We start from the raw sequence: 216,324 nt of genomic DNA, 5'->3' as shown, positions 1-216,324 counted from the left end.
TGTTTCTTGGCGGGACACAAGGGAGGCAGGAGGATTCGGTTTCCCCCAGGGGAGCCGGCGTTGGACGCTCTGAAGACACGTGGAGCGGGAAGCCCACGCGGTCAATCCAACATGGCTACGCAGACCGCGCCAGTGGAGGCAGACACCTCGCCTCTCCCGGGTATACCTGAGGTGATGGTTGCTATAGCGGCCTGCCAGACGGCGCTGATGGGAAAGATGGAGGCTGTGCAGACTGAGGTTGGCCTGATTAGACAAGATCTGGATAAGATCCGTGCGAGGCTGGGTGGCGATCCGGACCCTGCAGAATAAGGTGAAGACCCTTGAATATCGTGCGGAGGATGCCGAGAACCGCAGCAGGCGCAACAACCTGCAGATAGTGGGCCTGTCGGAGGGGGTGGAAGGGCAGAATCCCACTGTGTTTGTGGAGGATCTTCTTCGCTCCCTGCTCCCAGGGGTGTAGCTGTCCCCGTACTTTACGGTGGAAAGAGCTCACCGGGTCCCTCCGCAGAGGGGCCCGGCTGGGACAACCCCGCGCACCCTGATCCTGCGCCTGCTGAACTATAGAGACCATGACGAGGTGCTCAGAGCGGCAAGGCTGACGAAGGAGCTCAAGTACCAGAACTCTAGGCTGCTCCTGTTTCCTGACTACACTATGGAGACCCAAAAACAGCGCAGGTCTTTCGACGCGATCAAGGCAACCATGAGGGCTAAAGGGATCAAGTACAGTATCCTCTTCCCAGCGAAACTTCGAGTGGTCGACGGTGAGACTGTCAGATTCTTCACTAACCCCAGGGATGCCGCCTCATGGTTAGAGACACTACCTGCCTGAATAGTTGGATAACCTTCTCCTGGCTTGGGTGACCGATGGTGATAGTCTGCCTTTTGGGCCGAGTAAGATGATTACTGCTTATGGTGGAGGTTCCTTTTGTGTGATCCCCAGCCTGGATGACTAATGTGAGGGGGGGGGTGACTTGGGGTGCGGAGCCCTGGACTTGGTTTTTTGTTTTTTTATTTTTTGCTTTTTTGGTGATTGTCCGAGGAGAGGCCCTGGCCATGGGGTACTGATAGGACTATATCCCCCCTCATCATCACCGCCATTTTCTACTGGCTGGGATCTTGTGAACTACTCAACTGTGCCTGCCTAAATCATACACATCCGGATTACTGGGCTGTGAAGTCTCCGGATGTACCACGTGAATTAGTTGGGTATACCCATGATACAGTGACTGATGTTCTCTAGTAACTCTTATGGGGGGGCTAATTGCGCCTGTGGCTGGTTGGGATAGTGGTCCCCCCTCTGTGTGTTTGAGGAGAGGGGGTGACTGCGTCCTCCTGGCGGTCTGGTGCACGCCTCCCTGAGTAAGTTGCTCAAAAGGACTTAGGGGTCTGTTCCATTTGTTTGGTTGGGGGATCTATGCAGGACTCCACTGTTGGGAGTCTGTGGGGTGGGGGGATGGGGAGGTCGGCCGTTGCTGACCAGTTAGGGTTCTGGTTCTGTTTAGTTTTTGTTTTTTTTCACGGTCTATTGCTACAAGTACAATCACAATCTGGAAGGCCGGGTCCGGGTGAACGGTTCGGTCCCATGGGTCACACTGGCCTTGTGGTCTGTGGGACTGTGGGAGACAGGGTGCCCATTAAGGTGGACTGTTTGCTCTTGGGGGGGTGGGCTGCCGGTTTGTATCCTGGGACACATTTCACTCTGCTGTCATGTATGGCTGATTTTTCTGTTCTCTCCTGGAACATGAGGGGTCTGAACTCTGCGGTCAAGCGCTCGTTGGTGTTTAATTTTTTAAAAAGATACTCCCCCCATATCTGTATCCTGCAGGAGACACATTTGGTGGGTTCACGAGTGCTTGGCCTCAGAAAAGCGTGGGTTGGCCAGCACTATCATGCCACATACTTAAGTTATTCCAGGGGGGTGAGTGTGCTTGTCCACAGGTCCCTCTCGTTCCAGCTTCATGAGTTGAAGACAGATCCAGGGGGTAGGTTTATTATTATGCATGTCACCATAGCAAATGTGGACTATGTACTGGTCGGTATATACCTACCTCCACCTGCGGATACTGATCTTTTGTTTGAAATTATGAACACGCTTGTACGGTATTGGGTGGCGAATGTTCTGTTAATAGGAGATTATAACATGGCTCCGTGTCCAGAATTGGATAGGCTCCACCGGTCCTCCCGGAGAGCACCGGGTCTGGCGCATTGGGCCGATACCTTTGGGTTGCTGGATGTCTGGCGCCACTTTCACCCCTCGGGAAGAGAGTTTACTTGCCATTCCTCCATGTTTCGCACTTTCTTGATAGCCCCTAAGCTAACGGCCTTGTTTGCCCAGTCTCTGGAGGGGGGGTTGTTCCCGGAATCTATGCCGGAAGCGAATATTGTGTTGGTGCCCAAGCCGGGTAAGGACCCCGAGGACTGTGCGTCCTATCGCCCAATTTCCTTGATTAACGTCGATGCCAAATTGTTGGCAAAGGTGCTGACGAATCGGCTGGCGCAGGTCCTGGAGAAACATGTTGACCAGACGGGGTTTATGCCTGGTAAGGGCACCGACATCAATTTATGGCGATTCTTTCTCAATTTGACTATCCCTCATGACAATGCAGGAACCAGAGTCATAGCCTCATTAGATGCCGAAAAGGCATTCGACTCAGTGGAATGGGGATACCTCTGGGCGGTATTGCATAAATATGGGTTTGGTCCCCATTTCCTGAGTTGGCTGCAGCTACTTTATAGGCGACCAAGGGCTCGCTTGTGGATTAACGGCAGGCTATCGGAGGGGTTTCAGTTGGAGCGGGGTACCCGTCAGGGCTGCCCCCTCTCCCCCTCTTTATTTGTGGTGGCGCTGGAGCCTCTGGCTGTAGCCCTGGGGGCATCCACAAGGGTGGAGGGGTTGAGGATCGGCTCTCTTGAGGAGAAGGTGTCGCTCTATGCCGACGATGCCCTGCTATGATGCGGTCTCCTCCCTGTGGGCAGCTCTGGAGATTTTTAATGAATTTGGTCGTTTTTCTGGGGTCAGAAAAAATTGGACCAAGTCTGTCCTGTTTCCTCTTGACCCGGGATCGAGAGCGACTGCAGCGAATTCCCAGCTCCAATGGGTCACTGAATTCAAGTACCTCGGAGTGCTGGTGGGCAGTGACCCTTCGACTTACTATGATCTTAACTTGCGACCTGCCCTACTTCAATTTAAAGCCAGATGCGCTTCCTGGGGGAAGCTTCCCTGAATTTGTTGGGTCGCATCAATCTGCTAAAGATGGTGTTTCTTCTCAAATTCATCTATCTATTTAGGAACTCCCCCGTTTTGATCCTGGGCGTATTTTTTGCTGATTTAGATAATTATGTTGGGTCATTTATTTGGGAGGGCTCCACTCCTACTTGCACGAACCACCCTGTGCCTGCCTATACGTTGTGGAGGGCTGGCTCTACCTAACTTCAGAGTCTATTATTGGGCTGCAATCCTCGTGTCGGTCCGTTGGTGGTTTGCCCGCTCTAGGGCAAATGCTGCGGTCTGCCTTGAGGCAGCTAGAGTGGGTTCCTTAGAGACTCTCAGCAGCTTAGTGTATAGAGGGTCTGGAACCTTCCCCCGGGCTTCCACTTCCAACTAGGACGACACTTAGGGTGTGGTGGTTGGCCAGGAGGCGATTTATTAGACCGGGTGTCTGGTCGCCCCGACAGCCACTGTGGGAGAACCCCAGGTTGTACTGGACCCGACGGTGTGGGCGCCATACGGGGTGAAGACGGTGAGGGACATTATGATAGAAGGAAGATTGGGGTCCTATAGAGAACTCTCCACTGAATTCAATTTACCTAGGTGGATGTATTTCTGCTATCACCAATTACGCCATGTGGCAAGGGCACAGCTTCCGGAGATTACAAACCTCTCTATGGACCCCATAGAGGAGCTATTGGCTCAGGATCTACTTTCCAAGCCTCTTTCATCCCTATATGTCTCACTGCTTAGTGTGGACTCTCCTAAGATGGAGAGATTGTGAGAGGCCTGGAGGAATGATATTCCTACCCTAAAGAGAGAAGACTGGAACGACTGCTTTGAGGGAAGCCTGGGCCTGGTGATCTCATCTAGAGATAAGGTGATACAGACTAAGTTTCTACATAGAGTATACTATACCCCTCAGCGACTCCACAGACTGTACCAACAGAGGGACCCTGCCTGTACTAGGTGTAAGAAGGATATAAGGACGTTCTATCATATGTTTTGGAGCTGCCCGGTAGTGGCCAGCTTCTGGACTGCAGTGTTCAACAATATTAATGAGCGACTTGGCTTGTCCCTTCCCCAGTCCCCGGAGCTGGCTCTTCTTGGCATTCAGGAGGAGGACCAGAGGTCTCGCTACTCCAAACTCCTGGTAGCACTTTTTGCTTTATTATCCCAAGAAGGGCATTCTCCTTCGATGGACTTCTGCGTCCCTGTAGAAATTGAGTTATTACTGTATTAATAACTATATTTCAATAATTCATATTGATGAGGAAAGTTCCAAGAAAATCCGTTCAGTTCTCGTGTAAAAATACCAAAATCGATTTAATAATAAAAATAGCAAAAAATTACAAGAACAGTGTCAAAATGTAGAATATAAAATAGCATCAATAAGTTTCTTATTCTTAAAATGAAGATAAATGTATCTTTGTGTATGTGTGTGTGTGTAAGAAAGTTTGTCAGCCTCCTCCAAAGTCTGTGTCAGTCTGCGTCTCTGCAAGTCTGCCCTCTAGAATAGCCTGTCTGTATTTTTCTACCCCTAAAACTAAAAACCCCCACCCTTTTCCCAATTAAGAATGGTTTAACTGAGCCCTGTTGTACTACAGGGAAAGCCCGCGAATTCTGAATGAGCAAATTCCCTCCCACCTCATCCAACAGGATGTTGAAATACAAAACCGTCTCTAAAACATTCCATTGGGATGGCAAAACTGCCATGTATTAAACCATTTAAGTTATACAATACAAGTTTCCTATCTTCTAAACCAAATTCTACATATATCAGTAAATAGATTATATACGTTTAAAATGCAATGTACGTAATGATAATCCTAATCAGGAAATACTGTAATATAAAGAAATAACATGTATCATACTGAAACTCTGTCTTTTAAACAAGGATGTAACATTACCTCTTAAAATGGGGGAGGGGAATGATCAACTGGCTCTAAATTACAGCCATATGTGAAATGTACATAGAACTACTTCCCATGAAATGCATATGAAGCTTTAAAAACACTTTTACATAAATATATGTAAATATACATATATATACATACATATATACGCATATATATGTACACAGACATACACATACATATATATATATACACATATACACCCATTTCACTTTATCCATATCTAGAATATATAATGATATACATTAGCAAGTCAATCATACTCAAGACCCAAACCATATATAAATTTTAATATTCTAACAATTCCCTCTCAAAATGAATGATTAAACAATCTTTTCATTTTAAATCTGTTATCAAAATCTGAATCTAAATCTGAATCTAAATCTAAATCCATTTCTAAATCCATTCATACCTCAAACGCATCACATTTGTATTCATCCATACAATTAGATCTTAAATTAATTGACTTGAATGTATATTTTCAAATTTTGATTCTATACAAGGAAAAGTGAATTTCATAAACCTTTTGCTTCATATACCATAAAAAATATTTTCACCCTTATTATTTTCTTATTCTTTTACCAAATAAATCAATCCCCTTAATTTCATAATTCATAAATGTAACATTGTTGTACAATACTTTGAAATATGAATATCACTTCAAAAATGTATGATTCATATTTTTTCCCTCCAAATTATGTTTAGCATAAACCTTGTCAAAATTAAACATAAAATATGTTTCTTAACTTCAATTTGTTCATATATGTGAGATGATTTCAAAACTAAATAGTTACATATTACAATGTAAAAGTTACTCCTAACTTGTCTTTATGACTTTTAAGAAAAATGTACTCTGTCTTAATTAACACCAGATGTTCCCTCTAACTAGAATGACTCTATTGTAAGGATGTTTAACCCTTTCAACTCTGAAAATACACTACATGTGTTTATAAAAATCAATGTGTAAAAAATATCTCATCTTGATATGAGAACCATATTTTGTCACATAAAAATAATATATAAAAAACTGCAATATCTGATGGATAAATTATTTCATCAGTAGTCAAAAAATCAAAAGTCCATTGTTTTTAAAATGTCCTCTCTTATCAGAGGTTCTCTTGAGAGTTTTTTTTTCTTCTTCTTCTTGCTGCACTCTGTAAAGTTGGAAAACTTTATTGAACATAGAAAGACAACAATAATTATAACGAATGAATCTCTTCTGTCAATTCTTCTCCCAGAACTGATATTCTTAAATTTCAATATTTTGTTTTCATCTGGAAGGTCTAGAAATATAAAATTTCTTCCTTTTGGTGACTTACAAGTCAGATCCTAAAAAAGAATGCAGTATCATTATTTTGAATTTAAATAAATGCAAAATATACCTTCTTTTATTTATTCATTCAGAACATACCAAAATTCTAATATTTTATTATGACATACTAAACATATTTTAATAATAACATTTCTAATTACCTTACTTTGCTCTATTTTTCTTAAACTGACCAATACTCCTTAATTTATTAGTTTGTGTATTTAAACTATAACAAGACGCAATTTTTCTTTTTTTTGTCATGATATAAAACCTTTGTTTTATCAAATGAAAGAAAAGGTTTTAATTCAACCCTAGAAGATTGAAGCAAACTATATATTTACTTCTCCTCTTTAATATTTCAGAGTAATGCGTGTTGTACTGTACTTCTAGCATTTTCTAATTCAGCATTTTCTGTAGAATTTTTGCTGAATAGTATAACCATGCTTTGGGTAACACATACCTGATGAACAATTCTTAATAGCATTAACAAATCCTGGCTCACAGCCTCTCTCAGCACTTGTTCTAACAATACCATTTACAGGCTTTCTAAATACATTTAACTGAGAATGTTCTGTTATCACATCTACCTGTATGGGTTTAGATTGTAAAGTTTTAAAAAATGGGCAATATTTGTCATATAATTCACCTGAATGAATTCTCTTTAAAAGAATTTTTACTGACCGATAAGGTGTCTGTAATATGATCCTACTAGATCTCACAATCTTTTCTGTTACTTTGACTGCAAAATAAACACTTAACAATTGCTTCATATTTGTGTCAAAAGTCTTTTCCATATTCGTCAATCCTCTGGAGAAAAAACCTATTATTTCCGGTTCACCATCTTTTACCTGGGACAAAATCACTGATATGGAATTCTCAGATATCTTAGTAGACATTAGAACAGGTGTAGATATTCCAATTTCAATTGCATGCAACGAGACAGCATTCTGCAAATCTTTTTTCAACATTTCAAAGGCATTTGTCTGGGTTTGAGTCCATTGATCAAACACAACATCTTTTTGTTTCAAGAAATCCATTAATGGTTTAACTTTATCATCATATTCCTGTAAAAACTCTTTACATAAATGTACTTCACTCAAAAATTGATATAATGCCTTGTAAGATGTTGGAATTGGAATAGCAGAAATGTTTCTAACTTTTTCCTGTGATAACTGTCTCTGTCCCTGACTAATTTGCATATGAAGAAAATTGACTTTATTTTTCATTAACTGAACTGACTCTGTGTTCAATTTCAACCCTGCTGTTTGTAACAAAGTAAATAACTCCATCAACAGAGTGACATGTTCCTCTGTATTTTGTGTAGACAACAAAATTTTGTCCACATGTTGGAAAATACATTTTGGTCTAGAAAATTTTGATAAAACTTTCTCCAAGCACTCGTGTACTAAACCATCACTGATATCTAATCCTGGAATTATTCTAGTGAATGCATAAGTTTCTTTATCAAAGCTGAAAGCAAGTTTATAATGACAGCTGTTTGTCAATGGTACTGAAAAAGGACTATTGGCTATTTCCAGTACTGAAAATACTTTGGCCTTGGCATCCATTTGTGACATTAAATTTAAATTAGGAACAATAGGTTTGTTATTTGTAATGCATTTATTCAGTGATCTTACATCAACTGATATAGAATACGAATCATCAGCATTCTTGATAGGCCAAATACAATTATTTACCACTGATTGTGCCTTCTTTAATATTCCTTGCTGTAAAAATGATTGTACAATGTCAAAAACAGGACCTATTGATTCTTGTGGCAACTTATTTTGAATTTGGGGCTTCGGATCTCTTCCCTCAATTTCTATCTCAATATCTTTAAACAAACCTGTATCCGTTTTGGTCTGACTCCAAAGACTTTTATGTGCTCTAACCGATTGTTCCAATTCGAGATTGGTTCCTGTGTGTGGCCAATTAAAATCTGAAGACATGTCAGCGACTGCTGTACAAATACTTCCAACGTTATTGTACTTTGAGGAATCTATTAACATAGATTTGGGCCTAGATGAATCTTTCCATATAGTAGAATTACTTAAATCAATAATCCAATCTAATTTACTAATCACATCCATGCCTAAAATATTCTCTGTATTTTGGCAACACCAGATGTCTATATTTGTTTTTAAAATTCCGGGAATTTCGAGAGTCACATCAGAAACTTTAACTGCAACTGTATTTTCTTTTCCATTGAAATCAATTAAATTACATTTTGGAGAATCAATATTCACAGATAATTTGTGTTTAGTTAAACTGAGTTCAGATCCTAAATCTATTAACCATTTAATATTCTTTCCATTTAATAAACCATGTAACCATGGCCTTCCACTTTCATCTATTAAAAGTGAAGTCACATATTTTAATGTTGGAGGTGACTCAGAACCTTTTTCCCTAAATCCTGATGGTGATGGAAGTAATCCATCCCTCTCATTTTCATCATTGTTTGTCATATTGATTGAACTGTCATTAACAGTCAATGTACTGATCTGTTTGACTTCTGAGGCATAAGGCAAATCAATCAAACTATTGTTTGAAGAAGAAAGAATAAATTGCTCAGAAATATGTTCTGTATTTTCTACTTCCAAAGTTTTCCTTTGTGTACTATGTATAATGGGAATAACATTTCCTGTCTGCTCTGAACCTTTAGCTCCGCCTGTGACGTGTAGCTCATCATCTCTGGGTGTGGCATCACACGTGGCAACTCTTTGAATGCCATTTTCCCTTTGTTTGTCTAAAATATGTCTACATGCTGAAACTTTATTTAATATTTTTCTTTTAAGCAAAACTTCATGTTCCTGGTCATATTTTCCTATAGACCGCTTAACTGGTACCAAAGATAATTTTGGTTTAAACAAACCTTTCTGTTCTTGGTCATCAACCTTGATAGACCGCTTATCTTGTACAAAAGACTCCTGCATAGAATCTGCATTAACATTCATAGAGTCTGCATTATTAATCTCTAAACTCTTGCTTGACTCTGTTTTAAACTTTACATTATTCTGTAACTCAGACAACTGAATATCCTTTATTTGAATTGCACTCTGCAAATCATCTATCCGCTCAGACAAACATACCTGAGTCTCTGTTTTCCCCTTAGTACAAACTACATTTTTTTCAGGAACTCCTGATATCATTGTATCATAAACTTTAATCAATTTAATCAAATTCCTAACCTGTTTGCTGAATTTCTTAAAAGTAAATTTTGACTTTTGTATTTTGATATTAGCTTGTAAGCATTCATTGAACATATAACACCATAATTCATCATCTTTAACAAACTTTGACAGATTTTTAAATTCTAATTCACTCTCATCAGACAATTCATGAATAAGATTCATACTTACCAATGTAGGATAAGCTTCATTCGTGTAACACACGTTCCCTCTCTTTTTTTATAATTCTTTATTTCTTTGCAAGAATACAAAACAACATCATTAATCAATGAAGTACAACATAATGCATTCCTGCCCTTTTTATGAACAAAACAAAAACAAGACAGTATCAGTACAATATCCAATACAGTATATAGTATCTATTCCTCATAGTGGTCCAACAAAAACAAAAACAAACAAACAAAAAAAAAAAAAAAAAAAAAAAAAAAGGGGGAATAAAGGGGGGATAAAGGGGGGAGGGGGGGAGAGATCAATCCCACCCACCGGCGGGTTTAGTTTACATTACTCAACCAGCTCACCTAATCTTCAATTTCTTCTCCAATCAACCTCTTCCCCTCCTCTGACTGTAAAAAAATCTCCCATGGAGCCCAGATTTGCGCTATGGCTTCCCTTTCCTCAGAGGGCATAGGGATCAAATTTTCCATGATCCCAATTTTCCTTACTTTGTTTAACCATTGTGAAATTCGCGGTGCTCCCTTTTCTTTCCAACGAATGGTTATGCAGCTTTTAGCTGCATTCACCAGATGGCATAACATTGAATTCTTATATCTCTCTAATGGAATATGTGTACATTGTAATAGGAAGAAAGCCGGATCTTCCTCGAGATGATACTCAGTAAACAATTGAGAGATTTTCTGAACTTCTTCCCAGAACTGTCTGATCATTGGACAATACCAAAAAATATGGGCAATAGTGCCTCTCTCCTTACCACATCTCCAACATTTATCTGATGTCTCTGGAAAAAAGGTATGCATTCGTGATGGAGTATAATACCAACGCATTAGTACTTTGTAATTTAGTTCCTGTATCTTAACACACCTAGATGATTTCAAAGTCAAGTGTATTATTTTCTGACGTTGAGTCGGGGTAAAAGTTTGTCCGAGATCTCTTTCCCATTTATCCAAACTCACTATGTCATTATCCTCCAAAGGAGAAATTAGCAATGCATATATTTTGGATTCCCTCTCTTGGCGGGAAATTACTTCATCAAGAAACAGATTTTCTTGCACGTGCGCAAACGTCTCACCAATTTTGATAATTCTTTTTCTTCCAAGTTCAATTCAATGATGCCGAAAATGTGCTTTTTCGATTTCTTCTGAAGCTTGACTCAATAGTCAATGTTTGTGCTTCTATTCCCTCTCGTCAAGCGAAAGTAGAAATATTTCAAAAAAAGTTAGATATTCGGATAAATTGACACTGGCAAGGCTCGCCAAAAATGTAGAAATTGAGTTATTACTGTATTAATAACTATATTTCAATAATTCATATTGATGAGGAAAGTTCCAAGAAAATCCGTTCAGTTCTCGTGTAAAAATACCAAAATCGATTTAATAATAAAAATAGCAAAAAATTACAAGAACAGTGTCAAAATGTAGAATATAAAATAGCATCAATAAGTTTCTTATTCTTAAAATGAAGATAAATGTATCTTTGTGTATGTGTGTGTGTGTAAGAAAGTTTGTCAGCCTCCTCCAAAGTCTGTGTCAGTCTGCGTCTCTGCAAGTCTGCCCTCTAGAATAGCCTGTCTGTATTTTTCTACCCCTAAAACTAAAAACCCCCACCCTTTTCCCAATTAAGAATGGTTTAACTGAGCCCTGTTGTACTACAGGGAAAGCCCGCGAATTCTGAATGAGCAAATTCCCTCCCACCTCATCCAACAGGATGTTGAAATACAAAACCGTCTCTAAAACATTCCATTGGGATGGCAAAACTGCCATGTATTAAACCATTTAAGTTATACAATACAAGTTTCCTATCTTCTAAACCAAATTCTACATATATCAGTAAATAGATTATATACGTTTAAAATGCAATGTACGTAATGATAATCCTAATCAGGAAATACTGTAATATAAAGAAATAACATGTATCATACTGAAACTCTGTCTTTTAAACAAGGATGTAACATTACCTCTTAAAATGGGGGAGGGGAATGATCAACTGGCTCTAAATTACAGCCATATGTGAAATGTACATAGAACTACTTCCCATGAAATGCATATGAAGCTTTAAAAACACTTTTACATAAATATATGTAAATATACATATATATACATACATATATACGCATATATATGTACACAGACATACACATACATATATATATATATACACATATACACCCATTTCACTTTATCCATATCTAGAATATATAATGATATACATTAGCAAGTCAATCATACTCAAGACCCAAACCATATATAAATTTTAATATTCTAACAGTCCCCCCCTCGGTGGCTTTGTGGGAAGACATCATAAATAAGGCCTTACCATTATACAAAATGACATATATAAGCAGGAAGTGTCCTAAGAAATTTGACAGCATATGGATGCCCTGGACGGGAGGAGATAGAGAAGATACGTAGGGAACCAGATGTGCTACTGCTGGATCCGTCTGCGATGGTCTCCCCCCCCCCTTCTTCGCCCCCCACCTTCTTTCCTATGTTCTGCCCCCCCTCTCTCTTTCCCTTCCCCATTGTCTCCCCTTTTCCTGTTCCGCCCCCTCCCGCTCCTTTTTCTCCCCCCTCTTCCCTCCTGGGAGGGCCTGATGGGGGGTACTGGGGTTACCTTGCTACAATGATTGACTTATTGAACTTGGATTTCCGCTGGTCTCAACTTGGGGTTACTGGAGAAGATTGTACAAATTCTTTGTATGATGTATAATGTATTTTTTTTCCCTTGTTATACGATTTTATACCGATTTTCTTATTTGTATTTTAATAAGGTATACAAATATAAATATAAAATAAAATATGTTTCATAATTGATAAACCCCCGTATAACTGTAATAGAACAGTCCATGGGTAAAACCATATTTTAGGGTTTACAATTTTTTTTTTTACTAATAAATGAAAAATTATATAACCATGACTTTAATAATAACATTTTAATGGAGGTAGATTAATACACACACATATAAATAAATAAATAAATATATATATATATATATATATATATATATATATATGTGTGTGTGTGTATATGTGTGTGTGTATATATTTGTATATATAAAGAATTGTTAAAAATAGTGATTTCAGCTGCCATCATCGCAGTATAACCACTTGCAGTACAGAGACTTACTGCTATGTCACTGGTCATCAAGTTGATATATTATTTAGATGTGTATGTGCATATATATATATATATACAGTGGTGTGAAAAAGTGTTTGCCCCCTTCCTCATTTCCTGTTCCTTTGCATGTTTGTCACACTTAAGTGTTTCGGAACATCAAACCAATTTAAACAATAGTCAAGGACAACACAAGTAAACACAAAATGCAATTTGTAAATGAAGGTGTTTATTATTAAAGGTGAAAAAAAATCCAAACCATCATGGCCCTGTGTGAAAAAGTGATTGCCCCCCTTGTTAAAACATACTATAACTGTGGTTGTCCACACCTGAGTTCAATTTCTCTAGCCACACCCAGGCCTGATTATTGCCACACCTGTTCACAATCAAGGCATCACTTAAATAGGAGCTGCTTGACACAGTAAGGTCCACCAGAAGATCCTTAAAAGCTACACATCATGCCGAGACCCAAAAAAATTCAGGAACAATTGAGAAAGAAAGTAATTGAGATCTATCAGTCTGGAAAGGGTTATAAAGCCATTTCCAAAGCTTTGGGAATCCAGCGAACCACAGTGAGAGCCATTATCCACAAATGGCGAAGACATGGAACAGTGGTGAACCTTCCCAGGAGTGGCCGGCCGCCCAAAATTACCCCAAGAGCGCAGCGACGACTCATCCAAGAGGTCACAAAAGACCCCACAACAACGTCCAAGGAACTGCAGGCCTCACTTGCCTCAGTTAAGGTCAGCGTTCATGCCTCCACCATCAGGAAAAGACTGGGCAAAAATGGCCTGCATGGCAGAGTTCCAAGGAGAAAACCACTGCTGAGCAAAAAGAACATCAAAGCTCGTCTCAATTTCTCCACAACACATCTTGATGATCCCCAAGACTTTTGGGACAACATTCTGTGGACCGATGAGACAAAAGTGGAACTCTTTGGAAGGTGTGTGTCCAAGTATATCTGGCGTAGAAGGAACACTGCATTTCATAAAAAGAACATTATACCAACAGTAAAATATGGTGGTGGTAGTGTGATGGTCTGGGGCTGTTTTGCTGCTTCAGGACCTGGAAGACTTGCCGTGATAAAAGGAACTATGAATTCTGCTGTCTACCAAGAGATCCTGAAGGAGAATGTCCAACCATCTGTTCGTGTACTCAAGCTGAAACGAACTTGGGTTCTGCAGCAGGACAATGATCCTAAACACACCAGCAAGTCCACCACCGAATGGCTGAAGAAAAACAAAATGAAGACTTTGGAGTGGCCTAGCCAAAGTCCTGACCTGAATCCTATTGAGATGTTGTGGTATGACCTTAAAAAGGCCATTCATGCTCGAAAACCCTCTAATGTAACTGAATTAGGACAATTCTGCAAAGATGAGTGGGCCAAAATTCCTCCAGGACGCTGTAAAAGCCTCATTGCACGTTATCGCAAACGCTTGGTTGCAGTTGTTGCTGCTAAGGGTGGCCCAACCAGTTATTAGGTTTAGGGGGCAATCACTTTTTCACACAGGGCCATGATGGTTTGGATTTTTTTTCACCTTTAATAATAAACACCTTCATTTACAAATTGCATTTTGTGTTTACTTGTGTTGTCCTTGACTATTGTTTAAATTGGTTTGATGTTCCGAAACACTTAAGTGTGACAAACATGCAAAGGAACAGGAAATGAGGAAGGGGGCAAACACTTTTTCACACCACTGTATATATACACAGTATCTCACAAAAGTGAGTACACCCCTAACATTTTTGTAAATTTGTTATTATATCATTTCATGTGACAACACTGAAGAAATTACACATTGCTACAATGTAGTGAGTGTACAGCTTGTATAAAAGTGTAAATTTGCTGTCCTCTCAAAATAACTCAACACAGCCATTAATGTCTAAACTGCTGGTAACAAAAGTGAGTACACCCCTAAGTGAAAATGTCCAAAGTGGGCCCAAAGTGTCAATATTTTGTGTGACCACCATTATTTTCCAGCACTGCCTTAACCCTCTTGGGCATGAAATTCACCAGAGCTTCACAGATTGCCACTGGAGTCCTCTTCCACTTCTCCATGATGACATCACAGAGCTGGTGGATGTTCGAGACCTTGCGCTCCTCCACCTTCCGTTTGAGGATGCCCCACAGATGCTCAATAGGGTTTAGGTCTGGAGACATGCTTGACCAGTCCATCATCTTTACCCTCAGCTTCTTTAGCAAGGCAGTGGTTGTCTTGGAGTTGTGTTTGGGGTCGTTATCATGTTGGACTACTGCCCTGCGACCCAGTTTCTGAAGGGAGGGGATCATGCTCTGCTTCAGTAAGTCACAGTACATGTTGGTATTCATGGTTCCTCAATGAACTGGCGCTCTCCAGTGCCAGCAGCACTCATGCGGCCCCAGATCATGACACTCTCATCACCATAATTGACTGTAGGCAAGACACGCTTGTTTTTGTTCTCTTTACCTGGTTGCCGCCCCACACTCTTCACACCGGGTAGGAAAAATGGCTAATTGGGCCCAATTTGGATATTTTCACGTAGGGGTGTACACACTTTTGTTGCCAGTGGTTTAGACATTAATGACTGTGTGTTGAGTTATTTTGAGGGGACAGCAAATGTACACTGTTGTACAAGCTGTACACTAACTATTTGACATTATAGCAAAGTGTAATTTCTTCAGTGTTGTCACATGAAAAGATAATAAAATATTTACAAAAATGTGAGGGGTGTACTCCCTTTTGTGAGATACTATAAATATAAATGGTACAGGATTAGGGGTCAAGTCCTGGAGAAAAAAGTGTGGGAACTCCCACCCAAGATCCACCCGCCGCACCAAAAACAAAATGATATGCTCATATGCACGAACGCTTCAAAAGTGGTATTTTTCATCCAATTTTCGTATTGTGTGTATGACGCTTAACTGTTAGTACATAAAAAAAAAAAAACAATCCTCAATAAACTACGGTAATTCTCTGAATAATCAGCATTCCTTGAATTGTGCTTCCATGCATATGTGAACATCATGTTCTGATCTTTATTGGGGAATTTTATTTTGTATATAGAGTGTTTATATGGGGAGTTTACACTTTTCATTGAACAGAGTTTGGATAAAGGGTTAAACAGAAAGGTCATAAATGAACTGCACATTATCTGGACAGAATGCTTGGGGAGATAGTGATGTGTTCCTGCTTAGGAGATGTATGTTAGCTTGGAGGCTGCAAACTCTCCAGGGCTCTAACACACACTCGCTGCTATTCCAACCTTTCACATATTTCCACATAAACTTCCCTCCTGGCATTAAACTTTGCCAGGTATTGTGCTCAGCTTACCACCCCAAACTGATGTTCCTCCCTCAGCTCACCTCTCTCCCTGCATGTCCTGTGAGCAGAATAGCTGTGCTCTTCCTCTGTCTTCTCTCATCATATGGCACTGAAGATAGAGGAGGGGGGGGATTCAGCAGGACACCCAGAGCAAGTATGCAGGAGACTGGGGGGGGGGGGGGAGTTGAGGAGACAGAAAATCAGGAGGGGCCGGCGGGGAGGAGCGCATCACAAGAGGTCTGACTAAATACAATCTCTTAGCAGCTGGGACCCGATCTACCTGTCAGCTAGCTGTGATTGACAGGTAGATCGAAGCGGAAGCTGTCATGGGGCCCCCAACTGGCAATGCCTGAATGGTCAGGTGTGCAGCACTTACTATTGTGAGCTGTGTCGGCAGCTGCTGGTGTAGCACCTGCCACACAGCTCGTATACTTCAAAGTCTTGCAGGACACGGCTGCTAACGGGAACTGAGTTCCTGTTGTGGAAAAAGTACAGGAACTCCGTTCCCATGCGTTCCCGCAGGACTTGAGCCATGTACAGGATCCTTTATTTGGTCTGCACTGGAATCGGATCGCATGGATGTTCACACCCATGCAATCCGATTCCTGCACCATTACATAGTTCGCACTGCGATCTCTGAAATGATCTTGGGGTGTCATCAGGGGTGTTGCTAGGGCTACAAAAGATCTAGGGCTAGAGCTCATAGCAGTGTAGTAAATAAAGTCATACGCTTGGGCGGGCATACACATATATACTGTATATACAGTAAAATATGTGTGTGTGTATATATCCCCAGAGAGCCTCCCACTTACATCAGGGTCCCCAGAGAGCCCCCCCCCACTTACATCAGGGTCGCCAGAGAGCCTCCCCTCCCCTTGGGGACTCCTGCAGAGACTCGGGGCTATAGCCCTAAATGCCACCCCTTAGTGACGCCACTGGATGTCATTAACTTTACATTGACACCCGCAGTGGTGCGCAGATGTCAATGCAGGTGCGATGTGGAAACACGCTGCGTCACGCATTGCACAAACGTGATCCCAGCCAGAGACGTGAACATCTAAAAAAAAAAATATATATATATATATATATATATATATATTGTGAGGGGTTAGCTCGGCAGCAGGTGTGTGTGACCCCCTGGATGGGTTCACAACACAAAGTCAGGCACAGCAGACAGCGGTGTAGGTTCAAAAAAACAAAAGATCCGGTTTATTTATGCTCCATGCAGTGATACATATAACAGCCAAACAAAATAAAACAAGAAAATAAATCCTGGTCAGCTTGACCTCTAACTACACACGTAGACTCCCTGTCTAACAACTGGGTACAGCCTTGTGCTGTACCAGTCCCTGCCTTTGTTGTAAAGGTTTTGCCACACAGGCGTTAACTCACCGCACAGTACAGGTGACACACTCCCCAGTCTATACAACACAAGACTGGTTCCAGGATGGAGCATCTCCCTATGCATGCTGGGGTTTTTTGTAGAGGCCTTAATGAGCCCACTTGCTTCAGCTGGGCTCATTAACTCTTCCCCTCTAATTGTAAAAGTCTGCATAAAGCCTGAATCTAGGAAAACACATATTTACCATCCTGGATACAACCAGGTGACTTCACCTGCCTGCTGCCACATACCCCCCCCTCTTGTTTCAACCTTGGGGTTGTAACACCAGCAGTCAGACACGCATGTATCCGAGACAACGCATCCACATTCCCCATTTTAACACCAGGGCGATGCTTAACTGTAAAGTTAAATTCCTGTAGGGCTAGGAACCACCTATTTACTCTTCTATTGGTCTCCTTGTTCTGAGCCATCCACTTTAAAGGAGCGTGATCAGTCACCAGGTCAAAGTGCCTACCTAGCAGATAGTACCGAAGGGAATCTAGAGCCCACTTCACTGCTAAACATTCCTTCTCAATCGTGGAGTAATTTACCTCATGGGACTTTAACTTCCTGCTGAGGTAAATGACTGGGTGCTCTTCCCCGTTCCAGACCTGGGATAACACTGCTCCTAACCCAACGTCTGATGCATCAGTTTGTACCACGAAGTCCTTAGAGAAGTCTGGTGAGTACAACACTGGCTGGCTACATAAGGCTGTTTTTAAGGACTGAAATGCTTCCTCAGCCTCTGGGGACCATTTAACCATAACCGACTCTTTCCCTTTTCTCAGGTTGGTGAGGGGCACAGCCTGAGAAGCAAAATGGGGAATGAATCGTCGATAATAGCCAGCGATTCCCAGAAAGGCTCGTACCTGTTTCTTGCTGTTGGGACGTGGCCAACTCTGTATGGCCTCGACTTTATTGACTTGGGGTTTTATCACCCCCCTCCCAATAGTGTACCCAAGATATTTGGCCTCCTCCTGTCCAATGGTACACTTCTTTGGATTGGCCGTAAACCCAGCTTCCCGGATAGAGTCTAGGACTGCTTGTACTTTTGGCAAATGTGAGACCCAGTCTGTGCTATGGATAATCACATCATCCAGGTAAGCTGCAGCATATTTCTGATGGGGCCTCAGAATCGTATCCATTTTCCGCTGGAATGTTGCCGGTGCATTCTGTAACCCAAACGGCATTCTCTTATATTGGAATGCCCCATCTGGGGTTACAAACGCAGTTTTCTCCTTGGCCGACTCGGCCAGGGGAATTTGCCAATACCCTTTGGTGAGATCAAGAGTTGTCATATATCGGGCTGTTCCCAGCCGGTCAATCAACTCATCTATACGTGGCATGGGGTAGGTGTCAAATTTTGTAACTTTATTTAATTGTCTAAAATCGTTACACAACCGCCAGCTCCCATCAGGTTTGGGCACTAGTACAATAGGACTGGACCAGTCACTCTAGGACTCCTCTATCACACCCAATTCCAGCATCCTTTGAACCTCCCCACGTATTGCCTCCCGTCGGGCCTCTGGTATTCTATAAGGTTTTAGTTTTACCCTTTCTCCTGGCGGGGTGATAATGTCATGCTCTACGCCAGATGTTTGTCCCGGAAGCTCAGAGAAAATCTCTTTGTTACGAAGTACAAACTCTTTAACCTCCTGTTGTTGGGGTTTCGATAAGGTGTCTGCTATTCCAACCTCAGGAACTAAGCAATCAGGCTGTACTTGTGACAAAGTCTCTGCGACTAGGGATTCCCTATCCCTCCAGGCTTTCAGCAGATTGACGTGATAGATCTGCTCCGGCTTTCGCCTTCCTGGCTGTCTAACCCTGTAGTTCACCTCACTCATTTTTTCAATTACTTCATATGGACCTTGCCATTTAGCCAGAAATTTGCTTTCAACCGTAGGGACTAGCACCAAGACCCTATCCCCCGGGGAAAAAGTACGGGTCTTGGCCCCACGGTTGTACACTCTCTGCTGTGCTAACTGCGCTTGGGTTAAATGTTCCTTTAAAATTGGCATTACCTGTGCAATTCTATCTTGCATCAGGGCGACATGCTCAATCACACTCCTGTGAGGAGAACTCTCATTTTCCCAAGTTTCCTTGGCGATATCCAGCAGCCCTCTTGGGTGTCTCCCATAGAGCAACTCGAAGGGTGAGAAACCCGTAGAGGATTGGGGTACCTCCCTAATGGCAAACATCAGATAGGGTATTAGACAATCCCAATTCTTTCCATCTCTATCCACCACCTTCTTTAACATTTGTTTTAGGGTTTTGTTGAATCTTTCAACCAACCCATCTGTTTGGGGGTGATACACAGATGTACGCAATTGCTTCACTTTGTACAACTTGCATAATTCTTTCATAACCCGGGACATAAAGGGTGTACCTTGGTCCGTAAGCAGTTCCTTACAAATACCCACGCGGCTAAAAACAAGAGATAGCTCTTTGGCTATGGTTTTGGCCGAGGTATTTCGGAGAGGAATTGCTTCCGGATAACGGGTGGCATAGTCCAAAATAACCAAAATGTACTGATGGCCCCTGGCGGACTTCATTATCGGACCTACCAAATCCATTGCGATCCTTTCAAAGGGGACCTCAATGATAGGAAGAGGTACCAGCGGGTTACGGAAATGTGGCATAGGTGCCGACTTCTGACACACAGGGCAGGAGGAACAATAATTTTCTATTTCCTTCATGACCCCAGGCCAATAGAATCTCTGCAATACCCTCTCTCTGGTTTTCTCTGTCCCCAGATGACCTCCCAGAATGTGCCCATGAGCCAATTCTAACACCAACTTCCTGTAAGGTTTGGGCACTACAAGTTGCTCAATGGGTTCTTCTGCCCTTTGAGCCACTCGATACAGCAGGTCCCTTTCCATAGTGAAGTAAGGATAAGGGCAAGTCTTATCTGGGTTCACTAACTCGCCATCTATTTTCACCACATTTTCCCGTGCCTTTATTAGGGTGGGGTCTTTTAACTGTTCTGTGGCAAAATTTTCCCTGTGAACCTCAAGATCCGAAAACTCCACAGACGGCATGTTTTCATCTGAGGATGTTGGCTCCTCCCCAGTTTCTCGAGTTTCCCCCGCCAATACCGACAAGGGAAATTCAGGAGAGTCCTCACCACTCCCAGAGGAATTCTGGTCATCTTCCTGGTTTATAGGGGCACCAGTGGGGGGCTCAGGACAATCCCAGAGTTCCCAGAATTTTGGAAAATCCCTTCCCACAATAGCATCATGTGGTAAGTGAGACACTAACCCCACCTGATGAGAGAGGTTACCTTTGGGGGTCTCAAAAAACACTGAAGTTACAGGATACTCTCGGGTGTCCCCATGCACACAAATAACAGCCACCCTGTTCTTCCCAGAGACCTCTGTAGTAACTAATTCAGCTTTTATCAATGTTACCAGGCTACCTGAATCCAGCAACACATCAACATTTCTACCATTAATACACATTTTACATAAATGTGTCTCAGGTCCCCGAATGGCAGTGCATGCAACTGTCGCAAACAGCGACTGACGTCTCTCCCTTATAAAGTCACATTGCATAGGCTCATCCACAACGGGGCAATTGGGTGCAATATGTCCCTCTTGCCGGCAGCGGTAGCAAATAATCTTTTTCACTGTCTCTTGCAGCATGGGCTTCCTGGGCTGCTCCCGCCAGACCTTAGGTAGAACCCCCACCCTCTCACTCTCTCCCCCCTCACCCCTTGGAGTCATCTTACCCGCCACTGGGGATGATCTGGTCTTAGGATGGAAAGTCTGTGAGTCCCTGGAAGAGGTGGTCAAGTTCTCTGTAGCCAAGTACCTCTCAACCAGATCCACAAGTTTATCTGCATTTTCTGGGTCTCCATGGCTTACCCATTTTTGGATGGCAGTAGGAAGAGCTCTCAGGAAACGATCCATAACCACACGTTCCACAATGTTTGGTGCAGTCAAAGTCTCTGGCTGCAGCCACTTCCTGCTCAGGTGAATGAGATCATACATTTGAGACCTGGGAGGTTTTCCAACCTGAAAAGTCCAGTTATGCACACGCTGAGCCCGGACGGCCAGGGTGACACCCAGCCGTGCCAATATTTCTGCTTTTAGCACCACATAGTCTTTTGCTTGGTCAGGCTCTAGGTCATAATAAGCTTTCTGCGATTCCCCAGTTAACAGAGGGGCCACCAGTCCAGCCCATTGCTCCTTAGGCCACTTTTCCCTTTCAGCAGTCCTTTCAAATGTGGTCAAAAACACCTCCGGATCATCCTCTCCAGTCATTTTTGTCAGTAAACGGCTCACACCAAAGGATGCGGTATTATTGTAACCACTTGCTTCATTGGTCTGCGGACGTTGCTGTATTAATGTCTCTATTTTCTGTTGAAAATTCTGCTCTTGCTTCTGCAACAGGTCTATGAAGCGGGCTTCAGATCGCTGCTGGGCTTGTTGCTGAGCTTCCAAACTCTGCTGGTGAGCCTTCTGCTGATTTTCCAAACTCTGCTGCAAAGTTGCATTTGTCTGCTGCTGGGCTGCAAGGCTCTGTTGTTGAGCTGCAAGGCTCTTTTGTAAACCTGCATTTGTTTGCTGCTGATTTGCATTTGCTTGTTGCTGGTTTGCATTTGCTAGAGCCAGCTGTCTCAGTATCTCCTCCATGCTGGCCTTAACAAAAAAAAAAAAAAAAAAAGTGCCAAAATTCTCCACCAACTGTGAGGGGTTAGCTCGGCAGCAGGTGTGTGTGACCCCTTGGATGGGTTCACAACACAAAGTCAGGCACAGCAGATAGCGGTGTAGGTTCAAAAAAACAAAAGATCCGGTTTATTTATGCTCCATGCAGTGATACATATAACAGCCAAACAAAATAAAACAAGAAAATAAATCCTGGTCAGCTTGACCTCTAACTACACACGTAGACTCCCTGTCTAACAACTGGGTACAGCCTTGTGCTGTACCAGTCCCTGCCTTTGTTGTAAAGGTTTTGCCACACAGGCGTTAACTCACCGCACAGTACAGGTGACACACTCCCCAGTCTATACAACACAAAACTGGTTCCAGGATGGAGCATCTCCTTATGCATGCTGGGGTTTTTTGTAGAGGCCTTAATGAGCCCACTTGCTTCAGCTGGGCTCATTAACTCTTCCCCTCTAATTGTAAAAGTCTGCATAAAGCCTGAATCTAGGACACACATATTTACCATCCTGGATACAACCAGGTGACTTCACCTGCCTGCTGCCACAATATATACATACACACTATAAATTCCTAACCTGCACGTTTTGGGGTGTGTAATGGTGGGGAAGATGTGCTCTGACTGTTCGGCCACTGGGTGAAAGAAGGAAGTCAAAACACTTCCTGCTTTCTCCAGAATACTCAGCCAGCTTTGCGCTTCTCTCTCTAATTTACCACCTCTGAGCTGGTGAATTAGAGAGGGAGAATTCTGTCACAGATCGCCAGTGCGGTGCTGAGATCGCACCTGCATAAACTGCCCGTTTCTGTGACAGTAAGTTACAGATTCTCTGTGTGCTGCGATGATCAATGGAGAACATACAGTGCCTTGCAAAAGTATTCGGCCCCCTTGAACTTTTCAATCTTTTGCCACATTTCAGGCTTCAAACATAAAGATATAAAAATTTTATTTTTTGTGAAGAATCACCAACAAGTGGGACACAATTGTGAAGTGGAAGGAAATCTATTGTATTTTTGAAACTTTTTTAACGAATAAAAAATGAAAAGTGGGGCGTGCAAAATTATTCGGCCCCCTTGCGTTAATACTTTGTAGAGCCACCTTTTGCTGCGATTACAGCTGCAAGTCACTTGGGGTATGTCTCTATCAGTTTTTCACATCGAGAGACTGAAATTCTTGCCCATTCTTCCTTACAAAACAGCTCGAGCTCAGTGAGGTTGGATGTTTGTGAACAGCAGTTTTCAGCTCTTTCCACAGATTCTCGATTGGATTCAGGTCTGGACTTTGACTTGGCCATTCTAACACCTGGATACCTTTATTTGTGAACCATTCCTTTGTAGATTTTGCTGTATGTTTGGGATTGTATGTTTGTCTTGTTGGAAGATAAATCCCAGTTTCAGGTCTTTTGCAGACTCCAACCGGTTTTCATCCAGAATGGTCCTGTATTTGGCTGCATCCATCTTCCCCTCAATTTTAACCATCTTCCCTGTCCCTGCTGAAGAAAAGCAGGCCCAAACCATGATGCTGCCACCACCATGTTTGACAGTGGGGATGGTGTGTTGAGGGTGATGAGCTGTGTTGCTTTTACACCAAACATATCGTTTTGCATTGTGGGCAAAAAGTTCGATTCTGGTTTCATCTGACCAGAGCACCTTCTTCCACATGTTTGGTGTGTCTCCCAGGTGACTTGTGGCAAACTTTAGACAATACTTTTTATGGATATCTTTGAGAAATGGCTTTCTTCTTGCCACTCTTCCATAAAGGCCAGATTTGTGCAGTGTAGGACTGATTGTTGTCCTATGGATAGACTCTCCCACCTCAGCTGTAGTTCTCTGCAGTTCATCCAGAGTGATCATGGGCCTCTTGGCTGCATCTCTGATCAGTCTTCTCCTTGTCTGAGCTGAAAGTTTAGAGGGACGGCCAGGTCTTGGTAGATTTGCAGCGGTCTGATACTCCTTCCATTTCAAAATGATCGCTTGCACAGTGCTCCTTGGGATGTTTAAAGCTTGGGGAATCTTTTTGTATCCAAATCCGGCTTTAAACTTCTCCACAACAGTATTACGGACCTGCCTGGTGTGTTCCTTGGTCTTCATGATGCTCTCTGCGCTTTCAACAGAACCCTGAGACTATCACAGAGCAGGTGCATTTATACAGAGACTTGATTACACACAGGTGGATTCTATTTATCACCATCAGTCATTTAGGACAACATTGGATCATTCAGAGATCCTCGCTGAACTTCTGGAGTGAGTTTGCTGCACAAAGTAAAGGGGCCGAATAATTTTGCATGCACCACTTTTCAGTTTTTTATTTGCTAAAAAAGTTTAAAATATCCAATAGATTTCGTTCCACTTCACAATTGTGTCCCACTTGTTGGTGATTCTTCACAAAAAGTTTAAATTTTATATCTTTATGTTTGAAGCCTGAAATGTGGTAAAAGGTTGAAAAGTTCAAGGGGGCCGAATACTTTCGCAAGGCACTGTATTCTCTGCTGATTACCTCAGTTTCATAAACTGTTAATGACCTGTGATCAGCTGTGACACTGGGGATCGCCGATGATCACATTTTGTTAAACGGACATCAAAATCCCAATAAAATACATTTACGTTTTTGGTTGTAACATTTACTTTTTCAAGGCACTGTACTTTTGATGAAAGCAAAATTTGGCCTTTCTGTAAAAAATGTAAATTATATACACCTGTCAAATGAAGGCTTAGATGCAAGTTATTGGCCATAAAAAGGGTATGGGAGCCCGGGCACTGCCCTGGGGGACATGTGCCAATGCAAAAAATGTTGGCATGACAAAATTTGGAAAATTTTAAGGGGTATGAATACTTTTTCAAGCCACTGTACCTCTAGCCATTTCCTACTTTTCTGATGGTGTGTTCTCAGACCATTCCACAGAGAAATGTTTTCTTCTTTTAGCTGGTCTGTAGATCAGTGGCAGCTTCAGGGGCAGAATGAGTTTGCCACTAAACCTAAAACCATTCCATAATGGCCTTACTGCTCAGCCAGTAATGGTGAAACTGAAGTGGGGTGTGCAATACAAGGGATACCTTGTCTCTGTGGATGGATAAATGAACATGCAGCTTGCCAATACAGAAGAATATATTGAGGGGGCATTGTCTGGAGATCTTGGAGAAGTTCAAATAAGTCGTAATAATATATTGTATACACAAGAAGTAGAAGAGGAGGAAGAAACTAGTGAGATGAGAAAATAAAGCAATTTTCTAATTCGTTTTGTGTATTTATTTTGAACTGTATAACTCACAGCTGAACCTTCAGATTGCTATAAAGCCTTCACTTTTTCACACAAACTCTCAATTACTAGCAGATTACAAGTACATTATTATTAAATTCCCAAGTTGGTGCTGATGCCCTGCTGATTTTCATATTTTTGATCCCAAGACTCCTGACACTTGCTGGGTACGTACAGTAAGAGAGAACAAGGTCAAATCTGTCCTTTCTGGGATGAAATACTAATTATCTGCCAATAAACTATGGTGTTTAGGACACAAATGTGCCTTCTATTACATTACTAGATATCAAACCTGGTCCCTATATACATATTAAACTTGACATACTAAACTATTTCTTAGCTTCAGCATGTCCTGTGATCTCCAGACAATGGAGATCCCCAGACCCTCCCTCAGTGGCAATGTAAGTGATAAATTAATGCAAACCAAATGACATCCACCAATAGGACAATTTTCAGTTCCTAACAGAATTTAAAGATGAGCTCCAGGCTTCCTTTAAAAAAGTCAGCAGCTACAAATACTGTAGCTGCTGACTTTTAATATAAGGACACTTGCATATTATACAAGACTCCCAAGGCCCAAATTAAACTCAATGGTAGGCTTTTGCCATCTTTTCCAATTAGAAGGGGGACAAGACATGGGTGTCCTCTTTCCCCTGTGCTTTTTGCCCTGGCGATGGCCTTACAGAGATCGAGTGAGGTGTCTGGATTTCAGGTTGGTTCGGTGGATGAGAAACATTATACGCTGAGGATTTAATCCTCTTTCTCTGGGGACCCTGGTCCCTCGCTTTCCGGAGCGCTCCAGCTTCTGGACCACTTTGCAGCTCTCTCTGGCCTCTGAACCAACTGGAGCAAATCACTTATTCTACCTGTACATCCTGGGGCAAAGAAGCTGAGTGATCCTGCTTCACCTCTACAATGGGCAAGTACCATTAAGTATCTAGGAATCCATATCTCTTCCAATACCAAGGAGTTTAGCAAACTTAACTTATACCCAGTGCTGCAGTGGTGTAAAATGACTTATAGGAAAAATTAACTTAATTAAAATGAAATTACTCCCGGTCTTGCTGTATAATTTACGACACTCCCCGGTCTGGATACCCAAGACTCTTTTCCATCTGCGTGATCTGTGGCGGGCGGAGGTGCAGGAACTGGACAGCGAGGACTGAGAAGACATGTGGGACTATCCACTCCAGCCACTGATTGCTACTAGGGATAAACTGATCCAATTCAAAATCCTACACAGGATCTACTATACACCCCAGCGCCTCCACTGCATATACCCAGCCATGTCGGCCAGCTGCTGGAGATGCTCTGGTACTCCTTTAGATTTCACGCATATATTCTGGGATTGCCCACAAATTCAGGACTATTGGCGGGAGGTAACTCAATTCATTCATAATGACAATTAGTGTCTGGCCTAACCTCCTTGGCCTAGTGGAATAACTGGCATTTGCCAAAGCAACATGCATCCTAATAGGTATCCTTTTTTTCTATGTGAGAAAAGCCATTGTACTAAAGTGAAAGTCAACCACTCCCCCCACACTGTCCTCATGGAAGTAATTAGTTAACGCAATGATACCCCTCTATAAAGCAACATATCTGTCCCGAGGATGCCCCAAAAAATATGACAAGGTCTGGCATTTGTGGACAGGCTCAGATTCCACAATAGATGATCAGCCCTCAGGGGATCAATCCAGATAGATCTCCTCTAACTCTGTCTAGCTTTGCTGAGTGCTGAAGCCTAGACCCCAGATGGATAGTCGGAGATGCTAGCCTAAAGATCAAAATCACTACATTTATTCTATATTTATTCTTAAAGGTCCCTATAGAGTCCAGGGCCAGTAACTAAAATCGAGAGACAGTCCCCCAAGAAACAGCATTTCATAACAAAATCCTACCATGTGTTACCTGAGCAGTGATTGTTTTGTGTTTAGTTATGTTGCTGTAGCACTAACCCCCGAAGGAGCTGCTGGTTTTATTGGGCTTACCTTCTTCACCTCGATTTGCATCTAGGGGTTCCCGTGGTAGACGGCCCAGAAACTTTAGAGACTGACGACAGATCTGCTTAAAGGGATTTTTATTTGCAAAAAATGTAGTTAAGTATTAGTCTTAGTATAGGATCAGAAGGTTAGGAGGAAAGGTTCAGGTACTCTTAGCCCTTGTACACACGGTCGGAGAATCCGTCGGAATGTGTCCTATCGGACCGTGTTGTCGGATAATCCGACTGTGTGTGGTATGCATCGGACTGATTCCGTCTGAATATTTTCCGACAAACTGGTCCGATCGGACATACTCCGATCATGTGTAGAGAATTTTGATCGGACCAAGTGCCACGCATGCTCAGATCAAATTCCTACATCAAAGCTATTGGCTACTAGCCTGAATGTAGTCCCATCGTAACGAAATTACGTCATCACGTTCTGAAAGATCGGATTTTTCGACAACTTTGTCCGACCGTGTGTATGCAACAGTTTCGGACAAGATCCGACGGACAAAATCCGACTGACAAAATCCAACGGATTTGGTTGTCGAAATCCACGACCGTGTGTACAAGGGCTAAGTGTCAAAGTCAATAATAAAGAACTCTCTTTGACTAAATCCAGAGAATAGAGTGGAGTCAGAACATACTTCTGGACCGGAACCCCGAATCACATGACATTGGCATCTTAAGTACCCTCTCCCCGAAAGCACAGCAAGAGTGACACTCCCACTGGGCACGCTCCAAGAGAAAGTAACCTTAAAGCACCCAACCAGACTGTGGTTCCATGCCTGCCAGAAGAGACAGTGCCCCCGGTGGCCAGGCTGAACACCCTATAGTCCAGTCAGACTGATGCTGATGTCAAAATTTGGAATAATTATACCCAAACCAAACTGCAGTTCAGGTCTAACATTACATTTCAAAAACATAGTGCGTGCTCTTCAGGAGCCGGCGCTACATTGCTTTTAGATAATCTGTTAGTAGTACTATGTTATGGACATGATTTTGTGCACCAGTTGGGCCGGGGTATGCCCCAATGGCACTGTTCTGTACTGCCAAAGAAAATTTTCAATAAAGAGAAATTACAAAAAAAATTATTATAATAATATAAGGACACTTACCAATCCAGGGATCCAGCAATGTCATCACCCGAGCTTCAATCAGCTTCGGGTGCAGGCACTTGCTTCATATACACTAGCGGCTCCTAAACTTGCGTTTCAGAACTTTTGGTGTTTTTTTGCTAAAGCTCCTAAACGCAACTCAATAGGGCTTCATTTTCACCTGGGCGTTTTGAATTGCAGACAGATTTGCCGTAATTCTGCCCGTGATTTCAAAACGCCCAGGTGTGAATGACAAGTCACACAACGCAGATGGCATTTATTTGAATGGCACCTAAAAATGCAGTGCAGTTCTGCCTTGATAAATCGCACTGCAATCAAGGCAAACTCAATCCTGAACTTTTTTTGGGTGACAAGTTTCACGTGATGCAGTTTGTCCCAGTTGCAGCGTGATTTATTATGCAGCGACTGCGGCAGAACCCAAATAGCGTTTGTAGGTGCCATTCAAATGAATGGCATGTGAAATGTGCGATTTGTCACAACTGGATGTTTTGAAATCACGGGCAGAATTGAGGCAAATCTGCCCATGATTCAAAGCGCCCAGGTGTGAAAGCAGCCTAAGGAAAACAGGAAGTGAAGCCTTGGGGCTTCACAGACAGTTTTCTACTGTGCATGTCCAAGTTGTGCTGAGCCTTGTGAATGGTCCTGTAGTATTTTGGGACCTGTGATGTGTTCCACAAGACTGTGGGGATGGAGTGGGGGCAGCACTTCTGGCTCAGATCGCCGCAGGGATCTGAGCCAGAAGTGGGAGTGGGCACCTGTCAAAATGTTGCACACACATGTACCAGCCGTTAAGCCGAAGCCTACCTACACCTGGGTCACACACACACTGCCCCGCTGTGTACCGGATTGAGCCTCTCGCTCCCAGGCCACGTACAAACATGCGCACCCTCCAGATGCAATCTCAAAGGCAGATGTCCCATGCATGCGCAGAGGCACACGCAACACCTGCCCCTGGCTGCACACATGTGTGGAATGCACTGATAATGAACAGCAAAGGACCTGATAAAGACTCCATGCCAATGGAGCCCCCACTAACAATGCCCAAAACTTCAGTTTTTAGGGAACCCGATAAGGTAGACACAAATAAAGGAAAGAAAGGATAGGCTGATCCTTCTGTACAAACCGCCAATATCCACCAAGCAAACACAGGCAGACCTTATATCTATGAGGAAACTCTGCGTACCCCAAAGTTCCACAGAAGCCGCTCCCAGTCACTCCCAGTATTAGCTCTATTAGCGGCCCAAGAACAGGGACTGTGCTCTGGAAAAGCTGGACCAGGTGGAAGCAACTACTGGAAGCTACTCTTCACCAGGGACATGCAGTGAAGTCAGTGGCTGGTGAGGCACTGGCTAGTATCAGAGCCAGATACACACAAGTTACATACGTTGTGAACGTTGGATCGAGAGCAAAAATTTTAGCACTAGACCTCCTCTGTAACTCCAAACATATAACCTATAACATTTTTTAAAGCTTCACCTATGGAGATTTTTAAGTACTGAAGTTTGGCGCCATTCCACAATGCGCAATTTTAAAGCATGACATGTTAGTTATCTGTTTACTCGGTGTAACATCATCTTTCATAGTATACAAAAAATGGGGCTAACTTTAGTGTTATTTTTTTTTTCATTCATTCCCCCAAAAAAGCGTGTTTGAAAAATTGCTATGCCATGTTTTTCTTGCACAGTTAAGAGGGAGAATGAGAATTTTCTACTGCTGAAAAGATACGGTTTTAATCAAGCTAAATCATATATTATTATGCTATATGTTATAACGGAATAATGTATTATTTATGTATTTACTGTGAAATTACTGGTTTGAAGTTATAACTTCAAACTTCAGTAATTTTCCATTAAGCCACCTGCTTGAGCACAGATTTTGAAAATATAGTAATATAGTACCTCCTCTCACTAGGCCTAGCAGCCGGTAGGGTGTTAAGTAAAACAAAGTCTCTGCCACAGACTTGGATGTAGAAAACTTGAGAAAGAAAGTCTTCGCCACAGACTTGGATGTAACTGAGGGATGTAGACAAATTTTGAGAACTATCCTACGGTACCAGTCGGTCCGACAATACCGTATGAATATAGATCCACAAAGTATCCTTCAACTGAGCCCCCAGGCTCCTTCAGAGAAACCAGCCTTGCGCATGGCCTTCCTCCCGAAGAGTTCTCCCCTGGATGCTTCTCCAGTTGCTGGGCCTCTCTTTAGATGAGAAATCACCGGACCACCTTTGAATCATTACGGCCCCGTATCCATTCAGGCCTGTCCCTGCAGTTGCGTCACCTCGGGCTATCCAGCTCCGAGGCTTGGAATTGTATGGATCCACACCCCAAGCCAGGAGGGCCATGAGGGCTGGTCAGGAGGACCAGGACCAAACAGACTGTTCTGAGTATATAGGGCCTGGGGGCCACACGCATTTTCTTTTTTTAATATGTGTACTGGGTTCCCCTTAATATGCGTACAAGACCCAAAGGGGCTGGTAATGGGCAGGGAGGGCTACCCATGCCATTTTTCTCAATGATTTTCAACCATATTGCAGGAACCAGATATAACATTAAAACCGCAAGCAGTTTTAAATGATGTTATTTCCATTTAATGTCATTTTGTGCAGGGACTGTTCTAAACACGGGAAACACGTGGCACTTCACAGGCATACTACAGACACCCCCCAGGCACCATATTTAAAGGAATATTTCACTTTTTTTTTCACTTTAATCGTCATTAAAATCAGTGCTCCCGCCAAAACGGCCATTTTTAAAAACATTTTAGGTATTGACCCATGTCCCCTGGGGCAGGAGCCAGGTCCCCAAACCCTTTTTAGGACAGTATCTTGCATATTAGCCGTTAAAATTAGCACTTTTAATTTTGAACGTGCCATAGACTTCAATGTGGTTCTAAAGTTCGTACGAATTTGGGGTCCGTTCGAAAGTTCTGGTGCGAACCGAACCGGGGGGTGTTCGGCTCATCCCTATTTAGGAATATTAATTTTCAAAAGCAAATAGCACATGTTCATCAAGAGCCAGTGCTACATACCCCCCCTCCTATTTAGATGATGTCCTCATCATCTGGGAAAGAAGAAGAAGAAAAAAAACACTTTAGTCCTAGAAAAATTTAAGTACTTGAACTTTAAAATTGGGATGAGAAATGGAAAGGAAACACACAAACTCCTGACTATCTACACCACCCACTCTCCGGTAGCTTGACAGACATTCTTCGTGACTCCTGGAAAGAAAAATACACAAACACAACAACAAAATACACATTACTGCTATATTTTTAGAAGGCAGAGTCTCATCCGACAATGAGACTCTCTCTCCTTAATGCTAGCGTGCAAGACACCAAACTATTTTGTGCAGACCCACACCACCTGGTGGTAAGAGTCATGAAGGTTAGAGTCATGAAGTGCAAGTCCTTCTTTAAAACAAGTGCTGTGGCCCGTAGATGACCTTGACACGGCTTTCATAGGAAATTAACACTAACTAACTACCCCACAGTCCTTGTATTCAAAAAAAAAAAAAAAAACTCTTCTGAGCCGAGAAAAAAAAACAGTCCTGATAATTACTTCACCAATAAAACCTTGGGTCGGGAAAAGTAAGTGTTTTTCCCTCAGCGTCTATCATAGTAATAAAGTAGACAACACTGTCCCTTCCTGGCTGGCAAATAACAACTTTGTCCGAGTAAATATGTCTTCCATAACTCCAATGCTGGAGACAGCCGGTGAATTGCTCGTACATATCAGGGGCACAAACTTTCTTCCAGAATGGTTTAGGAACCTTCAGGTAGTCCCATACATCACTTGCATACCAGCCCTCTTGATTCTTCTCAATTTCCCTCATAATCTCCTTAGGAACATAAGGGAATTCCAGTACATATTCTGTTGCCACCCGCTTATTCAGCAGCCGCTGGGACCGTGCGAGCCTGGGCAGACCTTGAGCACTTCCATCCCCAGGAGCCACACAGGAATTTGGATATTTACGGTCCATTGTAAAAGATGTTTTCTTTGGTTCTGGTAGATTAACAGGTTTTGGCAAAGTCAAGTCTATTGTAGTAGGGGTTCCCGCCCGAGGCGATGCACTCCCCTAATTAAGGGCTAGCCAGCCAGAGACACTGCAAGTTGCGGCCACATCATCCGTGTTTGGCCACAACATTTCCTGGGACAAAGTCTCAAAAAGATCGTCATCCCCTGCATCAGAGAGCGTCCAACCCCGAATCCCCCAACTCCTTTGCTGGCAGATAATTATTTACAGTCCCGCTCAACACAATTGCCCCAGATTTATCACCGTTATTTGTGGCGGACTTCTCAGGAATGATCTCCTTCCTCCGATTCGATCTGGATAAACATTGGGATGGGCCTCTACTGCGGCTGCAGGAGGCCTCGACATAGCCCACTCTCTTTGAGGTAGGCACTGTAGTAGTGGTGACAGTAGACAAAGCTGTGTCCATAACTTCTGGAGTAGCTCCTCCGATATCAGTAGCGACAGCATCTCCCTCCGGGACACTGGCAGTTGCAGATAATGTAGAAGTTGTAGGCCTCACCACAGGAGCGTAGACAGTAGACTCCTCGGTGGCAACACCCGTGGCCCAGTCCATGTGGTAGGCCCGAGGCAGCACAATAGGTTGTTCCACCTTAAACAAATACTTCCCACACTGGAGATACCAAACAAACGGCCGGAGACTTGCGACCAGTCCCTCACACTTTCCACAGTGCATTTCAAGGGCCTCGGCATCTGCCGACGTGTACAGGACAAAACGCCCCTGCGATCTCACACACGTGGGGTTTCCCATTGAAGGCATACTGGGTCCCAAGATGGACGATGTCCCTGGTACTCTTAATATTTTCACTTTTTTCTCTTTCCGCAAGAGAACACAGCCTTCTTCCTCTCTCTCCTACAACACACTCACATGGTGCCTTGTACAGGGAAAAAAAACAGGCAAGACTCCTCCCACTGGTTCCTTTGGTCAAACAACTCGCGGGCTTTTTCCAACTCCGCCCACAGTTTTCACGCCAACAGTGGATGTCAATCTTTGCAGAAATTGTGCAGTCCAAAGAAAAATAACCCTCTACCATGTAGATACCACGTAGACAATTCTCTTTCTTTGCGAGGGGTAATGGTAAATCCCGGATGACGAGCCCCCACATGTAGCACTGACCCCCAAAGGAGCTGCTGGTTTTATTGGGCTTACTGTTACCTTCTTGACCTCGATTCCCTCTAGGGGTTCCCCTGGTAGATGGCCCAAAGAAATGCAGAAACTGACACTGGATCTTCTTTTGGGTTATTTATTTGGAAGATAACAAAGTTTCTTAATGAAGGGTAGAGGGTTAGGAAGAAAGTTCAGGTACTTTTGGACTACAGAAGTAGAAAGTCCTTTATAGAAGACAGCCAGACAATTACCATATCACAGCTGGATTCTCACATCCACCGGATAGACCTCCTCTCACTAGGCCTAGCAGCCAGTAGGGTGTTAAGTAAACAAAGTCTCTGCCACAGACTTGGATGTAGAACACTTGAGAAAGAAAGTCTCTGCCACAGACTTGGATGTAACTAAGGGACGTAGACAAATTTAGAGAACTATGATACGGTACCAGTATCTCTCAGCCGATCCGGCAATACCGTATGATTATAGATCCACAAAGTGCCCTTCAACTGAGCCTCCAGGCTCCTTCAGAGAAGCCAGCCTTGCGCATGACCTTCTCCCGAAGAGCCCTCCCCTGGATGCTTCTCCAGTTGCCGGGCCTCTCCTTAGATGAGAAGGCACCAGACCAACTTTGAATCATTATGGCCCTGTATCCATTCAGGCCTGTCCCTGCAGTTGCTTCACCTCGGGCTATCCAGCCCCGAGGCTTGGAATTGCATGGATCTGCACCCCAGGCCAGGAGGGCCATGAGGGCTGGTCAGGAGGACCAGGACCAAACAGACAGAAAATATCTTCTGGACCGGAACCCTGAAGCATGTGATCCCAGTACCGTAAATACCATCTTCCAGAATGCACAGCAGGAAAACACTCCCACTGGGCTGGTTCCGAGAGAAAGAATGGTATTCAATACGCCCACCTCAACTGCGTTCTCACACATTCCGGCGGTGACAGCGACACCTGCGGACAAGGAGAACTTTCAATCCAGCTAGACTGGCACTAAGACCATAATTTAGCAAAATTAGCCCTAAAACCCAACAGTGGTTTTAGGAATATTAATTTTCAAAAACAAATAGAACGTGCTCATCAGGAGCCGGCGCTACATAATGTAAAAAGATTTATAAGCTGTGGGCACTGCGGGGGGCGGGGGGTGTTGAATAACACTTTAAGGCTGGCCATACATGGGTCGAATTCCAAAAGAATTTTCTTTTGAGAGTCTTAACTAAGTATTTTCATTTGAATTTCACATCATTAGTGGGCCGCCACATGTTGGAAATCTTTTTTAAAAATTTAAGATTTTCTAATCAATGATGGGAGAATTGTGAGGGAAATATAATCAGAAAAAGAAATGTGCATGAGCACAACAAAAGTAAATTACCGGAAAGAAAAGATGATTCCTAGCCACAAATTCTTTTCTGTAGCAACATGAGGTGAAATTTAAAGAGGTTGTAAAGGTTCGTGTTTTTTCACCTTAATTTCACCTATGCATTAAGGTGAAAAAACACCTCGCTGTAATGGGCCCAGCCCTGTTTTATTTACTTGTGCCCGTTCACCTGCTGTGTGCATCCCCTGGTGTCCTCTTCTCCACTGAGTCTGGCTGTTGATTGGATAGATTGATAGCAGCGCAGCCATTGGCTCACGCTGCTGTCAATCACATCCAATGACACGGGCCACCGGGGAGACGTGACCAAATCATTCACTTGGCGTCTATGAACGCCAACTGTATGACACAGGAACGTGCCCACAAGCTGCACAGTGGAGGTTAGTATAACATGTTTATTATTTAATAAATAAAAAAAATCAAACCTATACAAACCCTTTAAGGCTTGGTTGGTCAAATTTCGAAATCACTGGTGGCACCATTGAAGAACGAAATGCACAAAATTTTGTGCAGAATTTGACCCATATATGGCCTGCATAATGTAGCCATCACATCACTAGCATGCCACAACAGTTTGTATTCCACGCAGTTGCGGGGCGCTTGCAGAGCTGCCGTTTCATTTGAATGGGCTGCATTTAATGGGCACTGCATGCTCCGAATGAGATGGGGGGGGGTATAGTTCCTGCCTTCCTCACATGACTGCGAACAAAATCATTGCAGCTGTGACATGTTGTGCAGTAAGAAGTGCTGCAAAAAGCTGTGTTCATGCACAACGGAAAGCTGCTAGAGGTAAGTAAACTGCAGTGGTTTCCTTTCCAGCCGCTGTCCGTTCACACGTCCCTCCATGTGAATGAGCCCTAACAGATGGGTGCATTACTGAGAGACGTGGGAATGAGCCCCAACAGACGAGTGCATTACTGAGGGACGTATGCATGAGTCCCAACAGATGGATGCATTACTAAGGGACATGTGAATGACCCCCAACAAGGGGGTGCATTATTGAGGGACGTGTGAATGAGCCCCAACAGATGGGAGCATTACTGAGAGACGTGTGAATGAGCCCCAACAGAGGAGTGCATTACTGAGGGACGTATGCATGAGTCTCAACGGATGGATGCATTACTAAGGGACGTGTGAATGACCCCCAACAAGGGGGTGCATTATTGAGGGACGTGTGAATGAGCCACAACAGATGGGTGCATTACTGAGGGACGTGTGAATGAGCCCCAACAGACAGGTGCATTACTGAGGGACGTGTGAATGAGCCCCAACAGACGGGTGCGTTACTGAGGAACGTGTGAATGAGCCCCAACAGACGGGTGCATTACTGAGGGACGTGTGAATGAGCCACAATAAGCGGATACATTACTGAGAGACGTGTGAATGAGCCCCAACAGATGGGTGCATTACTGAGGGACATGTGAATGAGCTCCAACAGACGGGTGCATTACTGAGGGACATGTGAATGAGCTCCAACAGATGGGTGCATTACTGAGGGACGTGTGAATGAGCCCCAACAGACGAGTGCATTACTGAGGGACGTATGCATGAGTCCCAACAGACGGATGCATTACTAAGGGACGTGTGAATGACCCCCAACAGGGGGGTGCATTATTGAGGGACGTGTGAATGAGCCCAACAGATGGGTGCATTACTGAGGGACGTGTGAATGAGCCCCAACAGCCGGGTGCATTCCTGAGGGACGTGTGAATGAGCCCCAACAGCCGGGTGCATTCCTGAGGAACATGTGAATGAGCCACAATAGGCAGGTTCATTACTGAAGGACGTGTGAATGAGCCCTAACAGGCGGGTGCATTACTGAGGGACGAGTGAATGAGCCCCAACAGACAGGTGCATTACTGAGGGACGTGTGAATGAGCCCCAACAGACAGGTGCGTTACTGAGGAAAGTGTGAATACGCCCCAACAGATAGGTACATTACTGAGGGACGTGTGAATGAGCCACAATAAGCGGGTACATTACTGAGAGACGTGTGAATGAGCCCCAACAGGTGGGTGCATTACTGAGGGACATGTGAATGAGCTCCAACAGACGGGTGCATTACTGAGGGACATGTGAATGAGCTCCAACAGACGGATGCATTACTAAGGGACGTGTGAATGACCCCCAACAAGGGGGTGCATTATTGAGGGACGTGTGAATGAGCCCAACAGATGGGTGCATTACTGAGGGACGTGTGAATGAGCCCCAACAGCCGGGTGCATTCCTGAGGGACGTGTGAATGAGCCACAATAGGCAGGTTCATTAATGAAGGACGTGTGAATGAGCCCTAACAGGTGGGTGCATTACTGAGGGACGAGTGAATGAGCCCCAACAGACAGGTGCATTACTGAGGGACATGTGAATGAGCCCCAACAGACAGGTGCGTTACTGAGGAAAGTGTGAATGAGCCCCAACAGATAGGTACATTACTGAGGGACGTGTGAATGGGCCACAATAAGCGGGTACATTACTGAGAGACGTGTGAATGAGCCCCAACAGATGGGTGCATTACTGAGGGACATGTGAATGAGCTCCAACAGACGGGTGCATTTACTGAGGGACATGTGAATGAGCCCAACAGACGGGTGCCTTACTGAGGGACGTGTGAATGAGCCCCAACAGCCGGGTTTATTCCTGAGGGACGTGTGAATGAGCCACAATAGGCAGGTTCATTAATGAAGGACGTGTGAATGAGCCCTAACAGACGGGTGCCTTACTGAGGGACGAGTGAATGAGCCCCAACAGATAGGTGCATTACTGAGGGACGTGTGAATGAGCCCCAACAGACAGGTGCGTTACTGAGGAACGTGTGAATGAGCCCCAACAGATAGGTGCATTACTGAGGGACGTGTGAATGAGCCACAATAAGCGGGTACATTACTGAGAGACGTGTGAATGAGCCCCAACAGACGGGTGCCTTACTGAGGGACATGTGAATGAGCCCCAACAGCCGGGTGCATTCCTGAGGGACGTGTGAATGAGCCACAATAGGCAGGTTAATTAATGAAGGACGTGTGAATGAGCCCTAACAGACGGGTGCATTACTGAGGGACGAGTGAATGAGCCCCAACAGATGGGTGCATTACTGAGGGACGTATGAATGAGCCCCAACAGGCGGGTGCATTACTGAGGGATGTGTGAATGAGCCCAACAGACGGGTGCATTACTGAGGGATGTGTGAATGAGCCCCAACAGATGGGTGCATTACTGAGGGACGTGTGAATGAGCCCAACAGATGGGTGCATTACTGATGGACGTGTGAATGAGCCCAACAGATGAGTGCATTACTGATGGACGTATGAATGAGCACCAACAGATGGGTGCATTACTGAGGGACATGTGAATGAGCCCCAACAGGCGGGTGCATTACTGAGGGATGTGTGAATGAGCCCAACAGACGGGTGCATTACTGAGGGATGTGTGAATGAGCCCCAACAGATGGGTGCATTACTGAGGGACGTGTGAATGAGCCCAACAGATGGGTGCATTACTGATGGACGTGTGAATGAGCCCCAACAGATGGGTGCATTACTGATGGACGTGTGAATGAGCCCCAACAGATAGGTGCATTACTGAGGAACGTGTGAATGAGCCCCAACAGATAGGTGCATTACTGAGGGACGTGTGAATGAGCCCCAACAGATAGGTGCATTACTGAGGGACGTGTGAATGAGCCACAATAGGCGGGTGCATTACTGAGGGACGTGTGAATGAGCCCCAACAGATGGGTGCATTACTGAGGGACGTGTGAATGAGCCACAATAGGCGGGTGCATTACTAAGGGACGTGTGAATGAGCCCCAACAGATAGGTGCATTACTGAGGGACGTGTGAATGAGCCACAATAGGCGGGTGCATTACTGAGGGACGTGTGAATGAGCCCCAACAGATGGGTGCATTACTGAGGGACGTGTGAATGAACCACAATAGGCGGGTGCATTACTGAGGGACGTGTGAATGAGCCCCAACAGATGGGTGCATTCCTGAGGGACGTGTGAATGAGCCACAATAGGCGGGTGCATTACTAAGGGACGCGTGAATGAGCCCCAACAGATAGGTGCATTACTGAGGGACGTGTGAATGAGCCACAATAGGCGGGTGCATTACTGAGAGACGTGTGAATGAGCCCCAACAGACGGGTGCCTTACTGAGGGACATGTGAATGAGCCCCAACAGCCGGGTGCATTACTGAGGGACGTGTGAATGAGCCCCAACAGATAGGTGCATTACTGAGGGACGTGTGAATGAGCCACAATAGGCAGGTTAATTAATGAAGGACGTGTGAATGAGCCCTAACAGACGGGTGCATTACTGAGGGACGAGTGAATGAGCCACAATAGGCGGGTGCATTACTAAGGGACGTGTGAATGAGCCCTAACAGACGGGTGCATTACTGAGGGACGAGTGAATGAGCCCCAACAGATGGGTGCATTACTGAGGGACGTGTGAATGAGCCCCAACAGACGGGTGCATTACTGAGGGATGCTTTACTGAAAGGGATTTTCAAGGTCAGGAACAAACATCCCAAAAACAATAAACAAGAACTTTCTCATAAATTTATAACAAGCAAACATATAAAGTGCTTCTTCGAAGCAAACATAACAGAAGAATTCAACCATTTAGGAAAAAATATGATTTTATTGTCAAATGTGTGAGGAATAAAGGTTAAAGGTGCAGCCTCGAGTGTCCTCTGTGCATCTTACATGAATCACGTGTTAACTATCACAGGACTTGTATATGACATGGACGTGTCAGGTGAGTGAGGAAACAGTAGCGTAGAGCACAGTAATGTGTTTCCCCTCACACATCGCTCCACACCAATACACAGCCATACTTTACTGCTGTGTTGTCATCTACACTGACGTGGAATCTCTGCGACCAATAGCGGCTCATTTTCCGCCCTTCCTTTACAGCAGCCACCAATAGGAGACGTAGGTTCTAACTGCGTTGCCTTCTCCGTGGCTGAGCCAATCAGAGGATTAGTTTCACAACAGTGGCTCCAGTGTGTCAACATCTCCAATGAGTGTCGGGGTGACCTGCGGGGGGAGAGGTGTTGTACGTGTCCCCGGGAGCAGTCACTGACGGGCAGGTAAGCTGAGTGTGTTCAGTGACAGCCATGTGCTAGGAAATGAAGGAGCTCCTTTTATGAGCAGCCTATAGACTGCACTGCTGCCTGCCAATACACTTTATATATCCCTACTATGAGACATGATATCATTGACTTTGTACTGGGCAGTGTTGTCACTTCAGGACTGTCAGCATTTCCAGGAGGGAACTTTAAATATTCCTCTTGTCCTTTGGAAAGCAGGTCCAGATGGCAGCCATGATGTAGGAATGATCCTCAGGGTGGATATTATGTTGCGATGTACACAATGTATGTGATCACATTTACTTTATGTTTGGGTAAATGCAGGATGTCCTACTGAAGACGCCGTTGTGATCTGACTTTTTCTGACTTTGTAGCTAAGCCCTGCCTGCTGTCCCTGCTCTATCCAGTAAGAAAGCCGCGAATGGCCTCTGCAGTAGTCTGATTGGACAGGAAAATGACACTTGGCAGGGCTTTGCCATCACAAAATAAAAAAGTCCAGCCTTCAGTAGTAAAGTCAGAGTAGGGCATTGGAAAGGATTTGCGGGGTAATAACAGATATCACACGGTGTCTGCTCACAGCTGGGATCTGGTGTGGGCTGAAGACCATACTGGAATGACTGGACAGGTCACTAGTTGAGGGTTGGGGGCACCGTCGGCAATGAGGAAGGAATCCCTTCCAGTGGGTTGAGCCCAACCATGAATGGTGGTGGACCCTCTGGGGGGCTTGGGCTTTCTGCCCCTCTGGTATGACCATGTAATTGTTTCAGTGGGAAGACTTGGGTGAAGAGGAAGGGGCGCCCGGTGTCCATAAAATTGCAAGTCTTGAGGTAGGATTCTCAAAACATCTATTAAAAATGTAAACATGCACATCAAGCCAACACGTTTCAGGGCAATGGACTCCCCCCTTCTTCAGGTGCATCCGGAAAGAATTCACAGCTCTTCACTTGAGGGCTAGTCCAGAGTCCATTTCATTCTTCATGAAACATAAAAGACAAGCTAGCATGTTTTCAGGATCTGTCACTTAAATTTTTTTAGTGGTTTGTCCCCAGGGGACAAATAAATACATGTATTTTGTCCCCTGGGGGACTAATCATTAAACAGCTACTTACACCAATAGTCCCACATACTTTGTAAACCTAGCTATGAGGTTGGATAGGGGGCCCCACTTCCCCTGTGGCAACATGGCTAGCAAGGACATTGCTGCTAAAATACTGGCTTAGCTCCAAGTAATTCCCTGAATCAATTGGTAAGGGGATTGAAGACTGACACACCTCCCCCTTCTTTCTGCATTCCTCTTGTTGGCACTTATCTTGGGCAAGTACTTGGAGCCAAGACAAGTACTGGTTATTAAGCTGTCTCCTTGATAGCCAAGTTGTTGAATGGGCACGGAGGGAGTACCTTGTCTGACCTCATAGCTAGGCTTGCAAAGCACATGGGAACACGGGGGTAATTATTACATGTACTTTGCCCCCTGGGGGACAGAACATAAAAAAAAAAAAAAATGAAGTGAGAGTTTTCCTTTTAAGCAAATTGAACCGGTATACACAGTACAAATGTTCATTTCCTATCTCCTTTTAACAAGAGCTGTTACAGGGTAAGTGTATCCTGCAAAGTCTTGTTTTATTTCAGCAGAGACCATTTCTATTTATGGAGCAATCTTCTGTATCAGAGATCACTCACAAGGCTGCCAAGCACTCTCCTTTTTCTATATGTATCAAGGGGGGATGGGGCTAATGGTGCTGTAACCCTGATGTTTGAGTGAATTATGGTTTTATGTTTTGATTTGTTCCTAAAATCCCAGTGCTTTTTTGGGAGATGAGGTCGGAGTCTGCACACCCCCCTACTTTTTTTTTTTTTGAGGTTTTGCTGGACTGAGGAGGGGTGAAATCGTGGTAATCTCTGTGTGACAGATTACAAAATTAAACCTGTTCTACCTTCCAGATAATTGATGCACACCAGTGAAAGCACTAGTGTACATGTGGCCATTTTTTTGTCTATGTCGCACCTACTTTGTGCTCTTTCTTTCAGGCATCAGAATGTCTAATACTGTGCTATGGGCGGCAGATATTTGGGGCAAAGTACACACACTTTCTACAGATGGACAGCAGTGGGAACTATGTAAAGATGATCAACAGGAGTTCAAACGTCTGTCTGCTGTACAAGCATGTTGCTGGGGCATTGCCTCCAACCATCAGGTCTATGTATATGTGCACACCAGTGATCTTCCCATCCGATATCAAGAAGAGACTTATGAGAATCAGGTATGATGAGAGTAATTATGTTTTGTTATTTTATTAAAATAGCACTGCCAGTTAATAGCAGTTACTACAAGAATTGTCTGTATCTTTTTAAAGATTAAAAAAGTTGTATTGCACATAAAAAAAAAAAAAAAAAATATATATATATATATATATATATATATATATATATATTTGGAATTTTTTTTTTTAGCTCACCTCTAAATGCCTGTTGCTAGGGGGTCCCTCGTAGTCTGCCTCCTTCAGTGCCCGGGCTGGTGACATCACTTCCCCTTGGTGCAGGAAGGGCTCAGCTCTTCCCCCCTCCCTCCTGTCAGTCATCTGGGATACGTGACAGGTCCCAGATGACTGCGCAGCCAATCAAGGTGCACGGCTCCGCTCGCGCATGGGCAGTGGGTGCCCAGCTGTGAAGCCACAGCCGGGTGCCCACAGTTAGAATGCCGGCACCACCAAGCAGAGGTGGGAACGAGCGGGGCTTTGTTCCCACGCATCGCTGGACCCTGGGGGACTCCTCTTTAAGTTATGCAAATTGCATAATTGTAAAATCTGATTGGTTACTGTTCTTAGGCCCATGTCATATAGGTGGTTCTGTTACCTGGAGAAAAATGTTTTATTTTATTTTTTTTGGAATTTTAACATATTGTCCTATGAAGGCCTTATTGCTCAAATATTTGGTGTGTCGCTCCATTGTTGCCTCCTTGCTATTGATGTTAGCCATGACATTTATGAGCCAGAAAAACTTCTGTGCCAGATTTAGTGTCTTCTGCTTACTGTAAGAATGGCTTGCAATCATTGGCTGCAAGCGCTGATCAAATGCTGGTTTTTCAGCATGACCATTCAACAGAAACCAGTTGCTAGACTTGTCTGTTAGACAGACCGCAGTACACACGGACCAAAAGTCAGCCTGTTCAGCAGGAATCATACTACTTTTGTTCTGTGATATATCCTGCTTTAGCTCAAGCCAGATTTATTTTAAAAGAGAGCACTTGTGAATTATAGGTGTAAACATGCTTTATGTTCCCTTTTCTCAATCCCTCAATGTAGAGCCTCTTGCTTTAGAGCAATTTGTAACACAGCCCAGCCCCATGCAACTTGCTCTGTGTGCCGAGCGTGTCAGATGGTACTTTTTCCCAAGGAACCATTTGTCCTACAGGCAGAACACGAGGAACAGTCAGTAGAAGCCTTTTTTTTTTTTTTTTTTTTTTTTTTTTTTTGTGGATAGAGATGTAAAATTTCCGGAAATTTTGGAGCTGGGAAAAATAAATAGTTTTTCTCAGTTTTTTTGGGGGAAAAAATGGAAATTTTCAGAAAAATGTAAAAAAATGCTACATTAGCACTTTTTGTCTTTTTAAGATTGAAAGTCATTCTGTTACGAGAACGTTGAGAAAAACTATGTGCAGTGCCATCATTGTTATCCTCTTCACTTCGATCCCTGAAGGATTTTTTAATATCTACAGGACACTTGTTACATACAAGAATGTGTTTTGTCATCCTGGTAGCATTTGGAAATGCATATTTCATCTGACAATATTTGAAAATCACATTTTTCTTTTCAGAAGAACTTGTAATGTGAAAATGCCTCCATATGCAAGATATTGGTCTCACCATTTTTCTGAAGGGGAGTAAGAAATTTAAAAACAAGAAAAAATGACTACTTTGCAAGAAGACACTAATCTATGGTTGTGTGTGGGGGTGGGGGAACAACCAGATTACTGGTAATTAAATTATTATTTACACAAACGTTTATAAAGATAAACTAATGTAGCTAAATGATTCAGAATTGGATAAATGTAAACGCTTACATTTTTAAATTAAGTATATACTTTCACGTCCTTTTTGTTGCTCTTTATTTTCTTCCAATGCTTTTGAGGCCTAGTGAAGATGACAGAACAAACCAAACACACCCACTAATATGCAAAAGCAAAACTGAAACCTTTTTCTTGTTACAATAGCAGCATAGCACCTCCTAAAGGAAGAAATGCATACTGTTCTTGCATTGGAGGGTTCAGTTTGTTACCTAGGACTTGCTTGTCCTCACTCAGAGAACAGAAATTAGAATAATCTGATATTGTACATTTTTATTTTTTAGAAATGATTTGGGAAAATATTTAAACACCCTGTCTTAAAATATTTTATTCATCATGTTAAAATAAAATATTCCACAATTTTATTATTTTTTCACATTTTTGGGAAAAAAACAAAAAAGCCTTCAGGAAAAAAACGGGGACAATTTTTTATTTTTTTTCCCGGGCCTTCACATCTCTAGTTGTGGATAGAGTAATTTTATTGCTTAGTGTGGTAGTGAAATTTACTTTTTTGCCTCTGTTCTGGTGACCTCCTGTCATGGGCTGAAAATTAGCAAAAATCCAGCGTGTTGAGTTGTCACCAAAACGGAAATCAAGGAAGGGGGAAATTTTCCAATAGAAACCTTTGTTTCAGTGACATCTGTCTAGGATGACGCGTCCTTCACTTTTTCTTTAAATTGAAAAAAAAACAACTTTATTGAGAGGAAATGCACATATTACAACAAGTTTAGATACACATGTCAAATATGATAATAAGAAACACATTTGACACGGTCTCATCGATCCAATTAATTCAGATTGGGAAAATAACACATTTATATGGCAACATTTATTTTCGGCTCCTGGCTACTGGGACATAACCTTCCATGAAAATGGGGAGGTGACACTGTTGCCTAATGGTACCATCCCTGGGGCATGATGTAATCAGCATATGCACATATTTCAGTTAAGTACAGGTCTCGCCACCTCCCAACCACCTATCCCACACTCTGGAATACTTGAGTGGGCACCCTCTATGGGTATAGATCAGTTTCTTAAATTGTAGAGTATCATTGACATCCTTTTTCCAGTTCTGAATTGTGGAGTTTAATGCCTGCATCCAAGTCCGGGCCACAACCTTTTGTGCCAAAAAGAGAGTCTCATACATAAATGTGGCCAGAAATTTGTCTACCTCTACATCCAGCAATAAGCCCGGCAGACAAAGTTTCAGGTCCAGGACTACAGGAGACCCCAATTTTATTGTGTAGGAAGTGGACAACTTGAAGCCAGTATGTTTGAATATTGGGACAATTCCATATCAGATGGTAGAATGTGCTGGGGGCTGAGACAAAGTGCCATATTTCCATTTTACCCCCTTTTGTTCCAATTTTTCCTTTTCCCCAAGTATGGGGCATGAGTGATTGTACATACAGAGCAGGCGATCTATGGACGGGGGAAGGATGTTCAGTAGATCAATGGAACATATCACTGGAACCAGGGCCAAGAGGGGGGGGGGGGCACACATGACCTGGGCACTATGCTCAGGGGCAGGGCGCAGGTGACAGCTGCAGGCTCCCTCTCCTAGCACCTCCCTCTCCTAGCACCTCCCACACAACGCAACATCCAGGGTTGGCACTACTAATAGGTGAGGTAGCCAACACCTCCAATCTCATCTCATTGATTGGACTCCAGTTGGCTGACACCTCACTCCAATTAGCTCTTGGAGTTCTCATTAGTCTATGGGGTTCACATACTTTTTCCACCTGCACTGTGAATGTTTACATGGTACGTTCTATCAAAACATGGTAACATTTAATTATGTGTTATTAGTTTAAGCAGATCGTGATTGTCTATTGTTGTGACTTAGATGAAGATCAGATCACATTTTCTGACCAATTTATGCAGAAATCCATATAATTCCAAAAGGGTTCACATACTTTTTGTTGCAACTGTATATCTAAAGTGGCATGTAAATTGGTGGCGCTATTACAAGTACCATAAATAATAATGTTCTAGTGAGCCCCCCCCCCCCAGTTAGAACATGCTGAGGGAACACAGTTAACCCTTTGATCGCCCCCCCAGTGTTTAACCCCAGTGACATGTACACAGTAATCAGTGCATTTTCATAGCACTGATCGCTGTATAAATGCCAATGGTCCCAAAATAATGTCAAAAGTGTCCGATCTGTCTGCTGCAATGCCGTAGTCATGATAAAAATCACAGATCGCCGCCATTACTAATAATAAAAAAAATTATTAATAAAAATGCTATAAATCTATCTCCTATTTTGTAGACGCGATAACTTTTGCTTAAACCAATCAATATACACTTATTGTGTCTTTTTGTTTCTGTTTTTTTTTTTTTTTTTTACCAAAGGAGAGCACTGATGATGAGGCTGCACCGATAGGTTGCATTTATGGGCACTTATAGGTGGCACTGAAGGGCTATGATGGGTGGCAATGATAGGCGGCACTGATAGTTACATGGTTAGTCTGGTTGAAAAAAGACACAAGTCCATCTAGTTCAACCATAAAAATAAATAACAAAAATAATATTATACAATCTCATATGCACAATCCTATAGCCACAGTTGATTCAGATGAAGGCGAAAAACCCCAGCAAACCATGATTCTAGTTTCTACAGCAGGGGAAAAAAATTCCTCCCCCACCCCCCCCCCCCACCTATAAATGTTAGTACACAGTTATAGTATGTACATTTAGGAAATAATCCAGGCCTTTTTAAAGCAATCTGCTGAGCTGGCCAGAACCACCTCTGGAAGGAGTCTATTCCACATTTTCACAACGCTTACTGTGAAGAAACATTTCCATATTTGGAGATGCAATCTCTTTTCCTCTAGGCATAAAGGGTGCCCCCTTGTCCTCTGTCTTGACCGTAAAGTGAATAACTCAACACCAAGTTCACTATATGGACCCCTTATATATGTGTACATGTTGATCATATCCCCTAATCTTCTCTTCTCAAGAGGGAATAAATTCAGTTCCTCTAATCTTTCCTCATAGCCGAGTTCCTCTATGCCTCTTATCAGTTTGGTGGCAATGATGAACACTGATAGGTGACACTGATGAGGAGGCACTGATGGGCACTGGTAGGCAACACTGATGGGCACTGGTAGGCAACACTGATGGGCACTGGTAGGCAACACTGATGGGCACTGATTGGCAGCACTAGTGGACACTGATTGGCAGCACTAGTGGACACTGATTGGCAGTACTAGTGGACACTGATTGGCAGTACTAGTGGACACTGATTGGCAGCACTAGTGGACACTGATTGGCAGCACTAGTGGACACTGATAGGCAGCACTTGTGGGAACTGCACTTATTATCAGGACATTGAACTGATGAATGAATTCCATGTATGTGAACTGTACTCATTTGTAGGCAGGTGCACACTTTCCTCCATCCAGTAGGTGGTGTCGTGCCATTATACAGATAGATACTACACAGATAGACTCTCTTAGGGGAAATTGTCCCTTCATGGTCTCCGTCTGTGTCTCAGAGGGAACAGCTGTCTTATTCGACGATGCAACTTCTGATAACCTTTAGCGACCATCTTGGTGTGAGACCTTTTAAATAGGGAAATAGGGTCCTCACGTCTTTTGGGTGTGCTTGGAGTGAGTGGTAGGTCAGGGATTCCTAGGAAAGATAAATAGAGCAGGAAAAGATTCCTGGCGAGTAAAGTCAGAACAGCTTGAGGAGACATTCCAATAAACAGATTAGGAACATTGGATTCTTTGCCTCAGCATTATTGTCCTGTCTGAGATGAGACTTGAGATGAAGCAACAACATGCTGATGTAGTCATCCCTGCACTTTCCTCACCTATAAAGATGCTTATTTAAAGCCCAACACCAATACACCCTAACATTATCCCTTGCAGTGGGGTCATGCTTGCACTGGAAGGGTTAGTTGCCTGTTTATAGCTAAGGGACGTAGGGAAAAGGGAAAAGAAGATTTACTTTCCTGATTCTCTGCTCTTCTGCTCTGCTAGACAAGTCCCCATGCATCTTGCCCCTGTACTCCAATGTTCTAAGGCAGTGGTCTCAAAACTGCACCCCGGAGGTCAAATGTGGCCCTTTGTTTGCTTTTATCTGGCTCTTGGGGCACTATTTAATCCACTGATTCCATCAAAGGGCTATAATTCCTCCCAGTGACACCAATGATGGGGCATATTTTCTCCCAATGACACCAATGATGGGACAGGGACACAATTCCTCCCAATGACAAGAAACAATAGAACACAATTTCTCTAAATGACACCAATGATGGGACAGGGACACCATTCCTCCCAATGATGACAACAACAATGGGGTCTAATGACACCAATGGTGGGACAGTGATACAATTCTTCCCAATGACACCAACAATGGGGCCCAATGACAGAACTCAATTTATCCCAGTGACACCAACAATGGGGCCTAATGACACCAATGATGGGACACAAGTCTTCCTTCTGACATGAAAAATGGGGCATTGTTTTTTCCCCACTGACGTTGGGGCTTTTTCAACTCCCAATTGCCACAATGCAGTCCCCCGAAAGTCTGAAGGACAATAAACTTGCCCTTTGCTTCGAAAGTTTGGAGACCCCTGATCTAAAGTCTTGTCGCCTTGGACATAATGGCACAGATGGACAATCCACTATAGGAGCATGGAGGAGTGCAATATCCAGGGAGAGTAGAGGATCAAGAAAGTAAAAGCGTATCTTATATCCCCTAGACCAAATTAATAGCTGACCCTTGAAGTGCAGCCTCACTGCAAGAGACAATCTTAACGTTTCCTGGAGTTGGCCTTTAATTTAACCAGTTGACCTCCGGAAGATTTACCCACCTTTGTGACAATGCAATTTTTTTTTGCAATATGGCACTGCGTTACATTTGTGCACAATTGTGCGGTCATTCAAGTAATTTTTTTCCACAAATAGAACTTTCTTTTGGTGGCATTTAATCGCCTCTGCGTTTTTTTTTTTTTTTTGTCCCTGCCCTCTGATTCTCCAGCGGTGATCCCTGTCCTCTGATGTAAAGAGGAACTCTGGGAACTCAAAACTCTTAAGCCACTTTGAGTATCTTGGCTTGCGGTGGATGTATCTGCACGCACAGTGGAAGTGCTGCATGGTAATGAGGGGGGGTCCAGGTCAACTTTTGCATTGGGGCCCATAAGCTTCAAGCTACGCCTCTGTGTGGTGCGACCGGTGTTAACATAAGTATGCAGAACCTAAATGCGTGTTTACATTTGTGCATGAGCATGGGTGTATGGGGCGGTTACATTCTTTTATTTTTTGGCTGTGGCATATCCTGTTTTTTAGAGAAATCTGGGGACAGTCGTGCCCATATCTATCCTCTGGCCTCCAAAGCATGTGATCAAAGCAAGATCAGTTTTAACAGATGCTGTACAAGCCAGTAATGGCTTCTAATCAAACCAAAAGTAATGTAACAGAAGAGGGGAAGGAACTCTTTCACAGTAATTGCGATTAGAGCGGTTATATCGGTTACCGGGCTCCCCGATAGGACAGGAAAGCCCAGTAAAGGTGGAGGGAGGGGAGGCCCCCCTTCTGCCATCTGTAAAAGTGATTAAGAGGCTGTAGCGTCACTTGGATCATTTTTCCCAAATAGGGATATGCTCACAGAAAAAGAATAATGCCAAGACCATTGTTGTAGCTGCACTGATCCTGATCCTTGCTGAACTTGAATCCATGTATGACTGGCTTTAGTTTGCCTCTGTAGATACCTTGTGCTGTTATTCCAGACATAACAGGCCCCTGTGCACAGGTGGCATCCCACACTGTGTATTTTTGGCCCAGGAAAGACATCTAGCACCGCGTGTCCCCGGGCCACAGATCAGGTGGCACATTGGATATGGCAGTGGTACACACATGAAAGGAGGATGGGAAACAGTTCATTATAAAAAAAAAATTTTTATTATGATATAATTATTTTTTATTTTTATGCTCTTTTCAGATGGGCGTTCCAATCATGTCCACCTATCAGTTTTTACAGCTGACTTGATCGGAATGTCCATTCATCCCTATGGACAAGCAGCTGTACACAGTCTTATGTCCATTTACACCCGCCTACCTCTGGGTTCGATCAGGCCCTTAAAAAAAAAAAAAAAAAAAAAAGGGGAGAGGACTGAGTCTTCAATGTAAGGTGAAGTGGTTCCTGCTGAACTGGCTGAGATTCAAACCATATATGGGCAGGCTGATTGAACCCAAGCTGATTGGGTACAACTAGCCTGTTGGATTTTCATGAGATCATTGCCAGAGGTTATAGCCACTAGCAATATTCACTGTGGCTCTCCCCGCAAGGAGAATTTGATAGCTTCACGGGATGGATTCCCCCATCAACATCAGTGTTGATGGGGGAATTCACCTATTTTTTTTTTTCCTGCAAACACAGGTTGAAAATCTAACCATCTATGGCTGGCTTAACAGTAATTGGAGTTGCACCTGCTCTGACTAGATGCTACAAGGTTGGAATCAGACCTGTGTTCCGGTGCATTGTGTTTAGAACAAATTAAAAAAAATAATCTTACACACACTATTTATTTTGATTTAATTTTATTAAATGTTTTGCACAATATAACAATAAAGTATATACATAATTTCTTCTGCCATGATGCACCACAATGCATGGTAGTAAATTAATCTGCATTATGTTGCGTTGCACTTCATGTGTGATGGAAGTGCGTTGGGTCAATGTGTTGGGGTACCATTGACGATGGATGGCACTGCAACACACTGATACTTGTAACGTGTATTAACATAGGTTGCAGTAATGCACATTTACCACAACACAAAGACTGATTTGGCGCTTAAGCATGGCAGTTCACAGAACAATCCAAAACACAAAATTACCCAGCATACTTACCAGCTAGCCAGCATAATATAAAGAAAAAAGTCTAAACTGTTCCCACAATTTACATTGGATGCAAATATATGTGAAGCCGCACTGCCGTGTCAAGGCCCCTCTGCGAAGTGCGATCCCTAACACTAACGTTTCCAAATTGAGAAATATATAGCAAGAAATAAATTGAGTGTCTAAACTAGTTTAAAAATTTGAAAACAGATGTTTTTGTTATATATTTGCATTCATAAGTGAAGCTACAAAGCGCTCCCAAGGATCCCATTGGATCTTCCTTATGGCTTGTGCTTGGTCACAGTGAGACCCCATATGATTGTATTCTGTGTCCCTCTAATGTAATGTTTCCAGGGTATGGGCCTATTAGTCTTATGCCGCATACACACGATCAAACAATCGGGTGGAAAAGTCCGGCAAACTCAAGTCCGCCGGACAATCCCCCCGTGTGTAGCCTCCGGCTGACTTTTTTTACCCGAAAGTACGGTGGACTTAGAAAGTCGTTTTGCACTCCAATCTTCCCGGCGGACTTGCATTTCGACGGACAATCCGGCCTTGTGTATGCCAGTCCGCCGTACTTTTGAAATGAGCTGACTTTTCCCGCCTGGAGAAAAGTCCTCTCATTTTGATCACGTCTCCAGGTAGGCGGGGCCAGCGACGCATCCTTCGCGTTGCTGGCCCCGTCACCTGGTATAGAATTAAAGGGGAACCCCAACGCCGAAAAAATCGGCGTGGGGGTCCCCCCCAGGTCCACATCAGACCCTTGTCTGAGCACGCTACCCGGCCGACCAGGAAAGTGGGGACGAGCGAGCACCCCCCCTCCTGAGCCGTACCAGGCCCCGTGCCCTCAATGCTCTTTTACAGGCGGTGGCCCGGTCTTCTGTCGCCGCCGCCGCCTTCTGTTCTTCTCTTCTTCTCTTCAGATGTTGCCTTGTCGCATCCTCCGCTCACAATGGCATCGATGCGACGCGCAGTGACTTATATAGGAACGTCACCGGATGATGTCCCCGCCCATTATGGTGTCACAGTCCCAGAGGATGCTGGGACTGTGACATCACAATAGGCGGGGACATCATCCGGTGACGTCCCTATATAAGTCGCCGCGCATCGCGTCGGTGCCATTGTGAGCGGAGGATGCGACGAGGCAACATCTGAAGAGAAGAACAGAAGGCGGCGGCGACAGAAGACCTCTTCGGTTCTTCTGCCGGGCCACCGCGCCTTCTTCTAGCTCTTTTACAGGCGGTGGCCCGGCAGAAGAACTGAAGAGGGGGACAAGACCCCCAAAGTCGGAAGAAGAGGGCGGCGGCGAGGAAGAAAGCCGGGCTCCTCTGCTAGTAAAAGAGCTAGAAGAAGATAGCGGAGGAGTCTGGCGAGAAGACCCCCGAAGATGGAAGACACCCGGAGCTGTGCAATAAACTATTTTAACCCTTGTGTGTTGTGTTTTTTTGTACTTTATTTTACAGGTGAATGGGTAGGGGTACATTGTACCCCATACTCAGTCACATAGGGTGGGGGCCGGTATCCGGGGGCCCCCTTATTAAAGGGGGCTCCCGGATTCCGATAAGCCCCCCCGCCCGCAGACCCCGACAACCAACGGCCAGGGTTGTCGGGAAGAGGCCCTTGTCCTCATCAGCATGGGGACAAGGTGCTTTGGGGTGGGGGGGCCTGGTACGGCTCAGGAGGGGGGGGGGCGCTCGCTCGTCCCCCCCCTTTCCTGGCCGGCTGGGTAGCATGCTCGGACAAAGGTCTGATGTGAACCTGGGGGGGACCCCCACGCTGATTTTTTTTGGGCGTTGGAGTTCCCCTTTAAGTCCATACCAGGTGGTGGGGCCAGCGACGTCAAAATGAGCGGACTTTCCTCCGCGTGTGTGGGCGAGTCCGTTCATTTCAAAAGTACGGCGGATAGTCCGGCGTACTTAGTACGCCGTATTAGTCGGCTGAAAAAGTGCCACGTGTGGGCAAGTAGCCCGTTCGGACAGTCCGGCGGTAAGTCCGACGGATAGTCCGCTACGTGTGTACGCGGCATTAGGTGCTCTTAGTGATACTGGTGTTAGGTTTAGAAAGTCTCTAGCACACAAAAAGATTATTTCCAATTATTGTGAAAACATTTCATATTATTCCAGCCACTGTTTTATTGCTGGTTCGACTGTACCAGATGATAAAAAAAAAAAAAAATTGGCCTCCAACCTCTCCTTATAGCCAGTCCAACACACGCCTAAAAGGTATCAGCCTCCAACCTCCCCTCATAGCTGGTCCAACACACGCCTGCAAAAAAACACTGTGGCACTCCTGGAGTCTGAATGGCCCGCCCTTCTGGAGGCTGAACGTGGGCGTCCCACTCTGCTGGAGCCTAAACGTGGGCATCCCACTCTGCTGGAGCCTGAACGGCCCACTCTGCTGGAGCCTGAACGGCCCTTTCTGCTGGAGCTTGAATGGGAATGTAGCACTCTGCTGGAGCCTGTATGGGCATGTAGCACTCTGCTGGAGCCTGTATGGGCATGTAGCACTCTGCTGGAGCCTGTATGGGCATGTAGCACTCTGCTGGAGCCTGTATGGGAATGTAGCACTCTGCAGGAGCCTGTATGGGAATGTAGCACTCTGCTGGAGTCTGAACGTCCCTTTCAATACTGCTCACTGTGGCAGGCCTGCCGTGTGAGCTGTGTCTGCAGTAAATCTCGCCTTCATCTGCAATAAAGAAAGAGGAATTGGATTTAGCATCTTTACCTACATTTCATATATTTTTCTTTATACAGCATCAAATTATGAAGAAAAACGTTTTTAAAGCTCCACTGCCAGGGACAAATAGTAAACCTGACATGACAGTGACCCAGGAAAAACTGTTGTTGTCCTTTGTATAAAAATGCTGGTTGCCTGGCAGTTATGCTGACCCACTAAAATTCCATGATTGGAAGACAACAACAAGTATTTTTAGCAGTATAATAAAACCGCATCTACCAAAACATAGGTAATTGCTGTGGGCACATTGTGTGGGCGGGTAAGCAATTACACGTTGTTGATCATGTGGTGGGGTGTCAGATCATTCTATCAACTGAATATCTATCACAAGGATGCTACCCAGTATTAATATCACAGCTCAAGGACTATCTCTGTTTTTGCATATTGTTTGCACATTGCTACTCTTTGGGTATGTAATATACAACGCACACTTTTTTACCCTTAAAATCAGGGGAAAGTCGCAGGTGCATGTTATACGCCGATCCCGCTGTCTGGAGGAGCGAGCGCTGCTGATATACACATAGCTGAGTATACTGTGTGCTCGGCTCTGCTGGCAGTCATGCCCAGTCCCGCCATTGGACCTGTGTTCTGTCCATCATAGGACCTGGGCCAAGGGGCGGGACTGGGCGGGACTGCGAGAGGAGCCGAGTACACAAGACATCCGTCTCTGTGTATCTCGGCGGCGGTAATTTCTAAATGATAAGGCTGCAATGACACTGGGCGAGGCTGCAGATGGACACTGATAAGGTTAATGTTATTTACTATGCATGGTATAGCAGAGCTGTAAATGACTAAGTAGGTTTCGTAGTTGCTGTCTAATGCTAACCTGACTGCATGGAAGTACATGGGAAAGTCTCAAAACTCCTTTCCCTGGAGGAAAAGATGATGGTCAGGGTCTAGGCACGTTATGTTTTGTGATATATATTTTTTTTCTGCCTTCTACCCCATTACTGCCTGTTGTAATCCATGAATCCCTATGGTTGGGAAAAGGCAAGGTTTTTCTTTACTGTCCTTAATAGCTAAGAACCTCTTGGTGGTGCCATGCAACACAGACAGAGCAAGTCTCCTCATAGGATACTCCTAGTCAACATTGATCTAATGCTCTAGGGCTCATTCCTACTCTCCAGGGCCACTGCAGGGCTTAGTGACTATTCAGCATTTCGGCATGTCTTTCTTTTGTACACTGTTGGACAAGGACAATTATTTTTAGGATATTTAACCTTCACGAAATCCCACTATACCTTTATCCCAGACTGGTTACTTGTTATAATAGATCTGAGATTCTGAATGACTAGGTTTCGGGCTTAGGTATTGGTGATTCCTCCCCTATTTTCAAACCCTTTTTAAGAGAGGAAACAAAGCCATAGTATATTATCTTAAGTGATCCAAATGATGGGAAAGGGTAAAGTAGACTTTTTGTACTATTCACAGAACCCAAATCAATTGCTCAGGTGTCTAAGTACACTGTAGGCAGGTGGATCACGTTCACCTTTTCAGGACACACTGTACATAATTTTAAAAGTCCAACTGCCCAGTGAATTTGGGTCATTTCTTAGGTCTTTGACCTTAGCATGGGCAGAGAATTAGTAGTGTTTTACCACATATCCACCACTAGTGTGAACAAGCCCTAACAGTGATAAATTTACAGTTTTCTTTTTCTCCATGTTTACAGCGCTGGAATCCAGTGGATGGATTCTGTGAAAAGCTTCTTCCCAGTGATCGCTGGCAGTGGAGTGATGTCACTGGTCTGAAACATCAACAACTGGACAGCTTCCAGCTCCCCTCACCACACTGGGAATGGGAGTCTGACTGGTATGTGGATGAGAATATAGGAGGGGAAACAACAGAGAAAGGGGTAAGTGTCAATTTTAGGTGCACATGTTTAATTATAGAACTCTACCCAAAACAGTTTTGTTTTCCTTTTGAGTATGTGTACTTGAAACAAAAGTGGCAGTCCCTCCGATCACTTTAAAACTATAGGAGTAGTAAAGTGACACAAAGTCTAATTAAAATTTAGGATAGTAGCACAGTTGATCCCTTTTGGAAAATAAGGTATTCACATGTCACATTCCATCACATATCCCAGATATTAGGGAATTATTCCTCATTTCAGTGTAGTGGGTGGAACAATGTAAATCTCTCCTTTATGTACATCCAGATATGCTTGTGTCTAACACAGACTAATATAGAGCCGTAGACATAACCATAAGTTATGGTGAAAAGGGACAATGGGTACTCAGGAGTTTTCCAGTAAAGCAGTAGAGCCTTCATGGAACAGAAGGTATTCACCTGTATAATTTCAAAAATAGGGAAAGTATGCCTTATTTTAGGATAGCTGGTGGAGTCAGTGCATATTAATCCATGACACCCTATGGCTAAGTGTACATCAAGAACAGCTAGTGTGTGTGTGTGTGTGTATGTGTATGTGTATATATATATATATATATATGAGTGAGAGAGTATGCGCCTGCACAAAACTAGGAGGCATGGTCACTAATGCCAGAAGTCTGACGGACACAATGGGAGAACTGGAGATGCTACTGTATCAGGAGGAATTCGATTTTGTGGGAATTTCAGAGACCTGGTTCAATAGCTCTCATGATTGGCTGGCAACCATGTAAGGGTATTCCCTATATCACAGGGACAGGGAGGGAAAAAAGGGGGAGGGGTATGCCTGTATATCAAAAATGATATACAGGTGACTGTGAGGGATGACATCACTAATGGAGCAAGGGAAGAGGTGGAATCCTTATGGGTAGATTTACAAAGGGAGGAAACAGAGGTGAAAGTAATACTGGGAGTATGCTATATGCCCCCTAACCGAAGGGGGAGACCTCTTTTCACAGTTTGGAATGGCGGCAAGGATGGGAAGTGTCATTATAATGAGGGATTTTAATTATCCAGACATAGACTGGGTGGAAGGAATTGTGCATTCATCTAAGGCTCACCATTTCCTAAATGTCTTACAGGACAATTTCATGGGTCAGATTGTAAATGCACCAACAAGAAACCATGCGTTACTAGACCTACTGATTACTAACAATACAGACTTGATCGCATATGTAGTAATACAGGGCAACTCGGGAAATAGCGATCACAGGTCAGTTTGTTTCAGCATAAATCTCACAAATAGGAAACATAAGGGGAATACAAAAACACTGAATTTCAATAGAGCTGACTTCCAGAAACTACGCTCCTTGCTAGAAGATACTAAATGGGATAAAATCCTAGGAACAAAGAACACAGAAGGAAAAATTGGTGTGCTTTAGGAGTGTATTAAATAAGTGTATTAGCCAATGCATCCGAAAGGGTAATACATTTAAAAGGGCTAATAAAAGCCCTGGGTGGCTTAACGCCAAACTTAAAAATTCATATAAAGCAAAGGATATGGCCTTCAAAAAATACAAGGCTGAGGGATCATCATCAGCATTCCAACTGTACAAAGAATGCAATAAGAAATGTAATAGTGCAATCAGAGCAGCTAAGATAGAACACGAAAGGCACATAGCGGAGGAGAGTAAGAAAAATCCCAAGAAATTCTTTAAGTACATAAATTGTAAAAGAGGGAGGACAGATCATATTGGTCCTATAAAGAATGATGAAGGGATTCTGGTTACAAAGGATGGTGAGATGGCAAAGGTTTTGAATGTATTCTTCTCCTCAGTCTTCACGAGGGAAACGGGGGGGGGGGGGGGGCTTCAGTAACCAAAACTGCAATATTAGCCTCATGACACATCACAGAAAGTACCCCCATGGTTAGCCGAGGATAAAATCAGAAACAGACTTGAAAAACTTAACACAAATAAGTCTCCAGGATCAGATGGCTTGCATCCGAAGGTCCTTAAGGAACTCCGTCAAGTAATTGCCAGACCGTTGTTCCTAATTTTTAAGAACAGTCTACTGACTAGTATGGTACCAGCTGATTGGAGAAAAGCCAATGTAGCACCAATATTTAAAAAAGGACGAAGATATATCCCTGAGAACTACAGACCAGTTAGTCTAACATCAATATAGTATGCAAGCTCTTGGAGGGGATGATAAGGGACTATATACAAGATTTTAGTAATGAAAATGGTATCATTAGCAGTAATCGGCATGGTTTCATGAAGAATTGTTCTTGCCAGTGTTATGGAAATTTTATAAGCTTCTCTTTATAAGCAAATAATTCCGTTGTGCTGAAAAGCACAATTTACAGCTCTCTTGTATAATGCCGGGAAAGCACGCTTGTATATCTCCAAGTAACATAGACAGACGCTGGTATCACATTGAGCTTAGCCAAATCCTCTCTAGCATGATCTGCTGCTTTTATTTATACTGTAAACATGAATAACAAAGGCAGGTGTTGGCTTCAGAATCAGCCAATCAGACACTTGTATTCTTTCAAAAGAACAATTCACACACATGTATATATTCAAATATAATTCCAGTAGTGTCAAGTGCAGACAGTTATGTGCAGAGCCATACGGCCAGCTTCTTGTTGAGACAATTTGAACACTACTCTGAACAAGATTGTGTGCACATTCCCACCGCTACCAATGACGTGAGCCGTACTCTATCATGGCTCAGTGGGCCAGAATTTTCGTATGTTTATGCTATGGTTCCCATGTACGCAGATCTGTTTGCTAGGAGCATTAATGCAATCACCATGAGGTAAACAAACATCCCTAAAAGAGCAAGCAGATCTGCCATGTCCACGGGAAGGTTTCCGCAGCCAATGGTCTTCCACCAACGTCTGTATGTGCAATACACTCGCATGAGCATATTGCAGCAAAACTGACACTTGGGAACATCTGACAACATACAGAATTTCCACAACACCAGACAAATCTATTAACCTTCTGAGGAGGTGAGCTGCCATCTAGATGAAGGAAGGCCTGTAGACGTAGTGTATCTGGATTTTGCAAAGGCATTTGATACTGTTCCCCACAAACGTTTACTATGCAAGCTAATGTTTGTCGGAATGGACCAAAGGGTGAGTACCTGGATTGATAACTGGCTACAAGGGTGAGTTCAGAGGGTAGTATTAAATAAGGAGTACTCAGAATGGTACAATGTGGAAAGCGGGGTTATTTCCTGGGACCAATCCTATTTAATGTGTTCATAAATTACCTGGAGGATGGGATAAACAGCTCAATCTCAGTATTTACGGAGGATACTAAGCTAAGCAGGACAATGGCTTCTCCGCAGCATGTGGTAACCTTGTAAGAAGATCTGAACAAATTAATGGGGTGGGCAACTACATGGCAAATGAGGTTTAATATAGAAAAATGTAAAATAATGCATTTAGGTGGCAAAAGCATAAATGCAATCTACTCACTGGGGGGGGGGGGGACCTCTGGGGGAATCTAGGATGGAAAAGGACATGGGGGTCCTAGTATATGACAGGCTCGGCAGCGGAATGCAATGCCAAGCTGCTGCAAGCAAAGCCAATAGAATATTGGCATGCATTAAAAAGGGAATTAACTCCAGAGATAAAACAATAATTCTCCCGCTCTACAAGACTCTGGTCTGGCCGCACCTGGAGGATGCCATCCAGTTCTGGGCTCCAGTCCTCAGGAAGGATGTCCTGGAAATGGACAGAGTACAGAGAAGGGCAACAAAGCTAATAAAGTGACTGGAGGATCTTAGTTATGAGGAAAGATTACAAGCACTGAACTTATTCTCTCTGGAGAAGAGACGCTTGAGGGGATATTATTTCAATGTACAAATACCGTACTGGTGACTCCACAATAGAGATAAAACTTTTCTGCGAAAATGGCATTTAAAAAGACTTCTGGCTATTCACTAAAATTAGAGGAAAAGCGATTTAACTGGAAACTGCGTAGAGGGTTCTTTACGGTAAGAGCGGAAAGAATATGTAATTCTCTTCCACAAGCAGTGGTTTCAGCAGGGAGCATACATAATTTCAAAAAAAACTATTAGATATTCACCTAAATGATCACAACATACAGGGATATACAATGTTATATTGACATAAAAGCGCACACACAGGTTGGACTTGATGGATTTGTGTCTTTTTTTCAACTTTACCAACTATGTAACATAAATGTAATATAGCTTATTATAGAACCACTTATTCCACACTGCATACAGCCATTGTAGCTTTGTTGACCAACATTAGTGCAGTGTATGGAAACAATGAGTCTGGTTTACTAAGGAATTTGAGAATGTTTACACCATAAATTGTGTGAAGGTTTACTTCAATTCATGTGAAGAGAAAATCCCTGGTTACATACTTAATCTGCACATGATTGGATAATTGAAGTAAATTATCATACAATTTATTGTGTGAAAATTTTTCATATCCTTTAGTAAATCAGCCTAGTAGTCTTCTGTGGAGTAGGGCCAATATGTTTAGGTTAAAAATATAATTTTTTTGCTGAATGAATATGGGAGTACACATGTGGATTTGGTACAGACACACAATGGGATTGTTCAGCTGCCTTGAGTGAGTCTGGGATTCTGGTGTGTTGCTGTACCCTTATTTTATCACAAATATGTGATAGCTTATGTTTTTGGGGTTGTATTCGATATGTTCAAAGAGAGATCACACAACTACTTGCAAGTATAACATTTAAAAGTAATGACAGATAAAAAATAATATTAGAAAATATAGCAAGAATACTTAACTAAATAAGCTGTTTTGCCATGGAGTCCTGCCCGCTTTTGATATGGCGTGGCACAGGTGATAATAGATACATGCAAAAGTTATCGCTGTAGTCTATATATAGGACTTGTATGTAAGGAAATGGTAAACTACCACTGCAGACAACAATATGGCCTTTTAAGGACTGGGTCCGTTTGCAGTGATATTCCTTTGGTATGAAGTCAGCTAAGGTAACCAGGATTTCCAGGCTTTCTTGAGACAACTTTAATAAGGAAATTTGAAATATGGAATTCCCCCATCAACGTTTTGAGGTGGGAAAGGCTACTTCCAAGGTATGCCTGCTCTCAGTATATTCATAGCTATATACAGCATGGGGGGGATTTACTAAAACTGAGGCAGCTGTACATAATGACCAATCCGCATGTAACTTCAACTTGTTCACTTAAGCTTTTTCAATAAAACCTAGAAGATGATTGGTTATTATGCAGAGCTACACCAGTTTTAGTAAATCTCCCCCTATGTACCAGAGAATTTAGAATTGAGGCCCGTGCACACAATCAGAAAATCGGACAAAAAATACTGCTTTCAAAGTGATCGTACGATAATCTGTTAGTACACAGCTTTCGTCTGAAATTATCTGATCATTTATCCGATAATCTAATTTTATTGTGTTTACCAGGCTTTAGGGACCACACTTTGCAGTGGAATCTTGATGTGTCATTGGCTTCACATACATTTTCTTTAATTAGGCTTTTTGCACTTACTATCTGGATAATTGTTGTATTGTTTTATTTGTTACATAGATAGTTACAGAGTTAGTCAGGTTGAAAAAAGACACAAGTCCATCTAGTTCAACAATAAAAATAAATAAATAAAAAATAACATCAAACAATCCCATATTCCCAATCCTTTACCCACAGTCAATCCAGAGGAAAGCGAAAAAACCCCAGCAAAGCATGATTCAATTTGCTACAGCAAGGAAAAAATTCCTTCCTGACCCCCAAGAGGCAATCGGATTTTCCCTGGATCAACTTTACCTATAAATGTTAGTACCCAGTTATATTATGTACATTTAGGAAAGTATCCAGGCCTTTTTTAAAGCAATCTGCTGAGCTTGCCAGAACCACCTCTAGAGGGAGTCTATTCCACATTTTCACAGCTCTTACTGTGAAGAAACCTTTCTGTATTTGGAGATTAAATCTCTTTTCCTCTAGGCCAGGGGTAGGGAACCTTGGCTCTCCAGCTGTTTTGAAACTACAAGTCCCATGAGACATTGCAAGACCCTAACAATAACAGGCAGGACTCCTAGAGGCAGAGTCATGATGGGATTTGTAGTTTCAAAACAGCTGCAGAGCCAAGGTTCCCTACCCCTGCTCTAGGCGTAAAGAGTCCTCTGTCTTGACCTTAAAGCGAATAACTCAACATCAAGTCCACTATATGGATCCACTATATATTTGTACACATTGAGCATATCCTCCCTTCCTCTCCTCTTCTCAAGAGAATAAATTCAGTTCCTCTAATCTTTCCTCATAGCTGAGCTCCTCCATGACTCTTATCAGTTTGGTTGCCCTGCAGTTTCTCCAGTTCCCTGATATCCTTTTTGAGAACTGGTGCCAAAAACTGAACTGCATATTCCAGATGAGGTCCTACTAATGATTTGTACAGGGGCAAAATGATATCTCTCTCTGGAGTCCATACCTCTCAATAAAAGAAAGGACTTTGCTCGCTTTAGAAACTGTAGCTTGGAATTGCATGCTGTTGTTGAGCTTATGATCTACCAAAACTCCCAGATCCTTCTGCACTATGGATTCCCCCAGTTGTACTCCCCCTAGTATGCATGATGCTTGCATATTCTTAGTCCCCAAGTGCATAACTTTACATTTATCAACATTAAACCTCATCTGCCACAGTCACCCATTTAGACGTTATTCTACTGCATAGTTTGGTGTCAACTGCAAAGACTGAAATGGTACTTTTAATCCCAGACCCAATATCCTTTATAAAGATATTAAAAAGTAAGGGTCCCAACACTGAACCTTGGGGTGTCTTTTAGCCAGTTTTCTATCCATTTACAAACTGATATTTCCAAGCCTGTAGACTTTATCTTACACATTAGTCATGTGTGGGGAACTGTGTCAAACTCTTTTGCAAAATCTAAGTATACCACGTCCACAGCCACCCCTTTGTCCAAGGTTTTACTACTGCTTCATAAAAATAAATCGGATTTCTTTGACAAATTCTGTCTTTCGTGAATCCATGCTGTCTGTTGCTTAAAATATTTTCCAGCAAGAACTCATCTATGTGGTCTTTTTTATTAAACTCTCCAGTATCTTCCCGACTAGAGAAGTTAAACTAACAGGTCTTTAGTTACTTGGTAAAGACTTTGCTCCCTTTTTAAATATAGGCACAACATTGGCCCTGCGCCAATCCAGTGGTACCATTCCTGTCATTAATGAGTCCCTAAAAATTAGAAACGGTGGCTTTGAAATGACAGAGCTCAATTCTTTTAGGATCTGTGGGTGGATGCCATCTGGTCCAGGTGCTTTATCGACCTTCAATCTGTCTAAATATTTCGGACCATATCACTTTTGAGCCATTGTGGATCATCTGGGGCTGTGTCAATACAATCCCAATTATGGACTTGAGCTCCCCCATGCTTCTTTGTATACACAGAAATGAAGAATGTATTTAATAAATTTGCTTTTTCTTTGTCCACAGTCACCCACTCTAGATTACTTTGTAAAGGGCCTACATGCTCAGACCTGACCTTTTTACTATTAATATATTTGAAGAATGTTTTGGGGTTTGTCCTACTATCATTTGCAATCTGTTGTTCGTTTTGAATTTTTGTGTCCACGATTTACTTCCTGTTTGTATACACATACACTATATTGTCAAAAATATTAGGACACCTGACTTTAGTGGCCTCCCAGCCTTAGTCCGTAGCGTTCAATATTGAGTTGGTACAACCTTTGCCACTGTAAGAGCTTCAACTCTTCTAGGAAGGCTGTCCACAAGGTTTAGGAGTGTGTCTATGGGAATGTTTCGCCTGGCTCAAAGTCTCTGGTCTATTTTATCCAAAAGATGTTCTATTGGGTCAAGTTCCTCCACCCCAAACTCATTCATCCATGTCTTTATGGACCTTGGATGAGTCTCTGTGCCTCGGTCCATGCACCCGTCACTGTGTATCTATCAAACACTGCTGTGGGGGAGAGTCCATACATCTAATGAATGTCAGTTTATTTATATGTGCTGCCTGCATGCAGCTTATTGCTAGTACTCAAAAATAAATGGCTCTTCACACTGTATGGGGCAGTACGCCCATGTGACCAAGCCCTTAATCAAATATAAATTCACAAGCACTTCAATTAGCTGCTCCTCGAGTCAACTATGATCTACAAATATTTCTCCAAGTCTTTCCTCAAGTATAGATAATGAATAGTGTGCATAGTATAACTACATAATATTTTTACAAAGATTAAAAGAACATTACCCACGTACTCTTGTGCACGAGACATTAGTTTGATGAAATTCCTAAAGGACTTGTATCCCTCCCTGTATGCCTTCCTCACTGAGTTGATGCAAATTTCATACAATCTTACACCTTCTTTACACAAATAAAAACAAATCAAAGTCTTAGTTTAAGACTGTGCTCACACTTGCGGTGCAGATCAGGCATCGCATTTGATTTGCATCACATTGCTGCGCAGATCACATGCGATGTCTGTGCAATGCAAATTCAGCCATACAAACTGTTTGGCTGAAATTGCTTCGCATTCGCACCAAAATGGTGCAGGACCCTTTTTTTGGTCTGCACTGGAATTGGATTGCATGGGTAAACACCCATGCTATCCGATTCCTGCACCATTCAACAGTTCACACTCTGCTCCAATCTGTGAACCGATCTGGGGGAGTCGTTAATTTTACATTGACACCTGCAGCAGTTCAGAGATGTCAGTGTGAATCCCTCTGGTTCCCTCATCGCAAATACGTGAACCAGGACTAAACCTTTTGGTGGTATTTTATCTTGCCTGTGGATCCACGGGACCTCTCTCCATTTGAGCATTAAACCCTCACTCACACTAGTGCGATTTGACAGTTCCAAATTGCATGACAAGTCGCACCCCATTGTTGGCAATGGAACCATTCAAATTGCCGCGACGCAAGTCGCAGGATCTTTGAAAAGGGTTCCTGCGCTCCTTTTTTACGGTTCCATTGCAAATTGCGTAGATCTCTGTTAACTGCAAATAAATCGGAGGTGCAAATCGCACTGATTTGCGGCACCAGTGTGAACCAGAGCTTATTGTCTGCCAGCCCTCCACCCCATAATGTGAGTGTGAATGTTCTGTAAAACAAAATATCTGCCCTCTGGTTATTTGTCTTCCCTATATAATATCTGTAGTGTGTGATGTGCTCTTTCACTTTTTCAGTGGTTTTGCCTACATACAGTAAATAAAGCCACATGAGCATTTGATGATTATTAATTACGTAATCAGTCTGACAAGACTAGTATCCATTAATGATAATCGGGTATCCTTATATGCACATGATTAAATTACTTTCCTTTCATCATATTCTTACAATGAATGCAATGCAAACAGGGAAATAGATGCAATGTTTTTACTGCCAAAAAATGTTTTCTCTGCCTGGCTTTTTTGTGTAAATGATCTGCTCTGGTGACATCTTCTGAATGTTTGTAAAGGTACACATTGAAACTAGTTTGTAAATTATGTCAGTTTTTTTTAATTTTTTATTATGACCCGCTCTGAAAAAGGATGTTAATGTGATGCAAATATAATCCATATTTTTATTACTTCTGTATTGCTATCTAATCTTTCTTCTTCTTTTTTAATCTTTGTTTCTTCCCTAACCACAGTTTCTGAGTAACGCTTAGCTACCAGTTTTTTTTTTTCCGTTTCTCTAAAATGTGATTAACACTAACTATTGTTTTCACTTGTTTAACCTGGCACCTAGGTACCTAAAAGTTTTGAACTCCTAAAATGCAGTAATTAGTTCTGATATGTTGGTTTAGTGAATATATCACTCTCTATATCATCACAACTGTGTCAGCATTATAGTTTCCCTTGAAGGGCCAGTTAAGTCTGTAAGACTAGATGTGCAGAGCACACCTCTCACTTACATCAGATGTCAAGAGCCCTCCCACCATCAGAAGTCAAGAGACCCCCACCCCACATGACAGTACACCCCCCCCCCCCTTACCTTGTGCTGCTGCCAGGTAAAAGCTAGGGCAGAGCTGGGAAGCAGAAAGTACAGGGTCTGGACCAGAACCACAGGAGGGCTGGCATCAGCTGCCAGAGACTTGAATGCTGAGAAAAAGGTGGGGGGGGGGGGGGGTGAGAGGGTGCGGAGACTGCACAGAGAGGTGCAGGATATGTAGGAGTTCTGTCCTCTCTGCTGCCGCCTGCTGAGACAGGGGGCAGATACCAGCCTCTCCTTTGCTGCATGGAGAAGCACAGGATCTAGCGGAAGAGTTTGGTCCTCCTCTTTTGCTGGCTACTGCAAGATGGTAGTAGAGATGAGGCGGGCTCCATAGCTGCAAGAGAGGTGCAACGGGCAAGATGAAATGGCCTGGTGGGCCGGATTTGGCCCTTGGGCCTTGTGTTTGACACGTGCTCTATATGATCTCTCTTGGTTTAAATGCTGGTTTCCAAAAAATAAAATGGATTTATGAGTTGCAATTTGATTAAACCACAAACTGGGGCAAGCTGTATAGAACTATGCATCCAATTCCTCTAGCTCCGCATGTTTCCTCACAATATAGCGAAAATATTGCCTGTAAATTAGTACCAACAAAGACAGTTCTGGGGTGTCAGAATTTTCTCAACCTCAGTCATGTTCATTAAAACATTTGTTTATTGCGTGCCAACCTGCAAGCCCATCGTCCTTCCTCTGAGCACCATAACATTTTTAATAATTCAATATAAAAAATTATTTCAAGGGCCATTTTTAGAAAATTCATCAGAAATGTAACTTCAGATGGAGGAAATCATTCGCAACCTTCTAGCAGTTATTTATAAGGCTGTAGGCCTAATGTGTGATTATTATTTTTTTTTTTTTTTTTTATGTGACCGGACTTGCAGTGTCCCAAGTAACAACTGTGGATTTGGGAGGAATCGCCAAATATTAAATTTTTGCCCAAAAATCTGAAGTGTACCTGATGTGTATTAACATACCGTATAAGTATTTATCTAAAGGGGAACAAAATAAATCCACGCTTGATAGCATGGACTTCCCTGTGGAAGAAATGGAACTAATGCAGCCTGGGTCAGGTATAAACAGTCCAGATAGGTTCTATTACAGAAATATTTTAAGATTTCCATTGCCTTTCTAGGTCAGAAGGTAGCTGAGGACATCAGCTATCAGGATCAATATTTAATGGGGCTCCTTTAGGTCTATTGGTGAACCCCTTTTCATTTTTACCCTTCAATCAAACTGTTTGGCTATGGGGGCGTGGCCGGGATGTGAACAAGAGCAGACGTGTGACTGCTGAGCTCTGCTCCACCGCTTATCCTGTCGACTTCCAGCGCTATTTTTTCATCGCACAGCCTCTCCCCCTGACACCCTGGGGCGGAAGAAAACCTCCGGTACCCCGCGGCCCTCTCCGCAGCCCCCGGGAAGGCTCCGTTCGTCCGCAGCAGGTGAGGCCCGGTCCGCGGCGGCCATTTTCCCCACGAGGTCCCCCGTCGCCACGATGTCTGTCGGCTCCCAGGCAGCTGCTGATCCTCCTCCATCCCAGGCAGATTCCCACGCTGAGCTCCTAGCAGCGATCAAGGAGGGCAGGGATTCGGTGATGGTGAAAATTGACCACCTGGTGGCCGATGTGAGCCTCATTAGGCATGACATGGACAAATTTAGGGCCCGGTTTACAGAGGCTGAAGGCCACATATCGCAGCTAGAGGACAACACCAGAGCTGATTCCCGGGACCTCCGTGCATTACAGTTGCAAGTTAAAACCTTACAGGAGAAGTCCATAGATACTGAGAATAGGCTCAGGAGGAATAATATCCGTGTCATAGGCCTCCCAGAGAAGGCAGAGGGTGCGAGGCCTGCTGAATTCACTGAGGCCTTCCTCAAGACGCTTCTGGATTTGCCTGATCTGCCTCCTACATTCATTGTGGAGAGGGCGCACAGACTCCCCCCTACTCCCCCTGTCCCTGGGGCTCCACCGCGGCCGTTTCTATTTAGGCTGTTAAACTACAGGGACCGGGATAGAGTCTTGATGGCGGCTAGAGAAAAGCGAGATCTACTCTTTAATGGGGCCAAGATAATGCTTTTTCCTGGCTACTCCCCTAAAGTGCAACACCGTAGGCGCTCCTTTACTGAGGTCAGGAAGCGCCTGCGCCATGAGGGCCTTAAGTATAGCCTCCTGTATCCCAGTAAACTTCGGGTGATTGCTGATGATCGTGCACACTTTTTCATGGACCCAGAGGCCGCCTTGTCCTGGTTGGATGGCCGCAGATGAGCTGCACCACACTACGGATGTCATCTGCACCTCTACAATGCCTGCCTGGTGCTCTACTCCTTCTTTGATTCCCCTGCTGGATCCTTGCCAGGTGGCTGTTGCACCTGCTGACTTTCATCTTTCATCCTGCCTGAACAAGGGGATCGGAGTGCTACCACCTACCATGTGCCTGCTTCGGCACCTACGCCCCTGAGTCTTTATTTTTCTATTCCTGCACACCTGGCTGTGATGCCACTATTAATCTGCTGGGCACTTTTGCAGGAGCGGGCCTACTCAGCAGACTGCGGAAGACACGCGCACACTACTACAAGCAAGTACTGCCACTGCGGCGTGACTGCCGCCCCCCACACCCCCCCCCCCCCCTCACCCTAGTCTTTTTGTCCCCCCCCCCCTTTTTTCTTTATGTATTTTTTGATTTTTGTTTTTTCCCTTTTCTGGTCAGTGCCATGTGTCTTTGACCAGTGGAACTAGAGCGAACACTGACGGTGCAGGGTCCCAGTTGGAGACGCTTGCACCTGTTAGATAGAACTTTCTTTTGTTTGGGGACAAACTATTCCCGGACCCTCCCCCCGTTTTTTCTTTTTAGGGGGAGCGATGGGATATAGTAGGAAAGGCACTCTGTGCCTGGGTAGTTTGGAGCCTGTTTGGGCCTCCACAGTTCTATGTGCAACTGCATTTGTTTGTTTGTGTTTTATGTTGTGTATCAGTGCTGACGGTATTATCTGCAATGTAATTATGATCTTGCTGCTCACAGGGTGCCCCTGGATGGGCCTCCCCCGATTCTCCTGCTCCCCCTTTCTTTATATACCAAATGGCTAGCCAGGTCTCGGACTCATTTACTGTCCTCTCCTGGAATGTTAGAGGCCTGAACTCTAAATTCAAGAGAGCCCTACTCTTCCAATATTTGAAAACCCATTCCCCCCAGCTTATCCTTCTCCAGGAAACTCACCTTTTGGGCAGCAAGGTCCTCACTCTCAAGAAACCCTGGATACAGCGGGGTATACATGCCACTTACTCCACTTACGCCAGGGGGGTGTCAATCCTTATCCACAGGAATTTCCCGTGTGTTATTGAAGAGGTCCGCACGGACCCCCTGGGGAAGTTTGTGATTTTAGTGTTTACCCTATATTCTCAAAGATATATTTTTGTGAATCTCTACATTCCCCCCCCCCCCCTTCTCATCCACATTACTGTATGATGTTTTAGACAAAATTTCACCTTTCTGTCCTGGGCGGGTGCTGGTGATGGGGGACTTCAATGCCACCCTGTCTCCAGACCTGGACAGGCCTTTGCCTGCTAAGAGGCAGTGTCTGGAGCTCTCCGGATGGGCTCGGGCGGTTGGTTTGGAGGAGGTCTGGAGGTGGAGGCACCCTGACAAGAGGGCGTATTCTTGTTTTTCAGCCTCTTACAAGACGGCATCCCGGATTGACTTGGCCTTCTCCAACCCCGCACTGTTAGCGGATGTGTTGGAGGCGTCATATCTCCCCAGTGGACTGTCTGACCATTGCCCGCTGGCGGTGGTGCTTCGCTCCCTGGCCTCCCGTAACGCGACACTTTGGCGGCTGGGTGCACACTGGGTTTCGCATCCTGACCTGTCCGACAAATTGCCGGAACATCTGGCGGAATTTTGGGAGGTGAATGTGGGGTCCTCTTCCCCTGCAACTGTTTGGGATGCTTTTAAGGCTTACGCAAGGGGCCAATATATTTCCTGTATTGCTGATATTAAGAAAAAACAGACGGGTATGACTCTCTCCTTACAACAAGCCGTTGATAATTGTAATGCCACTTACACGGCGAACCCCGACCCTGTGAATTTTGACTTACTAATGGCAGCTCAGAGGGACTTGCAGCTACACTTGACGGAAATTACCAGACTTGACATGTATAAGGGGAAACAGCGGGTATTCGAACAGGGAGATAGGAATGGACGTCTGTTGGCGATGATGGCTCAACATGACCGACCACTCACTCTGGTATCTGCTTTGCAGACCCCGGATGGAGACACCGTGACCTCCCCCTCGGACATACTGCGGACTTTCAGCGACTTTTATGAAAAGTTATACTCCTCGGGTCTCCCCACCGATTTTCGACCCGAGTCACTTCATACCTTATTGGACCAGCTGGCGCTGGGATGGCTCTCGGACTCGGAAAGGGAGACCCTGGTCCGACCTTTTACGGCGCTGGAGGTCCTGGGGGCTATTAGTTCTTTTCCCCCAGGTAAGGCTCCGGGGCCGGATGGACTTCCGATGGCCTTCTACAAGGCCCACGGGACTCTTCTAGCGCCCCTACTGGCTCAGCTCTATACTGCCTGTCTGACTGCTGGTGCATTGCCTGCCTCCATGTACCATGCCCATTTAACATTGATTCACAAAGCCCCTAAAGACCCCACTTTGTGTGCCTCCTATAGGCCCATAGCCTTACTGAACTCTGATTTTAAAATATTGACCAAGCTTTTGGCCTGTAGACTTTACCCCATGCTCCCCTCGGTGATAGACTCGGACCAAACTGGTTTTATGCCCCGTAGGTCTACGGACATTAACCTCAGGAGACTCTTTACTAACATTCACGCCCACCATTTGAACGTGGGAACCCGAGTGGTGGCCTCCTTGGATGTCGAGAAGGCCTTCGACACGGTGGAATGGCCTTTTTTGTGGGGAACCCTGCGGAAAATGGGCTTCCCCTTGTTGTTTATTAATTGGCTTCAGGTGATTTACCGGAGCCCGACTTCGTCGGTCCAGTTGGGGGGAGCCCTCTCCGCCCCCTTCAGGCTTTTTAGGGGGACCAGGCAGGGCTGCCCTCTCTCTCCGGCTTTGTTTGCCCTTGCGATTGAGCCTGTGGCTGAGGCACTGCGTGTTTCGCCCCAGGTGTCAGGTTTACGTATTGGGCTGCTGGAGGAGAGGGTGGCCCTGTACGCTGATGACATGCTGCTCTTTCTTAATGATGCTGGCCCTGCACTGAGGGGGGTGTTAGATGTGCTGGATACGTATGCGAGGGTTACTGGTCTCAGGGTGAACTGGTCCAAATCCCTTCTGTTCCCGATTGATCAGGGGGCAAGGGCCACTTCGCTCTCGGACAATCCCCTGGTCTGGGTTGACTCATTTAAGTACCTGGGGGTTCAGGTATCTCACTTGGCGTCGGATTACCTTACACTCAATCTTACCCCGGTTTTTTTAGATATTCAGGCCAAGCTTAAATCGTGGAGTAACCTGCCATTATCGCTCTGGGGGCGTATAAATCTCCTCAAGATGAAGGTCATCCCCAGACTTACTTACCTGTTTCGTCACTCCCCGCAGTGGTTGCCTAAGTCGTTTTTCAAAAAACTGAACCAGATTTTTCCTCTTTTATTTGGGGCTCCTCGTCACCCAGGTACCGTTTGACAACTCTGATGAGACCACGGACGCAGGGGGGCATGGCCTTCCCAGACTGTTACAAATACTATCTGTCCGCACAGCTAGTCACGGTTGCCTGGTGGCTGCAGCCGGACCAAACGAACTCCTCCACTGCGCTAGAGGCCTCGGTTCTGGGCTCGTTGGAGGCCCTCAGGCTCCTAATATACCGGGGCCCTCAGGCTCCTTTTTCTTTGACTCCCTCCATGGTCGCTACTCTGCGAGCATGGCGGGCGGGGCTGGCCCTGGAGAGACGTGAACGTTCTGATGTGTCCCCAAATGCCCCACTGTGGCTGAATCCTGGCCTGTCTCACCTATACCAGATCCCTGACCCATACGCATGGACTAAGCTAGGGATTAAGCTTGTGTCGCATGTTGTGGAGCAGGGCTCTTTACTCCCCTTTACCAGCCTAATCTCCAGGTACAATGTACCTGGACACTATCTATTCCGATACCTTCAATTGGTCCACACGTTCACAGCACAGTTCCCGAACTCCTCCTGCAATATGACACAATCGAAACTAGAACACACGCTTAGGACTGACTGTGACAGGAAACCTACTTCGGCTTTATACTCCCATCTCATAACTGTGTCGCTGCCGGCTCTTGATAAACTTTGGGCCAGGTGGCAGACTGACATCCCATCACTTGACACGGATGACTGGGATGATGTGTGGGACCTTCCTTTCAACTCCCTGGTCTCTATTAGGGACCGTCTTGTGCAATTTAAAATTGTACACCGGGCCTACTATACCCCGTACAGACTCCATAGGATGAACCCTGCGCACTCTCCGAGCTGTTGGCGATGTGGTGCCTCCCCTGGGGACTTTTCACATATTTTCTGGCTGTGCCCTAGGGTCCAGCAGTACTGGGAGTCAGTGTTACATCTGATCAACAAGGTCACCAAGACCACGGTGCCTCTGGCCGTGGAGGTCTGCATGCTGGGACTCATTGAGCCCGTGGTGCAGTCCACGGCCAGACGCACGATGATTGGTCTGCTACTCTTTTATGCTCGTAAAAATATTGCTATGCACTGGAAAAAGGCAGACCCCCGTCCGTGGTGCAATGGAAGCGCCTGGTGAATAACAGTCTTCCCCCTCTATAAAGACACTTACCTGCATCGGGGATGTCCAAAGAAATACGATAAGGTCTGGCATGTTTGGGTAGCTGACCCTGAAACTGCTTAGCTGGGGATGATGGTTGTGGTTCTCTGGAGGGTATTGTTCCGTTTGCTCTATACAGCCATATATGTGCTCCCCCCCTTTTTTTTGGGGGGAGCTGTTGTTTGTTTTTTGATCTTATGGAACACGATGAGGGACTGTATATACTGACAGGAACTGTGGGAGCAGCCTGTGGAGTACCCTTGTTGCTTTTTACTATGACTATTGCGGTATTATGTTGCATTGACTATCTCTGTGTCATGATACAGCTTTTGTATACTGTGAGCACTGTTGTTTTTCTATGTTGTTTGTTATGAAACTTTTAATAAACATATTTTTCAAAAAAAAAAAACTGTTTGGCTATAACCAGGCACATTAGAAGATCTAAAAATACACCCTTTGTTGTTGAAAGTTTATTTTTTCTGAAATGGATATTCAGCTTCCCGTATGTGTGTCTGTTTTCCTGTGGTCATCTGGGAATGTCTCATCAGTAATCCACCAATGGCCTCCGGTGGAAAGGGAAATTAATAACTGTGGTTTTAGATGTCCATGGAGGAGCTTAATATAAGTAAGAGTGACTCATAGGTATTCTCAAATATACAGACTAGAAAGGCCTATCTTTGAACATACAGTGCCTTGAAGAAGTATTCATCCACTTGAACTTTTCCACATTTTGTCATGTTGCAACCAAACACATAATTGTATTTTATTGGGATTTTATGTGATCGACCAACACAAAGTGGCACATAATTGTGAAATGAAATGAAAATAATAAATGGTTTTCAATTGTTTATTTTTTTACAAATAAATATCTGAAAAGTGTGGCTTCCGTTTGTATTCAGCCCCCTTTACTCTGATACCCCCAACTAAAATCTAGTGGAACCAATTGCCTTCAGAGGTCACCTAATTAGTAAATAGAGTCCACCTGTGTGTAATTTAATCCCAGTATAAATACAGCTATTTTGTGAAGCCCCCAGAGGTTTGTTAGAGAAGAAACGGCATCATGAAGGCCAAAGAACACACCAGAAAGGTCAGTTATAAAGTTGTGTAGAAGGTTAAAGCAGGGTTAGGTTTTACAAAAAAATATCCCATGCTTTGAACATCTTACGGCACACTGTTGAATCCATCATCTGAAAATGGAAAGTGGCACAACTGCAAACCCACCAAGATATGGTCGTCCATCTAAACTGACAGGCCAGGTAAGGCGAGCATTAATCTAAGAAGTCCTGTTTGCAAGAAGCCATGTGGGGGACACAGAAAACATATGGGAGAAGGTGCTCTGGTCAGATGAGACCAAAATTGAACTGTTTGGCCTAAAATAAAAACGCTATGTGTGGCGGAAAACCAACACTGCACATCACCCTAAACATAACATCCACACCATTAAACATGGTGGTGGCAGCATCATGTTGTAGAGATGCTTTTTTTTCGGCAGGGACAGCGAAGCTGGTCAGAGTTGATGGGAAAATGGATGGAGCCAAATACAGGGCAATCTTAGAAGTAAAATTGTAGGAGTCTGCAAAAGACTTGAGACTGGGGCGGAGAGTCACCTTCCAGCAGAACAACAACCCTAAACATAGAGCCAGAGCTACAATGGAATGGTTTAGATCAAATCCTATTCATGTGTTAGAATGACCCAATCAAAATCCAGAGCTAAATCCAATTGAGAATCTGTGTCAAGACTTGAAAATTGCTGTTCACAGACCCGCTCCATTCAATCTGACAGAGCTTGAGCTATTTTGCAAAGAATGGACAAAAATGTCACTCTCTAGATGTGCAAAGCTGGTAGAGACACCCCCAAAAAGACTTGCAGCTGTAATTGCAATGAAAGTATTGACTCGGGCATGAACACAAATGCCTGCCACACGGTTCAGATATTTATTTGTAAAAAAAAAAAAAAAAAGAGATTGTGTAGAAGGGGCTGTGTTCCTTCCTTCCACTCAGGTCTCAGACTACACTCAGCTCTTCTCTCTGAGCTGGGTAATGTGTGACATCAGACCCTCGTCCCTCTCTGGAAGCTCAGAAAAGCTGTGTAAATTCTGGACTTTGTACAGATGTAGATCAGAGATTGCTGCAGATAAAACATCTGTATCATCTAACACTAGTAACTTCACTAGGTAAGGGTTTACAACCACTTTGAAGGAGAGGTATAACAAAGCAATTTTGGCTATCTTTGGCCTATGGATCACAAGAGTGCAGTTCATTCTACACTATACTCCTGTGACGCGCTGTCGGCTGACATCACTCAGTCACTCCAGGCTCAGAAAAATTCTGACCATGGGCCTGAGCCAGCCCTTCCCATCCTCTCTATAGCCCAGCACTCCAGTGAGGTGTGTGTGTGTGTGTGTGTGTGTGTGTGTGTGTGTGTATATATATATATATATATATATATATATATATATATATATAAAAATCATTTATTTTTATTTTGGGGGGATTACCAGAATTCTCTTTTAAGCCAGTATAACTAAAGGCAAAACTTTTTTTGTTTATTCTGTATAGTGTGGAGAGGGATTAGAATACCTGCCACTGCCAGTTGTTATTGCGTTCTGCGCCACCGTAAAGGATATTTACCCTCTCTATTTGTCCTGTTTACCATTTACATTGGGTTGTCCCCAGAAAAGTAATAGAGGGGAAATCTTCCAATGGGTACACTGGTTCTGATGACCTGGGTCCGCAAGGAATTCCTTTGATTTACAGGGATATCCTCTCACTTCCTGTTTGGCAATGGGACAGGAAGTGGAGGGAAATATCCACATTGGGACACAGATGGAAAAAAAAATCTGACAGAGGTTATAACCCTTCCTTGCTCTATCCAAAATGAAAAAGTTTTGCCTATAGTTCTACTTCAAAGCTGACCTTGCAGTAATATGCCTGTTCCACATATGCTATCCTATTGGTAGCTTTGTCTGTGCACAGATCAAGCACTGGATCCCAAGTTCAAGCTTTTGAACACAGAGGGAACCAGGAGTAAAGCCAGAGCTGGGTAACAGGTCATTATTATTCCTGTTGTGTTTTATGAAAATGGCAGCAACAGTGGAATTGTTATGATGGCAAGAAATTAGAACTCCTGGTTTAATTTTTTACCAAATAGTAAAAATGAAACTTTACTGATTGCTATTGATGCTATTATGTTAAAATTTCCAGTTGTATTGAATTACCTCTGTGTGTTGCCTGTTGTCATCTGCTTTCACCAATGGGGTTGATTTGTGTAGAAGGACCTTGTTTGGTAATCCCTTATCATAGTTTTCATGTTATCCTGTGTTATAGGGCTGGACTTATGCTATAGATTTCCCAGCAACTTATACAAAGGACAAGAAATGGAATTCTTGTGTACGTCGCAGACGGTGGATCCGATACAGAAGATACAAGTCTAGAAATACATGGGCTAAGGTAAATGTTTTATATAAAATGAACATTACTACTAAAATTATTATACAGGATTTATATAGCGCTGCCAGTTTACACAGCGTTTTACAACTTGAGGATAGACGGTACAAATACAATACACTTTAGACCCCTTTCACACTGGAGCAGGCTGGCGTTGGCGGTAAAACGCCTCTAGTTTTAGTGAAGTTTACCATCATTTTAGAGGCGCAATTTGGCCACTAGTGGGGCGCATTTAACCCCCACTGGCAGCCAAATAAAGGGTTAAATGGACCTGTGTAGCACTGCTGCCAAAGCTCTTTGCAGACCGCTCTTTCACCGCTCCAAAGATGCTGCTTGCAGGACTTTTTTTTTTTTTTTTTAGCATCCTACCAGCACAGCGCCCCAGTGTGCAAGCACTCTGGCTTTCACACTAGGACTGCAGGGGAGGTGTTTTTCAGGCACTATTTTTTCTATTTTTAGTTCAAAAGCACCTGAAAAACACCCCAGTGTGAAAGGGGTCTTAATACAGTAGGAATCAGAGGGCCCTGCTCGTTAGAGCTTACAAACTAAGATGCAAAGCTGTGACTGTGCGATGCATACTGGGGTGGATTTACTAAAGGCACTTGCACTCTACAGGTACAGTTGCACTTATTTTCCTTACTAAATGTAAATTATGGTGAAGCTTCACTTTGTAAGTTATACCCAATCAGGTGCAAATATCAGAGCTTTACCACATTTACTGCAACTGCATTTGCAAGGTGCACAGTCTATTTGCCTTTAGTAAATCCCCCTATTGTGTAATATATCTAAAATTTAAATCCAACCTGCATTCCATGAACTTTACAGTATGCACAGACTAGAAAATGTAAATGTTATTTTCACTAGTTCACTACATTTATATGGTGTCAGCATATTACCCATTTCTTTCTAGATTATATAGAGGTCTTTATATCAATTCTTGCTTCCAGTTTTTTGTCCAAAGTACTACTGTCATAAAGACACCCATGCACACATTAACCACTTAAGGACCGCCGTATTGCCATTGTACGTCATCACAATGGCACAGGCAGGCACAAGCACGTAGATGTACGTGCCTGCCTTCCAGCGGGTGGGGGGTCCGATCGGACCCCCTCCCGCTGGATACGGCGGTCCGGTTCGCTCCAGGAGCGATCCGTGATGAGGGGATGGCCGTTGGTTTCTGGCCACCCCCTCTGGATTGCTCCTGGCCAATGACAAGCTTCCTCCCACTGTGTATTGTTTACACAGGAAGGAGGAAGTGATGTCATTCTCCTCGGGGCGGTCTTTTTGACCGGACTACGAGGAGAAGACTAAAAGTAAGTGCACCAAAACACTACACTGACACATAGGTACACAAACCCCCCCCCCCCCGATCCCCGAATGATTTTAACCCCCTGATTGCCCCTAGTTAACCCTTTCACCCCCTTTTGCCAGTGTCACTAAGCGATCGTTTTTCTGATCGCTGCATTAGTGTCACTAGTGCCGCTAGGTAGCTAGTTATTTTTTTAGGTTCACCGCCAGGTTTTTATAGCGCTAGTTACCCCGATATACTACCCAATAATGATTTAAACCCCCTGATTGCCCCTAGTTAACCCTTTCACCCCCTTTTGCCAGTGTCACTAAGCGATTGTTTTTCTGATCGCTGCATTAGTGTCACTAGTGTCGTTAGGTAGCTAGTTATTTTTTTAGGTTCACCGCCAGGTTTTTATAGCGTTAGGTACCCCCATATACTACCCAATAATGGTTTTAACCCCCTGATTGCCCCTAGTTAACCCTTTCACCAGCGATCACAGTATAAGTGTCACTGGTGACGCTGGTTAGCCAGTTAGTTATTTAGGTTCCCTGTCAGGTTTTTATATAGCGCCAGGGACCCCCATATACTACCTAGTAAAAATTTGAACCCCCTGATTGCCCCTAGTTAACCCTTTCACCAGTGATCACCGTATAAATGTTACGGGTGACTCTGGTTAGTTTGCTTTTTATAGCATCAGGGCAACCACCATTTATTACCCAATAAAGGTTTAACCCCCTGATCACCCCGCGGGTGATATCAATTAGGTTTTAGGGTCAGGGTCTGCGTCGCCCCAGGCAGCGCTAGGTTAGTGCCAGTACCGCTAACACCCACACGCAAAGCATAAACCTCCTGTAGTGGTGTAGAATCTGAACAGATCAATATCTGATCTGATCAGATCTATACTAGCGTCCCCAGCAGTTCAGGGTTCCAAAAAAACGCATTGTTAGCGGGATCAGCCCAGATACCTGCTAGCACCTGCGTTTTGCCCCTCTGCCCAGCCCAACCAAGTGCAGTATCGATCGATCACTGTCACTTACAAAACACTAAACACATAACTGCAGCGATCGCAGAGTCAGGCCTGATCCCTGCGATCGCTAACAGTTTTTTTGGTAGCATTTTATATTTAAATCCGGAAGGCAGTGCTTGGTTTTCGGGGTCCCGTACGTGGCTAGGCTCCCAACAAGTCCCCCACATGTGGTATCCCCGTACTCGGGAGAAGCAGCAGAATTTATTTTGGGGTGTAATTTGACTTATGCCCATAGCATGTGTGAGCAATATATCATTTAGTGACAACTTTGTGCAAAAAAAAAAAAAAGTTTGTAATATTCCCGCAACTTGTGGCAAAATATTAAATATTCCATGGACTCAACATGCCTCTCAGTAAATAGCTTGGGGTGTCTACTTTCCAAAATGGGGTCATTTTGGGGGGTTTTGTGCTATTTTGGCATTTTATGGCCTTCGAAACTGTGATAGGTAGTGAGGAGTGAAATCAAAAATTTGCACCCTTAGAAATCCTAAAGGTGGTGATTGGTTTTCGGGGTGCCGTGCACAACTAGACTCCCAAAAGGTCCCACATATGTGCTACTCCCAAAAGGCCCCTGGCGTGCGCGACTAGACTCCCAAAAAGTGGTATCCCCATACTCGGGAGAAGTAGCGGAATATATTTTGGGGTGCAATTCCACATATAACCATGGCATGTGTGAGCAATATATCATTTAGTGACAACTTTTTGTAAAAAAAAAAATAAAATTTTATTTTTTGTCATTATTCAATCCCTTGGGACAAAAAAAATATTCAATGGTCTCAACATGGCCCTCAGCAAATAGCTTGGGGTGTCTACTTTCCAAAATTGGGTAATTTGGGGGGGTTTTGTGCCATCTTGGCATTTTATGGCCTTCAAAACGGTGATAGGTAGTGATAGGTAGTGAGGAGTAAAATAAAAAATGTATGCCCTTAGAAATCCTGAAGGCGGTGCTTGGATTTCGGGGTCCCGTACGCGGCTAGGCTCCCAAAAAGTCCCACACATGTGGTATCCCTGTACTCAGGAGAAGCAGCAGAATGTATTTTGGGGTGTCATTTCACATATGCCCATAGCATGTGTGAGCAATATATCATTTAGTGACAACTTTATGCAAAAAAAAAAAGTTTGTAATATTCACGCAACTTGTGGCAAAATATAAAATATTCCATGGACTCAACATGCCTCTCAGTAAATAGCTTGGGGTGTCTACTTTCCAAAATGGAGTCATTTGGGGGGGTTTTGTGCTATTTTGGCATTTTATGGCCTTCGAAACTGTGATAGGTAGTGAGGAGTGAAATCAAAAATTTGCACCTTTAGAAATCCTGAAGGTGGTGATTGGTTTTCGGGGTGCCGTGCACAACTAGACTCCCAAAAGGTCCCACATATGTGGTATCCCCATACTTGGGAGAAGTAGCGGAATATATTTTGGGGTGCAATTCCACATATAACCATGGCATGTGTGAGCAATATATCATTTAGTTTTTTTTTTTTTTTGTCATTATTCAATCCCTTAGGACAAAAAAAAAAATATTCAATGGGCTCAACATACCCATCAGCAATTTCCTTGGGGTGTCTACTTTCCAAAATTGGGTCATTTGGGGGGGGGGGTTGTACTGCCCTGCCATTTTAGCACCTCAAGAACTGAGATATGCAGTCATAAATTAAAAGCTGTGTAAATTCCAGAAAATGTACTCTAGTTTGTAGACACTATAACTTTTGCGCAAACCAAAAAATATACGCTTATTGACATTTTTTTTACTAAAGACGTGGCTGAATAAATTTTGCCCTCAATGTATGACTAAAATTTAGTTTATTCGATTTTTCTTATAACAAAAAGAAGAAAATATCTTTTTTTTTTTTTTTCCACAATTTTCGCTCTTTTTCCATTTATATCGCAAAAAATAAAAATCGCAGAGGCAATCAAATACCATCAAAAGAAAGCTCTATTTGTGGGAAGAAAAGGACGCAAATTTCGTTTGGGTGCAATATTGCATGACCGCGCAATTACCAGTTAAAGCAGCGCAGTGCGAAATTGAAAAAAGACCTTAAGGTGTTTATTGGTCCGGGGCTGTAGTGGTTAAGGCCAGTTAACCTATGAGTTGTGGGATGCAATGAAATGACCCAAAAAAAAAAAAACAGTAGAAACATGGAGGAACAAACAAACTCCATGCAGACCATTTCTCTGGTGCTTCTGTGGGCTACAGCTCACTCTGCCATTATAATGTATTTCAGATTCCCTCCCACATGGATAACAAGCAGCTACCTGACCCTTTAAACGACATATCAGTGGGAGGATGGGAGATCACAGATGAACCTATTGGACGATTGTCTGTCTGGACAGTTTCTTTACAAGGAAAGGTAAGTGCTGAACTCTTGGGCTAGCCATTTATTACAATGGGGAACCATTCAGTGACCAAGAACAAGTATGCAGATTGAGAAAGTCAGGGAAAACAAACTTGTACCAGGTCTGTGATGCAAAAGGGTGAGCATTTTCAGAAGAAGAGGGTTTAGCAATGGCAGGCTGCTTGTTTCTTGCATGATTCTGTCACTAGAATAAACGCTTGAAAATAAGGTTAACCTGTAAAGAAAAGACCTGCAGATCTCTCTTTTGAAGAGCTAAGGATTTCTAAAGAATTTTCAACAGTTGAAGCTTCTGGGAGTGTTGAATATCTGGTCTTCATTTGTGATTGGTGGCCTTTATGTGTGCTCTTTGATCTGCTGGTTCCTATACCACTCCAGAACACAGCCATGTTGAAGGGGCTGGCAGGTCAAACCACTGTGTTTAGTGGCAGACCAAACATCCCACACACCTAGAGTGTTGGATGTCAAAGTCTTCTGCAGTGGTTCTTAATGTGACAGACTCACCTGGGAGAGAGGCTGAATGCAAGCCTCTTGCATAACGACTATGGGCCCTGGCATTTGAGGGAGCTACAAGCATTTAGGAAGATATTCTGTTATGTAATGCAAAAGGACATTATTAAGGAGGCCGTGATGGTCTCTGCCGTTTGGGGTGTGGCTGTATTCCAATGTTCTATTGTGTGTCTGTCATGGATATTATGGGATGTATATGTAGATTGGTGGGGTGAATTCCTCCAACAGCTCTCACTATTGATTGGACAGTCTACCCTGCCCGGAATGCAAAGGTGGGGGGATAGTCCAGAGTATCACCTGTGTACCTGTGTTTTTAATAAACAGTCCATGTTCAGCAACCAAATGAGTATTATCTTGTTTGGTGTTGTTAGCGGTTGGAATACCTAATATCTATATTCAGACTGGGAGGAAGCGTTACACTCAATAAAGCAAATAAGTGATGCAGGCAGTGGGACATGTATGCATTAAGTCTTTTCTTTACAGGCATGGACTAAAAGTAGGCCTGATTTGAAAACAATTTTTTTGGCTGATAATTTGAAGAAATAATTCTCGGCTGATCAACCTAAAATTTTACTTTAGTTTCAAACAAAATTATGAGCTGTGTGATCAATGATCATATTGAAGACTTTAGTGTGAAAATAAAATCTCACTATTTGTGTCAGTAAAACTTATTTTGTGTTTAGCTTTGGTACAGGGAAAATGTTTGCCATGACAATCCTGAAGGCTCCTCTTGGTTGGATATAGAAACTCCCAGCGAGGTTATTCAGATCAGTTGTGGCCCGTATGACCTCTTGTGGGCTGCTCTGTGGGAAGGCCAAGCAATCGTGAGAGAAGGTATCAGCAGGAACTGCCCTAAAGGTAACTCTATATAGTTTAATTTAAATATGGAGACCTCGTAGAACTCTGACACCAGTGTTGAACATTCATTCAAAATTATATAATGTTCCACATCAGAGTTACAGTCTTTCCACAGGTTGTGAGTGGAGGCAATTTCCACATAGATGATAAAATGAAGCTATACCTCATTTACTAAGCTCTGGAGCAACTGCACTTTGCAAAATGTGCACAGTCCTTTTTTCCTATAGTAAATGAAACCCCAATATTTCCTTTAAGCTTTGCTATCATTTAGCATGATGTAATGGGGGGGGGGGGATTTGACTGCATATAAGCTTTTCCTTCATAGAGCAAACAAGATAGAAGTATTAATTTCTTATATCTGCTAATCTATTTCATTTAAAGCTACTCTCTAGGAATTTTCTGTTTTATGCAGAGATGGACGTTAAATTTATTTTTATGCTTTTACCAGAGTTCTCTAATACGTTATGCATGATCACATACAGAAAAAGCCTAATATGCATCAAGTTGGTAATCTCATTTTAGATCAAACATTGCTGGAAGTCACACAAGTGACTTAAAGTGTCCAATTTAACCTCTTCCTGTAGATTGAGGGAAAAGGACAGTGCAGCAGTTCTCCCAGAGTGCAGGATATGTGCAATTTTTCTCTGAAAATCTCTTTGTAATGGTAGGTAATTCCTGGACTATTGTGGAAGCTCCAACACCTGGAGATGGCATCATGCACGTGTCTGTTGGTGTGAACGTGGTATGGGCTGTGACAAAAGAACGAAAAGTAAGGCTACATGTTTTATTGCCATACATTTGAGAGGGTTTTTGAGGAAGAAAATCTAAATGTGAACCTGCCATATCACTTTGTACACCCTGTACAGATTTGCAGCAAGTCAACGTTCAATGGAAAATAAATAGTGGTCGGAAGTTTAGTAACTATTTGAAATGGACATCGGCAGTGTGATTTCTCTAGGCTTTTATTTATGATGTATTTGCATTCTACTGAATTGATAGCCAGCATTCTCTTAAATACTAGTTTGCAATGAATTGTGCTAGATTTCTTAAGGCCTCGTGCACACAGGATGGTTATTTATACTCTCATAGAAGCCAGCAGCGCTTTTTCAGAAAAAATGCCTGATGCTTGTAAAAGTGTCTTTACAAGCTTTTAGTGGCTTTTACAGTCATCAAGCTCATGGGCATTCATTTTATTGGTCAGAATGAATCATTTATTCTGGCCATTAAAATGAATTAATGCTCAAACTTTAAACGCATCTAGCAGCTTTTGAAAGCTTTTAGTAGTGTCAAGATTTTTTTCTGCCCAAACACTGCTGCTCCTGGACGCACTGGCAGTGTTTTTATTTATTTATTTATTTTTTCTCTGCCTCCAAACTCTTCTGCCACTAAAGGCTGCTAAGAGCTTATGTGTGCATGGACATATGGGATAACATGTAGGGGAGTTTAGAGGCGGAAAAAAAATGGCAGATGCCCCTAGGAGCAGCTGTAAAAATGTCCAGTGTGCACAAGGCCTTATGGAAGACAGGATGGCAGAATTTTACTTGAGTTTAAATCATCAGTACAAAATGTTGTTACTTTATGATGGATTTCAGTATAACAGTACATCTGTACAGAAAGTATAGCTCTGAAGTTTAGAGGACTAATGGAATTAAAAGCGCCCACTGAACTGCACATTACAGCCTTCTTACAACAGCTCTTCTGTGCTACACAATAGATCTTTGGAGGACATTTTTGGTTCTATTAGTCCCTCCTCACCACAGTCTTCTGGGTTAAACTTTTCAGAAGCCCTTCTTTATATAAGCCATTGTTTCTGTAAACTGCACTGTTGATGGCTTGCAAGCCTGAAACCACTGTATGCAGTTTGAGATAAATGGCTCTGAAATAGTTAGATGTATCTGAATTTTACAACAGTGGTTCTGGATGTATAGTTAGCTACTGGTGTAAAAAGGAATCCTTTGCATGTCTCCATCTATCACCCTGAAATACTGTAAGGAACAATCCCTTTGTTTTCGGAAATGTGATGGAATCAGTACATCTGTAATGTAAAAATTCCCAACTGGCTGTAGGACTGCAATACATGTGCCTGGCACCCCGAAAGCCCCAAATTCTGAGATGCTCCAATAAGAAAATGTCAACACTTCTAGCAGCGATAATTGACTTGACTATCTTACGTCCTGGACATTTATACAACTCCATCTCTATGATGGGAGGTCTTACTGTTCAACAGGAAGGGGCGGGGGGGGGATTAACTGTGACTTTGCCAGGTCTAAATCTGCATATTAACAATTTTCATATTAAAACACCTGGGATTTATGAGCTCCTGAGGCTTGCAAGAAGATATCTGTACCATAACTCTTTGTTAACAGCAGATCTGTTGATTTATTCCCATCCAGGTATGGTTCAGGAGGGGTGTTAACTCACACAACCCTTGTGGTACTAGCTGGATTGAGATGGTGGGAGAAATGGCTATGTTGAGTGTGGGACTGAATGATCAGGTACCTATATACAAGTTCTGCTTGCAACCATTTATTGGAAAAAAATACTTGTCTAAACATTCTCATACATGTGCTGTAACGGTCTTATATCTCATTTAGGTCTGGGGAATTGGATATGAAGACAGAGCAGTGTATTTCCGCCAAGGAGTCACCCCGAGTGAGCTCAGTGGTAAAATGTGGAAAGCTATTGTGGTGAGCCGGGAAAATGAAAGGTCGAACTCTGGAAGTGCCTCCAGCTTACTAAGGTAATAACTCCTTTTCTCTGATATTTTCATTTGAACAAAGCATGTTTGTATATGTGCAGAGTGTTGTTTTATATCTGCTTAAATAAATCTGAAGATAGTAGACCACTGGTGTTCATCTTGTGATCTGGGGCTGTATATGGCCTTCCAGATTTACCTTTGAGTCCCTCATTTTTTACAGGGCTTGTTATAGATGGTTAAAGTGGTTGTACACCCACATTTTTAACTTTTACCTACAGGAAAGCCTATAATAAGGCTTACCTGTAGGTAAAAAAAAAATCTCCTAAACCTGTACGGTTTAGGAGATATTCCCCTCGGTATGCGCCGCTGACTGCAGCGGCGCATGCGCACAAGGGGTTTCTCGCCGTCAAAATCCGGCAGCAGCCGAGCGGCCGGACTGAAATCTCCCGCGCGCATGCGCGGGAGTGACGATATCGCGGCTCCGGCCACTCACAGTGCCGGAGCCGCGATACCCGGAAGAAACGCCGAGGGAGCATGTCAGCTCCCTCGGCGTGGATCGGGCCAGATGTCGGGGCCTCGTTCTAAGGTAAGTATTTCATAATGAGCTAGTATGCGGTGCATACTAGCTCATTATGCCTTTTGCTTTGCAGGTTTAAAAAAAAAATATATAAAAATGTGCGGGTTTACTACCGCTTTAAGAGGCTGTCCTTTTTTTTTTTTTAAGCACCTACCCTGATTCTGAAGGACATATTGGATATTATTGGGGTAGTCTAAATGTTCACATTTCTCCAGAGGAAGACTTTTAAGTATGCCATGATTCACTTTGAGGCCCCCCACACCCATTTTCCTCTTGTTTTAGAATCCACTGCGCTGGTGGATGAAAACGCTGAACGCCATCCCCTCTTTTTCAGGAGAGATACATGTTTTCAATGGTTAGTGTACAAGACATATACTTTAGAGCAGTTGATGCAGCACATTAAGGTTTTCTACATTTTTTAGGTTGTTTCCCAATCTTTGAAGGATAATAGAGGGTGGGGACCATCTGCCTGTGTTATACACAAGATGTGAGCTTCTTCACTTTACAAAAAGGCTAGGGAGCAATGAGCGAACCTACTGCACATTATGCAAAGTTTATTTAATGCAATCAGCTTTTGAATCGGGCAATTTTTTCATCAAACCATTGTTGAGTCACAAATGTTATTGTTGTTTTTATGACTAGCATTATACAAAGATAAAGGAAGAGAAGCACTAACTCACTAGTAGGTTAGCCTGTTGGACAAGCTCTTTTCCCAGAATAGAAGATCACTCTCCATTGATTTAGATTGGGCTGTGTATTGGGAGTTTGACCACATGAAGTAATTGATTGTTTAATATTTTAGTGCTGGCTGTTTTTTTGGAGATGAAGTCAAGGATCAGTCTGATTCCACCATCCCATCAGATGTAGACTCAGATGCTGAACACACTCTTACACAGGAGCTGAAGCTCAAGACATCCGAAGTCCAGGCTGTCACAAGTTCAATTCCTACTGATGAACAGACCAAGGAACCAAGCACAGTTCCCTCTACCGACCCACAAGAAGGAAACAGCCCAAATACTGAATCACCTACTGAGCCTTCCTCAAATTCCAGGATGACCAGGGCTCCCCAGTGGAGCAGTATTGATCTGGCAGAGGCTAAAATTAATGCACTCCAACCTTCTGATGACAAACCCAGCCTAGCATTATTGGAGCCTTTCTCCACAGTTGCTGAGGAACCTTTTGTGAATGATTTATATCCCTTATGGACCTGGGTGTCTGGAGGAGGTTGCTTGGTGGATTCTGTTAGTCCATTGAAATGGTTCTCTCGTCCAACAGGTGGATATATATATATTTTTATACTTTTATTGTTTTACACAACACATTTATCCATATGTTTGATAACAGGATCTGGCTAATAATCAAAAATGGTCAGAAAATTATTATTGTATTGTAAAATCTTTTAGATTCATCCACAACCATGTAGTATTTTTTTCTTGGTGCTAAGTTACCTGCTTTTATAGGTAATTTTACTGGGTATTTAGGTCCCTTTTTTCTGTGATGGTCACTTATTAGTTGTCATCTCTTCTTTTATAAGACTAATTTGTGGAGTTTCATGATCTTTAAAGTGGACCTTACATGAAAATGCTGGCAAACACACACACGCAAATTAAAAATACTTTAAAGGATTTTGAAGTCCCTGGATGGATAGTCCCTTTTTGATATCGTTTTTTTTTTTTTTAATGTGTTTTTGCCTGATACTGAAGTCTGCCTCTATATAATCTTTCTTTAATCCTTGCGCAATATGACTGACTCGTGACTGGCAAGGGAGCGACAGCACTGTGTGCAGGTCTGGCATACTACTGATGATATAACATAGAGATCTTACTGATAGGAAGAGAGAGCACAGAGGTGACCTCATAAGTGTTCTGTTGTTGCCTTATTATTTAATCACAGGCTTGAGCATGTCTTTCAAAATGTTGTATTGCTTTAAAGTTGTAAAGGCTGAATGTTTTTTAACTTAATGCACTCTCTGCATTAAGGAAAAAAAACCTTCATTATGCAGTCCCAGACCCTCCCTTGTACTTTCCTGAACCTGATCTCGATCCAGTGATGTTCACGTGAGCAGAGGCTCTCTTGGCTCTCTCCCTTATCATAGACTTAGGCACAGTAGCGAGAGCCATTGGCATATCAGGGCTGCTCTATGCAAAACGATTGCACAGAACAGGTTAAGTATATATGTTTGTTAAAAAAAAAAAAAAAAAGGAGCGTTTACAATCACTTTAACTATAGTGAAGAAAAGTGAGATCAGGGACCTGGCTATACCATCCAGAAGGAGTGAGTGAATCTCAAAAGTGTCTGAAGAGCATTACAAATTCACTCAATGTTAAAGTGATGCATAAATATGTTCAGTATGTCAACAGCGTGCTCACAGCACAGAGACCAGTGTCTCACCGAGACCCCTGGGACCCGTGCTAACGATCGGGACCCAAAACTCATGATTCCAGGTCACCCAATCACTGTGATAGCCTTTGATTAGCTATCACAGTGACCAGTCACACTTGTGCAACTTAAAAATAATGTGATTTCCATTGTGACTTTACTCTGCGACTTGATGTGACTTAATGTAATTTTGATGCCAATTTGGATGAGTGCGACTCTGTTACTACTTTGGCTTTGACCAATGTGATCGTTTTGTTTTTGCTCTACAAAGTCGTTAGATGTGTGCAGAACAGAAAAGTTTGTTTAGCTTTGTTTGTTTTCTTTATTTTCCAATGAATTCCAAATTTCCAGAAGGATCTGAATTTGCATTGGTCAAATTCTGTGTAAAGAATAGCTGCTTCTCAAGGAGCGGGCTGGGAAGCTGGCTGCTGTGTCCCTAACAACTGATGACACATCAGCTGTCAGCGGGTTTCCCAACTGACAGCTGAATGTAAAAAAAGAATGCCGGCAATAAAGAGTAAATGAAAAAAAAGTTGTGCCCCTCCCCCCCAATGCATACCCGTTAAAAGGCAGCAGGTTGGCTCCCTTGCAGGAATCGCTGTAGCTGTACAGTGGCCGCTTTGAGGGGTATAGGGGGTGTGCACCCGCCACGTGACATCAGAACTAATGCCCGTGGCTGGTGGCCTCAATGTCTGCCAGTACCCCTACTCATTCACCAAAAAGTGTAAAAACAAAAAAAAAAACGCCATCATCGATCACGCCATCCGTTGCCACTGCCGAACCTAAAACAAAGGGAAAAAAAAACCTCCGGTCCTGACATCTGCCAGCAAAGCCCTCTGACAGCTCTTAAATAACTAAGAGGCGGGGCCATTCAATGAAATTGCCGGTGGCGCCGGCCCCTTGTGACGTCATTAAACGAGGGCATGATGGGTTGGTGATGCCACAAGGGGGCAGTGCCCTCAGATGTCACCAGGAGGCCCCTCCCCACCCCTTAGTTATTTAAAGTGGATGTAAACCCACCACTCATCCAGTATAAACTAATGGCACAGTATTAATGTATATTTAAATACAAGCCTCCTGCATGTATTCCTACCTTGCAAATGTCACCCTCTTCAGCAGTAGGAGTCCTACAAAACTCTGGAATCGGTGAGTGGGTCTCTTTGCCGGAGCTCGGCGGGCGGAGTCGTGATTTCACAGTATTCCTGAGTTTTGAGTAACATCCAGTCAAAACTCAGGAAAGGCACCACATGACAGCATGACCAATCATGCTGAGGTGTGGATCAGCCAATCCTCGGAGAACTGGAGACAGTGGTTGGCATTATTTGACGATGGATCTACACAGGGGGAATTTTTATTTTATTAATAAAGGAATTGTCCATATCTTGTGTCTTTTATTTACTTTTTACACTTTTTTGGTAAATGAGTAGGGGTACTATGTACCCCTACTTATTCACATGGGGGCGGGATCTGGGAGCTTCCAGATTCCGATAAGCCCCCGCCCTCACCACAGTCACCCACAGCCACCGGCCAGGGTTGTGGTGAAGAGGCCCTTGTCCCTGTCAACATGGGGACAAGGTGCTGGGGGGGGGGGGTGAGCTCCCTCTGCCCCAAAGCACCCCCCACCATGTTGAGGGCATGTGGCTGTGGCTTAAAATCCATACCAGACTTGAGGGACCTGGTATGTATTGGGGTGGGGGGGGGGGGCATATGCCATTTCTTTCTTTTTTTTTTTTTTCTTTTTTTTTTTATTGCTGGCATTCTTTTTATGAGTTGCACCAAAATTGCATCTATATCATACAGGTGCGACTTTTGAAAGTTTACATCAAGGTCTGTGGACCTCAAGTCACATGAAAGTCAGACCAAAGTAGTGCAGGAACTACAGTAATACCTCGGTTTGCGAGTAACGCAGTATAAGAGAGTGTTAACGGACAAGCAACAGTTTTTTTAAACTTTGACTTGATATGCGAGTGCTGACTATATATGAGCAGTACAAGCCATGTAGTAAAGCCGCTGGTTTATGCAGTACTGTATATGGCCAGAGTACCAGCGCAGCTGGTGGTTTTCCCCCGCTTTGTGGAGAACTCAGAGACACTCCCAGCTAGGTGGGCCATGCGTAACGTGCATCGGAGCACCCAAAAGTGTCAACAGTTCCAGAGTGTCTCTGAGTTCTCCAGGAAGCGCTGGGAGCCACCAGCGCCCCCCGCACCTGTGGCCACATACAGTACTGCATACATCAGTGCCCCCGCACCTCTGGCCACATACAGTACTGCATACACCAGCACCCCCGCACCTCTGGCTGCAAACAGTACTGCATACATCAGCACTGGTTGTGGAACGAATCATCTGAATTTCCATTATTTCTAGCATTCTTTTAGAACAAGTTTTGCTCGTAAGGTATTACTGTACTTGGAAGTCACACAGATATGAGCGGTTATTATAGGGAAACATGGGGTGCAACTATCTTTGCTCTCTATTCCTCTCTATTCACACAGAGAGAAAAACACAGTGAGGCCTTATTCACACTTGTGCGACTTGTCATGCAACTTTTGATCCTAAACTCACATAGTGTGAATAAGGCCTCACTGTTTTTCTCTCTCTGAATAGAGAGGAAAGATACTGTTTGTCTTTCTCTCTCTCCTTGCAGAAAGGAAAAAAAAGTGTCTGCATAAAAAATAATAATAATAAAAAAAAAAAAACCTATATCGAGGTTTGATCCAGGTCACTGGCAGGGTTAGTGCTTGGGTCAAAGGTCAGGGTTAGTATATTTTGGGCACCATGTCAGTGTCTTTTAGATAGGACAAAAAAATAAAAAAAGTGCACTACTGTTTACGGGTACAAATAACAGACATGTGTGGTATTGCTGCGATCGCCAGGAGCAGAACAATTTATTTTTGGTTGTTTTTAGGTGGCAGGTTATGGTAGTAACAAGAAATATACAGCTACATTTAAAAAAAATATATATTTTTTTTTACTATTTTGGGCCAGTTAAAAAAAAAAAAAAATTAGATATCCATAACCATTTACTATCAAGGAAAGCCCAATTTGTCCTAATAAAAAACAAGGTATAGTCCACCTGGATGCACAAAGTAGTTGTGATGATATGTACAGTTTTACTAACGCATGTCAAAGTTGCAAAATTGTGCTTGGGCATTAAAGCAGTGTTCCAAACGCAAATTGTTTTTTTTTTTTTAATTAAAAGTCAGCTACAAACACTGCAGCTGCTGACTTTTAAAGACACTTACCTGTCCAGGGAGCCTGCAATGTCGGGCCCTCTGAGGCCCCCTCCATCAGATTAGGTGCAGGCGCCGCCATTGTAACTAAGGGAAGCTAACAGTGGTTTCCTACTGCGCATGCCAGAGTCACGCATCGCTTTCTGAATGGCCCTGTCATCTTTTGGGACACACACAGGTCCCAGAAGGCAGTGGAGGGCAGGAGGAAATGACTCGCTGGGCCGCGGCTGAGCTAGGACTGAACTACATTATGTACTTCAGAAAAGGTAGGATAGGAAAAAAAAATTTTAAATTTGTTATCCAAAAACAAGGGATGGAGGCGTGGTCTTTCCTTTTTAAGAGCAAGCTGTAAAAGTCGGTGGAACACCGCTTTAAGATTTGTTTTATCCGTAGGCATGAAGTGGTTAATGGGTAATTTCCTGCTTGACACTGTATCATTATGTATAGGTCCTTGGATGTTGGTGTTTCTTTTATCATAGTTTCATTATTCTGTGTTTTGGTTTCTTGTTTCACAACTAATTATTTGGTTCCGTGTGTGCTTTTATTTTTTTATAAGTAGATTCTTAAAAGACAAAAAATGTCACTGTGATGTGAAAAACGCTCAAAAGTGGAACTTCCGCTCATTTGTCTCCTCCCCCTTCCGGTGCCATATTTGACACCTTTCTGGGTGACAGATATCCGCTCCCCACTTCCGGTAGACCGGGCCGAGGCGCATTACGTCAGCAGCTTGGCTCCCTCCTCCTGCTTCCCCCGCTGCTGGGACAGGAGAGCCCAGTGGTGCCTCATGCATGTATCAGTAGGGACCCGGCGTGAAGCCATATTTATTCACTACCAGGTTCCCTTACCCGAAATGGCAACGGCAGCACCCGACCTGCTGATGGAAACATCAGCTGCGGTGCTGACATCGTTGGACTCCAGGACAGATAAGTGTCCTATTATTAAAAGTCAGCAGCTGCAGCATGTGTAGCTGCTGGCTTTTAATGTTTGCAGCGGTGGGCGGACCTACGCTTTAAGTACTAAATTCTAGATCGAGCTAGCCAGCACTGCTATGTGAATCACACAAAAAATATAGGAAGGATAAAGGTGTGCAGCACTTCCCATGCAGAAATGAACCTGGTGAGTATGTGAAATTATATACAGCCATGTGTAATCAAACTATGTGTACATCGTTAAAAAACAAACAAAAGAAAACCATATGCGCAACAATGCGGACAACCAATCCCACTTATTGGGGGATATTTATGAAAGGCAAATCCACTCTGCACTGCAAGTGCACTTGAAAGTGCAGTCGCTGTAGAGCTGAGGGGGACATGCAAGGAAAATAAAAAACAGCATTTTAGCTTGCACATGATTGGATGATAAAATCAGCAGAGCTTGCACTCATTTCAGAGCTTCCCCTCAGATCTACAGTGACTGCACTTCCAAGTGCACTTGTAGTGCAGAGTTTGGCTTGTCATTTTTGGGGGGGGTACCCAGTTTTGACAGGCACCCCAGCTCCCACTTTCTCCGCTGGCGTCGCTGCGTCAGTCAGTCCCGACTTTGGGGGTGATTTCAGACAAATCTATGCGAGTTGCTGCACAGATGTCAATTATAATCGCACCCCGAAGTCACCAAAAGTAGTACAGAAATTACTTTTGGGAATCGGTGCCGCACCACAAATGCGGAGTCGCACTGTTTTGGACGGTGCAATTGCCGCCGATTTTGTCAAATCGCATGCCAAATCGCTCCAATGTAAATCAGGGCTCAAGAAGAGAAGAGCACATATAGCAATTAACAATAATAACAATAATGGGCTTGGGACTTTGTTAATGTTGATTCACTTTAACATCACACAATAAATATTTTTGTGTGATGTGAGAGCTTTAGATGTCGTGTTCTTATTTGATGGGAACATTCTTGGGTTTCAGTGTGTATTTTCTTTTTATTTGGCAGTATTTAAAGTGTTACTAAAGCCACAACAGTAAAAATCAATCTGTATATGCAGTAAAGCATGCTTGTTATACCCCCGTGGAACCTAAGCGGTTAATCCTGTGTATTGTATAAAAAGGCTGTTTCATCCTGTCCTCTCTGATCCTCCCCTACTTCAACTGTCCCCAAACCATCTCCTGATAGAACAGAGCCTTGGGGGCACTATGCACATGCTTGTATATTGCTGGAGAGTTTTTTTATTTTTTGGGAGGATGCATGTGATCAGCACAGGGCAATCAGCACTGTCCAGTTAGAGAATCAAGGGCCAAGCGGCCTCATAGGACAGTCAGAAGAATGAAAACCTTACCTACAGGCTTTAACCATTGCTTGGCTGGACACTGATAGAAGTCACAGGACTACTATATACTGCTAATGAGAAAAGGGATTTAGCAGTTTATATTTACTTAAATAATTGCATCTCCATGTTCTGTGTACTGTGGGAAACCAGATCTAGTAAATGTGGGTTTGGTAATAATGTAGGGTGGTCTGCGGTTTCACACAAAGCTGCTTGGGGGTCAGTATTAACACTTTCTTTGATGGAAATATAAAACTGCTTACCTTTCATAAAGCCTCCAGACACAAACCAACACTGTTACCCCAACCAATCAGTCAACTTGGGCAGTCTCCTTACTTATTTCTCGTCTACCGTTTTTTTTTTTTTTTTTTTGCACTAGGTCTGTCGATCAGCATGCAGTCACTCTCCATTACTCCAGCCAATACTGCTGTATGGAGGAAGCAGATATTCGAGCAGCTCAGCGAACGCACCAGGAGAGAGCTTGATAGCTTCCGACATTATGAACAGGCTGTAGAGCAGGTACTATACAAACCATGTATACTATACAAATCATTTTTGCCTTTACCTGAAAGAATACAGGAACCTGTATCATAACATCAATATTGTTTAATGGTGCAGAAACATGTATATACATTTTCTTAACTCAGTTCACTTTATCCCATAAAATCATCCATTTACAAAATTCCAAAATAAAATCGCACTTGAAAACCTCCTCTAGGGCTCATTTACACTTTGAATTTAACACATGTTAAAGCGCCTACCGCTTCAACGTGCTGTTTTTGATTTTCTTTTTTTTTTTAAGCTTGGCTAATGCCCTATGTTTGTTTTATTTTCTATTTGTTTTAAAGGGGCCAAGTAGGGGCTCAGTAGTACCCCCACTCAGCAGATCCCCAGCTCATTAGTAACCTTGTTCGGAAGATCCCCAGCTTATTTGTACCCTTGTTCAGCCGATCCCCAGCTTATTAGTACCCTTGTTCAGCAGATCCCCAGCTCTGCCAATGCCCCACTCATTTGTAATCCCCAGCTCTGCTGATCCCCCACTTAGTATTGACCCCCAACTCTGCTCATCTTCGGGTTTGTTGATCCTCCCCTATCTCCGATCCCCACTCACCTACTGCTATATTGCTCCCTACCATGTGTGGCATCTGCTAGTTTCTTTTGCAATGGTTCACCAGCTCTGCTCACCTCTTCCACTCAGTTCTCTCTCTGGTTCCCACTCGCCTACTACTATAGCATTCCCTTGTTACACAACATATGTGCCGTCTGCTAGTTTCTCTGGTCCAGTCCAGACCCCGCTCACCTTCCTGATGCTCCACACTGCACACCAGATGTCTGCACCAGACACCCCCAGAATATATACACATGACCCGGAATTGATTGCTGATGACATCTTTCCAATTCCCTTGTTGGTTTCCCAGTACATCCTGGGATATCTCATACCTGCAATTCCAAAAACAAAACCATGCAAAGCTGACACTAAATAAAAGCCCCTCAATCGCTTCAGATGTGTAAGCGGACGTTGTCACAGACCTCTATATAAAGGCTTTGGAGATGCTTTGAAGCACCAAGACAGCGGCATGGGGTAACATTTTTGAAGCAAAGCAAACACAATGAGTGAACAGGACTGTAGGGTAACCATTTTAGTTAGTTACAGGTGCTTTGATTGGCATTCAGAGCACTTTAAAAAAGCATTTCCAATGCCACAGTTTGAAGTGTATACGAGCCCTAAATGGTTCCCACCAAACAAAAAAGCAGACAACTCAATTACATAATGAAAGAGAAAATGGGAAGGCAAAAGGGGAGGGGGAAAAAAGCAAAGGGACAGTCTTACTCCTGCTGAAAGATGGAGTGCACCTGTATTTTTCGCTTTGTATGAAGTTACCCCCTAATAGTTTAAAAATACATAGAAAAGAGTGGTGGCTTCCAAACAGGTGAAGCCAACAGTATCTTTGCCCCACCAGTCTTATTCATGGATACAGTGAAGCGCTGTGCAGAGTGAGCTGAATCCAGAAAATAAGGTTATTCATCCTACGAATGTTAGCTTTGGGTAGATTGTGTAAGATTGCTCTTTCGTATATTTTATACACACTGGCAGCAAGTCTATTTACCTAGATTCCTAGCTCCATCTGCTTATCTTTACTGTTACAAGGGGTCTTAATCTTTATGTGGGACTTATTTGTATTTTTTATTTTACTTGGTCAATCTAATAATCTTCTATCAAAGAAAGATTTTACTTTTTATTTCACATTAGAGATAATAAAAAATAAAGCAGGAGAAGCACAACCATCTGTCATTCTGATAAGCTATGAATGGTGCTGCGCTGTTGAAAACGAAGTAATAAACTACAAAAACTATGTGAAATACAAGTAGAGTTGGACACCAGCTAGCAAATGAACACTGGTATTAACTACATATAATTTCTAAAACGCAAAGGTGTATTGCCCAAAATAAACACAAGATGGCAGTGAAACTCCAATGACCACTGTATAAAACTTCAAGTGCAAAAGTGAAATAAAATGTCCACTGTAAGTACACAAAATATGAAGTGATCCCCTGATGAAGTCAGGTGACCCGTGCCGGTACGCGTCTCGATTGGCTGACAGGCGCAACCGGAAGTGACGCTGGTGATGTGCTTGGCGCTTGTGGAATGTTTTTACTTTACCACAAACAAATGGGAGTGTTACCTTTTACTTTGTTTTTATGAAATAAAACTTTTCACAAGATATACTGCACTATTTGGGCATTCCTCTCCCCCCCTTCTTTTTTACCCCGCCCCGGGGTGAATGTGGAAGCGGAAAATATCAGCTACTACCATCTGCTGGATCTATACAAGGCAACCCCCCCAAGAGATAGAATCCACCAGATATCGATGAAGGGACCCACAGAGGGAATTAGAACATTGCTACACTTTCAGGCTGTTACCTTACAGCCGTAAGGTAAGAGGCCACCACATTTAGAGGTGTCACTGCATGGAAAGAAGAGATACCCGCCACACTTGCTTTATTATAGATGATATAGATTGGGACAATCACGTTTATCCAGAGAACACCATTATTGAACTTTACATACCTTTCATGCACTTTGTGATTTTATAGACTTTGTGAATGTAGTCACTTTATATTTTATGTACTTGCACTGGATGTTTTATTTCACTGTTGTACTTGTAAGTTTTATACAGTGGTCATTGGAGTTTCACTGCCATCTAGTGGTTATTTTGAATAATATACTGTTGCATTTTAGAAATGATATGTAGTTAATACCAGTGTTTGTTTGCCAACTGATGTTCAACTCTACTTGTATTTCACATCGTTTTTGTAGTTTATTACTTCGTTTTCAACAGCGCAGCACCATTCATAGCTTATCACATTTTTTGGTTTTGAATTCACCTATCGGTGTTTGCAGCAGCTGCACTATTTTTTTCTATTTAATTATTTTTTCTCTATAGTGATAGCGCGGGAGTACCCTCTTTCCATTTGTCATTGTGGGACTGTTTCTAAATCCAATGAGAGCCCACTGGAGATAAGGAGACTGAATAGTGATTTTATCCAACAATGTCCACTCATATCTGAAATATCTGTTTTGAGTGATGTGACCTTAAGGCTCGGTTCATACTTGTGCGATGCAGGATCCTGCGTATACACTGCATTCCCGCATCGCACCCGACTCGCATGGCAGTTCATGCTGCCATATGCGAACTGATGTGAGTGTCAATACATTCTTAATGACACCTCCATTTCAGCTTGCATCGCACTGCAAACTGTCAGTTTGGATATGAATCAGATTGCATGGGTGTTCACCGATTTTCATGCAGACCAAAAAAAGGTCCTGTGCGAGTTTGCTCTGAATGCAATGCGATATCAGCCATACTATCTTTATGGCTGATGGACATCGCATGTGATTTGCAGTGTGGTGTGAATCACATGCAATCTCGCAGAGCACAGAAATTGATTTGTCTTTTACCACTTGTATATTTTGTGTTATATGTTGGTAAATGGTATCTATTCAATCTTAATGGCAGAGTAAATCCTTTTTTTTTTTTTTTTTTTTAGCCCGTGTGGGTTAAAACAGGATCCCTGCAGTGGTGGAGGGAATGGAAGCCAAATAAATGGATTGATGTGAGAGTTGCTCTTGAACAGATGACAGCCACTGATGGCTCAAGGGACAGCATCCTCTTCATATACTATACCCACAACGAGGAAAAGAAGGTATATGATTTTTCTAGACAGATCGTCTGTATGATTATTCTTCTCTGCATGACCTTTTATTTACAGATGTAGAATCTGTCAACGACCACCAATGTAAAGTATTTTCCCCAATGACCACCAAGGTAAGGAGCATCTTCCCATGTAATAAACATTTTTCCCACAAGTATAATAGGGACCTTCTAACATTGACTGCCAGTGTAAAGGAGTCCTCCCTCCACTGGCCACCAATCTAGAAAAGCCCCTTTCCCTTGACCCACCAGTGTAAGGGAACACTTCTTTCCCTGACCCCCAAAGTAACAGGGTTCCTTCTTCCACTGACCATCAATCTAAAAGGACTTGTCACTGACCATTAATGTAAGGAAAGCATTTCACTGGCCACTAATGTAAGACACTGCCTGGCTATGTAAATGGACACTTTTCCACTGACTAACAACATAAGTGGGTATTTTCTCAGTTAACCACCCATGTGAGTGAACACCAACATTTTGCTGTCTGCTTTTTTTTTTTGGTATTATTATCTCTGTTAATTGTAATTATTATTTTTACTAAAATATATTATATATATATGTTAAATACACTAAGTACGTAACATTCATTTTTATTTTATACTTCAGTCACAACTCCCTGTTCACACTAATGTATCATGTGCTTTAGATGTAGTAATATTAGCAGGGGTTCCCTGAGACCTGAAAGTCATTTCAGGGGTTCCTCTGTGGTTGGGAATAGCTGGTTTAAACACTTAGCAGACAAATATTTATTTAAGAATAGTATTTTATGTATATCCTATGAAATGTATCACCGAGATGTCTGTCATTTGAAGTGATATAAAAACAACAAGCTTGTTGTTCTGTGTAAGTGGAGACTGTCTAGGCAATGTATTGGGAATCTGCAGCCATGGTAAAAATGACCAAAAGCATACAGTGTGATTTTATGAGCTGTTGGTGTTTTTTAGGAGCTGCAAGCATACATGTACTGAAGTTAAAGTAAACCTATGATTTGTCCATGCTGGTACTTCCTTTTCCTGCACTCTACTACTGTTCCACGCAAGATGTACTTCTGGATATGGGGAACATGTGCCATTCTGTGCGCCTCCCCACACTACAGCTTAGTGCTGGAATAACAGGTTATCAAGTCTGAGTACTGTCATTCGGTGGCAGGGGAAACGTGCATAGATAGCCCTGTGTCCAGCAAGTTGAAATGCCGCTTTTATATGCCTTTGACTTTTTTGGTTCTGCCTCTAAACACCCCTTTTATGTTAGCCTATGTGTCCCGGCAGAAATAAATAAACCTCAATTGCACTTCTGAAGAGGAGCCTTTGGCAGAAAAAACACCAAACGCTCATAAACGCTAGCCACGTTTAGGGGGCGTTAATGGCCAGAATAAATTTAAATTCTGGCCAGGAAAATACATTTTACGTCAAACACACATGAACATGTTTTTAAGCTGCGTTTTTCTTCCCTGGAGTAAAGACTTCTAGGGGAGGAAAATAAAAAAAAAAGTATTGTGTGCATGCAGCCTAAATCTAGCCATGCACTGCTTTCAACACAAATTTCAGCTGATTCCTGCTATCTTAGCTGAAATTCTAGCAGTTTTTGGCTCTGCTGGCATCACTCTATTCAACAAAAGTCAAATGTTCAATTGACTTTGGAGAAGGAGCCTGCCAAAAAATCAGCAGCCAAACAGCGCCCGCATCCATGATGCCAGCACTGTTCAGGTGTTCTGACAGCCCTGGGAATTCTGCCATTTACGCTTTTAGCCTGAATGGAAGAATCTCTCCTCCAGAGAGCAATAATAAATACTAAACGTCTAATTGCCTTCCAAATGTCACCATACACTTTTTACAGTCTGACTATACAATCTTCATAAAATGTCCATTAGATTTATTCAAACAATATAATATGAGGACCTACCTAAACTAATCAATTTGTACCCAAATAGGCAGGCCATTGAGTACATAGTTGTTGGTAGAGCTAATGAAAATTGTATAGTCCGATTGTAATATGTGTGGTTAAGCTTAAAAGTAAAATAAAATGTGTCCATGGATCCAATGTTAAACATCACTTTGCTGTAGGTATCTAGGACATTTTGTTATCAGGACTCAGGTTATCAGGGGTGACATTTGCCAAATTAATTATATTCACCCAATTTACTAACTCATCTGCTCAATATTTCAAGTGCATATGAATAAGAGAATTTTTATATTATTGATTGATCTGTTGGTGGATCTGTACTTGGTGACTACTTTCCCCGAATTTCTACCCCAAAAATGTATTTTAAACTGCAGTGCATGAGACCTCTCCTAATCTGATATTGCCCAGTTAAGGTGTGATTGGCCAAAAGCTTTCTTGTGAATATAAAGCAAGTAATAAAGTCTGTATCCTATGATTGATGGACCTAAAAAATAGTCTCAAAATGGCTTTTTTTTTACATAATGTGAATAACAGGAATGCTCAGACTTTTACTTATCCCAAGAAAACATCTGTCATTTTCTTTTCAGTACATTCATTTATTCCTTAATGAAGTGACCATTTTGGTGCCAGTTCTAAGTGATACTAAACACACCTTTGCCATCTACACTTCAGAGAGAACAAGGCAGAGGTGGCCGGTTCGGCTGGCTGCTGCTACAGAAGAGGAGATGCATGACTGGGTAAGAATAGTTACTGGTAGATATGTGATGGTGCTGTGCCAATAAGAGTAGTTTGGTTTTATCTTAAAGTTAGAGGTGCACCTAATGGAAATTTTGGTGCCAAAACCGAAAATTCCAGATGCACGTGGCTGAAACCGAAAATTACAGTTTAAAAAAATAATAGAATTCCCTGTTCTATTGGGGATATTTCCCTTCACTTCCTGTCCCATAGCCAAAACAGGAAGTGAGAGGAAAGCCCTGCAAATGAAGGGAATCCCTTGGGGACACCCAGGTCACCAGAACTAGTGTTCTCATTGGAAGATTTCCCCTCTATCACTTTTCTGGGGACAAACCAAAATTTGGGATTAGAACTGGAGGGACAGACAACAATAAAAACTGAAAGGGGTTTTAATCCATCTGCTCTTTATCAAAAACAAAAAAAAGTTTTGCCTTTTTAGTTGTACTTTTCTCCTTCGAAAAGTTAAACCCCTTATGAAAATATGTATTTGGATCTTATTAATGTCCTAGGCTGCTGCCTGTCTGTTCCTAATGGAGAAATCACTCATCACAACATCAGATAGTGGGTATGTAGTTAGAAGCATCTAGTAAAAATGACAAAAAAAATCTTTGTTTGGTAAACAAAAATGTCAGATACAATTCTACAGATTCAATTGCTGGTAACACAAATTGCTAATCAGCCAATGAAATGGCAGCAACTCAATGCATTTAGGCATCTAGACGTGGTGAAAATGACTTGCTGAAGGTCAAACTGAGCATCAGTATGAGGAAGATAAGGGTCTTGAGTGATTTTGAATGTGGCATGGTTGTTTGTGCCAGACTGGCTGGTCTGAGTTTTTTAAAAACTGCTAATCTACTGGGATTTTCACACTCAACCATCTCTAGGGTTTACAGAGAATGGTCCAAAAAAATAAAATAAAAAAAATATCCAGTGAGTGGCAGTTGTGTGGAGGAAAATTCCTTGTTGATGTCAGAGGAGAATGGGCAGTCTGGATCGAGATAATAGAAAGGCAACAGTAACTCAAATAACCACTCATTAACTCGTTACAACCAAGGTATGCAGAATAGCATCTCTGTACACACAACACATTGAACCGTGAAGCAGATGGGCTGCAGCAGCAGAAGACCACACCGGATGCCACTTCTTTCAGCCAAGAACAGGAAACTGAGGCTACAATACACACAGGCTCACCAAAATTAGACAATAGAAGAGTGGAAAAACATTGCCTGGTCAGATATCTCTACATTTCAGCTGTGACATTTAGATAGTAGGGTCAGAATTTGGCATAAACAACATGAAAGCATGGATCCATCCTGCTTTGTATCAACAGTTCAGGCTGGTGGTGGTGTATTGGTGTGGGGGATATTTTCTTGCCACACTTCATACCGAATGAGCATCGCTTAAATGCCACGGCCTACCTGAGTATTGTTGCTGATCATGTCCCTCTATTTATGACTACAGTGTACCCATCTTCTGATGGCTCCTTCCAGCAGGATAATGCACCATGTCACAAAGCTCAACTCATCTCACCACTGGTTTCTTTAACATGACAATGAGTCATGGAGGTCCAACCTGGTATTAGCAAGGTGTACCTAATAAAGTGGCTGGTGGATATGTGTGTGTGTGTGCGTAATATATATATATATGTATGCATGTGTGTATATATATATATATATATATATATATATATATATGTGTATGTATGTGTATAATAAATATGTATATATATATATATATTATAATTTTATATATAATATTATAAATTATATATATAATATGATATCATTTTATTTTAGTAACGTTTCCTTGTACACTGGCCCTAAAATGTGTTGGCTTTATCTGACGTTTTTGTTTAATTAGGACCAAAACTAATTTCTAAGCGAGATGACCATTTTTTTACTAGGCGCTACCTTCTATATACCCACAACCTGGGTAAGAAAAGGAGGGAAACACAATTAAGTTAATTTAAAACTTTTTTTATTTTGTTCCAGTTTGTTTAAAAGGAAAGTGCCATGATAGTCTATAACAGCTGCTACATATTAGGTTCTCCACACACCTCAAGGTCTTTCACTGACAATGACGGAGATGAGAGATTAACCCGTCACCTGTTCAATTCACACATCTGAGAAAAGTGCTGCAGTTTTTCTCCCTTACCCAGGAAACATTCTGTTTTGGCACAAATACAGTGATGGGACTATCCATGTTTTTGCTGGACACAAAAACAAAACCTTTTTTGTGTTTGTCACTGTTTAAGGCGTACACTGCTTGGTTATTGCAAGCAATGCTTGAATCGCTTCTTGGTTAATATCAATCTTGTGTATCCATGCCCTTACTTTCACTAATATCATAAAGCAAACCTCTTCAAATTAATGCCATTTGTTCCATAAACTGTATTATAACCATATCCAAGGGCCCATTTTCAGCTTTAGTGCTCTTATTTCTGAATGTACGTTCAAAGCAGACCTCATACAGTTGAACTGCAGGCCACATCTTTCTGTATCTCTCCATTGGCTGCTAAGTATGATGATTTGCCTCATTGGCCAATGAGGAGCAGACAGAGCTCTGGCTTCTGCACTGGATGGGGTCTGGAAGTCCGTTTACATTTTTGGAAGTTGCCCAAGGAACATTTTAAAGTCTATCCAAACCCAAAAATAAAAATGTAATACATTGCAGTTCACCAGTCTTTATGTAAGGTACTAGAATTGGTAGTGCTGTGATTCACACACTTTCTGTCCTGTTCCACTCATTCCTCCACTGTATTAATGAAGAGAGGCAGGGTTGTCGTGTACACTGCATTTCTTCATCTCTATTACATAGGGACTGAAGGGATTAGTGGTTTACAGAAGTTATATAAGGATCTTTGTGCTTTCTGTTAAGCAAACAGGGAGTGTCAAGGACACTGCATTTCTGTGAAGAAAATGACACTTCCCCCATTACTGCTCATACATTTCTCAGTAATAAGCTGATTTGTGTTGGCCACATAGAAAACCATATCTAAGCGGCCTTCTAACGTTGCATCCTATGATGAGCATCATCTTAGAAGTGTATTCTCTCTTCTTGTTTATCATTATATATGTATGTATTTTGTCTTGTTTCATAGCTCTGCCTGCTGAATATGTCCTGCTGTGAGGGCAGAAAAATACACGGACCTCCATCCCAGCAGGCAATTTGGTCCACCACCTGTAAAGGGGATATATTTGTGAGTGAGCCGTCCCCAGATTTGGAGTTTCTAACTAATTCAAGGTCTTGTGACCAAATGTAAGTGTTATACCACAGGCTATATAGTGAAAATAGTGATATGAATATAGACGTATGTCTATAAGTCTGTAAGTGTGAAATATAAAGTGACTTTTCTAGTTACTTTTAACACCTGTTCTGATTAAAAAATATAAAGAAAGCAAAAATCTGATACAGATTAGGCTGGCCTGACTGATAGATTTTCTTTTTTTTCACCAGACTAAGCAAAAAAGGGAACATATTTCTCTATCCATGCTATATAGCGCAGATGGATGAATCTGCAGTGCTGGCTATTTTGTTCTGACAGCCAGCACCAGCAGATGTCAGAATACTCAAACATCTGTTTGGATGCAGCCACTGTTGTTCCTGCACTTTTCTGCAGGGTCCTTGATTTTTTTTCAGTTGAAGGATGATGGGTGGAAGGATGCCAACCATTAATCATTTTTGACCAGTTCATTGGGAATCAGCGTATGGTTACCATTACTGTTAATAGTCCCTCAAGGCTACTACCCACTGTGACTGCAGGTTCTTTGTATGACTGTAAAGCCTCGTACACACTACTAGTTTTTTTTTTTTTGTTCAACCCAGCAGGTTGAACGTAAAAAAAAAAAAACTGACACTCAGGTCGGAGACACTGTACTGACAATCTGATATTAGTATAGCGGTCTCTCCTGTGGAGCTAATGTGTTCTGACAGCCATTGGCTAAGAGCTCTGACCAGGAGGCAGTCGCCAGACTTTTTTTGGTCCTGAGCCTCCAACAGAAGCCGGCTGAACTGTTTTCGGAGCTTCTGTCGGACTGGCTATTTTATACAGGAGCCGCATGTGTACTAGGCTTAAGTGTGATATGTTCACAGGAAAGGGATTCTTTCCACTCCCAAGTGGAAGTAGTTTATTGAATTTCAGTCCTAAGAGATTTTCTTGCCTGATGGAAAATATGTACAGCTTAGGGCCGGTAAAGCCATACGCCATGTACTTGCTGCAAATGATGCTACTGCTGTGTTGCATTTGGTGTCATTTTACATTTGATTTGAGGACCTGTGCAGATGTCTATCCGTTATGCCCTGCATGAGCCTCTGTTCTTCATAGAAACAAATTGAAGTCTGTTAAGTAATATGGGACTATGGTTGTGGGAATCCCAGATCTCCATTTATATGTAAGGAGCTATTAAAATTTCAAGATGTTTTAAAGCCAGACCATCTTCAACGCTGGCAAACAGTTCTCATGCTACATGACTACCAATCATTCAGTACTTCTGTCCAAAAGGACAGTCTTTGATTAGGATTACAAGAAGGGTTCCACAAACATCTCAATCTAAGATGAGGCTCCTGGCATTAAGGTTGTGGACCTAGGTGAATATTATAATCCTACAAAAACCTAAACTGCTATATAATCAATTCACATGGACACCTTAAGCCTGGTAAATATTCACCAAACAATATAAATGCCGTGTGGGCTGTCTAAGGTTTCAACAGTCCAGCTTTGGATATGGTTTCAGGGGCTTTATGCATAATTGTGAAGGATTGATGTCAGGCATTGTTGAAGTTTTATAATACTCAAACCCCAATGATGGTGGAGCTTGTGATCCCCTGAAACAAAGCAGAGCCTCTATTCTTTTAATTAGTCAATAAAAGATCAATCTGAACCATTGGTGTGGTGCCGCTTTCAACATCTTGTGTTTGGGGGGCCTTGTGTGATAGAATCTTCAGCGAAGCTATTCTGCTGAATAAATGAGACAGACGCTAGCATTGGTCATTGATAATCTGAGATCTAGTCCCTCCTATGTATGTATCCCACTAGCATTAACACAGCACTTTGTTTTTCTGACTCACCCCCATAACATACTGTAGTTTTATCACCTGTTGATTCTGACATTAGACTTGTTGCTTTTCCACTTCCTGTAACACTTTTTGACAAAGGCTCCTTTCACACTTTACAATGTCTATTACCATGTGGAAAAAAGTAGCATTATCTCCCACACTGCAGGATTCTGTTATAAATTTGATCTGAGTACCTGGTCCTTCCCTGCACTGACAGCACATTGGAAAACTGTATGAGTTTTTTTTCTGCTTTTTTTTTTCATGGCAGATGTAGTATGCTGTTATCTGACTTATTTATGCTTGGTTAAAAATACATCCACCCAGACCAATTTTGGGATGAGAGGGAAAAAGTTGTTCTGGTACAGCAAGCCCACAGAATCCAAATTATTACCACCCTCCACCCATCAGAAACTCAAGGAACGCTACTCCTACACCATAGCTGTCCTTTGCTCAAATTTACACCAGGCAGTAATGTGTATTATAGTCTTCTGGTTAAGAAATGTTATGGTTGTGATGGAGGAGCAGGACTTGAATCTTAATTTTTGATAAGTAAATAGTTTAGAGTCTATCCAACACTAATGTATTTTACATGAATTTCCTCTTTAATACTGGTAAGGAAATTCGAGTGACAACCTATGTCATAATTGCAGGTTCTGGCGTCCGATAGGAGGACACCTGAGAATGGTGGAGAGCAGCAGTTGCGGTGTAGTGTGGGGAATTGGCTATGACCACACACCATGGGTTTACACAGGAGGTTATGGAGGAGGCTTCATGCAAGGTAATAAATATTAATACCACACATGACAATTCTGTCTACCTAGTTCAATCTCGGTAAAATTTACCTGATTTGAGCTGTCAACTCTGTTATCAAAAACCTGATATTTTTTGTTTTTCTTTCATTTTACTCTAGGGTTAGACAGCAGCAAAAATAGTCTATTTCCTCAAAGTGATACAAAATGTGTGTACTTATATGAAAACCAAAGGTGGAATCCTGTCACTGGATACAGCAGCATGTGCGTATATTGTTATAATAAGTAACGCATCCCTGATTTATTATATGTTTACATGTCTTGCATTTAGCCACTCGTGTTCATTTGGTAAGACGAAATGCATAAACAAACATAAATTATCAGCATTCACCTTTCATTCATCTGACTTTAAGGCTCTTTCACAGCTGAAAGTGGTGTGGGAAACCTGCGTTCCCTGAATATTTTCTGCAACGCATTCAAAATACATTGGGTGTGTGATCTGCTGCGGGTGTCAATCTATTCCTAATGACAGCCAACACAGATCACAAATAACAATATATTTGCCTGTACCGGATTCCAAGGTACTGCAGTACCATGCGACCTGGTTTCAGTGCGATTTCAAAAATAGTGCATGCACTGCTTTTGGTGCAATCCAATGCGATTCCAGCCCATTCAAATGAATGCGATGAAAATTGCACCGCACAAGAATTGCACAAATTCAGGTCTGAACTTGCCCTTTAAGTGACACCAAACTATATTTCCTGATTCTCCCAATCTATACACATCCACTAAGATATGGCCCTATTTTTAATGGAATTGTTTCTTTTTGTACTTTTCTGCCTTTTTGTCACATCCTCCATGGATCCTAAACCTCTTCTTTTCCTTCTCACTTTGTTTTGTTTGGAACAAGCAGTGCAGGAAACAGGAAGTTGGATCACATCAGCAAAAAAAAAAAAATTAATTTGGAGGAGGCTTAGAGTATTAGATGTACTCTTTTGAGTTAAAGGATACAAACTTGAATAGAGTTTAGTTAAAACCAGAGTTTAGTTTATTTTTCGAAAATTTTATTGAATCCGTTTCTGTTGGTGATTGTGTTTCACACTGCCTTGCTCAAATTAAATTTTATAATTTTTATAATGTTTATATTTGATTAATTTATCAGTTGAAGTATATTTGAGAAATATTGCTATTGTTACAGAAGAAACATGGGACTGCCTATGCTGTTCTCTTCTTCCTAAAATGCTAATTGCCTGGCTTTCATGCAAACCCACTTAACTTCAATACTTTGAATCATTAAACCAGAACAAACATACAGATAAGGACCTCTGACACTTTTTCTGACTTTCAAGATCTACATGTTTGTCCCAGGTCAGGGACATATGGCCCATACACACGATCCAAAAATCGGATGACAGATCGTCCGTTTTGTTTTTTTTGTTTTTTGCATGCTCGAAAATGGAAAAGTTACTAAAGTTACAAAAATTCTCGTATGACAGAATAAAAAATTGGAAGTGATCTCATGTGTTGTAGTATATTTCTATTGTATTTTCGGATGACAACTGTACTGATTAAACAAAAATCACACGATCTGGTATCATACGAGAAAGATGTTTGTCCGATCAGTTGAACTGTCGTGATTGGCTCTTGAAAGCTGTGTACTAATGATCAGATTATCGTACGATTGATTCAAAAGTTTTTTTTTGTCCAATTTTTGGATCGTTTGTACAGGCCATTAGTAAGTACTGAAGCTGGAGGACCATCATAACCAGGCATCTAGCACCTTTAGAAAGCGATCAACAGCAGTCCCTATATTTGTATGACAGTTTACTTTATCCCTACATCCTCTCTCAGCAATGTCAAAACTTTGCATTATTTTCAGAAATTATGATAGTATGTGATGGACACATAGGTAAAAATAATTTCAGGGCAAGTAATACATGCCTTCATGAATTAAGCCTATAATGTTGTTGAATGTGTTTTTAGTTTTCTATTATAAAAATAAAAATCTACATTAAGTTTGAATGGTAAAAATTTGTTTCTTTTATCTATTTGTAAACCGATATGAACGAGTCCAAGCTAAAGCCTTGTTTGCTAATTTGTTTAAATAGTGCTATTCATTTTGAATTGCACAAATAATTGTGAACACTAGATGGCAGCAAAGACATATAGGAACCTCCATGTTCTCCTAACCAAAGCAAGTTCTTTTTTTGGTTGCTATTCTGAAGCTGAATCCAAATATATTTTTAATGAATGATAACAAACAATGTAGCGCTATAATGTCAAAAAATGTAAAAAACCTAGACATAAATCACCAAATGATCTGGTAGTGAAATCAAACTTAAAAGGTCAGCACGCATATCACATGTTGTGCAGTCCAGTAAGGAATACAGAAAATGTGCTACAGTGAACTAACAATATGAGCATAAAAAAGTCCAGCTATGACAAAATAATGTGAAACGTGAGTCCAGATATTCCGTTGGTATGAACTATGTATAGCCTTCCGTTCACAGCCAGAAAATATTATAGAAAACGTTGGATACCCTTACCGAAAATGGTGGACACAAACTACTATATAGTAAATGTGTCATGCAGGCTTATGTGCGTCACACACTATTCGTATACATCAGGTCATGGATCACCATCCGAATAGTCGCTGCCCACTTCAGGATCGATACACCTCAGATCTCCAGCGTTTTCAACTCTCTCTCTCGAAGGTTCCGGTCAGCTAGGAGGTCAGAGCGGGTTCACCATAAACAAAAGGTAAGGACACAATGCCTCTCATAGTGAAATTCCACCATGCCCATTAGAAGGCTTATTAGTCGAAACGCGTCGGGCTAGCGTTTCCTGCTCCCCATATTGCTCTTTTTATCGTTCATTTTTATTGGATCACGTGATTCTTTTTGGATATTTTTTATGTCATTTTTTATATGTCATTTGGATTTTTTTTTCAAATAAAACCTTTAATGGTGGAATTTCACTATGAGAGGCATTGTGTCCTTACCTTTTGTTTATGGTGAACCCGCTCTGAGCTCCTAGCTGACAGGAACCTTTGAGAGAGAGAGTTGAAAACCCTGGAGATCTGAGGTGTATCGATCCTGAAGTGGGCAGCGACTATTCGGATGGTGATCCATGACCTGATGTATACGAATGGTGTGTGACGTAGTAAATGTGTCATGCAGGCTTATGTGCGTCACACACACCTCTTATGCCTCTCATAGTGAAATTCCACCATTAAAGGTTTTATTTGAAAAAAAATTCCAAATGACTTTTATTCTGTATGCAAGACTCTGCCCATTATAACCTCTCTGTACGTTACCTATGCACACCCCAGACTGTACATTATTTACACCTCTGCTCGATGCACACTGTGTACAGGAAGCATTACATACAGAGGGATGTAGATTCAAATAATTCAGATTGCACAGAATTGGTGAGGTTGTAGTTCCAACCAGAAACGCTCTCAAAGCCCTGCTTATTTTACCTGCATTGAATCATATGAGGAGTTTTCCAATTACTGCTTCTCCTCATGTCCACCATGGCATTGCTGTGATCTGAACGTTCCATTTCCCTATACTGAAGTGCATTCTTCATGTTTGTGTGGAGAATCCACTAAAGAGCGATTAAAACTCACCATCGCTTAGTGAATTCTCTGAAGAAATATATAGAGAATGAATTCAGAGGGGAATCAGGAAGTTCAGCTCACAACCCTGCTCTGGTCACTAGTACAAGAATTGAGGAGGGTGTAACTTTTATTGGCTCTATCCAAATGTATGGCTGGAGTTCTACTTTTAACTGGACTATGTGACATAGCCCTGTTTTCTTGGTTACATTGGTAGTTCATTGATTGACGTGACATGGTTCCTGTAGTTGTTTTTTAATAAAATATTGATTGACGTGACATGTTTTCTGGAATCTTTCTTTAATGTTATGGTGTCATTGTAGTGGACTGCTAACAGACAGATACATGTGGAGTGATGCAAGTGGACTGCAGGAATGCACAAAAACCAACACAAAGCCTCCCTCTCCACAGTGGTCCTGGGTAAGACGGTTCACACTCTTTTTCATTAACTGTCGCTAGAACTTACCTTCTTTTGTAAATAGGGCTGGCATGCAAGAGTTAATCATTGTTTGTTTTGAAGGATAGAACTTCTGCTGCATTTCTTCTGCTATAATACCAGCTAATGTTTACTCTTTTGAAACCATCTATCTGTGCACATAACAGTGTGTAAATAGGAACCCCATATTGGCAGCATTTCACACACTGTTAATTATGAAACAAGGAAGCTTAGTACTTAGGAACACTAGAAAAAGCAAACACACAAATGTCCTGTTTCTGCCTTCAGTTTTATTTCAAATGCCACTGGTGTTTTGTTTTTTTGAGTCCGTCTAATATGGAGAAGCAAGTTATCCTTAGAATAATCTATGTGTAAAGGTCACATGTGTTGCATTTCAGGGGTCTGCTGAAATTAGCTTTCGCATCACTAGATGGCGCTGTATCTACTTGGGTTAAAAACAGAGCTTTTAGTTGTATTAATTTGCAAATACATGTTGAAGTCATACTGCTGCACTAAAACTTCCCTTTAAAGTTTGGTCCCTAACTCGTGACTTTCCAACTACAAGCCATTCATATCAATGCACAAACTAGTAGCAAGGCCACTTGAAGGCAGCTCTAACCTCTTCAAATTTTTTTAAAAATGTGCGATTTGCTGCGTGTTTTGGAATTGCGCTGCAATTGTGGGGCACGCTTGCAGTGCCATACATTGTTAAAGCAGAGCTTCAGCTCCTCCACCAAAAATTCAAAGTCTGCAGCTACAAATGCTGTAGCTGCGTATTTTTTAATATTGGGATACTTACTTGTCCAGGAATCCCGCAATGTCAGCACCCCATCATCAATTGGCTCTCGGATGCTGCCGCCACCATTCCTTGTAAGAGAAAGCAGCAGTGAAGCCTTGCGGCTTCACAACCGGTTCCCTACTGCACATGTGCGAAGGGCACTGTGCTTTCCGAATGGCCTGGCGGGTGTGGAAGAAGGAGGGGACCTCTCTTCAGCGAAGATGTGGGGACAGGTACCTGTCAAAAATGGGTACCTGCTCCCCCCCCCTCCCCCAAAAGGCACCAAATGTGTGAGGAAGCAAACAAGTGGAACTTCTCCTTTTGGGTGGATTTCTGCTTTAATAGCACTGGTAGCAGATGTGCATTTTTGCTATGCGCCAAAATACGCACTGAAAAAACTTCTGACACTCCACGACCAAAAATGTTCTGGAGCTACTTTGGCATATTTGTTGTGGGTAGGGCAGCCCATGCAAGTGAATTGGCCGCTGTAGGCGAGATGCGTGTTATTGCATGAAAAACACGAGTGGGAATATGAATCCCCTCTACCCTCAAATGTGAATGGGGTACAGCAACACACCAAAAGCCCAAACATCACCTTTGCAAGGCAGCTGAAGACTACTATTGTGTGTCTGCACCTAATACAAAAACAGCAATGGTACCTGGTCTGATCAGTTTCAAATTAACACAAATCAAAGAGGTGCACATTGGCAGTGCAGTATACAAAACTGGGGACCCCCTTTGTATTATTTTGTGTATTGCGTGTCCATGTGCAGCCTTTTCCTTTTTTGCAAGTTTTAACCAGAAAACGATCTTTATTTAAAAATGTATTTAAGTACATTACGGAGCAGTACATACCAAATCACATATTAAAACCAAAGAAAATATGAACATGGCGACATTTCCACAAAGATGTAAGATCTGTAGCAGACGGATTTCCTACAGACAGGTGTGACCAGAACTAGGCAATATTACCCAATCATGTCTACATTACTTGTACAAAATACAGAAGGTGCAGGTATCAGCAAGAGGTCATGTCTAATAGAAAGAAATGTAGGTGATATACCCCCAATCCACCCGGCAATGGGAAAGAAGAGAGAAAGGTTCACAGGCACATCAAATACAGGTATCGAGTAACTGTAGTTACCAGTCCCAATTTTATTCTACTTGGATGTTCACATTATATGAACATAAATCACTTTCTTAACTGGTAGCATGCGATTGACTTCAGTAATCCAAGCAGAGCGTGTTGGGGAGAGAGCCTGTATCCAGGTTCTAGCAAGAAGCTTCCGAGCAACAAATAATGTTTCATGTAAAAATATGGTTTGGAATTTTTCTGAGTCGGGGGCAGGAAAAGCCCCAACAGACAACTTTTAGGGTCAAAAGACAAAGGAGACCCCATCTTGTCATGGAGAAATTAAATGACTTGTGTCCAAAATTCTTGAATTCTGGGGAAAGACCACAGGAGAAATTTGGTCAAATTTTGGCCATAAGGACCCGGATTAAGTAGGCCTGATGTATAATATAGATTTAATTTGGGCAAAACGAATTAATGGGTGTTCAGGCTCTCTCCCCATTCCTCATTATCTAAACCATTCACATCTTCTATACAACAATTTTAGGAAGAATAGGCCAGCTTAGCAGCTGTAGGAGTGAGCAGCATGTTGTACAAAGTGGATATCAGCTTGCGACATTCCATCAGTGAACTGGGCACGCAGGGAGATATCTGAAGAACATAAAATTCGGAAGGCCAGATCCTTTTAATTGCTGGAAGGTATACTTGGCATAATAGCCAAATTATTTAGCATAATATTCAGAAGTCAATCAGCAGTGGTCACATCCTTCTACCTGGAAAAATTTGTTTCAGTAATAAACCTTTTTGTAAATATTTTCTGTTTTAGAAAGGCAATCAGTGCCCATGTCTGACTAATGCCGTATATGTAAACCCTAACTTTTTTGCTTTATTTGCTACCGTTTGTGTTGTGTGACATATGTTCAGCAAGTTCAAAAAAGACTATTGATTATGCCTAAAAATCCAGAGCTGTCTTGCACACACTTCCTGTGTTACCTAATGAAGTCTGACTGGCCCTCCTAGTTTTTTTTTTTTTTTTTTTTTTTTTTTTTTTTTTCCTAGGGCTACAGAAAGATTATAGTAAAATTGAGCTCAAATTGAAAAAAAAAAATGCTGACAGGCAGGGTTTTTATCACAGAAGAGATGCTGTTGGTCTCTTCTGTCACAAATGCTTCTCTCTGCCTGTCAGCCATAATGTACAGTGAGCCGTGCATGCACAGATCAGTGTACATTTTGCTTTACATCTGTGTTGTGATGATATGACTCTTGTACCCATGCTTGGGAGTGTCTCCATCACGGCCCAGCCACTCCAGTGGCCAAACATGACTGAATCCAGAGGGGAGACCAGGAGAAGATGGAAGCAGGTGGATGACCAGTGGGCATCATTTGATAGTGAAGTGTGCCATAAATTGCTAGTATGTACTGCTTACTAGAACATTATGACATAAAGATTCTGGGGCCCATGTAATAACAGCAGCAAAAAAAAAAAAATAGGGGAGTTTAATTTTGCTTTAAGAGACTCTGTTATGTAGGTGGGAGGGTTTGACTAGTTTAGCAAAAGGGCATGACTGGCAATGCTCAGTTCACAAGAATGCTGTGTGTTGTCAGCTCATCACAGCACTTGGGAGCTAGTTTCAACCCAACAGGTATTTGTACTTCCAGGATCTTCAAAGGGGTAAAACATGGCTAGTGTGTATGTATTACAAAGGTGTACAGCATATGTTGTTTTATTTATTTTGCCCTGACATGCAGTTAATTGCACATTCTACAAAGCCAATGCAAAGACGATAAAGCCCAACTCTGGGAAACTACTGTATAAAATTATCCCTTGCATTGAGGCTGTGCCCGTTTATGCAAGAGTTTCCCTAGACCTCATTTGGTCTAGGGCAGAAGAGAAGCACCCTTACTTGCTTGATCCTGTGATTCTCCTGAAGATGGTGCTCCATTGGTGGACTTTTTCTTGAGTCCTCGCATCCTGTGCAGGGGAATGGACACTGCACTGGTCTCGATGATGTCAGGTCCTTAGACCAGTGGAGTGTAGTGGTGAAGAGGCTGCTTTTCTGTGTCTCCTAGACTCAGCTGAGCAGATGACCCTTGCAGCATAGGCACAGCCTCACTATGTGGGATAATTTAAAACTTTAAAGATTTGTAAATATTACAAAAATATCATGCAGTTAAAAAGTGTTCCCTACTAGAAATGCCACTATATACAATTGTGTCTTGGTGTTTCAAGATGTGTCTATGCTTCTGTAAAGCTTGTTCTAGTATATTACATTATTGTCTCTGCAGGTTTCTGACTGGTACATAGACTTCAATGTTCCTGGTGGAGCAGACCGAGAAGGGTGGCAGTTTGCAGCAGACTTTCCAGCGTGAGTAGGACAAATTCCATCTCCTTCCTGTATTTGTGCATTCCAATTTCCTGTTGCATAGGTTTTCCGACCCTGTTTTAAACCTTCTGATACATATATTATAGCAGTTCCATGCTATGCAGGACACGGCTTTTCATTCTATTATTCCCTCAGCTGAATTCACTTCTATTGTAGATATTATTCAGTGGGGAACTGAGGCAGGACAAAATTACTTCTGACTTAACAACCATGTAGCAGCTGAAACATGTAGGGTTTTTTGGTGCTGGCTCTCACACAGTTAAAGTGTTACTAAACCCAGGACCCTGCTATATCTAGTTTCCCACAGTACACAGAACATGGAATATAAACTGGTAAATAAATTTTTTCATCAGCAGTATATAGCAGTCTTGTGACTTCTATTCGTTTCTGGCTAACGCTTGTAGGAGGAGTTTTCACACTGCACTGGTTGTCCTATCAGGATCCCTGACCCCTCTGTCTGGACAGTACTGATTGGCCCTGTACCGATCATATGCACTCTCCCAAGAAAAAAAAAACTCTCTAGCAATACACACCAAACTGAGCATGTGCAGCCTGACTCTAGTAACTCTATCTTATCCGGACATGTTTTGTATTCAGTGGAAGAAGATGTTCTGTGCATACAGGATCAACCAGCCTTTTTACACAATACAGAGGATTAACCCCTTAGGTTCCACCGTAAGTAAAACAAGCATGCTTTACTGCATAAACATATTAATTTTGCTGTTGTGGGTTTAGTAACACTTTAATGCATCAATATTGCTGGGCCCGGTGTGATGTGTGTAACTTCAAAGTGGCTCATATTAAATAATGGCAGTGTGGAACAACCTGGTGTGTAATTCACTTTGTATTGTCATGATGCATAGAGGAAAAAACAGATGCTGTCCTCACAACACATGTATTGTCCCAGAGTCACGAGTGATCTGTATTAGTCACATAGATTTTTCAGAGAATTGGACAATCTGTATACAATGAAGCTCAGTGAGCAGGAAGAAGGAATTGTAAAATAGCGCATAGACCTATTCCCCCTGACTGTGATAGGTTGTCTTTCCACTCATTGTCCCTAAAGCTGAACTTTAGGGACAAAAGTTACAAAATTGATGTAGCTCTGTATTTATTAATACAGTATCTCACATAAGTGAGTACACCCCTCACATTTTTGTAAATATTTTTATTATATCTTTTCATGTGACAACGTTGAAGAAATTACACTTTGCTACAATGTAAAGTAGTGAGTGTACAGCTTGTATAACAATGAAAATTTGCTGGCCCCTCAAAATAGCACACAGCCAGTAATGTCTAAACTGCTGGGAACAAAAGTGAATACACCCCTAAGTGAAAATGTCCAAATTTGGCCCAATTAGCCATTTTCCCTCCTCTGTGTCATGTTACTCGTTACTTTTGCAACGTCGCAGGTGTGTTAAATTTGGTGTTATCGCTCTCACTCTCTCATATTGGTCACTGGAAGTTCAACATGGCACTTCATGGCAAATAACCCTCTAAGGATCTAAAAAAAAAAGAATTGTTGCTCTACAGAAAGATGGTCTAGGCCAGTGATGGCGAACCTTGGCACCCCAGATGTTTTAGAACTACATTTCCCATGATGCTCATGCACTCTGCAGTGTAGTGGAGCATCATGGGAAATGTAGTTCCAAAACATCTGGAGTGCCAAGGTTCGCCATCACTGGTCTAGGCTATAAGAAAATTGCCAAGGTCCTGAAACTGAGCTGCAGCACAGTTGCCAAGACCATACAGCAGTTTAACAGGACAAGTTCCACTCAGAAAAGAAGTTGAGTACATGTGCTCAGCGTCATATCCAGAAGTTGTCTTTGGGAAATAGACATATGAGTGCTGGCAGCATTGCTGCGGAGGTTGAATGGGTGGGGGTCAGCCTGTCAGTACTCAGACCATACGTCTCACACTGCATAAAATTGGTCTGAATGGCTGTTGTCCCAGAAGGAAGCCTCTTCTAAAGATGATGCACAAGAAAGCCCACAGTTTGCTGAAGACAAGCAGACTAAGGACACGGATTACTGGAATCATGCTGTGGTCTAATGAGACCAAAATAAACTTATTTGGTTCAGATGGTGTCAAGCGTGTGTGGTGGCAACCAGGTGAGGAGTACAAAGACACATCTGTCTTGCCTGCAGTCAAGCATGGTGATGGGAGTGTCATGGTCTGGGGCTGCATGAGTGCTACCGGTACTGGGGAGCTACAGTTCATTTAGAGAACCAACATGTACTGTGACATTCTGAAGCAAAGCATGATCTCCTCCCTTCAGAGACTGGGCCGCAGGACACTATTCCAACATGACGACCCCAAACACACTTCCAAGACGACCACTGCCTTGCTAAAGAAGCTGAGGGTAAAGGTGATGGACTGGCCAAGCATGTCTCCAGACCTAAACCCTGTTGAGCATCTGTGGGGCATCCTCAAAAGGAAGGTGGAAGAGCGCAAGGTCTCTAACATCCACCAGCTCTGTAATATCATCATGGAGGAGTGGAAGAGGACTCCAGTGGCAACCTGTGAAGCTCTGGTGAACTCCAAGCCCAAGAATGTTAAGGCAGTGTTGGAAAACAATGGTGGCCACACAAAATGTTGACACTTTGGGCCCAATTTGGACATTTTTACTTAGGGGTGTACTCACTTTTGTTGTGAGCTGTTTAGACATTATTGTCTGTATGTTGAGTCATTTTGAGGGGACAGCAAATTTCCACTGTTATACAAGCTCTACACTCATTACTTTATATTGTAGCAAAGTGTAATTTCTTCAGTGTTGTCACATGAAAAGATATAATACAATATTTACAAAAATGTGAGGGGTGCACTCACTTTTGTGAGATACTGTACATCATTAAATATATTTTTTTAATGCAGATAGTGTAAATACCTGAATATGACCTGGTATCAGCCTTTTGCAGCCCCTGTATAGCAGGGCTGGAGTGTAAGCCCTTGTACACACGGTTGGAGATTCAGACGGAATGTGTCCGATCGGACTGTTGTGTCGGATATTCCGTCTGTGTGTGGTCTACATCGGACTGTTTCTGTCGGAGTATCAGATGGACCAAGTTTTCCAACTTGTTGGTAAAATTTTTCACCAAAATGCTCCGATCGGACATACTCCGATCATGTGTAGAAAATTCCGATCAGACAAAGTGCCATACATGCTCAGATCAAATTCCTACACCAAAGCTATTGGCTACTAGCGTGAACGTAGTCCCGTCGTAACGAAATAACGTAATCGCGTCGGATTTTCCGACAACTTTGTCCAACCGTGTGTATGCAACAGTTTCGGACAAAATCCGTCGGACAAAATCAGACGGATTTGGTTGTCGGAATCTCCGACCGTGTGTACAAGGGCTAAAAGGAAGAAATCGTACAAGAGGAGCCAAGCAGTGACAGAGAGAGATCTGCTCATGGTTGTGCTGCTTCTGGTTGAGGGCAGTTCAGGACGAGCTGGGCTCAGAAGAAGTGGTTTGAATGATTCTAGTCATCAGTCTGAGGACAGACTGAGGTGTGTTGTTTTTTTTTTTTTTTTTTTTTATCAGGATGTAGCTAGCCACATGCATTTATGAAGCTACATATAAGGAGAGTTTTAAAAAATGTACTGACGTCATTAGAATAGCTCTCCCCAAGTTCTATAGTACTAGAAAATCCCTCTGAATGCAGACTGTATGAGTCTCCTTTGCATCAGTGTTTGCCCATGCATACGTCTCCGGCGTATTTGCTGAATGCAACATTTCCGCTTTTGGGAAGTACATTGAACATGCATGCATGGAAAAATTATGTGTGTACTGTTCACTTGCATGGTACAAGCTGAATTTTACGACAGGCACATAAAGCACCTACACATATCTGTATGCATGAATCCTGTCTGAACCGCATCAAATAAGAGTTATGTTTATAGGTCATAGCATTACATGCAGACATGCAAAGTTCTCTTTTTTGAGCATATTACACCCTTATTTAGGGCGCAACATGTTTAGCAACCTCCCCCTGCACCACTGATCCCCACCCCCTCATTGTGACACTGGGCAGGGGATCCTCTCCCCACACCCGCTGTCACAATTTAAAAATGGTAACGCTGTGCGGGGCTCCACCCAGACAGTCAATTCATTTATTCACAAAGTTCTGTGAATGAATGAACTACACCTACTGTCTTCCATTTCGGCAGACAGCTTGTAGTTCCCAGTAATCTGTGGGGTGCTAATGAGCTTTTTTATAGTTCATTGATTCCACCTGCTCTTCAGTAACTGTCTGCCCATACAGAGGTGTACGGAGAGTCTGTAGGAGTCTGGCATTGATCCATGATCTGCTGATCGCGGGTGCAGTGCTCTGCAGGATCCTTTGGGGGGAAAAGAAAATGCATTAAAAAAAAAAAAAAAAGTGAACTTAGCCTTTAAGTAGTACTTTTGTCCATATCCGCCAACTGGCATCAACTGGATCTAGTGTCTTCCAAGGTTCTTCAGGAGCACCTAAATTGAGAGAAGCACCGCGATAAAAAAATATTGTAAATCTAGTGGAGTTGAACATTTAGCCTGCTTCCTCCTACAATTCTCTGTTTGTCCATCAGTATAATGGCTTGCCTCACTGACCAGTAGGGATGAGCTCAGGCGTGTTCGCATGGAACACGTGCAGAGCCCGCCAGGAATTCGGTGCAGCAATGAGACATTGCCTGATCTCTGTAGCCGCACATCGGGGCAATGTCTCACTGCCTGTGATTAGCACAACGCTGCACTGACTTCCTGGCGGGCTCTACTCGTGTTTCATGCGAACATGCCTGAGCTCATTCCTACTGACCAGTACAACAGTAATAGGGCACAGAGCCAAGTGCCAACAGCTAGGAAGTCTATATTTGCATAGTAGGGGGCATCAGATTGTCCAATGTCTTGGGTGGTCTGGATTCTTTGGAACATGGTGCTGATGCTCTACAAATGTAAAAATTGTTAGGAAATGAGGGAGTGATAGATTCCCAAGCTGAGTAATAATTACTGCATTAATCTGCTAAGTTTATGGCCTTTAGTTTACTTAGTATCAATTCACACCAGTGTGTTGATCTGCGTTTAGCACAGCTGTAAAACACAGATCAACGGAAGGACATCTGAAAAACAGTCACTTCCAATGTGTCATATTCACACCATAACGCTGCACATGCATGTCAACAGACGTCCGCACGCATTAAAACGCACGGCTAACATGGATGGAAATGTACATGCATTTTCTCAACATTTTAGTGCAAGTCCGTGTGAATTGACCCTAAAGCAGGAGAGTGAATCTTCATACAGCAAGTGGTACAAATTCAATATACGGTAGCAATTTGTCTTTAATATTTTCTTCTGACAATTATAGAAAATCTTACCCTGTTTCCAGAGCAGAAACATTTTATATGATATTGACTGAAATAATGGATGTTTAGAATTGTCAGAATTGTTGAACCACGGTCAGAATGATGTCATGTTTTTGTTCATATACATATACATGTATCTCTTCATAAATCTACAGAAATAGAAGGAAGAGTCTACTGTCAATTTTTATACTATTTGGTGGCTGGCCATTAATTTGGAGAAAGAGGTAAAAGGTTCAGATAGATTAGATAGGCTGCACAGCCACATAGCACTAAACTGATTACACTCCTAACATCCTGTTCAGCACTCTTATGGGGGCCATACACTAGTAGATTTTTGAACGACCATTTGTGACAATCGTACGGAAATTCCTTTCAGTACTTTTAGTGACACGATGAACCTCGTTTGAAAGTACTTCCAAGTTTTCTTTTAACGTTTGATTTTGAAGTGAATGGAGCACATTCTCTGTTAGAAACTTGTTAGTTAGGAAAAAAAAAGTTTTAATCTGCTCCTTTGAATTTTCTCGTCATTGTGGTCAAAAACTAACATCAATTTGACCCCAACAATGATTAGAACATCAAAAAAATGTTCTAAAAGGAACATTTTCAAACAAAAGTCTACTAGTGTATGGCCAGCAGTACAGCCGCTCATAACGTTGATGCTATAACAGCAGTGTGCTGCCTCTGTGTCCCCATCATTCAGCTAACTAACCAGTAAGGATGAGCTCAGGCGTGTTCGCATGCTCCACGTGCAGAGCCCGCCAGGAAGTCGGTGCAGCTCTGCACTAATCACAGGCAGTGAGGCATTGTCCTGATGCGCGGCTGCAGAGATTGGGCAATGTTTCACTGCCTGTGATTAGTGCAGCTCTGCGCCGAATTCCTGGCGGGCTCTGCACGTGTTCCATGCAAACACGCCTGAGCTCATCCTTACTAACCAGCAACTAGTATATAACTATCTGCAACTTAAAGCAAGCAAAATCATGTATGTTCTTCAGCACTGACTGCAGAGATTGAGTGCTAAACATAACCAAAATGATGTCATTGTCTTGTCATGGGGAAAGAAATAAACATTAGCAACTATACTTTTGTAACTTTTTTCTGTCTCTTGCTTCACAATGCAGTACAAAACATTTGTTTAAATTGGCATAAGAAAGCTTGAAGAAACAAAAACCACAGTAAACACTTTCAATATATGACAGCATGTGACATATAAAGGAAAGGCCAGATTGTGAATACATGTTTTTATATATCTTTGCAGTTCTTATCATGGCTATAAGACCATAAAGGATTTTGTAAGAAGAAGACGCTGGGCAAGGTAAATAAGTCTTGTACCATTCCAGCAATCTGCAGAACACTTTGCTTTATTTGCTGAGAACAATCTGAGCTTCTTTGCTGCAGCTACAGGAACTAGTTGTCTGTATACAGTCATTCATGTACCTTATTGTGATTTATATGTGTGGACTGCATCATATGGTAGGCGTTGGCTTCTTAAGCAGGTTCCTCAGGCACGTGTGCTTGCTACTTAAAATGAATCTGACCTGTAACATTTTTAAAGTGGTGTGAGAGATATTCAGAAGCTACCATTGCTAGCTTTCTTATGAAAATGCTAGATGCTTGGCTGTGTGACCACAAAGCATTGACCTGGAATAAGCAGGTTCCAATGAATGTCAATTTATAATCTCTATACTTATTATGGGTCAGTGACTTAGTCAAGCCACAAGCATTTTTAGAATGATAGGTCAGCAATAGCAGCCTCCATTATTCTTTCCCTTCCATGTACTAGAATGCAACGCATACTAGCACATTATGATAGACTTACCTTTTAAATGAAGCCCTTCATTGGCACGCTGTCACCACAGTCTTCACTTCCATCTTTACCCAGGCTTGCTTCCAGGTTTACACCATCTAGCTGTTTGGCCGAGCCAGGATGACATCACTCCCACGTATGCACACATTAGTCATGATCGTGGCACGGCACCGTGTATTCCATAGCACACTCTGTGTGCTTTGAATGCAGAGTGCATTGAATGTGCCAGTGACCTCACCTGCTACAACATCTATTAATATCTCTTAATTGGCGCAAATCAGAGTTTAATACCGCTCTAAGATAGTATTGCAGTCTGATCAATGAGTAAAAGGAGATTGAGGAAATGCTTCCTTATGCCTGCAGCGAACTAGTGAAATAAATCTGTGTTCCTTGGCTGGACCTCAAGGACAGCCCTTTAATGATAAATGTTTGAGATTTCTTTTGAAAAATGATAGTGCTGCTGTATTTTGTGGCATATCAGTAAAGCTACTGTGAAAGATCCACTTTAAGGTGCACTTGTAAGAGGTGCACCTTAATGTGCATCTCTTAGCCCTTGTACACATGGTCGGAGAATCCGTCGGAATGTGTCCTATCGGACCGTGTTGTCGGATAATCCGACTGTGTGTGGTATGCATCGGACTGATTCCGCCGGAATATCCGTCGGACCAAGTTTTCCAACATGTTTGAAATATTTTCCGACCAACTGGTCCGATCGGACATACTCCGATCATGTGTAGCCTACTCTGACGGACAAGGTGCCACGCATGCTCACATTCAAATTCCGACATGGAAGCGCTTGTTCAGGTAAAACTACTGCTCGTAAGCGATATAGCACATTCGTCACGCTGCAATGTTAAAAATTCTTTCATTAAGCGCATTCTCTTGTTCTTTACAATGCTGCAAGAACGAACTTCTTTTGACCGCATAGTCACACACACTTCTCCCGAACTTATTTCATTACTCTTTTTTAACTATTTCAGCAATACAATTTTAGTTTGCGTCACATCTACACAATTTTAGATATGGTTTATTCTTTTTTGGATGCTTTTTTTTGGATTCCCTAAAAATCTCATTTAAAGACAGTTTGCTCATTTCTCCTTTTTTTTTTTTTTTTTTTTTTTTTTTGGTGTGTAAACTTACCACAACAACATTATTTTATTTTTGATATTTTGTTTTTCTTTTTTAATCTACAGGAGGTTGTTTAGTGTTGTTAACCCTTGTTATTTATTTCACTTTGTTTTTTTGAAATGTACCTGCCTGCTCACAAATTTAACTGGCCTTTTGGAAGGAAAACACATTACACAAGTATTTCATCAAACAAAAAAAATACCTTTATTTCGGAGTCAGTAACAAATAAAGAGGGAAGCAGCAATGTTGAAACTGGGGAGATTAGCGAAGCCTTTGGCCCCCAGGGCACACATCAACTATTTAAACGCAAAAATTGGTGGCCTGAGGAATACATGTCTGAGGGAGAGAAGTCTGGTCCTGAAGTCCAAGAAACCCGGAACAGCATCAGATGACATCTATGTTCCCAGGCTGTGGTACTACAACAGGCTGCATCTTCTGTCAGACCAGACTGAACCCAGGTCATCACTCTCTGGTCTTCCTTCCATGCTTCCTTCCAGGCTGTGGCTGTGGTGCTGGAGGTGTGGCAGAAGGAGGAGGAACAGGGGCATGGGCCAAACCACACAAGTGTGTTTCTTGTGTCATTTGGCCCCACAGACTCTTGTTGAGGGTGTGTATAATAACCTCCTCACACAAGATCTGTTGCCCCTGCTCCATTTTATCAAGCTTGCACGCAACCATGGCGGCAAAGGCCTCTTGGTAGGTGGGTTTTGCTTGGAGTGCCGCAGAAGCCTCACCAATCAGCCTCAGGGCCGACTCCTCAACATTCCCCCCCTTTCTCGCCCTTCTGCGTGGAAGGCGGAGGGGAGGGACATGGCATTCAGTGAGGCTCCTTTGGCTGCCCACCGCCTGGCTGCCCCCCGCCTCCTCCTGTCTGCCACTTTCCACAGCCATCTCCTGGCTGCTGCATTCCACACCCTCCTGGTCCTGGCTGAGTTCTTCCTGTGTATGAAAAAGGGACATCGTTTTAGTTTTTGGTTCATCAAACACACACAATTTTCACATCAACACTGTTGCAAATTGTTAACCAATAGAAAAGACTATCATTCTGAGCCCAGCATTTTTCTTTCTTGTCCCAAAGGTTTTGGCCACTACTGTCTATTGATATGTGAAACGCTTTCTAAACTCAGCAATTAGTGAGCAAAAATCAAGTTAACAAAATTCATTTTGACTCCACAAATATGTACAACAATACTATACCTGGCTCAAGCTGGGCTCCCACAGTTCTTCCTGAGTGGAAGGCCCAGGTTGGGCATCGGAAGACTCATCAGGTGTGGAATGGAGCATAGAAGGACGCGTGGAAGGAAGAGTAGAGAGGGATTCTCTGACCTCAGCCTGGTCTGCCAGAAAATGCATCCTGTCATAATACCACAGGGTGGGGACATAAACGTCATCTGCTGAAGCTCCAGATTGCACGGACTTCAGCACCTTGGTCCTCTCCCTCATATATGTACTCCTGAGGCTACCAATTTTCTTTTTTAAATATTTGATGTCTGCCCTGGGGATCACTGGCTTCACAAACTCAACCAGTTGCAACATTGCTGCCTGCCTCTTTTGTTTGTTACTATATAGTGGGTGTGTTGCTTGCCACAGGATGGGCATGTCTCTGTATTTATCGATGAACAGAGGGAGGAAGCTATGGCCATTGAAGCCGTCCATAATGTCTGCAAGACACAACACAAGACAAACCCTAATGTCAGTCTAAACTCCACTAATGCAGGCCTCAGTCTAGAAGCAGTGTAGCCTAGTGATGTACCAAGTTCAAAATTTTACCTTCGTTTGCACGTCCGTCGCGTCAGCTTCTCCCTCTGTTCACCGATCGTACGGACGACACACGCGTGTTGCGTTTTATATACAGTGCGTATGCGTGAAACTCCGCCCGTCCCCTGATGTTCTTTCCAGACTATTCCCCGCCCCTTCGCTTCCGGCGAAGTGGGGAGAGCACATGGCGGAGAGAACACATGTGCGCACTAATAATAGTTCCACGAACGTGGAGGAGGGTGAGGAAAGCCCGGAGCCTGAAACGTCCCGATCCAGGAAGACAAGATTTAAGGCCTCAAATATGTCTTTTGGAGAGATGTTGGAGCTGGTCGACATATTGAACAGGACCGACTATGATGGGAAGTATGGACCTTACCCAAACTCAAATATCAGAAAGGCCAAGCTCATGAATAAAGTTGTGAAGAGTCTTCATAAGAATTTTGGGGTACACCGATCCATGGATCAACTGAGAAAACGCTGGTCAGACCTCAAACTGAGGGAGCACGAGCAGTACATAAGGATCAAGCGTGTTCTTGACAAAAGTAAGTAGTTGTCGTGTGTTCATATGATTATTATTGCTTGCATCCTGCTCCATGTGCTTTGATTTCATGTTGTGCATTTTAAAATGGCCACTTTCAAGTTCATGGTTTCATTCGTTCGTAGGAAACATCGTTCTTCCGGTAAGTATTCCAGCTGAACACAGTGTCCCCAATAATGTTATGACCTTGAAGCTTGGCCAAAATAAACAATTGGACAACACTTCCAAACAATGTTTCATATTGTTAATTCTGCCCTCTGTGTGCTAATTCTTTATTTTTTTCCATTCTCATAGGGGAGAGAAGACTTGGCAAGTATGAGGACACCAGGGACCACACCCCTCCCAAAGAAGGCCAACTTCCAAAAGCAGAAAAAGAGGAGCAGGAGGAGGAAGGAGAGATTGTGGAGGTTGGGCAAATTGTCACCACAACAGGTGAGTGTCGGAGAACACAGCTTCCGGTAAGCTCATCAATGTATATCGCCATATTTTTATTACATGGTGTGTTTTTTTTTTTTGCTTTGTTTTGTAGGTGATGTGGAAGAAGATTCCTGTTTTACCAGTGAAAGTGCCCAGATCCAGATTGGGGAGATAATGGGGTGCAATCGGGATTTGTAAAATATCCTGCAAAACATCAATGATGTTAAAAATAAAATGAAGAACCTCATTGATGTTTTGGGGAGAGTGTGAAACACCAAAAACTAGATAGGGTTTTATTTTTGCTATTTTAAAAACAAAATGTTGTATTTCTCTAAATTACAAATTTGGAAGATGCACAGAGACACACTTGTGCTATCTCCCTTCATGGGGGATCAATGTAAGTGTTTTGTGTAAAGTGTCTGAGATGAAGGGGTTGCAGCCCCAAAGCATGTACATTGATCCCCCATGATGGGAGATAGCACATGTTGACACAATGTGTGCATCTTCCAAATTAGTTTTTTTCAGGGGTGACACCCCATTTGATGAAGGCAATATCAGCCCAGTTTGTACATACTCATGTCTGATATTGTCTTCACTTTTCAAAGTTGAACTTTGTAAGTTCCTGTGTTCTGTATTTTACGGTTTGATACATGCCTGTTTACCCAAAAACACCAAGTAAACCAAATTTTGATTAAACTCTGTTTTTGAAACACACACAATTTCTTGGTTTGTTGTAAAAACCTTTTCGAAACGCACATGTGAATGTGCTTGGATTAAAAAGTTTAATTATCAGCAATGTGTGGCTTCCTTTTTCCTTGCACCAAAAATGTATTTGTAGTCAGATTTAAGTTTGTGCTGAGGAGTGTGATTTACTAAGGGCAACTCCACTTTGCACTCCAAGTGCAGTTTCATGTGTACTTTTGCAGTGCACTTGTAGTGCATAGTGGATGTGCCTTTAGTAAAAAACACCCACAGTGAGGTGTAAATTTGGACAATCGTGCCATTTTCCTGCCATGGTGCAGAAAATGAGCATGATTTTGGTCAGTAATGCACTACATACATTAGTTCCAAAAACAAGGTGTGTGTGTGTGTAGCAAACCCACAACATAATAACATTATCTGAAGAAGAGACTATCCCCTCATCTCGCTCTGAACTTGGGTTTGCACTGTTGGTGAAAAAGGCATAACTTGAAAAAAACTAATTATACCTAGGAGACACCTAAAACCAAGCCAAGCAGTAAATGAAGGAGTATCAGATCAAAATTTATTCTTAAAATGCCGCTCAGAAATTGTCTGGCATATCAATGGCCCCCCTACCCACAAAGTAGTCCATGTATTGTGTTCTAACCTCACGGGCGCTTTGGGGGGGGGCAAGCCAGGATGAGCATGTTCAACGCCCGTGAGGTTATCTTCATTTTCCAGTCTGCTTCTTGTTGGCCAACTGAGACCACATAGTTCACAGAAACTTTTTTCATAAAATTGTGCAGAACACAGCACGCCAGCACTATGTGATTCACTTTGTATTCCGCCATGTGAATAGGCTTAAGAAAAGTCTGACCAGTATGCCAAAAGTGTTCTCCACCACTCTTCGAGCTCTGGACAGGCGGAAATTAAAAATCCTCTGGCCTAGGGTGAGGAGAGGCCGCATCAGATGGTTCGCCAGGGCAAACGTCTCATCCGCGACAAAGATGAACGGGAGTCCTTCCTGAGTCTCCTCTGGGGGTGGCAAGCCCAGACTGCCACTCTGGAGACGCCAGTAGAACTCCGTCCGTGTGAACACTCCACCATCCGACATCCGTCCATTTTGCCCCACGTCCACATACAAAAAGTCATATGTCGCAGACACCACCGCCAACATCACGATACTATGAAACCCCTTATAATTATAATAGTACGACCCCGAGTTGGGTGGTGGGACGATGCAGACGTGCTTCCCATCTATTGCTCCTCCACAATTGGGAAAGTCTCAACGACTGGCAAAGTGGGAGGCCACAGTCTGCCATTCCTGTGGTGTTGAAGGACACTGTGGAGTGAAACAAGAAAAAAAATTTGTAATTTGACAAATCAACATTGCAAGCAGATTAGACACCAACATTTTTGGTCAAAATTAGTCAAACATTTTGGGAACTGAGTATTTAAAGCCTAAAGTCTAATGTCCCCTTATGAGAGTCATCACCCACCCCCCATATCCCTCATCTGATAGGCCCTTGCTAAAAAATGAGGGGGGGATGTTTAGGACAGGTAACCCTCTCCACTTGATTGAGAGCTGAATGGCTAAATAATGTGTGCTACTTTGGGAAGCCCCTCGTTAGTTACACTATTGGCAGCACACAGGACAGGTAATAAGTGTCAGAATACCAAAAAGAAAACAAAATGGAAGCACTTTTTGACATTCTGCTATTACATATCCAGATAATTAATAGGTTAAAAAATCTAATAATAGCATTGGAAAGTATTGAGGCAGGCCCTTGCACTATATGCTTAGGTGAATTCATCCATAAATGTGAGCATCAAAAAGGTAGGTATAGTATGTATTGGGTTTGGTCAAGTCATCAGATAGAGGATTGCTATCAGCTGAGCTAGCAGTTGGGGGGAGGGGGGTTCCTAATGAGTTTGGCACAACACCCAAAAAAAAATGTCACTGTGAATTGAAGCACACACATCACATTTGTAGACATTTTAGGGAGTGTTTAGGGGAAAGCAATACTATGGAGCTGACAAAAGACATTGGTAAGTGACTAGACTATAGTTTTATGGGCCAAGAAGAGCATGGTGGGGAAGTTAGTGAGGCAAATCTGCATGAGGACAAAGGGGCAGAGCATATGAATTAGAGCATATTGCAATGATGGTAATTAGGGAATGAGGAAAGAAATGCAAGACATTAGCAATCATGAAATACATAGAATGTGATGTTTAAGGATAAATCTTACCTTCATATAGTCCTTCTGCAGGACCTGAATGATGGCAGGACAGGTCTCTGGAATAATGATCCCCAGAGCCTGGGGGGAGATGCCTGTAGAGAACTTGAGGTCCTGAAGGCTTCTCCCAGTCGCCAAGTAGCGCAACGTGGCGATGAGCCTCTGCTCCGGAGTGATGGCTTGCCGCATGCAGGTATCCTGCCTGGTGGTATAAGGGGTCAGCAAAGCCAGCAGACGGTGAAAAAACGGGGTCCGTCATCCGGAGATAATTCCTGAAATCATCAGGATTATTCTCCCGGATCTCGCGGAGCAAAGGCATGTGCGAGAACTGGTCACGCTGGTGCAACCAATTCTTGGTCCACAAACTCCTCCCCTCCCTGTTCATGGACCGGGCTTGTGTCAAAGTAACAACCCCAACACGAAGCCCCTGCACAGCACAAACTCTGCGACGAGTACGTAGAGGAAACATGGTTTGAAAACGGTCGGCTCATCAGAACGGACACCAGAAAGCACCGATAAACAGCAAGGCCTGAAAGAACGGACCTGAATAGCAGAAGCAAGCAGACAATAAAAAATGCCTTTCAAAGCGTACTATACCAAGATATAGTCCACAATGATCAACAAATACTTACTGACTGCACGCACTGATTATCAGATACGCAAAGACAAGCACAAACCGAAGAGCAGTAGCGATCTGAATCACAAATCTGAAAAGCGCGAATCGTCTCTCACCAAACTTCTACTAACACGCGATGGACACGAGATCAGCAGAAGCAGCCCAAAGGGTGCCGGACGGGGTGCTGAACTTCCCTTTTCTAGTCCCGCCGTACACGGCTTACGTCACCGCGCTCTTGGCAACCGCTAAATCCGACAACTGGGTCCGACTGTGTGTATGCAACAGTTTCGGACACAATCTGTCGGACAAAATCCGACGGATTTGGTTGGCAGAATGTCCGACCGTGTGTACGGGGGCTTACAAGAGGTGCACTTTAAGGGTAAGAGGTGTAAGAGGTGAGAAACTCTTGTTGTAAGGGAGGTGTAAGAGGTAAGAAACTTGGCTTGATTGCCCCATCAACACAGTCAGTGTTGATGGGGAAATCCCTCCAAGGAAGCGGATGTGCACTCAAGGGGCGCATGGTCTCAGCCCGGAGAACACAGTGGTTATTGCTAGCGGCTATAGTGTCTGGCAATAATTGTATGTTTAGAATCTGTAAAACAAAGATACACTCACTCTATCCCCATCTACTGTGTATCACCACTGCACTAAACATAAACTTTAAACTAAGCCGCCACTTTATAAAAACAAAATGTGTACAATAATCCTTATCTAAACGATAGAATAAGCAGCGCTAAATATAATATAAATCCACACCAGTGAATTAAAAAATATTAAATACTATAAATCCACTCCAGTGAACATGAATTACTAAATGTTACTTCACTGTGCAAACCCTGCCCTGTGCATACAGAAATAGAAAAAAAATAAAATAACTTGTATCAAAATCAATTAACACAAATTTATTATATATTGCATGTCACCAAATGAATAGTGATGGCAAATGCATACAATCTATTGAAACAAATCACCCTGTGACTAAATATTGTTCAACACTGAAAATAAATAAACAGAGAACGAGAATCAAGTGAATTGTTTCAAGTTCTATCAGACAGTGTCCACTTCCTAAAAAAATTGTTACAATCACCACTGTGAAACTTCCTGAGAACATAATATAATTTAACCCAGTGAAATCATAGTCCATACGTTGAATCTTCAGATCATAATCCAAATAATGAAATAGTGAAGAAACTGTGAAAAAAACGTTAACCAGTGTCTCTTGAATAAAAAGCAGATTACATCTACACTCCTCCACCACACCGCTCTAGATGAGACTCCTCTCCCCTTATGTAGTTACACTCACCGGCTGTATATGCCTCACACTTTCATGTTTGGCTGGATACGCTTTTCCCCTTTACAGGGTTTAAATGGGATATCCGAATTTCCAATTCGGAATACAGGGCTGGTGCCACGGCTGTTCCCATAGATGCCACGGCTGTTCCCATAGATGCCACGGCTGTTCCCATAGATGCCACGGCTGTTCTCATAGATGCCACGGCTATTCTCATAGATGCCACGGCTGTTCTCATAGATGCCACGGCTGTTCCCATAGATGCCACGGCTGTTCCCATAGATGCTCTCATGCAAAAAGAAAAGATTTGCTTCCATAGCGTGATACAGTATAAAACTTTTTAATCACACATAAAAAACCTCTCACATTGCACTCACATCAAAGGATGAGTAAACACGCCAAATATAAAAAGTCACAGCACTCTTGAATAGCTCATACTGAAGCATAGGTGGTCACGGCGGACCCAGGATATGCGGGAATGATGGATAGTCTCTCATCATTATATTATGTTCTCAGGAAGTTTCACAGTGGTGATTGTAACAATTTTTTTAGGAAGTGGACACTGTCTGATAGAACTTGAAACAATTCACTTGATTCTCGTTCTCTGTTTATTTTCAGTGTTGAACAATATTTAGTCACAGGGTGATTTGTTTCAATAGATTGTATGTATTTGCCATCACTATTCATTTGGTAACATGCACTATATAATAATTTGTGTTAATTGATTTTGATACAAGTTATTTATTTAATTTTTTTTCTATTTCTGTATGCACAGGGTAGGGTTTGCACAGTGAAGTATCATTTAGTAATTCATGTTCACTGGAGTGGATTTATAGTATTTAATATTTTTAAATTCACTGGTGTGGATTTATATTATATTTAGCGCTGCTTATTCTATTGTTCAGATAAGGATTATTGTACACCTGTTTAGAATCTGCCATGCTGGTTGTACCCAAATCGATCAATGTATCAACTTGGGTACAATCAGCCTGTTCATAGATGGTTCAAATGTTGGCCAGTCCCTGCTGAACTGGCCAAGATTCGAAACATCTAAGGCCGATTTAAGCATCGGACAAATTTGAAAAAACACACTTTAATGTTATTATGATCGTGGCACAGTGTTGTGCATTCCTTAGTACACTCCGTGTACTCTAAATGCAGAGTGCATTGAATGCACCAGTGACCTTACTGTCTACTATATCTGTGAATATCTCTTAATTGGCGCAAATCTGAGTTTAATACCGCTTTAAGATAGTGTTGCAGTCTGATAAATGGGTAAAAGGAGATTGAGGAAATGCTTCCTTATGCCTGCAGCGGACTGGTGAAATAAATGTATTATAAATATGAAAAAATATCAAAAAACACACTTTAATGTTTGTTTGACACCTCATCCAGTGTATTTTTGTATTCTTCTGGTATATGCATCTGAAATTTTATTTTATTTTAGTTTCCCAGCACATCAAGGTTCAGATTTCTGACAACAGGTGTAGTTATAAATATAGATGGGGATACTCACATTTGCTCCTCAGATAATACATGTAGTTTATGGCCATAGGCTTTACCAAAACCAGTGCTATCTGAACTATAGCGTAATTTCTGTCTAGCTAATTATATTGTGTTATACTGTGCTGGAATTGAGCCGTAGCTTTATACCTTTTTTTTATTTATTTTTCTGTAGAAAATGTAAAATCGTTACAAGCGGGCCATGGCAGGAGGTCCCTCCTATCTCCTTGTGGGATGTCTCTATATGTCCAAGCAGAGGAGCTAAAGATGATGAACACATTTCTGTCTGGGCCATCAGCAACAAGGGGGATGTCTTGTGTCGAATTGGTGTCACTAAACAGAATCCTGCAGTAAGATCAATGTCTAGTTATACACAGTTTGGTTTTCACAGTGGTGTGGTCTTCAACAGAAATGTTGCCTTTTAAAGTGGTTGTAGCCAGTCCTATAGTCCTATAGCCAGTGATGTGAATAGCCTCAGATGATACACAGAGATTAAACAAATCTCCCTACATAAGTTTTCCATGTATAGCTGCTGTCTTTCCCTTTGTAGACTCTTTGAAAAGGGCAGATCTTATAAATCTTTCTTCCTCTTCCAGCAGTGGGAAGGGAGGCTGGGCTTACACTGTGTGAGAGCTGATTGGAGGAAAGGCACACACCCCCACTCGACATAAGCAGAGGTACATAGGAACGTGCAGAGGTACATAGGAATGTGCAGAGATGTAGTCTGAATAGACCAGCTCCTTGCTTGTCTCCTTCTAAGCTCCCTCCCCGAGAATTTAATCTTGTGTGTTGGGGAACTTGTCAGAAGCCACTCTGCTGATAACAGAGGAACAGAGCAGGAAAAAGACACAGCACTTAGAGCTTTGGAGAGAGATACGTTAACACTACAGATTTATACTATATTGCCAAAAGTATTGGGATGCCTGCCTTTACACGCACATGAACTTCAATGGTCTGTAGGATTCCATATTTAATTGGCCCACCCTTTGAAGCTATAACAACTTCAACTCTTCTGGGAAGGCTGTCCACAAGGTTTAGGAATGTGTCTTTGGGAATGTTTGACCATTCTTCCAGAAGCACATTTGTGAGGTCAGGCACCGATGTGGGCAAGAAGGCCTGGCTTTCAGTCTCTGCTTTAATTCATTCCAAAGGTGTTCTTTGTGCATAATTGTTCTGGGTCACTGACTCAAAGGCCAGTCAAGTTCCTCCACCCCAGACTTGTTCATCCATGTCTTTATGGACCTTGCTTTGTGCACTGGTTCAAATCATTTGGTTTAGGGGGGATTATAGTGTGGGGTTGTTTTTCTGGTGTTGGGCTTGGCCCCTTAGTTCCAGTGAAGGGAACTCTTAAGGCATCAGCATACAAATACATTTTGGACAATTTCATGCTCCCAACTTTTTGGGAACAGTTTGGAGATGGCCCCTTCCTATTGCAACATGGCTGAGCACCAGTGCACAAAGCAAGGTTAATAAAGACATGACTGAGAGAGTCTGGGGTGTAGGAACTTGACTGGTCTGCACAGAGTCCTGACCTCAACCCAATAGAACATCTTTGGGATGAATTAAAGAGGAGTCTGCGAGCCATACCTTCTCGTTTACATCCGTGCCTGACCTCACAAATGCACTTCTGGAAGATTGGTCAAACATTCCCATAGACACACTTCTAAACCTTGTGGACAGCCTTCTCAGAAGAGTTGAAGCTTTTATAGCTGCAAAGGGTGGGCCAACTTGAACCCTACAGACTAAGACTGGGATGCCATTAAAGTTGGTGTGCATGTAAAGGCAGGCACCCTAATACTTTTGGTAATAAAGTGTATCATCATATAGTTTTTAGCCCAAGCATTTTGCATCTGACAGTCCTAGGTCCTTGTTCTAGGTACATACTTTTTATGTCCAAGGATATTTTGGCATTATAGTGTATGTGCCTAGGTCAGATTTCATGAGTGAGATTTGCACATCCCCCGCTGAGCTGTTGTGTTCTGACAAGGGACGTCGGAACACTCCAGGCAGCACTCTCCGCCATTGATGGAAAGCGCTGATCGGGAGTCGGTCGGCTGCTGTTTTCCCACATACTCGTCCAACAGACACACAGGCCGAATGCCTGTAATAATTTTTTTTTTTGAACTGTCAAATGTCTCCTGACATTTGGCCTGTGTTTACCTGGCTTAAGCCACTTCTTTATAATAAGCAGCAGCTTTTTCACCCTGCTGTGTGCGCTCCTCCAGTGGGCCATTGTGTTTCCTATCAGGTCCGATAACTGAGCTGTCCAACAGCCAACTGCAGAAGCACACATGACAGGCTGACATGGCTGCTTCTAATTGTGAGGCAGTAGCTTAGTGTTAGAAAATCTGAGAATATTTTTTTACCTACCAAAATATTTGTAATGCTGCTTAGCCTTGTGATTCATATATTTGCCACTCTCTATAGCCAACCAGCCTGGTTTCAATTTTTTAATTTTCTCCTTATTGAAACACCTCTCTATTAAGTGGACAGTAATAATTTTGCTGAAAATTGTCCAGTAAGCTAGTATTAGATGGTGAGGTAGGAATGTTTTCACTACAAATAGAATGTGTCTGTATCGTACAGTGTGGTGGCAGGTATGTGTAAATCACAATACTAACCAAAAAGAATTACAAATTTGTGAGCGGGTATTTTTTTGCATACACCCATACTCTGTACTTTGTTCTTGTTACAATAGAAATGCCATATATACACAGAGTACAGCTGCGCATAGCCATTTAATTATACGGGAGGTGGAACGCAGGCAAGGGGTGGAGATACTGGATTTAAAGTTGAATTGGCTCAGGCTCCTGTGTGCATGCATCCTAAAAGATATTAGTGCAGAAATCTACCTGCAACAAAACCAGACACATATTTTTTTTTAGCAACTATACGTACCAGTGAAGAAATACACAGGCTAGAAAATGCTTAATTTGAGTCATAACATAGGAAAACATAATGTTAGATCCAGGTGTGTGCACAGAAATGCCTTTTTTATTTGTAGTGTTAGGTGGGTGCATTGTTGTGCATCAATGTGCTTTTATTTTGTACAGTGATATGCATTTGATGTACGTTAACCACTTGACCACTGGGCACTTAAACACCCTTAATAACCAGACCAATTTTCAGCTTTCGGTGCTCTCACATTTTGAATGACAATTACTCAGTCATGCAACACTGGACCTATATGAAATTTTTGTCCTTTTTTTCACACAAATGGAGCTTTCTTTTGGTGGTATTTAATCACCGCTGGGTTTTTTATTTTTTGTGCTATAAAAGAAAAAATACAGAAAATTCTGTAAAAAAATGAATTTTTCTTCATTTCTGTTATAAAATTTAGCAGATTAGTAATTTTTTCTTCATAAATTTTGGCCAAAATTTATACCACTACATATCTTTGGTAAAAATAAGTACAAATTGGTGGATATTATTTGGTCTTTGTGAAAGTTATAGAGTCCACAAGCTATGGTGCCAATATCTGAAAATTGATCACACCTGAAGTACTGACGGCCTATTTCAATTCTTGAGAACCTAACATGCCAGAAAAGTACAAATACCCCCCAAATGACCCCTTTTTGGAAAGAAGACATTCCAAGGTATTTAGTAAGAGGCATGATGAGTTTTTTTGAAGTTGTCATTTTTTCCCACAATTCTTTGCAAAATCAAGATTTTTTTTACTTTTTTTTTTTTTTCACAAAATTGTCATATTATCAGTTTATTTCTCACACAGCATATGCATACCACAAATTACACCCCAAAACACATTCTGCTATTACTCCCGTGTACGGCGATACCACATGTGTGAGACTTTTACACAGTCTGGCCACATACAGAGGCCCAACATGCAGGGAGCGCCATCAGGCGTTCTGGAGCACCCAGGACAATTCTGACATTTCTCTCCTACATGTAAAAATCATCATTTATTTGCTAGAAAATTACATCGAATCCCAAAACATTATATATGTTTTTTTAGCAAACACCCTGGAGAATACAATGGTGGTCGTTGCAACTTTTTATCTCGCACGGTATTTGCGCAGCAATTTTTCGAATGCTTTTTTTTGGAAAAAAAACTGTTTTGTGCTTAAAAAAAAAAAAAACACAGTAAAGTTAGCCCAATTTTTGCATAATGTGAAAGATGAAGTTACACCGAGTAAATCGATACCTAACATGTCACTCTTCAAAATTGCACAGGCTCGTGGAATGGCGCCAAACGTCGCTACTTAAAAATCCCCATAGGCGACGATTAAATTTTTTTTTTACTGGTTATATGTTTTGAGTTACAGAGGAGGTCTAGGGCTAGAATTATTGCTCTCGCTCCAACGTACGCAGCGATACCTCACATGTGTGGTTTGAACACCGTTTTCGTATGTGGGCGGGACTTGCGTATGCGTTCGCTTCTGCATGCGAGCACATGGGGACAGGGGCGCTTTAAAAAAAAAATAAAATTTATTGTTCATTTTACTTTATTTATTTTAGTTTGACATTTTTTTCCCCAAAAATAAATTTTTTGATCACTTTTATTCCTATTACAAGGAATGTAAACATCCCTTGTAATAGGAATATGGCATGACAGGTCCTCTTTACAGTGAGATGTGGGGTCAATAAGACCCCGCATCTCACCTCTAAGCTGGGAAGCCTGAAAAAAAAAAAAAAAAAAGATTCTGGATTTGATAGTATTGGCGAGTCGGTAGAAGCACCGGAGGGCGGCGGGAGGGGGGGGGTGTCTATGGCTGGGTATTGCAGGGTATCACCGACTATGGCTGGGTATGGCTGGGTATATCAGAGTATGGCTGGGTATCGCAGAGTATGGCGTCGCAGAGTATGGCGTCGCAGAGTATGGCGTCGCAGAGTATGGCGTCGCAGAGTATGGCGTCGCAGAGTATGGCGTCGCAGAGTATGGCGTCGCAGAGTATGGCCTTGCAGAGTATGGCCTTGCAGGATATTGGAGGGTGTTGTAGAGCATTGCAGAGTGTTGCACGGTATTGGCGGGTGTTGCAGAGCATTGCAGAGTGTTGCAGGGTATTGGTGGGTGTTGCAGAGTGTTGCAGAGCATTGCAGAGTGTTGCAGGGTATTGGCGGGTGTTGCAGAGCGTTGCAGGGTATTGGCGGGCGTTGCAGAGTGTTGCAGGGTATTGGCGGGCGTTGCAGAGCATTGCAGAGCGTTGCAGGGTATTGCAGAGCGTTGCAGGGTATTGCAGAGCGTTGCAGGGTATTGCAGAGCGTTGCAGACTATTGCAGAGCGTTGCAGACTATTGCAGAGCGTTGCAGGGTATTGCAGAGCGTTGCAGACTATTGCAGAGCGTTGCAGACTATTGCAGAGCGTTGCAGACTATGGCAGACTATGGCAGACTATGGCAGACTATGGCAGACTATGGCAGACTATGGCAGACTATGGCAGACTATTGCAGACTAATGGCAGGGTATTGCAGAGTTTTTGCAGGGAATTGAGGGGTTAATTTTCGGTGAGCAGCGATGTGGGCACTGCAGATGCAGCCCACATCGCTGCTGACACCGATCTCCTCCCCCTCCGCTGTTCCGATCGGTACAGAGAGGGGGAGGGAGGAACCGGCGTCATAACATGACGCCGGTTTGTTTACAAGTGATCACTCCGTCATTTGACGGAGCGATCACGTGGTAAATGGCCGCGACGAGCGGCCGTTTACCGTGATCCGTGATGCGCCGGGTCCTGTGGACCCGGCGGTCACGGATGCTCTCGAGTGCGCGCCCCAGGGGGCGCGCGAGAGCGGAATTCTGGGAGGACGTCATATGACGGCCTCCCACAGTTAAGAAACCGCCCTAAAGCCGTCATTCGGCTATAGGGCGGTTATTAAGTGGTTAAGGAGTGATGATGTGTGATTTCAATGGATTTTTGAACTTAGAATTTGGGATGGATAAGGTGAATGGCCATTAACCAAGGCTTTTTACTACCAATTGCCAATACATCAAAGCACATTATATGTGTATTGTGATGCCCAGCCATTGACCTCTATGGGTCTCCCAACTTACTAACAACACCCAAAACAATGGTTGTATTTTTCCAAAAAGACTGCACTACAGCACTGGGCACATAAACTTTTAGACCCCTTTCACAGATGCTCAATGCAGGCCTGTGGAGCAATGGATGTCAGCGGTGACATGTCCACTGAAATCTGATCCGCTGAATCCAGATGGATGGAAACCCTATTTTCCATCCATCTGGTGGATCGGATGAAAACGGACAGGCGGATCGGTTTTTCATCCAATCCCCCATAGAGGAGAGCAGAGCTCTGACGGGTCTATCCCTGCACAGTGAGCAGAGACGGACCTGTCATCCGCTGGCTCAGAGGGGATCAACGGAGCAATCTCTGAGGAGCAGGCGGAGTCCGTGTAAATGGAGTGTGTGAAATGGGCCTTAATGTTTTGGAGAAGTTTAACAAATGCATTTTGGCAACAGTGTAAATTGACCCATGATGTAAAAAAGGAATGTTTATGACAGAAGTTCTCTAGTCTAAAGGAACAAATTTCCTGTTTTCCATAAATTGTTTTACCCGAAAAGATTAGAGCATTTCAGGAGATCTTCAGAACATATGGCACAGACTGTAATTACCAATGAAAAAACTCATTTTGGTATCACTTTTGGTCTACCTTAACAGCTAAGCTGTTTAAACATACAATGTTCTTATTTAATTTCCTTTAGGCCTCTAGCACACTGCAGCTTGAAAAAGCTCAGTACAGCTTTTTTTTTTTTTTTTTTTTTTTACCGAGCTCAGATATAGCTCATTAATTGTAACGTTGCGTATGCACACAGGCACGCAAACAAGCGCCATTCATTGTTCAGTAAAAAGAATTAATAGAAAAATATGCCTTTTTGGTCAGTAATTTACGCCTCATACGCACAAGGGCCCGCAAATGTCCATTTGCATATTGTACAGAACAAGAACGTGAAAATACATTTGCGCAAAACTGCGCAACCGCTTAAAAGCGAAAATATGCGCAAATATAAAAAAACCAAAAAAAACCCCGCCTGAAATGACCTCTGAAAAAGTAGATGCTCAAACAGGAGTATCGTGTGAAAGGCCTTAGATTTACCTTGAAAGATTTAGTGCAAGGGCCTGCCTGATTGCATACCAATTGAATATGTTCAGGTTTGACCTCATATTAAAAAAGAGGAGTGGTGGTCCTTTGTTTCCTTTTGCTGAGCACAACAGGTTCACTTTATCGTTGCCCTCTTTGCAGCTCATATATGCCTTCTTTTCACTCCTACACCACCACTGGTAGCAAAGGAATTACCTGTGTAAGATACGAGTCAACGGAATCATCTCGTGCAGTGTTATGGACTTCCAATGTAACAGTGCTGATTGTTCCAGAGCTGTCACATGGAGTAAGTCAACATTCTCCTCCATGCATAGAAGTCCTGGGTATTTCCTTCTGGTCCCAGTGCTGAATTCAAGAAGCCGTGTAGCGAAGAAAAGGCAAGTATCTTTTGAGGAGGGTGGGGGATAGAGGCATATTACTTTTTTCATTTATTTTTTGGATAGGGTGGAGAGGGCTTAGAACACGTTGGTTTTTTTTTTTTTTTCTGTCTTTGCCCCCATTAGAGATTCAGTCTCTGTATTTGTCCTGTTTACCATCATCACTGAAAGTGAAGGTAAAGGAAAATCCCAAATTTTGGGTTGTCCCCAGAACAGGAATAGTGGAGATATCTTGATTGCCTAATTGATTTTATATCTGGTTATACAGGCTTTATACAGCGTTATGACGCAAATCATTACCATGGTTGGCTTAAATTTTCACTCTAGCGTATGCTTGTAATGGAAAGTCTAATTCCAAGCAAACTCTAAGCGAAAATCTAATCTCACCCCCATTCTAACACTATTCTATCTACCCTGTAATAGAAAAGATGTCTATACTTACCTATTCTGAAGCCGCTCAGATTCGGTCACATTATTTTGTCCCATCACCGGCTTCAGTGTAGAGCAGAGACAGCGACCAGGGCTGCGGAGCCTGGACGATGAGGTCACCCATAGGCTTACTATGGGGCCGTTGTTGGCTGTCCCTCCTCTACATTGAAGCTGGTAATGTGACTGGACCAGAAAGGCTTCAGAATAAGTAAATATAGACATGTTTTATTTAACGAGGTAGAAAGAATGGTCTTAGAATGGGGCTGGGTGTAGATTTAGGCTTGGTAAGAATTTGACTGGAATTACACTTAAATATCACTATTCGAAAAAAAAAGTTAAACATTTTTTGACATTTCCCATGTCCTTGTAGGGTTCCTCATGGCTCCATGTTGGCACAGACCAACCCTTTGTTTCTGTGTCTGTGGGAGGAGGATATCAGGTATGGGCTATCGCTCGTGATGGATCTGCCTTCTATCGGGGTTCAGTGTCCTCCAGTCAGCCAGCAGGTAAAATCTATCAAAACTTCCATATTCCATATAATATGATCAGCATGTGAAATATATTTGCTTGTTGTAAATACATTTTTAATAAGTCTTAATGTTTTAAAAAACTTGCTTGTGTTTGTCATTTGTAATTGTATGTGTATTTTAGGGACAACAATATTTACTCAATACATATTCAGGCTTTGCCTCCTGCCTTTCTGTACAACACAATGCTTTTGCTTTTACTGTTCACTCTCACAATGCAGGTCTATGAGTCAATTGCATCATTGAAAACAATTACAAAATCAATATGCAGTTGCTATCTTATCAGTTGTCAAAGAAGATTACATGACCGCCTATCAATCATCGCTCAGTTCTCGGTCAGCTCTAAGCAGACAGTGGAGACTCTAAAATACTGCTCTATTGTTCTGCCCCTCCAGCACTCACTGGATTGCCAGGTAGGAAAGGATGGTTACGACTGTCTCAGAGTTAGGCTGCCAACCAGGTATCTGTGACGGCTCTGTGACGACAGCCAGCAACAGACTTTAGCCCACCGTCAGCTGATTTTGAGTCATAGGAGAGCACAAGTTAGTGCACTCCTGTGACCCACAAGAAAAGTATTGCCAAAAAACTAAATTTAAAAAAAATTCCTTATAGGCTTACACATGCATTTGACAAGATACATATCTGGCAGTAGAAAGGAGTACATAGTCACAGTTAAAATAGATAAACCTATGTTGGTGTATGTAACATTATAGTACGAGAACCGTAAGTTGTCAATTCCACATCCCTCAGAAAGGATATTCCATCAGCCATGTGTAAAACATACTTATCCTTCAAGTAGAAGTCAACAATGCAATGATAACTCAAATTTATTGAAATTAAAATTCTCAATGAAAATGCACTAGACAGCCTAACACAAGATAACTAATATAGAAATACAACATATGAGTATGAAATCAGGGAACGCACCTGCTAGTAAACTGAAATACAGATACATTGAAAAGAGAGAAAATCCTCTATGGATAGAAGCTGTAATTGCATTTCTGTAATAAACCATTTTTTTATTAGACATAACACACACAGCCTGAAATGTCACTCTGGAGCCTTACTTTATGCTGTGGATGGCCTGGGGCAATTCTGGCAGCCATGTGATGGGGTAGGCGGTGCACATTGTGTGGCAGTAAGTAAATAGCACACTCATATCAAAGGTGACCTTCTAGCAGTCTTAATAGAAAAGCAAATATGTGTCTGTCTCAGTGGCAAACAGACTAGGATATTCTACAAACACACTAAAACTGATAATCACGATATAAAAATAAGTCAAGAATAATGTTCTTTTCCAGCAGGGCCTGTGCATTTATCATTTTTCTTCTATACAGGAAAGGGCAACATTTGTCAGGTTACAAAATATCAATAATACAGTCTTTTTAGAGTTTGTTCATTTAATAGATACGTTATGGAGGGTGTGGTTGCGTGACCTTGTAAGATCCGGCACCTCATCCCTTGTGTTCGTAGAATGCAAAAAGGGGATTGGATAGTGATTTTAACAGTGCCCAAGTATGTGGAAACTATATTTATTACTTAAAACTTATAAATTTTATCACATGAATATATGGCCAATCACAAACATAAGGTGCATAACATTTAAGCAGATCAAATATACAGACAGTGGTACTGGCCAAAGTATCCATATGCATGGAATGGTCACTGATGCTGGTCAAGTCCTGTCAGAAACCATTAATCAGACTGAGACAGAAGTACAGTTAAATCTCACGTGTTTAATAATAATAATAAAAAAAGGTAAACAGAGTAAACATAGTCCAAACATAACCAGAGTTCAGGAACCGGGACAGATAGTCAGACAAGCCAAAATGTCAGGGAGCCAGAGATAAGCGTAGTAGAACAGCAAGCAGGATCTGGAGCCAGAAGGAATGTCAGCCAAGCAAGTCTTTAACAGGAACACAGGAGAGCGTCTCTAGAGATGTGACCAAGGCAAAGGCAGAGATCATCTGGACTCGACGGCTTAAGTAGGCAGGACTGACGAGCAGGATATCATCAGCAGGTGACTCACTGTGGAGAGATAGGAGCTGGCAATTAGCCGAGAGCTGAGTGGCCAGCTCAGAGAAGGAAGAGCTGAAGGAAGGGCTTCACGTGTTTGCCATACAATGGCTTCTTCAGGGGATTATATAGTCACCCGTGTTCAGCAGTGGCTCTGATAATGATAAACACAATCAAAATTAAAATAATAATATAATCTAATATTGTGTGACCAAACTATATTATATTTTTGGTCACACTGTATTGGATTATAATATTTTATTTGTGATTATTGTAATTTTGATTATGTGTTTATCATTATCAGAGCCACTGTTGAACACTGGTGACTATATAATCCCCTGAAGAAGCCATTGTATGGCAAAACATGTAGGGACTTGACCAGCACCAGTGACCATTCCATGCATACGGATACTTTGGCCAGTACCACTGTCTGTATATTTACTCTGCTTCTATTTTATGCAAGTTATGTTTTATTAATAGATACGTGTAACACATGTCTATAGCATTTCTAGTCCTCCTGCTCACTGGGCATTTTAAACGCCGCTTTTAGAGGAGTTTTGCTGGTTCAAAACACCCCTCTGTTAGTCTATGTGTACATGCACACATAGACATTTACGTGTGTTTAGAGGCAGAAAAAAATGCCTGATGTGCCTAAATGCACTTAAAGTGATATTAAAGTCAAAAATGTTTTTCTTTTAAAATAACGACCATGCTGCACTTGCCTGCTCTGTGCAGTGGTTTTGCACAGATCCTCCTCTTCTTGGGTCTGCTGCTGTCCCTACTGGCCCCTCCTTCCTGCTAAGTGCCCCCAGAGCAAGCAGCTTTCAGTGGGGGCACCCGAGCAGGCTCGCTTCTGAGCTGCGGCTCTGTGTATCCATTTACACACAGAGCCATGGCTTGACCACGGCCCTCCTCTCTCCTCATTGGCTCACTGGCTGTTGTTGACAGCTCAAGGTCGGGCTCAATTAAGTATTTGGGGGAATTCTGCACACTGAAGGTTTTATACCTTAAGGCATAGAATGCATGAAGGTAAAAAACCTTCAGCCTTTACAAACAAAAGCCAGAAGAAATTAATGTTCTACCCAATGAAATTAATAAACTCCTAAGCACTTGATGCGCTTAACCACTTCCCGACCAGCGCACGACGATGTACGTCGACAGAATGGCACGGGCAGGCATATTGGCGTACAGGTACGTCCAATATTCAATGGCGCCCGGCGGCGCGCTCCCACGCTGGTCGGGACCCCCGTGAGTCCGGTCGCGGGAACCGCGGACTCGATCGCCGCGGGCATCCCCGCGATCGTCTCACGGAGCGGCTGAATGGAGGAAATGCTGTGTAAACAACATTTCTCCATTCTGCCTAGCAACTAGTGACGCTGATCTCTGCTCCATGTGATTGGAGCAGAGATCAGTGTTCACTAAATGAAAGCCCAACCCCCCCACAGTAAGTAACACACCCCTAGGAACACTTAACCCCTACACTGCCACCCACTGGTTAACCCTTTCACTGCCAGTGTCATTTACACAGGAATCACTGCATTTATATAGCAGTGATTACTGTATAAATGACAATGGTCCCAAAAATGTGTCAAAAATGTCCGATGGGTCCCCCACAATGTCGCAGTCACAATAAAAATCGCTGATCGCCGCCATTACTAGTAAAAACAAAAATAATAAAAAATTATTAATAAAAATGCTATAAAACTATCCCTATTTTGTAAACGCTATAACTTTTGCGCAAACCAATCAGTAATCGCTTATTGCGATTTTTTTTACCAAAAATATGTAGAAGAATACGTATCGGCCTAAACTGAGGGAAAAAAATGTTATTTTTTATATATTTTTGGGGGATATTTATTATAACAAAAAGTAAAAAATAATGCGTTTTTTTCAAAATTGTCGCTCTATTTTTGTTTATAGCGCAAAAAATAAAAACCGCAGGGGTGATCAAATACCACCAAAAGAAAGCTCTATTTGTGGGAAAAAAAGGACGTCAATTTTGTTTGGGAGCCACGTCGCACGACCGCGCAATTGTCAGTTAAAGTGACGCAGTGCTGAATCGCAAAAAGTGGTCTGGTCTTTGACCAGCAAAATGGTCCGGTCTGCAAGTGGTTAAACACTTTTGTAAAAACATGGTTTTAGCCCTGTTTTTGATACTGCTTTTCTCCTGCGAGGAGAAAGGCATTTAGAAGGCCTGGGCAAATTCCCAGTGCGCATGAGGTCTTGTACTAAAACATGGAGTTGTAGGGCTAAAACAATGCAAATTGTACATTTTAATACCCTGCTGCCAATGCACAGTAATTGGCAATGGAAATCTTTGCCTGCAACAGAAAACTGCATGGAGTGGACAGCTCTGTATTGTTTTATGCATTGATGCTGAATATATTTATTCAAGATGATGGTACACATTCCAGCAATAATCTGGACAATGAGAGATTCAATGGAGACATACCTTTTCCAACTATTCTTTGGTAATTGCTTTCTTGGAAAGACAGCCTGTAAGCATTTGAAATGGCAAATTATAGCATAGTAAGAAAAAGCTTCTGTCAGGTTAGGGTTGTAGGGTTTATGTAGCTTATAAAGTTAGAACTTTTTAGATCCCTAAATATAACAAATTCACAGTGTTGTCCCAGTTTCTAAATCTGGTCCCCAAAACAGGACCACCAGCATAATTTACCAGTGACTTCCTTGCTTTAATAATATTAAGGCCACTGTACCCATCCCTCCCATAGACATTTATGAGAATATAAAATGATCATATACACTACCTACATTTTTTTTATTATTCCAAATGATATGACTGTTTAGAGGCCTGAGAATTCAAATAAACATTAAAATAGTGCTAAAGGCTTTGGTTTTTTTTTCTGCAATGAATCGGTATTGATGAATTCAGCTCAAAATAATAACTGATTCCATTAAAAACATTCTGGAACCTCTACTTTTATATCAGTGTGCCACTTTTCTGATTTTCCAGTCTGGAGGTGCGCTGTCATTCCTTCCTTCACAGCCGGCTAATCCACCTCTTCGGGACTAAATGTCCCATATTTAATAATGCCATTGCACATATGTAGTGCATGCAAGCTACTTTACACAGTTTTCTCAGGCTGCCTGTGCTTGTCAGTGAAGTCAGCACCATTGAGTGGCTCTATAAGACTAAGCTTTGCAAAGTGTACAGTCTATTTGCCTTTAGTAAATCAACCCCTAGATTCTGGATGATCTTTTTTTAGTATTTTTGCTTCACAACTGCAGAGATCAACAACTTGAACTGCAGGAGGGGGGAATATGCAGTTTTTTTTGTTGCAGAGAGACCTTTCTTTTAATTATTAATCTTTAAGTGCCCCAGTCACTATGAAGTCTCAAAATAAATTAATAGAGATTGATTTATATATATATTTTTTATATTCAAACTGTTTTTATTAGAACAAAAAGACAACATTTTATAGATAAAGCATTATCGGTAATGTCAGGAATAGATGACAATTTTACCTGAAAGAAATTATGATCAGACATTTCTTGTACAGTAATTTGCGTGGTGAGACACCTATTGACACATATGACAGTAAAGCCAAATTATGTATTGTACATCTTGTAATCATTTTGCTCAATATAGAAGATCAATAGGTTAGTAACAGTAATGTTAAAGTGTGAGATCCTAGGTAAGCAATGGTGATACCATCAGTCGAAGGTTTCTGAGGCTTGTAGCCACCTATCCCAGATTTTCCCATACTTGGCTGGGCAACCCCTGTGTGTGTATAGATGAGCTTCTTATATTTCAAACTGTTGTTCACTTCACTTAACCAAGCGCTAAACTCAGGTGGAGTGGTTCTCATCCATTGCCTTGCTATAACCTTTCTTGCAGAGAAGAGCATTTCATGGAACAAAAATTTTAGTAAATGTATTCATTTCTGGTTCTGGGTATATTCCCAAGAGGCACTGCTTTGTTTTGTAGAGTAAGGGGGAAACTCATTGTGTCATGGAGAAATTGTACAATCTGTGTCCAGAAGCCGTGGATCTTGGGGCAACTCCATAGTAAGTAATAAAACATTCCCGTGGCCTGGTTGCCCATTGCACAGTTGGCAAATTGGTCCAGTTTATATCTGGATACTCTAATTGGGGTAAGGTATGATCGGTGGATTATATAGATCTGCCTAAGTCGGTCAGAAAGTTTGGGAGACACTAATTTGCAGGTGTCGAGAGCATCACTCCAGTCCTCATCCTTGATTGCCCCCCACATCATCCTCCCATTTAGCTTTTAATGCGTAGGCTGACTTAGAGCAGGAGGGCAGTAGAAACATGCTATAGAAGGTTAATATCAGTTTTTTATGCTCTGGGCTATGTATCGCCTCCATAAAAAGGTTAATTTCCAGTTGAGGGTTACTGGCTAGGAATTGCGTGCTAAAGGCATGCCGAATTTTTAAGTACTGTATCTGAAGAACATGCAGGTGGATAAACCGTACTCGGCCTGCAGCATGTCAAACATTTTCAGTCTTCCATCAGAGGTTAGGTGGGATAGGTAAAAAACTCCCTTGGATCTCCATAGTTCCGAACAAAAATCCGGAAAGGCCGCATTGTTCCACAGCGGGGTATGCTCGTGTAAGAGGGGCAACTGTGGAGCTTAGTTGTCGCTAGGTCCCATATGCATCTATAGTGATATAGTAATGATGCTCTATCAACCGCTGACTCTGTGACCGTTACTCTCCTCATGACAGCAAGGAGGTCCCCAGTTGAGTGTGACCATCTGGGGCATAAAAATTTTGGACAGCAGCACCATTTTGACAAGGTTTATACGCCCCATAACCCCTAACGGTAATCTGGCCCATACTTGGGTCTTGTTGCTTGAGCATCTCAAATAGAGGTTACACATTTAGCTTGGTATAGTCAACAGGTGTCTGGGTGATATGCATGCCCAAATACTTGATACAGTCCACTCTTTCTAGGGGAAGGTGGGCCTGGGCTTGTGATGTAGGGAAGCCATCTAAGTGAAGTATTTGAGATTTATCCCAGTTAATTTTGAGTCCTGAGAAGGAGCCAAAATGTTCTATTAAGGCCAGTGCTGTGGGGAGTGCATCTGAAAACCTGCCAATATACAGCAGTGCGCCGTCTACGTATGTACTAACCTTCTCTTAAGGATCCCACATGTAGCCCACCACTGCAGGGTGGGAGCGTAGTGCCACAGATGAGGGTTCCGTAGTGAGGGCATACAACAAGGGGGACAAAGGTCACCCCTGTCACGTGCCTCTGGTGAGGGGGAACTGTTCAGAAGTCCACCCGTTGGCTATCACTTTAGCCGCTGGGTTCTGATACAGATTGATTCATATTTACATTTCATTTACACGTGTGCAAGCATATTGAATATCTGTTTCCTCCACCGGGTGCTCTGCCTTCTGTGTCACTACAAGTTGTATAAACCAGTGGGAGGAACCACAGCTGGTTTATGAAATTGAGTAATGGTAATGCCCTTGTAAGTAACAGACTGTAATGTAAAACTGGGTTTGACTGCTTTGTATATCTCATGTTTTTTGTTTGTGTCCAGGGGACTGCTGGTATCACATTCCTTCTCCACAGAAGCAGAAGCTACAGCAGGTCTCTGTAGGTCAAGCCTCTGTATTTGCGGTGGATGAAAATGGTAAGTGCTGTGCCTTGTCCTCCGTAGGTATGTCCTGTCTAACACATCTGTTCAAATTCTGCAGTGTATCAGAAAGTGTTGTTCCGCTTCTGACTATAAATACACCTTACGCAACTAGGGACCCGCTGATAGAGATAGTGAAAAGGAGCAGTTTAGAATAGAATCTTCTCAACCCGTTTAGAAGACTTCACATTAAGAAATCATTTATAGAAACTGAAATGAACAGCTGGAGGTTAGGTAGGCCTTAATCATCTATTACAGTGTTTTGTCCCTTTTTATATGGATAACTTACCCTGGGTTGTTTTGTTCTTTAGGAAATCCATCAATGCTTATAGCAAGATTTTATCTGAAACCGATCTCTCTCACATTGCCAGAAGTCCAATGAACCCCAAATTTTTCCTGTGAATTATGCCGATGTTGAACTGAAGTTTCAGCCTGTATTATCATCCCTGCCCTTTCACTTCTGTGAATGGCAAAATGCCTCCCCCCCCATGTTGGAGAGACAGGGGAAATAGTCTGTAGTCTGAATCAGGAGTAAACAGTCTAGGGTGACAACACTGCTATTTCATAAGTGCAGTACAGTGAGTGAGTGTTGTCACCCCCTAGGACACAAAGGACTGCTAAAACTGGAGAGTGCAAAATCTTGTGGAGCTCTGCATAAAAACGAATCCACTTCCAGGATTTTTTTGTCCAAGCTTAATTGAACAAGCTGAAGTTAGATGCTGATCGGCTAACATGCACAGTTGCACCAGATTTTGCACTTTCCAGTTTTAGAAAATCAACCCCAAAGTGTGTTATTAGCAGGCTCGTCAGGTGAAAATGGAAAAACTGATGCAGCCACCACATCAAAGGACTGGTAAGCTGCAATATATTACATTTTTTTTCCTTGGTTTAGATGCAGTTTAAAAACTCCATGTATTAGTGAACTTTAAAGTGGTTGTAAACCCATAAAAAAAAAAAAAAAAAACTTACACCTTCAAGACAAAGGCATAATGATCTAGTATGGATAGCATACTAGCTCATTATGTAATACTCACCTGAGAAGCCCTTGTTGCACTGGCCGGCGACATCACTCCCGGGGGTCTCTTCCGGGTATCGCGGCTTCGGCGCTGTGATTGGCCAGAGCCACGATGACGTTACTCCTACGCATGCATGCGGTAGCGGCACACTCACTGAAGCAACGGCACATACGATGAGGTCAGCACATGCAAATACAGGGGATATCTTCGAAACCGTGCAGGTTTAGGAGATATCCTGGGTAGCTACAGGTAAGCCTTATTATAGGCTTACCTGTAGCGAAAAGTGGTCTGTAAGGGTTTACAACCACTTTAAATGGTTCATTTTGGCCAAAGAGGATCCAAACAAACTATTTCCATCACTAAAGCATGCAGTGGCACTCAGCACCGTATGTGGCCTCAGCTACAAGCAGTATATAGCGCTGTGTTCTGGCAGCGGGGTGGGGATTTTCTGTCTGCTCACAGAACAAAATGGAGTCAAGGTGGACGATGCTCAGCCATTCTCAGGAAGCTTTGTAATTTTTTGATTGAGCACAAGGCTTCCTCTAATTAGCTGAGGCAGGCAGATGACATCTTGAGCTCCAACTACGCCAATCAGAGAAAGCGGTGTTTTTATTCAGAAAGTAAAAAGCTTTGTACAAATCACTGACCAGTGCTCAGGCCGACTCTATTTTGTTCCGAGAGCAGGAGGGGAAGTCCCCATCCCATCACCAGATCAAAGCACAATATACTGTATGTAGCTGATGCTACATACAGTTTATATACCGTGGATATAAAAAGTCTACACCCCTCTGTTAAAATGTCAGGTTTCTGTGATGTAAAAAAAGTGAGACGAAGATGAATCATTTCAGAACTTTATCCACCTTTTAATGTGACCTATAAACTGAACAATTTAATTGAAAAACAAGCCAAAATCTTTTGGGGGGGAGTAAAAACAAAAAAAAACTAAAATAATGTTGTTGCACAAGTGTGCAACCCTTCTTATAACTGGGGATGTAGCTGTGTTCAGAATTAAGCAACTACATTCAAACTCATGTTAAAAACCTGCCATCATGTAAAGTGCCTCTAATTAACCCCAAATAAAATTCAGCTGTTCTAGTAGCTCTTTCCTGACATTTTCTTAGTCACATCCTACAGCAAAAGCCATGGTCCATGGAGAGCTTCCAAAGCATCAGAGGGATCTCATTGTTATCATTGTTAAAAGGTATCACTCAGAAGGTTACAAAAGAACTTCCAAGGCATTAGATAAACCATGGAACACAGCGAAGACCATCGTCTTCAAGTGGAGAAAATATGGCACAACAGTGACTTTACCAAGAACTGGACGTCTCTCCAAAATTGATGAAAAGATGAGAAGAAAACTGGTCAGGGAGGCTGCCAAGAGGCCTACAGCAATAATAAAGGAGCTGCCAGGAATATCTAGCAAGTACTGGCTGTGTGGTACATGTGACAACAAACTCCCGTATTCTTCATATGTCTGGACTATGAGGTAGAGTGGCAAGAAGGAAGGCTTTTCTTAGGAAGAAAAACATCCAAGCCAGGATCAATTTTGCAAAAACGCATCTGAAGTCCCTAGGGGGAAAATGTGTTCTGGTCTGATGAAACCAAGGTTTTACTTATTTGGCCATTTTTGACCATTAATTAAAAGGTTTGTTTGGTTTGGTGCAAAAACAACACTGCACATCACCAAAAGAACACTATACCCACAGTGAAGCATGGTGGTGGCAGCATCATGCTTTGGGGCTGTTTTTCTTCAGCTGGAACAGGGACCTTTGTCAAGGTAGAGGGAATTATGAACCATTCTAAATACCAGTCAATGTTGGCACAAAACCTTCAGGTATCTGCTAGAAAGCTGAAGAGGAACTTCATCTTTCAGCATGACATTGACTCAAAGTATACATCCAAATCAACAAAGGAATGGCCACCAGAAGATTAAAGTTTTGGAATGGCCCAGCCAAATCACCGACTTGAATCCGATTGAAAATCTGTGGGGTGATCTGAAGAGGGCTGTCTGTACACAGAAGATGCCCTCGCAATCTGAAAGATTTGGAGTGTTTTTGCAAAGAAGAGTGGGCAAATATTGCCAAGTCAAGATGTGCCATGCTGATAGATCTATACCCAAAAAGACTGAGTGCTGTAATAAAATCAAAAGGTGCTACAACAAAGTATTAGTTTAAGGTTCTGCACACTTATGCAACCATATTATTTTCTTATTTTTACTTCCCTCCACCTAAACGATTTCAGTTTGTTGTTCAGCTTAGCTGTATAGTTTCTAGGTCACATTAAAGGTGGAAAAAGCTCTGAAATTATTTATCTTTATCTCATTTTCTAAATATCACAGAAACCCGACATTTTAACAGAGGTATGTAGACTTTATTTATATCCACTGTAGAGTGCTAAGTTCACTAAAACACAGAGGCTAATATCCAGATTAACCACTAGCTGTGTCACCTGCCAAAAGGTTTGTACAGTAATTCAGTTCAGCCAGTCTTGTGTTTCAGACAGCACATCCAGGTCTGTGACCTCAGTGCTGGGTACGCCTGAAGATGGATAAGGCATTCAGGATGTTTCATTATAAAGCCTTGGGTAAGAAATCTTCCACTTGCCTCTGTCTTGCCCAGACATAATTTTGCACAATCCTGGGTTTCGTTGCTGTTTTTCTTCTACCCACACACTTCTGGTTCCTGTTCACTGTCCTGCAGCATGTTTGTAGAATGCCAGCAAGCACATAGTCGTTTTCTGCAACAGTTTTGTAAGATCTTTTGCATTTTTGTCCATCAGAAACTGTGGCACAGCGAATCTTTATTGCCCCAGGCCACACTAAACTCAATGTTCATGTATTCACCAAATGACTGGGCCTGTATTAGAGGCATCCACTGATCCAACGCCATACCATTCCTGTATCAACAGATCATACTCTTTGGTTTTTGTACATACGTACATAGAGTCTGGAACATGGCGGTCACTGCCACTAGGTGCACTTTCTTTTTGTAGCTTGTCACCATTACTAATATCTTTTCTTTTTCTTCCAGGAAATTTATGGTTTCGCCAGGGTACCACTCCAAGTTACCCTCAGGGATCCACCTGGGAGCATGTGTCAACCAACATTCGCAAAGTATCCGTTGGCCCCCTGGATCAGGCAAGTGATGTATAAATATTCTATTGTGTGTCATAAGCGGATAACTCTTTCATATAATGCCAGTTATCTGTTGATTGATGAGAAATTAGCACAAAGTGTTATACCTGTGATCTTGCTGGGTATGGGAAGGGAGTGTCTGGCCACTGTCTTTAAAAAGCCAGGGTAAATGTAAAACAAAGGCCACAAAAAGCTTTAGGGGGCTGTACGAACTGTAGGTATGAGCAGACTGCCCTCAGACATGAGTTCTAAGTCCTTGAAAATGAGCAGTTGCATCACATTTAGCCTGTACAGATATAGAGTAGGTACACTGCAGACAGGATACCAAGGCAAGGTTGAGAATAAATACTACCATGTCCCCATTTTTTCTATTATCTAGAGGAACCAGACAGGGCTGCCCTCTGATTCAGAGGGGATAGTTGGGTTTTGTCGTCCAGGCAGGGAGGACTAAATTGCCCTCTATGCAGATGATGCTTTGATTTTTTGGGGGGATACCTCAGGTTCATTAGTAGAACTAATGACACTGATCTCTGCATTTGGGGTATTCTCAGGCTTCCAGATCAACTGGAAGAAATTGTTGCCATTGGATTGAAAAGCAACATTGTTGCCATTTGATATGGAAATTTCTCTGCCTGACTAGGCCTCACAAATACAAATTAAACATAGGGTAAATATCTGAGGCGTGAACCTTAAACCATTAATGCTTACATTTAGGGATAAATGTCGGAGTTGGTGTAAATTTCCACTGACAGTGATTGGTAGAGCGAACTTTATTAAGATGATCTGGATCCCGCAGCTACTTTATATCCTTCATAATACCCCCATTGTCATTATATCACACTGGTTTAGGATGATAGAATATTTTTTGAGAAATTATTTGGCGGAAAAAAATCTCGTATAAAAAGAACCAATGTTAGCTAAAGATGCAGGAGTACTCGCTATTTCATATATAAAAAGTAATTTTTATATTGCGTGATGAGCTTTCTTTTTCTTTTGAGATCGGCATTTTATGATGAATATTAAGGAGAGAAAGATATAGAATTCTGAGGAGTGTATAGTACACCTGAAGGGGGTTTGCGCTTCTTACCATCATTGTCTCCATCCATTGAAGCAAATTAATCGGCATATGTATATGGACTTTCTATACAGAGATCACAAGTTGAGTGTTTTTTTTTTTTTTTTGTAGTGCCCATATTGCATGCAGCATATTGTAACACATACATATTTTTTGATTTATTTCACGGATTGCACATATACAATTTGGTTTTGGATTTATATTGTTATAGGAGTCAGCACTTATTGGTTTATTAAAGGAGAACTATGCATTTAATTAAGGTTGATAATAGCACACCAATTGTCAACAAGTAATTGTTTACATTTTCTCACTATAATTACCAAGGCATACAGCATTTTGTTGATGGTCATACAGAGACTTACGACGCCCAGAAATGACGTCACAGCCTGGCGGAAGTTCGCCAAACGAATCCAAAGGCCAAGGCTCAGGCTGTGACGTCATTGCCGTGCATCGTACACAGTCCGAGCAGCCGCTTTATACTGGCCCCAACAGTTCCTGTGCCTGCAAATTTGGTTCCCCCTTCATCGGACCCCTGACCCCATGGTTCTAGATGGGCCCCCCACAAGTGGCGCTCCTGTATTCCTTGTTCCACGGCTTTGCACTGGGTTTCCCTGAGCCCCTGTGTCATCCATACGGCTCCAGCCTCCAGGTACTGCCAGCTTTCAATCCAAGTCTCTTTATGACCATCAACAGACTGCTGTATGCCTTGGTGATTACCTTTATTTTTAACTTAATTATAAAAAGTCTTTGCTCCACTTCTGAGGATTAGATTTGTCTGCATTAAGGTGAAAAAACATTTACCTTTACAACCCCTTTAATCCCATAAAAAAATGTCCACTGCCTTTGTGAAGAAGGCTTCAGGGCATCCAAGAAAGTCCAGCAAGGATTGTCTCCTACAGTTGATTTTCCTGTGGGATCTGGGCACCACCAGTGCAGAGCTTGCTCAGGAAAGGCAGCAGGCAGGTGTGCGTGCATCCTCACACACAGTGAGGCAAAGACTTTTCAAAGATGGCCTGGTCTCAAGAAGGGCAGCAAAGAAGCCACTTCTCTCCAGGAAAAACATCAGGGACAGACTGATATTCTGCTAAAGGTACAGGGATTGGACTGCTGAGGACTGGGGTAAAGTAATTTTGTCGGAGTCCCCTTTCTGATTGTTTGGGGCATCTGGAAAAAAAACTTGTCCGGAGAAGAAAAGGTGAGCGCTACCATCAGTCCTGTATCATGCCAACAGTAAAACATCCTGAGACCATTAATGTGTGGGGTTGCTTCTCAGCCAAGAGAGTGGGCTCACTCACAATTTTGCCAAAGAACAAAGCCATGAATAAAGAATCGTACAAAACAATGCCTTTTCCAGCATGATAAGGCAAAAGTGATAACTAAGTGGCTTGGGGAACAAAACATGGAAATTTTGGGTCCATGGTCAGGAAACTTCCCAGACCTTAAAACCATAGAGAACTTGTGGTCAATCCCCAAGAGGCAAGTGAACAAAAAAAAAAACCCACAAATTCTGACAAACTCCTGACTATGCAAGAATGGGCTGCCTTCAGTGGCCCAGAAGTTTGAAAGCATGCCAAATTGCAGAGGTCTTGAAAAAGAAGGTTCAACACTGCAATATTCAAAAATATATATGCAAATATATAAATATAATATCCGATCAGCCCCTACCCTGTCCACCTTTAGGTGATCCCTGAAAACTCATTTATTCAGGGAAGCCTATCCCACACCCATCTAACAATTGTCCCCGAGCTACCCCCATCAAATCATTCTCTGCAGCCATTACCTTTTGTACCACCACCCCCTCCCTTTAGAATGTAAGCTCTACGAGCAGGGCCCTCCTGTACCTTTTGTATTGAACTGTACTGTATTTGTGTTGTCCCCCCCCCTATACATTGTAAAGCTCTGCGCAAACTGTTGGCGCTATATAAATCGTGTATAATAATATAATAATAATATTGACTCTTTGCATAAACTTAATGTAATTGTCAATAAAAGCCTTTGACACTTATGAAGTGGTTGTAATTATACTTCAGTATACCATAGTAACATCAGACAAAAAGATCTAACAACACTGAAGCAGCAGAATTTGTGAAAATTAATATTTGTGTCATTCTCAAAACTTTTGGCCACGGCTGTACAGTGAACAAGACCTAAGTGACCTATCGGTGACCTGGGCATTGGGCATTGTTATGCTGAACTGGGAGTAGAAGGGTAAATAAAAACCTCTGAGAATTCCTTAACATAGGTCTGTGACCTTTTTTAATGTACATGTAAATGCTATCAATGCAATTTAAAGGAAATTCTGTGAATATATATCTATATATAAAAGAAAACTCTTCTCACTATGTACAGTTTGTAACTGAGTACTGTATGTAGATTGGGACCGTCATATTTGCATATTAATCAATGAGTTTTTATTAAGTTTTTCAAAGACAAACAGAACATAACACAATACAATACAGAAAGGAAAATTGGGGTGGGTATCTTATTACATACACAGGCTGTACTTCCTTGCTTACTAATGCTTTATTCAGCTAGATTTTCAGCTAGGACTTAGGGCTAGGGGTACAGGTGAAAAATCCAGTGGCTTAGTTGTTGGCACTTCTGGCTTGCAGCCCCGTGGTTTTCAGTTTAAATCGCAGCCAGAACACTACTTGCCTAGAGTTTGCATGTTCTCCCTGTGATTGAATGGGTTTCCTCTGGATACTCTGGTTTCCACCCATGCTTCAACAACATACTGTTAGCCTAAATGAGTGTATGTATGTGGGATAGGCACTTTAGACTGTGGGCTCCTTGAGGCCAGGAACTGATGTGAATGAACATTATGTAAAGCACTGTAAAACGGCAACACTGATGTTGCTATATAAGTGCCTGTAAAAAATAAGCCTTTTTTGTATTTTTAGAATTGATATAGGGTCTGGGATTAAAGATGGATTAAACCCTGATGGGTTTACTTCCTCTTTATTTCCCTGCAAAGGTAAAGCACAATGGGCTACTATGTATTGCATAGTAGCCCATTATGTGTCACAGAAGCCTGCGATGTCATCGCTGTCCCCACTAGCAGCGAGCGTCCGTCTTCACTCCTCTTCCTTCAGGCACCGTGAACTCTAGCTCTGTGACTCACGATCTGCCCTTTCTAAAGTGCGCATGCGCCATAGACATCGGGCGCACGGCCATGGAGGTTTAGGAGATATTTCCAGCACCTACAGGTAAGCCTTAATATAGGCTTACCTGTAGGTAAAAGTGGTTGTACAGGGTGTACAACCACTTTAACAGTACCATTTCAGTCTTTGCAGATGACCCTAAGCTATGCAGTGGAATAACATCCTTACAGGATGTCTACAAATTTGCAAGCCGACCTCAGTGCACTGTTTAATTGGGCAACTATGTGGCAAATGAGGTTTAATGTTGATAAATGTAAAGTTATGCACTTGGAGGCTAAGAATATGCATGCATCATACATACTAGGGGGAGTACAACTGGGGGAATCAGTGGTGGAGAAGGATCTGGGTGTTCTGGTAGATCATAAGCTTAACCACTTCCGGACCCGCTGCTGCAGTTTTATTGCGGCAGGTTGGCTCAGCTGAGCAAATCAACGTTACCTTGCGTCGCTTTTCCTTTTGGCCACTAGGGTGTGCCCGCAGCCGAGCACCCGCAATCACTCATGATAGTGAGAACCGGGATCTTTGTGTGTAAACACACAAATCCCTGTTCTTTCAGGGGAGTAGAGACAGATCATGTGTTCATACCAAGTATGAACACCGATCTCTCTGTCCTAGACAGTCACATGTCCCCTACAGTTAGAACACCGTTAAATCCTTGATCGCCCCCTAGTATTAACCCCTTCCCTGCCAGTGACATTTATACGGTAATCAGTGCATTTTTATAATACTGATAGCTGTATAATTGTCAATGGTCCCAAAAATGTGTCCAAATTGTCCACCTCAATATTGCAGTCCCGATTAAAAAAAACAGATCGCCGTCATTACTAGTAAAAAAATAAAAATAATAATAATAATGCCATAAATCTATCCCCTATTTTGTAGACGCTATAACTTTTGCACAGACCAATCAATATACACTTATTGCGGTTTTTTTTTTGTTTTTACCAAAAATATGTAGAAGAATACATAACGGCCTAAACTGAGGAAAAATTATTTTATTTTTTTCAAAATTTTCGCTTTTATTTTGTTTATAGCGTAAAAAATAAAAACAAATGTGATCAAATACCACCAAAAGAAAGCTCTATTTGTAGGAAAAGTAAGAGATCAATTTTGTTTGGGAATAGCGTCGCACGACTGCGTAAATATCAGTTAAAGTGACGCAGTGCCATATCACAAAAAATGGCCTGGTCATTGAGTAGCCAAATCTCATGGGGCTGAAGTGGTTAATAATAACACATCATTTTGCCCCTGTACAAATCATTAGTAAGACCTCATCTGGAATATGCAGCTCAGTTTTGGGCATCAGTTCACAAAAAAAATATTGAGGAACTGGAGAAAGTGCAGAGAAGGGCAACCAAACTGATAAGAGACATGGAGGAGCTCGGCAATGAGGAAGGTTGAGAGGAACTAAATGTATTCTCTCTTGATTAAGATTAAGAGGGGTTATGATCAACATGTATAAATGCATAAGTGGTCCATATAGTAAACGATGTGTAAAGTTATTCACCCTAAGGTCACCACAGAGGACAAGGGGGCACTCATTACATCTGGAGGAAAAGAGATTTCATCTCCAAATACAGAAAAGGCTTCTTTACACCAAGAGCAGTGAAAATGTGGAATATACTCCCTTAAGAGCTGGTTCTGTCCAGCTCCATAGAGTGTTTTAAGAAAAGCCTTGATTATTTTATAAATGCACATAATATAACTGGATACTAATATTTCTAGGTAAAGTTGATCCAGGGAATATCAGATTACCTGTTGAGTAGGGATGAGCTTCGTGTTCGAGTCGAACGCATGTTCGAGTCGAACGCATGTTCGACTCGAACATCGGTCGTTCGTGCGTTCGCCGAATTCCGAACGTTTGGGCCGTTCGCGGCAAAATTCGTGTGGCCCACAATGCACTGCGATGGCGCAATGCATTGCTGTCTCACGATTGGCCAAGCATGCACTGTGACCCCGCATGCTTGGCCAATCGCAGCGCCAGTAGCGAGGAGAGCAATGGTTGGCCACAGGCATCCTGCCTGTGGCCAATCATAGCTCAGACTGTGTAGTGCACGCCCCACACTATATAAAGCTGCCTTTCAGGCGGCCTCGTGTAGTGTTTGTTAGCATCTGAAGCAGTGGGTGTTCTGTGTACCTTCAACACAGTTACACACCAATCGTTTTTGGCTGATTTACTATTTTGCTCTTGTGTAGTGGTTACTGTCTGTGCCCTGACCGCAGTATACACCACTATATTCACCTCACCTATATAGCTAGTGATCTAGCTTTAATAATAGAGCTTGCAGTCAGTAGTGTTAGTGCGTGCTGTCTGCGTGCTCTGTACCCAGTACATACCACTATATACACCTACAAAGCTGTTCTCTATTTGAGCCCGATTGTCATTTGCTGGAGTTATTGGAAGTTGTGTCTGCCTCCAGCACAGCACAGTATACATCTGTATATACCCCTTTAACTCTGCTGTTTTCTTGTTATTGTCTGCGTGCCCTGACCGCAGTATACACCGTGATATTCACCTCACCTATATAGCTAGTGGTCCATCTTTAACAATAGAGCTTGCAGTCAGTAGTGTCACTCAGGAGATAGTGCGTGCTGTGTGCCTGCTCTGTACCCAGTACATACCGCTATTATCCACCTACATAGCTGTTCTCTATTTGGGCCCGATTGGCATCTGCTGGAGTTATTGGAAGTTGTGTGTGCTTCCAGCACAGCACAGTATACATCTGTATATACCCCTTTAACTCTGCTGTTCTATAAAAAAGGCATCTGCAGGAGTTAGTGGGTGTTGTGTGCCTCCAGCACAATATAAACTACCCAACTACTGTTTTACCCAACTCCCTTCAGGCCATTACCATGTCTGGAAGGCCAGCAAGGAGAGGCAGACAGGCGCGAGCCGATAAAAGAGGGCAAGCAGGCTCTGTGTCTAGAGACAACAGTGCTGGTCGTGGACGCGGTGCATTGTCATCAGCACGTGGCCATGGGACATGCTTGTCCTTCTTTTCTGCAGCTGGACATGTTGAACCGCAACATGCCAACGACTTGGTAGAGTGGATGACCAAGCCCTCTTCATCCTCCTCATCCTCTCTCACCCAGTCTCAGGGTAGTAGAAAAGCAGCTGCCAACACATCATCGTCCATCCTCTCAATGTCATCATCAGTGACTCCTTCCCTAGACCCACCACGTCCTCCTGAGGAGTCTCCTGAACTCTTTGAGCACAGTGTTGGGTACATGCTCCAGGAGGATGCCCAGTGTTTGGTGGGCTCTGATGATGACACTCAGCTAGAGGAAGGCAGTAGCGTGAGCACAGAGAGAGGGGATGCTCAAGAAGGACAGCAATCTGGCAGTCATGTTCCACAAGCTGCAGCATACTGCCAGGTTTGCTACAGCGATGAAGAGGGAGGGGATGATGAGGGCACTGACTCCACGTGGGTGCCTGGAAGGAGGGGGGAGGAGGAGGAGGCACATGTCCAACGAGGCAGGATGCCCTCCGGGGGCCAGCTTAGGGGCAGCACACCGACTGAATCACACCGCAGAGCTCCGCCTGCGCAGAGCGCTTCCTCTGCGCAGAGCGCTTCCTCTGCGCGTTATTCTAAAAGTTCTTTGGTGTGGGCCTTTTTTGAGACGAGTGCATCAGATCGCACCGCTGCTATTTGCAACATATGTCTCAAGCGTATCTCACGTGGCCAAAACATCAGCCGCTTGGGCACCACATGCTTGACCAGACATATGTTGACCTGCCATGCAGCTCGTTGGCAAGCATACCTCAAAGACCCACACCAAAGAACAAAGCGGACCTCTCCTTGCTCCTCATCAGCTGGCATCTCCAACCCCACTAGACCTTCAGTCCTCTCTGAAACCTGCTCTGAGAGGAATGAAGGTGTAGAATTAGGTGTGTCACAGCCAAGTGCTTCCGGGAACTCTGCTAGTGGTACATCCACGTCCGATTATAGCAGACAAATGTCCCTGCCCCAGCTGCTGGACCGGCGGAAGAAATTTACTCCCAGCCATCCACATGCCCAGCGGTTGAATGCTAGCTTGGCTAAATTGCTAGCACTTCAACTGCTGCCTTTTCAGTTGGTAGACTCGGCCCCCTTCCGTGAGTTTGTACAATGTGCGGTTCCTCAGTGGCAGGTCCCCAAACGCCACTTTTTCTCACGGAAGGCAATTCCGGCTCTCTACCGGCATGTGGAAGGCAATGTCCTTGCCTCGCTGGACAGGGCGGTCAGCGGTAAGGTGCATATTACCGCTGACTCATGGTCCAGCAGGCATGGACAGGGACGTTACCTGTCTTTCACGGCCCATTGGGTCACTCTTCTGGCTGCTGGGAAGGATGCAGGACAAGGTGCAGTAGTATTGGAGGTTGTTCCGCCACCACGCCTCCAAAATGCTACTATTGGTTGTGACACACCTCTCTCCTCCACCCCCTCCTCTTCTTCTTCCTCCATGGCCTCTTCCAGTGCTCTGTCCTCAGAACCAGCGGTGCTCCGTAGGCGTTGCAGGGGCTACGCAAGTACGCAGGCAAAACGATGCCATGCCGTGCTTGCGCTGGTTTGTTTGGGGGACAGGAGCCACACTGGGGCGGATGTTTTGTCAGCTCTGCAGGGGCAGGCCGAGAGGTGGTTGACGCCACGCCAGCTTAAGCCAGGAATGGTGGTTTGCGACAATGGCACCAACCTCCTCTCCGCCCTCCGACAGGGACAACTGACCCATGTGCCCTGTGTAGCTCACGTCCTTAACCTGGTGGTGCAGCGGTTCTTGGGCAGGTACCCCGGCTTACAGGATGTCCTGAAACAGGCCAGGAGAGTCTGTGTGCATTTCCGCCGATCATTTAATGCCTGTGCTCGGCTGGCTGAGCTCCAAAAGGAGTTGAACCTGCCCAAGAACCGCCTTATATGTGACATGCCCACCAGATGGAACTCAACATTGGCCATGCTGCAGCGGCTGCACACGCAGCAGAGGGCCATCAATGAGTACCTGTGCGACTACGGCACCAGGACAGGGTCAGGAGAGCTTGGTTTTTTCTCACCACGCCAGTGGGGCATGATCAGGGATGCATGCACTGTCCTGTCACCGTTTGAGGAGGCCACAAGGATGGTGAGCAGTGACAGTGCATGCATCAGTGACACTATACCTCTTGTCCACCTCTTGGAGCATACGCTGCGTGGAATAATGGACAGGGCACTTGAGGCAGAACAGAGGCAGGAAGAGGAGGACTTCCTTGCCTCTCAAGGCCCCCTTTATCCAGACAGTGTTCCTGCTGTGCCACCCATCACACAGGAAGAGGGTGAGGAGGAGGAAGAGGAGGAGGAGGATGATTGTGTCAGCATGGAGGTGGAGGCTGGCACTCAGCATCAGCAGCAACAGTCTTATAGGGATGATTTACAGTCCCAAGAAACACGTGGACTTGTACATGGCTGGGAGGAGGTAGCTGCGGATCATGTTGTCCTTAGTGACCCAGAGGACTCCGGACCGAATGCCTCAGCTAACCTACGCTGCATGGCCTCCCTGATCCTGCAAAGCCTGCGGAAGGATCCTCGTATTCTTCGGATCAAGGAGAGGGACCATTACTGGCTGGCCACTCTCCTTGATCCACGGTACAAGGGTAAGGTTGCCGACCTTATCTTGCCATCGCAGAGGGAGCAGAGGATGAGACATCTCCGGGAGGCCTTGCAGAAAGCTCTGTGCAACGCGTTCCCAGAGACTGGGAGGTCACAAACTCCTGGTCCTGGACAACGTGTTGCTGAGGCATCAGTCAGAAGGAGCGGTGGAGAAGGTGGCCGTCTGACTGATGCTTTCAGACAATTTTTTAGTCCGCAGCCCCAAGGTATGATTGGTTCCAGCACCCATCGCCAGCGTCTAATTTACATGGTGCAGGAATACCTAGGGGCAAGGTCAGACTTGGACACCTTTCCCACTGAAAATCCTCTGGCTTACTGGGTCTTGAGGATGGATCACTGGCCAGAGCTTGCACAGTATGCAATTGAGCTACTGGCCTGTCCTGCATCCAGCGTTCTTTCGGAACGCACCTTCAGTGCTGCTGGTGGCTTCGTTACCGATCACAGGGTGCGCCTGTCCACCGAATCAGTTGATCGACTGACCTTCATCAAGATGAATCAGTCTTGGATCACCCACAGCTACCAAGCACCTGAAGCTGATGTAACCGAATAATTTTTTTTGAAATACCACATCCCTTCAAGACTGCCTATGCTGATGCTGAGTGACTGTCCTGTTATGTTGATTGTCTATCCTCTTCCTCCTCCGCTGATATGTTGGAAGAACATTTTTGGTTCTGGCTGATGCCAGCAGCCCAATTTTTCTGCCCCTGTTTAACAGGGGCGTTTAAGTACAATTTTTGATGCAATGCTTTGCAGCAGGGCTAATTCCTGCAAAAAAACTAGAGTGTATGGCAGAGGTTGCAGTGTGATGGCACCAGTGCCTAAGGCCCAATTTTTCTGCCCCTGTTTAACAGGGCCGTTTATGTACAATTTTTGATGCAATGCTTTGCAGCAGGGCTAATTCCTGCAATAAAACTAGAGTGTATGGCAGAGGTTGCAGTGTGATGGCACCAGTGCCTAAGGCCCAATTTTTCTGCCCCTGTTTAACAGGGGCGTTTAAGTACAATTTTTGATGCAATGCTTTGCAGCAGGGCTAATTCCTGCAATAAAACTAGAGTGTATGGCAGAGGTTGCAGTGTGATGGCACCAGTGCCTAAGGCCCAATTTTTCTGCCCCTGTTTAACAGGGCCGTTTAAGTAAAAATTTTGATGCAATGCTTTGCAGCAGGGCTAATTCCTGCAATAAAACTAGAGTGTATGGCAGAGGTTGCAGTGTGATGGCACCAGTGCCTAAGGCCCAATTTTTCTGCCCCTGTTTAACAGGGACATGTAATTACAATTCTTGATATAATATTTCACAGGAGGGCCCCTTCCTGTGCCCACCCAGAGTAACTGTGAGGACTTATAGTGTTGTGGCACCAGCACCACAACCACCAAAGGTCAATTTTTCTACCACTGTTCAACAATGGCATGTAATTACAATTCTTGATATAATCGTTCACAGCAGGGCGCTCCAGCGCCCACCAAGAGTCACTTTGAGGGCTTACAATGTTGTTGCAAAACCAACACCTTGTTCCGCCATTTCTGCAGAGCATATAGGGCAGGCCCCTACTTTCAAACATCCAACTTACAAACATCTCCTACTTGCAAACGGAAGGAGACAACAGCAAGTGAGATGAAAAAAGATGGACGACAAAACAAATTATACAGGGGTGATAACCCTTCCCTATGTTTTCCAAAAAGCTTAAAAATATTTTTTTTGACTGGAGCTACACTTTAAAAATGTACCAGTTGAAAATTACAAACAGATTCAACTTAACACAACAAACCTACACAGTCCCAGTCTTGTTTGCACCGCCTGTATACTGCTGTTCTGAGTATATAGGGCCTGGGGGCCACACGCATTTCCTTTTTTTAATATGGGTACAGGGTTCTCCTTAATATGCGTACAAGACCCAAATAGGCTGGTAATGGGCAGGGAGGGCTACCCATGCCATTTTTCTGAATGATTTTCAACCATATTGCAGGAACCAGATATAACATTAAAACCGCAAGCAGTTTTAAATGGTGTTATTTCCGCTTAATGTCATTTTGTGCAGGGACTGTTCTAAACACGGGAAACACGTGGCACTTCACAGGCATACTACAGACACCCACCAGGCACCATATTTAAAGGAATATTTCACTTTTTTTTTTTCACTTTAATCGTCATTAAAATCAGTACTCCCACCAAAACGGTAGTTTTTAAAACTTTTTTTTGCAGTGACCCATGTCCCCTGAGGCAGGAGGCAGGTCGCCAAACCCTTTTTAGGACACTATCTTGCATATTAGCCGTTAAAATTAGCACTTTCCAATTCGAACGTTCGAGTCCCATAGACTTCAATGGGGTTCTAACGTTCGTACCGAACGCGGGGGTCGTTCGCAAGTTCTGATGCGAACCGAACCGGGGGGTGTTCGGCTCATCCCTACTGTTGAGGGATCTGGAAGGAATTTTTTTTCCCCACTGGAGCAAATTGGATCATGCTTTATTAGGCTTTTTTGCCTTCCTCTGGATCAACTGTGGTTATTGGATGGAGTATATGGAGGTTTTATATTTGATTGTGGTGTTTTTTTTTTGCTGGTTGAACTGGATGGACTTGTCTTTTTTCAACCAGATTAACTATGTAACTAAGCAAAATTAAATCAACAACTTATACAGTGTAAACCAAACCGTTCTCTGCAGCACAAATAAATCTGCCCCTTCTGTGAAATTAAGCATAAATTATGGACTGAAGCTTCCCAGTAACAAAAGCCTTGGAGTCTGTATGGAGAACTAACAATCATGCATCCCTCATCCTCATTCCCGAATATATATATATTTTTTTTTTAAACATCTTTTTATTGATTTGAACAAAACATAACATACACAACCAAACATACATACATTGGTCTTACCCGGCAAGTTGGAGTCCTCGCAGGGATTCCATAGGTTAGTTCCTTACAAGAATAACAGGCACATGACCAGTATTATGATTGTCATACAACAGCACAGTCTCCCAGGATTCCGGGTGCGGTGGCAACAGTTCATGGCAACATTACAACCGACAATTTTCAGTATGCACCATGGAATTTGTGCACGATCTACCTGGAGCGGGCACTACTAGGCGACCTCCGAAGCAGTGGAGGGATCAGCCAACCATTTAGACCAGGTTTTGTCATACTTGCTGGGACAGCCTCTATTGGCGTATGTATCCTTGTATAGCGTTAGGCTATTATTAATGAGTTGTTTCCACAGGGAAAGAGGGGGGGGGGTTGGTTTGCACCAACTGAGGGCTATGGCTTTGCGGTCATAAAACAATAGGAGACCCACAAGCGTACGACCCACCACCATGGGGATTAGTTGCTCAACTAGGCCCAATAGACAGATTGCCATTGTCGCCTGCAGTGATATTGAGGTAACCTGCGTGATGAAGGCCAGAATCTCATGCCAGTAGCAAACAATTAATGGGCAGGTCCAGAAGATGTGGGTGAAATCCCCAGGAATTCCGCCATATCTCCAACACCCGGGAGGGGAATCGGGGTGCATTTTATGCAACCTGTGGGGGGTAAAGTATGTCCGGTGGACGATCTTAAATTGAATCAGGCGGTCTCTCAGAGAGACCAAGGATTTAAAGGGGAAATCCCAAATGTCATCTCAATCATCATTGTCCAGATCAGGGATGTCGCAAGACCATTTAGCTCTTGGCTTATCTAATGCCAGGAGAGAAGTGATAAGCAGGTGGGAATATAATTGGGAAGTGGGTTTTCGTGCACAGTCAGCCCTAAGGAGATCTGGAAGGAAGGAAGACTGAACTAGCTGAGGAGGGGAGCTGGAGAATTGGCTACTGAAGGCGTGGGAGAGTTGGAGGTATCTAACAAAAAAAAAAGGGGGCCACGGCACGTTAAAGTCCGAGTGTAATTTGGAAAGCTGGATCAGGGAGTGGTCGGAAAACAATCTGCGATATCATTTTAATGTTGAATTTGGTCCAGGCCTGAGGCTCAGATAATTTATAAATGTGTTCTAGGGTAGGGTTTCGCCAGAGGGGGGCACTGGGCGAAATTGCCTGTTTAGGGTATTTTATGACTTTTAGACCTGCCCCCCATGCACGCACCGTGGTGTGCGCTGAAGGCATCAGTGGATAGGGGGCACGAGAGCTTTGAAAAAGCAAAAATTTGAGTGCCTCGAGATCACAGCACTGCTGTCTCAATTTGAATAGCCGGATTGGAAGTGTCCGGATTAAACCACCAGGCGATCGTGACTAGCTGGGTGGCTAAGAAATATTTATATAAATCCGGGCACGCCAAGCCGCCTTGAGAGATTGGGCGTGTCAATGTGGTCCAGCTATAGTGGGGAGACTGGGAACCCCACAAAAAGGAGGCGATGTAGACGTGTGAAAAATTTTTTTGGTATCCACTGGGGAAAGTGGCGAAATAGGTATGTGAACTTAGGTAACAGTTTCATTTTAAACAAATTTATACGTCCCATCAATGAGAGTGGTAGTGACTCCCACGCCTTCAGTCTTAGTCGAGCTTCCTGAACTACCGGGGAAAGGTTAAGGGTTAGGTAGCCCGAGGCCTGTCTGGAGACCACCACTCCCAAATACTTGAAGGAATCGACCCATTAAAGGGGAGTGTCAGGAGGAGCTGTGGTTTGGGCCGCTGGGTCTATGGGGAATAAGAGGGATTTTGTCCAGTTAACTTTGAGACCCGCGACAGAGGAAAAGGAGTCAAGGACCTGTAGTGCTCTCTCGAATGATGGACCAGCATCATTGAGAAAAAGTAGTAGGTCGTCTACGTAAAGGGCGACACTCTCCTCCAACCACCTTATCCGCAGCCCCCTAACACACGGGGAGGTGCGGAGGGCCTCCACAAGCGGCTCCATCGCAATGGGAAATAGGGCTGGGGAGAGAGGGCAGCCCTGTCACGTACCCCTGGATAAACTGAAAGACTGTGACAGACCCCCCCCCTAGCTTAATGGCAGCGGTGGGGTTACGATAAAGGACCCTGATCCACTCGATGAAAACTAGGGGATATCCTATTCGCCGGAGGACCTCCCAGAGAAAAGGCCATTCGACCATGTCGAAGGCCTTCTCAATATCAAGGCCACCACCCTGGACCCCATATTAAGATGTTGTGCGTGTATATTGGTGAACAGACATCTCAAGTTGACGTCCGTTGCTCTGTTGGCCATAAACCCAGTTTGGTCAGTCTCGATAATAGGGGGTAGTAGGGGCTGCAGTCTCAGGGTCAATAATTTGGTGAGGATCTTGAAATCTGTGTTAAGTAAGGCAATAGGCCTGTAGGAGGCACAGGCCGTGGGATCTTTAGGAGGTTTGTGGATGAGAACAATGTGGGCATGGCCCATGGAGTCCGGAAGGGCACCATCAGCCATACAGTGATTAAAAAGTTGAGAGAACATGGGAGCCAGCAGGTCCCCATGAGTCTTGTAAAACTCGATGGTGAGCCCGTCCGGGCCCGGAGACTTCCCAGTTGGGAAGGACCCCAATGCCCTTAGTACCTCCTCCGGAGTAATCGGTCTGTCCAGGGATTCCCTCTCCTCATCAGAAAGCCAACCCAATGCCAAGGGGTCCAGTCAGGGTGCAAGGTCTTGTGACTGGAAATCCGATGGCAGAGCGGAGGTATAGAGGGAGATGTAATATTGTCGGAATGCCTCTAGTACCTCCGGTAAGGAGGAGACCGATTCACCCAAAGGGGACACTACACTGGGGATTGCTGTCAAGGGTTTATCATGTTGAGTAGGAGGCGGCCTTTCCAGTCTCCCTGCTCAAAAAAATGCTGTAGAGTCCGGTAAAGGTCCAGTCTAGTCACCTCAGTAAGGTGGAGGTGTAGTTCACGCTTTGCTGCATTAAGGGAGTCAAAATTTGTATTTGAGGGGTCGGCGGCATAAATGTCGGACTGGGATTGCGCTGCAGCCTGCAAGTTAGCAGTGACAGCGGTTTGCTCCCTCCGAAGCTCAGCAATGGAGGAGATATATTGCCCCCTGGTAAAAGCCTTAAAGGCGTCCCAGGTCACGGTTGTGGAGGAGGTCCCCGCGTTAAGGTCCCAAAATTCTGTCAGTTGTGGGGGAATGGTATGTACGAGGTCCGCATGGGAGATCCAGTGGGTTCCCAGGCGCCAAAGGGACAAGGAATGGGAGAGCGGGGATGAATGCAAAGGAGTAGGGGACAGTGGTCTGAGAGACCGCTGGGCAAGTAGGAAGCGTCTAGTACATCTGTCAGCATAATCGGGTTGGCAAAGGCTAGATCTATACGGGAAGAGGTTTTATGCGGGTTAGAGCAACAGGAGTATGCCCTGGTCGTGGGATGTAGCCATCTCCACACCTCAGACACACCCAGTGTCTCTGCCCATGCGTGTAGTTCAGTGGAAGATTGTTTTGGGGGGGGGGGGGGGGTAGGCCTATCCAGATCCGGAGCTAGAATCGAGTTAGTCACCCATGAGCAGCAATTTGGCCAGGCAGTACGGGGTAATTTTATCCAGAATGGTGTATAGGACGGAGGGGGAGAAAGGAGGGGGGACGTAAACACCCGCCACAATGTATCGGATACCCCAGACAGTGAACACTAGTATTTATCCTGGGGGTCAGTGTGAACATGTTTAATTAAACATGGGAAGGATTTACTAACTAGGATGGTGACCCCTCTGGCATACATTGAGTAAGAGGCATGAAAGGCTCTCTGGATCCATGTTTTTTTCAAAGCGAGTAGTTTGCTGCCCATGAGGTGTGTTTCTTGGAGAATTACAATGTGCGGGGAGTGCAATTTAAGGTATTTGAAGAGCACCACTCTTTTAAACTTAGAGTTAAGGCTTCGGACATTCCAGGACAGTGCACTGTAAGTGGTCGCGTCATGTCCCGTCATTGTACCGGGATGTGGTGAGGGAAGAGAGGAGGGCCGAAACAGGGTAGTGTGTACACCTCAGGAGCAGCAATGACCCAGGGAGCCCGCGCCAGGTTAAAGGGAGACCAGTGGAACCAAAAAAACATATAAACATAAACGGTAACAAAACTTATAAACAATACCTTTGATGACACCAAGGTGTCGAACCTGCCCTCATCTGATGACATCCCGAAAAACCGGGAAGTGATCAGATCAGGCCTATACCCAGATCTTACTAACATCGAACCCTTTTTACTAAGTTAGTATGGTCACATCCTGGACCAAGAAACAAGGGGGGTGGGGGGGAGTCGCCGTAACCGGCAAGTGTCCTCGCCGGGACGTAGGTGAGGGAGGGGGGAGTAGCCCGGTGAGGGCTTGGGGGAGTCCCCGTTGGGGGTTGAGGACTAAAGTCTGCACAAGGGTTGCCAGAGATCCCCAAACAGGAGGGGTTGAGCTCAGTTCCATGGGCAAAGGATGTAGGTGATAGGGTCAGGATGATGTCGAAGTACAGCAAGGAAGAAAGTCATGGGACCTGAGAGTAAGGAGTGCTGATGGACAACAAGGGACCCAAAGGTAGATCAATAGCGGAGAGAAAGATACTCAGCTATTCTCCACAGGATGTGTGTCCCTCACGGTTTCAGTTGGCAGCATGGCACTAGGTTGTTTCCAACCATGCTGCGGCAGCCTCGGGGGTGTCAAAAAAGCGGGTCTGGTCTCCATCGGTGACCCTCAGCTTGCTGGAAAACGTATTCCCTTTTCCCGAAGGCGACGTCGGACATCAGTGAACGACTTGCGGCGTTGCTGTACCTCCTGGAAGAAGTCAGGAAAGAACGACAGTTTGGCGTTTTTAATTTTCAGCATGGCTCGTGCCGCCGCCAGGATGCGATCGCGGTCATGGTAGTTCAGTAAACATAGTAGGAAGGGACATGGAGGGGCCCCCGGTCTAGACGGGAGTGGCAGGACCCTGTGGGCTCTTTCAACCACGAAGGTGGGCGGCGTAGCACCCAAGTTAAACAGGGTGGACAAAAGCTGTTCAGTAAACTCAGCCGGCTTGGGTCCCTCAGCTCTCTCGGGTAAACCAAGCATGCGGATTTTGTTGCGCCTGAGGCGATTTTCAGTATCGATGGCTCGCTCTTGGAGCGCCTTCACCTGTAGTTGTAGGGCCCTCACCTCCCTGGAATCCGACCGAACCACATCCTCCACCGCAGAGACCCTGTCCTCCACCTCCGCTGTGCGGGGTCGAAATTTATCCATATCTTGACGGATGAGGCCGACATCCACAGTCAGGAAATCAATCTTGGTAGTTAGGGTCTCTTTGCATACCATGATGGCCGCCAGGATCTCTGCTCCCGTGGGTGACTCCGCCGCCCCGGACTCAGCGGCCATTAATGTCGTCGCTGCCATGGTGGCCGTCGGCCGCCACCCAGACAACGCAGCCACCGGGGAAGCCGGAAGAGTTCTTACTTATGTGTTTTAGAGTAGGAGCAGCGGGTCTTAGGGGAGCCCATCCGCAATACATCCCGATCCAGGACTGGACCTCACGCCTGGCAAGGGGCGGCAGGCGGGCACCAGGGTCTAGAAGGCAGGATACATGGGATGCCGGCGGCCTCCCAGCCACAGAGCCAGGGCAATCCCCTGTGACAGCACTATGGGGCACCAGGCTCCAGGAGACAGGATGGATGGTACCCTGGTGGACTCTTCAGTGAAGGGGTCAGGGCCAGCCCCAGAGAAAATCTCTACTAGGATGGGGGGGCACCCAGAGGAATAGCCCTGACACCCCTGGTCACAGTAACCGATATGGAGGATGTGCTGGGCGCCCCAGGCCACAGGATGCAGGGATGACCACCTAAGCAGCTCTTCCGGAGGTCTCCAGGGTCCTCACACCGGCCAGTCCCTCCGTCGGGTCACCTCCGCAGACGTGGATGGAGCAGCTGCCGTCCGGACGGATGTAGCCAGCACCCGAGCCTGAAGATGTTGGAGGCTCTACAGGCCTCAAGATGGCGGCAGGGAACAGCCCCGACCGGGCTCTCCGCAGTTCCCAGCCACCCCACACCACCGCAGGCACCTCTGGGGGTCACCACTGCCAGGTGGGGGGAGAGCGGCCGGTGGATGCAGTGGTAAGCAGGATGGAGACGGATTATGGCAGGATGCGAGGAGCTCCTCAGCAGCGTGGCTTACTCGCTCAGCATCTGGACACGCCCCCCATTCCTGAACATTTACACTTACAGCTCTGTGATCAGAGAATCGTCTGTCTCCACCCAGATTAGTCAAGCCCCACACACACTGTGTTATAAAAAAATATTACATTGAATTTCTCAGGGTATGGCAGCCATGGATAACGTACTCCCAAACTTCCAGGTTCGACAATAGACTTCTTTCAATTTAAAGGACTCCCGCTGCACCCCCTGCTGGACTCTTCTCTTATCTCCCCTTTTCCTCTTAACCCTTTTTCCTTCTTCCCTTCCTATTCCTTTTGCTTTTCTTTCTTATTTCTTTCTTACGCTTCAGTTTTTGTTATATTATAATTATTTTTTCGTACAAAATGGTTACTGTGGTTTCACACGACCATTGATTTGCATATATAGGCAGCCTCTCTATTCTTTGATTGTACTGCTTTGTACTCTACTCATTCATCCAATCTGCCTTGGTCTTATTTCCCCATGCACCATAATCTGGAGGACCGAGTGCTCCAAGAAGGGGACTTGAATTAACCTTGTATTGTTCTGGTGATGTTTCTAATGTTCCAATCGCATCCCTCCCTTGGCATCTTTTTCTGTATGCTACGTTTAAAGCAACCATCTAATTGATAACACAATCTATTAAATTTAATTGTTTTGCAAATAAAATACTTTGTAAAAGAAAAAAGTATTACATCTAGGTGTTTTATTTTTTATTTCAGTACCACTATGGTAAGAAATATGTGTGCCCCATGTTTGTGAATCCTTTTATGCTACAACTAGATTGGGCTTTGCATAAATCTAATAAGTTTGAATTAATATATTTTCTATATATATCAGTCAAGGTGATCCTCTCAGGTAGAAGCAATGTACAGTATGCAGGCAGAAGGTACTGTGAATATATCTCTATGTAGCTTTTGTTCTATATTCAGCTCACTAGGAAACGTTTTAGCAAGAATTAGGTTACTGCTTGTGATGCCAAAGATCAGTTACAAAGTAATGTATATAGCCTTAAAAGAGAAGTATGGGGAAATTTTTTTTTGCCATAATCATACTTACCTAGGTAGATGCAGAATCATCTGCCTCTTCACTTAGAACCGAGTGATCGAACATTGCTGATGGCTTGGTTCTCTCAGCTCTCCGAGTGTAGCTCTTCTACTCCATGCTCATTGGAGCGCTGAGCTGTGGAGGGGCGGGGAGCAGCCATCTCCGCGGCTTGCTGAGATGGCCATCAGCCCAGGCACAAGACTCCCAGAGACGGCATGACACAGTGCCTGGACTGATCTGGACTGACTGCCTGGACTGACTGATCTGTGTGCTGAAGTCCGCTCTCTGCTGAAAATGGGTCACAGGAGTGCAAAACAAAGTGAACTCCTGTAACCCTTAGGAGAAGCCCAGCCAAACGAGCTCTACTTTAGGGAATAAGTGCCCCCCTTTGCTGACTTAACAGCTCCCACCCTCCCCCTTTGCAAATGCATACTTTATCGTATACTAAGTGTACTTTCAGGCATATATTACGTTTCACTAAGACCACAGTATTCCCTTGACAGTACATTTTTTCAAGAAGGATGGAGCCATCTTCATATTATGGTACCTGTGCCATTTAAAAATGTCTGACCAAGTTTAGCCTCTCACCTTGTGGCTTGCTCTCAAAGCAGTAACAAACTCTGTAAAAAAAAAAAAAAAAAAAAAAAAAAGTCCCACTGCAGGTTATTGTCATACTGTGCTAGAATCTACTGAATACTGGCACATTATGGGAGACTTGCCTTTTAAATGGAGCCCTTCAGCAGCACACTGTCATCACTGTCTACACTTTTACCCAGGTTATGTGTCTTCACCATTAACCTCACTGGCAACATCTGTGAATATCTCCTAATCTGCACAAATCTGAGTTTAATACTGTTGCAGTGTAATCGTTGGGTGGAAGTCCAAGCACCAGAAAATAAAAGTTAAAAAAAAAATCTTTGTTCCTTTTACCTATTGTTGGTTTGGATAAGGCAGGCCATCGATTGTGCAATTTTCTTTCCTGCAACCACGGATCCTGTCTGTGTTCCCTGTCATATTTCTACTTAACTCTCCATAGGAATATGTGGAGAATCTAGCAAGGGTCAGGAAACACTAATGCTCACAATAAACCTAAATGTGTCACAGACACACAAGGGGAGTGATATTGGATCTTCAGACTTTTTGAAACCTAATTTAGGTAATCAATTTCCAGTGAAGTTTTCACTTCCTTTGTGTTATTGTTAAGGGCAACACCTTTATTTTGCTTTCAACCCAATTTCATACGAGTCCCATTGTAATATTGTTTTTTATTGGAAAATTGTGAAGGCCACATGGACTTTAAAGTAGAGCTAAGCGCAGTCAGTAAAATCTCATTTGAGCTGTATGGTAAAGCAGTGCCATCCAAAATAACAAGATTAATACAAATAGCCCATTAAAACACAAAATAACAAACAAAATCTGGCCGGAGAAACCTTCTCCACCCAGATTCACACCGAACGAAATATGGTGTGGGCAGTCCACGGAATAGAGGGGTGGAATCTCCGTTATATACCAGTCACTTGCCCATCAGTCGAACAAAACCCCATATATGACAGCCTGGGAGAACGACATTTCAATGAATTGGGATATAGAGAGATGGCGGGCTTTCTTCGCTAGAGCCTTTAAGGGAATTAGGAATATTTCACTACTTGAATTCAGCCTCAAGGTTTTGACCAGATGGTACCTGACCCCAGCTAGACTGGCCAAAATGTACCCTACAACAGATTCCCGGTGTTTCCGAGGCTGCCAACTAACAGGCTCCATGGCACGCATCTGGTGGGAATGTCCCAGAATAAGGACATTCTGGAGCAAGATATTCTCCCTGATCCAAAAACTTACGGCTCTCCAATTGCATATAAACCCTGCCATCGCCCTACTTGGTGATAATCTACCAAAGTCTTTGAAACACAACCGTAAACGAATACACTTCATTTTAGTGGGAGACAAATTGACTATTGCCAAAACCTGTAAACAACCCAGAGTTTCCTTTAAGGCTGCTACATGTAAAATTTCTGTCCCAAGAGAAACTAACCAGCACCCTCCTAAACACCACTACCCAGTTTGAAGCCACCTGGGAACCTTGGGCCCCTTCATACCAGGAGTGCAACCATAATTATTACTGACCCTCTCGGGCCGTCTAATCTTTTCCTGTTAACAATATCTTTCTGCACCTCCCCCCCTTTTCTTCTTCCCTCCTCCTCTCTCATTCCCTTCATGGCCCTCCAAGGCAACCGGAGAAACCCTCTGGATCTAACGCGAGTCTACCCATCAACCAGAGGGCAATCATACTTGGCTCCCGAAGTCCTATTTCATTTTCCTGACTCCAGACTTGCCCTTTGATTCAATGGGGCTACAGGGGTTGGGTGAGGTTCTGTCAGGCACAGTATGTTCCCAATAGGGGTGCCGGTGGAGCCTCTCTGGGCCCCCTGAGGCTTACATCTTCAAGCCGGAGCATGGTGACTGAAGGAGTAAACGTAGTTACTAATATACCTGCCCTATTGTATACGTTGTATTGTTTTGCTATATTTGGGCTATGTGTCTCCTCTCCAATGGTTATTTTGTACATTCAATATGAAAATTAAATAAAATAATTTGAAAGTAAAACACAAAATAACAAAGTAGATTTTGCAGCAATATTCACCTTCAATTCAGAGATATATTCCACAGTACATTTTTTTTGCCTACAGATGTCATCTGTCTTATGGCCAGTATTCAGTCTACTTCCCTCTGAATCCAGGTCATCCTAGACCCACCCTAAGCTGGTCCAGAGCTATGATGGTACCCCCAGGGCTGGAGGGAGGGCATGTGGTCCGTGACTTTAAGAGGCTGGATGAGATCAGCAACATAGTGGTGCAAAAAAGGATGGAAAACAGTATTTTATAAAAAAAAATGCTATTTTATTTTTTATATACACCCAAATGATTTAGCAAACTAAATCATTTAGTTAGGGTTTAAATCTACTTTAATTGATTAGGGCCAAGACTATTGTTGAAAGTCAGCTAATCAGTAACTGTTTAAGTGACTTCTGTTACTCATAAAAGGTGAAATGTAATTATTTGCTACTGGTTACTTTATATCATTCATTATAAATCCGTTATTAAAGGGTAAGTTCACCTTTACAGAAAAATCTGTAAGGGGAACTTACATTGCACCCCCTCCCCGGTCCCACTGACCTGGAGTGATGCGAACACCTGCACTGACACATCGGGTCACTGCTTTACCGTTACGCGGATTAGAAATCCCCTCAGCTTAATCTCCTAAACGTACCTCGTAGAGGTACATTTAGGAAGCATTCTAATTGGTCGCACTGCCCATCAGAACCTGCGTAGCTCGTCCTGTCACCACAGGAGAAGAGGAGACAAAGCCACAGGGATTTTAAATCCCTGGGCTGGTAAAATGGCTATACGATGTGTCAGAATGGGCGATTGCCGAACTTGATGTCAACAGGGCCAGATGCGATGAGGAGGGGGTCCAGTGTGAGTTCACCTTACAGATTTTCTGTAAAGGTAAACTAACACTTTAAGTATACAGTAGGCCAATCTGGCACAACCTACAGAAAAGGATACATTATACGGAAAAGCTGTGTGTACCCAGATTTAGGAAACAATCACTGTTTACAGGCCACACAGGAAACTGTGCTTGGTGAACATTCTTTATTAACTAAGCAATAAGGCAGATATGATCCAAACTCATTGATCACCCAATAAAATCTTCTAATTCTGATTCCTTCCTTATAGAACACCTGTATTTGAAATATGCCTATGCGTAACCATTGCTTAGACATGGCTACAATAAAAAGTCTTATGCCCCGTATACACGATCGGACTATCCAGCGGACTTTTTTTCCCCAAAAGTCCGGCGGAAAGAAGTTTGGATTCAAAATTGTCCGCCGGACTCGGCAGTCCGGCGGACAATCCAGCCGCCTGTGTGCTAGTCCGCCGGACTTTTGAAATGAACGGACTTGCCCACACACGGAGAAAAGTCCGTTCATTTTGAACGAGGCTCCAGGTAGATGGGACTTGCGAAGGAGGTCAATGTCGCCGCCTCCATCGGCGAGATTGACACATCAGGTGACATTGACTTCCTTCGCTAGTCCCTGCTACCTGGAGCCACGTTCAAAATTAATGGACTTTCCTCCGTGTGTGGGCAAGTCTGTTCATTTCAAAAGTCCGGTCGTGTGTGAGCAGGTCCGCTCATTCGGAAAGTCTGGCGGACCTCCGCTTCAAAGTCCGGTGGTTTGTTATAATACTGACTATGTGTTTGGACTTGCTTCATCAGAATTTTCATACAGAATATTAGCTGGATAAGAAGTTTTGTTACATGGTCCTAACGATTCTACACGTAAAATGTGTTAAAATTATTTGAAAAGAAGATTTCATCAACTTTCCTCCACATTTTATAGCTGAACAGGTCTGAATCTGTAGCCAAAAAAAAAATGCTTTGTGAAGCAATAGGGTCTTTATTTTGTCAGATACATTGTTTATTTGATTATATGTATAGATCTAAAAAAAAAACTTTTTTGTGGCTATCATTTTTCTCAGCTGTATTTGCAAACTATTCTATTATTCTTTATGTATTTATTTTGTGTCCCTTTTTTTTTTTTTTTTTTTTAGATTTGGGTGATCGCAGACAAAGTGCAAGGAAGCCATAGTCTGAGCTGTGGTACTGTCTGCCATCGCTTAGGGGTTCAACCTATGGCACTTAAAGGGCATTCCTGGGATTATGGGATTGGGGTGAGTATTAGTAGGTTGCTGCTAATTTGTACATTACCTTTACGTGTTCCTGTTATACGTAGTTACTCGCTCTTAGGCCCCTTTCGCACGATAAGCCCGCTCGGATCCCCCTGTCCGTTTTTTAGGTGGATCCGAGCAGGCCACACATTGACTCCTATGAGCAGGCGGATGTCAGCAGAGATGTGTACGTTGACAACTGCCTGCCATCCGATCCACTAAAAACAGAAGTATGGCAATACGTTCAGATCCTGGCGGATCGGATGGGATCTGATGAAAACGAACATGCTGTCCATTTTCGTCCACCCTGTGTGAAATGGGCCTTAGACTTCATGTACACTGGGCATTTGGCCTCTGGGCATGGAGCTCTGGCGTTTAGCTGGGGGTGGAGGGCACAGGTGCTCCATCTAACCCCACTGCAGACACCCTGTCAAATGTAATGAAAGGCTGACAGCTGGACAGGACTGGATGGTGCACTGAGTGGTACTAATGTTTAGGGCAGTATACACCCAGGGATAATGCCCAGTAAGCTAACTTCTTGTACTCTGTGGGTTACAGCCAGTATATTGGCTGGAACCGACCACTGTCAGTGACAGACAGCATCCAGCACTAAGCCCAAGAGCTGAAACAATTGCTCCAGAGTTTCAGACCTTGCTGCACGGCACTTTAAAGGCGAACAGAAAACTGTAAACACTATGGGGTTGATTTACTAAAGGCAAACAGCTGTGTGAAAAATGCAGCTGCTCCAGAGCTTAGTAAATAAGGTAAAGCTTCACTTTGCAAAGAATACATAATCACATGCAATGATAATTTACAAAATCAGCATTTTGTGCTTGCACGTGATTAGATGATGGGGGTCAGCAGAGCTTCTGCTCATTTTCTAAGCTCTGGAACAAATCCTCTTGCAGAGTACAAATGCACTTTGCAAAGTGCACAGTCTATTTGCCTTTAGGAAATGTATGCTTCTGCAGTATCCGTTGGATCTTTAGTGGTAGCAAACCTTTGAAAAGGTCAATGTGCTAATTTGTGCCCTTGCCAACCCAACCAGATCTTATCTTGATGTTAGGTTAACAGTTTACACAGAACAAATTATTTTCCCCTAGTCTGTCACAGTGTAGTGACAACAGGGGAATAAAACTGACCTAAAGTAAAATACATACATTCATCTTGAGCTTCAACATTCTGATATGTTACATAAACATCTAGCTTTGTGTTTAAAGTGCTTTTCCTTCTAATTCCGAATATTTAAATCTACATAGTTTGGGAACAGATGCACTTTAAGAGAAATGTTGTATACTCTAATTACCTCACCTAGAATCTTATACTTGGCTGTATTTGCTCCTCCAACATCCCTAAACCTGTATTTGCTCTTCCCAGATCCACGCTGTGAAAAAACATACCCATAATTTTTATGCAGAGGCTCTCTATACCTGGGATACATATTAGCTTCTGCATAGGTGGCAGACAGGTGGCAGTGCTACAACATACAAGTCTCATACACCTAATTTTTTGTGATAGCACAGTTGATGTATGCCACCTTACAAATAATCAGTGTTTATTGAGACTGTTTATTGGAAATATGTAAATGATCACCATCCAGTGTACACTGTAGTTTTATCTGAATGTACCATACAAGCCAGAGATTTGTTTCAATAGCTTGTTCATGTTACAGTCACTACTTCCTTTATAGTTACATAGTTAGCAAGGTTGAAAAAAGACACCAGTCCATCCAGTTCAACCTGAGTGAGTGTCTACAATTGCCCCTATCCCTGTATATTGCACACTCACATCGGTCTCTACCCTCAAGGAGCCCACAATCTAAGGTCCCCATTCATACACTAGGGCCAATTTTGGACAGAAGCCAATTAACCTACCTGCATGTCTTTGGAGTGTGGGAGGAAACCGGAGTACCCGGAGGAAACCCACACAGGCACAGGGAGAACATGCAAACTCCAGGCAGGTAGTATCGTGGTTGGGATTCAAACCAGCGACCCTTTTTACTGCTAGGCGAGAGTGCTAACCACTACACCACTGTGCCGCCCAAATTGAGAAAACGCTTGTCTTTTTTCATTTCATCCACTCCTTTTGCACAGTTCTTAAACACGACATCATCATCCCACCTTCGTTTTACTTTAAAACTGGCTTGAGACTGTGCAGGGCCTGTGAGGTTCAGCAGAGGATTGCCACTTAATATATTCTCCATTCGAATTCTCTCCTCTTCCGCTTTCTGCTCTAATTCCTTGCGAGCCTGCTCCTCTGCTCGCTCCTTCTTAATCTTCTCCAGCTCTGCCAAGAGAGTGGCGGTATCATCATCGCTGTCTTCATCAGAGTCATCGTCATCATCTTCGTCTGTGAGTGGGTCATCTGCATCCAGATTTGCTGCTGGAATCTGGTCTAGACGAGGCTTCTTTGACAGGGATGATGTGTGCTCTCTTGGTGGTCGGTCTCTGTTCTTCTCTCGGACAGTCACGCGTTCTCTCTCTTCCAGCTCCCTCCTGAAGTCCCGGCTTCTCACCTCCTCTGGTGCATCCTGGGTGGTTTTCCTGTATTTGATCTTCGTGTGTGAAGGAAGGTCTCTGCTGGAATATTGTTTGGAAAGCTGACTTGGATCTCCTTCTCTTTTCCCTCTGCCGCCCCTGGCTGGCTCAAAGGTTGGCCTGGCCGCGGTAGTCATCTTCTAAACCGCCCCGGAGGATGCCCTTCCTTATATGAGTTATATGAGTTATATGCCCTTCCTTATGAGTTTTTTTTGTGCCTGACATACATTTCTAATTTCACTTTCATTCTTGTAAGGTTTGCAGAGGTAGTAGAGAAACACCATACTTGAAAAGAAAGTTTTGGAAACACCAACAGGTTGAAGAACAATGATAACTTTGTTAGTGTACGATGTAAAATCTAGCTAACATGTTTCAGGGTTAGGGCTTCCTTTTTTTCAGGGTGTTGGTAACATTAGATCTGTCACTGCACATGTAACATGCATTCCCGAATACCAATATTCTATCGTATGAAGTCCTCACGACCAACAGATCTAACACAATGAAAGCCCTGAAAAAGTAGCGCCTAATCCATGGAAATGTTTTTGCTATGTTTTATGTCATACACCAGTACAGTGAATATTGTTCCCAAGACATTCTTTACTTCTTTAATCCTCATATAATTGAGGGGGCCCATTCTTTTTGCGTTTTTTTATCAATTGCCACATACCTATTAACAAGGTCTGGCACAACCTTCCCCATACACCATAAAGTACATTTTCACTCTGTCTTGCGCTGTTCTTTAAAAGTCCACATTTTGGTGTTCATTTAGAGCTGCTGCAGTAACACAGAGTGCACTTGTATCTCTATAGAATATAGAGTACATCTTTTCTTCAAGCCAGGAGCTAAATGCTAAGAAATATTGCCTCTTGAGGATACAGTTAATTCTGTCAATGTAGTATGATCAACAGAGCAGAATAAGAGACTTGAATGGAGTTGCAGCTGGAGGTGGCAGCACCTTTTATTATATTTGAAGCAGTTCTGAAAAAAAACTGAAATCAGTTTAAAACATATATACGTTTTGTAGTTTCATCTTATTAGACAGACATAGCAAAAATAAATTGCGCTGTTTGATGATGCCATTTTGTGTCTTTTACAGGGAGGCTGGGAGTATGTCACTGTTAGGGGAAATACTGGGTATTATAATGTCCAACAATCCAAAACAAACTCCATTCCGCCTCTGGAAACCCGTGAAGGAGATAAGGAAGAAGCCTCATCCTCTACACAGTCTGATAATCCTGCTGCAACCACAACTTAGGATATACAGGCTCATTCTGTAACACCTTGCAACATAGTGATAACTTCCTTGTAATGTGTGTATGCTGAAGGTATTTTTGTTTTTATTTATTATTACTGTGAACCTTCAAGTTGAATTCCCTGTTTGCTTTATTCAAAAATGTGAAGGAGATGGAAGCATGCTGATTTTACCGTGGCAGGGGCACAAGGGAGGTTTGTGACTCGCACACGAATCTCAGCTTTCTGCAATGTTCAGTGTGGTTGACCCCTTGCCACGATTATTTTTAGAAAAGTAGCCATAGACAGGCAGATCCTGTGCAGAAAATGACACTCCTTTGGCAGTCCTTAAGCAAGACAGTGGAGTGCTTGTACCCACCGGTACTCTCATATCCTTGTCATGCATAGTTCTTTGCTTTTTAAGAGTGAAGTATCTTACCTGTCTACTGGGTGCTTTTCCCAGCAGCTTGTAAAATATTCCTGTGCAATTATGAGCAACTCCTAGGAGGTTAGAAGTGACCTGGTTGCATTGAAGGAGGTAAAAGCATTAGTTGCTTGAATTAAAGTATCTCAACAGATTTAGTTAGGTTATCTTCAGTAAAAAACACACATCAAATTGACTGGCAGATCAGGCTGTTTTGGCAGCTCAAGCGTTCCACCAATCTCGACCTATTCTAAGAAAATGAATCTTGACTCTATGCTCGTCTAGCATCCTGGTTGGTCCTATAAATGTGATGGATGGCCCCACTGACCAATGATAAGTGATAGGGCCAAGCTTTGTTTTTTATAGGAAGAACATGATTTGTATATGCCTTAAATTTCTATAGCATATGGATCTACTGAGCTTTTTTTGAATGTGGTTTTTGCAAAAGATAACCTCTTACTTTTTCCATGACATTATAGAATATAAAGAACATTGGCCTCCTCTCTGGATGATACAGCAGTTATTTACTTTTTCAGTATAGTGTTGGTAGCCCAATGCCAACCTAAGGGCCAAAGTGCCCCTTTTTGCCTCTGTCAGAGACTTTCTCAATATGGGTAGCTTTGCTGATATCTGTGCTACATTTATTATAGCACTCAAAATCATTTGACCACAAGTTCCCCACTGTCAATGAAGGGATAATCCCAGTAGATGGGGTAGTTGGCCTCCCATAATCATTTGTTATTCCAATTTTGGCAGACTCTGGGGACAAATGGGATGTTTTTCACATCTCGGCACACAATCTCAACCAATGGATTTCTAGGAAAACAGCTGTTGGCCGGGTTGACCTTTTAAATGACAATAGAGCCCACAGATAATAGTCTCTGGCTCTGGATGTGTTTTTTGAGGGCATAGATTTTACAAGTCTTCATTTTTCAGTAATACTTGGTCAAAAGAAAGATGATTTAATGACTGAATTGTACATGAATATCTGCCCACCATCCAATGTCTATGGCCATCTCTAGCATGGCTTAGAGCTAGTTTTTGTGACTGTGATTTACAGAGTAGCAAATGTTGGATCTAAATGACACCACTATTAAGTCCTGCCATTATAGTATTCGTAAACTGCATGATTCCTGCTGTTTGAACTACTGGAAAAAAGAAAAAGGCTAGTTAGATTTTTCTTACAATAGAAGATGCACCAAGTTGTCAAAGGTGTTTATTTTAATTTTTTTCTGTAGATGTTTAATATATTATATTAAATTATATGGACAAAATGAAATGAAATTATATAGCCAAGTTACCCTATTGTGCTGCTTAGAAAAAACATGATAAAACTAGAACACATTTCAAGAAAACAGCACTCCAAGTGGCCAGGAGGCATGTTTTTTTAATAGGAACATTTTATTTTAAGCCATTCAATCTCAGGTTAAAGCACTTTAACCTTAGGTATAAGTTTTGTTTGTGTGGTGTACTTGGTCTCATGTATAAAAAAAAGATCTAAAAGGAAAGTGTCAGCATTGTCCCCAGCAACCTGCAACAATTTACACTCTGTACTTGATGTGTATTTTTTTTTACACTAGAAAAAACTAAAAACTGGTTTCTAGGGACAATAGACACTTTCCATGTGTATATATGATATATCATATTCTTTGATGTACCAAATGTTTTGATAAATTTTGGCATGTAAATATTGTGTGTAGGTTATTTTATTTATATCTTAAATGGAGTTGATATTTAGACCATGCAAACCTATATATGTGAAGAGTGGAACAGACTGTTGCACAGAACAACAATATGTTTATAGCACTTGGAGTGACAGACCATTTAACCACTTCAGGCTTGGAAGGATTTGACCCCCTCCTCACCGGGCCATTTTTTGCAAAACAGCACTGCATTGCTTTAACTGACAATTGCGCGGTCGTGCGACATTGTACCCAAACACAATTTTTGTCGGAACCCCCCCCCCCCCACCACCACAAATAGAGCTTTCTTTTGTTGGTATTTGATCACCTCTGTGTTTTTATTTTTTGTGCTATAAACAAAAAAAGAGCTACAACTTTGAAAAAAACACAATATTTTTTACTTTTACTAAATATCCCAAATTAAAAAAAATGCATTTCTTCCTCAGTTTAGGCCGATATGTATTCTTCTACATATTTTTGGTAATAAAAAAATATGATTAGTGCTTTAAATAGCCACTGATTATTGTATAAATGTCATTGGTAGGGAAGGGGTTAACACTAGGGGCCGATCAAGGGGTGAAATATGTTCCCTGTGTGTTCTAACTTTAGGGGGGATAGGGCTGACTAGGGAAGGAGACTGATCGGTCTTTCTATATATTAGGAACACACAATCTGTCTTCTCTTCCCTGACAGGACGTGGATGTGTGTGTATTTACACACACATCCCCGTCCCTGCTCTATCAGGAGCGTTTGCGAGTGCGTCGGCAGACATCGCGGCCACTGAGCACGCGCACAGGCTCCTCAGTGACACGGTGGGCCCCCTAATCCCCTTAAAGCGCTCACCATGCAGCTACAGCGATACGCGCAGGGGAGTCAATCTGTCGCTGTCAATCAACGGTAGGCGGTCTGGAAGCGGTTAAAAACTAGCAGCCTTAAAATAAAAAACTGGTTCTTAAAATACAAAACAGGTTTTTATGTTTGTCTTATCTGTAGGCAATTGAATTAATTACCTAGGTATTTCATAAAATAAAGTAGTATATTTTATCTTACTAGGCCAGTCAGTCATATTTAAAAAGCAATTTCAGGCAACAGCAGCTGAGGATAAAATAAGAACATTTATTTAATTTACCTTAAAGTATAACTTAACCCAAGCAGAAAGTGTAATATACAGATACTCATTTAACAACTTACCTGTTTAACGACCACTCAAACTTAAAACCAGCTCTCCCCACCCGAATGATGTGCTGTACATCATTGTATTGTATAGTAGAGAATACAGTACAGTAGTTAAGAATGCTTAAAATATTGATTACTTGTGGCTACTCGTTTTTCGACCAATTTGTTTAACGACCTGGTGGTTAAGTGAGGAGTACCTGTATTGCAGCTTACTAGTCCTTAGATGTGGTGGCTACATTAGTTTCCTTTCTTAGCATAAGTACAAAAAATACCTGTTGTTGATCTTAATAAAAATCCAGTGTCCTTGCAGAGTGCAGTGTCCTTTAGGTTCTAAATCTTCCTTTCAGTTACTGGTGGCTGTGAGAAATTTTAAAATTACATTGCTTCTATACATGTTGTGACCAAAAGGCTATGGACACCTGACCGTCATATCTATACAATATGAGCTTGTTAGACATCCCATTACAAAACCGTGGTGATTAGTATTGTGACCCCCTTCTCCTTCTCTTTCGTCTATAACCGCCTCTAGCCTTCTAGGAAGGCTTTTCACAAGATTTTGGAGTCAGTGGGAATCTGTGCCTATTCAACCAAAAGAGCATTTCTGAGGTCAGGCACTAATGGTTGACATGAAGATCTGGCTTGCAATCAGAATTTCATTTCATCCAAAAGGTGTTCAGTAGTGTTGAGGTCAGGGCATTGTGCTGGCCATGCAGATATCTCTACATCAAACAATGGAGGTCATTTTAAACTGGAGAGTATACAATCTGATGCAGCTCTGCAAGGAAACCAATCAGCTTCCAGGTTTTATTGCCAAAGCTTAATTTTACAAGCCGAAGTTAGACACTGGCTACCATGAACAGCTGTACCAGGTTCTGAGTGCATCAGTTTTAGTAAATCTCCCCCAATGTCTTTCTGGAGCTGGCTTTGTGCCCAAAGACACAGACTTGAAACATAAAAGGGCATTCCATAAACTGTTGCTACACGGTTGATGGAGCACAATTGTCTAAAATGTTTTTGTATGTTATAGCATTACTAGTACTCTTCAGTGGGAATACCCGAACGCAAAAATTTAGACTTTTGTCCACATACTTTTGGCCATATAGTGTATATGTGAGGAATTGGAAAACAGGAATTCTGTGTCACAAATAGGGTTCACAGCTCACCAAATTACAAAAAAAAATAATGGGGTAGCTGCCGGTGCACTACAGCAATGATACCTGGATGAAAACTGAAGTAACAAGCAGGTAGATTCTGCATCTTGTATATATGTATTTCAAGTTTGACAAATTACTAGAGTATATCTTTAATAAGGTAGTGTTTTGCACCCTAACCACCCAATCAGATTTCAATTTTCAGCAGGTGACAGAAAAGACAAGCACACTTGATTGCTGATTGGGTGCTATGGTTTCCTGCTCTTCGTACAATATTGTTTTCCAATTTAAAGAGCCTGCTGGCCTCATTTCAGAATTAGCCAAGTATTGGTTTGCATTACAAAATACTGTAATGACTGCACAATGTTAAAATAAAACCTACATATTTTTACAAATAATTACCTATTGCACAGCATTAATAAATATTAATGTAATTTTGGTTGATTTCGTTTTTTCTTAACGGAGAACCGTAGGCAATTGTTAAAACACTCCATTTAATTGTATATTTATTGTAAAACTGCTAAACTTATTTTTATACAGAGCTTTATATAATTCATCTTTATATTCATTTCTCATAATTTTCTTCAACTGTCTGAACGAACCACTGTAAGAGTGGTGATGGAGAACATCTTCAGTCTAGCTAGTCTTTTCATCTGCAGCTCTTACAATCCAATCCGATGTTTCAGTCTCTGAAGAATGTGTTTAGGCAGTTCAGGAATTTGCCAGGAGGTAAGGCTATGACTGATATCATTTTAGGGCAAGATTATGTGGTCACACTCCTCAAGGTAAAGCAGCATTCTAGAAATTGGACAGATCAAGCCTTGCACATTTTTTGTCCATTTGCCATGTCCACTAAATATTCAGTTGTTGCTGGTTGATCTGCAGTATAAGCATATATAAATAAAAATTATGCAAAACCTCCAAATCATTTGTAATATGGGTGTCCGTGTCCCAGTATCTGCCAATATTACATAATTGTGCCAAAATATTTGTTGGTCAACAGTCTAGACCCATGTAGTGCTTGCATTTACTCATAGTCATTAAAACTGCCTGAAACTTCAACTGTAAAGAATAAGTGCACTTTGGAAATACTTTAACATTCAGGCAAATCAATCACGTTATTAAAGGTAATCATTTTCCTTTCTCATTCTGTCACCTGAAATCTTTCTGACAGTTCAGACTTTATGCCTGATGTCTGGCTTATGAACATCTACAGGGATGCTGGGGATGCGTTCTTTTATAAAACAGACAGAGAGCCTTGTTCCTTTTTTTTTCTCTCCTCTTAATCTTCCTAAGTTTTCAGTCAAAGATTTCAGATCAAACCTACTCTATATATGAGAAGAAATGTATTACCAGATATGCAGACAATTGCCCCTGAGTAAAATGGGCTCAAATAGGAAACAGTATATTTTATTAAAAAGGTGCACTTAATCTTTAACAGTTACTATAACGGACTGGATCTTTTGTGTCAAGATACCGAAATAAATAATGTCACATATACCTAAATTGATTTCCACAACCTAATTCTATCCTATGCCCTCCTCCCTGTCACAGTCCTAAAACTCAACCAATCCGCTAAATGAACGTTTAAAGCCAAACTTCAACCAAAATGTTTTAATTTTGACAGGTTACAATCTCTTGTCGTGTTTTTATTTAAGGTCTGTTTCACCATTGGGGAAATTTCTCCTAACTGAAGCAAAACACTTGTTTTTTTTATCAAAAAGAATAAAGGTTAGAATCTCTGCCTGGTTTTTATTTCAGTATGTGTCTTCCTGTGTCAGTGACAACTGCCTTGTTTCCTTTCCTTTTCTGTTGTCACAGGGACAGGAAGTGGGGCACAATCTCTTAAATCTCTTGAGTCATGAAAAGCAATCAAAACTTAAATGATTTACTCTTCAGATTTTTATTTAAAATTTAAAAATGCTTTGGCTGGAGTTGGGCTTTAACATTTAACAATCCCTAACATTTAATCTAGCCTAAAATGTAATATCTAACCTGAAACTTCACTCTATTCCTAAACTAACCCTAAAAATGAATTCTTAATGTTCAGCTTCACAAGTGATCCCCTAAAAAAAAAAAAAAAAAAATATCTTATCCCCAAGTCTAAATGCCAGACTTACGTTATCAGTGCTCAAAGCATTTACATCATATCCCAGTCCCACCCCAAGTACTGTGATAACCAATCATTGGCAATAATTCAAACTGCTTCATGTGTTCTACAAACTGGAAGCAGGGCTGGGACTACTATACAACTACGGGACAGCATTACCTATTGCATAACTACTATTTATGCCAAACACTTCCTACCAGAGTCTGTGCTGATAGCCTGTGCCACTTGCACACAGATACCTAACTCTACGGAGAAACCAGAACTGTTAAACTGCTTGAGATCATCAACTCTAGAGCAATTAATGCAAAATTTGGAACAAAAAAATTAAGAACATGTTATTTATTGTCAGCACTGTTTACCTTAATTGTTTTTTTTTTATTTTATTTTTTTATTGTGTTAAACCACTGTTCATTGTCCTCCATGTGCAGCAGATTCATATTAAATGTCTTTGTGTTAATAACCAGCATGAAATATGTTATGTTGATATCCATGTAGTCTACTCTCCAGCCTCTGTCAAACAATAAACTTGATCTGCCTGCTTCAGTCACTGTATTCCAGAGTATTATTTTAGACCGTGCCCAGCGGGGACCAGCAGAAAGCACCTATCCTGGTATGTATGTGAAATACGTGGTAATGAAGCCAAATATATTGATTTGCTGTCGTGAGTGAAAGGGTGGCCATATACAATCGATGAGTGAAGAAAGGTTGTTCCAGATCTTTCCCTACAGATAGTGTTCAGTACACAGATCACAGCAAACATTTGAGGTCAATAGACATGTGCTTAAATATCTAACAGTTAGGATGGAAGATGGGACTACACCAAGCCATTTACCGGTATGTGGTTGTCATACAATATAATAGAAAACATATCAAATGTTTTCCATTCAAACAGGTAATATTTATTGAACATCATTGCAAGAGTACAGTCACAAAGGTACATATCAAACATTAAAGAGGTGTTGCATCATAGCCATAACAGTAAAGGAAATACATTTCTCCAAACCAGTAGTCATCATACATCACAGACAAAGAACAAAGGGTCCCAGTAGTGACATGTTATTCATCGTAACAGAACATCAAATTCCCTCATCACACGTGGCAACCTCCTGCAACCATTTATCCCAGATTCTATGGTATTTAGCAGGACAGCCCCTGTTTTTATACAAAAATTTTTTATATGGGAGAGTAAAATTAACTTCCCGCTTCCAGTCCTCAACTCGGGGTGGAAGGGGCCTCATCCACTGTCTAGCTATCACCTTTCGAACAGAAAACAAAGTTTCCTGTAAGAAAGTGCTAGTAATTTTATCCAATACATCAGGAAATATCCCTAGTAGACAGGGTTTAGGGTCGAGGGCCAAAGGGGAGCCCATGACATCATGTAGAAATGACACTACTTGCTTCCAGAGTTCCTGCAGTTTGGGGCAAGCCCAGATAAGATGGAAAAACGTCCCAGTCTCAAGGAAACACATTGAGCAGAGCGTAGATTGATTCGCATTATATTTAGCAGTCTTGAGTGGGGTGAGGTATGCTTTATGTACTATGTAGATCTGAGAGAGCCTGTCCTGGAGCCTAGGGGACACCAATTTGCACGTTTCCAGAGCCTCCTCCCATTCCTCGTCTGTCAGAGCACCCACATCACCCTCCCAGCGGGACTTGAGAGCATACGCTAGTCTCGCCGAGACGGGGGCCGTAAGCATACCATAGAAGCACGAGATTAGCTTTTTGGGATCTGTATCCTTCACTATGGCGACAATAGGATTGGGAGCAGGCCGAGGCAATGACTGCGAAAATTGTGCTCTAAGTGCATGCTGAACCTGTAGGTATTGAAATAACATAGTGTTTGGAACATTAAATTCCTCCTGCAGTGCCCGAAACGTTTTAATAACACCCTGGTGAATTAGGTGGTGTAGGTAGTATATTCCCCTCGATACCCATAGCTGTATACCCTGGAGTTTTTGAAGTTCCGGCAAATGTTTGTTTTGCCAAAGTGGGGTATAGTCATTCGGCGATGCCACATTCAATTTAGTGGATGCCAGATCCCAAATCCTTCTGTAATGGAAGAGCATGGAATGTTTACCTGGCCCCATGGCAGAGTTCCCCGCTCCTGTCGAGATAGCAGCAATCGGGTCATCTGCAATTTGTGCCCAAGAGGGGCATAGAAGAGTTAGAAAACGTTGTTTATCAGTCTTGTCTATGTGGAAGAGTTGAGACAGTTGTGAGGCAACATAGTAAAGATTCAGATCTGGAAGAGCCATGCCCCCCATATCAGTCGGTCTTTTCAAAGCCTGCCAAGCAAGCTTGTGTCTAGCAGTTCCCCACACAAAGGGCCTAAGGAGACTTTCAAGGGATTTAAAGTATTTCAATGGCAAATACACCGGGGCATGCCACAACACATACAATAGTTTAGGTAATAGGACCATTTTAATCAGATTAACTCGTCCCCAAACCCCTAGGGGGAGGCGGGACCAGGCCTGAATCTTGGTACGTACCAGGGCAAACAATGGTTCTACATTCAACACAATGTAATCAGCTGGGTTCCTAGAGACATAGACACCCAAATACTTAATAGTGCCAACTCGCTGAAGAGGCAGACTGGCCTGAGACTCTGTCTGTGGAAAACTGTCAATAGGTAAAATTTGGGATTTTTCCCAGTTTATGCGGAGACCGGAGAAGCTACTGAACCATTCTATCATGTGGAGGGCCTTTGCAAGGGAAGGGCCAGAGTCCGCTAGGTATAGCAGCGTATCATCAGCGTATAGACTGATTTTCTCAGTAAGTCGACCCATCGCCAGTCCCCTGATCTCAGGGTCGGCCCGAATCGCCACCGCTAAAGGTTCAGCCGCCAAGGCATATAGTAGCGGGGACAGTGGGCACCCCTGTCTGGTACCCCTACCGAGGCCAAATGCCCGGGAAGACCATCCATTCGCCACCACCTTAGCCGTTGGGTGATGGTACAACAGTCTCACCCACCGAATAAAGTTCGGGCCGAAGCCGTACCCCGCTAGACACTTCCATAAATACTCCCATTCTACTGAGTCAAATGCTTTAGCCGTGTCAAGTGACACTACCACGCGCTCACCCATCTCCTCATGTGTTGCCTGAAGGTTTATATATAGCCTACGCAGATTGAACGACGTATTCCGCCCCGGCATAAAGCCCGCCTGGTCAGCCTGAATCAGACTGAGGATCACTACGTTCAATCTGGTAGCAAGTATTTTGGCCAGAATCTTAACATCCACCTGTAATAGGGATATTGGGCGGTAGGATTCCGGGAAACCCGGATCTTTTCCAGGTTTGGGAATCAAAACTATCGTTGCCTCCCTCATAGACGGAGGCAATGTTAGCGTGTCAAAAAGATTCCTATAAAGATCGAGAAGCCTAGGCACCAGCACGTCTTGGTAACGGGAATAAAATTCAATGGGAAGACCATCTGACCCTGGTGACTTGGATTTTGCAAATCCCGCAATAGCTTCTACTATTTCATCGGTGGTCAGGGGGGCCTCCAAAGCCTGCACCTGCTCCTCCGTAACCTGAGGGAGGGAAACCTGAGCCAAAAAACGGTCCATCGGAGTGGTGTCGTTTGAGACTGTAGTGGTGTATAAGTCACATATCAAATGTTTAAACTGAGAAAATATACCATTTTAAGAAAAAAATATCATTTTGAAATTTATGGCAGCAACAAGTCCCAAAAAAAGTTGAAACAGGGCAACAAAAAACTGGCAAAGCAGGTGGTACTAACAAGGAAGAACATTTTGCAGCTAATTAGGTTAATTGACAACAGGTCCGTAACATGACTGGGTATAAAAAGAGCATCTTACAGAGTCAGTGTGTTAGAAGTAAAGATGGGCAGAGGTTCACCAATCTGTAAAAATCCGCATCAAAAAATTGGTGAACTATTTCAGAATAATGTTCTTCAATGTAAAATTGCAAAGATTTTACATATATCATTATCTACAGTACATCATAATATTCAAAATGGAAAGAATTTGGAGAAATCGCAAGGGCGCAAGGGATAATGCCAAAGTGCCATATTGGATGCCCGTGATCTTAGGGCTCTCAGACGGCACTGCATTAAAAACAATCATGGTTCTGTGATGGACATTGCTGCATGGGCTCAGGAATACTTCCATTAATCCCTTTCTGTAAACACAGTCCTCATGCCATTTAACCACTTGCTTACTGGGCACTTAAACCCCTCTCCTGCCCAGACCAATTTTCAGCTTTCAGCGCTGATGCACTGTGAATGACAATTGCGCGACCATACAACACTGTACCCAAATGAAATTTTTATAATTTTTTTCCCACAAATAGAGCTTTCTTTTGGTGGTATTTAATTACAGCTGGGAGTTTTATTTTTTGCTAAACAAAAGTAATGCAAAATAAAAAATAAAAAAAAAATCATGTTTAATAGTTTGTTATAAAATTTTGCAAACAGGTAATTTTTCTCCTTCATTGAAGTACGCTGATGAGGCGGCTCTGGTGGGCACTGATAGGCATAGTTAAGGCGGCACTAATAGGCACAGATAAGGTGGCACCAATAGGCACAGATAAGGCAGTACTGATGGGCACAGATAAGGCGGCACTGATGGGAAAAGATGGGCACAGATAAGATGGCACTGATGGGTGGCACTAAGGGGCACTGATAGGTACCACTGATAGATGGGACTGATGGGTGGCACTGATGGGCTGCACTGATGGCCACTGGTAGATGACACAGATGGGCACGGATGTGTGGCACTAGGGTGCAGCACCATTGTTGAGGCAAATTGTGGGCACTGATGGGTGGCCCTGTGGGCACTGATGTGTGGCACTGATGGGGGGCACTTTTTAATTACTGAGGTGGCACTGGAAGGGGGCAGGTGGACACTGGTAAGCTGGCCGTGATCGGCTCTTAAAAATAGCCGATTACCGGCTCCGTTGTATCACATGATCAGCTGTCATTGGCTGACAGCTGATCACGTGGTAAGGGGTCGGGATCGACCCCTTGTTTCGATCCGTGATCAGGCGAGTCTCATAGACTCGATGATCACAGAGCGCGCCGCGCGCGCCCCTCAGGGGGCGCGCAGGCCGCTCGAGCACGGGACGGCGTCCATAGACGTCGTCCCGGCAAAGGAGGTCCGCGCTGTAGCCGTCAATTGGCTATAGCACGGATCTCTAGTGGTTAAAAATGCAAAGTAAAACTCTATCATGCAATGGAGAAGCCGTATCTAAACTTGTTTAAAATGGTTGGTTGCAAAGTGGAAAACTGTAGTCAGACTAATCGAAATTTGACATTTCTTTTTGGCAACCCACAGGTGCCACATCCTCTGGACTAAAGAGCAGAGGGACCTTCTGGCTTGTTACCAATGCTCAGTTCAAAAGCCTGCATCCCTGATGGAATGGGGGAGCATTAGTGCGTATGGAATGGGCATTTTGTTTATCTGGAAAACACCATCAATGCTGAAAGATATATCCAGGTTTTAGAGCAGCATATGCTCCTACCTCTCTTTCAGGGAAGGCCTTGCATATTACAGCAGGGCAATGACTAGACCGCATATTGCATCTATGACAACAGCATGACTTTGTAGTAGAAGAGTCCCTGTGTTTAAACAGTAACTTTATGTACAGTGCAAGGATTTTAACAAACGTTGTTGCAGATTACCTTTTGTTAATCTAAAGAAATAGCTGTTTGTCCATGTGTGAAGTGGATTAGAATAGCAACAATTTTATAATGATCAATCAGCTACTGCTACCTTTTAAATGTGATTTCCTTTTAGAAGCATCTCGCCAAAAATAAAATTTTTGTTACAGAGGATGCCCAAAATATATCTTAATGCAGACTTCTGGGAAAATGAGTGAGCAAGCAGGAAATTACATTTCTGAGGGAGTTATGTACACCATCTATGTACAGAATAGCTCCAAGTTGCCATATTGCATTTTGCAGACAATTACAGGAGCAGATTGAAAAGGAAAGGTAATTTTTAATAACCTTCAGTTACAATATGATTTGTGTAGCAATTGTATATGCCAGGCATCACTAAATGGCTGACCGCGGTCCGGATCCGGACCAAGAACAAGTCCTATCTGGACCACAGCCTCTCCAGTATTATCCTCTGTGCTGGATGAGTGGCGGGTGCCAATGGGCATGAAGTTTGCGGTACCCGTAGATCAGCTCCCACCATGTTTACATTATATAAGACCAGCTGCAGAGATTTCTCTTAAAACCTAAATATCTACTTTCTGGCTTTGAATTTCCTTACATTTATCCTGCAATTTGTAACTGCAGCAAACGTTGAGGTGACAACAGATTTCAGAGCCTGCAGACTCTGACTGCTGCAGCCCCTACTTGCTCCTTTTATCAACTAGACCCATGTTTCTCAACCTTTTTTCCAGCCGAGGCACCTTTCAAGTTAGACAATCTCAAGGCACCCTTTCAAATTATAGACGGTCTCGAGGCACCTCATTCTAAAATGTAAACAAATATTGTAATAACTTTGAATGAAGGAAAATCCACACGTAGGACACCCAACGTTAAAAGAGATTTATTCTTCCAAAGCAAATACACTTTTACACACTGGTACTGACTAGAATTCCAATGTTTCTCCCTCAATTTCTCTCTATAAATCAGATAATACCGCCCCCAATCCTGAGGGAGAAAGGCACAGGAGGGTCAAACAAGGATGCTGTGGAGGCAACAGACATCCTCCTCATTGACTGATGATGTCATTGGTTGTTAGGGAGCCAGTGTCTAGAAAGTCGTAATGGTGCATAATGAAAACCCATGGCTTTGTGTAACTAAAAGGCAGGCTTGATTACATTTTTAAAGAAAAGGGTGTAGGACGGCAATGCTGTGTAGAGTTGCTGTGCCACATCCAATATAAAGACTGCAAAGATAGGAGAACCCCTGGTGGTGGACTAAAGGCACGTACAACCATAAAATATAGTAAGAACAGTTTTGTTTATTAAATTGATATAAAATCATATAGAAATAAAAATAGTTTATACATGTCACGACAAATTATACAGTACAATGAAGCAAGTCATCTATACAAGGTAAGATCGGCTACAAAGTTGATCACCCTACGCGTTTCGGAGGTAATATAGTCTCCTTCTTCAGGGGTGGAGATACAGCATGAGGTATAATTCTAGTGAAGGATATACATGACAGGATATTAGAACAGGAACATGGTGGACCAAAAATAGTCATATATGTACTAAGGAAGAAAACGACTATTGTTGACGTTGATGGACTTTTTAGGCATGGACATACAAGAAAATTATATATTCAAACAGTATTTATTTCTAAAAACAACAAAACATCCATTATTGTATCTCAGAGCATGACGATTACATCACAATTAAACAAATGATTCATACATTCCCATTTTGTTATAGTGTATAGTATAGGGATAAAATACAATAGAATCACAGAAGTCCTTTGCAGGAACAGTGTATCATAGATGGTTCAGCCCGGAGGTGCTCTACATGTTACGCGTTCTATGAAACGCTTCATCAGGAGCTTATGATGATTTTCTAAAAAATATTAAATAAACAACATTTTACAATATAAAATAATCACACAAAAACCACAATCTTGTGATAATTACAAAAAGAAAAAGCACAAAACCACCCAGAGGAGGGGGAAGGAAGAATATTGCTCCCGGAAAAAAAAGGAGAAGGGGGGTTTAGAAAAGAGAAATGAGAGCTCTCTTTGGGGTCTAGTTTTCTGGTCCATGGGTGCGCGGCCTTCCAGTTTGGCTCTTGGGCGCATGTGAGATGTGGGCATGGTATGTCGAGGGGTCCTAGTAGGTACATACGTTGTGGGATCCTGGTGGGCTAGGCCCTGCCGTTCCCCCTACGCATGCGCCGACCCCTGGGCTTTCCCGCTGTGTCCGCAATGCGCGAGAAACGCTGGAGACTTGATGCATGCCTGGCTAGAAGTGGCCGGGTATGTAAACGTCACTTCCGGCAAGCGGAGTGATGTTACTACTGGGGCGGCTGCTCCAATCTTCCCCCTGATTAGGGCACTACTGGATGGGTGCAACTGGAGTATCTTTAGGTAACGTTTTTAATTTAAGGGTTTCACTGTATATTTGGCACAATTGTCACACTAATATTTAAATGAACATAATAACAAATAACATTAATGATAATATTAATTAAAGGTTCCCCCCTGTTTTTTTATTTTTAACCTAGCCTACGTTGATACTTTGTATATATGGAACATAACTATTATTAATGAAGATATACCGCACAACTAATTTACAATGATTTGATGTAAAATCACTCAGGTTTGTATTCCCATACAAGACCTTTTACTATTTAAGAAATACTGGTATAAAAACGAAAATGAATATTTAATATAAAAAAAGATATAAATATATCTATATATAATACAATAATAAAAAGAATATGAAAAATTATATATATATATATATATATATATATATATAATACAAAATACACATTTGTTTATTGTTTTGTTATTTTTCTATTAATACTAACTATACACATAAAATTCATAGGAACACCCATTAAATGAATTATATTTGATTTATTGCACAGATTCTTTATTACTTTCCTTTTTGGAGTCCCCTGTCCCCTACCTGTATGCCTCTTGAGGTTTACACCACCACACTCATTTTTATATAGACGAGCCTCGTCTAGCTATGAGGAATGTGAGTAATAATGGTATTCATTATCTATACTTTCCTCTACATAAAGCTGAAGTAATCCTTCTCCTTTTCTTAATGCTTTAATCTTTCATTACTTTTTGAAGCCATCACACTCGCTCCCATGATCCCCCAGACACTTGGTAGTCCTACGTTCCCTTTTCTAAACACTTAAACCCTCTTTCCTTTTTTTTCCCGGGAGCAATATTCTTCCTTCCCCCTCCTCTGGGTTGTTTTGTGTTTTTTCTTTTTGTAATTATCACAAGATTGTGGTTTTTGTGTGATTATTTTATATTGTAAAATATTGTTTATTTATTATTTTTTTGAAAATCGTCAAGCTCCTGATTGTGTTTCATAGAACGCGTAACATGTAGAGCACCTCCGAGGTGAACCATCTATGATACACTGTTCCTGCAAAGGACTTCTGTGATTCTATTGCAGGAACCCCCCCTCGAGTGGTGTGCGCGTGGCCCCGTCCCGATTGCGCATGTCATAGACAGAGACGCGGGAACGGGGCCTCGCCCACTCCACCCACCGACACAGACCAGCCTCCCCAGCGGACAGCTCATGTCCGCTGGAGTCCTCCTTTCATTTTCTATCTGACAACATTAGATGAAGGAGATGGCAGTTTTGGGCAGAGGCAGCATGACAGAGAATGCACAAATGACTCATACAGCCCTTGCACCCACTCTTCTGTAAGCTGCCAGCTCTCCTAAACTTTCAGCTCTATGCCTCCTCTGCTCCCTTACTTGTACTTAAAACACTAGCATGACTGCTTCTAGGCCCTTTTGCTGTGCCAATCGCAGCCTGCGTTCCAATTTCAAGCGGCCCGCCTGGTGATTTGGACATGTATATCTTTTGTGGCCCCCCAACTAATCCCCAATCACTGGGGGCCATAAAATATATACATGCTGGCTGCCTTGGAGGAGACGGGGAAGGGGCGAGTGCCATACATACAGGTGAGTTTCCTGTTTGGACGACGGCCTCTGTAATAGGAAGTCCTGTCTTCTGCGCTACCATTTGATGACTGTTCTGTTCATCAAAGGGGCCAAGACTTTCTATTGAAGTCACCGTGAAAACAGATTCTGCTGTATGTAATCTGTTGGCGCCCGTCCCCTCCCTTTCCCACCTGAGGTTGCAGATGGGCATCAGTCAGGCTGCACTGATGGCAATGGTGAGTCTGCATTCCTGGCAATGTTAAGGCTGCATTCATGGCAGTGGTGGGTCTGCATTCATGACAATGGTGGGTCTGCATTCATGGCAGTGTTGGGTCTGCATTCATGGCAATGGTGGGGCTGCAGATGGGCACTGACCCTTATATTGCTTCACAGTTCTTTATTTTAAATGTAAGTTTTTTCCTGAAACTTCCTTCTTAAAGTGAAGGTGCATGATATACACCAATAAATGCGGTATAGCCAAATATGCCCAAGCTCATCTCTTCACCACACATAGCCACAAAGGCAAGAAAATTCAGGCAAAATGGTCAGCTCTCACTCATGTTCACTTCATCAAATCTGGCCCTCTTTCAAAAAAGTTTGGACACCCCTGAGATAGACTATCAAGCTGTGGGCTTGTAATCTTGTGAATGACAGAGGCTTCAGAGGAGTTGGGTTTGGATGGATTGGTATGTGTATGGCAGGAATCGGTCTGTCAAAGCCAAATGAAAACATGAACAAAATACACCTGATGTGTAAAGCACAGTAAAACCCCTCATGGATTTTTTGACAGACAGACCAAAGTGTGAGTAAAAAAAATATAAATTTTATTATAACATCATAAAATAGTACAAATCAACAATGAACATTGTATAGCATTAATGCAATTATGACCATAAAATCATGATACATAATACCCAAAATAACACATTCTGTATGTCTGGCACATACTGCCCAATATAAACAATATACAATATAAATATATCATATTAGTAATATAAAAATGCATATAGAGCAAATAATTACCACTTGCATATAGAGCAAAGAAAAATGCATTCATATAACTATATATGGCATAAACAGATCATATGTCATACTTACAAAATTATAAAAAAAAATGATATTGCATATAACTGATAAATAAGTGATCAGTTGTTTCTCAGAAAGGGCAATGCAGGCATGCACCAGATGAAACCACGAGAACCGCAAGGAAATGAGCCCAAGACTGCACATACAGGGACCTCAGGTAACGGAGCAAAAGCTCCCACCATGTAATGCGAAACAGACAGTTAGTAATCGGTCGTTGGAGAGTTTATTATGGATGCTCATCTGTATAGATAAGTAGCTATAAAGAGTTGTTAATATGATGTACAGGTATGCAGGAACTCAGAGACTATTAGATTGTATTATATTCGTAAGCAAAGCATTTATAGATTAAATCTGGCTTGTATCCAATTACATATCTTGTGATTGAAATCAAAGAAAATTTGCCTCATAATTCAGCATACCTTGGTTTCCACATTCAGCTCCAGTGCAACCTACTCCCAGTTGTATGCTGCAAGAATGACCACACAGAAAGGAGCAAATATACCCAGCTGGAGGGCTTGATGATTCAATTCCCAATTGTAATATAGGGGACAGCTGATAAGGCAAGATGAAAGTAAGGGCCCACGGTGCGGCCACGTCCCCAAAAGAGAGGGGACAGGTGGAGCCGCATCATTACGCCACCGACATGCACGGGCGGCCGCAGTACCGTTTCTACGGGTTGGAATGCAAGCCGGGAGGGAAATGTCAGTGGACTCCGCAAGTTCCTAAGGCCAGAAAGGAAGTCCATCCACGGCCCAAATGGGGGGGGGGGGGAGCGTGAAATGGACCCACTCATGACGGGCAGTGGTAAATCCATCTTAGTTCACTCTGTAACCGTAATTTATTAAAATCCCCCTCTCTGGAATTTGCACAGGTATGATCTAATGCCAAAAATTACATTTTTGGAATAGTTTCTCTGTGAACCAGAGAGCTATGTCTACCAAGTGGCAATTCTGAAGCTTTTTTTATTAATACTCATTATATGTCGATAGATCCTGCGCCAGAATTCCAACTTGGGCTTTCCAACATAGTAACAGCCGCATTCACATGATAATAGATAAACTATTCCAGGGGTGCAACAGTTAACATAATGTTTAGGTTTAAATCTCTCCCAGTTTGGTAAGGTGATACATTTATGGGTGTCCATTAATTGGCAATAGCCACAGTTCCCATAGGGGAAAGTACCCATAATCTTGTATTTTTCCTCTCTCTGCTTGGTACTCGCTAGGCTTCAGAGGAGTGTCATCATTCCAAAAACACACGCCCTGACAATGTGAATGGTAGCACTCCTCTGCAGCCACTTTCATTCAGAAGAAATCCTCCAACATTGCACGTGCCTGGCGGGTGGTTTTGGGCTCAGTCAAGCAATTGTTTTATGTACAGGTAGGGTAGCAGAATAAGCACATACAGGGCTAGCTACAATACTACATGGAGGATGGCAAAACTTAAAGAAGCAAAGGGCTTAATTGCTGTCTGTAACTCCCAAAAAAGAAAGGCCATAATTTGGGGCTTCAGCCTAGGGAGCAGCTACAGCCAGCCCTGTAATTTTTTGTGCTAACCACTGTTCAGATTGGAACAGGAAGAAGTGTGATTATGTACTGGGTCCCCAGTGGGATTTAACAAGCTGTTTATACTTGTGGCAATACTACTTTACCCCAAAAATGTTTTACTTTATCAGTGCTGTAAGTATCCGTGCCAAATACTCACACCACAAATGCCGTGGAACCAATCCTTTAGCAATGAATCAAACTCCTTCAGGTTGGCAGCAGGGCTAGGACTACTATACAACTACAAGAAAACATAACACATTACATGTACTGTGTGTCATACTGTATGTACTACCATATATTGTATTAACTCTGTACATGTCATACACTAAAATCTGTGCTGATAGCATGTGCCACTTGCATGTAGATACACAAATCTATGGCGAGACCAGAAGTGTTACACTGCTTGAGAGAAATATATCTAGAGTAAAGGGACAGAGCTTACAAGGGGTGCTGTTGCTCGCTACCGTGAGCTCTGTCCTTCCTGTGAATCAGCCCTTCAACATCTCTCTCCCACCCATGACCTTTACCGCAGCTACAGATTACAGGTAATTTCACAACTCTTTAAAGAGCTAAAGGGTGCTTGTATAATAAAGTTCTGTTCATTCTGCTTTTATTAAATCATTATAGTGGGTCTTTTTTTTTTACTCTTCATGGGAAGTTTTATTATTCGCACACAAAGGATTTTGATTCCCTTTATTTTAGGATTTTTGGGATTTAGGATTATTTTGGGGTAGCCACTATATTGTACACATTTCATTAATTTCCTTTTTGATACAACAAGTACAGCACAGACACACAATTTTGTGTATTGCTTATAACAACCATTTTGATGCAGGTGGCATTTTTCCAGCACAGGATAGATGACAAAACTATTAGGCTCGGTTCACACTTGTGTAATGCGGGAACCCTGCGAATCCGCTTTGGGTTCCCGCATCACACCCGACTCGCACGGCAGTTCACACTGCCGTATGCGAACTGCTGGAAGTGTCAATATATTATTAATGACGCCCCAATTTCAGCTCGCATATCGCACTGCGAGCTGACAGTTCGGACATGAATCGGATCGCATCAGTGTGTACCCACGCGATCCAATTCTGGCGCGGACCAAAAAAAGGGTCGTGTGCGAGTTTGGTCCGAATGCAATGCGATATCAGCCATACTATCTGTATGGCTGAAATTGTATCGCACTGACATTGCATGTGCTTTGCAGTGCGAATCACATGTGATATCACAGAGCGTACAAGTGTGGACCGGGACTTAATCTTAATAGCTGCTATGTAGAACAGCAAAAAAACATTTATTTGGGCACTTGAAATTTTCGATGTACAGTAAATTCAAATATATGAATATAAATGGATTTTGATGCTGAAGAGATACAGTCTGTATTAATCTAATAAAGTATATGTAAACCCAATCAATAAAATTGATATGTGTTAAATTGTATGTAAACCTATTCAGTTTAAAATAGAAAAAAAATTTCAAAACATTAGTGTATAGATATAAAATGTTTTTTTTTTTATAAGTGATCATATACCCTCTGTTCTCAGCTGCATAAGGTGCTAGGGGTGGAGAAACAGCAGCACCCTGATCTTCCCAGTGAATGGCTTTGGAGAGTGGGGGGGGGGGGTTGTTTGTTAGGACAAGTCTGATCATTGGAGGAGAGCACACTGAGTTCCCAACATAGCACCAGAACTGATCACCATGAGTTCTCATGCCTATTGTTGCCTGTTTTTAATAGGAAAGCAGAGGGACTGACAGGAACACCAGGGATTTCACACAAAGGAATCAATACAAGAACATGATACCTTTTTCATACAAGTACATGTTACAGCAATATGAAATGTTTGGTTTACATATTCTTAAAGATGTCATAAAGTCTCAAGGTTTTTCACCTTAATGGTGAAAACCCTTTTGTGGTGCAGCTGTCCCACAGAGGCCCCCTTTTACTTACCTAAACCCGATCTTTTGAGCGGTGAGCACAAGCTCAGCAGCTCCAGCCACTGTCTCGGGTCCTCATTGGATAGATTGAGAGCAGAGGGAGCCATTGGCTCCCGCTGCTGTCATTCAAATCCAGTGACATGGGGGCGGGGCTGAGTCCTGCAGTCTGTGTCAATGGATGCAACAGCAGGACTCAGGAGCGTGCCCACATGGCTGCACTATGTGTGTCCATAGACACAAGCTGGTTCGGGAGCAAGCACACATAAGTGCTTCCCATAGCAAGTGTCTTTCTATAGGGGCACTCATATATAAATTATGATATAGCGCTCTTAGAAAATATAAACAACATATGGAAAAAAATTATAAAGTTCAATTCGGTAATTAGCGACTTCCAATGAGATATCCTTAGATATAGTAATCAGATTCATACGTAGAAGAGGGAATGATCATATTCTGTTTCATATGCAAAAATGGGGGGAACTGTCACCAACACCCAAAATCACTGACTCTTACCATCAGTCTGCGAATATAAGCGCATGTAATAGATCAAAGAAGATCTTCTATGCCGATTTCCCTTCATCTACAAGAATGTAATCCTCTCAGAGAAAATCATCGTCGCTAATTACCGAATTGAACTTTATAATTTTTTTCCATATGTTGTTTATATTTTCTAAGAGCGCTATATCATAATTTATATTTGTGTTTATATTGTTTCCAGTAATATTTGTGTTAGCTGCTATTCTTTGTTTTATATAGTTTTTTATGCTTTTAGCGCAACAAATTTTATTTATTTTTTATAGGGGCACTCAGCAGGGGGGAGGGGCCAAAGCTCCGGCCAGGGACCTGAGAATAGGAGTAGGGATGAGCTTCGTGTTCGAGCCGAACGTACGTTTGACTCGAACATTGGCTGTTCGGCCGTTCGGTGAATTCCGAACGTTTGGGCCGTTCGCGTAAAAATTCGAGTGACGCGCACGCGGACCACAATGCACTGCGGTGGCGCAGTGCATTGCTGCCCCATGACTGGCCAAGCATGCACTGTGACCCCGCATGCTTGGCCAATCGCAGCGCCGGCAGCGAGGAGAGCCATGATTGGCCACAGGCATCCTGCCTGTGGCCAATCATAGCTCAGGCTGTGTAGTGCACGCCCCACACTATATAAGGCCGCCTTTGAGGCGGCCTCGTGTAGTGTGTTACTTAGCATCTGAAGCAGTGGGTGTTCTGTGTACCTTCAACACAGTACACACCAATCGTTTTTGGCTGATTTCCTATCTTGCTGCTGTGTAGTGGTTGTTGTCTGTGCCCTGACTGCAGTATACACCACTATATTCACCTCACCTATATAGCTAGTGATCTAGCTTTAACCACTTAACAACTGCCCATTGCACGGCTTCAGGGCGGTTGTTTAACTCTGAGAGGCCGTTAATTAACGGCCTCCCAGAATTCTGCTCTCGCGTGCCCCGAGGTGCGCGCACTCGAGAGCATCCGTGACCTCATAGCGGCCGTTTACCACGTGATTGCTCCGTCAAATGACGGAGTGATCACTTGGAAACAAACCGGCGTCATGTTATGATTCCGGTTCCTCCCTCCCCTCTCTGTACCGATCGGTACAGCGGAGGGGAAAGAGATCGGTGTCAGCAGCGATGTGGGCTGCATCTGCAGTGCCCACATCGCTGCTCACCGAATTTAACCCCTCAATTCCCTGCCAATACTCTGCAATACCAGTGCATACTCTGCAGTACCCTGCCATTACTCTGCAGTACCCCGCCATTACTCTGCAGTGCAATACCCCGCCATTACTCTGCAGTACCCTGCCATTACTCTGCAGTGCAGTACCCCCCATTACTCTGCAGTACCCTGCCATTACTCTGCAGTACCCCCCATTACTCTGCAGTAACCCCCATTACTCTGCAGTAACCCCCATTACTCTGCAGTACCCCCCAATACTCTGCAGTACCCGCCATTACTCTGCAGTACCCGCCATTACTCTGCAGTACCCCCAATACTCTGCAGTACCCTGCCATTACTCTGTAGTACCCCCCAATACTCTGCAGTACCCTGCTATTACTCTGTAGTACCCCGCCAATACTCTGTAATACCCTGCCATAAATTGCCATACCCAGCCATACTCAGAGATACCCAGCCATACTCGGTGATACCCTGAAATACCCAGCCATAGACGCCCCCCACCCCTCACCGCCCTCCGGTGCTTCTACCAACTCGCCAGTACGATCAAAGCCAGAATCTTTTTTTTATTTTTTATTTCAGGTTTCCCAGCCTAGAGGTGAGATGTGGGGTCATATTGACCCCCCAGATTTCACTGTAAAGAGGACCTGTCACCCCATATTCCTATTACAAGGGATGTTTACATTTCTTGTAATAGGAATAAAAGTGATCCAAAATATATTTTTGGGGAAAAAAATGTCAAACTAAAATAAATAAAGTAAAATGAACAATAAAAAAATAAAATAAAAATTAAAGCGCCCATGTCCCCATGTGCTCGCATGTGCCACACGTGAGGTATCGCCGAGAATGTTAGAGCGAGAGCAATAATTCTAGTCCTAGACCTCCTCTGCAACTCAAAACATGTAACCAGTAAAAAAAAATTTAAAGCGTCGCCTATGGGGATTTTTTAAGTAGCGACGTTTGGCGCCATTCCACGGGCATGTGCAATTTTGAAGAGTGACATGTTTGATATCTATTTACTCAGCATAACTTCATCTTTCACTTTATGCAAACATTGGGCTAACTTTACTGTTTTTTTTGTTTGTTTTTTAAGCACAAAACTGTTTTTTCCCCCAAAAAAACGCGTTTGAAAAATTGCTGTGCAAATACGGTGTGAGATAAAAATTTGCAACGACCACCATTGTATTCTCCAGGGTCTTTGCTAAAAAAATATATATATATATATATATAATGTTTTGGGGTTCTCTGTAATTTTCTAGCAAATAAATGATGATTTTTACATGTAGGAGAGAAATGTCAGAATTGGCCTGGGTGCTCCAGAACGCCTGATGTCGCTCCCTGCATGTTGGGCCTCTGTATGTGGCCACGCTGTGTAAAAGTCTCACACATGTGGTATCGCCGTACTCGGGAGTAATAGCAGAATGTGTTTTGGGGTGTAATTTGTGGTATGCATATGCTGTGTGTGTGAAATAACCTGATAATATGACAATTTTGTGGAAAAAAAAAAAAAAGGAAATAGGCCGTCAGTACTTCAGGTGTGATCAATTTTCAGATATTGGCACCATAGCTTGTGGACTCTATAACTTTCACAAAGACCAAATAATATCCACCAATTTGTACTTATTTTTACCAAAGATATGTAGTAGTATGAATTTTGGCCAAAATTTATGAAGAAAAAATGACTAATCTGCTAAATTTTATAACAGAAACGAAGAAAAATTCATTTTTTCGCAGAATTTTCGGTCTTTTTTCTTTTATAGCACAAAAAATAAAAAACCCAGCAGTGATTAAATACCACCAAAAGAAAGCTCTATTTGTGTGAAAAAAGGACAAACATTTCCTATAGGTCCAGTGTTGCATGACTGAGTAATTGTCATTCAAAATGTGAGGGCACCGAAAGCTTAAAATTGGTCTGGTTATTAAGGGTGTTTAAGTGCCCAGTGGTCAAGTGGTTAATAATAGAGCTTGCAGTCAGTAGTGTTAGGAGATAGTGCGTGCTATCTGCGTGCTCTGTACCCAGTACATACCGCTATAATATAGGGCAGGCCCCTACTTTCAAACATCCAACTTACAAACATCTCCTACTTGCAAACGCAAGGAGACAGCAGCAAGTGAGATGAAAAAAGATGGACGACAAAACAAATTATACAGGGGTGATAACCCTTCCCTATGTTTTCCAAAAAGCTTAAAAATCGTTTTTTTGACTGGAGCTACACTTTAAAAATGTACCGGTTGAAAATGACAAACAGATTCAACTTAACACAACAAACCTACACAGTCCCTGTCTTGTTTGCACCGCCTGTATACTGCTGTTCTGAGTATATAGGGCCTGGGGGCCACACGCATTTCCTTTTTTTAATATGGGTACGGGGTTCCCCTTAATATGCGTACAAGATCCAAATAGGCTGGTAATGGGCAGGGAGGGCTACCCATGCCATGTTTCTCTATGATTTTCAACCATATTGCAGGAACCAGATATAACATTAAAACCGCAAGCAGTTTTAAATGGTGTTATTTCCGTTTAATGTCATTTTGTGCAGGGACTGTTCTAAACATGGGAAACACGTGGCACTTCACAGGCATACTACAGACACCCCCCAGGCACCATATTTAAAGGAATATTTCACTTTTTTTTTTTTCACTTTAATCGTCATTAAAATCAGTGCTCCCGCCAAAACGGCAGTTTTTAAAACTTTTTTTTGCAGTGACCCATGTCCCCTGAGGCAGGAGGCAGGTCCCCAAACCCTTTTTAGGACACTATCTTGCATATTAGCCGTTAAAATTAGCACTTTCCATTTCGAACGTTCGAGTCCCATAGACTTCAATGGGGTTCTAACGTTCGTACCGAATGCGGGGGTCGTTCGCAGGTTCTGGTGCGAACCGAACCGGGGGGTGTTCCGCTCATCCCTAAATAGGAGGATTGGTGCTGCTCTGTACCTTGCACAGAGCAGGTAAGTATAGCATGTCTGTTATTTAACCACTTGACCTCCAGAAGCTTTTATCCTCTTCATGACCAGACCCTTTTTTGCTATTCAGCGCTGCGCTACTTTAAGTGGCAATTGCGTGGTCATGTAACACTATATGCAAATACAAATTTGATCCTATTTTCACACAAATAGAGCTTTCTGTTGGTGGTAAAAACGACAAAGGTTTGAAAATATATATTTTTTTTTTGGCTTTAAAACATATGCAATTTAAAAAATAAAAAAACAAATTTCTTACAAAATTGAGGCAAAAATGTATACTGTTACATGTCTTTGGTAAAAAAAAAAAAATCCCAATAATTGTATATTGGTTTTTGTGAAAGTTATAGCATCTACAAACTTTTATATATATTAGAATTTATGCAGCTACTGTATAGATGCTATTCTGTAATGGGGGTGTTCAGCAACTTATCATGGAACTATGATAGGGTGGCAGGCAATGTGGCGCTAACAGACACCAAGTAGGAGGGTCACTAACTGACCCTGATGCCACTAGTGACACTAATACAATGATAAATGATAATACTGTATACTGACGCTGTACCAATGACAGTGGCTGGGAAGGGGTTACCTGTGTGCCTTACAACGTGTACTGTGAGCTGCTTTTACTTTACTATCTGGCTGTTTTTTTTTTCTTCCTGCTTTGTAGGGAGAAGAAACAGCAAGATCACTGTTCCCTGTACACACAGTTCTGTGTGTGATTGGACACAGCCAATCAGCTGACTTCAGCCAAGATCATTGGCTGAAATCAGATGCCAAACTTTGTGCTTTTGCCCAACCAGGGGCGACAGGGGACACACGCATGTATGCTGCCAAACCCGGAAGAAAGAGCCAATGTACAGGTACAGGTTCTGTGGCTGATTGTGCCTACTCCTGCCGCCCACTCACAGTATATTTACTGTGAGTGGTCGGCAGGTGGTTAAATAAAAAAAGTGACCCTTTAAAATCACTTTAAAATAATGCCTGGTGTTACATAAAGGACTTTATTCAGACCCTTTTGTAAAGGGTGACAACACTTTTCCTGCTTCCTAATTGAGATCTTGCATTATCCCCTTTTTACACAGACTTCTGATGGGGAGTACAAGTGGCTGCGCCAGTGCACATTGCACAGGCATGTTCCACCACCAAGAAATCTACCCTGAGAAATGCCATGAGGCCATGCTGGAATCAGAGGTGTAACTAAAACCTTTAGGGCCCAGGTCCAAGAAACCATGAAGGGTCCCCCTGGCCCCTGACTGCAGCCTTTCCCACAGATCCCGGGGTCCTTTACTCTTATTATGGGACCCTTTATTATGGACCCACAGCAGGCCACCTTTCCTGCCCCTGCGGTGGCAGAACACCAGAGCCTAGTCGCAAGTGCGACCTTTGCGACCCTGGTAGTTCTGCCTTTATTTTTATTTATTTTTAAATTTTTTCAATGTTATTTTTTATTATCCTGTACATATTTTTTAGGACCCCCATTTCCCCATTTGGCTTTGGTGAAATATCAGGGATCTAAACAGACCCCTGATGTCCCACTTTTAAAACAGAGGAAGGGATGGAGGACAGATTCAGCAGTCCCTTTCTCTGCAGCCTCAGATTAAATAAAAAGGAATAGCTCTGTATAGAGCTTCATGTTCATTCATAAACTGAGGTATAGTAAACACCGTTTACTATGCCCTGCTATGAATAAATAAAAAGAAAAGCAGTGAGCGGTAGCGATGACCGACTCTTTTCATTAAGACAAGGAAATAGACGGTAAATTACACATTTACCATCTTCTTTTGCACTCTCCATCCTGAAATATCCCCCAGCAGTGCTGACGGCGGGGGGGCAGGGAAGCGCACAGGAGCCCAGGACAGGAGAACAGCGATAGGGTGGGAGCAGCATGTGGTGGAACCGATGCCCTTCCTTTCCCTCCTGCAACCGTTGAATGTCTGTGGGAGGGAGAGGAGGAGAAGCAGGCATTTGGGGGATCGGTTCCTCTACATGCCACCACCCTAGAATTGCCACCTCATCGCTTTAAAGCCAAACATGTATTAAGTACACAGGTTCTGTGGCTGATTAAGGTGGTAATTAAACTTGGTGCCTTATCTGCATTAAATTGGCATCAGAACCTGTGTAATTCATATGTGTTCAGGTTTAAAGGGATGAGGTGGTAACCCTACGCCACCCCTACCACCCTCCTATCCAGGCATACTGGGGGGCTGCATGGGCCCCCTGGAGCATGGAGCCGGGTCGCAATGGTGGCCTCTGTATGTAGGTCCCTGGCTGGAATAGCTACACAGCGGATGTAGGAAATCAGCAGTGCTGGGATGCAACAAAGGATGGAAAAAGGTGAAAAACATTTTTTAAGTGCCATTGTTTGTAATGCACAGTGCTTTAGAAACAAAATGTCATTGGATAATTCATGCTGGTCTGTTCAGATGCAGCAAAACTCTTGCGGTCAAGTATAAATCCTATTCTTTTGTATGTGCTTGGTCCTATCTATGTGCTGCTTTTTAGTATGAAAGACAAAGGGAAATTCTATGGGCTTATTCACACCTATACGTGTGCGTTACCATGCACGCTGCATGCACACAGTGTAAATCCAGGCTTTACATCTACTTTAGGTTGTAGCTGTATGGAGAAGGGACATTTGCATGTTTGCAACCCCAAATATCTGACTTCAGTCCAATAACTTCAAAACTTTATTAAATGTTTAACTTTTCCTATGATGCTATCAGCACACATCTCTGTGCCAACTGGCTAATACACCATGAAAAGGAAATGCAGATTGATCAAACAAGATTTTTCCTAACAAGAAAGCCAGAAGGCAAACAGTGATTTAATGTAACAGCAGAAGCCAGCACGCACATCAGCAAGGTGCCCATATAGCCTAATAATTTCCAGACTGTCAGTTGGCAGCGAGTATCATCCGTTGTGTACCCCTCTGGCAAGAGGAAGATTTCTCATCTTCTTGACATTTCTTTGAACGTTTAACGTAACTAGTTGGTTAGCATTTGCAATTATTTGGTTTGAAAATTAAATCCTCTGTGCAGATCCTGTTCATAAGAGCCTTGTCTGCATCCCATGCCAAAAAAAGAAGAGCAATGGCATTTTCTGCTGTCATTTGTCTGTACCAGCACAGAATTAGGATCATCACCTGTAGATTTATTAAAGTGGTTGTAAACCCTTACAATCCCTTTTTTTGCTACAGGTAAGCCTATAATAAGGCTTACCTGTAGCTACCCCGGATATCTCCTAAATCTGCATGGTTTAGCAGATATCCCCTGTATCTGCATTTGCCCTTTGCTTCCGTGAGTGTGCCGTTACCGGCGGCTCCTGTGCACATGCGCAGGAGTGACGCCATTGCAGCTCCGGCCAATCACAGTGCCGGAGCCGCGACACCCGGAAGTAACTCAGGGAAGAAATGTCGCTGGCCTGAGCTGTGTAGTGGGGGCTTCGATCTCAGGTGAGTATTACATAATGTGCATTATGCCTTTGTCTTGCAGGCCTTTTTTTTTTTCTTTTTTTTTTTCTGGGTTTACAACCACTTGAAATACAGGATGTGCAATTTCTATGTGCAAAGTGTAGTAACTCAAAGGAACCAATTAAAGTACATTTACTTTAAGAAATCTCCCATGCAAATCACATTTAGTTTGTTAAAGCACATTGTATCACAATCAATGACCATTTTTAACTAAACATCTTATTTTCACCTTTTTCCAGCCTTTGTTGTATCTCTTTGCTTTTTGCAGCCACTTCTGACTATACAGTGTGCATGTACTCCAGGCTACATGCCATTTCTCAAGCCCATGGTGACAATAGTGGACCATGCCTGTGCAATGTATGTTAAAAACAATAACTTGTACTCTCTATTGGAAGCCCATGTGGCACGATGGCAATGCAGGAGCACTACTGGTAATACAGGACAGCACGCTGTCCCCCTACAACAGGAAATAGCTGAACAGGGACCTTAATGATTAGCAGGATCAATGGGAATGAATTTTGAAACAATGAAAATTATATTTTGAACTTGCACTAATATGTTAAAGCATGTGTTCCAGATTGTGTTTACGTCCACTTTGAATGATCTAAATATATCACCATTTGTTATGTTCATTTTTATTCCTGTGGAAAATAATTAAAAAAATGACTGCCTTTGTATATATAGGTATAGTTTATTTGAAAAAAAAAATGTTGTTTTCTGTAGATTGCAAAAATAGCCTGGTTGATCCTGCCATTCACTATTCGTCCCTCCCTCCTTGCCTGTGTCCTCAGTGCAACCTGAGGTTGTGTAGACCAGTCATTGCCACATCTACTGAGCATGCTCCAGTTTCAGTCCCCCTCTAAGTTGTTAATTTGATCCTTTTTATTATCTGTGCAGTCCACATGATTATAGAGTTACTCATGTGGGCATATACACAGTGGTAAATGACACTCCCCTCTCTCCTCCTCCATGTCTTTGTATTGCAAAACACTGTGGGGCTGGATATAAGATGTTGATTGAGGGAGGCTTCACCTCCCTTTTAATCCCAGCACATACACACAACAGAGACAGGATGGACAGGTGTAATATAGCTTGTGATTGGCAGAAGCTCCTCCAGATATCTTTACAGTGTGAACAACTTAAACTCAGCCTACAACGTGTTACTGCAAACAAATGATAAAACATTTGCTTTGAAATATAGATTTGTAATAGGCCTCTTTCACACCAACGTGCCGTTCAGGCCCGCCTGTCAGTTTTTCAGGCGGACCTGAACGGGTGCTCCATAGAGCTCTATGGAGCGTCGGATGTCAGCGGTGACATGTCCGCTGACATCCGACCCGCTCCGATCCGAAAAAGTGTGACGGAGGAAAAAGCTATTTTTCCATCCGTCTGCGGATCGGATCGGATGACGACGGGCACTGCGGTCCGTCGTCATCCGATCTCCCATAGGGGAGAGCGGCGCTGTGACAGGTCCGTCCCTGCACAGTGTGCAGAGACAGACCTGTCATCTCCCTGCTCAGCGGGGATCGGCGGAGTGATCCCCGCTGAGCAAACGGACATCCACGGGGCGGATCAGAACTGATCCGCCCCGTGTGAAAGGACCCATACACTTTTAAACACTTGCTATTAGGTCCTTTCACACGGGGCGGATCAGTTCTGATCCGCCCCGTGGATGTCCGTTTGCTCAGCGGGGATCACTCCGTCGATCCCCGCTGAGCAGGGAGATGACAGGTCTGTCTCTGCACACTGCGCAGGGACGGACCTGTCACAGCGCCGCTCTCCCCTATGGGAGATCGGGTGACGACGGACCGCAGTGTCCGTCGTCATCCGATCCGATCCGCAGACGGATGGAAAAATAGCTTTTTCCTCCGTCACACTTTTTCGGATCGGAGCGGGTCGGATGTCAGCGGACATGTCACCGCTGACATCCGACGCTCCATAGAGCTCTATGGAGCACCCGTTCAGGTCCGCCTGAAAAACTGACAGGCGGGCCTGAACGGCACGTCGGTGTGAAAGAGGCCTTATTTATCTTGATTCCCTGTCTGAAATATTTTTTATGTGCTGTGACTGGCACAGCTCCAATTAGCGCTTTGCAGACACAGATTCATAGTTTAGAGACGTATTCTGCTGCTGTAGAGCATACATCAGCAGAGTAGTAGAAACTCCTTCCCTGAGGACAGGAAAGACCTAGGAAACATGTGACCATTGACAGCATTGATTATAGAAGGTAATCAGAAGCCTTTTTTTTATAATAAATTAAATATAATGGCATGATCTTTATACATAAACCGATAATGGCAATTAAACATTGTATCATTGGTATCACTTTAAGCAGCCAATGACTGCCACCCACAATTGTCACCCAATTATTGGGGAGAACAGTGTTGGAAGAATCTAACTGCGCTGCTCTTCGCCACATTCATGTAAACTTGTTAGGTTGACTAGGCTAACCTTGCAAGTTTTTGGGTTGCCCTGCAGTGCCTAAAAGATTTACTAACCTAAAAGAATTTGGATAATGCACATCCAACCACTCCCTAATAGCAGTGGGCAGCCCAAGGGATCAAATCCAGATCATTCACAAGACAAACTAAGCAGGAGCATAAGACCCAGTGGGTGTCCAGGGGCCCAGTTACAGCCTTCAGGCTCCTACACAGTGGCAGCCTGTCCATTAGGGGTGCCCGGGCGCCACCCCCTATGAATAATGGATTGATTCATGCATAGCATGAATATATTCATGGCCATCCTCTATTCAGGTGTCCAACCCCTTTCAGGATACCGGGTGCCTGAATTACAGCGGTGGGGTATTTTTTTAAGCACCTGATTAGAGCCATAGGCTCTAATTAGACTTCAAAATAGGGTGGCTTGTGGCATAGAGCATTGCACCATGACCCCACCTAAGTGTTACAAAAGCAAATTAATATTTGCTGTTGTAACACTGATCCTCAATCCAGCCAATCAGAAGCGGGTGTGAGACCCATTTTCTGATTGGCCCAAAAGAGAAGACTCTCAATTGGCCGCCGAGAAGGAGGGAGGAAACTGAAGCTGCTGCCACTGCCGCCGTGAAGAGCAGGGGAACTGGAGGCCGCCCTGCTCCTGCAGTAAACTAGAGCAGGCATCACTAAATTTCTGATAGTGGTCCAGGTCTGGACTGAGTCCCATCCGGACCACTGCAGTGTCCCCAATTAGGAGCCAGTTCTTCACCTTAGCCACTGCCACCACTGTGGTTTTCACAGCACAGTGGAGAGTGGGGAACACGGTCTCGTTGGATGGAGGGCGGGAGCTTCAACAGTTAACTTTTCATGTGAAATAACAGGGTATTATTTGCTAGGATGAACAGCATTTACCTGCTAGTTCACTTGAAAAGTGAATGAGGTTACAAAGCTGTATTGTGAATGGGGGTACAGAGTCATGTGGGACTGTTTTATGAATGGGGGCTGGCTGTAATTAGAATAAGGGAGGGTTTACTCTGAATAGGGAGGCAGGGTTGTTGTATTGTGAATGGGGGGAGGGTTGTATTGTGAATAGGGGGCAGAGCTGCAGGGAGCTACGACGTGAATAGGAGGCCAGAAGTGCAGGGTGCTGTGATGTGAAAGGGGAGCAGAGGACAACACCAAAGGGGGTGCTGTGAAAGGGGGCAGAGGACACCGCTGTGTGGGAGGATGTGAAGGAGGGGACAGAGGACACCACTGAGGGGGAGGGGTGGTATGTAGGGGGGCAGAGGACACTGATATAAGAACAGGACTGTGATATAGGAGGAGGGAGGCTATGATGTAAAGCAGGGGTCCCCAACCCCCGGGCTGGACCTGTTGATTACTGGCACCTCCTGCTGTGCAGCCATCCCCTTGTGTCCTCTCCTGGCTCCTCCTCTTTCACCCACCCACCTGACAATGTCATCCTATTAGCAGGGCAGGGGGCGAGAGGAGCTGCAGATCGGAGTGAAGAGCTCCTCCTGCCCCCTTCCCTGCCAATAGGATGACATTGTCGGACAGGCGGGGGGAGTCAGGGGAGAACGCACAGACTGATCACAGCCTCTGCCCTGCCAAAGGTGGGTGTCCTGTGAAGGGGAGGCAGAGATTAGCGATGTGTGATGTTAGAGAGGAAAGGGGGGACGCAGACTGCAGAGGCACTGTGATGGATAAGGCTGTGATCGCTAGGGGCACTGTAATATAAAGAAGACTGCACTGTAATCATTAAAGTGCAGTCCCCTTTACATTGCAGTGTCCCCTTTACAGAGCAGTCTCTGTTACATTAATGCAAAGGGGACTGACCTGTAAAGGTGCACTGTACTGTAAAGGGGGCTGTGCTGGAAAGGGGGGTTGTGGTGTGAATTTTTTCCATTCCCTGGGAAAATTGGATGCCATGAAACCAGTGCCTGGTTTCAAAAATGTTGGGGACCGCTGATATAAAGGGCCTGCGTCATTACACAAACATGCGATTTGAACATCAGCTAGAAGAAAATTGTACTGATCGGACCTCCAAGATTTTAAATTCAATACCCCTGACCTAGAGGCATAACACAAGTGATCAAAACTTTGCACCTGCCTGACACTTCATAATTGAGGATGCACTGGTAAGCAGCTGGTGTCTGATGGGGCAGGCAATTCCAGTACAGGCAGTACAAGCCCCCCTACTTATGTGTGTCTATTACAATCCTTGTCAATCTCAAATTGTAGAGGGTGATGGGGGATCAAAGTATGCTACCCACAGCCTCATTCTGCCTTAATCCACCTCTCTAAGGAATATAAGCCAAATGATTTAACCAGCCTGGAACTACAGCTAACAGAAATATGAGTAGACAGACCTTTATCCAGAATGTATATTTTGGGGTTTGCAAATGTACAGTGCCTTGCAAAAGTATGCACCCCCTTGGCTTTTTACCTATTTTGTTACATTACAGCCTTTAGTTCAATGTTTTTTTAATCTGAATTATATGTGATGGATCAGAACACAATAGTCTAAATTGGTTAAGTAAAATTAGAAAAATATATACATAAAATTATTTTTCAGAAATAAAAAAAATGATAATTGGCATGTGCGTATGTATTCACCCCTTTGTTATGAAGCTCATAAAAAGCTCTGGTGCAACCAATTACCTTCAGAAGTCACATAATTTGTGAAATGATGTCCACCTGTATGAAATCTAAGTGTCACATGATCTGTCCTTACATATACATACCTTTTTGAAAGGCCCCAGAGGCTGCAACACCTAAGCAAGAGGCACCACTAACCAAACACTGCCGTGAAGACCAAGGAACTCTCCAAACAAGTAAGGGACATTATTGTTGAGAAGTACAAGTCAGGGTTAGGTTATAAAAAAATATCCAAATCGTTGATGATCCCTAGGAGCACCATCAAATCTATCATAACTACATGGAAAGAACATGGCACAACAGCAAACCTGTCAAGAGACAGCCGTACACCAAAACTCACGTAAGGAGGCAAGGAGGGCATTAATCAGAGAGGCAGCACAGAGACCTAAGGTTACCCTAGAGGAGCTGCAGAGTTCCACAGCAGAGTATCTGTACATAGGATGACAATAAGCTGTATGCTCCATAGAGTTGGACTTTATGGCAGAGTGGCCAGAAGAAAACCATTTCAGCAAAAAATAAAATGGCACGTTTTGAGTTTGCGAAAAGGCATGTGGGAGACTCCCGAAATGTATGGAGGATGGTGCTCTGGTCTGATGAGAATTTTTTCTCCCATTTTTCCCATTTTTTTCTCCCATTTTTCCCATTGCGTTCTTATCACACTAACAAGGGTATCCTGTAAACATTGTCAATAAGAATTGAGATACTAATGTCACTGACCTTTCTTGACCAAGAGTGCATCCATACTCTTTGTTTTATTCTCTTCTGTGTTTTCAGATGCATCTTTTACACACCAATACTCTGCCATTTGAGAATGTTTGTTCTGATAATGATAATGCCTACTCCAAAACACACAGTCCCTGACCGACATTGCTGAAGTCTGGTAATAAATAATTAATGATTCAGAGAAGGTGGATTGAGGCTAGTTTCACCAATGGCCATTACTCAATACTCATACTCTTATGCCGCGTACACACGATTGGACTTTCAGGCAGACTTGGTCCAGCGGACCGGGAAGACCGTCGGACCTAGTCCATCGAAAAGTCCAGTCGTGTGTTCGTGGCATTTAGACCTTTCTGCTGTCTTCGACACAGTTGACCACCTGCTCCTCTGCAAACTACACTCCCTTGCTCTCAGTGATTCTGCTTTTTCCTGGTTCTCCTCCTACCTATCTCAGTGCACTTTCAGTGTCACAACTCCATCTCCTCTTCCTCTTTCTGGTGGGGTACCCCAAGGCTCCGTCCTTGGGCCCCTCCTATTCTCGCTCTATACCTCTTCCCTGGGCCAGTTGATCGCCCTCCCATGGCTTCTAATACCATCTCTATGCTGATGACACCCAAATCTATCTCTCCACTCCTCAACTCACCCCCTCGATTTCACGGATCTCAAACTTACTGAATAACATATCGGTATGGATGTCACACCACTTTCTCAAACTTAATCTTTCTAAAACTGAGCTTGTTATATTTCCTCCTTCCCGGTCCCCCCCATGACTTTACCATTAAGATCAACAGCACAACCATTGGCTCCTCCACACATGCCAGGGTGCAGGGTGTAATCCTTAACTCTGACCTCTCCTTCAGCCCCACATCCAAACACTGGCTAAATCCTGCCCCCTTAACCTCTGCAACATCTCCAGAATTCGACCCTGACTAATGACACCACAAAGCAATTTATTCACTCCTTGATTATTTCCCGCCTTCACTACTGCAACTCTCTCCTTAATGGCCTACCCTTACGCAGGCTTTCCCCCTTCAGTCTATTATGAATGCTACTGGACTGATACACCTCATTAAGCAATCCATGACTGCTGCCCCTCTCTGCCAATCCCTTCACTGGCTTCCTCTACCCTATGCTAACAACAACAAACAAGGCCATCCACATCGCCCCCAGCTAAATCACCAAACTCACCTGCAGATATCGCCAAAATCGTCCCCTCCACACCTTCCAGGACCTCCTGCTCTCTAGCTCCCTTGGTACCACCTCCCATGCTCACCTTCAGGACCTCTACAGAGCCTCTCACATCCTCTGGAACTCCCTGCCCAGGTATGTCTGATCAGCCCCTAACCTGTCCACCTTTAGGAGATCCCTGAAAACTCATTTATTCAGGGAAGCCTATCCCACACCCACCTAACAACTGTCCCCGAGCCACACCCATCAAATCATTCCCCACATATTACCTTTTGTACCACCATCCCTTCCTTTTAGAATGTAAGCTCTACGAGCAGGGCCCTCCTGTCCCTTCTGTATTGAACTGTACTGTAATTGTGCCATCCCCCCCTCTACATTGTACAGCGCTGCATAAACTGTTGGTGCTATATAAACCGTGTATTATAATAGTCTGCTGAAGGGAGAAGAAGAGCTATTTTCCACTTTCTTGTTAAAAGTGGAAAAACTGAATTCTGGATGAATAGCTAAATACAGAGCTAAAATACCTACAGTATGTATTAAATT

General features: G+C 43.0%; 1 protein-coding gene, 1 long non-coding RNA gene and 1 pseudogene across 3 annotated transcripts; 1 reads left to right on the top strand and 2 right to left on the bottom strand.

Moving 5' to 3' along the window:
- Positions 1–4,515: 4,515 nt before the first annotated feature.
- On the bottom strand, positions 4,516–9,833 carry LOC143924639 (uncharacterized). The gene is made up of 2 exons (XR_013261898.1): positions 9,796–9,833; positions 4,516–6,453 (listed from the first exon to the last, which is right to left on the bottom strand). It is a non-coding gene; the product is annotated as an uncharacterized LOC143924639 (long non-coding RNA).
- A 30,203-nt stretch (positions 9,834–40,036) lies between these two features.
- TECPR1 (tectonin beta-propeller repeat containing 1) lies at positions 40,037–187,048 on the top strand. Of its 2 annotated transcripts, XM_077449041.1 has the most exons (26): positions 40,037–40,217; positions 42,246–42,478; positions 55,538–55,720; positions 75,772–75,894; positions 80,436–80,561; positions 81,758–81,932; positions 82,601–82,701; positions 84,326–84,427; positions 84,527–84,672; positions 86,010–86,482; positions 93,459–93,598; positions 97,129–97,284; positions 99,782–99,931; positions 103,030–103,187; positions 105,635–105,762; positions 105,895–105,997; positions 109,676–109,772; positions 113,925–114,004; positions 119,522–119,590; positions 120,622–120,678; positions 131,515–131,689; positions 139,590–139,725; positions 147,296–147,388; positions 151,437–151,543; positions 176,079–176,198; positions 179,829–187,048. In XM_077449041.1, the coding sequence occupies exons 2-26, from the start codon at positions 42,254–42,256 to the stop codon at positions 179,985–179,987; spliced, it is 3,582 nt and encodes a 1,193-aa protein (XP_077305167.1). In that variant the 5' UTR covers positions 40,037–40,217; positions 42,246–42,253; the 3' UTR covers positions 179,988–187,048. The 2 variants fall into 2 exon arrangements, with proteins under 2 accessions (XP_077305167.1, XP_077305168.1); XM_077449042.1 differs by lacking the exon at positions 119,522–119,590 and having other exon boundaries at positions 40,038–40,217.
- LOC143925186 (protein CWC15 homolog pseudogene) lies at positions 178,219–178,894 on the bottom strand (annotated as a pseudogene).
- Positions 187,049–216,324: the final 29,276 nt, after the last annotated feature.

This window comes from Lithobates pipiens, unplaced genomic scaffold (assembly GCF_037356315.1).
Source record: "Lithobates pipiens isolate NorthernLeopardFrog02 unplaced genomic scaffold, aLitPip1_a1.2 Scaffold_22, whole genome shotgun sequence".
In the NCBI taxonomy this organism is placed as follows: domain Eukaryota; kingdom Metazoa; phylum Chordata; class Amphibia; order Anura; family Ranidae; genus Lithobates; species Lithobates pipiens.
Note: the sequence above shows the minus strand (reverse complement) of the source record. Positions and strands in the feature narration are given on the sequence as shown.

Excerpts from the sequence above, each read along its gene's own strand:
- TECPR1 (XM_077449041.1), top strand. The coding sequence starts at position 42,254 with ATGTCTAATACTGTGCTATGGGCGGCAGATATTTGGGGCAAAGTACAC. Across the intron at positions 82,702-84,325 it reads CTGTGACAAAAGAACGAAAA|GTATGGTTCAGGAGGGGTGT; the intron begins GTAAGGCTACAT and ends ATTCCCATCCAG. Across the intron at positions 131,690-139,589 it reads TCACTAAACAGAATCCTGCA|GGTTCCTCATGGCTCCATGT; the intron begins GTAAGATCAATG and ends ATGTCCTTGTAG.